Source organism: Pleuronectes platessa, chromosome 12 (genome assembly GCF_947347685.1).
Source record: "Pleuronectes platessa chromosome 12, fPlePla1.1, whole genome shotgun sequence".
In the NCBI taxonomy this organism is placed as follows: Eukaryota; Metazoa; Chordata; class Actinopteri; order Pleuronectiformes; family Pleuronectidae; genus Pleuronectes; species Pleuronectes platessa.
The window spans coordinates 19,564,604-19,804,147 of record NC_070637.1 but is presented as its reverse complement, the minus strand read 5'-3'; the positions used below and the strand labels follow the sequence as shown (position 1 = coordinate 19,804,147).

At 42.6% G+C, this 239,544-nt stretch overlaps 6 protein-coding genes and 6 non-coding genes across 14 annotated transcripts; 4 read left to right on the top strand and 8 right to left on the bottom strand.

The window, feature by feature from the left end:
* Positions 1-20,697: 20,697 nt before the first annotated feature.
* trnag-gcc (transfer RNA glycine (anticodon GCC)) lies at positions 20,698-20,768 on the bottom strand. The gene has a single exon. It is a non-coding gene; the product is annotated as a tRNA-Gly (tRNA).
* A 705-nt stretch (positions 20,769-21,473) lies between these two features.
* trnac-gca (transfer RNA cysteine (anticodon GCA)) lies at positions 21,474-21,544 on the bottom strand. The gene has a single exon. It is a non-coding gene; the product is annotated as a tRNA-Cys (tRNA).
* A 386-nt stretch (positions 21,545-21,930) lies between these two features.
* Positions 21,931-22,001, bottom strand: trnag-gcc (transfer RNA glycine (anticodon GCC)). The gene has a single exon. It is a non-coding gene; the product is annotated as a tRNA-Gly (tRNA).
* Positions 22,002-22,274: 273 nt separating this feature from the next.
* trnag-gcc (transfer RNA glycine (anticodon GCC)) lies at positions 22,275-22,345 on the bottom strand. Its single transcript has one exon. It is a non-coding gene; the product is annotated as a tRNA-Gly (tRNA).
* Positions 22,346-23,538: 1,193 nt separating this feature from the next.
* trnag-gcc (transfer RNA glycine (anticodon GCC)) lies at positions 23,539-23,609 on the bottom strand. The gene has a single exon. It is a non-coding gene; the product is annotated as a tRNA-Gly (tRNA).
* Positions 23,610-23,882: 273 nt separating this feature from the next.
* trnag-gcc (transfer RNA glycine (anticodon GCC)) lies at positions 23,883-23,953 on the bottom strand. The gene has a single exon. It is a non-coding gene; the product is annotated as a tRNA-Gly (tRNA).
* Positions 23,954-27,910: 3,957 nt separating this feature from the next.
* Positions 27,911-76,264, top strand: chrm3a (cholinergic receptor, muscarinic 3a). Of its 2 annotated transcripts, XM_053436691.1 has the most exons (3): positions 28,000-28,027; positions 36,351-36,421; positions 72,320-76,264. In XM_053436691.1, the coding sequence occupies exons 2-3, from the start codon at positions 36,408-36,410 to the stop codon at positions 74,286-74,288; spliced, it is 1,983 nt and encodes a 660-aa protein (XP_053292666.1). In that variant the 5' UTR covers positions 28,000-28,027; positions 36,351-36,407; the 3' UTR covers positions 74,289-76,264. The 2 variants fall into 2 exon arrangements, with proteins under 2 accessions (XP_053292668.1, XP_053292666.1); XM_053436693.1 differs by lacking the exon at positions 36,351-36,421 and having other exon boundaries at positions 27,911-28,027.
* A 2,164-nt stretch (positions 76,265-78,428) lies between these two features.
* On the top strand, positions 78,429-114,004 carry fmn2a (formin 2a). The gene is made up of 17 exons (XM_053436690.1): positions 78,429-80,631; positions 83,016-83,176; positions 86,545-86,697; positions 87,775-88,571; positions 89,100-89,241; positions 93,729-93,816; positions 97,084-97,145; positions 101,163-101,254; positions 101,352-101,481; positions 101,594-101,740; positions 102,713-102,772; positions 103,420-103,540; positions 105,834-105,926; positions 110,685-110,736; positions 111,659-111,808; positions 112,853-112,934; positions 113,148-114,004. Exons 1-17 carry the CDS (start codon positions 78,429-78,431, stop codon positions 113,172-113,174), a joined length of 4,560 nt encoding a protein of 1,519 aa, XP_053292665.1. The 3' UTR covers positions 113,175-114,004.
* A 128-nt stretch (positions 114,005-114,132) lies between these two features.
* On the bottom strand, positions 114,133-121,265 carry grem2a (gremlin 2, DAN family BMP antagonist a). Its single transcript, XM_053436689.1, has 2 exons — positions 120,784-121,265; positions 114,133-115,667 (listed from the first exon to the last, which is right to left on the bottom strand). Exon 2 carries the CDS (start codon positions 115,664-115,666, stop codon positions 115,088-115,090), a length of 579 nt encoding a protein of 192 aa, XP_053292664.1. The 5' UTR covers position 115,667; positions 120,784-121,265; the 3' UTR covers positions 114,133-115,087.
* Positions 121,266-123,135: 1,870 nt separating this feature from the next.
* Positions 123,136-165,980, bottom strand: rgs7a (regulator of G protein signaling 7a). Its single transcript, XM_053436760.1, has 16 exons — positions 165,888-165,980; positions 140,783-140,879; positions 137,700-137,750; positions 130,654-130,760; positions 128,989-129,040; positions 127,960-128,024; positions 127,499-127,575; positions 127,226-127,307; positions 126,203-126,277; positions 125,977-126,075; positions 125,398-125,459; positions 124,912-125,022; positions 124,700-124,825; positions 123,918-124,104; positions 123,618-123,707; positions 123,136-123,156 (listed from the first exon to the last, which is right to left on the bottom strand). Exons 1-16 carry the CDS (start codon positions 165,963-165,965, stop codon positions 123,136-123,138), a joined length of 1,380 nt encoding a protein of 459 aa, XP_053292735.1. The 5' UTR covers positions 165,966-165,980.
* A 6,672-nt stretch (positions 165,981-172,652) lies between these two features.
* Positions 172,653-175,130, top strand: LOC128453713 (ubiquitin-conjugating enzyme E2 D4). Of its 2 annotated transcripts, none has more exons than XM_053436762.1 (7): positions 172,653-172,835; positions 173,354-173,417; positions 173,517-173,548; positions 173,868-173,945; positions 174,061-174,166; positions 174,582-174,675; positions 174,778-175,130. In XM_053436762.1, the coding sequence occupies exons 1-7, from the start codon at positions 172,812-172,814 to the stop codon at positions 174,821-174,823; spliced, it is 444 nt and encodes a 147-aa protein (XP_053292737.1). In that variant the 5' UTR covers positions 172,653-172,811; the 3' UTR covers positions 174,824-175,130. The 2 variants fall into 2 exon arrangements, with proteins under 2 accessions (XP_053292737.1, XP_053292736.1); XM_053436761.1 differs by lacking the exon at positions 172,653-172,835 and adding an exon at positions 172,939-173,230.
* A 2,662-nt stretch (positions 175,131-177,792) lies between these two features.
* LOC128453601 (protein bicaudal C homolog 1) lies at positions 177,793-237,363 on the top strand. Its single transcript, XM_053436583.1, has 21 exons — positions 177,793-178,348; positions 195,381-195,427; positions 205,881-205,950; positions 210,663-210,742; positions 211,750-211,908; positions 213,575-213,628; positions 217,146-217,328; positions 220,003-220,254; positions 221,769-221,900; positions 224,307-224,511; positions 226,412-226,570; positions 226,878-227,065; positions 227,404-227,545; positions 229,625-229,778; positions 230,568-230,727; positions 230,827-230,866; positions 231,146-231,300; positions 231,420-231,576; positions 231,938-232,104; positions 232,626-232,725; positions 234,007-237,363. Exons 1-21 carry the CDS (start codon positions 178,147-178,149, stop codon positions 234,132-234,134), a joined length of 2,934 nt encoding a protein of 977 aa, XP_053292558.1. The 5' UTR covers positions 177,793-178,146; the 3' UTR covers positions 234,135-237,363.
* Positions 237,364-239,544: the final 2,181 nt, after the last annotated feature.

Sequence of the window (239,544 nt, the reverse complement as noted above, 5' to 3'; positions counted from 1 at the left end):
CATTGTGCCGGATAATGAGTAAGAGCAGAGCGAATGGCATCTGTGCCCTGGTGCAAATATTTTCCTTATCCTCCACGGCTGCAGTTATTCATCGCAGCAGCAGCAGCCACAGTGTGAGTTTGACAACACGGCCACGGTCGTGATGTATCATAAAGTGGCTGTGAATCGTGATAGTTTAACATTTTGATATGTTGCGTGTATCAACACAACCAGCATGTTTTTTATACCAATACATCAACACAGCCATTGTTAGGGAACAGTGTAGTCCAGTTCTGTGTCACGGTCTGTAACCAGTCTCTCGAAGGTGGAGCGGGAATGTGTTTAGATGATTGTGACTTTCCATTGCCTGCTGTGGGGAGAGACGCAGTGGAGGACATTCATATCCGGATGAGCAACGGGGCTCCCTCGGCTTGATGTTGTGTTCGACTAATATTTGTTTCCAGGCTTTCCCTCTCCTGATAGATGGATTTGTTGAGCACTGAGCTACTGCCGTATTGATCTTCATTATGACTCTCCCAAATGGACTGGGGTGGAGGACGGCACATTGATGGGGCTGCCACCGGTGACAGTGGTGGATGGGCTCGAAGTAGGCTGAAAATGTATTTTTTGTTTTGTACCTGTTGGATGTGGGCGCTGCGTTGGCAGACGCTGATGCATTTAACTTATCAGTCCCAGGCTGGTGGATGTGTACTGATGCTGCTGAAATAATGATGTGCGCTGCTGAGAAGTGCACGCTTACCTGCTCGTAATTCACTGCTCAGGGTGAATTATTCTCCTGTACTGGAACTTAGAGGCAAGTTTTTCACTTAGAGCTCAGTTCATTGATTAAAGAAATAGCCCAGTGCAGTTAACCTTATAGGTTAATATGCTCATGGCTCACTTGATGAGAGTACAAGACAAAGATCGATACCACCGTCGTGTCTGGGTGGTAAACATGAAGATGCAGCCAGAAGCAAACCTTCACCACTTGGTGGTCCACCACTAGTGGCAGAATAAGTGGACTATGGGCAGAAAGTTACTGTCATCGGACTGGAAGGTCGCTGGTTCTATTCCCCGCGGTGACAATACAACACCCGGATCTGTTCCAAAGTCCAAAAGAGCACTCTCCCTACCCCCACTGTCTAAGTGCCTTGCTCACAGGCATTCACTCTCTGTTTGGTGACTTCTGATTAACAAACAGACACACAGAGACCCAGATCTGAACCCACACAGCAAGGCACTGTCTAAGCGCCTTGCTCACGGGCACTTAGACAGCGAGTAAGGTGCCTTGCTCACAGGCACTTAGACAGTGAGCAAGGCACCTTACTCGCTGTCTTATTCCCCCAACATTTGCTCCACGGGCATGGCTGCCCTTATCTTATCTTGGGAATCGGACCTTGGACCTAGGGGAGAATTCTTTGGAGAACTATAATGGCTCTTCGAAGAGAACAATCCACTTAAATTTTTATCAAGCTGCACCAAATTGCACATACTCACAGATATAAGTCCCCTAAATGTTAGATTACAAAAATATGTATAAAAACCCATGAATTATTCTTTGTGAAATCAACACAGATGTAGAAACATTATCTGACATTATTAAATAAAGTGAAAACTAGTTCTTGGAACCGCCCCCTGATCTGGATCCGTAAAAGATAATGAGTTCTTCCTTTCCTCCTTCCACCAAGTTTCAGAGGAATCCATCAAGAAGAAACAGACTTGAAATCGAGAGCTTTACCTCATTCACCTCAAACACACGTTGGAACTAGACACCGACGCAGATTGAAGAACAACAGTCGCCTGTGAGTTGATCCTTCAGAATGATGATGTATCTCTGTCAACATCAGAAATGTGACACTAATGGATGTTGTGAGTCTTCAGCTTCACTAAGTTTTCAAAAAGCTGACAATGTGTTGCTAATGTTAGCTAAACCTTGGTGCTAGCTATTTACCAGCTCTGTCTTAGCTACTTTAGCTAACTTGCCAAAACAATGATGCAGATAATTATCTACACCTGGCTTCTCCTCTGATACTCCACATGATGAGTCAATTCATCAGAAAGGTATTTTAAATGTCACTCTCTACAACTTAAGAAACATGGTGGCTACTGATGTTGTTAGCCTTTAGCTTCACTACGTTATCAAAAAGCTAATAATATGTTGCTAATGTTAGTTAATCAATGGTCCCAATGGCCAGCTCTTACTTAGCTACCTTGGCTAACTTAGCTAACTTAGCTTGTAAAACACTGATACTGATATTGAGCTACATCTGGCTTCTCCTCTGATAGCCCACATAATACTTGAGTAAAAAGGAAAACGCCACCATACAAGTTATTCAGATTCAAGCTGACAAATACTCGGCTACGACAGCGTCTACTTATTTCGTTCATGGTATTCTTGCGTCATTGAAAAAAAACAGCACACGGACAGGCTAACAAAGTTAAACCAAAGTATAGGTTGATAAGCGTAAACTTCTATAAAACCACGATCAAAACCATTGATTATCCTGTTAGGTTTTTGAAAGGTATAAACAGGAATAAACAACAGCAAACAAAGGTATAAACAAGAATAAACAACCGCACACAAATTAATGAATTAGCCTTGAAGGTGCATTTACGTGGAGGTTTTTGTGCTAAGCTAAGCTCATTGGCTAAACCTCGGGCTTTAAACTTGCTCTTAGAAAAATAAATTAAGTGTATTTCCCAAATTGAAAAACCCCCCAGCATTAATAGGGAAAATAACTATGTTTGATTAGGTGGGATAACTGCTGAAAGCATCACAGAATCGAACCCTCTGGGCCGAGCAGACACTGAGTGGCACCACCAGGCTACTTTTAGAGCAGGCAACAGGAGACAGTGATGGGTATTTTACGGGAGTCAGCTGGCCAAACAGACGGGCTTACCCCCCCGTTGGGTTTCATTAGAGCTCATCTTGATGTCAGAGCCTGTTTAATCCACTTTCACAGCCGTGCAGACCACAGCGGAGCGGAGCACGGCGTCTATCTTTAGACGGCACACGGGCAGGAACGTTTCCGTCTCAGCTCGATTATCAAAACAATAACACAAATTTCCCGTAGTTTGCCTCGAACGTCGAACTTTGCAATGCTGGTTGCGAACTGGTGAGAAAGATGATATTTCCGGCGTCAGACGGGAGGCAGTCGATCAGCGTCTGCGCAGTTAACCTGTTTGTAAACAGCTGTGGTTTGTGCAGCCCTGAGCTCCTGCCCCCCATGTTTGCTTTGTTCCAGTAACTAGACATCCTGCCTATGGGCACAATTTCCGTGAAGCCTTATGAGGTGAGAGTTTTGCCTCTTTGTCTTCCTCTAGACTCTCTGGGCAGCCGCCGATGGGCCATGTTTCATCCAGCTGCTTAGCTTCAGAGACAGAGTGCTGAGAAGACACGGACACTTCAGTGGCCTAATAAGCAGCATGACATCTCAGACTATTTCCTCGGAAATATGTATGTTGTCAATAATTTCGATTCAGTACAGAAGAGGAGGTTTAATCATAATTATACTAGGACCTCAAACAAATAAGGTGTTATTGACTTTTTTCCCGTTGCTCGCTCATTACTCGGTGCACTGCGGGTGCAATGGAGGGCTTTATAGTGAACGTAACATATGTGTTAAAACTGACAATCATCACTCGATGAACTTTACCAGTTGTTTATTCGGCGCTGCCCCCCTTATTGGTGGCAATAAGGTGTTCACTGCAGGGCTGTTAACAGCTCGCTTCCATGTTTACCCTGGGATATTGTGTATGTTAGCACACAGCGATCCACACACACACATTTACGTAACGCAAGGGTGTTGCAGTTCAAAGGTCAGGTGATGGCCAGGAACAGACGGGAGATTTATAGCGGCCGAGTGAAGGTCAGCAGTATTAAGTACTGAGGGTCGTGTTGGTCTTTGAGGTAAATAAAGATTGGGTTGCTGTTGAACAAACTACCCACAGTGCTGCCATCCGTGTGCTTCCATACAGTTTATCTACAGCAACCCCAAGAGCTCCTCAACGCACCAGTGGTGTTTGGGTTATTTTTTCATCTTTTTCTCTTTTTTTCCATCTTCTGTGTGAATTTTATCTTCCTACTCCCTCTGTCATGTGTAACTGCTTCTCTCTCGCTCTCTCTCTCTCTCTCTCTCTCTCTCTCTCTCTCTCTCTCTCTCTCTGTCTCCCCCCCCCCAAACCATCTCACAATCTTTACTCCTGCCCTCTTGACAAAGTAGACCTCACACGAGGGAATTCAGATTCATGTCTAATATACGATGGCTCATTTATGTTTGCAGTCTATATGTTCTTAGCAAATAAATCAATAACAGGTTGTCCTCCATCCTTTTTCACTGGAGGTCTGGGGGGGATTGATTCCAGGTATAAAAAGAGACCTGTGCTGCACATATAGAGGGTGAATAGAAGAGACAGGGAACGACACAACAGAGGAGGACAGAGCTCTGGTGAAATAGTCAGCTGCAAACCTCCAGCAGGCGATGGACTTGCACCAGCTCCAGCTCCATTCCCAGAGAGTGAGGACTGGTGTTAAGGGAGGAATTATGCTGAAGATGGATGTTTGACTTAGTCTGGACCTGCCAGAAACTCTCATTACACAACTGAATTATTCTTTGTTCCAATTAATGTTGCCGTCAACGATGGCTTGTTTATTATTCTCAATTAATGTAGTTTCACATGTTATTGATTGTGTTAAAGATTTCTTTGTAGTTTAAACTCTGATATATCGCAAACGTTATTTCTCTGAATGCGGCACATTGATCGAGATCAAAACGATCCAAGGTGGCTCTGGAACATGGACGTTTATGTAAAACTAAGACATTTCCAGCAAGAATGTGCTTTTCATACACAAATTGCCATAATGTTAACTGAATGTTAGGTCTTGCAAGAATTTAAAAACCTCTGGTGTGCCTTCCTCTTTATTTTTAATGTAGGCACTTGTGGCGGAAATTTTCAAATGTTAATAAGACGGCAATTACCCTCTGTTGACACATATTGGCTTCAGCTTTATAACACTCAGCTAATAATCCTGAAAATGACTTGTACAAGGTCATGTTTAGAGAGCAATGACTGGACGCCTGTAAATAGGGGTGAACTGCCACTGTGGATGAAGGGCGACTGAAAGTGGAATAAGAAGAAAGAGAGGAACAGCTGTGGAATACTTCAGCTTCCAGAGAGGAAAAACAAAAGAAAATAGTAACAGCAGTTTTTTTTCAAATCATTTCGATAATCTTTTTTTTAAACATGCCCCAATGCATCTTGTCCTTTCTCTTTAAAAAAGATTCTTGTTTTCTCCAAAAAACACATTTGTCTGATGATGCGGCATTCGTTGTTTATTTCAAAAGTAATTTATGTTCATCCAAATAAGTGCTCACAATTAATTGAAATGCTTTCTCCCATTAAATGTATTATCTTGTTCACACCGGGAAGCTGTGTCTCACCATTAGTCCATCACTCTAAGACTGTGCAATTTGCTGCTGTGGTTTTTTGACGTCAGAGTGACAATGATTTCTGTCAGCGGGATGTTTGATTGAATTTTTCAAAGGAATCCAGCGGACACCGCCCACTGTGCCATCTGAATAACGGCACGTTGAGGTTAAAGCATGATTTAATACATAAAGATGAGAGGAGAGGTGGCACCTGCTAGGCAGAAAAAAGACCAAGAATCTACATATTAAGATGACAGATATTTCATAGTTCATGATGATCATTTCCAGTGACAGATGCTGGTGAAGACAAACATCTGTTGTTAGTTCAATCAAATGCTTCCTTGACTCTCGGGTACAAGCTCCAGTAAGTACACAGTCTGATTACATTTCGCTTTATTTGCTAAATGTTTGCTGCACCTTTTTCCTGTTGTTGTCTCTGGTTGTTGTTTGTTTCTACCTGACGCGTTTTGTCATGCAGCTCATCAAGCACATCCCAAGCGAGGGAATGAGATTATCAAGCACTCAGCTTTAATTCATATCTTGTCTAACAATTTTTTTTTGTGGATTATGTCCTGAGATTGAAGTGAGGTGAAGAACTTTCTATCGTAAATGATTTTTCCTTAGTGCTGTCTGCAATCTTCATTTCCTATAGGATGTTGTTTGAAATGGTGTTTCCCCCCCAGAGGAAATAGACGCCCATGTCACCAGGATGAAGGAGAACCGTACGAGATAAATGTATGATTGACAGAGGCGTTATTTGAAACATCATAATTGAAAGCTGAGGCTGACTTGCGGCTCCATCCCCCGACAGTACCCCCAGGTTGTATAGATTCCATAGATTTGTCTCATTGCTCCAATCGTGGATGTTGGAATTGCTTTTGGACATGTGTACGAATTTAAATCTCTGCTTTGGCTTTACGGGTCTGTGTAATACGGAGTGAAATGTTGTCCTTTTCTGTTTCACGCTTTTATTTAACACCTGTCACACTATTAAAACAGCAGAAGTGATCATTTTCTGAATCATAGCTAATCAAAAAACTACTTGTGGAGCAGCATATGGCACAAGAGAGAATGCAAGGGCTGGCCATTATGCCTACTGAGGAGATTATAGCTTTGGATGTGGATAAAGGACACTGTTGAGGGTTTTTTTCTGCACAATGCCAAGCTCGTAGGGATGCTCTTGCTAAAAAGGTGAGCGAGTGCCTTTTCAAGGGGATTTGGAGCTCCCGATTGGCCGCTGTGCCAACCTGTTAGCCCTAATGTCTATGCTGAATCACAACCAACTGTGTTTTTGATAAGATTTTTGGCAGAGATGCTGTGCAAAACAGCAGCATATCCACAGGCTTAGTGCAGAGCGTGTACTGCGATTTAAAAACCCTGAACCTGTGTTCAACTCTTTGTCTGATGTGATACAACTTTCCTCTGCTACTGAGAAACGATAGTGTCAGATCTAAGATATTTGTAGATGGTTTGTAGATACTACAACAACTACACAGTTTTTGTCCTTCAGGCTCTTGCTTTTAACACATAGCACCAAAACTGCAAGGATCACAAGTAATTTGATTCGTTATCTCTTGAGCAGCTGTTTGTTGTTCTAACACTAACGTACAAAACAAGTCTGACTTGATTGATCGATTTAGATTTGCCAAAATTCAACAGATTGGTTCAATTTACAAAGCAGGGATTTACAACCTGGCTCATAGGGCTTGAGGATGACAGGAGTAATCATCATACCATGTTCATTTACTTGCCGGTAATGAAAACATGCAGCTTAATGTAGAATCTCACCTGAATTCACAGAGCTCCATCCCCTTGAACAAGAAATCTATAGTGTGGGATTCGTGGTTCTTAAAGGAAGAAGTGTGTGACACACGTATGCCTGTCCCTCCCGTCTGATTAAAGTGTTTTCCCTTTCATGATTCCAAATTTTAAACATTGATCATAAAATGCATACATTTTCCAAGTTTGGGCTTCTCCTGCATTCGCTCTCTGTTTGGTGACTTCTGATTCACAAACAGACACACAGAGACCCTGATCTGACCCCACACAGAAACATGCACAGACTCTCCTGGCTTGGTGGTTCGTGGATGAGCCAGGGTCAGTTCCTCTGTGCTGTCTCGCTCCTACGGTAAATTGGCAACTATTTTGAGAACAGGTCTGACCTCTGAGTAACCGCCACATGTGTCAATTGTGGTGGTTATGTTTTGGCTCCGGTGTACAGGGCTGCGAGTGGAACTATTGCAGAGGTACAGGATCCGTCTGTTGGAGCATTTAGTGCATCAAAATTCAGTGAATGACATTTCATCAATCTGCAGCAGGACAATCTGAAAAAATCTGACAGCTGAAGCAACCAAACGTGTTTTCAAGGTGAAAAATATCCTCGACTGGCCGAGTCAATCACCTGATGTCAATCTGACTGAGCTCCACTGCTCCTGCTCAAGAAGTAAAGGCAGTGACTCCACAACAAGCTAGAGCTTCATGTAGCGCTGTCTGCTCAAATTCGAGCTGCAATTAACGATCATTTTCTTAATTGATTAATCTGTTGATTATATCCTTTATTAGAATTAGAAGATATGTGTTCCTTAAAAATGTTATAAAATTGTCCCTCTGTGTTGCCCATTACCCACGATGACCTTCTCAAATGTCTTGTTTTGTCCACAAACCAAAGATAGGAATTTTCCTGTGATTAGAGGAGCAAAGAAACCAGATAATGTTCAAACTCAAGAAGCTGAAATCAGAGAATGTATCACATTGTAATGTGTTGTGTGTTGTAGTGAAATCGATAAATTGATTATCAAGTGATAAATCGATTAATTGTTACAGCCCAAGCTTAAATGAATTATCTTCACACACTATTTATATTTATGTAAACTTTCTGTTAGTTGACCCTGTAATGTGCAGTTCATTATTTAATTTCAAATTGAATGTGATGAAGCCTGAAAAATAAGAATAATCGAACTATCCAAATCTTTAAAGTGTGGACTATATGTCTTGAGGAGCCGAACCCAGAGCCTGAGCCCTTTGCGGATTGGATATTGATCTTTTCTGTTAAATTATAAGTCAATTGTTTACACATCTGCTTTTCATTAAATTCAATCACCTGATTGATCCAGTTAACCACAGTTTGTTTGTTATAGCTGGACTCTAAATGATGCTTGAAGCTTTGCTCCTGTGCAGCTTTATTCTTGCCTCAGCTCACTTGTCCAAGCTCAAACCAAACGTCAAAGTTAAGAGTGAGACGTTTAAAGAAAAGTCAAACAAACAACACCACTTGAAATTTCATTTTCTTATATCTTTCCCCCCGAAGCAGTTGAGTGACAATTTCCTCCATCCTTTAAAAGAGTTCAAACCAGCACCTGTCTTTGGGTTCTCCTGCTCCCTCTGTTTGATTGACGTTTTAAAGAAAGAGTCAGGGAGTTGTAGAACTTGTACCAGGCTCTGGCGAGATGTAGATCGAGCCCTCTGGCTAAACTCTGGAGAGGAAAATTAATCGGAGCCCACAACACCTGCAGTCCCCAGGCCAGTGAATCAAATCCTGACATTTACACAAGTCTGAAGCAACAAAAGGCTACAGAAATCCTTTTACTGCTATTTGCTGACCCCTCACTGTTCCTCTAAAGAAGTGTTGGTTCAGTACTTTATTGTCACTCTTTAACTGCACAGTGGTGAATTCTTAATGGACAGGTTGAAAGCCGGTACAAAATTAAAGAAGTGGGATTCACATGTACAAAGTTACCATGGGGATCTGAGGTAGAAGTAGACAATAGCCTGATAACAATAAGTCAGAGAATTAAAAGCTTCTTCTTTCATCAAACTATTTAACATGTTTAAGGTTTTGAATCTTTACAGTTAGATCTTCTGTCTTTTTTATACGTTAAGAATCTGTGCAAAACAATATTTATCACAGTAAGTTTACAATGAAAAAATTTACCACTTTATAATAAATATGTGAATGAAAAAATACCATTCCAGAATCAAAAGTAAAGGATCCTGAATTTAAAATGTAAAAGTTTGCGATTATAAACAGCTTAATATACTCAACTAAACTATATTAAATATTGCATTTTCTTGTTCTATAAAAACAAATGGGATTATTAACGGGGTTGAAAAGAAGAATTCTGCTTCTCTAATTTTGACTGTAGTGTTTAGTTTGATAATAGGATAATAATTTACTGTGATCCTTAACATTGTTTTATTGTCGATAAAGACAATCTCACATTCATGATCAAAATAAACAAATATAAAAAGCTGCCTCACCACTTAACAACATCCTGCAGGATGCAGCGTGATCACCAACCCCCAACAGAATAATGACAGAAATGACTTTCACATCAGGGTCTCCCACAACCAATTAAACTAACGCAAGATGACAATTTGCATTTTGGTCTCTAGTAGCAACACTCGCTGTTGCGATCAGCGGATGCCTCCTTCCTTTGCTGGTGTTTTCACTCCACCACCTTTTTTGGATGGAGCAGTATAAAACCTTTAACACCTCCCCAGGGATTACTTCCACTTAGCAAAGTGATAATAATATGGAGCTCATCACAGGAATGTGTGTAACTTGGCATTGCATGAAAGCTTTGAGAGAAATGTGCAATGACATGAATGACTGCAGTAGGTTTTTAGGATCGGTCATCTGTTTTCAGTTTGTCCTTATCAGCTGTGCAAGCCCTCTGGCAATAGCCAACCTCGGGCACGAGCCTTATCGAGCAGCTTTGTCAAAGAAAAGTTGTAGAAGTATTTTTGTTGCCTTTGGTCCAATTTTTAAATCCATGTAGAACACAATCAACAGACTGAGGTTTTAGAGAACTAGACATAGTATACTTGAACCTTACTGGTGTCTTTGGGATGAAGAGCAGGGCCAGAGGAAAGTAGGATGGATGGAATTTCCTGGCATGTCTCCATACAAAAGTTATGTTGGTAGAAAAAAAGTGAAACTGTTTATTGGCTTGGTACCCTCTGTGTTTCTTTCAAATGTAATCATAACCCCAGGTGGACATATTTATTGCATACACAGGCAACACATTGTAGTCGCAGGAGCTTCTTGTTTATCAATATTTAGTTGGAGAAGTATTCAGTGTAAACATGAAAAAAACAATGGCTGAATCAGTTTGATTTAGAAAGAGCTGGTGTCCTGGCATAGAGCTCAGTTAAATCTCTGCAAATGAAAGTGGCAAAGAAGGAAGACAAAGGACACAATGGACTGTTATTCTCCAGCAGAGCTGGCAGAGGCACAAAGCCAGGAGCCGTTAAAGTTATAATTTGGGAATTTTGCTGCTTCAAAAACATCAGCTTGTACTGAGGAGGATGAAGAAGCTGGTGGTGGGTCGTGCTAATTACCGGGCACACTGCAGGTTTGCCATTTCGTCATGAAATTGTGTCTGTGACTCAGACCGAATCTCCTCAGGAGTTTTTACATTTCCTTCAGATTCAATTTGAATTTAGATCAATGGAATATGTAGTATTATAGGGTGATTCTGATGAAAGAGTCAACATTGAAGCTACAGCTAGTAAACAGCTGCTGAGAGGATTTTTATGATTCCTCTGCAAACAATTTACTGTATGTATATGTATTAAAATATGTAGGTACATATTGAAAGTTAATTTAATTTAAGTGTCGACGGCAGTGCCTGTGGCTCTGTGCATCAAAAGGGCCTGAAGCTAAATGCACTATGAAGACAAAGGTAAAACATCTTGGTAACAGTTTGGACCAACGCGGGGGACCGACTAACCCATGTCACCATTCACAGAGCCACGCCCCTAGCATCGCTAAAAATTTCAATTTTTGATTCCCCCTAGTGGTGGTTGAAAGAAGTACAGGAGCCGCTCACAACGTTTCCATTTACAATTCGTTTTTAACAGATGCTGCAATTGCATAATTATTTGTACATGTTGCTTGTTAAAAACTGAAATGTCCAACAAGGTGATGGAATGTAGAAAATGGGATAAATACTGTGATTGCTAGAGGTGTTATTATAAAGGGCTTTGAGGATAAACTGCCGCAGCTCTTTTGGGATATTCACTTACAAAAGGCTCCGTTTTGTCGCTGACCCTGAGCAAGTTCCTGAAGTTTTCTCTCAGGCTCTGCCACCTCTTTGTGACTTCCCCTTTGCCGTTCATGCTTATTTAATCACTTTTTTGTATTTTATCCAGATTAGTCTCACTAAAGCTATTTAAATTAATCTAATTGAATCTCTTTTTCAGCTCCGACATCGAGGGGCAGTTAAAGAAAATGAGGCAGATGACTATAAACTCTAAGCTCCTGTCATCACATCAGTCACATCCTGCTTAATCCCCAACCGCTGAGAACCACCAGGGGAGAGGAATAACCCTGTGACTCCCTCGCCGCCACTCTGTTTATTATTAGTGCGTTGGATATCAGGATCTGAGGTGATATAATGCCCCACCAATGATCAACGGATCTTTAGAGCGCAAGTGAAACAGAGCCTGAGTCATTTCCTTGCTTTTGTAATGAGCCCTTTATTGTGTCTCAGCTGTGGCAGAAAGTTTGAGTGCAGCCCTTTGCTCTCCATATATCATAATCAGGATTAGAGGTTATTTACATTGTTCTCAATCAAGTGTTAGGTATCCTTAATTCCATTGCTAGTTTCCAAGCACTGTCCCGTGCAAGTGTAAAAAAGGTTGATCATGTTACTGCCAGATTTCTTGGTAATATATGCAAGCGTCTTGGTGGAGTTGAGAGTTAGAGCCTCTGGCCTGTTGTATGAAATGCTCCGTCGCTGAACGCTAACATTAACACTCCAAGAATACTGATGAGAGCTGGAGTTTCCAGACAGTCCAGATTCTTCAGCTCACACGTTGGTGTCGCAACTAAATTATTTTTATCTCCCTGCTCAGTGTGGCTCTGAGCTGCTGAAAGGTTAGATAGTGGACAGAATTGTGATACTTGGACCTTAATTTAGAGAATATAGTCCTCATTCAGTTCCCATGATTCAAATTTTCTTCTTATTCAATTCAGCTGCTTTCAAACATTCTGTGAAATCTGGATAATCTTCAGATATTCATCTGGGTGGGCTGTGTGTGAAAACGCCAATGTCCGGGTCTGTTTCTGTGGACATTGTTCAGAGTTTCTCCTGCCAGCCCCCTGAGGAAAAACTCTGTAGTATGTCCGAGTGAGCCCATATGATACAGCAGGAAATGAGCTGGAGGATTGTCTGCAAACGAGTGGGCTTGTTGAAGACGCTTCTAACACAAAACTCTATAAACAAAGGGAATACAAATACATGGAGTCATATATGTAGAAGATACCGACAAAGATTTCAACTTGGAAAGCCAATGAGATTCAAGAGCTTTTGGTGACAAGGGCCACCGCTGGTGTGGATGTGCTGGAAACAAAAACATGTTTTGCTGTGTGGAATTTTGATGTCCTGCCTCCTGCCTCCATGCCTCCATCGAACACTCTGGAGACTTTTCAGTTGTTGTGAACTTGTCTAAGAATCTCCTGCTGTGTTTTTCATACGTGAAAGGCAAACTCCTGAAGAACTCCAAACCCAAGAGTGCAGACATTCTCCAGGGTTCATGTCTGGAATTGGCTTTTCACTTCCCCGATACATACTTTTGGTCGTTGAGGATTTTTGCTGCATTTCACGTGGATTTCCTTTTCCTAAATTTATGCACACTCTCGCAAAATGTGAATGTGGAGTCTTCCCATGAGTCTGGGAATCTGCGCCTGTTTCCTCCTCCTCAATCACCACATGTGTGTCCTGGTAAACTGAAATTGAATTGTGGGAACTGAATGTGGAAGAGGTCTTATGGAGAGTGCATCCCCGCTGGGTGCCTCACCGTGCTGTGCCTGCAAACACTTCCATTTTTATCTGTGCCACTCGCAGCATAACATGCACCAATATTTATCCAGTCACTGTGAGTGCTGCTGACTCGAAACAGACTCATCGCATTTACTCTTTCTCTTTAATAGGTAAACTACAAAATTGTATACGCACTTCGCACTGATTAGCGCCCACATCGTAGCCTTATCGTTGTGATTGCAGGGGCATGTTTGCGTTCATTGCGACCATCAGTCAGCGGAAGTGACAGGACAGGAGCCAACCTCACACGAGGCTTCTCGGAACATTGAGGTCATTCGATCTTTGCTCCCCCCCCACCTCATCCATCACAATGACATATGCAGATGTACAGCCAAAAGGCCATTGGACATAAGTGCCTCCGAATTCAACCTGCTCATAAGTCCTGTCTGAACAAGAACACCCGTTTCAAACCTCACATCTCTGGAGTGTGAAAGATTGTGTTGTTTAAAATGTGTACATCAGCTTTTTGATACAATAATACGTGCTCATAGGCCAGAAAATCCGCCCATATTATAAATGGGGATTTTACAAGCATGCATACTTTTATATCACCCGTTCTTGACTTAAAGATGAATTCTACCTAATGTACGAATCCACTCAAACTTTTACTTTGGGTTATGTCAGCGATAGAGAGGAAAACGAAACGAAAAAAAGGTAAGAGGAAAGGATGATATAACATTTTTGAGCTTGAACAACACTTCCTAAAATAGAAACTAGAGAAGCAAGACTCTAATCTGTGATGCTCGGCTGAATTTATGGCCCTGAGGTGATCTGTGAACACAGGAGATTAAGAGGGTTGCAGACATGTGTGAACCTTAACAAACTTTAGTAATATAGCTATGCCACGAGGTCTTAGCCTGGAGAAGCATTCACATGTGTCAGGGACAAACTATCCCAAAGCACAGACCAGCAGCGTGTCTCTTAATGGAAAATGCTTGTACGTACATGCACTGCGTTTGTGCAGTTTTCTCAGCATTAATAATCCCAAACTGCAGAAATAGTTTTTTAACATGTTGGATCAAACTTTAATGACGTCCTTTCTAGCGTCAAGTCTCCATAGATTCCCAACTACTTAATGCTTCATCTTGTAGCACAAAACATATGGCGAGGTTAAGATGTAGTGAGGACTCAGTGACTGGCCTGAATAAAAAAGAAGAGTGGGTAATTAATTTACAAGACAGCCCCAGGCGGAGAAAGCAAAGTATAACATTTATAATGAATGATTATCAACATTGAAGTTTTGGGGTTTTAGATTTCTTAGGGAGTTGGTTTTCAATAAAAATCTGTGCCCCTGAAAAACCCATTTTGAAAGTTGGAAGGTTTAGTTTTATTGAAAAAGTAATAATAATATGCTGTGGTTTTACAAACCCGATCTGCTGCTTTCAGATCTTTCTACATGGGTATCTGGATATTTTTGAATAGCTGAGAAGATGTCATCGTTGGCGTTGGATGTGTGTAAATCCATTTTCCTCCCTCCCCTGCTCAGTGTTTGCTTACACTGGGCATAATGAATCATTAATTCACTGCTGTCACATGCAGCCCACAGTCACTCGGAGCAGAATTAACTCTTGATCCAGCCGAGCAGAGACGAAACAAAGAAACTGAAGAGGCATGAACCTCTCTATATTTGTCTCACCCATCCTGTAAACTAAGGATCCGTTTACGCGTGGATCGGTTGGCTGTTTTCTAATAAGACAGTTGTGCCGTGCTCTGTGATGCGTGTTGTTTTGGCTGCTTTGCATTTTTAATAATTTCATTGACTCTGATTATTTCCCGACCTCCTGTTCATCTGTGCTGCAGGTATTTCTCGGGCTTTGAACAACAGATGAGTTTCTGTTCTACAGTGGGCGACAGAGCATTGCTAGAGGTGATCTTTTTATTTTCTTTCTTTCAAACAAAATGCCCTCTCAATCATTAAAGAGGCTATATCTCATGACACAGTGGTTTCCAACCAGGGACACTTTTACCCCTGGGGCTGCGTAGAGAGATGTGAAATATGATTAAAAATATGATTTATAAAAGCTGTATTTACACACATTTATATGAAATCTTTTTACTATTCTATATATCACTTTTATTCCATTTAGTATTGCTACTTATTATTACTTAACTTTATTTATGATGATTTTTTGAATGTCCTCTGCCTGCTGTGTGCGGAATAAAGGATTATCTTATCTTAAATATGTAAAAGTAATGTTTAAATGTTTTAAATGGTCAGCTATATGGTTAAAATAAAGAGCCAAAAGTAATGGAAATAGTGAGTAATTGTAATAGTGTTAAATAACATCCATTATCTGACGGATGGAGGAGAGAGTTCATCGGACAGGACGGACAGACAGGTTAGACACCACCGCTAAAGAATAAACACTGTGGTCAACTGAAGTAGTTTAAGTGAGTGTCTCTCTCTGATGATGCAGATGGTGTTTTAATTAGTCTCAAAACTTCTCATTAATGCCTTGTTGGAATCAGGGTGTTGTTATTGCGGAGGCATGCACCTCACTATCATTATCTCTTCACTGGATAATAAACTGTGCCCCACAGATAAGGTGGTTGGTGTCCCGCTGGATAGTGAGGCAGCTGCACTATAAAACAAATCAAGGAACGAAGCACAATCTGTTTTCAGACATGAGCTCTGGAAACTGTACGAAAAGAATTGGGTGAGGACATGTTTCAGAATTACCCTTTCGGCTCGATATTTTTTACCATGGCGCTGGCAGGAAAAGTTCCAGAAAACTTCTGGAACCACTCTCTAATAAATTTTGCTAACAAACATCTCTCCGCAAACATCCAAGAAAATGTCAAGACTTCAGTGCATGTCATCAAGCTCTTTGTAACATTGTGAAAGCACCAACAATATTCTTTCAGTTCCCCGTTGACATTCTTATATTTTCAAGTAAACTCCATTGAGTGTATTCTTGAAGTTCTAGTTGTCATGGTGAAACTGTTCGATTTCTGAAGATGACTGCTCTGTTAAACACCGGCCAGCAGGTAGCTTGTCACTGTTACACCGTGGTCTTAGTCCCTAAACCTCTGAGGCTCAGTTTCTGAATCTCCCTCTCTTCTGCTTCTCGTCTTCTTTCTGTTTCTCTATTCTGCAGTCCTGAGGAGATTTTTCTTCTTTCCCAGATAAGACCACTGCTGTTCGTCTTTTCTGTTTGTTACCTCCTGTGGCAGAGGCTCAGCTGTTCTAACCCCCTCTCCTCAGTCACACAGGTATAGAGACACAGCCAGTCTAATTGGTTATAACCCTTCAGCTGTCATAACTCCGGCTCACTGTAGCTTTCTGGAGACGGGTGAAGAATACCTGTCTGTTATCGCTGGTGTGCGTTGGCATAAAGATCTGTACCGAGTGGCATCAACATGTCTTTTAGTTTCCAGGATTACTGGGAAGTTTTATTTTACAACTCAATACACCACATTTTTTATTGTGTCGCTTATTTCATTCCTTCCTGCACAATTATCTGTTTAAATATTTTACTTTGTCTTTTAAAACGCTGCACAGACACAGCTGAGACGTCTCCTCCATTATTGCTCTTCTTTCAATATCTTCTCCGAGTGAAGATCCTGTTTCTGCTCCTTTCTGTTTATGACTTTCTGTTTGTGCAGGATTATAAGGTCAAACTGCACAAATAACTTGGGAGAAGGAAAACAAATGGCCCCAAAGATGATGCGCCTGTGATTTCTAAAGACAAGTTTTCACAACACTGGCAAACTTATGATTCTCTCTGAGCTTCTCTTTGAAACAACAAACACTTCTCAGCATTTTGCAAGTTGAATCATGGCCACGATATATTAAAAAAAACACCCACTAAGTGTCATTAATGTGAGAAAGGACTGTCTTCTTCTGCATCGTTTGTTTGTATGAGCCACACAAAAACCAAGGAAATGAGATTTCACGATAAGTTTCCTCTTCTGTTTATTGGAGTCCACTGGAAGACCTTCATGACTATTAGTGGTTTAGTTTAGAAATAGCTTTCGTCTGATTTCTCGTCTTAGCTTTCGTCTTTATTTGAAAACCAAGAGCATTATTTCTGTTGGTCCTGGCGGTGGGACAATGCAGTTAAATTCCTTCCTGCATGAATAACTCTTTTTGCTCCTTTTGGGACATCATACAAAAAAAAACTTTATTTTCTCATTCTTTCGAAACCTCACCCAGTCCTGAGCTAAATGGAATTGGAACGGAGCGCGGTGTCGGGAAGCCGGGGTTCTCCCATTTCTGATGACCGATGGCAGGAGAGAGATGAAAGGCCTAATGTAAAAAGCCATGCCTCTGCTTCTTCTCCTCCCCACCTCCTCCCCTCTTGTCTCTCCTCCCTCCTCGCCCGGGCTGCAGTGCATCTTTTCACAGTCATGAAAGAATGCAGACACACATATTCCACCTCTTCTTACTGTCATCCCCTCCATTCTCCTACTTCTCACACTTACCGTCTCTCCCTTCCCTTTTCAACTAGTTTCTAGCGCACATACACTTCATGGGGGACACTTCCCACACAGCCTTTTGAACATGCTAAGAGCTTTTAACATCTGGGTTTCCGTATTATTATTTCTACTTTTGTGGTACATGTCGTGATGACACCCCGGATGATGGCTGACTAAATGTACTGAAGAATTTCACCTTGTGCAACATTTATCAAGCAGGCTGTCATCAATTATTCATCAAACCGAAAATTAACCACTAACATGAACTTCGATAAAAGCTTATTTGTTCACCAGCTGTATATCAGACATTCAGAGATAAGTCAGGATTTGGTTTTTGGGAGTGATGTTTCCACCAGACACACTGCTGTTGATTTCAGTTAAAAAGAGCAGATTCCATCTTAAAAATCTGTTCTTTGTGTTTGTGTTTCTCAGTTTGTGGCTCCTTTGTCCTGGTAGAGTTACATTTATTTATTTCTTCCCCTCTGCTGATCACACCTCGGTGCCTCACGCCTCCTCTTATGCTGTCGGTTCACATTCGGAGTCGCTCTAATTGAGTTTTTGGACAGCTGGCCCGGTCTCAAATGCTCCGCGAGAGATAAAAGAAATTTTGCATTGCAACATCAAAGGGGGCGCCCCCGCACGCTCGCCCCATTCCACTTCCATAGTCGCCACAACATGACGAAATCAGATGAACATCTAAGGTCAGTGCAGCTGCGAAGGGTTAATGATGTGGAGACCGAGCTCTGATTTTTAATTCACACCCAGGGCAGATAACTGCTCTCCACCCATTCAAGTCCCATTCCCTCCACCGATGACGCAGGCACTCTTGCACCTCGTGAACAACCTGTTTATTTAAAGCACTTTACCTGAATACATTTGAATGTAATTTGACATGACATAGCTTAGACCTGTCATTACGTGACATTGTTTGCTTCGCCAGGATCAATGGGCGGATAATGGAGGTGGATGTGGGGTAGTGTATGTAAATTTGGCGACGGCATGAAGTGTCAGAGACCTAATTTATATTAGAGGGAATTCAGTGAAGTGGCATATTCTGGAAATCACTTCACCGAGGTTCAAACTCCTATTATTTCCCATACAGCTCTCTTAATGTAATTCCCCACTTTTTAAAGAGAATATAATACAGCACTTGTGCCTCTTGAGAGAGCAAATGATTCAACTATATTGGGGGGGGGGGGGGGGGGGGCATAAAGTGAAGGGAGCGTTAACAGACAGAGGCTGAAAAGTGGAGCTGCAGCAATGAACAGAATGAGGAAAGTGATGTGTTTTATGAACATGAAGAGCATGTAAATCTTTAAACCAATACAAAATTATGGCCATGAATGTAAGCTCTATTTTAGAAGAGAAGTGGGGATATTTTGACCGTGCTTCTCGTCCACCACACCGTGTTTAGTGATGTATTTGGAGCTTTCATATCTGGACCCACACGAAAGGTCTTCAACCAATGACCTTGTCTGAATGTCGTCAGCAAGATAAACACAGGAAATTGTGTGTGTTATACCTGTGTGTTTGCCCAACACCCGATTCGACGCAGAATGCTCATTAATATGACCGTGAGTCATTTGCTAAAATAACAAAAGGTTTTTTATCTGAGGGGCCATTCAGCAGGCCATTCAAATGTTAACCCAGCAGATACCAGACCTTTCAAGAGCCGCTCACTGTTTTCACAATGGGCCATTATTTCAATGTTGGTATTACTTGCACCACAGGGTCATTGCTGTCAATGCCACAGTCATCATGAGTATCTCTGTTAAAATAACTTGGTGGAAAAAGGACAGAGAAAATTCAAAGTTTATTAATTTAAATTTCAATCACCTTGTATTCCTGAGGCCTCATGTGTATCCTTGTGACGATGGATTTTTGATTAATTTCTTTTCAGCATTGTATCTGTTATTGCATGTCTTGTTGTTCCTTGTTGTTCCTTTGCCAATCTATGAGTGAACTCATGAAGCTTGTGTTGAGCATCTGCGTCCTCATGTGTGGATCTGATTAAATTTGGAGATCAAGGAATTGTTTTTTACTTTCTTTGTCGTAGCAAGATAGGGTGTCATCCTTGCAATCACCAAAGTATACTGATTCAAAAAAATGAAACAGGCCCCTTGTGGTGCATGTTTAGGGAACTGCCATATATATATTTATATAACCCTGCTAATGTATTTGTCTTGGTATGACATGATAAAGGATAACTGGTTACTTGGATGATATGATAATTATTTGCAGCTTCTGACATCATTAATAACCTTTATTTAGTTGTTGTCTAGTACATATTTAAAGAGCTGTCAGTTTGAGTACTCTTTTTGAGTGTCATTGGTTGGATGACCTTCATGTTTATATTTGGATCATCACTTTGAGGAGCTTGGCGACTGCCTGGCACCGATGCAGTTTTATTGTGAGGTCACAGTATCCTACTCTGCCTTCAGCGCTGCTATGTCTTGAAAACAAAGATTGAAGAAATCTTGAATGTGTCCTGAAATTAGCTGTGACAGTAGAGATATTGTCTCTGTGCTGAACTCTCCAGAGACATGGCTCTTCACAAATGTGAGCGGGTGAGAACAGTTTCCGTTTGGCAATTTTTCAAAGGCTCTCTGTTTCTCCCTGGTATCTTGTTTCTTGGAAAGATTACACAAGAATACACAGAAAAATAACAATGTACGAGAACAGATTCATGTTTATTTATTGTTCAAATATGCACAGTTTTCTCTTAAAGTTTTGGAAACCTTAACAAATATAGCTCTAAATTCAAGGTTCTCAGATCATTGATTGATAATAGGAAACTGCTTAATGAAGTTTAATGAAGTCACTGTAAAATGTTTATTGATCCAAGTACCAGATTTCTGTTCCAGGTGTACACCTTCATCATGGATAATGACCAGTATCACCATGTCAAAGCAGTGTTTCATTTTACATATAAACAGAGCATCCAGCAAATACGCTCATAGTGACAGAAGACCTAACAGAGGACTATTGTTTTTTTTTAAATCACTATACTTTGTTGATTCCAAGGGGACATTGGTTAAAGCTATTGCATTGGCCGGGAATCGGACCCGGGTCTCCCGCGTGGCAGGCGAGAATTCTACCACTGAACCACCAATGCTGATGAAAGCTGGTCTAGTTACTCCAGACTTTCCCACTGACAGTAGTACAAGGGGTTCCACTATGAACTATGAGGGCATTGATCGAGCAAATACCACCAATAGGGTCCAACAGTCCCCTTAAATTCAATCAAGTTGCACCGTATTAAACACACTCATAGTTATTTGTCCCCTAAATATGGATGATTTTTACAAAAAGATCAATAGATTACTTTCTGAGAAATCAAACAAATAATGTTTCTTTATTGCCACTTACTTCATTCATGTGTAACCATCATCATGAAGGTAGCCCCAACAGGGGACAATTGAAGTTTGTTTGAATCATTATATCTTCATAATTATAAGAGGACATTGGGTAGAGCTATTGCATTGGCCGGGAATCGGACTCAGGTTTCCAGCGTGGCAGGCGAGAATTCTTCCACTGAACCACCAATGCTGATGAAAACCACCCTTACAACTCCAGACTTTCCCTCTGACAGTAGGAGGGGGTCCCAGAATGAACTATGAGGTAATTGGGCAAATAGTTTCATACAGTATTTATTATCTCCTAAATGTTACAGCAGGAACTATTCACCTTACCCGAATCCTAGTCTGTAATTCAAGTGTTTACAAGTTCATCTAAACAGCTGCCGTACAGAAAAGTACAATTGAAGTTTCTTAAAATTACAATACTTAGTTGATTCCAAGGGGAAATTGGTTAAAGCTATTGCATTGGCTGGGAATCGGACCCAGGTCTCCCGCTTTGCAGGCAAGAATTCTACCACTGAACCACCAATGCTCCAGACTTTTCTACTGACAGTAGTTCAAGGGGTTCCACTAGGAACTATGAGGGCATTGGTGGAGCACATACCACCACTAGGGGCCAACAGTCCCCTTAAATTCAATATCAATTAAGCTGCACCATATTGAACAGACTAATATTTATTAGTCCCCTAAAAATGTTAGGTATTTTCAACCAAGATCCATGAATTACTCTTAGACATATCAAAATAAATGTTGAAAATTGCCATATCAAAGCTCTGTTTCTTATTCATAGAGTTTTGGGAAATACACAAACCATCCGAAAAGAACAGCAAATTTGAAGTAGCCCCAGCAGGGGACAATTGAAGTTTCTTAAGATCACTATATTTAGTTTATTCCAATGGAAAATTTGGGTAAAGCTATTGCATTGGCCGGGAATCGGACCCGGGTCTCCCGCGTGGCAGGCAAGAATTCTACCACTGAACCACCAATGCTGATGAAGTCCACGTTTACAACTGCAGATTTTCCCACTGACAGTAGTACAAGGGGTTCCAGTATGAACTATGAGGTCATTGGAAAAACAGTTTCATACAGTATTTATTATCACCCAAATGTTACTGCAGGATCTGCTCACCTTACCCGGATCCTAGTCTTGAATTCAAGTGTTTATAAGTTCATCTAAACAGCTGCCATATAGAAAAGTACAATTGAAGTTTCTTAAAATTACAATACTTAGTTGATTCCAAGGGGACATTGGTTGAAGCTATTGCATTGGCCGGGAATCGGACCCGGGTCTCCCGCGTGGCAGGCGAGAATTCTTCCACTGAACCACCAATGCTGATGAAAGCTGGTCTAGTAACTCCAGACTTTCCGACTGACAGTAGTACAAGGGGTTCCACTATGAACTATGAGGGCATTGGTGGAGAACATACCACCACTAGGGGCCAACAGTCCCCTTAAATTCAATATCAATCAAGCTTCACCATATTGAACCCTACTAACAGTTATTAGTCCCCTAAAAATGCTAGGTATTTTCAACCAAGATCCATGAATTACTCTTAGACATATCAAAATAAATGTTGAAAATTGCAATATCAAAGCTCTGTTTCTTATTCATCGAGTTTTTGTAAATACCCAAACCATCAGAACAGAGCAGCAAATGTAACGTAGATCCAACAGGGGAAAATTGAAGTTTCTTAAAATCACTATACCTAGTTGATTCCAAGGGGAAATTGGGTAAAGGTATTGCATTGGCTGGTAATCGGACACGGGTCTCCCACGTGGCAGGCGAGAATTATTCCACTGAACCACCAATGCTGATGAAAGCTTCTTAGCAACTGCAGACTTTCACACTGACATTAGAGAGGGTTACAGAACGAAGTATGAGGATTTTGGTGGAGCACATACCAACGCCGAGGGCCAACAGTCCCCCTAAATTCAATATCAATCAAGCTGCACATTACATTACATCTAATTTAGCTGACGCTTTTATCCAAAGCGACTTACATTAAGTGTATTCAACCCTGAGGGTACAAACCCAGAACAACAAGAATCAAGAAAGTACAATTTCTTAAAAAAACAAAACAAACTACAATGTGCTATAAGTAAGTGCCATTTAAGTGCTACTAAATTGCTGGTTTCAAAATTGTATTCAAGGCATAGTCCGAAGATGTATGTTTTTAGTTTGCGGCAGAAGATGTGTTTAAACATTCTGATGTCTGGATGTTGATGGGGAGCTCATTCCACAATTTAGAAGCTTTATTGAACACACTCATAGTTGTTACTCCACTAAAAATGTTGGATCTTTTCATTTAAAGATCCATGAATTACTCTTTAACAAATCTAAATAAATGCTGAAAAATGCCCAATCTCTCCATATCAAAGGACTGTTTATTATTCATAGAGTTTTGGGAAATACACAAACCATCCGAACAGAAGAGCAAATTTGAAGTAGCCCCAGCAGGGGACAATTGAAGTTTCTTAAGATCACTATATTTAGTTTATTCCAATGGAAAATTTGAGTAAAGCTATTGCATTGGCCGGGAATCGGACCCGGGTCTCCCGCGTGGCAGGCGAGAATTCTACCACTGAACAACCAATGCTGATGAAGTCCACGTTTACAACTGCAGACTTTCCCACTGACAGTAGTACAAAGGGTTCCAGTATGAACTATGAGGTCATTGGAAAAACAGTTTCATACAGTATTTATTATCACCCAAATGTTACTGCAGGATCTGCTCACCTTAGCTGGATCCTAGTTTTGAATTCAAGTGTTTACAAGTTCATCTAAACAGCTGCCTTATAGAAATGTACAATTGAAGTTTCTTAAAATTACAATACTTAGTTGATTCCAAGGGGACATTGGTTAAAGCTATTGCATTGGCCGGGAATCGGACCCGGGTCTCCCGCGTGGCAGGCGAGAATTCTACCACTGAACCACCAATGCTGATGAAAGCTGGCCTAGTAACTCCAGACTTTCCCACTGACAGTAGTATAAGGGGTTCCACTATGAACCATGAGGGCATTAGTTGAGCACATACCACCACCAGGGGCAAACAGTCCCCTTAAATTCCATATCCAAGTTCATCTAAATAGCTGCCATATAGAAAAGTACAAACTGAAACATGCTCACACTGACGAGCTAAAAATATATAATTTTTTCTCTCATAGAACTTTTTGAGGGAGGTTGTGCCTCGCTGGGTACTTCCTGACTGTTAAACAGGAGAAAGCAGAGCAAACCTGCGGCACACACACCTATTAACCTCAGTCTGCTTAGGCCAGGTCAGGTCTTATTAAGGGTGAAGCAGTTTCAACCCTCTTTGATTGCCTGGAATTGAGTTTTTCGGCTGATATGCATAAACCAACTAACAGAATATCAAAGTCCACCTTTGTTGCTGGGATGATCCTCTTCGTGAAGTTACTGAACAGGATATGTGACTGCAGAGGGCTACTTTTGCTTTTGCTGCAGTACATTATTAAAGTACACATATAGAGGAATATCCTTCAGAAGTATCAAAGTATGGTAGCTCTTCTTTATATTATTTTTAGGCCTCTATTGTACATGGGAGACTTGCGTTCTCTTTATTGCGAATCCAAGAAAATCCTTATGTGGTTTAATCAAACTATATATCCGCACAATATAGAGCCACAGTGACAATCTGCTGCACATGGAGTACAGCCGGGCTTATCAGTGGTAGCAGATGGAGAGCGTCCAAGTGAGAGGCTCAGTCTGGCTCCATGTATGTCAGAAGTAAGAGGATGACCTTGGCTGAATCTCAACTGTGGTTCAACCATAAGAAACACACTCTTTTCCGTCTGTCTCCCTGTATATATATTTGTCTTTTTTTGTCTCTCTCAATCACACAAACACACACACTCAGAAACAAACGGCCTCCCCCCATCACATTCTTGCATTCAGAGTTACAGCTGGAGACAATGTATACTCCTCCACACTATCACTTCATCAAAAAGAAAAGCCATTTGTAAGACACTCACTGAGGCTACAGAGGCTCTTGCAAAGCCCTTACAAGCAGGTGATTAGATACTGAGTCACTTTAAGCATTTACCACAGAGGGATGAAGAATTTGCCGCAAGGTTGCTTGATACATCATATCAGGAGAAGACTCAGTAAACATTCTCCCTCTTTTGCCTCAACATTCAATGAAGTTGTAGCCCCATTTTTTTATCACGCCTCAAACATCATAGCTCGCAGCTCTTGCATCAACCGAACGCAGGGTACATGACTTGAATAACACGAATCCTGCAACTGAATATTCACAGGCAGTTTTTTTTTGTATCTGTGTAAACAGTCAGTGGAAGAAGATATACATGTATTTTTCGGGTAGTAAATGTGAAGGGCTTTGTAGATTCACACTGGTCTGTAGCTCGGTGAGACAATGGACTTCATGTAGGAAGAAAACGATTAAGGATTTGCACCAAGTCACACAGTGGCAGTTGTCAGCCCCTCTGTTGTCCTGGGGAGGCTGTAAACTCTCTCTGCCTCTTTTTATTACACGTGAAGCAGCCAGTTGCTTCTTGACACCAACACGTTTCCTTGTTGTCTAATACATGCAGAAGTTCACGTGTCCTCCAGGACCTGAAGCAGCTCTCTATAACTTTAGATATAGCCTTGTGTATAACTGACGTGTTTGGAGACTTATGCAATCGCTTGATTATTTCTTTGGACACAGGAATTGTGGGGGAAGAGAGTGAAGACATGCAGCAAATTGAACTGGAGACGCCCATATGCTATGAGCCCTAACTATTTGGCCATCGGGTTTGTTTGGTCATTCACTAAGTGAATGTAATGTTGTTACAGTCTGTCACAAATACAGCAGATTTTAGGAGCAATGCAAGGAATCATAGAAGTGTTTTGTGTCTTCCTGATGTGTGTAGATTTATACACTTACCATTTGCTCAACCCTTTTTTTCTTATTATATTCCACACAGTTCCATTTTGAAAGAGAACCCTTCAAGATTTCCTACCACAGAATAATTCACTGTGAAATGGAGGACTGGAGCTTATATAAGTTATCTATCACTTTAAAGTCGTGGCCTTCACATGTACTAAATGACACATTTCTCTCTCTGATTGATAATGAGCTATTGTACATTCACAGTCTCTGTCGGGATAATTACTGTTTTGTATTATTGAGGGGGAAAATCGCCTCATTCATGGGATATTTAATGCAAATTGAGACTCATATCACGATTTAGTGCAGATTTAAAGTGGAAACTTGGAAAATGGTAATTGTCTCGTTCAGGCTTCTTTATGGCTCACTTAAGAGCGCCCCTCCAGACTTGGGGGAAAATGGGAAGCAGATCGGCCACGTGAGAGGATCATTATTAGGAGGGAGTACTTCATTTGTTAGAATGTCTTGTTAGAAAACAGTGAGGGTTAAGATATTTCATTTAAATTTGTGTACTTTTACTTTAGTATTCATGAAGCATTTTTGGCTCCCTGCCAGGAGAATCGTCCTTGCTTGTAAATGTCACACGACTTCCCCTTTAGAGGAGAAATGCTTCCTAGATTGACCTTTGAGGTACAATTTGAGAAGGTAAGGGCTGCTGCACACCAGAGGATTTCTATCTCATGAAATTGTGGGAGACCAAATATATAATGACAGATTTAACCGATTTTTTATCTCATAGTCATCACAACACACACACACTGTAAGATTTTGCCAGAACGTCAGACCACACACTTGATGTATGATTCCAGACACTTGAAATCTCACAGAAAAGTGAAATATCTTCTTCTTCGGTTTTGAAATGGTGGTTGGCAAACTACTTTTAGGTGCATTACCGCCACCTTCTGAACTGGAGTATGAAACACACATTAATCGTGTCTTCAGAAGAAAAACAAACATGGAGGAAGACCGACAATTTTTGTTTCTGTCGGAGCCAGATATATCAAACATGATTAATATCTAAGATTTGAAATTGGGGACTCAATCGATAGCATTAAGATTATTTTGTAAACTACAGGATTATTTGGTCAGATAATCTGCACCTAGTGACCTCCAGTCGGGAAAAATCCCTACGAATTTCAGAAGGGGCAAATTGGGTCTAGGATCGGTCCGAATATCCTCTAGTGTGCGGCAGCAGTCGTGGGCTTATTTGTTTCACAAAACTGGAGGCGTTTATGAATCGTCTGAATGTTAAAACTGAGCCCCGGCCATGACCGTTCTCCACTCATTTGTCCATCCAGGCCAACTATGTCTTCCCTTATTAATAAATGTTTTTCTCAGTCTGGGAACGGCTCCAATACTTGTGATTATTTTTAATGACAAGATCTTTTTTTTTCATACTACATTCACATTTGTCTCTTAAGACTTGAAGACTCTTTTAATGAGCTCTCATAAGGTCTGCTTCCTTAGCCCCTGGCCAGATCCAGCTATGTGCAGCAGGCAACTCTACTAGACCAAGACTATATAAGGCATGAACACTTCCCTAGACATGAAGAAATGCCATTCTTCCCTTTGACAGTTATTATCCAACGGGTAATGGTAGCTACAATACTCAAGTAGATCCTTGATTAAAACATATTGCATAAATAAAGTGTAAAGAGAGATTTTAATGCTGCTGCAGATGTTGCGGTAGATTACAGAGCAACATGAGCTTTTTGGCAGTGACACACATGAAAACACTCGTTGCCGAATGAGGACTTTTCAGCTCTGCTTTCAGAGACAGGATGTATATTTTCTGCAGAGAAAGATCAGTCATTTTGTCTCAGTGTTATGGACGTTACAACCTGTTGAAGCTTCCCATTCATTTCACGAAGGCAACAAAAGTTCAGTGTGCTATAGGGGTTCCACTCCCTAGTTTGAACACATCCTCTTTAACTCCTTCTCTCCTTCTCTTCTCCTCCTCCCTCGGCCCTCCTGCTCCCCGTCTGCCTCCCAGGCGCCATGATCTGGCCGGAGGAGGACAATTGCGCGTGCCCAGTAGACAGCATGGACACCAAAAGGCACTCTGCTGAAAGGTGACCTCCAGACACTTCACCTCCACAAAACATTTGGTGAGTTAAGACTCAGATAATCTCCTGTATTCACAAATGACACCATCTCCTCTCCCCTGTCAACGTTTGGCTTGATGTGCAGCTCCCAACCATCTGTGAATGTTCACGTTAGACAAGTTAAAGTGAGCCCTTTAAAACAGAGCACGTTATCATAAGTCTTTTCCACTGCTTTATGTCCACTCCCTTTGAAGCAAAAAAAAAAAATGTTTGTCATTTTTCTTCTTTCACTAAAGCATTTCTTGACTTTTTTAAGAATTGTCATTTTGCTCTTTGGCCTGATGAGCACTAACCTTTTCAAGTGAAAAAAAACATCATTCAATCATTAATTCGATGATGACCGAGGTACTGTTATTTTATCTGAAATAGCCTTCAATAGAATCGATAAGCCTTTGCACGTAATGAACCCTTTTTGTGCATGTGTGTGTTCATGTAAGTGAGCATGTGCATGAATAAGATATGTTGATGGGTATTGACAAAAATCCAATTAAAAAACACCAATCGCATTAAAACCTTTAAACTAATTTATTTATCCAAAGATATAAAACCTGTATTTGCTGAATACAGCAGCTTGTAGTAAACTTAGGTTTAGTAATTTGGTGTATATGACAAACACAGTTTTCAGCACTTGGTTGTTCTGGTGAGTGTATCTGGCAGCAGGGTGGTTTATGTGAGATTGACTCTAAACAGACTGCATTGCCCATGTTAATCATCATTAGGGAAAATGTAATTTGGTGTTGAGTGTGGCTCTTAGTAGTTTCTGCAGGAGGTCTATAGCACAAAGGAATAAGAAACATCAGGCTTCATCTCCACAGGTAGTTGATTGAGGGCTTTGTTGAAGATAAGAAAAATATACAACAGCAATGGACTTTTTGAATTTTGCAGTCCGATAGGAAAATTATTTAAACAAAAATATCATGCTCCCTCTTTGAAACCAAAAGTAGCCATGTAAAAAAAAGAATAATTTGGATCGACATTCCAGGCAGTTTGTTATTAGCATAAACAAAAGCCCATATAGGGCTGGAGTCATGAGTGGAGCGTGCAAGACATCTGTAAGCCATTACCTGCGGAAATTAAATATAAGTGCACACACGACCGAACATTCAACAAAAATTATAATAACATCAACCTAATAAGAAGAACCATAACACTAAAATACAAATACCACTATCACTGTAAGAAGCCCAGAGAAATAAGAAACATATCAGCCATGACGCTGCATATGTGTGGTTTGATTGAAACAGGGGGTTAGGTTTGAAATAAGAATGTTATTAAAGGCAACGCAGTGGGACAGGCAGTGTGTTCGCCACTGAAATGGATTTGTGCATTAGATTCAAAAGTGAAAGGGATATAGGATTTTGGATTGCACGAGCTGAATTTCCCGTTGTGACCCGGCAGATATAAAATACCTTATTTGATTTACTTTAAACCAAACAGGGCTGAATTCAACTCGTGTGACAACATAGTAATAAAAAAAATGAAAATAGAAGAAGCCTTTAGAATATTTTATATTGTTTGCTTTTTTAGCTTCGTCAATCAACCAATCTGGCAACAAAACAATTGGGTCACACGAGGCCCTGACCACACATTTACAACAACTGGTTTATTGTGATTTCTAAATGAAAAACAAATGCCAACAGTTGTGAAGCAATAACTGTGTTTCAAAGTAATAATATTCAGCCCCATAGCTAACAGAGGGCAGGTTTTCTATAATAGTACTATCAACACAGTGAATCATGTCCTGTGCCAAAACATTACCTTTGACTCTCCTAAATAGTTAGCATTAAATAAAGTAGCCTGTGGCCAGAGTGGCTCTTTATGTAAATCAGGCCTGGCAATGAAGTGATGATTGATAGCAGACCTCCATTTATTTGAAAGTGGAGAACCTTGGGCTAAAATCAATGCAATCTGTGTAAGTGAAGCTAACACAAAGTACCAAAAGTAAAGCTAACACAAAACAAACAATATTCAATAACTCGCCGAAGGCATGGCTCATTTGTCACGGTGGAAGTGGTGCATATGTTCTGTGCAAATGTTGTGTCTAGTTCACTGGGTTTACGGTTTGTCACCCGGCTATCTGCAAGCGTGGGTACAGCAGCGGGAGTGGTTCAAAGCACTAGAGCATTGGGTAGAACTCACTCAGCGTGCGTTTAATTTGGGTCGGTGGAAGCAGGAGGCGCAGACGTGGTTAGGCTATGCAAGAGAGAGAGATATGAGGAATGAGAACATTTGGGAACCCCGGTGTAGGAAGGCGCAGATAAACCATTTGTGTCACCTAATTAATTAATTAATTAATTACATTCACAAAACATTGTAAAATCATTCTACAAAGCAGAAGATTCTCTGGTTTGCTGCATGGATGTAAAATGCAGGTCTCGTGAAAATTGAGACTAACTCGTAGGGGTCTAATGTTTCTTGCTAGATATTCTGGCCATGTCTGTCATGGTGCAGCTGACGAAAGTGTTTGTGAGAACAAAAGGTGAGCTACAGTGAATAAAACCAGTCTGCTGGGACTTCATTAGGCAGCAGTGCATTACTTCAAACATTATAAAAAGCTATTTGGTATTCAGCCGCATTTCTCAGGGGCTCAAACTTGCAATTACAGAATAATCTATGACTAAGTTAGGAAATCTCTCATCTAACAAATCCATTACTACACACACACACACACACACACACACACACACAGTGGCCTTACAAGTTTTACTCTGACTCAGCTCTTATTGTGCACATCAGTCGAATAAGGACTGTCAGTCAGATATTTTGTACAGTGCCTATAATTAGAATTGCATTTGTTTTGTGTGCATTTGAAAAAAATAAGTTTGTTACAATCTATTGGGGACGGGACATGGAAAAAAAACTCTTTCTTCCTAAAACTCAATTTAAATCAAGTGGAAGACCTTGATTAAATATACGCAAACTGACTTGATTTCTTCATCTCTTGGTTGTCAGCTTGTGTGTAACTTCATTAAAACTGTTGATGCTGTTCATTTGGTTCCCTTTGTTTATTTCATAAAAATGTGGTGTTTTCTTAAGCAAAAAGAAAAATTGTTGACAGCTGGAATACCTGCAGCACAATATGTGATATTAAATAAAGGGTGTATAATATATATATATATATATAAAATCAGCAGCGGTTAGAGATTATTTAAGTTATTATGAAGACTTTATTGTTCTCTTGTTAAGAGTAAACTAAAGGCTTAATATTGCTAAGATTTCCAGCAAATATTAAATTAAGGAAATTAACAGCAAGGATTATTCTAATAGCAATCATTTTCAAGGGTTTAAAAAACATTTGGCATTTGAAACCTATATTTATAGAATACCTTCAGATTTGAATTAACCAACAGATAGAGTTGTTCAGATACCATATTTCTTGTCCCGATTTAGATTACCAAGACTCTGGCGAATTGGCCAATACTGGTTACCTGTTTCAAACAGTTTATTTGAAATAGTAACAATAACTGTTGTATCCTACACTGTTGTATCACTAATGCTGGTAGTGGAACATCTGTGCCAAAGATTAATCGGTTTCTTAAAACAATCACTCTACATATACAAAGCATATTAGCTCAAACAATAACATATGTCAGAAAACATACACCTTATTATATGTATATGAGTTGTAGCCAGAAGTCATGTGTGCTCTTTGAATGTCTCTGTTTCCTGTACAGGGCTGTTTATGTATGCGTCCTATTCATTGCTTAAGGCTCCAGTGGTGAAGTTCACAAACAAAGGGCTGCTGAGCTGGAGCCTGGCCCCTTGTGGGAACGAGGCAGAGCTTCTGGGGGCAGATTGAAGAAGTCAAGGTTGTTAGGGAGAGTAAAAGTAGCGCAGCGTGCAACAGCGAAGCTCCACAGCTGTGACATTGTTTTCTGATGACTTTCTGTTCTGGAAACCGAGCTCAGAGGTGCTGTCATGTCAGAGACTGATGCTGTGTCGTCCTCAGTAAAGGAGGCTACACATCCTGGCGATAAAACGTTGAGATACCATACCATCACATCAAGAGAGTGTGTGATCAATTTAATAGAAAGTAAAACACAATATGGTGCTTGTCAGTATCTTGGTAAAAAATAGGGTTCTAGATCCAATTATTTCTACTGTTAAAGGTGAATTTGGCTCTATGTTTAGAAATGGGGGGCGTGTACATCTGGAAACTTGTCAGATCTCCTACACCTGCAGCTGCGACACAGCGGCAGCGGTAACAATTCAATATTATGGGGCAACTGTGAAACTCCACTAAATGTGCTTATAAAAGGCTCAAATTGTTATTTTGAGAATGTCAATTTGGTGGATCGACTCCGAATGATTTTGGAAGATCATGAATTTACACACCCAGATTTATAAACATAGGACTCAGGTTGTAAAATACAGAAATTCCCATTTAAAGAGTTTCGAACAATAAAAACAAATCCTGAGCGGCCATGCACTTTTGAATATTCAGCCGTAACTGAGGGATTTGTATTTGTGCTGCTATTCTCCAGTGTTCTTCAGTCTCATCTCAGCCTCCCTCCGCTGAGGTTTGTGGTGATGATGGGACGCACTATGCAGCATGTAACGAGTCATGTTTGGTTTCTCAACATATTTCTCCTCCAAGTCCCTGACCTGCACTCTACCAGCTCCTCCACTGACTACTTTGTCCAACGGCAGCTTTGCCTCTAATTGCTGCCTCTTCCTGTCGATACGTTCGCTCCTCAACAATCTGTCTTTTTTCTGTGATTGAGTTTTCCTGCCACAAAAAGCCAGCCCGGCGCTCAGCACTCATCTTCTCTGGCTTTGTTGTCTCTGCACTATAATATCTTATTATGACTTTCAGGTACTTCTCTCAAATTTCATTATCAGTGTGTTGGCTATGTAAGCTCCAGTACTTCTACCCTTCCATCTCTGCACTCTCCATACACACAGTTCAAAGTGTCTCCCCATGAAAACTGGACTACTCCACAGAACATCTTTAACTGGGATGTTTTTTGATCTCCTTTGCATTAGCAAGGGAACGTATACCAACTGTTATCTCCACACCTTTATACTAGAAATCCGCAGCTACACTATATAAACCATGTGCCTCGAGCACTTTTTAACTAACTCCTGCCTTATCTCCTGAAAACAATCTTTTTTAATAATACCCTCATTTTCCGAAAGCTATAATAAGGCTGGAGTGCCGTCTGCTTGCCAGGTCTTATAGCTGTGAAAAAATGTTTAGCTTCCATCTGCAGGTTGCGTGTCGTTTTAGTGTACGGGAACGCGTTATTACATAGAAGTGAAGCACAGCTGCTCTAACAGCCTTTTCCACTGCTTCCACCCACCTTCAATTTGTGATTGCACCAGTTTCCTTATTATCCGCACGGTGAAAGCAAAGAAATTTGCTAATTTGAAGAAAAACATGTGGTGATCACCTGAACATTAGTGGCTCAGTTTTCCTTTTCTTTTTATTTTCCTCTCCCTTCCTCCAAAAAGTTTCCTGACATTATCATCCTTCCTACGTCAGCGAACAAAGTTCAATTCCTCTTAGAGACTGCATCCAGATGTACCTCTCCAACTTTTCTCCTGTGGCATAAATATATATTTTCATGTGGAGGTATTCAGCTCCCCAGTCAACCTGTAGACATGTTATTCCTCAGATGTGGAATACAATGGTGGAACCAACACTGCAGTGTAACCTCTGGACATGTTTACAATATTGAATATATCCCAGATACACAACCAGCTCTCTCCAGACACTGTGGGAATATTAATAGGTACATGCTCTAAACTTAGTTTTGTTTGTCACCTACAGTGGCTCAAGCTATTTATTCATTTTCACATGTTGTATTCACACATCAATAAATATTTGTTAACCGGCAACATAATTTGGAATCTGATATCATTTAAACCAAAATATGCTACAGCTACAATCCGACATTATTTCCAATGTTCCAAATGTACCAATTTCACAAGCTTTAAAGTCTTACTAAACACATTCGATCAATTACAAACGGGATAAATGACAAATTACCTTTTCTATCAAACATGTTTAAAAGCAGTCCATTTGAAGGCAAGAGCCCAGTGCAGTCAAGACACTTAATTCAATTGTACTAGCTCAGAATGACTCCATCACACTAACAGTTTTGTTTTTTTAGCACTAAACGTTATTGAGTGGAACAAGGTAGCACAAGTTGCCATTGAACACTGCTAGGCTACAGTATTTGGAGCAAATAAAGTCTGAGTTTATTTAGCTAAATGTTGCTCAGTGTTATACCTATAAATAAAGTAAAGGTGTATGGGTCTATGACGTGACATTGGTGCAGTAGTTCATGTAATTGAAGTTCAGCCATGGTTGTTGCATGGTCTGTTATTTTGGCCCAGACTCTCACCTTATATATTGCTTTAAAATAGTTCACAGTCATTCATTGTCTCCAGAGGATGAATCCTAATGAATTTGACGATCCTCTCATTTTTCCTCTCGTGGTATCTTGGCTCTATATCAATTATTGGATGGGCTGCTGGAAAGTTTTCAAGTTTCATTTGTCCAACTGAAACCCCAAATATCAGCAAAAACATTACTTGTTTAAACATCACTATCGTCCTTTTGAGCATGTTAGCATGTCTTGATGATAGAAATGTCACAATATTATCCAGAGGATTAGGACTAAATGACAACAGTGTACAAGAGTTTGTATCTGTGGTGTCTGGAGATGAACCACAGTAACTGTGTAAGAGATCCCAGAAATGAAGAGGCGTTGGGCCTGGGAATTATATTTGTATGCATTTGAGTTTGTAGTTTTATTATAAAACACAAGACCTAATCAGTTCAGAAGCAAAACACCAATTAAGGAGACTTTCAAAAGAAACATTAATATGTTCTAAATCAGAATATCTCCCATAGCCCTCATAATATTTAATAAAACTTTAAAATGGAGCAAAACAGACGATTCATTTTGAGTTCCAACCCTCTGAAACACCACTTTAGTTATTTGCTTTACACACCCTATAGGAATTTTTCCTTTTCAAAGTTAGTGATAGGAATCAAGGTATGTGTCATAACGGAGAGGTGATAAATTGGTGAACTGTATCTGATCAACACTGTGTCTTTGGTCTGCAGTGTTATGACAGTGAATTACTGTGGCCTCAGTGTTGTTCAGACACTGATTGAGGGTAATGGACTGAGGCCAATTTTTCACTGGATCCTGACAGAAAGCTGTACTCTCCGGTGTTTTATTTGCAAAAGGTTTCAAAGTGCAAACCAAACCAAACACAGAGGATTTCATCTCTCTGACATAAAAGTCCAAGGAGTCAAAGCCGGTTAAGAATCGTAATGACTGGAGCTGTTGACTCATAGTAATAGCTGTGTTTCTTTTGTGGAAAATATTTTTTGCTTAGTCGACATCGAGCTGAGCCAAGGTGTGAATGTGAAAGTTTCCCCTTATCTGAAAATACACTTCTCTGTTTTGTTTTCTGTTCTACTGCACCTTCCAAACTCTGTCCTTAGTTGTTCCTTCTCTCTCTCACCCCCTCCTTGCTCTTCTCCCTTTCTTTCCGATGCTCCCCCTCATTTCTCTTCCACCAGGCTATCCAGTATTGGCAGTGTCACTGAGAAGCTTGTCCTGGTGCGATGCATTGTGTGCGGTATAATTCACAGATACAGTATAGCGGCTGTGTGATAAAGACTGCATCTCCCGTGTGGACCCCTTCTGCTGCTCTGAACTCAAATGAACCATGTGTTGAACACTCACACGGGGGGAAATTGGGGATTTGCTAACTGCAAGTATTTCCAACACCTGGCTGGAATCATGTGAAAACTGTTACTTCCCTTTTTCCCTTAACAAGGCAGAATATCTGAATGTGTTTACAGCATGTAATGAAAGTGTTTTGTCACATTTAAGCTTTTTCCATTCATGTGATCACCCTCTGATACTAACCTTTGATGCGTTTCCAGCTTCAGCCCCGCACGGAAACAAGCTTCTCTCTCACTTCCAGGGGGCGAGGCGTCTGAAGACGTGAATTGATGATTCTGGCTTTAATTAGTATAGCCTGTTTTAGTGATATCAGCCATTCTTTACAGGCTATGCTAATCTGTGCCAGAATCAGCAATGCAATTGGGATGGATGCATTTCTCCATGACGTGCATGAAGGTCGTTTGCTGCACTGCTGTCATTCCTTGAACTTCTTGTCCTTGTTATTGCTGGTTTGGAGTCATTGCTTTGAAATATAATAAGGGCAACATAAATAGTTCCTTTAGAGGTTTGGGAGTTGATCAAAACCATAACAAGTTGCAGGTCTGCAGATGAGATTTAATTTGTAGTAACCAGAATGAAAAGTACCAGTGTAAAGTAGGTCTATGTGTCTATAGGTGCTGCGACCGAGTGGCCTTTCCTGGGACACCTGCTGGGCAGCAATTTGAGTGTAAATGTCAAATATGATGTGAGTATCTCACCCCTCCTTTATTTTCTCGTGGATCATTGGTGCGAGAAAAAAGTTCAGAGGACACAGAGTCCAGAAGCTGCTACCGTGCTCTGCTGGTGTCTTTTCCATTAACCCAATCATCAGAGGCTGAACCCGCAGACACTTCATTTAACAGCTTGCCAGTCCTTTAAAAAAAAAAAAATCATTAACTCTGCTGAAGCTTGTTTGATCCCTATAATAAGAAATTTCTAATGAGAATCTTGTTCATAAATGCACATATGGGGAATATAAAGGATATATATACCCTATGGAAAAAGTGTGATAAGGCTAAATTTGAATTATAGTGTTAAAATCAAGATTTTGTTACTAGTTAAGGCTGGCACACATGTAATTAAAGGTATAACATTAACATAGATTTATTTGATTAAATCCAATATCTCTGTATTGGCTGATATTCTTCACATTATATACTGTGTGTAAGTAGATTGTTGTGCAGATGACTTTGCTTTGTGTTTCCATTGCTTCTGTGTAGCTAGAAGCACATTTTGATAAAAGCATTATTTCTCTTTATTTAAGATTATATGATTAGATTATGTGTTTTTTCACTTTTTTAAAGCAAGCATCTTTTTCTGCATATTCTGTTTAAAAAAAATCATATCAGCATTTATTGGACATTATATACAATAACACTTACATATATGTCAATTTAGCTTTGAAAGATCCATACTTGCATTGGTTCAATAGTACTCTGCACTAATTTATCAAGAAGAAATGTTCACCTCAGTAGCTGCTCATAGTGTTTTTTCTCTCCCCTTCAGTGATCAATATTTTTGTCATTTGAAGTCTTCTGAATAATTTGTATTTTCAGGAGATTCATTGCAGTTTTTATCATATAGTACTCTGATTATACATATTCATCTCAAAACAAATTTCATTTTTATTCATGTCCGCCACTCACAACTGATAAAGGCTTTGACTGTGGGTATGCCTTGCCTCTGTGCGTGCTCAGCGGGGTAGAGCACAGTGTGAATGCTCACATATAGGTAAGCCGCCTGAAAACCAGGGCTCTGTGGGCCTGGCATTCTGCTGTGGCCCATGATTGGCAGGGGAGCAAATGGCGGAAGCATCTGGAGGCACTTGGATCAGACCGTGATAAAAATCCGAACACACACAGACACAGGCAGATAGACACTTCTGCACACACGCAATGGGTGCAACTAGCCCCACACTAGCCCCCCAGACATCTTGACTCTATCTGACAGTGAGCAGGAACATCACTCCACCTGGGAAGGCTTCAGAGCTGGGAAAGGACAGAAGTGCTCCTATTAACATAATCTCCACGGGAGATTTTCTCTTGTACGACCTTTAAGGCTTAATGTTTAAAGTAATTTGCAATCAGTCATTATTTGGCTTCCATAGGGGACACGATTAACTTGTACATTTGCCCCGTTTCCCCTCTCGCACACACACACAGTTTCCTCTGAAATCGGCAACATGCTCCAGACTCAGAGTGATGGATTTTGGGTATTTGTTGTATTACTGCCCACTGTGTCCTGTTATCTAAATCAGTGTTGATAAAGCATGTGTCTCTGTGGCTAACAGCAATTAACTTGCATGTTTAAGATTTCATCCATCTCGTCCAGCTGTGTTTAAAACCCTAATGTGGTTGTTTAAATCAGACCCACAGTGTTTGACTTTACAGAAAGCCAATGATTGCATTACCCCTTGCCATCCCCCCGACCCTTGCATCAACTTAGGCCCAATAAAGTAAATGCCCTCAATTAACTATTCCTCAGTTAGCTTTTTATCCCTGTCTGTTTTTCGTCTCATCAAGGGAAATAATAAACTAGACATTGTTGAGCTATGGGATGTATTTATAGACTTTCCGTTTGCATTATTTAATAGCTTGCATATTTATGACAGTCGTGACATTTTGGGCTGATGCTTTCCTTCTCAGTCTGCCTGCCCTAATCCACTGGTCAGTCAAAGTCCCTGTTTAACCCTGCCGATAAAATCCCAGCTGAATCCTGCCCATCAGCAAGGAGCGAGCGGAAAGAGCTGGGGCCGCCTGAGATCACCTCTCCACAGTGTTGTACTCCAGAGCACCAGGCCCCTGCGTTTAGCCGAACGTAATTTGAATTCATTACCTCCCCTCCTCTCCAAACTGTATGCATGGAAAGTGTTATGCGTGAGCAGCTATAGGCTCTTAAGCTGCCGTACTTTATGAGATACCCGCCATGTGTGTGGGTGCGTGAGCCATCGCACATGCTGAGTATCTCCAACCCTGTCTCCAAACATTGATAAGCGCCGGGAGGGAAAGTTTCTCAATTTTGCATCGTAGCCTGGAGCAGAAAAAAGAAAAAAGACTAACACAAGTTATATTTTACATTTTCATTTGCAGTGAATCAAGATGAGAGCATGTGATAAGAAATTGGAAACCCAGTAATTTGCTGGTGCTTTGAGGCAACATCAACTTTAGTTATTGAAGATGGTAGATTCTGCTGCATGCAACACGTGGTTATCATATATTTATGTTATAGTTTTTAACATTCAAACTGCAAAGAATCTGGTAGTGATCGAACAACTTGATCAAACACAGTGGAAACGAGAGTTGAGGGACTTGACGATATATCATTTGTGTTAAGATTTTTGCCATGGCATCTGTACGTTTAATATCTTAAGGACATTTTGGGCAATGCTCCGAAATACAGGACCAGGATTTATAAAGGGTAAAAGTTGATTTATTTATTCTGGCAGCTGAAATAAGTTTGATGGGTGGATTGATGGGAAAATATCAGATAAACCCAAGCTCCAACTTCTCAGTTTGGATTTGCTGCTGATCTTCATCTTTCAAAACTAAATACATATATATATATATCTTCTTTTAATAGAGAACAATTTGAGGATGTTTCCTTATGCTACATAACATTTTAAAGGCCATTTATTACAATCAACAGATTAATTGATAGTGAAAATAATGATTGGTTGCATTCATAATTAATACAGCTACATTTTATTATGATTTATGTTGATATATTCATACAAAGATAAATACGGTGTGATAGAGGGTTAAATGTCCATCCCCTGATGAGACTAATAAAAAAAAAGTCATCTTCATTTCCAGTGAGAAATATGCTTGGAGATTGGTCACAGACTGTGGGACCTCGCTGCATCTATTTTTATAAAACTCAAGTTATGCACCATTCTGCTTTTGTTTTGCTCTCTGATCGAACCTTTGAGGATCACAGAGAGAAGGAACTCACATTTTCTCGAGCAGATTCAGACGATGTGACTTTAATGGAGCTCCACTTCTAATATATCATGTCTTGTTCGTTTCTCTGCAACATTTGAGCCTGGCTGCCCCTTGTCCATCAGCTGAGCCGACTGCCAGTGTGATTTGTGCGCTGCAATAAGGCTCACAGCCATTTCCTCTGTGAATTATTGGAGCCAAGAATACCACCCTGTCCCGCAATTAATGACACTCCATTGATTCAACCCATTTCCTTCTGGAAAGAAAAAGAAAAAAGCTCTCTTGAGGATTTTTCCTCCCTCGGGACGCTTATATTAGACATAGATTTCTTTGGCTTAATGCACTTAGATAAAATATTTTCTCTGGAGACATAGGCAGCAGAGCTACTTCACCGAAGTATTAACCCTAACAGACCCTAAATCAAGACTCCACTCCACTTGATTTGCAGGCGGCAGCTGTCTGGCTTATTTGCAGAAGCTCATATTATGATGAAGTGGATCTTTAACACCAGTCATGTCTGCGTTTGAGCATTTCACTCACATCAGCGCCGGCTGAGGTCACTTGAAGCCGGCCGAGGTCTGATTATTCACCATGAGTTCAAATATACTTTTGGGATCTGGCAAAAATTCATTTTCGCATACACATTTCAGCTCATGTCGAATAGCTCGTGTGATTTGCTTTGAAGGCCAAGAATTGAATCATACTGTGGGTTATTTCTCCTCCCAGTGGATTTGAGCCTGAAACAGTCTCTGACATCTCGTGATAGTCCTCCCCATTGTTACTTGGAGAAATGGCAGCAGGTTAAAGAAAGAAATATCATTATCCTCTACCTGTTCTTGCTCCGTCTCTTTTTGTGATTCGTTTTCCTGCCTGTTACTGCTCTCGCTCTGTCTTCTTTTCCCCCACTGCCTTTAAGCATCATATTGTACGATCTATTTAGTTGAGAAATAACCTTACTGATGCACTTGCCTCCACACTTGCTATTTCACATGGCTGGCTGATGGCTCAAAAAGCCTTCCATCAGCGTTATAGGATAAGGGGCCGTGTTATTGGTCAGCATCCAATACTGAGGGATGCAGAATCCTACATGGGGCAGAGGCAAAGGTTATTGAGAGCAGAGTCGCAGCTCTTGTTTGTATTGAGAGTGATGAAAGAAGGAGGCTGGAGGGTTTTGAGGAGCGACGAATCCGTCTATAAAACTGAGAACTTTAAAAGTTATGACAGGGAGCTTTAAAGAGTTACCTTGAACGATTTCCAGGATTTCACCTCCTCTGCGACCTTAATGAGTCGATCTGTGCAAACTCTGAGAGGCTGTAACGTCGATGATGTTGTGCTCTTAAGAAATGTACAGAAAGAACATTTAAAACCTTTGACGCCCTTAATATAGAAAGATTGTACAACGTTTTATTTCACATACAATACACATGACCATCCCTTAGAATGTGATGCTTAGATGAAACCACCTAAATGAGTTTCAGTTCGTTGAGATGAGTTCAAACTAATCAGCAACCAAACAACATTCAAATGCTGAATTTGATACATCAGCAATAATCATTAAATAATATATGACAATATAATATTATTGGAGACCATTTGTTACATTCCTTCACTTTTAATACGTAAAGCACATCCAACAAATACCTAGTACTACTACTTACTTACTAATTACAATTTTCATATATTGACGTTGTGTTTCAATATATACTTTTGATTAGATTTCACCATATTTACTAGAGCGATATGAGTTCAAATTGATATATTATTTCAAACTTAAAATTTGATTGTGATTAATGAAGGATTCTTTTATAACACCATATAGAAGCCTTGAAGTTATTTAATTCAGTGTCTTAGTGTAAATAATTTGTAACTAAAGCATTGAAAAAGCAACGGAAGATGACAAAATATGGGATTTTTCTTGATATGTTTGTTCCAAACTCAGATTTTTCCAATAACGCAGCCTAGTTTCTATAATATTTATCAGATTGTTCAGTTTTTGGTATATTTATTTATCTATTTATGTTGTTTGTTCTTTGTTCATTGCAGCGCTTCTCTTTTTACCATCGAAGGTCATTTACTGGCTTCGAGCTGCTGAAACTTGGGGCTGTTTCAAAACTTTTGACTGGTAGTGTATCTTTACCTGAAATCTATCATAAATATTTCAGCGGATTTAGAAGTCCTGACTTTGGTCTGTATGACGTCCAAAAAGAAACAGTGGGTTGCAGGCGAGACGGCCACCTCTCACTTTTCACAGGTTTCAACTTTCTAACCATCTGCTCATCTGCTGAGTTTCCTGTTGTCTCACCTCTTTAGGAAATTAATCACCCTCTTATCATGTTGCGCTTTGTGTGAGAAGGTCACATTTTGTTTTAATCTGTGATGACCCATTCTGCAATTATCTCCAATGAATGATAAGAGGTGTGTTGCTCTTTTTCAGTTATAAGTAGACGGAAGTTAAATGTCTTTCCCTCTAACGCTTGTAAAAACGAATGGGTTATAGATCAGGACCAAGACAAATTTGCCTTGGAAAGGTATGTTCAGCTTAGCAAACACATTCAGTTGCACAATGCAATCAATCCAACTTACCATCAATGAAACAACCGCTAGGACGGCTAATGGATTTCTGCCTCGATTTCCTGTCTCGCCCAGTTTCCAGGTTGTATTGGTTTGTGTGGTTGCGTTCACCTCGTTTCCGCTGCAGTGTGTCTCTCCACACACACAACTGGACTCAATACGACTGAAAACCTCTTCTGGAGACGAGGACAGAGACAATGAGCCTTGATCGGATCTGACTCCTGATCTCCACCTCTGTGCGTGGCCATTGACAGAGAACCGCCCCGGTGACTTGACGTTAATGGCTTTACTGGGACAACATAATGCAAAAGCCAATACCCCAGGGCACCAACTGAACCATGCTTATGAATTTGTCCTTGAAGATGCGGCAGGATGGAGCGTAAATGACAAACATTACTTCAGTGCAGATTTATCCAGCTGCTCTAATCCAAGCTGTGTTCTCTCCCGCCGCCCCAACCCATCTGTGTTTTGAATTTATAATTTAAGCATGTCCAAACAAATATCTTACCTCATCAACCTCATATTATATGAATGTAGCTAAGTAGGACTTATATCAAAACCTGTCACAGGCGTCTGCGGACAAGAACAAGTGAAGTCGTGACAAGCTGTGGGATTTCACTAGTTTCTGCATGGAAGGGTGCAATTTTAAGAAGGCGACGACAGACCGGGGGTGTGGAAAAGCAGAGACAGATCAAGAGGAGGCTGAAGTTGAGGGATAGAGATTGATGATGGTAGAAGAAAAGAACACAGAGCTCAGAAGTGAAGAAAGAAAAGGGTGGTTTAAAAAGAAGAGGCAGTGTGGGTTCGTCAGAGGAGTGAGCGCACGGTGCTGCTGGAGGAGCCGCAGCTGTGTCGCCCCCCCCCCATCCAAGTGGCTGATGCCGTCAGACTAATTGATAAGTATGCATGGATAATAAAATCTATAGGCATCTGTGTGAGAGTTATAACCACAGTGTGGCAAAGACGCGCGTTGGAGAAAAAAAACGACACAGAAAATAGAATCATATTAATGGTCTGCACATCTACTGGAATTATAATTGGACATCGCTGGAGAGAGGGTTGAATCGAACACTACTCACAGCTCGACTTTGCTGCAGTGTGACACAGCTGACGGGTCTGTTTTGCCAGTGACATTGTAACGTATACCATATTGTCTTTGTGAAACCCCCCCCCCACGCAAACACACACACACACACACACACACACACACACACACACACACACACACTCATCTAGAGGTCATACTCTCCACATCACACATAATCTGTAAAGCTGCGCGTGACCTGGGACACAGAGCGTGACATTTTACATAACAGAATTCAAATGAGATGCGGATGAACGTGATCTTTTAGCTCCTTATTGATGATGTTGGTTTAGCTTGTATCGCTGATTGTTAAAAGATTGTGAACAGCCACTGGTGTGTGTGTGTGTCGGTACAGTTTTGCAAACTACACAATCTCTAAATTTGTGTTTTCCCGCAGGCCTAATTTAGTTTCTTACTGTTTGTTGTTTTCTCAATCTGATAAGGTTCCAACACAAGCCACAATTCTTCCAAGCATTTGGGTGGTCAGTGCTTGGCATAACTCAGACATGACTAAGCATAGACTGGTCTGCTGCAACCAGTAAATGGCTCTGTGGTCTCCCCAGACTGTAACTGGTTGCATAGCAAGGTCACTCTGTGCACTAACACAATAACAGCACAGGGACAGCAGTGTAACCGACACCTGACCTAGTGGCCAAATATAGCACGCCATTTGTTTGTTTGCAAACTTAATAAAGGTCACATGTGCCGTGTGATATCACCAGATTGAATCCCCACGTGGGAAAGTGGAGGAGGAGGTCGTCAAACATGTCCTCGCTCACACAGGCCAGGAATCTGACTTCCAAGTGGCTGCATGGATGATTTAAAGTTCACAGTAATAAACGTCTCACGAGGCAGTGTTTCATCAGGGGCGAGGCGCTCGGGTTATTACGTGCTTACTTGATTGCGTTGTCCCACTTCCCACAGTTCATCCCTCGCGTTAAACGTTATCTAAGTCCGTCCTCGAATACCTTAGAATTCACCTCACTCAGATTTTTTTTTAATGAATCAGCACAAAAAGAAAAGTTACACAGAAAACCAACAGCTGAGGAACTGACTGGCTGGGAATGCGAGTGTCAGCATTATGAGCATGAAAGAGCCGTGTGCAGCGAGCGCTGTGGTGATATCAAGTGGACTTTCTTTTCAGATCAGTTCACCTATTCTCCTGATTCTCTGCAGCGCTGCCACGAATGACTGAGGTGTCCTCAGAGGAAGAGTCTATCTTCCATAATGGATTTTCACGAGTGCCTTGGAACTGTTCTCAGGCTGAATTTAAAGTGACATAATGTTGTGAGGACTGACCCACTTGGGGGGGGGCTGCCTTGTTCTCCTTGAGTGACCTGGACTGCTGAAACACGGCAGAGTGTCCCGGTGCTCAAAAGTTCCCTGTCAGGAAAGGTGTCTCCGGCTGGATCCGTCTCCTTATTGAAGAGACGCCTGTGACGAGGAGGCGAGGAGGTGGCTGTTCAATTTATTGGCATGTGCCTCCTCTGACAGACGCCTGTGGTAGCTGCAGCCGAGAAGCTTCATGCTTGTCATTTTTCATTTAAATCTCTCTCCTGCCTTGTGCACGGTATTTCCACAGCGCTGAGAAAAAAAAAATCCACTTTACTTTACATGCATGTATTTATGCCGCAAATGATAACTGACAAAGTGATTTAGACAGATTATCCAGTCTATCACATACAAGTCACACTTGTCAAATTACTGTTATGTCTTAATTTCACTTAATTCCAGCTGTCGTCGGTTTAATCTGTAAACTCAGTCATAATTATCAGGATTTTTAATTAGTCAATCATGACTCTGATGGGTCATTGGCACAGACTTACCGTGCATTTTGACGGGCACCACTTTGTTGGCAGGGGTTTTCATTGATGGTTAAATTGAATCCCTTCTCTTGCTAATGAGCCCACAAAAGACCGGGGTGATTCTGAGGAGCATCCCCCTGTTGCGTGATTAGGCTTAAAGGTCTGGAAAATAAAACGCTATTGTCGTGTTAAATAATACTCCACAGTATTTGAATGTGTACATGTGTTTGTCAGCATTTCTCACGCGCTGTGTGTGTGTCTGTAGAATCTCAGTATGGCCTCTGTGAGTGTGTTTTCGTAATGAACATTTACCACCCTAAGAAAAAGCATCATTCAAACTTTGTTGTCCCTCGTCCTGTCACATCAAAGACGTCCCTCCTCATCACGCAGCGATCTTAATTTCCTCCGGACAGCTTGTTTTCTTTTCTAATGATGCCCTGAGCGTGTTGAATCACTCTAAATGACAGTTTTAAAACGAGCTTCGGGGGTAATAATCACAGAAAGCTGGAGCTGGAGGCAAGAATCGGTTGCTTGATGAAACCAGTCTCACTGTTGTATTATTCGGCTTCTGTCTCCATCATTATTTTTGATAGTAGAAGAAAAAGAAGATTCCTTTCATTAGACTTTTCATTGTGATGCATCTTAGAAGCGCTTCTGTTAGATCGCAGAGAGTTTTTAAAGGAAGCTGCTGGCGTTTGAAAAGTGTGTGGGGGGGGGACATCCAGATACTTGAGCTGTGTGCTAGGTCTGACATAATTATACTCAATGAAAGAGAATTACCACAGGAGGCTTCTGGGATTTTGTGGTGTTCACGAAGAAGAACGGTGGTGCAGTGCAGGGCTATGAAAACTTTAAGTGAGGCCGCTCTTACCTCCGCCAAGAGGTGATGTTCTCAAGAGTTTGTTTGTCTGTTAGTTGTCAGGATTACACAAACACTACAGGATGGAGGGGTCAGAGAAGAACCCTGAAAAATGGTTAAGATCATTTTTTCAACATTTTCTTGGATTGTTCAGAAAAAAGAACTTCACAGATCTTGAAGCACGATAATATATATTAAAATATCTATAAGTGTGTGTGCAATTTGGTGCAGATCCAATTAAAATAGCAGTTCCCCCCCATTTAAATGTATTTTCATAAGTAGACCGTTGGGCCTTGGCGGAGCGCACACAACCTGCTGTGAACGTTTTTCTTATGCACCTAAATGACCCATGCATGTTAGACACAGGCAAGATTTCCACTGAAGAAAAGGCATTTCGGGTGAGGACGAACCTTAATGTTTGGCAAACGTATCTCTCCCCCATCTCGGATGACACTTTTGGCAGGAGTATTCAGAGTGTAAACATCCCAGAATCCAACAAAGAGCCGGAGAGAGCTGCTCACTGCCAGAGGATGGTGGGGGGTATAATGCTCAGAGGATGTGCTGCCTTGAACATGACATTTCTTATTGAAACCTGTTAACCTACAAAATCGAGTACGTCAGTGAAGTGCTTCTTAACCTTGGTAAAGAAAAAAAACTAAAAACACTTGTTGTAGCTCCATGTACGTTAAAATCCAAACCTTAACAAACCTGCATTGCCTATTTACAACTTCTAAATGTTGTTTTTTAAATTTCCAACTCTACTAGTCATGCCACTGAATTAATTTTGTAACGCATGCCTCACAGAGATTTTGCAGTAGCCGAAATTGAAAAGCAAATCTGCTGACACAACTTGTGCATTTTGCTGAATACAGCTGAGAGTGGGTCTCAGATGTAAAGATATAAAAAAAAAACAAAAAAAACTAAACGTTGCCACAATTCAAGAGGCAATTATTTCCAGCTCTAACTCTCCACGTCTGGATCTCAGTGTGGTCGTACGTTACCATCATCCTGCACTGAGGAGGACAGAGCGGTGTAGCCAGGTGGAACCGGCTGTAATTAGACCGTGGAGAGAAGTGATGGACACGCAAAGCAGTCACACACAATTTAGCCCAGAAGAGGAGATACACTCCCGGCCTTTTTCCGCCCCAGCACCCACGTCCTGTGCCGCAGCCTCATAAAACCCTGCCAGCTCAGTCGGATGTTAAGGCCACATAATCAACCGAGTCCATTACAGGTCATGACGACGTTTCATGTGGTTATACTCCTATTCCTACCTTGACCTGCCTTCTCTCGCCTCTCACACCCCAATGTCATGCCTCGTTACCTACTTGTGTTTTCCCTGGCATCCTCTTGTGTTATGTTTCCCTCCTTGGCTCCTGCAACCTGTTGGCACTTCCCCAGTTTCTTATATATTTTTTTCTCCGTCCCTGACATTTTTCTTTCCTCTCAGTTTTCAGATAAATAGATTGTGTTCTCCCGTTTGCCTGTTTTGTGTTAATGCCACACACTGCGCGCACACCAGCGTATTTGCAGTAATTTGTCTCTCTCGCGGTGCCATCACTGTCGTCACCCTGAGCAACATAGTTTTAAATCACCTTTTTCTCTAAAGATTATTTTTCACGATAATGGGTAGTCTCATATCGGAAAAATGCCTCTTGGCAAAGACTGTGGCGCTGCATTGTCTCCTTCCAAACTGTGCATTTTCACATTTTAACAGCTCGGCCATCAATCACACATGTCGTGTTTGTCTGTCTCCAGGGTAGAGGTGATTTATTATCCCACTGGAAATTACTGTGCGGGTGCTGCTGTCATTTGGTTAAAGAGAAAACAGCCAAACTCTCAAATTCTGGGAAGAGAAATTGAGACAAAGTCGTTATTTTCCTTCTTGATTGTCTGCACAGTTAAATTTGTTTTTTTTATCAGACTTTTTATTTTTTAACTGGAGATCAGCTTAGTTTAATTTTATCTGCCTTGGTCTGACTCTTCTGTCACACTCCTGCTAAAATTAGGAATTGCATCCAAATTGCATAATCTTTAATTCATCATTAAATTAGTTTTGACCAAGTTGTTCCACTCTATCACTTCCATTTCCACAATCATTATTGGCATTCACGTTTATTTACAGATGAATGTTGAGGAAGACAGGACTTGCCTCTATGGAAGAACACATGTACTGTACTTCCGCCTGGGAATTTTTCATTGTAAAATGTTTTAAACATATATTTTAAATATCTTATCTCGTCCTGATTGTCTTCTTCCCATTTTTCCCAGTTCATACATTAAACATGTGACATACCAGGTTTTAGCCAATCAGAGAGCTTGATACATCCCAAGGCTAATTTGCATTGAAGAGATAGAAGCTAGATGACTCAGGAAATGGAGAACCTGATAGGAAAAGCAGAGGAGAAATTGAAATGCAAATGGAAACTGGAATTGCCCTGTAAAATACCTGATTACAGTTTTTTATTCCCAATTCAGTTTGCAAATCCAGTGTTTTGTTTCTCTTGCATTTCCTGCATTTGTCTTTTTTTAAATCAGTTTTTTATTTGTGAAATCCTAAAATGTGTTCATATATAAAATAGACAATTTTTTTTACGAGTAATACTGTGACACTTGAATATCTCCAAAGCTGTTTCACTCTGTTAAATTGCCCAAAGTATCTCAGCAATAAAAGTAACTAACTAAGGAGAAATTGCAATTGCAATTACAAGAAAGTAGCCCATTGCCGGAAACAGTGTTAATTTTGGCAGCTATTTTTGATTTAGTCTTAGTCTTAGTCTTTTGACGAAAATGCATATTAGTTTTAGTCACCTTTTAGTCATTTTAATCCTTCTTAGTTTTAGTCTAGTTTTAGTCGACGAAAACAAATTCCATTTTAGTCTAGTTTTAGTCGACGAAAACAAATTACATTTTAGTCTAGTTTTAGTCGACGAAAACTAATTCCATTTTAGTCTAGTTTTAGTCACATTTAATAGCCACATTAAACTCCTTTTCTATAAAAACATATAGCTGCAGCCTAATAGCTTAAAAATATATATTTAATTTTAAATGTGAAAACAAAAAGGGAGAGCAGGTCAGACTGGAGCCGGACACAGAAACTGAACATCGGTACAAACCAACTGCAGCTTCTGCTCTGATGAAGAAGCTGTGGCGCTGATCTCTGAGCAGCTGAGACCAGAGAAACTCTGTGTTTTCACTGTTTCCATAGTTAAGAAGCAGTCGGTCACTGAGAGGCTGCTCCACGAGAACGCGCTCTGCTTTCACTGTGTCTCTCTGAGCGAGTGCGCGAGGCGGGGGGCGGAGCTACGGACCGGAGCGCTATCTGGGAGCGCACAGGCACACACACACACACACACACACACACACACAGATTCACTCGCCCGCTCCTGATACTTCATGACGGCCTGATACGATGATGTTTTAAAAATTATTGTGACTTAGTCAACCACCAACATTTTCGTCTCGTCTCGTCTCGTCAACGAAAATTAAAATAGATTTCGTCATAGTTTTTATTTTCAAAGATTCGTTTTCGTTACGTCTTCGTCTCGTCTTCGTCATGGAAAAAAGGTCGTTAACGAATATATTTCGTCATCGTCTTCGTCAACGAAATTAACACTGGCCGGAAAAGAAAGCTAAGACTGGATCCTCTCTGAAAACAGAAAGGAGCGCATCTTTACTGGACTGGGTGTCCTCTGGTGTATTAATATTGATGGAGATATTTCATGAAAAATCTATCACACTCATACAATAAATATTGATTTTATTTTCACTTATTTTAACAAAATCCCATATCCCATTAAAATTGAGTCACCAGTTGTCCGTCAATCCATCCCTTTTAGTCCTTGTGAAAATATCACATTGATTCAGGTTACATTTGGTTCAGACATTCATGGTCCCCAAGGGATGAATCCAAATGAATCTGGTGACCCCTTGACTTCTCCTCTAGCAATCCCCATTACGGTGAATTGTTTATTTAATTTTTTGGATGAAATGTCATAACAACTATTAGATAGTCTTCCATAAAACTTGGCACACATATTCATGCCTGTGTTCTGGGTGATTTGTAGTACCTTTGATTATCCTTTGATTTCTCATCTAGCACCATTGTCATGTCTGAATGTTAATTTGCTTCAGTGGTTTGTATTAACATCCTCACTGCAAATGTCCTGTGATATCAGTGATTTGTAAAAGTCTATAAAGTCACTAGTACGTTATTTTATTAGCAAAGCAATATCAAAAAACCTGTCCATCTGCTTTTCTTTCTATATGAGTTAGTTATTTGAGCAGATATTTAAAAAATGTACAGTGGAAAAACAATCGCTCCAGCCTCAGGTTCACCAACAGAGCCACTGCAGCAACTGTTTGAATTTGCTGCTGCATACCTGAGTACAATGCCAACTGGGTATCATTAATCAGTCATGTAGTTGAAACATGCTGTACTGTAAACAATTAAGTATCCAAAAGTGAAAAATCGCCCCTATTGTGTAAAAAATCAATAGCAAACCTTTCCTTGTCTAAAGCAAATTGATTACGTTCTCCCTGAATCACAATTTTCTCTGCAGAAGGATAAAACCTTTGTACTTTTTCTCTGATGTCATATACAGCGTGTTTGATAATTTAAACGAACAAATGCATTATCACGTTTCTCAAATGTCATCCACTCTCTATCCTATGAAAGAATTGAAGAAGCAACATGCCAGACTTCAGTCCACTGGTTATAAAAGTGGGCAAAGGCTGTCTGAGATTGGATTTAAGGATAAAAATCAGTTTGGCAGCAGCATCCAGGAGAGAGCTGCCGGGGTCCATTGACTTCTCTCTCAGCCGTTTGCGGATCATGAGGAGGGGGGAGGTCAATTGGAAGGTGTTCTGTCATCCATGACAAACTCCTGTACAAGAAAAACTAGGCGACATGGATTGATTGGCCGGATAAACAAGATGATGATGATGCTGATGAGAGTGACTGAACACTGAACAAACACCGGGTCCACTGAGCATTACCTTACTTTGCTTTTCTCATTACACTCCCTGGTTGGGTCAGTGGAAGTTAATTAATTTCCCTTTTCACGATATTATCACTGCCACACAGACACCTTTTAGGGGTGGGTTTTTTTTTCAGCAGGTAGTGCTTTTTAAAAGTTGAAATAGCTTCCAGTGTTATTTATCCAAACGTCAATGCAATGCAAATTAAAATAACATGCAAAGTAGAAATAACAAAGTGTTTGCGGGTAAATATCAAACCCTTTATGGACCATAAATATACTTCATTCAATTTGACTCTAAGTGGGACTTTTTTTAGCTGAACTCAGGATATATCTTCAGCTCTACAAAGCTGCATTGAGGCTGGGTTAAGGCCAAAGCCACGACTATGAAAGTGACCTTCTCTGTGCTTTATGTTTACAAGGATAAAGTCCCATCATCCATCTCCGGAAATGATTATTTATACCAACCAAACAGACAGGGAAGATACCTGGACACAAGGTTGTCCTTGGCTTTGTAATAAATCCCCAAATAAAGACTCTAACATCACAGAAAAAGCGATAAGTTCTGCAAATGTTGAGCTATGCACAGGAACACTGTTTAACATCTCTCTGTGGGGTCACAACGTGTGACTGAATAAATCTACTGAGTGCCAGGGGGAAGCCCAGGAATAAGCACGAGTCTCCCTGAACAAATGTCGTCGCTACAATTTCAGATGTGACTAACTTTTCAAAATCTTGTTGTTGAAATTTTGTGTGTCTTGTATTTTGGATTCTAAACAAATGTAAATGTCTAAACATGGACAAAGGGAAAGAGCCTCTCGGAAAGTGTGGAAAAAACCTGCTCTTTTCATGAGCACAGACCCCGATTAGTATAACTTCATCACAGCTTCATGAACAGTATCAAGTTTCTCTGACTAACACACTGATTCATGATGTGCACAGAAAACCTAAATCAGGCTGTAACCTAAACAGGTCTGTCAGAATAGACAAAGACCAGAAACTCTGTGCTAAGTGACAAAGACCTTAATGTAATTGATTAAGGCTTGTTCATGGCCCTTTATATAATATATAGGAAGTGAAAGAATATGGATCTGGACATGGACCTCCTGCAAAATTCCTTCCTTTAGGCATGCCCCACAAAATCCAAAAATAATAATATGGAAAATGAAATAATGTTTGGTGTAAGCTTAACTAAGCTTTGCTAACGTATAAATAGAATAATGCGGATCTCTTTTTACTTCCTTTGACAGACGTAACAATACATTTCCACACTTTCCCCCACTTCATAACTGTTGGATAGTATTTACCCACAAATACACAGCTACCTAAATTCCTGGTTTAACAGGAGAAGGTGAAATATATTTCACGGTATCCCAGCAGTCTCCCATGTATGTGATGATTGGCCCCTGGGGGAAAAAGAAAAGACCTGTCCTCCTACGCTGCAGCACGCACTCCCCAGAGTGTCCCATATCGCCTGGTGTCAGACCATGAGCCTTAAAGTCCTCCACAAAACCTGAGGGGACAAACACTCCCCTGTGGCGCTGCCATAATGGCCTCTTTGTTGTGTTATCTCTGAAAGTGAAGCAACTGGTTCTTCTTTAGTTTTTCAAGGACTTTTCTTTTTAAGGGAGGAACCCTTTGACTCTCAAGTCCCTTCCCACAGAGGCTCCGTAATCCATCCACCTTGAATCCTCTGATGAAATAGCTGTTCTCACCACATTTTGTAGACACTGGTGCTTAAATGAACATACAAAGGAAAAACAGATTCAGATTGATTAATTTAATTCCATAAAGTAAAGAGATTAATAAATTAAATGGAGGGTGTGGTATTTATGATTATATAATGAATTTCACTTTATAATCAAATGATTTTCACAATTGCTTTATGTTATATATCATAATGATAATATTGGCTGATTAGGCAGCTATAATGCCCTTCGCTAAGTAATTTAATTGTATTGCTTTTATTCAGTGCCGTTATCAGTTTATTTATCTCCCTGCAAATGTGCCAAACTGTTCACATACGCACACACACACACACACCGGTGCCAAGTCAGAGGAGAACGTTTGATTAATAACATGAAGTAGGAATATTCAATACATCAATTTGCCTGAAGATATGAAATAATTCCCCTGGGAGGCCTCATTTTTGGCTAATACACATACACGGAACACGAGCAGCTAATCTTAATTGAAGTTCCGGGGGCATTGGTTTAAAACACGCTTGGCAAAACACAAGCTTTAGAATTGAGTTTCATGTATTTCTCTAGTCTTATCTCAGCAGTTTATGCCTGTGCACATGGCTGACATGGCAGGAGAGCACCTCAAGGCAACACTAGCTGTGTCCTTTGAACTCTAGTTACGTAACATCCTGAGTCTACTGGGGTCCATCGACTCCCTGTGTGTGTTCCTGTTGCGATGGTAACTTCCGCATCAGTTGTAGTATGTTTCCCATGGGCTGATGTGAGTTTGTTGGATGAGTCTTGCTCCTCCTGGGACCAGAAATAGGTTTATATCAACCCAGATTAGCCTGAATACTCCTCACTAAGTCCTCATACTTTGCACTGGAGCTTGCATGCAGGAAGATTACAGACAGGGAAGAGCAGTATCACAAATGGAAATCTCACAGTTTTATTCTAAGAGTTCTGTTAATAAAAATTACAATCATTCATTGTGATTATCAGCCGTAATATTTTAACCATCCAAGGTAGACTTCTGCAAGATTTTGATATAGATTGAAATCTACAAGTTTGTGAAAAAATGTTATACGTTCCCCGTAGAAGCTACAAGTTTGTATAATATACGACACTTCCCACAATTTTCACGTCTAATAGCGACATCTGTGATTGGTGAAGTTCGCTGTTACAATCGAAACGTTTACCACGGCCGCAAAAATCAAGACAGCCATTGTTCAGCTTTACATCACGTTAGCGAGAGAAAGAACTTGATTTCCCTTTCTAACATGCTGTGGTTTTTTGATGAAGAAAATTGTCCAAAGGGGTGAAAATCACTACAATTCAGCTCATCGAATGAGTGTGAGTGAGGCCCAGCTTGTTGGTTCCCATTTTCAAATATGATTTATATTATATCTGGGCTCTCAATAAAGTTTAGCTGGGCCTGGTTCCATAAGGATTTTCTGAAAAGTTAATGGAGAAAAAGGAATGGGGAATTTATTTCCGGAGTCAGAATCATTCTAAAAGTGGGCGGTAATATGATTTATATAAAAAGAAAAAATATATATATAATCATAAATCTAACAGTTATATTAATTCATCATATTTAAAGAGAAATATTGCGAGTCCTCCTTGACAGTCAGTGGAGGCGGTGTGCAGAGGTGACGGCTTCCAAATGAGAGGAACACTACGTGCAGTGTATCAAAGTGGTTAATTATCTCTCAGAGCATATTTCTTATGCTGTAGAAAGTGCTCACCTCTCTGAGGGCAGCTTGTAAGCATTTATTACTCTGTATAAATATCACACGGAAATGCAAGTTTGAGTCAGGAAAAAAGCTATTGTTGCCCTTTGTCAGGCAGTTTGCACTAAATTGCCTCTGGTTGCTCTGTCAGCATTGCTCGGCCCCATCTGCATCATGCTCACAGTGGGATCAGTTCCTTTTCGGGGAAAGCAATTGCAGACTGCGATGATAATTACATATTTCACGTGTTGCATGTCAAAACTCCTGACAAATAGGGAGAGCGAGGCATTTATATTTAGTCTAATAATGATAATATGTGTGTTCCAGGGAAGGAGAGAAGTGAGAAAGTGTAAATAACAGCATTATTGTCACTTCACACCAGCCTACGGTTCTCTTACTGTCCACCAAGGCAACCTGTCACCATTCCCCTCTTTTTTCCAAATAGTCAAGGCAACCTCCTCGAGTGCGTTGATGTCGTGCAACAGAATTAACAACCAGGCTGAGATATTTCCGATCTCAGGGAAGCAGAACGCAGAGTTTGTTGTGCAAACTCCCTCTTGAACCACCAAAAATCCTCGAGGGCACACTGCAGCCCTCTGCATTTTTACCATCCGGCAGTCTTGCCTAAATTGAATTCTGCTATCTGGTCTCTGTGGAGACATTTCCACCCACAGGGATTAATGAATCGAAACTTTAAAGCCAAAAGCTTCACTTTTAGAAGCAATGAGTAATCACTCTGCCGAAAAAAGCTGAGCACCTATTATGAAACTTCCACCTCTGTCCTGTCTAACGATTATATATGATCTCAAAGCTGCCTGGTTAATATACAGTAGTACAGCAGCTTTAAATCCAATATAAGGTAAATAGGTAAATAAACCTGAGGCGTGTAACATTAAAGTGACTTCTGGTACATTTGAGTGGTGGTATATCATAGTTGTCCCTTTTAGTTTGTGCCAATTTCTACCTCTTGGTGGGAACAAATATCCTGTGTTCTGCGGCATCTGTTAACAGTGCACACACACACACACAGAATATTAAGTTGGGCTCTTCGGTGAGCAGCCTGAGAGCCTGTTTGGATCATATCAAACTGTGTGCACATACAGGTGGCAAATCAGAGCGTCTTCTCAAACGTGGATCCAGGGATCAACACCGACAAGTCGACAGCATATCTAACATATCCTCATTCTGTCACCCACAGACGGAGCGCTTTGTAAAAAGTGTTCATTGAGTGTCCACAGCACTGACAGTCATAGGAAGGGGGCCTAATGTGGTATTTTGGGTAACTGTACATTAACAGACTCTAAATTCAACACGTACATGACACTGGGAAATGTTCCTTTCCCAGAATATGTGGCAAAAAGGGTGGATTCTGTGGCTGGAGCCCTGAATCAGAAGTTGATGGTTTATATCATCTGCACCTCCATGGTGCCCTTTGGCAAGATATTGAACCCCAAATGGCCCCAGGGTTAGGGTTATGCATGATTCACTTTTAGTCCATTAGGCTAATGTTGTTATTCTTTAATGTCAGAAACAAGCTATGTTATACCTGAGTCCTATTCTGTGAATCATTTTCACCAAAGTGGCACAAAAAAAACAGCTTTAGTGTGTTTTTGCCTCAAAGAGAATTATTGTTCTGTACCTTTCCTGATTCATACAACAGAAGTTTCTGTTTGATTCTGTTTACCACCAGAGAGAAAAGGTGTCTCAAGGTCAAAGGAGATAAAAGCAGAGCGATACAACAGAGAATAAATGATACAGCTTGGTGAAAACACCCCTTCTCTATGAAAGACTTTAAAAGTAGGGATTTAGAAAAATGACAGAGACACGGAGTGAAATGATTCAGACAGTGAAAGCCTGGTCATTCTGAGGTTAAAGAATGGGTCTGCACAGATTCACTGCTCAAGCATGCAGGAGCTCAAGAGGTCAGTGATTCAACATGAAACCAGGCCTCGTTGAACTTTACCAAATTAACCGTAAGATCTCACAAATCAAATCTGAAAACTAAGGGGAAGCTGTTGCAGGGAAGCTTCAGTGGTGCTGCCTCTAGGAGATCGTGCGGAAACAGGAATAAAGAATAGAGAGCTGCAGTAATCCAAGCGGGATGAAGTGAAGGCATTGATCAGTATTTTTCAGATCAGGAGAGGAGGAGAGGAGATGTTGGAAATGGAACCATTTGTTATGCAATGAGTCCTTGTGATTAGGAAACGAGATTCTCCTTCAGTCTCGTATTGTTTGTTTGAGTTTTGCTGTGTTTACAAAGAGGGTTTGCTCTTTTTCTTCTCTACAACAGGAATGGAGAGCAGAGTAGCACGGTAGCACAGAGACAAACAAGTCGGCGGTGCCAATGCATATCCATTAATGTGACAGGTCCCGGACGTGGATTTGTCCTGGATCTCCTGGTTCAAACTCCTGCGGTCCCTGACCTTAGCATCGAGGAGTAATGTGTTTGCTCAGACCTTAAATTGATCTGGGTGTGCGGTCATGTAGTCGCCCAACGACAGAGAGAAACAAGCTTGCTGAGCTGTTTGCAAACTTCAAGTTTCTACAGGAGCTTGAAATGTGTGAATTGGATTTCATTTCGTCCTCTGACCAGATTTTGTTCTGCTCCGTCTTAATGACCAATTCTCCAAAAGCAGCAGTTACTACTTTTCCATTTTAAATGTGAAATACCTCCTCGTCTCACACGAGAGGAAGAACAGCAATGTTACTTCAGACTTTCAAAGTGAATGACTTTGGCCATATTGGGACTTGGAAGAAGAAATAGATGAAATAAGTTAATGGAGCGTAGTGTTAGTTCAGTCAGGACATGTTCTGTAAGTCATGTGGAACCCAGCAGACGATCGTCAGCTGATCCAACACACATCAATCATGTTCAGTGACTCAAACGAGGCTACTATCTGCTCAGGCTGTCAGCTGCTCACTCACCCCCGCACTTCACATCAGTTTACTTAGTAATCAGTGAATAATTACACATGAACATGCAGAGAAAAGTGACGTGTCCTCCACCAAAAATGAATCAGCAGTTGCATGCTCCCCTTTATTCGTTCATAACATAGTAGGAGATGTGGTTCCTGGTGATTTTGAGGGGTGTGGAAGTTTTAAACATACAATATGACATCATTCAAGGATTCCACAGTCATCCTACGCCAGATTAGTGGCAGCACTATGTACAGTGGACTCAATCCGCTTTCTGTGCGTCATCGAGATGATTTTTAACATTCAATATTGACAAAGCTCAATGGCCTTTATATAAAAAAGAAAAAAGCCTTTCCCATCACAGGTGGATGGTTTCTCAATATTACAATATACAACACACAACATGAGCAGGAGCCATAATTAACCAGTAAAATGACATATTTTAAGATTTAGAGATGGTTGTTAGAACTATATGTCGAAGAGATGCTGAAAGTAGAATATATAGACGCCTCTACAGCTTCATCGTGTCCGTGGGTGACATCCAACTGTGATTTGAATTCCCACATGGAAAGCTATAGGTTGAGTTCACCCGCTATGAAAAGAGAAAGATAATGGAATCATACCAGTCAAATCCAGGCCACAGGGGGATTTTCCCTCCTGCTCTATCTCTCTTACAGTAGCTTCTGCTTCCCTCTGTCTATCTGCGTGTCTCACCTCGTCCTCCCATCTGTCTACTTCTGTCTCTCTAAGCCATTACAAGTCTATTGAACGGATGGAGATAAAATCATTAGCCCACAGGATGAGATTCTGCACAGGGGATGAGACAAAGTGAGGGATGGCATCTCAGCCGGGTTTTATTGTTTCATATAAACATTAAAGTTTTAAGGCTACAGTGCGCCTGGTTCATTGTCCTGAGGAATGACTCTTGGGTGGTTATGGTGTTTATCTTGTTCCATGCACCTCAACACTGAGTAATAAACTCACCCTCAGCACTGTTTAAATAAGTTTAAGGGCCTTAGAGCCTCCTCATTTGGTGTTGACGTCTGAAAAGAGAGACACACAAGAGCCTTTTGGGGTGAGAACAGTGGTCCGGTTGATTAAAAGAGAGGTGGTTCAAAGCTGGGAGAGGGGAAAACTTCATTCTCGACATTACAAGAGGCAAAGAAAAGGATAGATTATTACTTCCTGGCAGCAGAAACAAGTGCTTGAAAAAAAAAGATAATTTCAGGGGAGTAAGAGACTAATTTAATGGAACATAAAAACCTTCACCTCTCTTTACTGCTTTCTGCAGAAACTCCACTCAAGTTTCCGTCTTTTGGCACACGTCAGTATGAGAGTCCATGAATGAAGTGTCAATAAACACAGCAAGCGGTAAGAGTTACACAACACTGCAGGTGTTATGTGATGATGACAAATGAAAGTTCTCAAGTTGTGGGTTTATTTTGACAAATAGTGGATTACCGATCCACGTAGGCACCATTAGTTATGATGTGACACGTTGCACCCGTGTTGCTCCTTATCGTGTCAGCAGGAGATTTTGTTCCGTTGTTCAAACGGGGCCTAAAATAGTCATTTCAGGTTAGTTGTCATATTTGACTATTGTAATGTGATAAGATCTATGTTTTATGTTACTGTGTACAGATTGATTTTAAAACTGGGAGAATTGGGCAAAATAACTCAACAAGGCATAGACAGATTTTTATCTCTAAAATCTGCAAAATCGTAAATATGTCAAGGGGGATGGATTTTTGATAATCCGAACCCCCAACCCTGATCACCCCCGGCTGGGCAACTGAGTATAAGAGGAGGATTTTGGAAACACTAGTAAAATTCCGAAACTGATTACACCTGAGTGCTAGAATCTGCAACAGGTGAATACACACGGAGTCATTAGAGGCTAGAGCGTTATTTGGGCATGTGATTCCTTTATAGCCTGCGAATGAGTTTTATGGCTCAGCCGCCCACATGATATTCAGGGATTGTGCTCTGGTCTGTGTCGTCTCCTGCAGTTAGCGCTCCCACTCATTTCAGTTGTGTTATAAGTGCAATAGGAGTCTTTTCTTCCTCTCAGCATGGCTCCATACAGTATCAGAGGCTTATGAGGATCTCATCACTCTCCATCCTCATAATGTTCCTGTCAGTGTGCCGGATGGGAACCATTACATGCCACAGATCATCATTCACTGGATGCAAGGACCCCTCCCCCCCCCCAATAAACGCTGTCAGTTTTATTATGTAAGATATTAATCCATTTGTGTTTAATCTTGGTGCTTTGCCTCTTGAGTTCTTCGGTCGAAGACAAAAGGCTCCTGTCAAAGGGGCTACACTTCTCCAATATTCAGATTTATTCAACACTATGTCAGTTTTCGATCCCTGACTTCTCCTTCGATGAGTCCCATTGTTATCCCGCCCATGTGAATCCCTTTGCTGTGAATGGATTCCTTTTCATTTCTCCCACCAGCGTTGGATGCTTTCTGACAGTCCAATAACAACATGCCTCGGCAGCGAGAGCCAATTGTCATCGAGGCTGATCCATCATTCATCCGACACCGTTAGCATTCAAGGTTCATTAGCCAGTAAGTACCCGAGATAAAATATTATTGTAGGCTATTAACTTTGACGGTTTGCTCGACCACTGGCATCTGAACAGTTTCCAGAATAAAGGCCCTTAGGCTGTTTTCAATATGTGATCTCCAGATTTGTTATATTTCATCTGATCAAGACCTTTTAAAACCTTATTCATACAGTTTTGTCTGTTGTTATACATCCGTACCACACAGCAAGTGATCAGAGGCAGTATGTGTTTGGGTTTTCATTTCTTTAATCCCATTCTTGTGAACACGATATCTCAGGACCACCTTATAGGAATTTCTTAGAATTAGTTCATATTTCTTCACACATTTGACACAAAGAGTCACTTGAACTCAAAGATGAACGGATTTCCTCATGCTCTTGTGAACATAGGAGAGGCGGTGGACTAGTGGCAGAAACTTGGACTATGGGCAGAAAAGGTCTCTGGTTCGTCTCTGGAGAAACAACTAAAAGACGAACCTGGATTGATCTGTCCAAAAATCCAAGAGGATTCTCTCTACCCTGTCTAGTGCCCCTGAGCAAGGCACCTTACTCCCCCAACATCTGCTCCCCGGGCGCCGTACATGGTCGCTCACTGCTCTGTGTGTCCTGCACCAGATGGGTCAAAAGCAGAGGTTCAATTTCCCTACATGCATGAGTGTGCCTGTGCAAGTTTGGGATAAATAAATGCATCTTAATCTTAATCATATATCAGCAACAACCAAAACTAATTTCACTACACAAAAATACGATTGGGTCCAAGGATGACAGGATTAGAATTTGAAGGTCAAGGTCACAATACATAACCTTATACACAGGGATGATCACAGGGTTTATTTTTTGTCTTCTAATGTGTTAAATCAACCTGTCTGGGTACTGCAGATGAAAATAATCTAATATTAATAAGACTTTCCCTACATTTTGCCCACTTGCACTGTTTGCACACATTGCGTTTACACAGGCTGAACAGCAAATGTAGCCTATCTACTGTACTTGTGTGTGTGCGTATGTGACAGCTCAGAATGCGACTGCTGTCAAAACTCAACAAAAAACTCCAGTTCTTTTTGCAGTTTTCCACAAGACCTTGACAATTCCATTTCCCTGCATGTTCATTAATTGGTGACTTGAAACTTTGGGATAAGGGCAGATCTCTTGTTAAGTTTGAAACATCCACATGAATGCATCATAAACCCATTTCCTGCCACCTACACCCAATTTAATCCTGTTAGTGTCTACTCATATTTCAGGATTGACTTTCCATGGAGTCCTACGATTTCTAAAATGTGTTTTTGCCTTCACGTGCACCTTCAGAACTTAATCTCCCCAACTCTCATCAACAACAACCCTCAACCAACTAACACTTATTTATGAAGTATATCCCTTTAATCACTACTCAATCCAACATTGAACTCTGAGCGGTAAGCGCATATAAAGTCATCCAGCAGGGAAAATAGTTTGGAAAAGATGGACATTAAATATTGACAGCTACAAAGTCTGACGCAATCAGCTTAGGTAAACTAAAAGCAGCTTTACAACGTTCTTCAATGAAATCCTCAATATCAAAATATTATATTCTGCCAGTAGAATGTTGTGTTATTCTCCACAGCTGTAGTTATGTGTGTGCATGCATGTGTCTAAACAACCATATGTACCCTACTAATGACCCTTGTGGGCTATTTTCTTCCTTTTGTGCGACCTGTCTCTTCAGATCTACATCAGGGTCTGAGGCTGGTTTAAAGACAACAAGCTTTACGAGAGAGAAAGACAGATGATACGTCAATGACTTCCAGAGATTAGGGAATCGAATTCAAAAGCTATTTTAGTCTCCATTGCCAGGTACAGACGTGAAACCTGGGAAGAAATTATTGGTTGAAAATAGGATGCGCCCTCTGCTAGGCTGGTCGGGAGGAGGTGGGCGGGTGTGCAAATCGGGGTGGGGTGCCTGGGAAGGCATTATTTGAGTCAGTGAGACAGGAGGAGTCAGCCGGAGACATGAGATTGATTGTGGGAGTCTGTGTGTGTTTGCACGGACGCCCCTGCAAAGAGATCATGTTTGTAATACAGTTACCGCTCCGTCAGCCGTCTATGTAAAGCCTGTCGACTTCCGCCAGGAGAAGTGTCTGGACTGAATTATAACCGGACCTGTCAGCGCCACCCCTCTTTTGTGGCTCGACGGTCCTTGGATCGCTCTCAAGACTTCGTTGTAATCACCTTGTTGACTCACAAACCCCCTCAAGTGTTTGAGCTTTGGCAAGTGATGATGTGTGTGTTTATGCAAGTGTGCGAGTAACAGGGGGGACTGAGGTAGACTCGAGGTTTGCATGGTGTCTCAGTTCACGTGTGATCGGCCTCACTTTGTGTGTGCATGTTGTGTAGCGGTGCACAGTGCAATGGTGGACATGGTCTCCATCATCCGACAGCTGTCTGTGCTGGTTATAGGTCCCCCCCCCCCCCCCCCCCCCCCTTCTCTCCTATACACATAATATCCCACTGCTGGATAACGTACACTCCCCATGCAGAAGGTATGATTACTAACGTCTCCTGACACATTCCTCGCCCCCTACAATATCCCTTCACCCCCCCCCCCCCAACCTCCTGTACCCCCTCAACAGCCCCACAACCCCCTCAAGCATTTAAAGACCCCTCTCTTCCTGCTCAAGCATGTTTACATAGGAGTGAGTGTGTGTTTTTTCTCCCTCACCGTCAAAGCTTCAAGTGCCTTATTCAATAGGCTTATGGTTGCACCTCCTTTTAAGGGGTTGATCGCAATAGCCTATCACTTACAGTACATGTGTATAGCATCTGTGTGGGATTGTACTGAAGTGCAGGAATGAGGGTCAGGCCTGGAATCAGCCTCACGCGGGAAAAAAAACGACATTGTTTCTCGAAGCGTGTTATTTCATAGTTTGGATTGTTAGACTTGTTGGGAGCTGGCTGTCACTGTGGCAGATTTAACGCACAAGTAAAACGCTTTTTTTTTTCTCCTGTGTTCCTCTCTCGGACATCCACCATAAAACTCAGGCCTAATTTCAGTGACAGTGCCGTTGCCTTTGTTTTGAAAGACATACGAGGTATGCGTTGGACCTCATCCAAGTTGAGATTTACTACGAGAAGGAAGGAAAGTTTAACCTGTGCTTTGTCTGCGCCGTCCTCCTCAAGTTGCCGCGGACTTTTGCTTTGACATATTCCCGGAGACGCTCCTCCACCGTCTCTATTTTGCCTTTCTTATTTTCTCCCTGTCTTTTGCTCTCTCACACACACACACACACACATACTACAAAAGCATGTCTGAGTTTTTTAAGAGTGCCATGTCTAAAGACTTCCAGCAGCTTGTTACTGGGGCTGTCAAAAAGCATGGAGACCCACCACAGAGGTGAGGATGTGTGTGAAATCCCCTGAGCCTCTGGCGCTGGCCAGATGCATAACAACATCCTACTCCTCGTTCCACACGGAGGTTTTCTCCCCACACTTAACTACTACAACACAAGAGCTGTAGCATATAACAAGAAGAATTATAATCCTACTTTAAGCTGTCGGCATTAAGTCTTTTAAAGAATCATATCAATAAAGTGTTAATTTAAACATACAATCTTATACACATTTTGCGATTTAACTGGCAAAATATGCAAAACATTTGCTTGTCCCGTTTGTGTTGTCAAATTGATCCGTTTGCATTTGTTGGGTCTATTGTTTCCCTAAATTATAGTGTGTTGAGCTCTCAGGGCCAGTTCGATTTTGTGTTGTGAGTATGTGGTTGTGAGTATTTGGTTGTGATGTGAGTATTTGTTCTTGTTGTGAGTATGTGGCTTTGTTTTGAGTTTTAAGTGTTGTGGTTGGTTGTGTTGTGAGTATTTCGTTGTGTAAGGGTGTTTCTTTGTGTTGTGAGTATTTGGTCATGTTGTGAGTATTTGGTCTTGTTGTGTGTGGTTGGCTGTGTTGTGAGTATTTGGTTGTGTTGTGAGTATTTGGTTGTGTTGCGAGTAGCTGCTTTGTGTTTTCTTTTTACATCACATCTGTTGTCAAATTGATTAAGATGTTTTCCCCATTTGTATGTGTTGTCTCTGTTTGTGTGTTTTTTCTTAAATCGTAGTGCGTGAAGCTCTCCGGGCAGCATGTGTTTGTAATTTCCCTCCGGAGTGACAAATATAAAACCATTTTCTAATTTAATGTCCCTGTCAGCAGGACGTCAGTCCCTTGGAAGACTCGATCTGACAGATGTGTGGTTTAAAGTTTCATGTTCAGGGAGAGATCATTGGATTGAAATCACAAGGAAGAAGCTGGGAAACAAACATGGGTCTTTTACATTAACATTTTTCCGATCCATTCATCCAAACCAACTCCTCCAGTGTGTATACTTTGTGGCTGTAACAACACCAGAGGCACCTTAAGAGCCCTTATTCTGAAAAGCCATAACACTATTTTCTACTTTGCACCTAGGTCACCAGAGGGCTTCGTCACTTAAACAAGTGATGCTGTTGGTTTTGTGGTGGGACAGTCTATATTCAAAATCAGTCAGTTATTTATGGTTTTCTTTGAGCAACGAAAAGCACTCGTTTTAGATGAAGATGGTTAAATATTGAAAGACTCAACAATAACCTGAAGTGTGAGACAGGACATGTCCCCTGAGTTGAAGTCAAACACACCTCAGCTGTCTCTCTGTGCCTGTGCTGCAGTGTAGGAATGTCAAATACTTCCTGTGTTGGAACATAATGTTCCAGTGAATGTAAATCACGATCACAAAACTAGCTGCGTGTGAAAATTAAGGACGGGGTTGCATAATGTGAAGCCTGCCACATGTTCAGATTTGGAACAATTCAATGTAACTCAACAACAGAGGCAAACCTTAGGAATGAAGGTACAGTATATGATTCAGCTTACGTTTTCAGACTTGTAAACAGTTGCACTGTCCCTCTATGAGACAAATACCAGGTCCTTCCAAGTACCCGGGTTTTGGCAGGATCCCGTGCACAGCCGTGCTTGGCACTCTGCATAACCTCTCACGTTGATTACTATTTCACCTCCTCCTATTTTTTACTTAATCAGACCAAGCTCCTGTCAAAATGCCATTTGTGTGTATGGCTCCTGGTGCCAGTGGTAGCAGACACACTTCTGCTGCAGTAATCTGGACTGCAGCAAAAGAAAGACACCTCAATAAAAGCAGATCTCCTGGCTGCCCACGGTCATAAAGGAGAATAAACAAGGTTAGAGCAGAATAATTATGCGGAGCTGCTTCCTGGTATTAAGGGACTGACGGGACTTCTTCCATTGTGCAGACACAAGACACTGTATTCTGGCTCTGCAGGATGCGAAGAGTTTATACTGGTTCGGTTTACACTTTCTATTTGAGGAGCAAGATTCACACTTGATGAATCTGTATTAATATTTTTACTAATGTTCATTAAAGCCTTAAACAAACAAATCCCAGTTATTCAATACATATATTAATGCATTTTTACCAATGATTCATGTAAATATACATTCAATCTGACTACTATATTAAAAACTGACTACTATATTAATATGATGTAAGATAAATTACATAATTATGTCACAAATGCTTATTTTAACAATTCTCATCTTTCACTGATCTTACCAGTGCACAAATAAATTAATAGACTCAATTGTGCTATGTTCAGTAAAAAACGTTAATATGTCTTAAATAATTTCAATACCTCTTAACTATATTAACTTTCATTTAATGTTACTACTGTCCCACAAGTCTGAAATTTAACCCTTCACTGAAAACCTGTAGAATCCTACTGAAGAACCTCGTTTGACCTCAGCAACCTGTCACTTATTCAGCTCCTGCCTCAGAAAACTGTGATTATCTCTGAATTACAGAGGCAGTAACAAAGCAAAATCAGCGGAGCCACGTTCTCTCATCAGCAGCGCCAACAAAGAAAGTGATTAGTTGTCATTCATTTCCTGTGAATGCCGGTAGACAAGAGGCACCGGAGAGCAGAACAAAGTCACAGGGAATGTTTTTGTGTTGAGTTTATGCAAATGAGGAGCAACAGATTGTAGTAATTTAATGTTGCATATATCAGAGAAAATACAGAGCAAATGAGGATATTGTAGTGAAAACCCTGAACAACCTCAGGTATTATACGATGATCACAATGTAGAATAACAGCAATGCATATACGGCATCAATCGCATCAGGCGAGAGGAGACAGACATGACAGGGACCTGACTTCATGCATTGCAGGAAACAAACCATTGTTTGTCTGGCTTTTTAATTCACCTTATCGGCTCGTTGCATCCTCAAATGTCTGCCCCTTGGATGCAGAGAACCTCGTGCACCGTTTGTGATAAGCGATGAATGGTTCGCTGCTTTTGGGAGGAACATTTCATGTCAGCTGGACCAACACTATGAAGGATGGGGCCTCACAGATGCATCTGATAAATTACGGAGATGCAAACTATGTGAAGTCAAAAGGTACCTTCATCTAACACTTGGCTTCTGTAACACAGGAGCTGAAAAGTGTCAGAAAAACACTGGAGGAGCAGCGGTTGTATCTGTTTAAAGTGCAGCCCCAAAATAAATCTGTTATTAAACCTCGTTTGGATAAAGAAGTCAGTAAATAATCAGCATTTTCCCTCTGTGACACCGCACACAGCAGGAGGGGGAGGTAAGGAGCTGGAGGTGTGGAGCCTGTCACCTGATAGCCTTCACTGAGCAGCCCACCGCTGCTGCTCCCTCTTGTTTCATTGCTCCCGGTTATATTTAGAAATGATCCACTGTCAAAAAAAGGTTAGCGCAGTCAGCCCAACAGGAGGAAATGTTGTTTTGCATTAGCAGAAACTTCACAGAGCCGTACGGCTGCAGAACAGGTTGAGACCAGCAATGAAGGCAATTTGAATCCAAAGAGGAAATGACTGATTTCACTGCTGCCAACAAAAACTACGATAAAGCAAAACAACAATATAAAATAAACCCAAAAAAATACAATAGAAATTGTTGGAGAGGGTGGTAACTTGAAACAGAATAATTTCCTCTTTACACTTGTTTACTTCTGAGATCTATTCTGTCACTATAGCCCTTTTTCCACTGGTCAAGAAACCCACGTTATTGTCTGCAATGGGAATGGATACAAGCGTCATTCACTTCCTGGTCAAATGGCCTCACGTAGACATCGATTATTATCGACTCAAGCTCTGGTCAATAGAGATGGAAACAACCCCTTAGTGAGTGCATTAAATTGGACACAGCGGAGGAGAGAGCCCCTTAGCCTTCAGTGCGGTTTCGAGGTCGAACATGATGCACCAGGGTAAAAAAACGGGTATATATATGTTTCTGTCTTCCCTGAATTCTTCGACCAGTGGCAGGAATCCACAGATTAAAAGCATTCAAAGAAGATAATTTTAAATAAGCCGATTAGCTTTTATCTGCACCACTTGACTGGAGGAGCAGCAGCAGCTGGCTCAAGCTCCTCCTCCTCAGCTTCTCCCCCAACAACTGATTCTGAAGTTCATGGGTCACGGTCGACATCCTCCATCAGTCACTTGTCTCCGTCTGATCCCATCAGTTGTGTTACCATCGCCCCATGAAGTGTGGCTCCAGGAGTGATTACTTGTCCAGCGAATCACCTTTTGCTCTGTGATATTTCAGGCGAGACTGTGACGTCCTTTTTTCGGAGCTGGAGGTGCTGTGAAGCTGTCACGTAACAACACACTCGTTTAGGATTTTCCTGCTTGAAAATCTGTCGGGATTTTGACTTGGACAATCCGACACTAAACAGCACTAGCTTGTTCTCGTCAGCTGTGAGTACCTGACAGATGGTCTTGTGCTACCTCACAACTCTTGCCACCATCTTCTGGCAGCGGCCCCGTCACTACCAGCTTGTGATAGATTTAGATAACCCTCAGCATCTGAAAAATCCCTTTCTTTAATGAAGGACAGGCCTGGCACCGCTTCACCAGTGCTCGGTAAGAAAAGAAAAAATCATGCTTTGGCTCAGCACATTTCCACAAGACCATTTGCAGCTTTGTATTAAATTTAGAATATATTATATATATATTATTCTGGTTCCCTGTGTTGTCTAAGGAAATGCGTGACATTTACAGGTCTACAAAAAGCATTGTTAGAGCGGCTGTGACATCTCACTGGACTCAGGTGTCAGATGTGGCGGGAAAAAGAGCAACAGACCCCGGTTGCTCCTCATCTCGTGCTTTGTGAACAGCTGTGTGCAAATACTGAAATTGTGTCACTGTGCTCTGGGCAACCAAAAGTCAGATCTGTCCTGCGGCGCAAACACGGGTTCTGTTGTCCACCACCTAGAATACAGATCTAGTTCAAAACCATTCCTCGATTGTATTATTCATTTTTTAGACCTGAATAATAATATAGCAGATTGTACAGGATTCTTATATCTCTAGAGATGACGGTACCTTCCTTTAAGTCTCGTTTTAGAAAGTTCTACTGCAGTCGTACTTTATGTGTTGTTTTTGCAAATGTAAAATAAAACCTCTGGGCCAGAGGGGATCTACCCCAGGTTCTGCTCACCAAAAAGACTCAAATCGCTGAGTGGTTTTTGTTGTGGCAAAATTTTACTCCATCACATTTCTCCTTGAATCACAACCTCGCCAACTTTTTATGAATGAAAGACTGATCAGAACTTTATCGTCCCATCACGATCTGGAATGGATTTGAAAGTTAAGCCTCGTAACAATGATCATCCGGCTTTAAGGTGTAGCTGAGGCTTTACCGACACAATCTAGTAGATGCCTTATAAATAACACTACCAATAAATCCAGAAATCTCTCTCTTCTGTACTTCTCTCTTTCTGTTTACGATTCTCTCAACAGCCACTCGTCCATTAGGCTTCAAGCTTTTGCTGGGGACCTGCTGGGGAAGTGTAGCGTGAACTGTTAAAGGTGCTGGATGAGCGGTTCTCGAGACCCCGACCCTAACCCCACTTTCTAATTTAAACTGTGCATGCTGTGCAAATCTGTTTGCTTGCTTTAAATACATGGTCAGTGTGTATCACTGTGGAAAGTCCTGACTCCCTCCTCTTGCCATAGGCTGCAATCTGCATATTGCGTGACAAGGCAGCACGGCTAAGTCAGTGATGGCAATAAAAATGGATGCAGTTCTGCATTTTTGGAATTACCAAAGCCTCGCAACTCTAGGATTGCCGGTCAGATCCAGCCCTCAATTCTTGATTAGATTTTCGCTGCTTGTATCTGCCAGGGTGTTTTTTTATTGTATTTGCTTAGAGTCTGCATTTGAATCTCATTCAGTTTTGTTTGGCAGGAACCTTTTTTGTGTTTAAGCCACTTATGCCTAAGATGTTTTTTTTATAATAATGCCTTATTACAGTAAACTCCTCAAAGCCCTGTCTGCCTCCAGATGTCTCCCTGTTCTTTTCTCCAGCACAGAAGTGCACGTTACATAAGGTGGCACATGAACAATGCAAGATCTGACAGAGACCCATAAAAAAGGAAGTTAATATATTCTTCACTTTCTTTTAAGCAGACCACGACTAACCCCCTTGTGCTGGATGCAAATAGGCCGACTGGGGAAAATAAGACTTGTTGAACAGATTTCCTGTTAGTGAGGGAATGTTGTGTTGCTGAAGAGGTAATATTCTGGCAGCTATAACTTTTGAAAAAGGTGCCTGTCAACATGACTCATACTTGCTGGATATCATCTGCCCCTATCACTGCTCTGCTAGATGAGCTGCTGAAAATAGAAACCCGAAATGGCCTTGTATTAGTCACCCAATCATTCAGATGGTTCCTTGGACCCAGCTTGGATTGCTTTGTCCAGCCCTGATGGGACAAATGCTTCAAAATGTCAGGGAGCAGGTTGTGTTGCAACGCATTAAACGAATATCGATTTGTGGTCGCGCACCTACAACCATCACCTCTCTATGTGCCTGCGAGTCAAACTTAAGATATAGGGCTTAACGTGAGCATGTAGAGAGAGACACTATAATTGCTTCCCTGCAGCAGCGGAAGGTTTTCAATGGTTCCACAAGCCCAGCCATGTTGTGAGAGGGTGAAATCATCTAAAGCATCAGAGTTTTTAATCTCAAAAAGGCTTCATCAAGTTCAGTTTTAGGGAAAAACAAACTATACTTAGCCCCTCTTCCTGTGTTTTGCAGCTAGTTTCTGCTCTGGGGGACTACAGACAATTTTTTTTGGTTAATTTATGGTAGTTCATCAGTGAAGTGTGAGGCAGCAGCAAAGTTTGTTCATGAATAAATATATTTGCCATGGTCAAGTCAATGTTATGCATGAAAACAAGAGCTTGAATAAAGAGTTTACTTACATTATACAGACACTTTTAGGGTTTATGCTGCATTTTTCTATACATACAAAACTAGACGGTGTTATTTTGCCCACCCTGTGTAACTGAAATTGTGTTTTTGATAAATAAGACGGATAAAAGGAGTGTTTGGTGGTTGGTGATATTTTCCCATAATATCCTGTCTCTGTTCTGCAAACCTCTGACTCCGTTTACCCAAAATGGATTTGAAACATTTCAGAGTGAATTTATTTTTGTTGTTTTAAAGTCTAGCTATTTCATTTTACACCTTCAGTGTTTCCATCAAGTCAGAGCAGCAGATTTAATACTATTTAAGCCCTTGTATTCAAACTCCAATTAAAAGATGTTTAACACTCAATAGTAGCACTTTTCTTTCACGTGCACTCACAAGATTTTTTGTTTACCTACTCTACTACTGTGCATGCATACGCTGCATGTTTCTCTGCAGATTTGTTGTACACAATGCACATATTGCATATTTATGTGTTAAATGCTAGCGCGTACTATCCGTGTATGTGCATGGAGGCAGTAATATGTGTCCGTAGCAGGGGAGTCTCCTGATAACAGTTATTTCGATGTGTGCTCAGTGTCGGTCGCTGTCGGCTACTGAGGTTCTTTAACAGCTCCGTGGGAGGGCTGAGATTATGTCAAGGCACAGGTGCAGCACTCTGCTTCAAATACCTCTCCCCTTGGGAGGAAATATTATGGGATTGTTGTGGCTGCGCATACATGTTTGTCAGCACATGTTATTAGGGGGTTTACGCAAATGCTGTGCGCGTGCATATGTGCGCAATGATTTTCATAATATTATATTTTCTTCATGACTGTGTTGTGTAACCGTGGAGACGTTTGCAAGAAATGAAAGGATGCCTCAAATCTTTAAAGGAAATCTTTCAATCTTTCTCACTGTATTATGTTTGCTGTTAAACATCTCATCTTTGCCTGTAGCACACAAAAAAACAAACATCTACCCATCTGAATGCAAAACACCACAGTGATAATATTCGACCAACCAGGAAATGTTGAATTGGAAATGACACGTTTATTACAAAAGTCCCCATCTTACTATCCAATTATCAAGAATTGCTTTGACGGAAATCAGCAGGACATTTCTTGTGATTGTTTGCTGCTGCGTCGGGGAAGTGATCCCCAACAAACACCAAACAGTGCGGTACGCTCCCCAGGATTACCGCCGCTGTTAGCTCGTGCGGTGCCACTTACACTCTGTTTCACAACCGCACACTTTTATCTCTGCACAAATTTCTCTGTCAAAAAAAGGTGTCTTCAACCTTTTCTTAATTAGGGGGCTTGCAGATCTACCCCGTGCCTAATTAACATGAATTTACATGATCAGGCTGCCACCAAAAGCCACTGTATTCAGACAAGTGCTTTCTCCTTTAAATGATCTTCTTTGTCCTCCAGCTTCAAGCCTAAACTTGTTGTCTACGTAATGTTGCACCCTACCGAAGCCATTAATTATTTAGACTTCGTGTATGAACAGACACTGCACCTGCTGTTGTTGGGGCTGTTGTCTGTTGTGTCGATATTTTAGATGAATTAGTCAACAGAGTGGAAGCGGGATAACTATAGAACATAGAGGCAGAACGACTGAGACAGAACCAGATGACACCAAACAAAAGAGCTAGATTTTGATTGTTCACATGTGTCTTAGTGTGAGCATCTTAAACTACACCCTGTCGAGGGTTTGATGATATGCATGGTGCAACAACACAACTGCCATGTTGATGATATCTTACATTTGTGTGAGTGAAATGTCTTCGCAATATCCCGGATGACATAGGAAACCCATAAGTGCTGATTGCAATCCCTCTCTGTCGCTGAATGCTTTGGCTGTCTAACCTCGTTGATTCAGTTGTCAAGTTGTAATTTAATAAATGGCTCGCCGCGTATTTACATTGTTCAAGCTGATCGTCTACAAATGTAGTTATGAGTGATTATTTAACAGGAAAGACAAATTAAACCCAAACATCCTTTCAGTCTGTTCAGACACCCTGCTTAGAAGAACAGGTTTCTAGCCTCACCTACTGGTTGTGAAGAAGAATGACAGCTACTCATGTGTATTTTCTCTGTTTGGTTCTCCTTCTCACTCTATTCTTCTCCTCCTTTACACCAATCTCTCTTCCATCCCCCCTTCTCTGCACTTTCTTGCCTCCTTTTTCTCTCTCTCTTTAGAATATGCCAGGACATAAACATGAGCTCCAACAGCACAGACCCTGGTCTCTTCCTGAGTGCCAACACCGCGCCACCAGCCGGAGGCTACCCACAATCCAATGCTCTCCACCAAGGAGGAACTGGAGGGGCTTCCTCGTTCTTTTCCCATGTGAATACCCTGGATGATAATTCTTCTTCCACCAGTAAACTCTTGAACCTCACCTCAGACCCCCAAAATGGAAACAGAACTGTGGGTCCCTTGGGTGGCCACCCTGTGTGGCAGGTTGTCCTAATTGTCTTGCTGACGGGAATGTTGTCTCTCATCACCGTCATTGGCAACATCCTGGTAGTGGTATCCTTCAAGGTTAATCGCCAGCTGAAGACGGTCAATAACTACTTCCTTCTGAGCTTGGCAGTAGCGGACCTCATCATAGGAGTCATCTCCATGAACCTCTACACAGCTTATCTTGTGATGGGCTATTGGGCCATGGGCAACTGGGCCTGTGACCTATGGCTGGCTATTGACTATGTGGCCAGCAATGCATCAGTTATGAACCTCCTGGTCATCAGCTTTGATCGCTACTTTTCAATCACCAGGCCTTTGACTTACCGGGCCAAACGAACCACAAAGCGAGCCGGGATGATGATCGGCCTTGCCTGGGTGGTTTCCCTTGTTCTGTGGGCCCCTGCCATCCTGCTATGGCAGTATTTTGAAGGTAAAAGGACAGTACCCACAGATCAATGTTACATTCAGTTCCTCTCAGAGCCCACTATAACCTTCTGCACGGCAATGGCTGCTTTCTATCTACCTGTGACGATAATGAGTGTTCTCTACTGGCGCATATACCTGGAGACCCAGAACCGTTCGAAAGAGTTAGCTGGACTACAGGGTTCAGGGACTCGTGGTGGGATAGCGGGAAGAGGTGTGAACGGTGGGGCTGACAAAACCCGCTTTGTCCATCAGACTGGAAGTTCTAGAAGTTGCAACAGCTACGAGCTAACCAGGTTGTCCAAGAGGAAGAGCACATGTCGGGAGCTGGTTGGCCGCTTCCACTGCTGGCCCGGGGTTCGTTCTGGGAGACCTGGTAGTACAAGGAACAGCGAGGGCGATCCGGATCAGAGTAGCAGTGACAGCTGGAACAACAATGATGCTCCAGTCTCGTTAGACCACTCTGGGTCTTCAGAGGATGAGGACTGTGGGGGCAGAGAGATGATTTCCCAGAGTCATGCTATTTTCTCCATTGTTCTCAGCCTGCCAGGTATAAAGGCAGCCGTCAACTCCCAGCTCTCCTCATGTGAGGAACTGGACGCAGCCTCAGAGGAGGATCCGCTAAAAGGAGCTGAGTACAGCCGGGACAGTCTCTCAACAGTCGCCACCAACACCACTGCCACCACGACCCCTGATGGAGCCAACAGTTCAGACAATAGCTACCACCAACGCTTCTGCTCACGTAAGATTCAGTCAATGCCTATCATCCAGGCTACGTCTAACCAAGGCAATCTGGACGATCCTCCAACATCTGCTTCCACTGCCCCTGACAGGAATAGCACCAGCACAGCCACGAAATCCCCCTCTCTCCCATTGTCCTTCAAAGAGGCCGCCCTCGCAACGCGTTTTGCCTCCCGAGCTCGGACTCAGATCACCAAGAGGAAGCGCATGTCGTTAGTGAAGGAGAAGAAGGCAGCTCAAACTCTCAGCGCCATCCTCTTTGCTTTCATCATCACATGGACCCCGTACAACATCATGGTGCTCATCAATGCCTTCTGCAAAGTCTGCATCCCGGAGACGCTGTGGGCGGTCGGATACTGGCTCTGCTACGTCAACAGCACAGTAAACCCCATGTGCTACGCCTTGTGCAACAAGACTTTCCGCACAACCTTTAAGATGATACTGCTGTGTCGCTGGGACCAGAAGAAAAGGAGGAAGCAGCAGTTTCAGCAGAGGCACTCAGTGGTCTTCCACAGGAGGATTCCTACGGAGACCACGTAAAGGACAAGACACTAAGATGGTCAAAATCTAAAGAGTTAACATAGGAAGAGGAAGGAGCATCCATGTATTTATTTCTGTGGAGTTTCTTTACCTAGAGATCCTCAATGTGTCTCTCTGCTGGGACGTCACAGAGCGATCCTATGTGATGGACGTCAGGTGTCTGTTTGTGTCGGTTCATCAATTGAGCGAAGCTGTTTGTATGTGAGAAGGGTTTTTTAAGGTGAGGTCCAGAGATGAGACCTCTCCATCTGTACTTGGAGAACCATGTCACGTTTGTACACCTGAGAGAAATGAGCTGAGTGAAAACAATAGAAAAGGGCTTTGAAATGTATCGCAGGAGAGTTATTGAAGTGCAGTCAACACAAGGGGGAGAAGATATCTTTGTCACAGGGTTTGGGATTCATATTTCTTATCATCGCTCTCTGTGGGTAACTAGATCTGTAACATGGTTTTGCATTTCAAACAAAACTATGTATCTGTAATGTGTCACTGACAGCCAAGACAAAATGACTTTGGGTTTCACAGGCTTCTACATTGAACTGATTTGACTGGCTTGTGTTTTTATCAGAACATCTGTACATTGCCTTTCTACATGGATATAGCTTTCCTGTCCGATGGAGTATAAAGAAGTTCTTAAATTGTGTCCTTACTTTTTTCGTCAACAGAGATTTGTTATTTTTGTGATATTCATCTTTGTTTTTTCTAGATATTCCTGAGATTTTTGAGCCAGTCTGAAAATGATTCTTCTGATGACCTGAGTTGTGAATATTCCGTGTGGCACTACAGTCGGTGAACTGCTGCTGTGTTCAATGTGATTGTTGTGGTTTTTATGGTGGAGACAATAAGTACATTGGTTGTGTTTTATGTACTTGCGGTTTTTTGTCAAGAGTATTGATTATACAATGATGATATTCTGTTTGTGTACATTTGGATATTTCTGACTTGATACACAATGGTTGGTTTAACACACAGACACACAGACACACACACACACACACATACACACACACACACACACATACACACACACATGCAGATGTCCATTTATAAAGATGTGTGTTTGATTCTACACTACCTTTTACATTTATACAAAACTACACATCCTAGAAGCTCTTTGTAAAAGGTGGTCCATCTTTTGTATGATAGAGCAATGGCAGCCTCTAGTGGCCTGAGAAAGACTTGCAGTCAGACTGTCAATCCAACTATGTTTCAGTTCATCATTTTGCTTATATTGAATAAATCTATATTTTAAATATATAGTTGGCATATAAAAAAAGAATGGCCACATTCATCAAAGGTATAATGTTTAACTTTCTGTCGTCATCTGGGTTTTCTCTGTCATTGCATATAATTTGTGGGTGAAGTATTTCTTCTTTAAAATGATTAATAAGACTCGTCATTGATTTGTATATAGAGTTTACCCCTGCCTTGGTCTACGGTACATCATGTTTCTCCATGTAGAAAATGGAGAAACACCACATACCAACAAAAGTAAGCATTAAGGTGCCACCTAAGGCAAGGATTTTTATTTGAGTTTTATTTTAATGCGCATTATGTTGTTCTTATCTTATGTGGATTGTTTTTACATTGTTGCTGCACTGCATTATTTTCGTATGAATATTGAGATAAAGGTATTGTAGGCTGGGAACAGACTGCATCACGGTGCCTGACGTGTTGAAGAAGGAGTAGAGTGGATTCTGTTAGATGCAGTGGTCAAACATAATGTGCTGAATGCAAAGGAGATGTAAAAAATATATATATATATATCTCTTTCCTGTCAACAGTGGATATGATGTGTGCTTTCAACACAATGTGCTCCAGTGTCACCATAAACTCTTCATCAAAATGTGGGATTTTTTGTACTTCGATATTGGGAATGTAAACGACCAAAATGGTGAACATAAACATTTTGTTACATTTCAAGTATGCCAATCGTACTCATATTTTAAGTCAATAAACAAACTTTTTGACACAAATCATCTGTTTTTCTTGTGTCACAAGTGCTGACATGAATGTTTCTATTCAGTTTAACTGTATTTATTTCGCTCAGAATGCTGAATAAACTAATTTCTGTGTTACCTGAATATTACCCTGCCTCATATTGGCAATATTACAAATTCACATCTGAGACCGGGCAATGAGGTTTGGGTAAGTGTCTCAATATTTTATAATGTTTTGCAAACATTTTTCCATCAGTGCTAAAAAGTCAGAACTGTGGCTAGGCCTCAGTTTTTCTATTGTTTTCAGTGTCCCTGTCCATTCAGTACAAGTTATTTTAATCCAAGTGACACTAAAGGATGCCATAAACATCTACACCCATTGTGCAATATAAGATCTGTCAGGACACATGTGAATATGTTCACTGTTACAGCCTCTATTGTTTCTACGATTCCTTTTTTATTTCAGAAATATGCTCCAATATGGTTTCATGCTGTTTTCAAGAGCCCCCAAATCTGATTTGTAAGTTTTTTTTCCCAAACCAAAAGATGTCAGACGTGTTTAATCCCCGTTGTTTTGAGACGCACACACACACACACACACACACACACACACATAGGAACAGGTTTTGTTGTGAGGACCCATGCAGCTGACAGTCATCTGGTGATTGGAGGGATGGACTTAAAAGTGGCTCCAGGCTTCACTCAAACAAACGCAGCAAAAACTCTCTGAGTCAATGCAACGTGAGTGGGGGGGGAAGAGCTTTTATTTATTGTTCTGTTACATGTGACCCTCATCATTAACTGACAATACAACAACATTAACCTGAACCACAAACTGAATAAACACCAGAGTGTTCATCGGCTGTAGCCCAGTCCTGTATGTCCCCTGATGAAGCTTGTGAGAGGCCTGTCAGACAGTGCTGATGGGAGATGGCCTCGGAGACCAGACATGTGATGAGGAAAATACCAACTTCATGTGACCCATGGCTAAGGAGCGGCTCGAAGGCAAAGACAAGCGCCCGTTTGTGTTGCTTCCTCCAGTCAGGGCTGAGCCACAGAGGAGAATCCAGCAGTCAGGCAAGTACACTCGTTTGAGTCCAACAATCTTAAGAAACATTCAAGACGCTTTGTTTTTCCTCTATTTCATATATGATTGAATTTGACAACAAATTTAGCAAATTTGACTCACGCTGATGTGATTACATAATTTGCGGTTTAGAAAGAAAAGACTCAGACGTGTTCTGAAGCATTAAAAATAGAAGAAGAAAAGTTCATCATGAACACAAACTTTATTGAATATGTGAAATGTTGATTTCTGGTAAATGTGCTTTTTTCTTCTTTGAATTGGGTTCTTTAATTCAAGACTGTATATTTATTGTAATGGTTAGGAGAAAAATTCAACAAGTGGTGACAATATATATAATTAATGTTAGAATATGTTACTTTGTACCAAAACTCATAGGCATTAATCAGCTCCCATACATGCTTGCTTTCAGACTGAAACATAGACACCTTATTAAATGTTTTAGCTCTAATTTGTATTTAAAATGTTTTTCAGAGGTTTTATACAATGTACATTGTGATACTAAAGTATGATCTTAAAATCATTGTTATTTTATATGTTGGATGGTTTGATGAAGGTATTTTCTTAATTAATAAACTTTAGGTTGGTTCTTTACTGTAGATCACAAAGAGAATAATTTCCCCAAATCCATCAGCTGGACAGAATCCAAATATATACAAGTCATACGGAAGCTAATTTTTACATTTGAGAAGCTTAAAAATACAAATTTCATGGTATTTTGGTTTGAAAACTGCAGCCGTTTATGATAAATAGTCATAGAACTTGGGTTGTCATTTATTTAATCAACCAAATAGCTCTACATTGTTCTGTATGTTACCACAGTAATTTCACTGTGTTGTTGTCATTAGGAGAGTCACATGAGTCTCACTGGACCTTTTCCTGAATCGCTCCACACATCAGTGTCTGTGAATTTAAATGTTTATATAAATAACAGCCATAAGTTCAAACAAAGTGTGAAAAGTAAATCAATACAAGATCAGTCTGTGATCACTACCCATGTGACATAAGAGTAAAATTCATATGAAATCTGAATCCTTTTAAACGTAATAAGTTGTTTTCTCTTCACTGCAGCCTCTGTAGACCATCTCCCTTCTGGATGAAGCCCCAGTGGTCAGGATGCAAAGTATCAAGACAGTAGAGACCCAGGTGCCCGTTCTGAAAGAGAGTTTCTTCACCTCCACTTTCAAAGGGAGGAGGAAGAGCAGCGTTACCAACATCCTCCGTAATCAACAGCACTCGCTCCTTAATCAACACCACCTACAGCAGAGCATCATAGAGGATCACCAGCAGCCACGAGGGCCATTTCTTTCCCTTTCAGCCGAAAATGGGCAAAGAGGGCAGAGCACTCCAGAGCATCGGCGGCTGGCTCGCTCGACCAGCAGCCCGTTATGCAAGACAGCCGAGCGCGCAGGAGCAGATGGGGATAGAAAGGAGGGGCAAAAAGAGAGGAAGGATCAGAGAGTGAAAGAGGCTGTGCAGGGGAGGGGGGGGAAAAGGCAGTCAGTGAGTGGTAGGAAGCCCGCGGCTGTCAGTGCCAGTCCCCTCCTCCTCTCATCATCAGCATCATCCGCATCAGTGTTGCCGAGGGAGGCAGCATCATCCTCGCAGCTGCCTGTGGTGGGCAGACAGCGGAGATTAGGCAGCTCTGAGAGTGCTCTGACCAGCAGAAGATCTGCATCGACTGCAGCCAAGGAGGAAGCCCAGCGTGCCAAGCGTGCCCAGAGCGCCCAGTGGACCCAGCCTCGACCCCAGCCTCGGCCCCAGCAGTATGGCCTGTTAGCCAAGGGAGTCCGCCTGCTCAGAAACATGGGGAACCAGGAGACAAAGCTGAGGAAAGGGGGAGGAAGTGGTGGAGCAGCAGGGGACGTGTCCTGTGAAGGGGACGCTGATGAGGTGGAAGTGGATAAAAAATCCAAGAAGTCCCACAGCAAGACGAGTAAAGGGGAACCCAGCGGTAAGAAGAAATCCAAGTCGGAGTCAAAAGGTTCTGTGTTTTCTGGCATCAGGAAGAGTTTGTCGAAGGCCAAAGGGTTGTCCAAGGAGGACATGTTGGAAGATGGAAGCTCTGCACGCGTTGGCAAAGCGGGGCTCAAACCCGGTGCAGAGGGGAACCTGTCAGCCGACGAGATGGGGATGCCATCAGATGTCGAGGGAGACTTGGGTCTGAACACAGAGAGTCGCCAATCTGTGGTGGATCAGCTTGGCCGGAAGGGGAGCTCGGGGTCGGATGCTGACGTCTACAGTTTTCACTCTGCTGAGAATGAAGACCTGCTCTCTGACATCCAGCAGGCCATGAGGGAACAATGTGCAGCCAGTGATGGGAAACTCAAAAGGGTAAACGGCCAATCATCTGAGGGCATGACCTCTGAGGCAACCAAAGCCCATGATAAGCAGTTGGATATGGATAAGGAGTTTGGAAGTGGAAGTAAAGCTCAAGAAAGTAAAGAGAATAAAAAAGTAGATGACAAAAGCAGTGATTTACCCATTTCCAATAATTCCTCTGGTCCTGGTTCTCCGAGTGAGAGCGGCCAATCGTCTTCCGCCGCCGATACAGAGAGAAGCAGTGGCAGCGTTTTCCCAAAGACCAACAGCACGTACAGCTTCCCCGACACGACAGCCACCACCACTTCGTACGAGAGTGCCGAGGAGACCCAGGACGACCTGGAGAGCCCGGTTTTTCACCCAGATCAGGGTCAAGGTCATCGGGCTGCCCAGGGCAAAAGCGTGTGCGTGCCAAGTGTTCGCTTGGACCCTGTGGTGGCCGGGCCTCACAAAAGTGTGAGCAGCATGGAGCTGTCGATGGAGAGGGAGGAGCGAGAGGAAACTGGGAGATGGGACTTCCTGTCCCTCAAAAGGAGGAAGAGTAGTATGTCTAATAACCAACTGACGACAGACGGCTCTCAATCCAGACGGACGTCCTCCAGTTCCACCTCCACTGTCAAGCTCTACCCTCCAGTCCACCCCTCATATGTTAAGACCACCACTAGGCAGCTCACCTCTCCCATTGGATCCCCCATCACCAGCCCCCATGTGCCCAGGAGAACAGACGGAACCGATGAATCGGTGGAATCGTACGAGGCCCCGGGATTAAGGAGGCGCAAGCAGAGGTCCTGCTCCATCGGGGGGCCCCTCACTGGGTCCGCAGACTGGTGCACGGAGGTGGACGAGCACAGGGGAAGGCAGGGTGTTCGATTCCCCGAGCAGGAGGCACCAGAGAGGAGTCAAGTGGGAGGGACCTACTGGACACTGGGGTCCAGGAGAGCACATTATGGACGACATCACTCCACGACGACAGGACCTTATCTGGATGTCTTCTCAGGTGAGTCACACGTGAACCACGTCACTAATCTGTTGCCACACAAACATCTCTCAGAACAGGTATGAAGACATTTTGATAAATAATAGATTGGACTTTTGATCTAGGATCGAGGAACGGTGAGTTTACATTGAATGGTTAAAATATTCTATTATAAGAAAATGAATGTTATTGCCAGACTGTTGATATCTCTATACATCCCAGTTATAAGTGAGAGCTCTCAATGTGGGTATGAGAGTGGAGGTGAGTTGTAGGTTCAGGTAACTCGGCTGGATGATGGGAACCAGTCTCACCAGCCGGATCATACAGGAATGTGTGAAAATATGAATGGACAGAAACCACGCGGTCTCATGAAGTCATGAATGAGGAGACAGAGAAGAAAAGGATTAAGTAAGAATCAGTCTTCCAGACTCATGACCTCTGGCAGGTTTACGTCACCGCCCCGACATATGGAACAAATCCTCCATTTATATCCTGTGAGCTCAAGCCAACGTTTTACACTTTTGACTTTAGAGAGTGATATAATATAATTTTCTCGTTGTCAACATATCCCATAAAATCCTTTCAAAACAGCAACATCACTCCCTTGATGTGTCGTTTTTTATTGGGAACAATTTTCAGCTCCAGATGTGGGGAAATAAAGATGAACATCAGTTTCCATGTTCATAGTAATGAAGGATTGTGTTACCCAGAGCAACACTTTGATTTAATGTGTTTTTGAAAACAGTAGATGTTTACGGCACAGACTTAGATCATTCATAACAGGATTTGTAGAACAATTACTTTTTGGGTTATGGTCTTTTCATGGGATTTATTCAGAGCTAAGTCTATGATCGTACTTTTGAGACTTGCTGCCATCAGACGGTGTGAGAATCTCCCCACTGGGCCAAAGTTGACTTTGAAATAATGATTATGGAAAATTCCTTTTTTACGATTTTAAATCCTGTTGACGGACAAATAATCACATTACACAAATCATCACCGTCTGCGTAGAGTCGTAGTTTAAAAGTACAATGGCTCATGAAAACCACGATGAATCACTGGTGGCTCTTTATTGACAAAGTGTTTTCAGAACAAATGAGTCCCTCTAATAAAACAGTGTCGCTTTGTGCTCCCTCTCTCTGTTGTGGTGCCTTCAAGAGCTCGGCTGCTCCGCTCTGTCTGCGCCCGTGCTCGTCAAGCAGTGGACGGAGACGCCATCATCGTATTCCACCGGCCGAGACAAAACACACGCATGCATGAGCGCAGGCACCAGGAGCACACAGGCGCACACACTGAACACTGTTGGACCCTAAGACAAAGTGACAGCTTATGTGCATGACAAAAATGAGTCATGATGTCAGATCAGGTGAATTTACTGTGGCTAAACACTGGAGGTGGATTTTATCTCAAATTCCTGTTAACATTTGGTCTCACTGACAAAACTGTGGGACGTAGACTTTGTTTATCTGGAAACATTTTGTTCCATCACTCACAAGTTCAGCCCTGACTGAGAAAAACAATCTGTCACAATGTCACAAACAGGCCTAATAGAACAGAAAGGGGGGAAATATAAAAAAAAAAGCACATTCCTGCTCAAAACAGGAACAAAACAAGATTACAAAACAGAAAATCTGGATCTAATCATTTGAATTATTAATAAATCACACAAATCCATGACACATTATCAGTTTTGTCCTTTCATTAGTGTTTGTCAATGAAACTACAAAGTCTTCAAATAATTGTCCACACGACCATGAGTCATGAGATGAAGTCAGTTGGTGTCACTGGTGTTGTCCCTTGAGTCACATGGTTTCAAAAATATTTAACCAGTCTGACAACATTAACAGTGTGTCTGCAGGGTCGGCCCCTCTCAAGTGAGAGAGCGCTGTTTCTTTATTGGCTTCACGTACATGTATCTATATGTGGTACTTTTAGATAATTACAAATTTCTATCATCACAGCTCTAAACAACGTCTCTTTTTTCACTCTGGTGCATCACAATAAAAGTCTTCATTCTCTGCCTGCACGCTCACCACAACAGTCTTTTATTATATTCAAATGAAGACTTAACAAACTCTGCGACCACATTACACAGTTGAACCATGTATGTATCGAGTCAGTTTTAAAATCCAAATAGCAGATTCAAAGCTGAGAGCGATAATGTGAGAAGCTGTGTGGTAACTTGTCTTGAATATCATTAAACATTTGTACATTTTTCTGTGTTTCACAATTAACACCTTCTTATTCGGCACCCATGAGTTAATGTTGCGAAGAAGCGTCTGCAAATGTAGGTGTTTCATTAGCACATTTGAAACTTGAGACTTCTGTCCTCACCTCTGTTATACTTATCTTAAAATAAGTATAACAAATATTCATTAGACTTTCATCTCTCTTTATGTTCCCAGGTCGTGTTTTGTTGGACCGGCTGTGTATGCATCATGAAGATGGGTCCAGGGAAGAGGAGGGAAAGGAGTTGTGTGGCCGGATGCTGGTCCAGGGTCTGCTGCAGCCCTTCAGCGGCTCCTCAGACCAACTTGGTGACGGCTCGTCCTCTGCAGGATTTAACGTAAGACCATTCTCTTCACTGACACAAGCATTTTAAATTCAGCTCTGCCCCGAACTTTGGTTTCGCTCTCAGACAGCATCGATTTTTACCTTGAATTAAAGTTGTGTTATTGATTTGTCCACAAAGCTTGAGAACAAAGTGAATTGCATTTCTCCCTGCTCAGAGCAAATCATAACCTAAAGACTTATAACGTGTCATCCTCGGGGAACTAGTGGGTGTGACTGGGTGTGTGTATTCCTGTGATGTGTAATTTTGCCTTAATGTTGACTTTTTATATTAAATTTTCATATTTCAATATGTATTTAAGTTCAATGTAAAAAGGTCAAATTGGATGAAGTGTTTTAGAATATGAATCAAATAACCCTAGACTGAATAAAGTAGATAAAGTTAAACTTGTGTAAGATCCTATTAAAAAGTTTATCCCACAAATAAACATTCATCAAAGAGACCATGTGCTTATCAGATGAACAACTTCTTTAAGGCCTTAGTTGTTTTCTTATTTGCTTCATACAGAGTCCAGTAAAACTAATTTAGTAAGTGTTCCCTGATACATCTCCGTGTTACTGTGATTCATCCCAGAATCATTTCATTATCTGAAGAGCAACAGAGCATGTCGTCATGTGGAAGTTGATTTCATGAGTCTTTAATTCTTCCGCTTTGCTCAGACACCTTGGACAGCCCCCCTCTATCTGGGTCCCTGGGTGTCATGTCAGTATACTGCAGGTTTCAGTTACATAGAACATACATGTGCATATAACTTTAATGCTTTTTTGCATAAACTCTGGAGCTGCCGCAGGTCTTGTTATGTTTGTCTCTTGAAAAGCAAAGAATGTCAACAGATTAGTATTGGTCTGAAGCTGTACAATGCACCTCCCCCACAGATTTACATGCATGGATGTAAACTGTACATGCTTCTATGCATCCATAAACACAAACCGCTAAACACACACACACACACACACACACACACACACACACACACACACACACACACAGACAGACACAACAAAGATTGCAGTCATGCCCTGAAGCTGCTTTCTTCACAAGCCTCTCAAATCAGTCACATCTCATTCTGCTTGTGTAGCGTGCGCTCACATTAAGCCACAAATGCAGAACGCTTCTCTTTTTATGTGCGACTCTGCCAACTGCCCACGGCAGCATGAGTGTGCTGAAAACACATGTGCACTCATACACACAATAGGGCAAGAGACAACCATACATGTACAGACATTCCCTCGCATGGCTGGATTAATAGTACCTCGGACACTCAGTCCCACACACACACACACACACACACACACACACACACACACACACAAAGCACACAGACACACGTCTGTGCTTGCGTAGACCATCTGCTGACCATGTTATGCAACAGCTCCACATGCTGCTCTTCCCCAGCAAAAAAATGAAAGCCCCTCCTCCCTCTCTGCTTGGCCTGGAGTCCTGCATTATTCAGCTTGACCAGGAACAACCTCTGCTTGTTGCCACTGAGGGTCCACACCTCATTGTTGTTGCTCTCTGTCGCGCTGCTAATCTCCCTTTAATACATCTCCAGTTTGTTTCTACATCACGTTTTCCCATTTGATACCTTTTTAATATCTCAGCTCTTCAAACTCATTTCAATTAAATCCTTCAGAAAATATGAACGAATCCCCTTTTCTCTTTTTCAATCTTTCTGTTTTTAATTTCCTGCTGCATCTCTCATCCCCTGTTTGTCCTGTATATGGCTTTTGTATCAGTTTCATTCTCTTGAACAGATAATGGTTTGTTTTTTTGCTCTGCATACTGCGTAGAATGGAATACTCTATCAGCTTCAATCAGGGGAAGATGAGTATCTAAGGAAGCTATATAAATCTGGTGTCATCCATTTCTACAGTGGAGGACACATGCTGAGTGGACAAATACTAATGAGTGGCATCGGCTTACATCAGCCTAGGATGGTTATTTGTACCTGTCTGCATGTTGCTGGCTGCAGGTCAGGTTGCCAAATATAAGCAAATCGATTTTCACCTAAGAGACCCAAAGAAAATCTCTATATACATTAAAAGATGAAGGCCACAAGTCTCTGGAAAAGATGACATACATAAAACAGTCAGAAAACAGCCTGACACATGATGCATGCACACATTAAGTAGATATATATGCTCTGACTGTCCGATGAGCTACATGTCGCTTTCCATTAAAAGTGACTTGCTGTAGGAAAATACAAATCATCCACAGTCTCTGGAATAATGTGATTACCTCTAATGAAAGGACAGAACGTATTGTGACCTTCCAGCCGTGGAGCAGAGAACCCACATGACGAGGTTGTCTGAGTGATCTTCACACTGATCCTCAAAGTCTGGTCTGGTCTTTAGAGTCATTAAAATGAAAAGTACTGCAGCATGGACGGACACACAAACACACTGACCCTCACATTAATGTAGTTGCTTGTTTTGAGGTGGACTATTTGAGAAACATGCTTCACTGCACGGCCAAGAGATTAAGCAGTTGTCACCCTGACCAAGGACGATTATGTAACAACAAGGTCTGACAAACAGTTTTAGCTGGGCATTTGTATTTGCTATGGAAAAGCACACACACACACACACACACATTGCACACACACACACACACATTGCACACAGACTATACGCAGCTGTGATTGTGAATGGAATCTTTTTCTTAATAGCAACATTAAGAGACCTGCTGCTAAAGAGGTTCTGTATCAAAGCAAGTAGGTAGTATTGTATAGAGAAGTCCAGAAGAGGAAAGTTTACAGAAAAAAGAAAGGGAACGTCATTGAATATTGTTCCTGTTACAGAAGGTTAGATATTGTATATTAAGGATTATAAAGGTTAGATATTACCTTTTATAATCTTGTGTTAGTTCCACAGCACACAGGACAGTCAAAATAGAAACATCGGTAAAAGAAATTGATTAAAGACTAGTAAAAAGTATTAAATAAAATAGAAATTACATACAAATAGAATGCAAACTGCACATAATGTAAACAGTGTGAGTGCACAATAGACATTGAAAGAACATGATGACCTCAGACATTGAATTAGCTGCTAATTGGCTTTCACAGTGTAAGATTTTAGTTTTTCTACATTGGCTGTTTGCAAAAGAGGAAGGGAGAAGGGAATTTTTTTTTTTAATGCTGCTTATTATCCTCAATTGTTTCCATATGTGAAGCTTATACATAAAGAGCTATTACTTCTATGATTTATCTTCTAATCAGGATGCATTGCACTAAATGTTCCCTCAGTACAGTGCAAGTACAAGTCTTCAGAAGGGTGCAGGTAGTTTGAAGCACAAACATCTGATCTTGGCTCCACTTCCACTATAAGAACATGGTTGTGTTTTGAACTGTGTGCATGCAGGAGGAGCAGCTGTACACCTGGGCCTCTGTCGGCCTGCCGGTGGCTCCAAACCTGTGGGAACTGTACGGCGGCCGGAGCACAGGCCGAGTGCCGACCATGAGATCCCCTTTGAATCAGTCGTCCGCCAAGACGCCAGGAGCTCCACTCTCTCAGGTTAATATTCAATAGTGTGGTTGACCTGTCTACACTCTGTCTGTGTCTAATGCCTGGTTTGATTCAGAGATGAATAACATCAGAAAGCAATGTCTTCTTTTGTCAGCATTTGTCTGTTCAATTTGAACTCTACCCACATTGAATTAAAACTTTAAAACTTCACAGGTTTCTTGCAAAGTAGATTTTACTACTTTGAAAAACTAAATCACGTTCTACACTGAGCCCCAAGCAGATAAATGCACCTTTCTGACCAAACCGTCTTTCTGATGTCTTAATCCAAAACTGTGGATTTACATTGTTTGCATCATAAGACTGGAATGACTCACAAATACTTAGATTGTCGCTTGATAAATGTAAGAGATGTAAATCAAAATTGCTGATTGGATTATTTACAAGATCCAATATTATAAGACATTGACGGATATCATTGTGATTTTGATTTTGATCTTATTTGTCATCTGAAACAATGTCACTATTTAGTTGCACTGGATAAACTTCCATCAGCTCAATTTCTCAATTCCATTCCCTGTTTGTCCACCAGAGGTCAGGCTCGTCTCGACAGAACTGTGGGATCGTTGCAGCGACCCTCCCTCTTTCCTCGAGTAGTTAATAAATGAGGAAAGACCAAACTGACCGAACATTCTCCTTAAGACTCAATGATGTGACCACAAGTGGGGAATGTGCACCAGCAGACACAGTCTCTCCCCATGTGAGGCCCAATGAGACTCTCTGTCTCTGGGGTCAAATCTCTCAGTAGCCCCTCGTCCCGGCTCTAACCAGTCTGGAGCCAGGGGTCTGATGGAGTCTAGACATCCAGGACTTTCCTGACTCCTCTTTCGCTCATAGCTCTGTCACTAAGCTCCCTTCAGTTGTGGGGGTTTTTCTATTGTGTACAGAGCGTAATTTATTGAATGATTGTGTGTCCAAGATTTAACGGCAGCTCATTTTCCATCTGACTTTGACATTTAAAGAACAAGTTGGGGCTTGATTAGCAGGTTTTAAAGAATGTTTCATGCTGGAAAAAAAACCAATGTGGCTTCGTGTTAAGTGAAACTGATTTCTCTCGCCCGCTGACAGACAGAACCCAGCAGGTTGAGGTCAGGTCAGTCGTCCTCGGAGGATGAGAGCTGTGTCATCCCTCAGCTGGAGAAGACCATCGAAGACCTGCGGGTGAAGATTGCTGTGCTGCAGGGCCAGCAGGTCTCCTCGGGCAGTGGGGAGAACATGGGAGCTCTGAGCGCTGCCCACCACAAGGCCGCACAGCCTAGGGAAGGTCGACTGGGAACGATGGGCCAGGAGGTGTCGGTCCAGACCTCGCCGCTGGAGGAGGGATTTAACTTTGTGCCTTTCGGCCGAGGATCAGGCGGCACCTCGTCCTCCGCCTCCTCCTCCATCCCCAAATCCTCGGAGAGCTTTGTTTGCACGTGTCAGCGGAGGCAACAGAGCAGCACCCAACCAGCGCCTCCACCCCCCCCTCCTCCTCCACCTTTACCAGGGGGTGTCGCTCCTCCTCCTCCTCCTCCACCCCCACCTCCACCTCCCTTACCTGGCTCTGGACCGTGTCCGCCGCCGCCGCCGCCGCCTCCTCCTCCACCACCGCCAGGGTTTGGACCTCCACCCCCTCCCCCACCACCTTGCTTCGGAGGTCCTCCCCCGCCCCCTCCCCTGCCTGGTATGGGCCCTCCTCCGCCACCCCCTCCGCCCGGAATGGGCCCCCCGCCTCCACCGCCACCCCCAGGCTTCGGGCCTCCACCTCCACCAGGCCACATGCCCTCCATGATGGTGCAGGAAGTCGCCCCTGCCAAGGCTCTGATCGAGCCCCCAAAGCCAATGAAGCCACTTTACTGGACACGCATACAGCTGGAAGCTAAAAAGTAAGAATATGCTGCATAAAGAGAAGATAGACACGGGTCACTTGCGCTGAGGTACACTCTGAACAGTAGAGAGTTGAGAGGAAGCTTGTCCACTTAAGATAAAGATCAGCCGCATGCTGTGACGGCAATAGAGATGCTAACCTCGTGGAAAACGAAAGTGATGCAGTCCAGGCATTGTGGTCAGCAGCGAACAGACGTGAACCAGGTTTTCTTTCCTTAATAAGGCTTGGAAAGTTGTAGTTGAGTAAACATCTAGAAATAGAGCGCTTGATTTACTCGCCACTGAAGAACTTGATACCGAATTCTAATTCTCTGCCTGACAGATCGGACAAGTGTATCATTTATAGAGATTTACTCGACAAATGAGAAGCCGTAAAACCCAGGAAGATAATCTAGAAATGTCAAAGATGTCTGTTGTGGTGAAAGAACATGATTTACGTCACGAGTGGACTTTTTCAAACAATCCACTGCAGATTGAAGATCGCCTGCGTGCACTGTAAATAACTCCCTGGTTCCTCCTCTCTCCAGACAGGCGAGCTCGCTGGTGTGGGAGAAAATCGAGGAACCGACTGTGGACTTTGAAGAATTTGTGGAACTGTTTTCAAAAAGTGCTGTTAAGGAGAAGAAAAAGCCAATTTCTGATACGATCAGCAAGTCCAAGGCCAAACAGGTACAGTGTACTTTATGGCTGTGTATTTGACTATTGTTCCTGATATCATGGAGGTGTGTGTGTACTTGTACTTATACCTGTGTGAGGCATTTAGTTTTAAGGGTTAAGGTTAGGGTAAGGGGCTTGGGATGACTATCCAAAGTATAGAAGTGTGTGTGTGTGTGTACATCCTGGGTCACCCAATCTGACACCCTCCTCTGGACTCTCCCCCTCTTCACCCTCACTCCTCCGATGCCCGTTCCTTTGCTCATTTCTCCTCCTCGCCCTCGGCCTCCGGGTTGCTCTGAGTGACAGGAGGAACTGCTACAGCCAGACAGTTATTATGTGGTGTGAGCTCTGGCTCCCACCCGACTCCCCCATGACCATCCAGTGGCACCGAGCCAATGTCTCGCGTGCGGCGAGGAAACCTCACGACGGTGATGACTGCTCAGAGGGAGAGAGAGGGGGGGGGGGGAGAAGGAAAAAGGGGAGGGAAGGAGAAGCCTGGGAGCCGTATTTCGTGATGTGGTTCCTCCCGTTGTGCTTTCTGTATGACTTGGTTTAAGAGTCCGGCTGTTTCCCCCCCCCCCCCCCCCCACTGCCCTGTATGTCACTCCATCTATCTGCAAGTAAGACATTATCTACAACCTTCAAGCTGATCTACTTCATATGTATCTAGTAAAGTCACAGTCTAAATCACTTGTTGCAATGTTGCTCTGAGGTGACGACATGTTAACTCAAAGATTGACTTGCATGAAATGTATCAGTTTCCGAAGATACATTTTTTATTCCCAGTGATTCTCCCGTTCCCATTGTCTTTGCTTCGTGGTCTGAAAGGTGAGAAATGTATCTGATGTCCTCTGGGACCATTTTGAATTTACTTTCCCTCCAGCTTTGATACTTGAGACTGAATCTGAAAAGATCTCACTAACGGGGATGAATGGGCCTCATGAACTGTCACACACCAGGCTGAGTGGGATTTAAATTCTGCCAGACATTATAAGTAATGGTTGAGCGGCCAATTCCAGTAAGAGCTAGTACAAACAAATTTGTGTTGCTATGGGATATGGGACAGAGGAATATTGGCTTGTGTTTTTGTGTTTTCAGACCTACACATAGTGAATATAATGTGGTGTTAATGGATTTTGTTAATTTTGTGATACCTTGGGTTTTAAAGTAGTATTTACTTTCACAAATCCTCTGTTATCCCAACCTCATTGTATACTTCTGTTAACTGCATATAATATTCTGTCTATAGCAGATATCCAAGCAGATACGGTTGTTAGTGTAGCTCTGACAAACTGAAGTTGAGTACATGTATGAAACGGGTGGAAAACTCACCTTGCAGCTTTGATCCAACAGAGCTCTAAAGTCAACAGCGACGGGAAACAGTAGATAAGCTAAGTGAGTTTGTCCTTCACAAGAAAAAAATCACACTTTCATACTGGAATTCCTTTTCAGACCCACTTCAGAAATAGCCGCCATCAAGGGTGTTGACACTAGCGGGAGCTGTCGGGTGATTACTTCAACACCTGAGAGACACAACCCAGGGAATTCACTGCTGCACAATCACTAATGGGATCTATGCAAGGACAAAGGGCAGGGAGGTGGGAAACAACCACAATGAGTATCCTCTTCTCTAATAAAACCAGCTCTCCATGTACTGTGATGTTCTGATTGATAGAGCTCTAAATAAGTAAGCCTCCACATCATGAGGCGGCTCGTGTTGTGGTCGTGTTGCTAAATTGCGCGAGACGGGAGACAAATTGAGTTGGGTGTGGGTTTAATTCCCCTGGTCGGCGCTGTTGCCGATGCTCTCTCCAGCACAACAATGGCGCTGTGGATATTACGATCAATAACGGCAAAAATACAAAACATAAGCAGAACTGCGAGTGACCCCAATTTGGAGCCAACCTTTGACATCTCCAGCTCGTGTGAATCCGCCCCAGGCCCCAAGACAATTGATCACTCTCCTGCTACATCCCGCTCCTCCCAGCACCCAGTGGGTTGTGAGTTTAACTGTTTCCCTGATTGGAGGGGACAAGCCTCCTCTGCAGAGCGACCACTAGAGAGCAGCTTTGACGTCAACTGGCAGAGGCCAGTTTAAAGGCCTCCGCTGACATCACTATCAGATGTGATGAAATGCTACCATGTGTCGGGGGTGGTTGTGTTGACCATCGCAGAGAGAAGGAGAAGCTGTTTTACAGATACAGGCAAAGCGGCTCAGTGAATGTTTGTTTGGTTCGTTTGTGTGAAGTGAATTTGAAATGGAAGATTTGGGACTTTTGTTTAATTATATTTTGTCCAAATTAATGTTGAAGCACAGTTTAGGTCTCCCCAGTTTTATAAGAAGGTTAAATGAGGATATAGAGACGAGTTTTACTTTGTTACTTTTATGCTGAAAACAATTTAGAAACGTGATGATTCTCGGGCAGGATCTGAAGGTTTAAAGGAGCGTCTTTTTTAAAAGGATATGGCCGTTTATTCGTGATGGACCTCAAAGATCATGTCATCTGAGGGAAGGTATAAGTCGCACCATATTTAAAAGTATGTGTAACAAGTCTGTGGCTTTAGATTTGCCAGAGATAGGACTCAGGAAGGGAGGTGTACTTTTTAACGCAAATCAGACACCAAGCCTTCCACTAGAAAAAACACCGAAAACAAATCAAGACTGTTCAGAAGCAAACATGTGAATGTAGAGCAAATGAGTTCAGACAGATAAAAGGTGTTTACAGTTCATTCAACTACAAAAAAATTCTGTCCCGTGGTGTCAAGAAATGTTCATAAAATGCAAAATTGTGGCTGCTTATCGTATGAATGCATTTTCAGTAGTGAACTTGAATGGAGGTAATAATCTCAAACACATTTAGGTGATTCTGATTATTAGTTTAAGCTTAATCCAAAATTTAACTAAATAAACCGAGACAGATAGATTGGAGGTAATTATTAGTCTTTGTTCGACGTACATTTCAAATCTCTTTTCGGAACTTTTGATAGAAAACATTATACTTCAGGGATTTTGTTTTTGACTCGGTGCTGAATGGATTTAATGAAAGTCTCTATTGGCCCAACCCTGAAATGATAAATGGATCAAAAGATGAAGATAGGGTATATTTAAAAGAATTTCTTTAAACCAAACGTTCCCGACACATGGCTCTCATGAGACCAAAAAAACCTGCTGTATCAGATTAAAAATTTCAGGCTGTTTAGGATAATGTTGAAGATGTTCGTCAAGAAAAAATAATTTCAGTGACTGTGGCGGCTCATCCAGCTGTGTTTCATTATAAAATAATAAAATAGGAAAGTGATCCCCTGTAATATCAGGGAGCTCCGCAAGGGACTAAACTACTGAACTCTTTAATGCAATTTAAACCTGTTTGTACATTTCAGTCTCAGGTCAGATAAAACAGGACTAATGTCTTATTCTTTTGAACGCCCGTCACGAGGCCGATGTTCACTCGCTATCACGGACTGGCTGTGGAAGCCGCTCGGCCTCGTGTCTCAGACGGCCTGTCCCCTGAAGCTGTGGTTGAGCCAGGAAAACAAAGACAGTCGGGGCCTGGTGATATAACTTCCTGTGTGTTTTGAGAAGTCTGTGGTCTGTGTGATCTGGTTTAGATGGAAGCGTTCTGTCTGGATCGCAGTAGGCTCTGGGTTTCAGGGCCGGTCCCTCCACCACTCGGCTTCACCCAGTGCTTACTTAACCACCCCCCCCCCTTGGATCCAGCTTCTCATGCATCGTAACAACTGGCTTGATATTCAACTCCTGGCTCTGTGACAAGTGGAAGCTGTTATTATTCAGCCAAGTCGAATATGTACATCGACGCTTTCGGAGCTGTTTAGATTTTTGGAAAATAGAAGTTTTGATTACAAACTATTATTATTTGATATAATGTAAACCAAAGCCTGCAGATTCTCTGTGTGTTTAAACAGTCGATCCATGTCATCGCGCTCTACTTAGCCAATAAGCCTCCCGTTGTGTGAATGATCTGGAAGTTTTTAATCTCCAGACTGCAAGATGATGGATGTGGAGAATTCAGAGAAAATGGAACAAAAATATTAATCACTGTAATTATTCGAGTGGAGAATCATCATTTTCCAAATGTTAGTGTGTATAGACTTAAGTTTTCCTCCCACAGAAAGAAGCAGACAGAGGGGAGTGATGATGATGTCTCTTGTTTCCGGTCCAGTTAGTGTGTGTGTGTGTGTGTGTGTGTGTGTGTGTGTGTGTGTGTGTGTGTGTGTGTGTGTGTGTGTGTGTGTGTGTGTGTGTGTGTGTGTGTGTGTGTGTGTGTGTGTGTGTGTGTGTGTGTGTGTGTGTGTGTGTGTGTGTCAGTTTGTCTCCAAAGAAGGTCAAAAAGATGATTTGTGAGTCAGCGGTTAAAGTTAGTGTTTGTCGAGTAGTGGTTAGGGTTAACCTCCAGAAAATAATGTGCGTTTGTAGTGTGTGCGTGTGTATGTATCGGTATGTGTAGTAGTAATATCCCTGTTCTCTCATCGTCTTGTAGGTGGTGAAGCTTCTGAGCAACAAGCGTTCCCAGGCTGTGGGAATTCTGATGTCCAGCATTCATCTGGATATGAAGGACATCCACACTGGTAAGTGTCACGTGGTCCTGTATGCAAAATGGTACTTTGTGTAGTTGTTGAGCAATAGTGTTCTGACATTCCATATACCTTTAATTTCATATCCTAGATGTTACAATGCCTGTCTGTCAGTAGGATGTTCCACCTCTTTAATCCAAGCTGTAATATCCCAGTTCCTAAACGTGAATAAACTGGAAGGACATGTTGTACAGATATTCATGGTTCCCAGAGGATGAATTCAGACTCTTGCATCGTAATGATGTTGACAGTTGTGGTTTTGAGTGAAATGTCCTAACTGCTATTGGATGGATTCACAGGAAATGTTGTGCAGACCGTTATGTTCCAGTCAGGATGAATCATAACAACTTTATCTGTCCACGAACTACAACCACCATCAGGCAAATCCCCATCAGCCTCAGCTCTGTTGAGCCATAGCTAGCTAATATTAGCATGCTTACATAGCATAACTAAGACAGTGACTTGGTGAACATTAAAGCTAAATACCAGCATGTCAGAATTTTTTATGTATGCATGCTGGTGTAATTATCTTTTTATGACTACAAAGATGTTCTAAAAACTTCCAGAGAAAACTTGGACCTTAGTGGTGAGAAGTTCTGTTTGTTCTTCGAGTGCTGCTCTGCTGCTGGGTCGGTAACGTTCATCTTGTTCCAGTCTGCTGAGGGGAGAAGATTGACTCCTGGCTGAGGTCATTGCCAAATCTCCAACCTTCATCTAGTAACTTATCACATGGCACATCGTCTGAAATGTTTTTCCTTTGTTCATCGGGTCTCATTGAGCATAATCTCTCCCCATCGAACATCCCCACCGCGCTCCTCCGTCTTCCTCTGATGACTTGTCACCATCTTGTCTAAACGTCTTAGTAAACGTTGATGTCATTCGGGAGATGTTGATGGGAACAGACTGTCTTCCTGTTTTAGTTTCTCTCTGATTGCTCGCCAGTCTTCGCTCATCCATGTGTCTAAACACTCTTCCCCTTTTCTCCTCCATCGTATTCAACACTTCCGCAGCCGCAGCCTTCATTACGGCTTCAAATCTTTCGTCTCCGTGCATATGGCAGCTGCACCGAATCGAATGCGTACCACCGAAACTGCAGATGTACAGATTGTATACTTGTTGTAAAGCATTACTGTGGAGGGCTGGTTCCTCTGCAGGATCTCTAGAGCATCTCGCTGACTGAATTTGAGGTTTCAGTCTGTGCCGCATCCATCTCAGGTCAGAGTGGGAGGGCAAGCGAGGGCCACTCTCATCAGCACTTTCATTCGTCTCCTATGTTAGGACAGCTTTTGCCATAGTGCTTAATGAGCCCTGATTGGAAACCTCAGTATATCATGGAGAGTAAGATCAGAGTGAAGATATCACAGTTCGCTCAGTATCATGTGCTGGTGTCTCCTCAGAACGGTGGGATTTGAACTGCTTAGCACAAAGTAACCCTAGAAAGTGTTTATTTAACATAGTCATGCTTTTCAATTGTATGATTATTAGGCATGAACAATTATAGCCTTAAAATATGCTTTGTTTCACATCAGCAAAAACAAATCCTAAGAAACTTCATATTTGCAAATACGTTTTGTTTTCCCATATCTGAAATGATCTCATGTTCCCTCGTGTCCTCGGAGGTTTAAGATGATTAAAGAAGGTTCAAAGACGAGTGATTCATTCCGTTTAAAACCTTTTAATTGTCCGTTCATGTGAAGTGAATCATTGTTTTGTTTCTCCTTAATTCTGTGATGATGACGAGCGAAGCCCTCGTCACCCAGGATATCTCTTCCTAGGAGAAAAACAACTTCTGAATCATCGGATTTAGATTGTGTGTTTTTTATGACAGCCCAGTTTCTCAGTGAGAAGTCAACACATTTGTCTTTTTTCCTCACAGCTGTTGTTGTTTGTTCTCAGACTTGGCCCGACACTGCGTGTTTCACAGGTCACTTCCGCGTGGTGTCTGCTTCCTGCGAGGCTTTGGATCGCCGGTCACAGTATCAGATGGAGGTTGCTGGCTCCACGCTGGGGTTAACTGTGGTAGTCGAGGTTGACCCGGGCAGATGGGTCATGCCTTTTTGGTCACAAGAGGTCCGTGTCAGAGCCATGATAAGGCTTTTCACCCGTGTCTTTTAAAAACCCGTCACCAGTCAAACCAGCCAGCCCAGACTCTGGTTCACATAGTAATGAAAAGCAAATGCTTACGAGTGCGAGAAACTGAAAAAAAGGGAGAGTCGGGCAGAAGGAAGTTATTTTTGTGGTGGCTTTGGAGGAGTGTGAAGAGTTTAGAAGACTGACAGCAAACAACCAGGGGAAGAGGGAGTGGATTTGCCCTTGTGGCATAGAAGTGATGAGATTAAAATGGTTTTAGGATTAAATAAAGAGAGAGAAGAGAATATCAAAGTTAAAAACATGACACAGGACTGACAGGATCAGTACTCTCTCGTTCTCTCTTGATCTTTTTTCATTTTTCTCTCTTAAGTTCACATTAGTGGAAAGCTTAGAAGAAGCCCTGTCATATTCAATGTCCAGACACAAGACGTGACGCAGAGTGAACAGTACGCACGGAGTCAGGCTCCTTTATCCCGTCTGACACCCGTTCTCCCCCTGTACCTCAGCACCAAATCAGCAGATCAAAACAACGTGAGTAATTTGGACACCCACAGCAACGCGGTGAAATACATATATAGGTGTCGAGTGCTTCGCCGGGTGACTGTGCGGAGAGCAACACCTCAGCCTCAACACCGCAGACCCCCGGGCTCTGTTTGTCTTTAAACATTTACTTTCAAAGGATTAATGCTCGCGGGCGCCAGGTCCTCGCGCCGAGACAAAAAGGCGACACCAGGAATTCAAACACTGGAGTTCAAACACAGATCTTTGTACCTTTGACAGATTTCCTAAGACCTTCGTATTTATGTTTTAGTTTGTGGCCCCTTGCATGCTATCGTGATGAGGGGCTGATAACTATGTAACTCGCAGCATACGCCGGCATGACGCTTTCTTTTGGCCTTACAGGGAGAGTTTTGCCCTTGTATCATGCCTCCCCCCCACCCCTTCCTCCTTTTCAACTCCAGTAAAATAAAATCAGATTTGAAAATGTGTTTCCGTGACTGTTTATGGTGAAAAAGCAACAATCTGGAGGTTCTGGAAGCGACGGCCCGGTTTGTTCTGGTTTGATTTCTGACTTGTTAACGGCGTTTCCTCGAGGGAAGCCCGAGAAATGTCATGACATGTTTGAGTGTTAACGTTTAACATGAACCATGTCGTCCTCTCCGTCCGCAGCCGTCCTAAATATGGACAACACGGTCGTGGATCTGGAGACACTGCAAGCCCTGTATGAAAACGTGAGTACAACAACACGCTGTGGTGCGACTTGGGAATTAGACATTAGTCTTTATGGTTTCAACAGTAATAAACATTTTTCAAATCTTGCAGATTCTTTGACTTTGAAGGCGGAGGGGGGGGGGGGGGGGCGGGGGATGATGATGAAGTCTCATGTGGACAGTGGTTTCAGTAAAACCAGAAGAAAATTCATTTCTGCACTTTCCTGCCAATGCTGAATCATATGAATACAAAGTGTTGAGCAACAAGCCCCAGTGCAATTATTATACAAAGTAACAGCACTGACAGTTCAGGCTGCAGCGTCCAGTCTGGGAAAAAACTGTTTTCTCCCCAGTTCCCTCTGTGGTTTTGCAGTGAAAGTGTTATTTTGGAGCAGTTTTTCTGGTGAGAAATCTCCTGATGTACTGGTTCACATTTCATGCCATATAGACGAAGGCAACGAGGACGATCATTTTATTACAGGAGGAAACCTGAGAAGTCTCAACAAGCTGTGATGTCAACAAAATGGCAAAAAAAAAAAGACAAATCACTCATCAGCTGTTAGTGTTGTTTTATTTGGCACTTGACTGAGGGTAAACCGCAGAACATCAACTGCCATCCATCAAAGGATGAACTCGAGATCAGCCTGAACGTTTGTGTACAGTGTAGGTGGGAAAATATCCTCTTTTTAAATGCTGTTCCAGGGTCTGTAATGTCAGCTCACTGTCAGGGAACATATTTCTCTATGTGGAGCTCTTGTTCCACGCTGCACTTGAAGGAGTGAAGTCAAGGAAGTGTGCATTAGATACCAAAACAAACAGGCGAGTCCCGAGCTGCACTGGTATGTGTGCTGTTTGGCAGCAGAGTCGCTCCTATACACGTCTGTCTGCCGGACTGGGAAAGAGAGCAATATATTTGTCATAGTAAATATGTTTGAGGTTATGTTTTCATTTCTGTCCGTTTGTCTGTTGGTTGGTTTGTTATTGAACAAGTTAACACAAAGAGAAATGAATGGATTTCCAGTGAACTCGGTCACTTTCGTTAAGATGCTAAATTAAGTGTTTTTCCTTTCTTTTCCCCATTCTCAGAGAATAATTAATGAATCTTATTGCAGATCCAAATACAAATCTGTACCTGTTGAATGTCAATTATGTTTTATAAGGGAAGTGATGGCTAGATGTATGTTGTGCATGCTCCACTGATTCTCCTTTAGAATATATGTTGAATTGCTCTTATGACACAGGTTATTGTTTGTTCTGAGCAAGATTTATTAAGTTTGTGGCACCAAAGTTTTTCCTTTTACACACCCACCCAATAATCCCACCTCATCCTATAGTTCTCTTCATTCCGACTCAAAATCCATCTTTAGCAAATTTAAATGTGGTTTCACCAGAGGACTGTCGGGCCTTGGCTGGGGGTACGAGCTCCACCGAGTGCCAGGGTCGTTTTTTTTATACTGGATCTGATTGACTCCATTTTTCTAATGCCCCCGCACAAAGGAAGCGGTAGTTGGAAAGCCACCAGTGTTTGTGTCATACGGCTTCTCTTGAAAAAGACTTCACTCAGCTCTGCCAAATGAAATGACCACATTGTATCAGATGATATTAGCATAAATAGAATTACGGGGCTGTCATCTGTTTTCCAACAAGTCTCCATTTTGGCTTCGAAGGCTTCATAGTAAATACGTATTCATCAACCTTCACCGATAGAAAATCTGCCCCGCCCAGTGGAAGCGGTTCAGGTCCCAGGTCAGTAAATAATGGAACATGAAAACGGGCATGTTTTCCACATTTCAACAGCGATACAGTTTTTAAGATGCTGTGAAATTCCTGTGAATTGCTTTTTGGCACAACTACACAGGAGAGGCCTGGACCTTTGGCTGCCAGAGGCATATTAATAATGTTGATCATGGGAATGAGACTGAGGCTTGAGACGAGCTGTAGTTATGAACCAATGTGTCATAACTGAGGATCAAAAGTCCTCTAACCTCTCTGCTCACCCCGAGACTTCAAGCGCTCTCCCTCTCGCTCTGGTTCCGTCTCCCCCTTATGGCCCGGGGCTGTGTTATTGGGTTGAGGAGCCAAATTGTTTCTCTTTTGTATTGCGAGACTCCATCCTGTCTGTGGGTCTCCAGCCCCCTAAACCACAGCTGGCAGCACAGTCAGCCTGTTTTGAGGAATGCGAGGGGCTTCTAATGGTTACACCCTCGCTCCCTGCGCTCGGAGCTCGATCACACACTGCTCTCACTCTCTCTTTTTCTCCTCACACACACACACACACACACACACACACACACACACAGACACACACCAACGTGCTCACAAACAAACATGTTGGCCCACACCAATGTGCACATACTGTACTGTAGGACAAACACACAGAAGCAGGGACGGGGTTGCTCGGCCTCAGAGCTGTGGATTACAGCCACTCCTCTTTGAACAATAAGCCAATGCCATTGAAGGGGTCACAGTGATAGTGGGACGCCGCTCCCTCCCCTCCAATGTCCCCAGCCGTAATCTGGGCCCAGACTGGTTGTCTGAACTTGGCTCCTTTCAGCTGACGGTAGCTAAATGTCATGGAGGTAAGTATAGTTATAGTCCCTCCGATGACTTTTAACACTACAAATCGTGTCCTCGTGCTTTTTAACGCCCTTGTGAAGTCTGAATATATATATTACATGATACAGTCATATGGGCCTTTTCTCATGGATGGCCTTTCTTTGAAAAATGAGTGACATAAATCGTGATCAAGCCCTGGCTGGCTCAGTCGGGCCCTGCTCTCGAAACGTGGCTAATGAATACCACTTGGCTCCCGCTCGAGTGCTGGCATCGTGAATATCATCCTCCTTTCCTTTGCATTCGATATTCCACATGGGCCTGTATTTCTCATGCTAACAGCCGCTGCAACATGCCCTAGCAATTCAAAGATCACACGCTAATGCCTACTTGTCCCCAATTACACCAAACACTGCTGGGCTCCACCGCTGCCCTTTGAAATGGATCTGCTTTGTGTTAAATATATTTACACTTGAAAAACATCTCGAGAGGAGGCGAAGGGGAGCTTGCCTTCCTCGGCAGAAGGCGGCAGTGTGTAGAATACTAATCGGGCCCTCGGTTGCGTTTGATGCCCGCGTTTGATGTTTTCCAAGGATCCATGCCGATGCTGAAGCCCCAGAGAGAACGATGGAGAGGAAGAGGAGGAAGGAGCAGACTGCTCGGGCTCTGGGGGTCGACGGGGTCTGGAGGGACTGAGACACAGTTTACATTCTCCTCCTGGGGATGGTTTCATTGTTTTGCCCGCGTGCGTCAGACACATTAACATCTATTGTCTTTGCCTCTTGTGAAACGATGGGGCATTTCTGGCCCGAGTTTTTTTTAAACCACCTTGTATAGAACTGTGGTCCAGAGTCTGACAGCAGCATAATGGTCAGGAATGTACTCCGACTGAAAGCAACTCATCATCAGTCATGAAATTTATACTGTATAGACTGGCACACGGTACGAGTTTGAGAATACTTTTACTCTTGAGCGCAAGTTTGTCAAGGTCCATTTGGTCAGTGGTGTGGTGCTGTCAATCATCTCCTACGATCCTCATCAGAAAAAAAGTAATGGGCCAATATTGTTGCAATATTACTTGTTGGCATGTGTGGAGAGTTGTGAAACTGTATCTCAAGCCGTGTGTGTTTCATCAGATTTCTTAATGTGTACAAGAATCCACTAATGTGTGCTGGGATTAGCTAATGTGTATTCAGTGTGTGTGTGTGTGTGTACTCAGATTTGCAAACGTGTAAAAGTGTGTAATGAGGTTTGTGAATATTGAGAATGGTACATGTGCAATTGCACCATTACTAGTGGCTGAAACGTTCATCAGTTACAACTCAGACGTTCCTCCCAGTTTGCTGTTGGTTTTTAACTTGAGATCTGCAGATACGTGTGTTTTTGGAAATTGTCCATATCTACGATGTGTACCTGGTGGTATTAAGCACTTAACTAGTCATGGTACATTTCCTACCTCAATAGATCTGCACTTTAATTTGACAGAGAGCTCAAGATGATGAGATGGAGAAGATTAAGAAGCACATTAAGTCATCCAAAGACACGGAGGATGCCAAGCCGCTGGACAAGCCTGAACAGTGAGAGCCAAACCTCCCCGCTGATCCAAATTCATTAAATGAATCACTGTGTCATGGAACAGATATGTTATCGTGACCCATCGTGTCCCCTCGTCAGGTTCCTGTTCCAGTTGTCCCAGATCCCCAACTTCTCCGAGCGGGTGTTCTGCATCCTGTTTCAATCAACGTTCCACGAGTGTGTCACCTCCGTCCTCCGCAAAATAGAGATCCTCCAGCGAGTGTGCAAGGTGAGCATCTTGCATGTCTCATTTCCTGTTTATTTTCTGTATTTAACTTCACATCTTTGGCTTATTTGTGTGTGTGTGTGTGTGTGTGTGTTTGTTTGTTTGTGTGCGCCAGATTCTCCAGAGTAGTCCGATTGTTCTGCAGGTGCTCGGCCTGGTGCTGGCTTTTGGCAACTTCATGAACGGGGGTAATCGGTCCAGAGGGCAGGCCGACGGCTTCTCCTTGGACATTCTGCCAAAACTGAAGGACGTCAAGAGCAGTGTGAGTGTTACAGTGAGAGTGTGTGTCGCGCTGCAAGAGCACACGCTCAAGCTGCGTCTCTATTCAGGGGCCACAATCCTCTCGGAGGCTGCATTTGAAGACATGACAGCGGCGCGACTAGACTGTTCCCTTCAACGGGTGGATCCCCCCCAATATATCCCAGGATTCATTGCGCTTTGTAGACAAACGTTTGCTCAAAGTAATGGTACACATGTTTCAACAAACCAAGGGGCATTAAAAACTTCTCATCGTGTCCAGCTTCAGCTCTGTAGGCGACAGCAGCGAGGGAGGGACAAGCCGGTGACGCTGATCGAGGAAATCCTCTGTAGACCGGTCTCGTTTCAGCTCAGCCTCTTGCGTCCCACGAGGACCACCCCCCCCCCCGAATCCGGACACAGCTTCAGTAAAAAAGTTATCCTGGCAAACAGAAAATTCATGTTTGAATCTGTGCAAAATTAGGAAAGGAGACGAGCCCTCCCGTGATTTATCTACAACCGCAATGTTATTCTGAAATAAAACATTATACTTGAAAATATGTGATAAACACAGATTCCAGGAGCAGAAGGAGACCGAGCCTCCCCGCTGCCAAACATGTAGAACGTAGCTGCAGCAGATTTAGAGGCGGAGAGGCCATTCTGTTTACTGTTCTTATTTAATATCACAAGCGGCTCAGCATACCCTTGGCACTGCCATATAAGGACACAGTGGTTGGAGTTTTTGTGGTGGTGGACTGAGTAAGGTATCCATAAAGAACATCAAACTTTCCACCAACTCTGAGTTATGACAGCCAGCCCCGCACAGTTGTGTTTGGTTGCATTGCTTCTCCAACGTCGTGATTTATCCCCGACTTCTAAGGACGCTGTCCTTATTCTTGTTTGCCCCGCGCAAATTAAATCATCCTGCTCCGAAATGATTATATTAATAAATAGAGAGGTTTTGGTTTATTTATTTGGATCGTTTTCTTTCTTTCAGGATAACTCCCAGAGTCTTTTGTCTTACATCGTTGCTTACTATCTAAGGCACTTTGATGAGGTATGTTTTGGTTCCTGTTTATTTGAATCACTTTTCTGTTTCAGACTAATTTGCTTAGAAATCCTTCCAGAGCTCTCTTTTCATCTCCCCTCTTGCCAGAGGATACCATGGCTTATCCTTTATCAAATTATTTATTTTCCCTTTCCTCATTTACGGCAAGAACAAATCTCTCTCCCTCTCTGGCTCTCTTCTGATCCGCTTTCTGTCTTTCACTCTTCATCTCCCGCTCTCCCGCTCCGCTTTGGTCTGGCTTCATTCAGACCTGCAGCCTGTTCATTGGCACAGCATCCAAAGGAGCGCTAGTGTAAATAATTAGGTTCTCCAGATGAGATGAACTCAGTAGAGTGCTGCCTGCCAAAAACAACCTGCATGACATGAATATAGCTCTCATAATACCCCTGTAGTAACCCTGAAGGAGTGAACTGCTGTGGACTTTCTGCACGGAGCTTAATTCTCATTTCTGTTGTACTTTCTTGTCGTGTCTTCTCTGGGACGTTACATGCATGTAGGTCTCTGAGGACCTTTATTTCAATGTGGCCCTGGTGTGTACAGTATATACCAGAGAGGCCTGCTCTCATTTGAGGGAGATTGACTTTGACATTGGTGTGTGTGTGTGTATGTGATATTTTTTGTTGTGCTCCTACCAGGATGCAGGCAGGGAGACATCCGTCTACCCTCTGCCTGAGCCCCACGACCTCTTTCAGGCCTCCCAGATGAAGTTCGAGGACTTTCAAAAAGATTTGCGCAAGATGAGGAAAGATCTCAACGGTATGGTCGCCGATTTCCATTCCACGATTTAAGTTCTGTTTGAACACATTCAAAACCTTGATCATGTTGTATAGTATCACGTTTAAAATCCCATCACACTGAGATATATGTAGATATTTTAGAATAAAGGACTAGATGGCGAGTATCCCTTGTACTTTTAAAGGTCTTCTGCACAGTTTAAGTTACCTACTAGTGATACAGGCCAAACTTGAGGGTACTCTGAGGCTGCAGGTAAATCTGACTGGCTTCTGGCTCGTAAGGCAGAACTATGAAAGCCATGTGCTCTGTAGATTAGACATCATTACCTCTGTGCTGTCTGATGCCATAGATTACGTATTAATCTATGTGCATATCTCCTGGTACAATGGAAAATAATTTCCCAGCCCCTTACCAGCTATGGTTACGTGTGGATCCTGGAGGCGGGTCAACACGGAGATAGCATCTGTTTGTCGTACAGACGAGCTAACCAGTAGCAGATGGGACTTGTCAGATGTAGACTCCTGTTGAACCTGGCGTTCCTTTACTGTCCTCATGAAACGGAGATCAAACTATACAGGGGCGATGTCGGGGAACTTCCACTACCTGTGTGCACTGTCAAAGGTTCATCAGCCTGGAAGACTCTGTCCTGCAGCTCCGAATCCCCTCACTGACCCTGCGAGCCACAAACCTCCAACACACAACAATGAGAATTTCAGAATATTCCTGCGGGTGGTTGTGCACGTCACAGGTCGTCATTTCGCCCGGAGGGGTCCACAATGTGATTCACAGACCAGCTGACTAATAGCTGACTAAGTCGGAGCTGAATGGTTTAATATTTCACTCTATAATAATTCTTCAGCCATTCATTATTCAACCAGTTCCTGAACCAATACATGTGGTTCGTCTATTACGAAACTTTTCATTTTATATACTGACCAACAGAAATGTCCTGAACCGTGATTATTATTCAGTAAAAACTTTTATCATCGCCGCTAATCAACTTTGAGGAAAGAGGAAATAAAACAACAGAAATGATTTGAGTTGGTTTCACAAGCCAAGAAGTTCGGAGACTGAATTTTCCGTTCAGCTCTGATTACATTTATTTAATCTCCCAGTGAAATCGATACACAATAAAATGAGACCCAAGATGACAGTATGACCTCATGCAGAGACTTGATATGTTGCATTTTCGATATATTAAACAGGCAGTTGGCACATGGATGATCTAAAGTGCTGTGTGCGAGAAATGAATGTGCCCTGCTGCTGCATGTCAGGACCTCGGGATACAAGTGTGGCAATTGGATTATGCTTGACAAGCTAAACTGAGCTGTTGAGTGAAAGAGAGTCCTAATGAACGAGCCTGTTGGGAAATACTCCCTTTCATTACTCTGTCTCAAGTCACACAGCACACTTTCCCAACGCTGGACTTCCAACAGGTGGTAAAAAACCTCTGTGTGTCTTTTGTGCAAAACGTGTGAGTGAGTACGTGTGTGTGTGTGACTTTGTGTGCTCGGGGCTCGATCGACTATTCCCCGAACCTGGTCTGTTCTCTATCATGTTTTATGTATCTTCGCTGCTAAACCAATCAGGTGCCTGCTCCGTGTTTGCCAAATATTGTTGTTCCTCTGCCATAATGATTCTTGAGGCTGTTCATTATTTGCAATTCATAAAGATGGAGTTGCTCGCTGGGGGAAACGGACTTGCGTCTGCTCCGACCCCAGTGGCAGTGGCACATGCTGTCCCTACATAAATACATCATCACATGCTATACCTGCAGACCTCTTCATTACCTAGCCGGGGCTAGCTGAGCTCTCTAACAGACCCGGGGCTTCGATGACAGTTCCCAGAGGGAGGTTCTAATCGGTGGGCGGCGCAGAAATGGCCTTGGCTGGCCTGAAGGACATCAGCACAACACAGCAGCGTGGAGGGAACTCAGTGTGTACCTTTCAGGTCGAGGCGCCATATGGTCTATGAATTACCATTTGCCTATTCCCGACCTTCCCGTTCCCTTAAGCGTCTCATGGCCTCTCCACCTCTAAGGCCTTGGCACTGTTTATGTATCTGTTGTGTTTGCAGATTGTGCGTGACGATGAGTTTCTCCTGGGATCAGAGCGCAGGCCTTCCTGGCTCCTGGGGGGGGGGGAGGCGTTATTAGTCATTATGGGTCATTATGTCTGAAGTTCAGCAGCGATTTATCAGAGCGAGCACGACCAGGGTGAAGTGAAATGTCCAGTTTGTGATCACAACAGAAATTCTGGATAGGATATTAATGCTGTATCGCTCTGACAGACGTTTTCCCCTCTTGCTGTTTCAGCGTGCTCGGCGGAGACTCAGAAAGTTTGCAAATTGTCCTCTGAAGAGATCCTGCAACCCTTTAAGGACAAGATGGACACATTTCTCAGCCGAGGTGAGCCTGTTTTCCAAATCAGTTGAAACACATAACTGATGAGACTTTCAACAGTCTCATTAAAGGGTGATGTTTTTCATTTTGAATTCCTGTCAACAAAGTCCACGAAAAAGATCAGAAGCAACAAGGAATTGAATCAACTAACAAGTGTTGTCTGTGTTGCCCAGGACTCCGTTGTTTTCCAATAACAAAATGGAATGGTACTCTATTAAGCATCGATCAAGGTCCAACAGTCCCCTTAGAAAATCACATTTAAATTCAACACATCCAGATTTTTATGCTAATCTGCACCAACATGTCCAAGGTCACAGACACTTATCTCCCATTAAAATCTATTAATCATTTACAGAGAGGATAACGAAAAAATATCAACCCCCCCAAGATGTTCAGATGGATAGTAAAGTCTTGATGAGTTGAAAATAATTTGTCTATTCATCATATTAATTAAAATATCGCCAGGCCGATCCATTTAGATATGATGAATCAAGTGATGCTGAGTCTAGTTAAACATGTTTTTGCTCATGTGTGTTACAATCATAAGAGGGGTTCAAATTAAATAAGGCAAATAATGTTTTAATCCTGAGTTGATAGAGTATTCTGTGTCAGTGTGCTGTTGGTGTATCTGAGCTTAAGAGTCCTCTGTGGTGTGGGAGCCTGTGCAGCAGCTCATCACTCAGAGGGATGGAGGTCTTCTCTGTCTGCCGACACATTTCCAAATCTGTTTGATGCTGTTTTCACACGAGGGTTCACTCAGTGTTGTTTCCGCAGGGACGCGTGTTTGTTCCAGGGTGTATTGAATAACTCACAGCTATTGTTTGGAGTTTGCCTATCTGCTTTGATGGATTACGATCGCACTTGGTAGCAACACTGTTTACCTTGACGAAAACAGAGAACGTCTTATTCTGCCTCGCAGGAGGATTCAGGGTGGTTAGAGAAGGGGAACCTGTCACGCAGTTAAATTGACTGCAGGGAGCAGAACTGGACGCCCAAGAAGATCCCATTCTCTTAGAGCTTTTGACATTGAGAAATGTTTTTTGTCCACCTATGTTTTTATTTCAGTTCCTGGCCCTCCTTTATTTTTCCAGTCGTCTTTGCTTCTATTGCTCCATTTACGTGAAAAATGACAACGATGAATTTATAGAAACCGTGGACAATAAACGTGCAGCTTTAATATATTGCATACTGCCAGCAGCTCTGCAAAGCTCCATGTACACTGGTACCATGAACTGGTTAAAGATCTCCTGTATGCGCCAATAGATAAAGCTAAAGACAGAATAAACTAGAATGGCATTCAGCAGAGCACATATCTCCGCCAAAGTCCAACTGCCCCCCTATGAAACATTTAGATTCATTAGATCCAGATTTTGTTTTTGTCAAACTCTGTGATTTATTCTTTGAGAAATCAATGAAAATGTGTTAAAGAATCCCTAGGCAGATTCCTGGATCCGCACAGAAGTTTAAAGGGTTCTTTGTTTGGTCACACCGCAGCCCTCCACTAAATTTCATGGAAATCTGTTCAGTTGTTTTTGCGTAATTCTGACAAACTAAAATAAATCAACACCAGACAATCGGGCATGAAAACACAACATCCTTGGCGGATTTCCAACAAGACCATATAAACCAAAGAATTTAAATCTCCAGTAGACAGTACTTGAGCAAGATAAAGCAAATAAATATTGTGTTTAAAGTCTAAAACCTAGAATTACATTTATTTTGATATTTGTACATCCAATTCCACATCCATAGTGAACGCAGTCTTGTTTGTTGCTCACGTCCAGCAGACGTGTCGTGCTTTAATCTCCGGGATCTGACAAGTGGTTCAATTCAAATGTGTACTTTGACTTGCATGTTTTTTAACATGACAAGCCAACTGTCATTCCCTGTGTGGCGTTGGCCGTGAACCCCGGCTACATTCATTTAACTGCGTCCAATCTGTCGGAAGGAGCCGGCTCGCAGGCCTCTCACCGACTGCTTTTGTATTCAAATGAGAGCTTAATGTGTAGCATGTGTTCCTCCGTGGTAATGCTCACTGTCCATTTTAAAGGAAGTCTGCAGATGAAAGCATGTCTCCCGTTTCCAACCTCTCCCCCTTCTCTTTTCCTCTCTTCTCCTTTCTCTCTGTGTTTGGGAGAAATATGGGAGCTCTCTCTTTGATGCAAATGACGAAATCCCCCCCCCCCCCCCCCCCCGCGCCGAGAGCCGAATGTACGCACCGTAACGTGGACATGTGACTTCGAGAGGCTCCAGACGGGATTCTTGGGGTTCCTCCACTGCTGCGGTGAAAAAAGAAAAGAACAACAGCCCAAATGTCTTATTTTTGTTATTTCTGTAATTTCTAAAAGCCTGAGGTTAAACTGTTTCTGGCTCCATAGTTTAAGCCGCTTTTGTTTATTTTCTGACCATGAAACTAACCACAGAATAACAGTGGGAGCGGACTTGTCGGAGCTCGGCTGTTTGGTCTAGCTCAATTTTCCCCGCTCGCTTCACAAATTCTCATGCATGCAGGCCTTTGATGGAGTCGCTGGGACTCGGGAGGGAGCATCGGCCATGTGATAATCTGTTTCTGATGGACGTATAGATCAGTGGGACTGGCAGACTCATCCTGTTCCATTATGGAGCTGGATGTGGTTTAATATCAAACCTAAGGGAATCTTTTTAATGTGTGTTTGTAAAAATCCCCCAAAAGTAGACATGTTGATGTTAGTTCAGTAACACAGACGGCACCTTTTAAATAATGTATATTTTGTGGTTCTCAATTATTATCATGTCCCACAGTACCACTTTCTCTTCAGATCTATTTTTCTCATTCTACAAACGTCTGACTGTTGCTTGCATATCTCGAGAGGCGTTCATCTCCTCGGCTTCACAGTTGTCACTGGTATTGTCGATGGCCTGAGAAAGTGCAGTGTTGAGTTTGATACGTTTTGGACAAACGATACGTTCAGTATTAACAAACTTTGATTAAAACAGACAAACAGTCAGTGTTCCTTTACATCCTTGGGTAAATTACACTAGTGCCTGCGGATCAAAACTGGTTCTCAGCAATAATAAGTAGTCGGAGTTGCGGGTACTGATCCCGGTCCTAGCAGCAACATTCAAAGAGTAAATTCAAATTCCAACAATTTTTCGGCAATGTTTTGTATTGAGCTGAATTACGAAGCTTTTATTTTGAAAAGCTGTTAAGTTGGGTCTGAAGATTCTTTCATGTTGCTTAACAGACCTAAGAAATAGCCAACATGCATTGTATAGAAAAATAACTCTTGTTAAGTCCATCTTTTAACTATATAAAACACGCACAAACAATAAACAGGCAAATTCTATTTCATTTTCTGAAAAACATTGGAGATGAACCAGGTAGGATGAACACAAAATAAAGAGTGAATCTATAATATAGAGCTGTTTGCGGAGGACTCTCTATGACAGGGAATAATTCGGAAGTAGCTCCGGAGCATTAACACAGGACAAGAGAGCAGCCCATTCCAAACAGGGAGGTCCAGAGCCGCCGCTGCACTCATCAATAATACAAACTCCATGAATCGCTCAGTGTCGGGGGGGAAGCTTTAGTTAAGTGTGTCAGAGTTTCCCTTAATTGATATTCAATGTTTCTAGGAATAGATTTTACATCACAACAGCATCTTCCAGGGTCAGTGTAACAGTAAGTCGCATCTTCAATCATCTGAACTGTCAGAACTGGAACACATTCCTGATATTAACATGCCTTTTTTCGATATGTCATAATTTATGGACGAGCCGTCAGCAGAGAGAGAGAGAGAGAGAGATGTGATCATGGGCCACTGGGTGATTTAGATGGGTGGACTGGTAGAGAGCGTAGTGCTGCTCTCAGCGGGTTTGTCCGGGACCTTTTAGATGTGGCTCTGGCTTCAATTACACGTAGCAACAAGATATCCCCAACATAAGAGAGCGGAGACCACAGATCGGTGCCAGGAAAAGACTCTCCGTCCCATCTACTGTCATGTGTGTCTTGGAAAAGCCATGATGAGGCCATCTCTGGTCATTTGACAGTTTAAGCCAAAAGCAGCTTACAGGGGGGGGACAGAGGGACAGAGAAGCTGTGTGGGAGAATTTATTGTCCAACCTTTTGTCCGTCAGCGCACTGTGATACAGGCCGGCATGAAATACAGCTGGATTGACTCCACTGCAGCTCTTTTATATATTAAAAAATCAGCCCCCTAGATTCTGAAATTTGATAAGTGGGAACCTGTGGGAATATCCTGACTGAGGCTGTCACATTTCACTGCTGCTCTCCTATATCATAATTTATAACACAGTCGAAAGGGGCCTGATGGCACATCGAGATAAATGTTGCGGCCTGCTGGAAATATCTCCTAATGGGTACCGTGGTGTCCAACTCCTCGTTTTCTTACCTTCTCCCTGTTACTCACACGTCTCACTCACACACACACACACACACACACACACACACACACACACACACACCGTCATCTGTCTCCATTCGCAGTAACCCCCGCACAAAGAAGCACTTGTCCCGAGGTCTGCAGGACTCATTTGTCAGTTGTGCAACGGGTGGACAGTTCAACACTTAATAACCTGGTGGCACAACAGTGACCTTGAAAAGACGGGCGGCTTTAAGTAATGGTGACATGTGGAATCCTCCTGCAGGTGAAAGATGGATCTTCTCCTGTGAATGGGATAATTCTTTGTGTACCAACGATCTGCTGTTTTTTTTCACCCCCCCCCCCCCCCCCCCTTCCTCCTCTCTTTTAATTTTCTTCACAGCCAAAACTGAACTGGAAACTCAGGACACGCAGCTGGCAGACACCCAGAAGATGTAAGAACTTTTTTGTTTTTGTTTTTTAAACGTTTCCCTGCAGCTGATGAGTAAACCCAGTCACTTCCGTTTCCGTCACATTTGTTGATCACAATTTTAGAAATTGAAAACGCGGAATGGCGCATTTCAAACGCACGTGTTCTTCTCGCTGACGTGAAGAAATATAATCTCGGTGCTTTGTCAATATTTAGGACTCCTGGTTCCTACAGTTACAGGGAAGGTGCGGGCCGTCATGCCAGGCCGGGCCCTCAGCAGACGGGAGGCCCCCGGTGCCGTGTCTGTGTTGTTTATCTAAGCGGAGCGAGAGTAGACAGCCTTGGCTCCAGGCTTCTGTTACTGCTGGCCAGGAATGTGTTCCTATAGCACACTCCAAACAAAGAGACCCCAACCTGTCCACTGTATTGATCCACTGCGAACGGCGTCCGCATTCACCCCCCCCCCCCCCCCTCGATCCACTATGTGTGCAAAGTTGTGCATCTTTTCTTCTTGCTCCTGCCTCTGCAGCATGTGGGTGTTTATGCACACACACACACGCGACATGGAAGTTGCGAAATGAATGCACGCCAAGGAGCTCGGTGACAAAGCTAAACCCTGTGCATGATATTTATAAGAGTTTTATTTTCGGCCTGGAAGTTAATCCCACAGAAAACACACAATGACTGTGCGGTTTCTGTGTCAGTAGATGCATTTCTTTTTTCCCCTCACGCGTTTCCTCTGAGATGCAGAGTCATCGTTGGGTTGTGTTTTGTTCCTGTCACTTCACCACTAAGGCTGTAAAAAAGCATTTTATTCCAAGATTAACTTTCATGTTTTGCATAGTTGCGTAGCACAGCCCGATTTCACAACAATCGGTTGTATGTTTCTGTAATCTCATGTTGTAATAGTTTGGTCTTGAAGTAATGTTTTTGTTCTCTGCCCTCAGCTTCTTGGAGCTGAGCACGTCCTTCTCGGTCAAACCCAAGGCAGGCGAGAAAGAGGTCTCTCCCAACACTCTCTTCTCCATTTGGCACGAGTTCTCCACTGATTTCAAAGACCAGTGGAAAAAGAAGAATAAACTGATGTTGCAGGAACGGTGAGAGAGGGTTCCTGTTTCGGAATGTGACATGAGATACCTTCTTCTGACAGGACACTTGAAGCTATCGGGCCAAAATCAAACCCTGCGGAGACACCGGGTCTTTTCATTTATTTGTTTTTGTCTTTGGGAGAGGTACACCACACTGTGACCCTTGCAATGTCATTACAGAAACATCAGTGTTCCCCACATTTCAAATCCTCCCCAAGCGTAAGTTTCCGAACCATTAATAACTTGCAGTCCATCTCGTGTTCGCTGCAGATCCTATCAGATTCATCCACATTCATGAAGGGAAAAGAGTTTAAATGACCCGAATCTATGTCCTCACCCCAGTCATGAAAAAAACACATGGAGCATCCAGTTAGCTTCCAGTGGTTTGATGGATATAAAGATACTGCTGCAAATGTCAACAAAAAGCAAATTGGTCCATTATGCCAAATGAAGATTGAACTGTGATATGTGTTTGTGAGAGAAAGGGAAATGTCACAAGCTTTGCTTGTACAGTAGGAAAGAATAAAAACAAATTTGAAAGCATTAACTCTTTGCTCCTTTGCCATCGGCACTCATCCCATCATACTCCTGCTGGTTTTTTTCCTGTTGGACTGCAGAGGAACTATAGATATTAATCCTCCCTTCCACTATATGGACATGCAGTGCTGGCACTCAGAGTATCCATGTGATGAGTAAAGGCAGAGATGCGAGTCAGTCCATGTAGATTGTTGTACCCGCTCACTGCCAACACGCTGCTGACTCGTCTCTTTAAAGCCCTGATGAGTGAGGCTGCTGGCTCGCTCTGCTCAGTAGTAAACTGGAGTGAGTCACTTCAGAGTCGGAGCTTTGGCCCTTTGACAAACCGACTGCATCGTGTCCAGATACCACATGACCATCGTCTGGATGATCCAAGAGAACACTTTAGTGCAGGCTTCCTTTTTTAAATGGTTAAATTCAGAATTCCAGCAGTGATCATGGTTGTGAGTGCATCCACTCATTTGCTTTTTAATTCTCTTTAGGATGACTGATATTTACTGCTGGTCTTTGTTTCAGGGTCAAAATGGCTGAGGACTGTTTCAAGCAGGCCAGGGAGAAGGCTGCCTACAATGTGAAACCCAAACACGCCACTGGAATAGTACGTTTTCTGCTCTTCTTATTACTCTCTCCTTCTTTCAATTTAATACCAGCGGCATCAACCCTTTCCCCTTTTATTCACTGGTGCATAGTATTTCCTCACCTCGGGTGTTTACAATGAAGAAACAGTTCCCCGCTCCAGCAGCAACTTATTTAGATGAGTGCTGGAGCTGCCAGTTTGTAAATAACCCCGACTTCTCATTTCATTCCACAGAAAGCAAAGCTGGGTCAGAAGATCTGAAGCAGAAAGTGGAAAATGATCATCATCAAGCCTGTTGCACAAGCGCTGTTTGTACAATCTGACATGAGTCATCAGTCATTCCTATATTTATGTGCTTCCCGTATTTGTTTTCAATTGATTTAGAGCTGGTTTAATTTTAACTTGGTTCAAAGTGGATGTTGTATTGTTTGTATAAAAGTGGAATCAAAACAATTTCATTCTCGGCCGGCTTTTTGATGGCACCAGCCAGAAATGCTGCGAAGACACCATTAAGATGAGATTACAATGAAACTGAGTCATTTCAAATGAAAATGTCCATCAGATAATTTGCAGCAACACGAATCTAGCTCAGTATTTTTAAAGCCATGTGTGGTTTATTATCATTTTAAGTCCAACGTCAATGCCGACTTTTCTTAGTGAGACACGAACCCCGTCTCTTCATTTCTCCCTCAGGGGTGAAAAGCACAGAGTTTTGAAACCTTTCTGTACGTTGGACAGAAAAGTGCCTTATCGCAGTTTATCCTTGAGACACATTATCTGTGATTAAATGTTACACGTAAAGAAGAAGTCTTTTTTTTTTTTTGTACTGGCTGATGCCCGACTTTTCTTAATCATTTCATCAAGTGTGTTTCAGAACTCCTTTCCCATGCAGCACCTCATCCACTGTGGTTAAATGTTCTTTCAACAGAAAAGGCCTGAGGGCTGTGATCTCATGTTGTTTTATTCAGTGCTATTGTTTTATGTTTTGAGCTGAAGTCGTTTTGCCTTTCCGACTGTATGCGAGTGTGTGAACTCCCAGTTGCTGTTTGAGCAACCTTTATCATGTGATGTTCGTTTACAACATGTTTGGATTGAATACCCTGGACCATGAAAAAATATTTATTGAATAAAAGAAATTACATAAATCTTTGATATAAATTGAGCTGTTACTGTTTTCTTTGTCACTTGTGTAACTCAGAACTAGATGCACTCGCCGCTGTTTTTATATGAAATAGATTTAATATATTTTTTTACATACATACATACACACATACATAAAACATATATACTGTATATATTGCATTGCACCCCGATTACACATGCTGTTGTATGCTTTCATGCTGGCGAGTGGCGAATGTACAGTAAACAGCCGGGCTTGTGTCCGAGCACGTGGATCCCACCGGTGTTTGCTGTGTTGCTTCATGTTTCTTGACTTCCTGTCCTTCACATAAACGTGTGGATCATCTGCAACATCATGTGAGTGAAGGACAACATACAGAAGAGCAGATACAATTCTTCTAAAACAGTCAATTTAAAAAATATAGTTGTCAAACTGTAATTACTGCAGATGTCATCTTACAAAAACACTTTAAATGGGTCACGGGGTACAGTTTATTTTCTTTTAGGCAATTGATTATCAGCATGGTCTCTGACGGTGCACATGTTGTGTCTCAGAGCTCAAGAGTCACATTCATATCTTCTTTATCACAAAAGAGCAGATCTACAAGTAGCAGGTAGATGTGAACGTGACTGTGTCTCCACCGGACGACTGATCGGCATGACTGGGGTTTTCTCTCAGAGTCAAAATGACTGAGCCCTGCTTCAAACACAAGTTCTTCACAAAGGGTTCTAGTAACAAACAGTCAAATAGCAGGTAGATATGAGTTTTGTCAAATAGCTGGAGGAACATTGCTTCAGTGTCTCTTGCGCAGCCACTTGGATCAGTCTCAACAGTATCAGCTCACCAACATCTCTGATTAAATCAATGTTGGCCTTTGTGTATTAATATCAGTTCCATGTTTCATGTCACTTTATCGTGTGACAGGCCATAATCTGTCAAACACGATGCAGAATAGTTCAACTTGAAGCCAGTCTTTGTTTGGCAAAATTCGGGAATGTCTGCCTTTTGACAATATTCAGATGTCCCTCCGGTTTTCAAAGACCTTTGAAGTCCTTCACAGTTTCCCGTGGCTGCTCACTTCCACAGACATGCAGCGACACTGTTTGACCCGCTGCACCTTGCGGTGCCTGAACGGCGGCTGCAGGTCCGGACAGTCCAGCTGCACCGTGAGCTGCGTGATGCGGTGCGGCCTGCAGAAGGAGCAGGACTGGAACGGCTCCTGGGCCTTGTTGTGTTTTTTCCTTCCGGACCCTGAGGCCTGGCCGCGGCCCTGGCCCTGCCCGGAGCTCGGGCCCATGTGGCGGGGGATGTAGAAGGAGTTGCACTGGCCGTAGCAAAAGCGGTTGACCACAGTGCGACTGCGGCAGCCCTCCTCGCTGACCGTCTGGCGGAGCGGTTGGGTCTTGCACCAGTCTCTGCGGAGGTAGCGGCGCTCCGTCACCACCAGGGCCTCTCTGCTGGAGGACAACACCTCTGGTTTCTGCTGCAGTAGCCGGTGGTTCCGCTCTGAGGACAGGTTCCCTTTGGTCTTGTGCGGGGACGGGATGGATCCCTGGGGCCGAAGCTTCTTGGTCTCGGCGGTGATGCAGAGCACGCCAGCCAGTATGACTGGGATAGTTATTCTCCACAGCATTCTGCAAAAAAGAAGGAGACACACTGCGATGTATTACAAGTCTCAACAGAGCCCAACACGTGTTGTCACATTCATTTAATCTTCAAATGATTAACACAATTGCTCTAATTCAGGCAGCGTGTGATGTTGCACAACAGCCGCTGACATGATGATCTTATCGATCGTGTTTGCAGTTGTGTGAACGTGTGTTCACGTCGAACCTCCTCAGGAGTCGAGCCCTCCAGGCTTCATTGAGGAAATTAATCCATCACCAGGGCCGCCATTTGTCAGCATCTCTGTCATTACCTCTATTTGCTTTCCTCTCGGCTACGCAACTCTTGCAAAAATAAACAGATCCCTGCCATCAAAGGATTCACTTAAACACCCATAACGAGAAGGGGAAGTTGATTTTATTGGTCCCGTCGCCGGGTAAAATAATTAGGGCTTTGCTTACTTTAGTCATGAACTATGCCGCAGATATGTAAACAGGCATTAGAGAGGCCCATCTGTATGTTATTAGGGGAAGAGATGGGGAACTCTACAGTACCCTTTGGGAGTCACCGCTTCTTCTCTTTGGTGATATAGTGTGGAGCCAACTGAACTGAGGATGACCTGTGTCCATGATCGCCATGGTATCTTCTGTATCTTGTTAGAGAGACGTATGAAAGCGCGATCCGGGGAAATGATTCCTCTGCCATTCAGGACGGAGCAGCCGCCCGCGTGCACGCTGTCAGTGTCTGTGCCAGCACATTTTTGACCATCACTCAAGCATCTTTCCAGCAGATGTTGCTCCCGACAAGCGTTGCATGACATCAAGTCAGAAGTTCTGACAGAGAACCAAACTGCCTCAAGGCCGCTGGCTGCTCATATTCAGAGTCTCTCCTTTGCTGTGCAAATGTAAGTATGTTCCCTTTCTTCTCTGTCTTACTTTCCAGGACCTGAGACTCACGCTGACATGGAGCAAATAACTTTTTCATAATCCTACTTAGTTTTTTTTTGCCTCCTTTTCTCTGCCCTCGACCTCGAGGATGACCTCGAGGTCGAGGTCATCCGGGCAAACCTGCCATGAGGCAGGTTTGCCCTGAGCCTGTCCCAGCAGCACTTAGAGTGAGCTACACAGCAGCTGTGTGACCAGCGAGCTGAGGTGCTGCATGGATTCTTACCAGCGTCTTTCTCAAGGATATCAGGAGACATAGAACATCTCCTTTCCCTTTTAACCCTTCCTTGTGTTCTTTGTTTTCTTCATTGAGAGATCAAACTTGTGCAGGAAGGAAGTATTTTGGATTTTGTGAGTTATCCGCCAAGAAATCAGATGTAGGTGTTCTACACTTAAAGTCAAGTCTCTCGTTGACGGATCTGTAAGCACAGGCACACACGAGCCAGTGCACACGCCCACACCCATCATAAGGTTACAATAACTAAACCAAAGACTCCCACTGGGTCCTTCCACCACCTACAGCATCAGGGAGTCGTGACCCCACTCCATCTTCCAGTGATCTACCTTCCATGTGCTACACAGTCTCATTTGTCTTTTCGCTGCACCGTCCTGCTGACTGTGTGTTTAAAAGCATCAACCCCCCGGTCAGAGGAACAGGCCAAGCTCCTGTGTGCAGAGTCTCGTTCTCTGTTTTCCACCATCCATCGCCTGAAGAGCCGCCCCGTTACTCCGAAGAGCTACGGTCTGCAAAGCCTCAGGGACTGTGGGAGGGATGACCCGAGCGACTGTGTACACATGGCATGACGGATGGCCCATACAGTCGGCAGCCGAGCTCCCTCTCCACTCCCAAACTCGGGCCTAAGTATGATAGTGCCGGCCCTGCCAAGCTCTCCTCATCAATCTCTGCGGGAAGACAAATTGTGGTTTCGGGGGCAGGGATTCGGGGGCTTCGGGGGGGAGTGCTGAGGTGGAGGGGCGGGCGGTTAGTGGTTGAGGTTAGAAGATAGAAGGGAAAAGGGGGTGAAGATGGTGGGGCTCGGGACAAATGACCTACTGGGAAACCAAACCAGGCCTGCTTGGGCTTCATGCTCAGTTTCGGCCGTCCCTCCACTCCTGCATATCTTTCCACAAGCTGTTCGTCTCCCTCTTTCCATCCGTCTCGCTCTGTCACTCTATCTTTCTGTCTCTCCTCGACGCACAGCACTAATCATCGCAGAGTCCCGGGGACGGAAGGAGACTGTGGTTTCGTGTGTTAATGCTGAGACAGGACTGAAAAACCTATAACCGGACCTTTCTGTCTGCTAAATACTAATATTGTCCACAAACACAGCTTTATGTTTTTGACCAGAACCACAAATACTTGGGGCTACACTTCACTGAACTGTGGCAGACCCTGGTTCCAAAATTCAGACCTCTAATGAAATTACAAATACCAGAGAGACTGCTGAGCTAGACACTAGGCTTTTTGAAAACAGCCATTATCATCACTGGGAACTTGTTATGTTTAGTTTTTTCAGATTGGCAGTATAATACCCTGGTAATGTTTTCTGTCTGTGTAGTAATGGGTCTTTTCTTTTTTTGTATCTCAGAGTCAAATGAAAAACAAAACTCTTCAGTAAAAGTATCCGGCCCCCTGCTGCTAAACATTTGAATATTTAAAAATCTGCTTGTGGAATAATTGAAGAAAGAGACGAGAACCCTGTCGAGTTTTTTTTCAAATTTGTACACACAGATGTACTCGGGCTGAAACCATGTGAAACATCCTCCCAGCTTGTCTTCAAAGGCAGGTTAAAGCAAACAAAACCTGATGCCTCAATTATCGGTGCGTCAGAAAGTCTCATACACAGACTGGTAAATGCAGTTAATTACAGTAGAACTGCATTTAATTCACCGTGCAGCTCAAACCTCAATCACACACACACACACACACACACACGTACGTGACCTTGCACACACACACACACACACTCACACACACACACACACACACACACACACACACACACACACACAGGATACAGAGGGAAAGAGAGGTAAATGAAATGTTTTCACTTGGAGCCAATTACACAAAGAGGAACCATGTCATTATCTGCATTTGCGGATTGTACTTTCCCATACGCTCGGCTGCTGGCTCATTAACAGTCGGGGAGTTGGTGGGGGCTCCTGTCGGGGAGGGGGGGGGGGGGGGCTTTTCTGTGCAAATGTGTTTAATGCCAACATGGCCAGGAGGCTGCTCTGGGCCGTTCGGGCAGCCATTTGTCACCACAATCCATCTTGATAATGACTAGCAGCCCAGATATATAATGCTTTCCAAGCTGAGCACTGGCGAGAGTGCGAGGCAGCTCCTCCGCCTCGGTAACACGAAGCGCTTTGGTGGAGGATGAGGAGCAATTACAGATGCTGTGATAGTGAAGGGTTTCTCCTTCCCGCATCAGGACGGTGATTAACACGACCTTCCACTTGCACTTAAAGCGGAGTTTATTTATTCTTGTTAACATCACTTTTTTCTCCCCATCACATTTCCCCTCTAAGTATCTTTAAAGTTGTTAAAACGGCCTCATTTCACACTTTGTACACTGTCACATTTAGAGTCTGTATCGGTTTCTTCCAGATCTCTACTGAAGCTGTATACATTTTTTTCGAGTGAAATAGCCCGAGACCGAGACGGTGTATTTTATGGGTTTGCCATCAATCAAGCAGAAAATATTTCACAGCATCATTTTAAAAATCCATTCAAGTGTCTTTGGAAACTTTCGGGATCTCCACTAGAGCCTAAAATAAAGTTCTGCGGGTTCGAACAATGTTTGGCCCGCGCAGCGTGAGTTTGCAATGGCTGGCGCTCTGACAGGCCGCAGCATGTTAAACAGTTTAAATGCATTTCTTTAAAAGCCATATTTTGCACACTAGCAAAAAGAAGAAGAAAAAAAATACCAGAATGCTCTACTGGTTGAAAATGTCGCCGCAGCTGAATGAAGTTCAGCGTTTCTCTGCCGCTCTAATCCACCTCCTTGAAGGATTTTCTCGGCGCTCGCTCATGTGTGAACTCCGGGTCTTAGGAATGCTGTTAGGGTTTCTATCAAATACCTGTTTTACTATCTTTAGAGGCTTAGAATGAAGTGTTTTCTGTTGCTAAAGAAACTGTAATGTGTCCGTAAACTAAATCCTCTTTGACATCAGAGCGGACTGTGCAAGGTGGTGCAGTCGCCGGAGCTGTAAGAAGGATCAGAGGGAAAACGCTCCACCATTCACCGCACGCACACTCACTCACTCACTCACTCACACACACTCAGATACACATCAGTATACACATGACTACACACAAATACACCAATGATACAAAGGTGAACACCCGAACATGGATATATCCCTGTACACATGAACAGAGAGAAAAATATTATTTTGTAAACATAAATACAGGTTATGTATATACATATATATATGTATATATAAAAAAAATCGTCATTATCTCTCCTTATGTTTTTATTTTCAATGGAAAAACTGAACTGACGCTAAATCTCACTGAGACACGGTACAACCCACTGTCATCACTCACTAATTCTCTTACTCACAACACTAATTCCCTGGAACCTCCAGCCACTAATTATAGTCATTCAGGAGACACCATTATCCCGTACACCTCACAGCACCTTGAAGGCACCACATTTTATTGCTATGGGTGGCCCTTCAGTGGGAATCAAACCATCGTTGTTGGCAGATATAACTAAATAGCTGCACGACTGCTGCCGTTCAAATTACATGGTTCTGCTGAGTCACCCGGAGATTCACTGAGTCACTCGGTCTCACACTCACGTGGGAGCGCCGGGATCACTCAGCTGCTCTTTCCTCACCAACTCGAAACAGCACACGATGCTTTCACATTCACAGTCTCAGTTTTATCACCTGCACTGCACAGAGTGTACATCATGAGGTTATCTTTTATATTATATGTTGGAATCATGTTATCAGGAATTTAAATCAACCAATGAAGAGGCTCAATTTGAATATTTCCATATGTAAACTCTTACATTAAGAATAACCTTGAAATAAACATGAATTTGGAAGTAGTACATGCTATTTATTATAATACTTTACATTTTAAAACATCAATAGAAAGTTTCTCTGACTTGTAAAACTTTTAGATGAGCGTTTTTGACAAAGAGTTGTAAAAAAAAATATAAAGGATAAACTCTGGTTCATGTACCTCTCACCACAGTGTGCAGCAATGTGTCAAGGATGGAGTCAGGGATGGTCGTCCACCTTCACTGGTCCTCGCGCCCGCTTCCCAGTTTGGGTTTCCATGGCAACATAGTCTGTAGTATCCTCAGGCTCGTCCTTGCTTCTCTGCTGCTTCTTCTTTTTTTTCCTCCCTTCTTCCACCTACTAAAGATTTAAAGTCTTGGACACACGATCAGTTTTCCATCTCCCTGGAAAATGAGTACTTTTCTCTCTCTCTCTCTCTCTCTCTCTCTCTCTCTCTCACTTCCTAACTCTGTCTAGCTCCCTGGTTTGGGTCATGTCTTCGGGTTTAGGAGAGAAGCTCCAGGTGGAAGTCCCAGTAAGCCTGTATCTTAGCGCTGCTCAGTCTGCCTCTGGTCTGTCTGTGGAGAGTGTTTGACTCACTGTAAACCCTGCCTTAGTTTGAATCCCCACCACCTCCTCTTCCCTCCTCGAGACTGGGAGGGTTTTTCCTATTGGTCCTGGTCGTTGTGTGAATCAAACCAAGCCTCACGTCGTTTCGTTTAAGTCCGTCTCCCCCTGTGTCCCCCTCTCTCTCTCTCTCTCTCTCTCTCTGCCTATTGATAGTTTTACATCTTTTATGGTAATTCAAACCCGTCCATGACAAATTCAAAACTGACAGCTTTTCCTTTATGTGCTTCTTTTTCTTCTTTTTCTTTTTTGCTGTTTGGTACTTGTGTTTGTGTTTGTGTTTTTCTTTTCAGGAAGCTTGAGACATTTTGCCACTAAGTAAAGAAACAATGATCTCCTCATAAAAAAAAAACAACAACCCGACAGTAAATCCCCCTCCCTCGTTGACACTGTGACCACATCACATCACAGCCCCATAATCCCCCAATCCATCAATCACTGTGCGCCAGACACAGCAAACAACATGCTTGGAAAAAAAGGGCTGTGATGCAAACAGAGACAGAGATGTGTGTCTGTGTTGTGGCCCCTTTCTGTGCACTGACCACTGGGCAAAGACACTTGTGTCATCAAAGGGCTGAAACGTCAACAGACCCTGCAGAACCTCAGCCTCTCTGAACAATGCGCCCTTCATCACACGGAGGAGGATGATGAGGATGATGATTGGTTCTGCACGACAAAACTTCATTTGTCTGAGAAGGAGTGTGGTGCATTCTGCTGATCTGCACTGACGAGGAGCTGCTTGTTTAGGAAATAATGTATCACCCTCTGCTGGTGGAACACAACAGTGCATTGTTCGGCGTGTGTTATTGTGTTGTGCTAAAACCCTGCAGAATGAGACACAACGTTTTGTGTTCACACAGAGAGTAAAAAAACAAGATCCATGCGTAGTAACAGATAGAGGGCCAACTTTAATAATACAAGTAATTAAAAGTGTCTTTAAATATGGTATAAAAATAAATGCAGGAGAGAATAACAAAGAATTATGTTCTACATAAGACAGGAGACAGCATTTCATGTTGGATTTTGAATGTGACTTTACAAGTGCAATGGAAACCATATGTGCTAGTTATTGTAGTGCAATAAAATAATGCAAAGTAAAATAAATGCACAATAAATAATCATAATAATCATAATCATAATAATATATGTATATATTTATATATATATATATATATATGGTATATTCATTCTTAACAACACTTCCCATAGCGTGACAAAGTATCTGTGACCTCAGATCATGTAAAGCAATGACATTGGTTAGATTTTTCAGTTGAAGCTGTCGTTTTATTTATTTTTACTTTGTGTTTATCATTATTTTTTTCTCTCTGACATCATTTGTTTTAGCTGGAAGTGAGAGAGGGAGCTCAAATCCAGCGGTTACGATGGAAAGAACAGGAATACTGGATGTTTATTCTTTTTTTTTCATCTCGCCAGTCTGTCAGTGTCCTCACAAGTCCAGTAGTACCTCCTCTGTGGGAATACTGGAAATATAGCAGGTACTGTAAGAGGAGAGAAGGAGGGGCTTCCTCTCGGTTGGACATGCAACATCCTGTGGACGACAGACGGACAGACGGCCCGACTCGTCGCCCAGCTGAGCCGAGAGCAGATGGACAGACAATGATGAAGAAGAAGAGATGGGATGGTCCCGCTCCCCATGTCCCAGAGAGAAGGATGGCATTGATTTTAGCATGATGGCACACGACTGGTCAGCCTCTTGGACGCTAGTGGTTTCCCCTGCGCTGGTAGAAAAGAAAGGAGAGTGGAACAGATGGAAATGAGAGAGAATGAATGAATATATTTTGTGGCTGCAGCATTTATTTGTGGTTTCATTTCATTTACAGCAACTGAAATGCAAATGTTTAATATGAATGACTTTGTGTGGGACGTTACCTGGAAGCAGGAGCCTTCAGAACAAGTTCTTACTTTTCTGTGAAGATAAAAAGGGGATTTTACTGAGCAGAAGATTTGACTGCCATCGTTATAAAACCATAAAAAAATAGCAAAAATACACTTTTGGGAAATAGTGAAGATTGGCTTCCAGTGCATTTTATTCACAATGAAAAGCTGATGTAGATTTGACTGTTTCTACCTCTTTTAATTCTCAAGCTATAACAATAAAAATCTGCTTTTCCAGAATCACAGGCTGAGAGAGTGTAGCAGGCACATTAATCCACCTGTGCTGAATGATTCTTCATGTTATGGCAGCTCCACAGCGGCTCCTTCGAGCTCGACAGGAGGCCTGATCAGCTCCTCCATCATCCTCACCTCCAGCAGACTCTATTAATGTCCTCTAGTCCCTGTCCCTGTCCCTGACTGTCATCTGCATGCACTCGTCTACGTTTCATCTTATTTATCTTGTGTTCATATCAGTATTCCTGTTTTTTTTACCTTCTTCTTGGCCTGTAATAACTCCTGGTAGGCACTGGAACGAATGAAACGACTGTAAGAATCACTCTTCATCAACTTGTAGATATGCTCCTGTGTGGAAACAAATAAAACGAACATGATATATTGAAGCGTCAGATGCAAGAAACAGAACAGAGCTGGATAGAAATCGTGAAATGCAATATTCCGTGCAAGGACTCATAAGCAGCGAGCGGTGAAAATGTTTAAAGTTGTAAATCCTGTATTTGAATTCCGACTCCTTTTTTATGTATTTGTATTATCATCTGTTTGCCTGACACTCACCTGTGCGTCCTCGAAGGCGTAGCGACCGGGATCCTTTACATTCTGGGTGGTTTTGGCGTAGCTCTTGGAGTCCACGTTGATGGCACTGGGCGCTCCGGGGGCCAGAAACTCCTGCCAGATCTCCTGGACCCGGGTCGGAACTTCTCTGATGGGACGTTTCTTTAGCTCCTGGACCGCTAGCCAGAACCTGCAGACCACAGTCAGCCAAAGATAGATGCATCTTAACACGGCAGCTCTGGTCAAGGAAAGTTTGAGATCCACACTGGGACTATTTCAGAATGTGGTCAGCTGATTGATGATAGGTTTAGTAATTAATTCATTATTTTCTTAATTTTCAGAAGTCAAACTAATCCAACTTTTATGTGGCTCAACCTTGATGTGAGCTCAGTTCTGGATAAACCCACAGACTTTAATTTCTACATCAATCACTAAACTTTATAAAAACAGCAGTTTGGCAAGAGACTTAATGGCTAATATGTGAAAAAAACTGAGGAGGTGCTGGAGCTGAGACTCTTATTGCTCCAATATTAGTCATTAAAATACTTCAGAGGGAATTTACAAACAACAATAAATCATCAGTGACTAATATAAAGTGCCCTGTCTTAGAATTTTACACATAATACATCAAAAATGTTTGTCTGCACCTTTAATTCACTTCAGCATTTCTGCTATACCAAGAATAACATGATATATATAAAATAACTCGCTCTCTCTGTGAGTGTGTTTGTGTGAGTGTGTGTGTGTGTGTGTGTGTGTGTGTGTGTGTGTGTGTGTGTGTGTACCTGAGATTCTCTGAGCTGAATTCAGACTCCAGGAACTTGAGGAACTGCTCCCTCCCCACAGGATCTTTGAGGACCTCATCGATGCCAAAAGCAAACCTCTTCACCCTCTGCTGGCCTGGCTCCTTACTGCAGAAACACGTAAACTGTTAAAACACATATCAGCTGACCTCTGTGTCCATCTGAACGCATGTACAGACGTGTGGCGCACCCACCTGGCTTCCAGCTCCCAGAGCGTGGCGTCATCTGAGATCCAGGGGTTGGACGGATCTGAAGGCGTGAGGAACGGGTCGTACTCGACGTACTGCTCTGTGTAGGCCAGTAAACTGTGGAACAACAGAGAGTAGGTTAATGAAGTCACGTCTCTTCACATCTGTTTAGATTCTGCTCCATACCTCTCTGTGAGTGATTGTATTATTTGTGAGCGTTAAACAGCAAAACGGTGAATTAAATCCTCTTGAGAACAAAACTGGAACGAGAGGTCGAGTCTGACCAGAGACTGACCTCAGGCCAGGAGGACAGAGAGCTCACCGCTGAATGCACCTTTCTATCAGTAAAGGAAACTGCTGCATCATTAACACGCACACGGTCGCCCTTCAAGGTCACCAGGGCTCTTAATCCCTCGCCACGTTGGGCCGTTTAACAGCTCGATAAACAGATCGATGGCCAAACTGAATAAAGACACAGAGAACATCACTCACCTCTCCGCCACTTTGGACATTTTCAGTCGATGCCGGTCTAATTGCAATTGCCAAAAGGTGATCTGAAACCGAAGCAGGGAGCAATTACCAAGCATCCGTCTCCATGAATACACAAGTCACATTTTGGTTATATTTAAAAAGCCGACTTCAAGGTATTTCTGTTATTTAACCTGACTCGACTACATTCTGTGCTACGTCTGATTAGTTTTGTAAAAATCAGAATTCAATAAAAGCGGTGAGATAAAACACACAGTGGATAAATCAGCCAAGGCCCAACAGATCCTTTGAATCCAATGAAGCTGCACTTAATTGCATTAACTCAATGAAATCAGTTCTGTAAATATACCTAACTTTTATCTTTTCATTAAAAATCCAATAAATATTCTCTGGGGAAATTGTGAGATTGTTGAAAAACGCTGTATCTTGAATATTTAAAGTGAAAAACAATTCCTGGATCCACGTCCTGACCCACAACACAGACTTCCTGTTCGGCAGTAAACCAACCAATCATCCTCCTTGGTGGAGGTAAACTGTTAAAGACCCTGTATGTAATAGTGAGGCACCCCCTGCTGGTCTGACCTGTTCCTGCAGTTCCTCTTCTGTGGGCTGCTTGGCCTCTGGGGCGGGGGTGTGGGTCGGGCTGTGGGTGCGGATGTCGTTCTGCAGCCCGTACACAGACTGAGACCACAAGGAGAACCATGAAAAGAAGAAACAACAGAACAATGACTTATACTTCAAGTGAGAGATTCAGTGTTACCAGCCCTGACGTTAGCAGAGAGGTGGGATGTGAGAAGAAGTGCTGTACCTTTCTGGTTTTGTGTGGGTTTTTCATTCTGGACGACTTCTTTATGTCGACTTCTGTTGTGTTCACACATCCAGGCTGTGAGAGGAGAGAACCAGCATCGATTTAAATCAGACTCAATCGTGTGTTTTTTTTACGACTCAAGCTTTTATCCCTCTTCCCTGAAGGCGGGAGCCTCAGTCAGACGTGGAAAAGGTGCGTTTTGTTGCCATTAGATGACTTTTGTTAAATTAAATCCGACGCGCTTACGGCTGGGGCGTGAAGTGATGCCGAGGAGTCAGCGCCAAACAATGTGTCAGATGCCGGTTAATTAAACATGGAATGTGCCAAATCTAGCAAAAACAAGTAAAACCAGAGGGAAATCAGAGTCTTAGTGTGCAAATTCTGGCTGATTGAACAAGTGGACTAATCGAGGTCTCTTCCACGAGAGCGGAGCCAAAGTAGCTTGACGGCGTCACCGTGAAATTTGAACTAATATTGATTGTGTTGGCTCCAAGGACGCATAAATTGAACGTGTTATTTTTCCAATTAAGCATGGGGAAGTGGCTTTTAGAGAAATACAGCAGAGGGGACCCTGAGACCCTTGAGGGGGGGGGGGGGGCTACAAATGCTAATGCTCCGAAAGTGTGTGTGCACAGGGTAAAGAGCAGCGGTAGAGCTGATGTGTTGTGACAGTTATTGATGTGACGCTGCGTGCGAATGGCAGAGACGCACACATCGGAGGGTTCACAGAGTTCGTCTCTTCACACCGTTAAAAGTCAGAGGAATCATAAAAAAAACATTTCACAATCTATGAATCGCTTTTTTCAAAACGCCATCTCCTCGTCACACTGCCTGACGGAGCTCTGCTGCAGGTGAAATGTGGGGAAGCCGATAAAAAAACAAACCTGCAGAGCATAGACGATTCCCCGTGAAGCATTGTGAAATTATTATTTTCAACATTTTCTTTACCATGCTCATAATGTCAGCAGTGATATCAGCAGAGCCAAAGGTGATCGCCACAGCAACATCAGTAATTTCACTCACCACTGGTCTGTGCACGTCCCAGAACGCTCGCTCCTGACTGTCGAGGATCTTCCTCTCAATTTTGTCTCTTTTCTTGTCCACTCTGAAAAAGACACACAAGGACGAGGAGTTCAGAAACTGCTTCAACACGTTATCTCACTTATTCAAACACTTCTACGATCTGGAGACTCTCCATGCAGGATCAGTCTGTGAAGGTGTGTGCAGGAAATTACAGGAAACGCTGTAAGGTAAATCATGACATGATGATTGTCGTTGAGTGTGTGTGATTCTTACTTTGCTTGTGCTTCTGCTTGCATAAAAATGAACTCCCATTTCCGGGCGAAAGCTCTCTGTAGCCTTGCTAAGCTCTCCTGCAAGGGAAGCAAGAGAACCAAACAGGGAAAGAAAGTTTTTTTTAGGTGGGGGGGGTTGTCGTTATGAGGGATCTGATCCGATGATTACATTTAATGCACATGCTGCGAGCAGGGGGCGCAGCTGGGTTCCATCTTTAATGATCCCCGCTCGCATACCAAACAGAGAAAAACCCTGAGTGCAACTGATTCATTTGATGGCATCGGTTAGAGGAAAGTAACAAATGGTGCAGTGACACGCAGGGGATGAAGACACAAACGTTTCCCGGTGTCTGTGCGAGCAGGAGATGGCGAATACATCTTGAGAGAGGTTGACAACACAGGAGCAGAGCAGATATGCAAGGAGGGGGGGGGGGCTGACACCACGAGACCTCTTAAACTTACCGCTTCATAGTCAGCAAGCTCCAGACGTGCTTTATTTTGCATTGTTCTTTTGCAGAGGTAAACAGCTGAGAGAGAGGGAGAGAGAGAGAGAGAGGGAGAGAGAGAGGGAGGGGGGGGGGTCAAGGAGGTTGGTAATAGAGGCGGAGCGGGACCTCGGCTGGGTTTTAACAGCCGTAAGTGGCCCCACCGCGTTTACTCGTTTAATCCTCTCAACTGCACATTTACACTGGCCTGCAAATCACAAAGGTCATTCTCTGTGGATTGTGTCTGAGCGTCTGTTACCGTGCATGTCTGTGTGTGTGTGTGTGTGTGTGTGTGTGTGTGTGTGTGTGTGTGTGACTTTTTGATGTCTTCCTGCGCTATCATCATCCCTTCCTTCCCACTGTTAACTCACCATCACGTGGAGGCTTTCATTACCCCATTAGACTGTTTTCATTAAGGTGCACCATTCACATGAATCACAGGCGAGACTGTCTAACTTCCCCCGAACGCCCACAAGACGAGTCCCACAATGAGCTCAGGCGCCTTTATCCTCGATTCCCACAATTCCAACAACAAATGAAAGACCTGCAGGGCGGCGGCGGCGGCAGACTATTCAACCTGAACCATTTTCGGCACAATGAAAAATTAAATGCCAATATCTCTCACTGCGTTACACTGTAAACAATGAGGAGCTTGCCTTTCTTTATCACCGTAAAAACGTTCAGTGCAACACAATAGCTAAACACATTCCTGGTCACCCTCACTGTAATCAGCCTGCGTCAGCCAGAGTTCGATGGAATACAGGAAGTTAAATAAATTAAAATAGTGAAATATAAATAAAGCAGAAAGCACAGAGAGGAAATACATGCCCGCTGCTCTATAATTGATTGTGCTGTAGCTGAAGCATTTGAGGTGAACTAAATGTGATTTAACATTTCCATCCACGTTCTGCAGCTTCATCGTTTGAACCTTCTGTGACGTCAGACCCGATAACACATCCACAGCTCCCAGTAAGAAGTCAGACTGTAAACGGAGCCGCTCTCTCACCGTAGTCTGTGTTTTCTGGTTCCCAGCAGTTTGACGGCCAAAAGTATGGAGTCTGAGGGGGAGGAAAAAGAACAGGTCATTAAAGAAGCTAAGAAACTCAAAAAGGGAGCGCTTGCTTCTGACAGCGTGCGACTAACCGCATGGTGTTTGGATTCAAAGCGTGCAGTGTCAGGCGAGGTGGGCATGCAGGCCCAGTGCCGCATCTGTCACAACAAAAGATTTTGTCGTATAATGGGGTCGGCGTAATGTCTAAAGCACATAAGCTCCTTTGGGCGAGCGGAGGGAGCAGACAGCGGCGGGAATCTTGACCCTCGTTGTTCACCGTTGTGCTCACAGCTCATCACTGGTTTCAGATGAGAGCTGATTACATGTAAAGAGCTAAATGAAGCCTGAGACGCACACAGACACAGACATTGATTTACTTTGCTCAGTCCTGGGCTGCACACTGCAGGGAGCTCACTGGGTGTAAAATCATTAAAGGTGTCAGTCAACCCATTGACAGTCAGAGCAATGGGGTTTTTTCCTTCTTTCATGAACCTGTAAATATTATGGAGTACAGCAGCTCCTAATTAGTCTTGTAACTCCAGGATATCACACAGGGACGTTTTAGAAGATCTCTATTGATTCCTCCTGCCTGTTGCTCCATTTAAAAATAAAAACAAATCTCATGTCTGCATATATTAGAGTCGGAAATGCATTATATAACATTTTTATTTCCAATATATGTTTTGTAAAGACTAAATGTATTTGTTTGTCTATAAAAACCACAAAAAACAAATAATTTAATATCCGCATAGACGTCTCGTTCCACCCTGTCAGCTTCTCACTTGATTCTGGGGCTTAAAGATACTTTCACATCAGGGAATTTCTCCCATAGGTCACGTATAGAAATGACATATGGTACAGCTGTGAACAAATACAGATGGATATACACTGTTGTGTGTATGTGCATATACACACACACACACAACTACACACACAAACACACACACACAGACACAACACTAACGTTTATATGCATACATAGAAATAAACATACATGCACATTCACAGATACAAACCTATGAAGAAATATCCAATAAAAGAATTACATTGATCTAAACTAGTATTATTAATATCACTACTTTTTAGAACACAATCCCATATATCCGTCTTTAGTTATAAACAACATTATTACACATTAAACATGCTTAATCCACATACCTCAAGTTTACAAGTAAAACTGAACATGTTTGTGTTTTGATTTACTAGGTCAATTGAATGTGATTGACCTCATCACTTACAATTAAGATCTTCTAATTGTTTTCTTCTCTAGTTTTTATATCATGACAAAGGTAATATTGCATAACCACTAAATTTATTTTTGATATTTGTAATATTATATGATCACTATTTGTATGTATATTAACTTTTGATATCTATAATGTAAGATATTTATATTTATAATGTAACGTATGTTTTAAATGTTTGATATTGGTATTTAATTTTTTTTTTTTTTAATGTTTGATATCTGTATGTATGTTTTAAATGTGGACCCCACTAAAAGTAGCTCTGTCTTAGGGTAGAGCTAATGGGGATCCTTCTAAATAAACAAATAAACAAACAACTCAGGGCTGATATCTGGCTTGCAAATAAAAATCCTTGCATTACGTATTTCATTCTTACCTGAAACCTATAGAAAGTGCCATCGTCTTTGAGAGTGAGGACGTGGTCTGAGATGGGGAAGAAGTATCCATGTGCAGCCATCAGAGTTCCTAAGTGAAGAGCCTCCACTGGGAGAAAACACAGAACACAGGGATTAGATCAATATTATTCACCAGCACGTTAAACTTTACTTGCGTTCATTAAAAAGATTCACACACACAAATCCTGATGTCTTGAGATTGTGCTCAGGGAGATTCAGGAAGATGGTGTTGTTACCAAACAACAACACAAATCAGAGGCATCGACACCGTGCACGAGAACACACACACGACTACAAGTACTATCGAAGATAAATGAAAACAGGTTCAGGTTCACTTCATGTTGTCATTACTCTTCATTTAAAGAGCTGAACAGAAAATCGGTTCTCATGCCTTTAAAGAGGTTTTACTGCTTTTTGCCTAAAAACCCAATAACCATGATTTCCACACTGTCAAACTTTTGCTTTAAGTACAAGAGCGATAAAACCTTTAATTGAAATACGAAGAAATGCTCTGTTTATAAAGACATTCACTTTATTCGGAGGTGTTAAAAGATAAATCAGCTCTCGGATCCTTTTCTTTTCTACTTAAAATTGGATTATTTGACGATCAATACTCTCTCATCTCAGATCCCAGACCAGCATGCAGCCTTTTCTTTGCTCCCGGCCACTAATTAAAAGTGTTTCACCTTTTCACCCCCCCAAGTATAAAATTCCTCGTTGACAAATGGCCGGACTGAGCCGTGTTTTAATAGACTCTGACACAGCTTTGACAGAACGATGGGCGGGGTCACGGCTCCTGAACCCATGAGGAAAGCACCACAGCCAGTCAAATCACTCGCTGTGGTGTCAGGGTGAAAAGCAGCTTCCCTCGGGCACATGACTGTCCCTCATCTAAAACCATCAGATAATGAAAACATGTAATCAGCTGCGTGTCTCGCCTGCTTCCAATTACTCCCCGCTGCTCTCGACCTGTAATTCACGTTTTGGTTTAACGTCCTCACAGTTCTTTGTTGACTCCTGGTAAAATGAAGAATGGTGGGAGAGTCTGTTTACACGCTGCTCCGTGTCCTCCTCTATTCCTGCCGTGTATTTGATGATTTATTGGAATGGTTTGTGCAAAGCCCAGGAGAGACTGGGAGTAAACTGGCCTAACACACTAATAAGCTCACTTCAAATGCTTGACATGCTCGGAACAGGCGGCGTTGTAAATGCTAAAACAATGCATGCATAAAATATGCAACATCCCTGCTCTCTCACTGTGTGTGCGTGCACAGGTGTGCGTATGTCTGTGTGTATGTGTGTGTATGTGTGTGTGCATGTGATTATAAATATAGATTGGCTTTTCCTTCACTACTGTCACATCTTTGAGAGGTCAGGGTACTTATATGTGTGCATCTATGTGTGTATGTATGGCTGGGGTCCATAAATTAATAAATTATGAGTCATAAGTTATTTAAGCCTGTTTATAAACACCACCCCCCCCCTCTCTCCTCCTCCTCCATCCACTGTACTATTTCTATTAGCAACAACCTCTTTATGCTTATTCATATTTATAAATAGATATGCATTTTCTCCATATATTATATTTATGCGCTTTAATGTATGTTACATTTACGTCAGAGAGCCAAAGGGATGAAGCTTCTGTCCATGAAATACTGAGACAGACATTTACAAACATAAACATTCATCCGTGGAGACTTTTTACTTATAATCCATTCAAATATTTAATTTTCTGGATTTGTATCTAGGTAGGAAGGATGTCAGATGAAAGTAAAGTCGGCAGAGTATGAAAAGTGACATCTGACAGAGATATCTGTCTCCTGTCCTTCCACCAGGGGGCTGATGTGCTCTGATCTGGTGTCTGAGCGGTGCTGTCACCTGGGACTGGTCTTCCCCCCCTCTGCTTTTATCTCAGTGAAGCTTTGACATTTTTCTGATGGTATTTCGAGGACGGATGCTGAATGTAAACTCCAGATTTGAATTTTTCGTATTCTCACTTTAGGATCACATTAAAAGGTAGGTATTCATAACAAAGATGTAATTTCATTAAGTATATAGAGAGTATTCAAATGCACAAAGGTTTATGTGATGGAGAATTTTCTAAGGATGAATAAGAGATAAACCAAGAGGTTTTTTGTTGTTGTTGCATTTCTGGTATAGGAGTTTATAAGGATCGAGTGGTTACCGGGGGAGTTAATTTAACAAAGCGTAGGCTTTTCTATAAGCTTTACAGCTGAGTAAACCTTGGAGTGGAATAAGTCAAGTTGTGGAGAAGGGCTCAGAGTCCAGGGGGAAAACACCCTTTGATTTCATCATATTAGCAGCTCGGTGCCAAAAAGACCGGCAGCCTGGAGGCCTGCCAAGTGGAGTGTGGGAGCCGGGCGAGCTTTTTCTAAAGATGTGCAGGAGATTGTTATAGTTTGATGATTTATGTTTGCACTGTTCACAGTTTGAAGAGGTTGAGGTGACGACGAGTCTTTGTTTTAATTAGAGATGAAAAGTAATTAAACACATTGACTCAAGTATAGGTCCAGATTTGAGGTACTTGTGCTTTGAGTATTTCCATTTCATGCTTCTCCAGTGTTTCAGCAGAAATAATAATATTAACCATAAGAATAACAATAACAATATGATTAGGATTAGGATTAATAGTATTATCTCATCTCACAACCTCTCAGCTTAGTCTTGTAAACCTATATAAAGATGGATGATGTGACAGCTCCCAAAAAGTGAAGCCAAAGCCTCTACCGACCTATACTGCAGCCTCGCCCCCTTGTGGCTGGCGGCAGTATAGGTCATAATCTGAGGCTCCTCTTTATTAGTGGATGGGACATGGACCAAATTGTGTTTCAAGTGTGTATCTGCAGGACCTCGAACTTGTGGCTTCACTCCATCAGTAGATGCATCAAGAGCATAAGATGGCAGCATCTGAATGCGAGATATTTTAGCCCCATTTTTATACAACGGAAGGAAATGGGGACACGTCCTCCATCTTGTTTTTCCTAATTAAAGGATCTGCCCACTGTTATTAGGAAGCTCTTATTGAGCTAATGAGGAGGAGACAGTAGCATCATACTAACAAAATGTGCATCTGAACTAATAAGGGGACTGATAAAAGACGACTGACATTGATTCATGTATCCATGCCTTTTCCTTTGAAGCGAGTTGCCGACTTCATGCCACAGTAGCAGCGCACTGATCTCAGGAGGCTGAAAAAGACCATGTGAAGTGCTCCACTGCAGCATTGACTCACGAGGATCAGGAGGCTTAGAGGAGGCTGCGGGAGGAGACCAGGACCATTATGCAGAACAGTGTGCACCCTCTCCACGGCTGTTCTGACGAGCCATATGTCCCCTCTTCGACATCGTGCCACTGTTTCCTGATGCTCAGCGGAGCAGATCATAGGTGCACTTCCAAATGCCATTCACCCCCTTGATAATACACTGGTGTGCGCTCACTGACAGGTTGATGGATGCTGGTTTTTGTGGATGTGCTCGTGGGGGAATTTGACTTATTTAAACGACCGGTGTTAAACGCCCCTTAAGAATCTGATTTATTATAAATCACGATTATATTATTATATATTATATATTATATTTCACATAACGTTTAAAAAATCAAAACATGAATACATTCTTTTAACCATTGTACTACTATTTTATGTAAGCCATGGTGATTAAATGAGAGTTTCATTCATCTGTTATGTCTTCTCTCTCCTCCTCACACCCACACACACACACACACACAAACACACACCCACACACACACACACACACACACACACACACACACACAAAGGCAATAACTCCATTTCTTTCATCCATCGACATGTCGACAGGTCAAACGAAACATCATCCTGAGGGGGAGAGATTTTATCAACCTCACAAATTCCACTTGGTGTTGTGTACGCTTCAGATTCTATAAAAAGCGACAGTGCTGTGTTCTTATCCTATTGTGAGGTCCAGCTCAATATATTGACTTTTTCTCTCCCATAAATACACACACACACACACACACACACACACACACACACACACACACACACACACATGTGACTGTCCTCCCTGTGCAAGAGGCTTATTACAGCCCATATTTATATTTTATTGTTAGGTGACCTCATGCGCCTGTAGAACATACAATGGGAGCAGAGACGTGACGTACTGGTGACAGAGTGGAGACCCCTGGTGGTTCGGTAACCTTAACGGCTTCCTTATTAAATGTTACCATGACAGCCTGATACGTCAGCATCCATCACAGATGTGTACGCAGCTTCTGAGCTCCTCGAACCGATGATCTCCTACTATACGTGGCTCATAATGATCCAAAGAGGGTCAGTCATTTTGCAGCGAAACTATAGTGATGCTACTTTATGTGAAGGATTTAGCTTTTGAAATAAATTATTTGATTATTATATTGACGTGACTTATTTTAAAGGAGCAGACCTGATGCATGTGTAAGAGCGTTGAAGCACCATAGAATTTATTTCCAGCAATAAAATGCCATATTGACCAGTTCTACCCTTGCAGGGATTTATTTTCAGGCAGGTGAGAGGTCATAAGGGGCTGGTGACCCTCATCGGGTTTTTACGACCCTGCAGCTCTAATGAAATCATAATACAGCAAAGCTAATTCATGGAGTAAGTTACTCTGAGAGAATCAGTCTTTAGTCCATTAACCCATTTGACCCTTCGGCTGTTTTTGCTCCATTTCCACTCTGCTCATTTACAGGCTTAAGGCACCGCTACCATACATCTCTCAGTGACTGCAGGCTCCCTATGCTGTTTATTTATAGTGTGAATAGTACTTCTTGTTTCGTCTGTAGTGGCAATATACAACTGTTTGTCATCAGCATAATGACGAACATTAAATTCATATTATCTGATAATATATAATCAAGGGAACTTATACAGCGAAAACAGAAGGTGTCAGATCATGTCATCCTGTGGCTCCTCGTTCACATTTATCTTCTAACTGTTTCTAATCCCCGTCTTGACTGAGCTGCGCTGTATTTGCATGCTAATGAATCAAATCTGCCCGCCAAACCAATTGTCTCTGGAAGAACAATGACTGCCGATAATCTGTACTGGTCTGAATTGTAATGAAAGTATTATTGTTAAGCGTAACAAGTGCAAAACCGACTTCTTAACCATCCCCCTGAGACGTCATGAAACTTTTGAGAAGAGCTTTGCAGGCCGAAATTTGCATAGGCTAATATAATGTAGCATTGGTTGCAAATAGGATTGGGGCCCTGCAGAGATTGCCCAACGGGACGATAATGGGTTCATGTGGAGGGCGTCTGTATATTATCCGTGGCATGGAAAAACACTCTTAATCCCCAGTCATCTTTGATATAAACTAATCTGCATTTATATAATAAACACGCTGCTATCGTGCTGTGAACCAAATTAATTGCATTTCACTTTGCAGTGTTTTGTCAGCCCTGCCAGGAGCTGCTCGGTGCTAAGAGTCACGTCGCTTTGCACAACGCTGTGTTGTGTTCACCACCGCAGGGCAACTGACAGCGGGTTCTGAATCTGTTTGCAACAAAAAAAAAAGTGCACAGTAATAGAATAAAATCTTAAAGGACAGAGAACATCTGCTCGGGTAACAGATATAAAAACTGCAGATTTTGACAATTTTCATTTAGAAAATTGCAGGTTACACAAATTAGAGTACTATACATGTAAATATGCTTGAGGTAATGACACAAATACACACAAACACACACTCAGTCACAAACGCACACACACAGACCCCCACACCCACACACACAGATAGAAGATCCTTACGTACAAATGGAACCACACAAAGGAATTCTGAGTCAGCTAAGTGCACAATAGACAATGTCACCACTTCGAACTCGCTTGTACAACACTGAGGATCATACACACTAGAGCAGGTAAACACTGGATGAATGTGCACACAAACACACACACACAAACAAATTTATAACCACTGCAATAACAGCAGTAAACACACGCCTACAGAACTTTTGAAATTTGTTAACTGTGCTTCTTTTTATCTGTAACTCAAGCAAGCAAACGTTTTTTTACTTTCCACATTTATCACATCTCAAACCTGCCAACTTTCAAGTTATTTTATGTGCAGTGAAAGGTTCAACTAATGATCTGGCGACCGCCTCGAGACACGCTGGTTCTACTTCATCGCAGTGGAATGGGAAAAAAAAGACAGGAGAGAAAGAAAAGAGGGAAAAATAAGAACAAGAATTGCACAGTGTGATGTGGCTCAAGGACACAAAAAGACAGATCAAAGGAGAAGCAGAGCTGTGGACATTTGCATAGAAGCTTTCACGCAGGTTCCACAGAGGCACACAGGAGGGGGGAGGGGGTTCTTTCTTTCAGTGTGGACTATAAATATCAATTCCAAAAAAATGTTGGGATGATATAAACATTTAATAAAATGCTGCGACGGAGTCAGTGAGTTGTGTGTGAGTAATAACTTCAGCCATATTTTTTCATGAATCATAATTATTCATTGTTGTTCTCTGCACGTTCCGTCCCCAACGCTGCAATCACACAGGATCCCCCAGCGACCCGAGATAATGGGACAAGAAAGGTTGGTAAGGACAACAACTCCCATGATCCCATGATGTCATAAACTAGGTATTTTGTCATTGTTTTGATTGACACGCCCATAGTGCATGAAGTTACTTTTTGTACAATTAAAATCATTCATTTTTAGAAATTAGAGCAGGAATATTGTCAGAATCTGCTATTAGCGATTCTTTTGGAAAATGTATCACGCATGCAGCGACAACTATGAAGTAAATTCCGGATGATTCTAAGTTCTTTATTTGTGGGTGTTTTTGTTGTAGTCAGGGATGATGAAGATGCAAAGTGTAAGTAGCACTGAATGTCAGGATATATTTGTCATTACAGTTATTTCCTCTAAAGCCTCCATGAGCTGTGTGACTTCCACTTCTGCAGCTCCAAAATCTGATCATAAATCACAAATCAACTCCCCGACCCTGAACTGTCCCACAGATGAATACTGATCGGCTCCTTTACCTTGATCTTCGATGTCCAGATTCTTGATCATCCACTGAACAATTTCAGAACCTGAAACCAGAGAGAGCAGATAAATATGAATCACCGAATAGCTGATGTATTCACGGGGTCCCGAGACATTCTCTGCATATATATGCAAATGAAAGAGAAAACAAAGGCCCTGTTAACTCTACCCATCACCCGCCATCATCACAGTGCATACCAATTCCTCTCACCTTGCCCCACGTGGGTGGGTAATGGGCCATCCATTACCAAATTTTATTTTCTGGCATCCTCTCCGAGCCAGTTCTTTTTTGCTTTAGCCCATTAATATAAATGACCAGAGAGGTGTAAAGACATAATGAAGCATCTCTGGTTTATGGTAACAACACAATGTGTAGGACTCGGTGACAGCACAGATACTGCAGTTGCCATTTTTTATTTAGTAGGTCTGTGCGTCATGTTTGACATATCCATCCCTCTCAAACAAAAGATAAACGATGGACAGGACACTGCATCATTGTTTAAAAATGACAGTGTTGTCATCAAAATGTATTTTTGGGCAACAGTCTAGACATGACTAGTAAATCACCTTTTACTATTTTCCATTTGAGGATGGCAACTTAATCATTTTCACATCTCAGAAAACAGTTCCCTCCGTCCCCCGGGCATTTTCACACCTCGCCGCAACAAGAGACTTTGGCACTTTGGCTAAATATATATTTTCTGAGTTACTATTACTGTCTGTCAGGCTGACAGGTGGAGGTGTGTCGAGGAGATGGAGCCACAGCAGGCCGGGGGGAAAAGGTGTGAAATGGAGATATGAGGGAATTCATGCGTTGAGACAGTGCGTCCCTGTCTCTCTGTCCGTCTGTGGTTTGTCTCTGCATTTCTCTCTCAGTGTTCCCACTTCCTGTTCAGTGCCCCCCCATAGCCAGATGAGATGTTTCATGGATTAACATCATTAATACAACCCCATTTTCACACTATCAAAGATGACCCACTTTCTAAGATAGAGCCTAAATGAGATGTGTAACGCAATCCTGTAACAAGGCTGTTCTCAAAACTGATTAATATCATAACCATAGATTGGTGTGCGTGTGTTTGTGTGTGTGTGTGTGTGTGTGTGTGTGTCTGTGTCTTATAATTTAACAATAATAAAAACAAAACGATAAACAATAAGATAAAATCCTAATGATCCCAGTGATAGCACAAATGGGATAATTGCTGCATCATAGGGCAGCATATACAGCTGCAAAGGAATACTTCAAATAGAGAGGATGCATGAATAAAAGAAAAATGAATAAAATGTACTTATAACATTTAGAGTTTGTTAAAATCACAGTAGCAAAATCTTTTGAGATGAAAGAATGGAAAAACGGTATAAATGGGAATAAAATGATGAGGAAAGAGTTGCTTCTTAGCTACGTTTGTGTTTCTCACTTAATACTCTAAATAAAATATCACCAAAGACACGAACCACACAACTGTATGAGTATGCACATGTAGCTATTAACAATAAATGTTAGTTTGATATTCATGCTAATTTGGTTTTAATGACTCTCAGAAAGCCCAAGGAAAACAACGGGAAAAAAGGAAATTGTAGAAATGAATGTATTTTGCCAAATTTGTGGGTCTAATTGGTGCAGAGGAGAAACTACTTGCAGAAACCTGCATTGGTCACATTGTTGTTTACGGTTTGGCCAAGTGGCAGCGCTCACAGAGGGGAAGCTGCCTGTGTCCTTGTTACAGCCTGAGAGACTGCAGGGGAGCTGTGTGGTTGAAGGGAGGTTGAGTCCAACTATCACACTCCTGAAAAAACAATTATACCTAAAAAAAAAAATGCACAGTTTGACTTCATTTGTCTGACATTGAAATATACTGTGATGGTCGTGTTTGCAAAGTATTTTTAGACACGTAGATGAGATACTAGTATAGTCCTGTAGAATGTAAATGTATTTACTGAATAGTATGTGCAAAGCAGGGCTACATATAAACGCCATCTGTTGCATTCTGGGATGTTCGTGACAACGTTCATGTTTCCTGCACTAATTCGAAAATATCTGACAAAAAAGACAGGACAGGATCCGAGCTGATTTGTTTTGTTTAAGACAAACTCACACTTGGTAGCAGACCTGGGATCAGAGACGACCTGTGCATCAGCTGCTCTTTAGATGCCTGAAGCAGACGTCACTGTGCCACCAACGTCACCACAGCTAAATTTAGCAATTTAAATCTATATGTGTGTTGATGCATTGGTGCCACTCACTGCCACTCTTTTTTTGTCCTAACCAAACATGTCAAAAGATCCAGGACATGTCCCTGGTTGTGACAGGCTACACTCTGTCCTTTATTAGCAGTGATAGCAACCAGTGGTGGTTCTGGCCATTGTTTGGGTCCTGAGGCAAATGCACCCTGAGAGAAGTGCAGGTTTGTGCACAGTTGACAGGAACAAGACGTTATATGACAAATCTAACAATTACATTAAGGATTCGGATTACTAATTTATAAGTAGACTTGTATAAATGTTTAATGTCTTATCGGGACTTTGATGATCTATTGATCTGTAGCTGTGGAATACACTATGCTTTGTTAAGAGCTCTAACTTTTTTTTAGCTGACATAGGCTTTTGAAATGATGCTGTAGTACTTTAAGTTGAATACAGTAAGTGCATATAGAGCACTTACAGGGCATTCTTTATTTTTATATTCCTATGCAGTAAAATATAACATCGATGGCTGAGCGCTGTCTAGCTTTTAAATGCAGTGTTTAACTGAGCTCATCTCTTATAGAGTATCACTCCAGCATGAATCTTATCTATTAGGTTGCACAGCTTGAAAAAATCCAACATGATCCTCTTGACACCAGCACTGCCGAGATGAAATGCAAAATGGACAACTCTCAAAAATACTTTCAGTGTTTTGTTTGGCATGAACATTGTAGTTGGGTACTTAGTGTGTGGGAGAAGAGAAGAGAAGAGAAGAGAAGAGGAGAAGAGAAGAGAAGAGAAGAGAAGAGAAGAGAAGAGAAGAGAATAGAGGAGAAGAGAATAGAGGAGAAGAGAATAGAGGAGAATAGAGGAGAATAGAGGAGAAGAGACTTACCTGAAAAAACACTGGGGATCTTGGTAAGAAAACTTTTCACCGTTCGGATGGGGATGCCATTTTTCTCATCTTGCATGTGTGCAATTACCTCCTCCATCTGGACAGCAAAGGGAGAGATGAAAAGGGGGGAGAGAGGAAGAGAGAGGGTGAGCTCTTTCCATGAACTTGCCTTAGAAAGTGCCGGTGGTGTGTGAGCAGCTCAGAGAGACGTAAACAGATACAAACGGCCATGTCTCCGGGGGAAAGTGAGGCAAGTAAGTTGGCGACTAACAATGTCTGCTGTCAGATTTCCGCCTCTTTTTGACAAATCCTTGTGATTTGTGTCATTTATCACAGAAAGCTGCCAGTAGGCTGCGCTCATTGAGTTCTGCAGCACACAAATTGAATTGTGGAAGCCTAGCAATGAGGTTTCTAGTTATTATCCATCACAATATATCTGTGTCCCGAAACAGCCACACGCACAAGACTTTGCGGAGCGGAGAAGATAAATGTTTGTCACTCCAAAGTCAAAACACATTGAGGACACAAACGCTTCGTGTTCGGCTTTGACGGAGCTGCAAATTTGAACCAAACGCTGCACGAAGCGATGACATGCACGGTCGATAAGACACAAACGGGCACACACGCAAACACACAAACATTCGCGAGCGTCACTGGGACTCAAATGTACTGGGAGTTGTCTCAAGGGCCTGGCAGAGCAGCACAAGGCAGCAACGTTTCCAAGAACACACAGAAGGGAGTGAAGCAGAGAGCAGAGCATGGCCCTGATACAGAGCTGCAGCCAGATCAGATGCCAAGAGATCTCTCTCAACCCCTTCCTCGGTGTAAAAATATACACATGGAAATATCTACGCAAAGTTGAATTGCCCGGCAACACACTGATATGTGAAACAGGCACACAAAATGTTGAGGAAATTCTGTCTGTGTAATTTACCAGAGAAATAACAACCAATCGATCTAGAGCTTTTACACAGAGTTTAATCTGAAAGAAGAGATCATGGGCATTAGCTGTCGGATTTAATTAATTAAAGTGAAATTGTTTGTCAGTATCTTTACTCCAAAATGAAAAGGTTTGTAAACAGTCTCATTAAACCCATTAAAGCCACTATATGTGGAATTAGAACATTTCTGACTGCTTCCTTTCAATGGCAGTGGTATTATGATAGACAGTGATGCTTGCTTCTGTAATGGGGGTGCTTGACCTTATATTAATAAGGTCAAGCGAGGCGGTCGCCAAGCTCTTAATCAAGCCAATGTTTCCCTCAATAAACTCTTAATATCTATTCTTAACACCACAGTGAATAGACACAATAAATGGGAAATTGGTTTTCTGGCTGAGTACACAGTTGTAAAATGTATTGAATTTGTTGCTCAGGTGAATTACCCATGTCTATAAAAAGTAAACCCATAAGAATGAATTCACTGTAGGTGACATAAGATGGTAAGACTTATTTTTAACATGCTGACAGAAATAATAACACCAGTTTATTCAGATTCAAGAAAGCGCAGATAGCCCTCTATAGAATCCATCACCATTCAAAATAAGACAAACCATTTTGCCACAAATGTACAGCTATATGACACCTTGTCTTTTCTACAAAATGTAGGCAATTTTTTTCAAATCAAAAACATGTTCACAAAATGTAAACATGCAGGGACCCAAGACAGAACCCTGGGGGACCCCACATCACAGAGGTTGAAGGGAAAAGTTTCAGTACAAGATAATAAAGGAACCTCATCTGGAAAGAGCCAAATGCCTACATGACTAAAGACATTACCACTGTATAGTTGTCCGTTATGTTTAAAATAGTTTTCTTTTCTCTAATTACTCCAAACATAAAACCAATCGTAACCTTGTGTAGGAAAGTCGTGACTGTGCACTGAACTGAAGTGATAGGTTGTTTTCACAGGTTTCACTTCATGGTTTATAACCACAATTTTGTTTCTCTTCCATGTTTGTGTAATACACACGCAAACATAAACACACATTATCAGTGGATCTCATCTTGGAAAGGCAACACCAATTTTAAATGCAGCCAGTTTTAATTTGTAACAAAAGGAGGATGTGTGGGCGAAAATAAAACTCTGTGGCAAGGAGAAGTGGTGAAGAAGGAACAGTTCTGATTATTGAAAAAAAAGAATGCTGGGTTTGATATGTAAATCTGTGATTACTTGGGTTTGGCACTTTCATGAGCTGGTAAGAAAGCTTTTAGCTAGTCAAACACCCCGGAGCTAACAATCCTCCCAGTTAGTGATCACAGCCCAATTGACAATGATGGAGCACAGGCAGCTTCTGTGAGAGCTGCTGGAGGAGAGTTGAAAGGCCAAGAGAAAACAAATTGATATTAGAAATGTACGCTTTGTAAATCAGAGAAGATTTAATGGGAGGCAGGTTGAAGGGTGCAGCTCAGACAGACTTAGAATATTTCATCACATCATAATGGATGGAAATGGGAATGTTGACATTTGACAGTTGAATATCAAACGTCTGAATCATTCTTTGGTGTTCCTCAACAATTCGAGGGGAAAGTGAGACAGGAAGTCGGTGCTAAAATTAAAAACACAAATCCTCCCAGTATTAGAATCACTCTTCAGGCTGGTAAATAAAAAAGAAGCAAAGCTGAAATCTCCAGTGCTCGCGTGGCCTACTTTTATGTGCTGTGTGCATCACTCCTTTTGTTGTTTTTCAAACATATGTCTCTAAATTAATCCTAATTGTGTTGAGCTCATCCCAGTTGAATAAGTATGGCTTAAAACGGCAGCCTCCTCCCGGCATCTAAGTCTCTCTGTCGTTCTCTGAGAGTCAACTGGCACCGTGGGACACAGAGCACACGAGGACAACGGCGGCAGTGATCGATACTTCACACACTCGCTCCTATCTCTGCAAAACCCTCACCGCCTACACATGGTGAAATGCCACCAGCGTGAATATTCGGGATCTAAAGCTCTTGAAGTCAGGATGCTCTCTGGCCTCATGTTGAGAGGAAGAGAGGAAGAAAGGAGGAGAGGAGAGTCGGTTCCCACAAGAGAGAGGGAGAGCAATACTCTCTCTCTCTCTCTCTCTCTCTCTCTCCCTCTCTCCCTCCCTCCCTCTCCCTCCCTCTCTTCTTCTCTGTCCCCCACCCATCCACCCACCCAGCGCCGTCTGACTGCATCAGCCCCTTAACAGATAAGAGTGAGTGTTTTGGCTGCACAGTGTGAATCATTGAATAATGATGGCACAGGACTCAGTGCATATGAAGTGACTAACAGAGGCTCCGGATATCAGCGCATACTGGGCTTCGGCGCATGGCTCCGAGCACTTCAAAGGCAATCACCGAGGGCACTCAGGCTGCAATCACCATGTTCTGAAGCAACGCTCGGAGGAAAGTAACATTTCAAACCGGGTTTGTAAATCGATCCTGGCCTCTTGGATTTCGTTTTAGGCGTTGTTAAGTGCACCATAAGTCCACTTATTTGACAGGCTTTTTCGAGGAAAAGGGAGCCGATAAAAGGGCCGGTTATTTGAAAGCTTCTATCCGGAGCCCACCAGGAAGGTGGGAGGTTTTTAAGAGGGAACAACACCATTTTCTTTCAATATCCTAAGACAACCCAAGGAAGGATGATAAAAAAAGGGAGGCTGGAAAACTGTTTCGCTGCCTCGGTAGCAACAGTGGAAGGTGGAAAGGTGGAATTGGTTTGCTCGAGCACCTTGTGCGACACACAAAAGTGAATAGTTGTTCAGATAAGATCCATCCCCATGTGCAACTGTGAATAAAATAAATAAACACCATGATTCGGCCTGAGAGTTTTTATTGAGTTGGAGTTCAGTGGTGTTACGATAGAGACCTTGGAGGGCTCACTGATGCAGGTGAAGAAATGTGGCTCATTATTGCCATTGAACAACCTTCGACACCTGTAGTGAGCTGCAGGCAGGGGGCGTTCGGTCGGTTGTTGATTGTGCTGCACAATCCACAGGCTGTAGTTTCTAGGGTTGACCTAGATGTCTAAGGTAGAACTAATGTCTCGGGTGCAATGAAAGCTTGCACCTGCACTTTTACACTTCTCAACTGTGCAATATTCCCTGAGCCATAATCCTCTGTCTGTGCAACATAAACGCAAAACATTCACTATACATATTCTCTCACATAATATATTTCTTTACACTGTATATATTGGTCTAATTCCATTCATGTTCTTCTATTATTCGATATATTTCTTGTATATTTCTACTTATTACTGCTTTTATATTGCAAATGACTAATAAAGGACTTCTTATTCTTATTTGTATTATTAAACATGCTTACCTGTGAGCTCTAAATCCTTTAAGACAGATCACAGTTCATTAGAGACTATATAATCCATAAAGATGCGCTTTAATAAAGACAAATTTTGCCATGACGCACACAGACAGAACTTGGAAGCCAGCTCACTCTCTGAAATGCAGCTTGTCTTTTTGGCGGAAATTCATACCGAGTTAATTCCAGTTTCTCTCTGTGTTGACAGACTTACTAACTGTGCTGCTGGGGAAATTAAAAGCTTCCCTATTCTCCATCTTCTCCTCCTCTCCCTCTCGCCTCTACGGTATTACCTCGACAGTGTTATCTGTGGACGAGTGTGTCTACATGGGGAGAACAGATATTCCTACCAGCTCAACATCGTACATTACAGAGGGGAATGCAAACATCCACACACGCAGAGAAACAGCATAGATAGTCCCATCATTACAGGATGCACAGAAAACACAGCAACTATCAGTCACCGTGCAAACAGAGCGAGTGACAGGATGCACACACACACACACACACACACACACACACACACACACACACACAGTAACAGTCTGAAAGCTTATGAACCGTGAAGTCAGGGATGATTATATTTTATAATGTGCATCATCAAAATAGGTGAGAAGCCCAGCTCGTGTCTGGCTTCCTGAGGCGGAGCAGGGGAGCCTGAACAGACCCTGTGGCTACACATGGCAGCTCCACCAGATAAGAACCGTCTTTGCAGTCGGTTGATCTCGGTTCCTTCTGAGCCGCAGACCTGGGATCTGTGAACGAGGCAGAGCCTGCGGTGGAGGCTGAGCGATACAATTTCACACTTAATTTTTGCCCTCAAAAACCAGCCGTGGTTTTTACATAAAAAAATACAGCACGCATATCAGAACTGGGGTAAGTAATTTTTAATAGGATCAATACTGTGATAATAAAAGCACTCAGAGATTCTGCAGCTGCACTAACTCGCAGGGAAACGCTAAGTCACCACAAAATGAATCACACATGTCTTCCAGACAGCCCGCTGCATTGGCTTATGAAGCAAGTCCAAAAACACCATGTTCTTCATGCCATGCTTTTGGGGGATAAGAGTGGGACACAATGTAGGCAACGCAAACTGTCTCTGAAAGAATTTGTCCCCCACCCGGAGCAGCTTTTGATCGAGTTACCTCTCGATGTTATTTGATCTTTGATCGACAAGGTTCCCCGCCTCCCTCTGCACAAAGGTGACATATTCAAATGTCTCCGCTCCTCTTCGGCGGTGACCTAGATTCAGGTGAGGAGGAGAAATCGCAGCGCTTGATGAACTCGAACTGCCGTAATTAGATTATCCGTTCTTATATAAGCTGTGAATCTCTGAAGACAGACGAGTGCTTATGAGCGGGTGAAAGACTTTCTGTTCTTCTCTGCCCATCACGAGACGTTAAACACACACACAAAGAAGCTGATGATGAATGGACACGTTTCCTAGGACCCACTGAGGAACGTCGAGGTCAACTGCTCATTTACTACCAAACACTGGGAGATAACCTGACCAGAGGCATTCATACCATAACATCCCTTTGTTAAACAAGAGCACTTTACATGGGCATTGTATCGAGCTCTCATATACAAACACATCCATCATATATTTGACAGCAGCTACAGAAACATGTCTGGCCCGGTGAAGCAGCTTTTGAATAATTAAATGGCATATTTTTTCACATCAATTATTGAGTTAAATAATTCAAATATTAAAAGACAGTGAAAGACTTATCATTGTATTACACAGCAGTAGATACAATACATGACAGACAAATCAGCCATTATATTTCTGAAGTAGAACCTGCAATGGTTCAACTTAAAACCTGCTAATGATCAATACGAGTGTTTTACACCTGAAAAGTCTGAACCAAGATTCGTGTCTAACATTGTTTACAGTTGATTTAGGTTTTCACATCTCAATTAAGAGAGGAGACCTTTGACCTTCTGTCTGACAAACATATGTCTTGTCGTCATCAGGTCAGAATTCTGCCCCTGAGGGAAAATAAAGACACTTTGAACCTTGAACCTATGTTGACTGCTTCTACCTATACTTGACATTGATTGGTAACAGGCATGTGCATCTGATTTGTTTTAATGTTTTATTAAACTAGATAGAACTCCTTCGACTTCAACAGAGAAAATGATGGAACCAGTTGACATTGTTGCCCCTGTCCTATGAATGCTGTTTTAGTATTAGAACACAAATGTGTTGAAGAAAAATGATCTTTTGACTCAATGCTTGACTCAATAAGATCAGGACGTTTACTAAGTGAAAGAGTGTTGAAATAAACTTACAAAAGATTTAGACAAAAACCGTGTGGAGGCAGAATACCCAGGATTACATAAAAACTGACGATTTTTTGTATTTTTATTTCTAAGTATCAATCATCAATTTAATTATTAGCTTCAGATAGTGCACTAGAAATCCAACCCCAGGTCATAATAACACTCAACTGCAACCAACCAATTATATTGCCGGGCACTCGTATTTGTGTCAGAATAAACACTTTATATGTCAAATAATTAAAAAAAAAGAAAACACTGTATTTACTGCAGTTCTGTGCACAAGTGCTGCACCAGATAAACAGTAAACCCATTCGCTCTGCTAACTGGCTCCTGTTCTGTTGACACTGAAACAAAAACACTGGCCAACACACAAAGTTATTCAGAGGTTCCAGGCTGCACCTGTAAAGCACTGCACCACTCGGGGCATTGGAAACGATAATTAGCCTGCAGATAGGTGAGGGAAGTTACCGAGCTCACGCTGACAAGGTTGTTGAATAGATGCCATGAATCTTAAGTCTCTCCGAGGTTACCGCTTGCGAGTTACCACAGCAACGCGGCCCGCGACCACTATCACAAGGACATCTTTGGCAGCCTGCCATCGCTCATTCATAAGAGAGAGAGAAAAGAAGGTGGCTGTGGGGGTGGTGCCGAGGGGGAGGGGTCAGAGACAGGGCGGAGAGACAGAGGGAGAGATTGTCTATAGGGGATCAGAAGATGGGATTTGGTTTTCTCTCCTTTTTCCTTTTGTTGCCGTCACGTAAAATAACCTCATCAATCATTTGTTCATCTATAAGCTGCATTATACACTGTGCGGTGTGTGTGTGTGTGTGTGTGTGTGGTGCAGCAGAGTAATATTATTATTGTTATGATTCCACAGTATTATTTTGTACTGCAGCAGAGTTAGTTATCACCAACAAAGTGACGGGAGGAAAGAGAGAGAGCAAAAAAAAACAGCAACTCTTCCCTTCGCCCCGGCAACAGATGCTCATGCTCTGTTTGCTCTGCTCACATTAAAATCCTACATGCACCCGTCCTGATTCCTAATCCATCCTAGGTCAAATTGATTTTTCTTCCCTCAATACTCACGCCTGCTTATTTTTGCATTTCCTTCCCTTACTTTTTCCCTGTTCGATTCCCCTGACTCGTGGAGACGCTGACTCCTCACAGGCGGATCTGACAGCAGCCTGTTTCACAGCGGGCCGGGTCAGAGAGCACGAGCAGCAGATGTCCAGGTGACAACACTGCCTGCAGAGAAGGCAATTACTCCCGTCCAAAACACAATGTTTATTTCTCCATCCTGCAGGCAAGACTCTGCAAACCAGCGATTAGCCGTTTAACAGCATCTGCAGTTCGGCGCTCGATAAGGCATTTTGCTTTCGGTTGTATTCATCGCCACAGTCGCCGTGCACACAATCAAGCTCCATTGAGCCATCAGTCAGACGAGAGCATCTGTTTCTTGGAATGTCACTTCACAGTTTCACACTGCAGGATGCTCTCTCACTGGGCACATTTGTCCCCCCTGTCATCTTTGTTCTTCATTATATGAGTAGAAACATCGCATTTTGCATAAAGAACCTGAGGAGGTAACATTCCTCTCTGCCATTTGCAGCTCCCGTCTTTATCTTTGCAGCAAACTATGAATTTTTTAGAGGGAAATTATTCCTCTTCGGCGCCTCCTCTCTCTCGCTTCACACCTAATACCATTAATGTGTTTCATAATGTACCTGCATTGGTGGTGTGCTGCTGGATCCATCATTTCCATAATGGAAAAGCCTGACGCCACTGGAAAACACTTGTTTTCCAGTGGCGTCAGGCTTTAGTTGCAGTATTATCATGAAGGACCGATGGTCGTCTTACTGCAGACGTCGGTTTATCTGGACGATTACGAAATGTCGTCGACCCCGACGCCTCCTCGGCTCCTCGAGGTGGGAGTGAGAGCCCGGTGATGACTTGATCTCATTTTGGTCGGATTTGCAATTTGATGAAAGTGAGAATGATGTTCGCAGGAAACAAGTAGATCTGTGATTCCTGGTGTAGTGTCACTGACTTCAAGGAGAGAGATGTGACGGTATTTCAGTTCTTTCCTTTGCTCTTGTTTAAGTAAAAGTTCTGCAAAGTTAAAAAGCCCAAAGTTTACGGTAGCGGGAGCTCTTCCTCACCAGAGGAAACATGGGAGCTCCAGAAACACCTTGTCGATGGTAAAGCAAGAACAGAAGTTCACATTCCCTACATGTGCTGGAAGTGACCAATCACAACAGAGTGGTCCCAGCTGGCCAATCAGAGCAGACTGGACTTTTATTGGGAGGGGAAGGGGGGCTTAAAGAGACAGGAGCTAAAACAAAGTGTTTCAGTCAGAAGCTGAAAAGAGGAGCTGCAGCAATGACCCTAATCACACTGTCAGTAATCATACTGTCTGTAATCACACTGTCTGTAATCACACTGTCAGTAATCACACTGTCAGTAATCCTACTGTCCTTAGCTGAATGTGTTTCCTGAACATTAGAGCGAGTAAACCTCTCAAGTCGTAAAACAAATGAAACCTGAAAATGAGCAGAAATATGCAGCATCCTTTTTCTAAAATAATAATAATTTAATACTTCAGTGATTTGAAATAAATGAAATACACTGGAAATTTAACACTGATTACTGGATTGTTTGGATCTGTAGCCCTGTGGAGATTTCTTACAAACAAACAAAATGCTAGTTTACTCACAGTGTGGTCGATTAAACACATTGTTTGTATCCTTAATGTTTAATGATGTAATTCTAAATGCTAAGATATCTTCAATTCCAGCATTTTTTAATCAATGTTTATTTCTTCTAATTTCCTGCCTGATCTGACAGATGCTGCACATCCTGACATGTGACCCACCACCTGTAGATCAGCACAATACTGTCATATCATAGGCAGGAATATGTGTCATGTCATCCCTGAGCACATGCACAAGATGAACTAAACAGGAGCCCACTCATAGGGTCTGGAACCTCAAATGTTGCTCAATAAATAAATCCATTCATGTTTCTTTGGGCTGTCAAATAATGCACAATATGAAGAAAGTGTAAATATTAAATAAGAAACCATTTAAAGCTGCATGACTGGATGTAACTTAAGGTGGTTGAAGTTATTAAAGGTTCATCCTCATCAGGTCCAGAGGGGAAAATAGGAAGTAGTTTGAGCTTCTCTTTCATTTCTCACTTCTTTCATTTCTCATTTCTTTTATTTGTCCTCAGATGTGTTTGGACAACAGTTCATACCGACTAGTTCATTTTGAGCAAACTGACCTTTAGTCTCGGGCCCATAACTCATCTGTTCTGCTGTTTTCCTGCAGCAGCAACCCACTGTCTTTTTTGTGAGATAAAAAACAATTGATAAAGTACAGATGTGATAGAACTCATAATCTTTTAACATCATATCTCTTGATGTTCTTCTGCCGGAAGATTTCAGTCGATTGTGTTAAACTCCCTAAACCCACAACAAATATATAAACGTCCTGCTGAAGGCAAAACAAGATGAGATACTGCAACTGCATAATGAACGACCGGCTTCTAATTTATTAAAAACTGCTGCAGTGAACAACTGGTGTTCTTCCCAGCAGACAAAGACCGCATCCCGGCCCAGCGAGTGTTTCCACAGGAAAGATCGATGTTGATGTGGGACTGAAGCAGAGAGCTGTCAGTCATGTGTGGTTCAGCCGTCTTGATGTCTGTCCCCAAGCTAATCCGTGCAGACCACAATCAGCAAAGAGCAAATCCGCATGACGCTGGCCGATTAACAATCTTGTATTTGCTGGATTATTATATTTTCACTTTGCAGTTATCTTATCAATCATCCGTCTCCTTTGCAGCTCCAATATCATTAAATGCCTCTTTTTTATAAAACACACTACTTGGTTGGCGTTGCTTCTTCATCTCATGATAAAAACACATTGCTACTGAATTCCTGTGCAGAAGCAGCCGTCGCAGTGTTGTCATCGGGTTTGATGGGCAGATGGTATTAACACTATTTTATTTAAATGCTTTCCAGATGGTTGCCACAGATACTTCCACTGTGTCCTCCTTCGCAGTGTTTCCCTGTCAACTTCTGCAGCTTTTAAGAACACACGGCCTCTCTCCTCATCCCCAGAGAACCGTTATCCCTGGTGCATGGCTGTAGAAGGATGCTCAATATTTCCCCTGACTCCTCCACATCCCCCTCCCCCAGGGACGACCCTCTGCTATAGGCAGAAAGAGGCGAGCGTTGAATCATGGATGAGAGGTAAACAGCCGGCTACGCCTGCTCCCCGGAAAGAAACAAAATGAAGCACGGGCGTTTATCCCCGTTTGATACTGCTGCAGTTAATACAGTTCTTGTTTTGAATTGCCAGCCAGTAGGTTTCTGTCATTTCATGTTTTATGCAACCACAGAATTGTTTTCACAAAAGTATCACAAACGTTGTGGAATAACTGCGTATAGTCTTATTTACGAATTCATTTTCATGTTAAACATCTATGTGATGACTTTCTTGAGAGTAAAATACAAACCCATCATTGTATTTGACTCTGACATGATGCAACCACCCTTTTATTTTAACAATAGTCCCTTAATGATTTGATATTTGAATATATAACTGAATAGTACTGACACAAACAGGAAGTGCCGCTCTCTGCTTCATCTGTTTTTGTTTTTCACGTCTAATACAAATGTTTGAACTCTGCTGGTGCAGCTGTGAATGTGTTTCTCTGATCGAGAAGAACTGGGCTTGTTTACTGTTGTTTACTTGTTTTAAAACCGACTTCAGTTCAGATTTCTGTCTTTGGTTAATGCTAAGATAAAAGAACTTTAAATCTAATACTTTTACTATAAAAATGTAAAATAAAATACCACTGTGTACATGGGATTGGAGAGGGTTTGCATGGATAAAAACCCACACCAATAATCCAACTCTATAGCAAATTTCAGCTCAGTTTTGGTTTGAGTAGAACTTCATTGTTTCCTTCTCATTAATTTCGTCAGTTTCGTTTTCAAGCCACAGCAGGCAGCTGTCTAAAAATAAAATAAAATAAACTTATTTATTGTTTGCTACTTCTGCAACAAACAGCAGGTAGACAAGTCAGTGATTGAGCAGAGAACACAGTGGAACATTCAACAGAGATTTATTTCAGGAGATTGTTGCATTGGACGACTCGGCTAAAAGCAGAGTGAATATCAGATTTATTTAGCGGGACAAAAAATACATAAACGTGAAGACTGTGTCCACAAGTTAGTATCAGAAAAAAAACAATAAATATTATTTAAATTACAATAATACAATAGTGTGTACATATTATTGTCATGATCCTTTACGGCCATTCTCTCTAACATGGATTGTTAAGCGTATGTGTCTTGCATGCAGCCTTATCTACTGATAGCATTAGTGTTGAGTATTAATGGAAAGTTGTATTAACTGAAGATTAAATAAATGATGCTGATGCTGATAAGTGATACTCTGATTGTGTGTGTGTCAAGGTCGACGATAACAGGTTGGTAAGAGACAAATGAATGCTGTGCTTTTTTCTGACAGACGTGACTCAGGGCAATGAATCCGTGAACACACATTCACACACACACACACACACACAAACGCACACACACACACACGTGTCTCTTTATTACTTCAGTGTCAGTGCTGTCTTCTTCTTTATTTTACTCCCGACACACCTCACATTGCACTGTGAGTTTCTGGTCCATGTCGGCACAATAATCTTGCAGTAAAACCTTCTTCATTCCTCTGTCTCCACCTTCAGCTGACTCTGTTTTGCAGACACTGATTTCTGTATATTTCTAAGTCTACGTACTATGATCTGCTGTTCCTGGCTGCTGCTGCTGCTGCTGCTGCAACTGGTACTGGTGGTGGTGGTGGGACAGTGTTCCGAGGGCAAGGCCTCTCTCTCAATTTCACACTCTCGCTCTCTCACTCTCATCTTCTTGGTGGGCGGGCAGTGGGCGGGATGACTAAGCCAAGGTTGGCCATGTGCTAGAACATAATCCACTGAGAGCCAATATCCCTCCTGCCCACCTACCGTGATTTCATCACTCAAACAGCATGCTATCATAAATTAGCAGATAAAGGAGGAAGAAAGCTGCCTCACTTTCAGATGTACGGTGAAAAAGTTTTTGATTCGTGAAAGATGACTGAAAGGTGTCCACATGCATTCTCTATTGATCAGTCGTGCACCGGTTACATCCGATCTATAACTCCATAAAGATTGGTTTTAAAATACCATACAGTGATTACACAGGGTGATTTTCATTTGGGAGCTATAAGAATCGTGCTCTGACCGGCCATTGGAATCCTGCATCACCCCTATAGCTATTCCTTCGTTAAGGCTGTTAGTGGCCAAACTGTCTGGTATTAAGTCTAAGGAGTCTTATCATTGGGCACCAGAGAGCATGTTTACTTACACCAAAGAGAGGAACGGGGAGGAAGAGGAGATGGATGAGAGGAAAACAGAGAGGGAGTCTGAGTATGGAAACATGGATGCACTGGGAATAGAAAAGAAGGGAGAATGCTGTCTATTTTTAGGTCCAGATAACATGAGAGAGAAGGGGGCCTCTCTCCTCTCTTCCTCCTCTCTCCATCCCCTCGTTTCCCACATTCCTCCTTGGCACGTGCAACAGACACTCAGGACGGCTCGGTGTGACCTGAATACCAATAAGAGAGAAGCAGCTGGATACTGGCAGGCTGACATTCTTCTGCTTTCTCCTGTCTGCACAACAGAGACAAGACAAGGACTGGGTGTCTGACAGGACACACACACACACATGCACACACACACACACACGTGCACACCTCAGAGGACACATCAGTCAGGATAGACGATAAACAGATGAGGGGCCGAGTGTTTGACGTGAGAGACACTTGAACCGCCGGAGCAGTGAAGATGATAGACGATGGTTGAACCTTTCAAAGCGACCATCAGCAGGTAGAAACCGTTAATATGCTAATGCCTCACGCAGATGACTGGAAAGCAACAGTACCACACTTGATGTGCTAAATTTATTATAAACCAATCATTACTACCACTAAGGTGCATCTGAAGGTTCCCAGTCATCCAGGTCATGGTGTCTTCCGAAGTCGTCCACTTACAGGAATCAACAGCCTTTTCATAACTTGACTCAAAGGACCCAAACGACCCACTGGTGGGGGGGTCAACGACCTGCCTCTTTAAAGCACCTACAAGGGTTTCCTTAACTGGTTATAAAACGGTCTTATTTTAATATTGCTGCCTCTTTATGACCTCGAACACTTAAAAGAGACGATCAGGGAGAAAATTGGCTTTTTCTATGAACTATTCTTGATATCTTTTCGCCAGGGGCGGATTACCCACAAGTTCAGAATGAGAATATGGATACATCACCTCATCTCCCTGCATCCTGCAAACAGTTGTGTGTAATGGTGTGGTTTGATATTCCAGCCAAATTTAAGCCCCTGTACATCGGGTGACTTGGTCTTGTCCCAGGTGGAATGTTCCATTTGCCGGCAGTAAGAAGAGAGGGAAGTATGGATTTCTCAGTGTTAACTTAAAATCAGTTTTCCTATCATTAGATTGTTTTAACTGACAAATGGATTCATAATGTATTCATCATTATTTGTATATGAATATGTTGATTAGTTAGACTTTTGAAAAAAAATTATTAATCTGGTGATTCAAATCCTTCCCGTTCATCCTCACCCTGTCACTCCCTCTGTCCCCTGCCTCAGTATATGAGCCTTCGCTGTGCAACAGACTCTGATATTGAAGCCAAGGGAAGCTAATATCAACAAATCAAATCAGTCTGTTGCAGAGAATAGAGACCCTTCCCGCCATATCCTAATGCATTGTTAGGTCCAAGCTCGCTGTCTTTTTTTCTACTGAGCTCTGGCTTAGATAACATGTTTTATTCTTTGTCCAGCACAGGCATCAAGAAGGAGATGTGGGCTGGGCTTGTATTGGGAGATGTGAAAAACTACTTACTATATCCAGTCACTTATAGACAGGCTTTGTATCAGTGGCTGTGCAGAGAATCTAACGCCATGTTTTATTTAAGTAAAAGTAAACAAAATAACAATAGTAAAAAGATTGAAATGAGTAAAAGTTTCTTGGCTTGCTGCAGTGATGTAGATGTGTACTTCGGGATGGGTCAGTACACAGTGACATCACTATGAATGGGTGTGGTTACAGATGCCACAAAAAATGTCTAGCCACAGAGAGGCAGTGGAACTCAGTCTGGTGATTTACTCTTTGACCTAAGTCATGAACAAAACAATGTCATCACAAAGTTATGTAATAACACTACTGGATAAGTAATTAGTGCTTCGACTAAACAAGTGTTTTCATCATCAGTTATTTGTGATTTCTTGATTAATTGAGGATCTTATTTTTCTAAAGAACCTGAGGACTGTGAAAATGCCCTTTACAATTCCCAGCCTCCTATTATCAAGTCTCCTGTTGGTCCGACAAATGGTCTAAAACCATCAGAAATGAAATTCACATTTATATTAAGACGAGGAAAATCTGCAAATGGTGACATTTACGCAGCTGGTCTCATCATGTTTGGCATTTTGATTTCAAGCCTGACTTGGAACTTGGTAAAAAAAAGGTTAGGAGTAAAAAGCACACCATGTTTTATCTTGATATCTTCGCCATAAACATATCAAGAAGCAATATAGCGAAAGAAAATATGAAAGAACGTTAATATCTCAGGGCCTGGTGATCCAAGAGTTTTTCATCCTTATATGTGTGTAGTTGGAAAATAAATGCTCAGGTGACAGAAGCGTAAACTCAGCCACTGCCCTCACCAGACGGAGCAGCGCCCTTAAAAGTGTGTAAATGTTTGCTCACTCATACACAGTGACACGCACAGGAACACGGAACGCCCACATGTACACACATTCTGCCGCTCAGCTGCGGCTGTGTTGGACACATTCTTGAAGTGTTTGAGATAATAGCACTTGACAGGCTGCTGGTGTGGTTGTCATGGGGATCCCGATAAAACCGCCACCAGCCACCGCAGCAGAAACATGATGGAGGGCAGGAGAAAGCACAACCATTCTGCACGTGGTCGTCTAAAGGCAGGGGTGTCGCCTCTCAATTAACAAATCAGACGCTATTGCCAGGAGTCAGGAGTCTGGGACACGAGACAAAATGGCCCTCAAGGTGAGGAATTGAAATAAAAGCAGTGGGACAAGGGTTCTCTTGAAGATATTGGCCCCATCATTCCTGAAAAGAGCACTTTGTTAGAGGTCCACTTCAAACATGAGAAGGAGACGTGCTGGAAGTCTTGTTCACCTCTTAATGCTTTCCTTAAGAACACAAGCAGGTGGCAGGTACCAAGCAGAGCGGAGGCAGATGGGAATGTCTTTAGTTTTTGCAGCTATTTTGTCATAAACTGAAGTATTAGAGAAGTTTAAGTGTTTGAACTGATGACTAAAATAAAATCAGTGGGATCACACTTCTTCTTCCTCTGTAGATCGAGAACGTCTCTTTCACAGAGATCCCTCCAAACTGGAGTGAGGGATATTTTTAGTCTAGATAAAAGTAGTATAGCCGCCAACGTGCCTAAAAACAGCTCTTATCCTTACAACGTGCATTCAAATGAAATAGAGAATTAATATGCGTTTCCATTGCCAACACACCAGAATAGCAGGGATTCATCATCTTGTTTACATCTCCAGCCTGGACAAGAAAGACAGGACTCCATTTCATCTAATGAGGCCAATTTTTCTCCTAATTTACATCCATTAAATGCAAAAATATATGGAAATAACATTGGCTGCTTAGCGTTGGCTTCCAGGTTGCATAAGAGACTTAAACCCCACATTTTTTATCTTTTATTTACATTTATTTACATATATATTTATATATGTAGAATGCAGCCAGGTGTAGAATTTAAAGTTTGCTTGACTTGAACAACATTATTAGGGAACTCTGCTGAAGCTTTTATTGTTTGATGTAGGTGCACTTATGTATACAGCCGGCCTATTGAACCTGCGTGCATTTTGTTTTACGGCTTGAAATGAAATCTTTATGTTTGCAACCCTCAGCAGTGGAAGGAACAAGACGAGAAGAGGAGGCAGCAGCCGGTTCAGTCAAGATGGCGCCCGAGGTTTATACACCGGGCTGTACTGTGGATGGCTGAGCTTGCTAAGCCGAACTAATGGTGTGAAGCTGTGAGCCTCAGTGGGCTGCAGGTGGAAGCAGCTCAGAACACTGCAAGCTGAGCGTGTGTGTGTGTGTGCATGTGTGTGTGTGTGTGTGTTTGTGTGTTTGTGTGTGTCAGCCGCAGTGACAAGTTGAGAGGTCACAGGTTTTATTTTTGGCAAAGGTGTGTCATCCTGTTTGGCAGGTGAAGACGTGCATGGGCTGGACTTTTATTATGTAATCAGTATTGGATTGGTGCAACGGCACTAAGTCGCGGCAGCTAATCACTGAGACGTGATTGCTTCTGTGAGAGCGGCTCCTCGTTCTGAGGAGAGAGGCGCGGAGCTGCGCTGGGACCATCAGGCCCTCTCGGTTACAGTTACAGACATTTTGGATAGAAAATGCCACATCCAATGGTTTGCTTGTTTAGAGAGGGAGAGAGTTCCCAATAAAGCAATGAGTCACAAGTGAATCATTTCATACAGGAGGAGAGATGACTGTGCTCCGGCAGGGTCTAAATCCATTCCCCACCTGTGATGATAAAAGCTGACTGGAGTGGCATGGGCTCTGACTAGTGTGCTAATGACTTCAAAGAGAGGCGAGCGATGTGAGAGGAGGGGTACGGCGAGATAGAGGTGGAGGGATGCTTCACAGGTAGGGAGCAAAACACAGGGGAAGAGGAGGAGGAGGAGGAGGAGGAGGAGGAGGAGGAGGAGGAGGAGGAGGGCGGCTGGGGCGTAGAAAGAGAGTGCACGTGTGTCAGGGAGAGCATGCAGGCGAGACAAAGGGCGAAAAGTTAGTGTGGTAGTGCGAGTATATGAGAAAACATCAAAGACCCGAAACTGAACAAAAGAGGCCGCGGGCGTGGGAGGGTAGAGGGAGGAGGGCGAGGGGATAAAAGAGATGGAAACGAAAAAAAGGGCAAAGAGCGAACAACCGGAGCATGAGACACACAGAGAGGCTTGGGACACACAGAAGTATTTCCACTGGTCTAGACGCAGAGAGACAGACAGACGTGCAGAGGGAGAGACATAGGAGGGGAAGGGATTGTTTTGCAGAGAGACAATACTCGTCCTGCCTCGAGCTGCCAGAACACATGGAGGAGAGGGGAGGTGATGCATGAGATCCTCCGCAGAGAAGATAACAAGATTTCTCATTTCTGTTTACTTTTGAAGGCGCTTGACGTGCAAATATGATTTTAGCTCTGGCCACGATTTTGAGGGCTGCCATGAAATATGCAGCGGTTGTTTGGAGAAAAGCGTCCGTCCAATTATTTTATTTTTCTTTGGCAGAACGCTTCAGTGGATTTAATTATTGACTCGAGAAGCACTGACATTATTTATTTTTTTCCATTCAGGAGATATTAGGTTGGTTGCTTTTTTTCTCATAATGGATAATTCATTGAAACTGATGATTCACAATCCAAATAGTGTCTGCACTGCAAACATTAAACCGGCACATGTTGACATTACAGTTTTTTACAATGTTGTAAATATCTCATTTATCTGATTTACGTCACAGCAGCAGAAGCCAACCCCTGCAGCGCCCTCCTGTAGGAAAATGGTGCTGTGAGCTCAATATAACTCAAAGTTATGGTACTTGAAAGGTATGCAATTGCGAAAGACAACATTACTAACATGTCAAGACAAACGAGACAAGCAGGCAAACTTGATGAGACGGCAGGGACATGAAATGCAGATGGGGTATGTGGAGATGGAGGCTGGGGGAGAGGAGGGACACACACATAAACAAGGAGAGAATTAACACGTGTAGATGTTAACCAGCGTGTGGTGGACATGGAGAAACATGGCAGAGAGATCAAACTGTCACGCTGCCTGTTTCCCTTACTGAGCATCTCTGTCCTTAATGAGACCGTCACACCGGAGACGAAGGAGGACTCGTTCACAGCTGTCGCCACGGTTTGTCCCGGAGTCTTCGGCTAAATGCTGAGCTGCAGTTAAGTGACCAGACGGATGCGAGGCCTGAGTCAGCTTCTGTCTTTAATGCTCCTCCTCAGACCCTTATGTAACCGACACAGACAGGACCAAAGACTTGGCAGACGTATAAAGAAGAGACAGTTTAGAGCAAGATAGGCTGAAGTATTTTTTTTAACCGTCTTCACAGAGCAGCCCAAATCCACTGAAGTCCAATTTTGTATAATTTCCACTTAATTTATACGTTTAACTACTTTTTTTACACAAAGTACAATTTCAGCTATTTTTCAAATCAAAAATATGCAAATAACGTGCGATAACAAACTCTGCTCGTGAGAAACAAACAACATCCATGTACACATCTGAAACTGGAGACCCAGGATCATTCTCAACTTTGCACGAAATTATTATACTTTAAGAAAATTGTTGACAAGCAGATAATAATATTAATATTGCATGTGTGTCTGTTCAATATATGAAGCCAGAGTCAGGAGACAGTTACTGTAGATTAACATAAAGAGAGGAAGGAGAAACCATCGAGCCTGGCTCTGTGTGAAGGTGAGACAATCCTCCCATCAACACCTCCAGCCTCATATGTATCACACTGTATTCCATTTGTTCAAATCACACACTTATATCTTTGAACTTTTCCCTATATAAACCAATTAACACCGACAGTGAATAAGTAACAGATACTTCAAATATGGTGGTTTGCATGGTCCCCCCCTCGTCTTGATACTCATGACTTCCTCCCACAGTACAAAGACGTTCAGATTAATGTTGAGGTTAACTGGAGACTCTAAATCCTCGATTTACGCTGGCGACCTGTCCAGGGTGTAACCCCCCCCCCCCCCCCCCCCTCTTGTCCAGTGTCAGAGATTTCTGTGTGTCACCGTTGTCATTTTGTGATTTTGTCACAGGAGGGTGCCAAAGTTGGATATTAAAAAAATTCTTGAAGAAACAGAAAACCATCCCATACTCCCACTCCTAATTAAAAATAGTGACTCTATGGGAGTAATGTTTTCCAAATTGTGTTGGAGTGTCACTTTAACGGATCTGGCTCTCAGCCCAACCTAGTTTATATCGCCAAAACAAGTTTCAGTATTTAATTTCAATAAGCAGTGATGTTCACCAACTGTTAGGCTACCAAAGACAGAATCAATGAAAACAATGAGTGTTTAGATGTAGAAACAGACGATGTAACAGTGATCACTTGCCTCATGACATCGTAGTACCACCTACTGCGTGTATTCTCCCTCTCTGTTTGTTCTTGTCTTTTCACTTTGTCTCTTTGAAGACTATAAGTAGGACTGAGGAGAATGAACTACCCACATAGACGGTTCTCTCTGTGCGCTCTCAAATTTGTTGTTATCAAGAGAGCCTCAAGTCATTTGTGGCATTTGAGCAATGTATATATATATATAACTTAATTGCATTGTGACAAGGTGCAGCATGACCGGATGGATTATCCGAGCCCCCCCTCCCAGCCGTATGACGGGATACCAGAAGAACCCCGGAGTAATATTGACTGTCGCATGTATCAGAGATGCCAGCAGCTCTAATTGGCGTTGAGGTATTGACGTCAGAAAATCCAAGCAAAATGGATTAGAACAAAGCCATAAATGCCATTTTCCATCCGACCGTGTCTGCCAAACAACCACACGTTCCCTCTCAGTGCGTGCAGAGAATAGAAGAGAGGACATGTATGTTTTCAGACACTGTGGGAGAAAATCGCCCGGCTGGCAAGCTGACATACAAAGAGCCCTACTTCACACACAAAGACTTCCCTCTGATCTGGCAATTATAGATCATCCCACCTCACCCTTCTCTCCCCCTTCTCTCCCTCTTCCCCCCGGTCTTACTGATCCTCTGATTGCAGATGGGGGGAGACAGGCAGCACGAGAACCCTTCAATATGACTCTTAGCTCAGAAAAAGTAGGAAATATATTCCGTTGCCTCTGCTTTACGACTCTTGAATCACGCAGGACGGCTGGGAGATGGTATTGATAGCAGAGCGTGGCTGATATTCGGTTAACAGACACAGATCAGGCCGAGCTTGAGGGAGATCTCCACTGAATTCCTCGCTGTGTAAAACAAAACTCGGCGGATTAATGTCTGCATCCCTGCATCGTCTAATAGCACTGTAGTACTGCTGTGTTGCAGTGATGCGGAGGACAGGGGAAAACCGTGTTCCAGCTAAATGATCTCTTGTACACAACCACTTCATCAGCTGAAAAATCAATAGCCTGCTTTAATACCTTTGCCCTGTTTGTTATTCCTGTTTGTTCATTAGTGAGTCACACAGAAGGAGGAATGGTTTCAATCCCACAGTGCGTGCATCAACACCTCTTTGAGAAGTGTGAAGGACAGAGCCCCCTGAAGCGGTAAACATAAAGAGCGTTATGATCAGTAAAGTACATGTATACACATAATGCGTAATCTTTCTACTGTCGACTACAGGTCAAACATAAACATGCAGGGATATTATAGTTTAAGTGAGGTGTTATATTCCATTATCTGCCACTGTTTGGCCTTAATAGCTACAGACTCAAAGTGCCAAGTGGTGACATATACATGAAAAATAAGAAGTGCAGACTCATACATTTTGCATCATCGTGAGCTGCAGAAAACACCGGGTTTCAACAAGGGACCAGTGACTTCAAAGACGCAGGGTACTGACATCCATCTGAACACCAGAATGTAGAACAGTCCTCCCCCACATCGGCTGAACACAACAATAACTGCGTGAGAGAATGTTTTTCGCGGACGGGAAAAAAAAATCCCAGAACAGACAGACAATAAGCATAGAGAATAGGATTAATGGCTGTGCTCAGAGACAGAGGCTGGAAGGACAATCGCTGGATGCACGTTGGCAGCTCAGATGTAAATAAGAGTGGGCTGTCAGACTCGACAGCACAGAGGAAGATCAGGCTCCTGCTGTTAAGATGCAAAAAGGTGATCTTGATAATCCTATATTTTATCCTGAATAGTGTCGTAAAATGTTATCTTTCTATAAACGGGAGTCAAATGCAAATATTCCTCAAATATGCCATGAATAACAAAAAGACACAGCACTCACTCCGATGAACGTTCTTGTTTTCACTAAATCTCGAATAATTCAATGTGGTGTGAGATGCATCTGGAATGTTCCCAGTCTCCTCCTGTTCCCTTTCTAAGAGGAACTGTGTCACAGATATAAAGCTACACGAGGGAGTAAAGGTGGGTGTCTGGTACATGACAGGATTTCAGTGGTGGAGACTGTTGGCGGTGTCTGCAGCCAACGGTGCTCGACTCACATTCTTTTCTTACTAACTGAGCAAAGTTGTAGGAAACTGGTGAGTAATACAGACCCTCACATTCTGAGGGTGATGCAACATAGAGAAAAGGTCAATATTTCACTTTGTCTTGCCTTTCACCTGAAGTATGATCATCGTTATTATTCTTTTTCATATGTCTTTAACTAAACGAGAAACAACACAAGTGCACACAAATAGTCGGCGTGTGAATGAAGATGTCCCCCCCCCCCGTCTCGCTGAGTAGCTGTGAACTTCGCTGGAGCTGTTTTAGGCTCGCATAAAAAATTCAGGACTCTCTCTGAGCAACGTTCGCCCTACATACAGCACACACACACACACGCTCGCACATGCATCGCGGCATTATTCATGGTGCACACATGTGAGCGGGCTTGAAAAACACACACACACACATACACACAGGTACACTTGATGATATAATCCTGGTTAATGTATGAGCAGCGAGACATCACAAAGACTTTTATATGATTATCCTTTGAACAATGAATGTTTAATTGGGATTTCACGATGAACCGAAGCAGTTCTGACACATGACTTGTTAGCATCTTCCTCGGATCCATTGGGTGAGTGATGGAAATTTCCAGGTCAGGATCGATTGTTTGTGTGTGTGTGTGTGTGTGTGTGTGTGTGTGTGTGTGTGTGTGTGTGTGTGTGTGTGTGTGTGTGTGTGTGTGTGTTGTGCTTTGTGCATTTAGATTTTTGATACAACTGTATTATGCATTCATCAGGGCGCTCGTGTGTGTGCGTCTCTGCAAACATCTCCGCAGCAAGCGGGTCAACACCTCCGCTCGGCCGTCCATTTTCATTAGACCATAATGACAAGTGTGGAGGGGTAGATGGACCAGAGAGTAGGAAACATTGAGACAAGTGATAGGAAATTCCCAGTAGAAAGACTATCAAAGCATGATCTGCTGTCCTGCACCATAAAACTCCCTCGGCTGATCTTACATAATCCTTCTACTCCTTTACATCAGCCCACAGGTAGACGCAGCCGCCTGCTTAATATATAATCATTTTATAAAACACTTCCTCTGTATAGTTACTGATGTGAGGGGGTCTGAGCAGCAGAGCACTACATTAAGGCAGGCTTTCCACTTGAGAATCCGTCTCCGTGTGGCCCAGTCAGTGTGGGTTGCTACACCTCTGCCAAGTCATCTCCATCTGAATGGCATTTGGGGCACCCGCTCGCCCCGAGAGCATCCACATGTCTAGAGACGGTGCTCTTTGAGTTAAACCCACTCCAGAAACACAATTTCATCCTCAATGCTTTCACTGTGTTCTTTCACTCAGCAGCGCATCCGGGTGAGTCAGTTTACAGAGCCAAGCTGTGGTTAAGTTAGTGTGTTGAGTAGAGAGCAACTTGTCGATTTCTGAAAGTTTAATGACTGAGATATTAATCTGGCCGAGAATTTCACCACAAGCAGTTACACAAATCTATAATGATTCTTGCCTCTTTCTAGCTCTGAATTAATATACACATACCCTGGTGGTTTTCCTGTTTTCACACCCGCTGCAGCAGATCCTTAATGGCATGATCGAAAAAGCAGGACTTTCAAATCAATAGAAGGAGAAAGAAAGAGAAGTGGCATGTAATTGAATATCAAAGACCTCAAGTCAATATGTGATGCTCTTATACACGATGCAACTAGTTTTAAAGGTCCTCGTAAATGTCCTACTGGTCCGTGTTTAAAAATGAAATTCAATAAGAGATTTCCTCCACCGTCTCCACAAGTAAAACTTACAAGGAACAACAAAACCAGATTCACTCATCCATCTCCATTATCTTTATTATTTGGCCCACTTTATGAACAATGTACTTCGCAAGCCTCTTGTTGTACTTTAGGAAAATGCAGAAAATTGTGTCTCAGGGGGGAAAAAATTGCAAAGCACCCCTTCCTCCTAGAAGCATAGCAACACTTCCAGCAAATCTTGTCCCATACTGGCAGTATTATTGCCTAACACGCTGTGAGGGCTATAAAGCCCCGTCAATCTATGGTATCATGCTAAGCGTATCCTCTTCCCGGTGTGCAGAAGCAGTCGGTGATGGAATAGGTGCATTTGCCGAGAGGTGAAAAAGAAAGAAATGAGGAAATTCACTCAATGCTTGAGTCGTTTACAAGTAAGACACGAAAAATGACCTCTTCATTGGTGCATCTGGGTCTGAAGCCAAACATTACACTGCCCATCAGGCCTTGTCACGTCCACAGACATACAGCTGTTGGGGAGATACTTTAAATGTTTAATACATTCCCAGGACACCAAACTAGAAACCGCAGCCTCATTTCATTATTGTGTAATGATGCTTAGTTAAAGTGAATTATGTACCAGACTTCATGTGCAAGCAATGAACATACCATATGGTTTCTATTAAAAAAGATCAAAAAAAATTACTTATCTCTGAGACAATCACTAATGTGCTACCAGGGAACAGAAACCTGGATGTAGCAAAAGCAATTTTCCAAATGGCCTATTTGTGGGTTAATCCTAAAGTTAGCTGTTTTTGTCCTAGGAGAAGAAAACATCAGAAATCAGCGCACGTATCCTCACACATCTGTATTCCACCCGACACGTGTTAGAGTTTCTTTAACTGGACCTCGAGCCACAAAGTAAACAAGTGCTATTTTCCCTGCAGATTATTATTTCATTAATCCATTTGATGTTTGGAGCGGTACTGGATTAAGGTGTCTCAACATTGGGCCATTTCACATCCCACCCTCGCTCTCATTCTCTGATATAGGAACCGATTTAACAGTGAAGAAGTACACCAATGGAACTGGGGGGGATGCTTAAAAAGCCTTTGGCTTCCTTTCAGGTCCATTAATGTCAGTCAGACAAAAATCCATCCTCCGACCTGTTAGCGATAAAAGCTGATGGTTTAACTGGGAAATGTGGGTGTTTATTTATGTGTGTATGAATGCTATGAATCTACATTGCATGTCATGTATGATGTGAATTTAAAATTGCATGTTCTCTCCATGCCCTCATCAAGCTGAAATTACACCCTTAAATCAACCACGGCACATGAACAAAGTGTCGGCATTCGTATTGGCAATTTCCATTGTACTGTTCGTCATCAAGTAAACAGATACAAGAGAGACACACTCACAAACACACACATGCACGTGCAGGCTAAAAATAGCAGCAGCCTTACCTTTCTGTACACTATCATGTTGGGGGACTCATCCGCCACCCCATTGGTCCCCTGCCCACCACTGTTGGTCTGTGCCATGATCCAGTGAGTAAATCTGCCACCGGAAATGTCAGGTGCTCCTGCTGTGGACAGAATGGATATTTTGGTCCGTCAGAGGAACAACAGAGCTTGAACGTTGCCCTTACCTTGCCAAGAAGGGGAACAATTTACATAGCTTGTGCGGCCTGGATCACCTCTCAGCATATTTGACATTTCCACATGGAACAGGTGCGCAGATCTGCTATTTGGCTGCACGTGTGCTCTTCTCACAAGGTCTTCACAAGGACATTTATTTGAAAAGAAAGGGAGACGATTTTTGCACAGGTGAAAAGTTTAAACTGAGAAGCAGTGATGGGTGAATTGCAGGAGTGCCACCACTCTTTTTTTCGGGTGTGCATTCACTGTGCGTGTGTCTGAACCCGTCTTTATTTCTGTTTGTTGACATCGGTGCACTCAATCGTCTCCTCCCACTGCAGACGCACGTTAAGATTGAGAAGAATAGGACAAGGTGAAGCCCCGGACCCTGTCAGCCAGCGGCAAATGCAGTAAAACAAAAACACCGACCCTGGAGGAGGCTCTACAATGCAGCTCAGCTTCATCTACTCGGTTACAGCCACTGTGAGCCAAAACACACACGATCGCAGCGGACATCGCACATGCACGTCGCAGCTCCTCGATGATTTCCTCCCACACGACATCCTTGGGAGTCTGCAACACTGAATAGCCCGTAGCATGCAAACAGCGAAGTCATGTAACCTGCCCCGAGCACGAGGCCGTTTTTCTGTATAAACACTGGGCTGGGGTTTCTTACCACGAGCCGCTGGCCGCTTCAGCACCTTGGACAGCGACTGCACACAAAACAAAAAAAAACACGCCCGCGCCCGTTGGATCCGTAATTCAGCTATAATGACGAAAAGATGCACGGACCACACAACACAACACAACACAGAGGAGGAGGAGGAGGAGAAGAGAGAGAGATAAGATGAGGAGAGGAGGAGAGGAGGAGAGGAGGAGGAGAAGGGCTTACCTGAAAAAACGCGCAGCCCCGCTAAAGGACTCCTGAATCCGTGCAGCGGTGGAAGCCCGTCCCTTCTCGTTCACGGTGTCAACTGGCAGACATAGGAATGCGAGGACTGTTCATTGGCAACGCGAGGAGACAGACACTCGGTGGACACTCGGTGTGGCAGCCTCTCCGTCTCGCTCGCTCGCTCTCCTCTCCCCCTATCTCCCTCCAAACGATGCCTTAGAACGAGGCACGGGCTCGCCACCTCCGAGCGCCGTGAACGCGCATCGATCCACGACCAATTGCGTGCGAGGAATAAATTACAACGCGTTTTGGGAGACAAACAGCGAATCTCTCAAATTGTGCTGCTATGCTGCTGCAGAGATTTATGTGCTGCTTCTGGAGAAGCTGGGCTGTGGTAGGGAGAGACTAGCAGGTTATTCATATTTGAACAAATGGCAATCTTGCAGTCAAAGGTCAAGGTTCAAAATGCTGCATATTTTATATTTCATTTTTTCTGAACCTGGAGGAGATACTGTCTTGCCGGTCTTTATTGGTTACCCCATACACTGTAGAATTGATTTTAGAATTCTTCTAATTACATACAAAGCACTACACGTGCAGGCTGCATGGCCCCTCATCATATTTCTGAATTATTGTTTTCCCCTGCACACGGTGAGATCTTTGCGGTCCCACAATCCAGACTGATAATTAACCCTGGGCATTTTCTGTCATGGCTCCCACCTTCTGGAACCGTCTTCCCTTAGCAAAGGCAGAAACCGTCAACAATTTTAAGAGACTGTTAAAAACTCACCTATTTGGTAAATATTTAAACTTGGTCCAGTCCTCATGGTTCCTTATTGTTTCTGCTTGCCCTCTGAGTCGTGTTTTATTCTTCTGTTGTTTGTGTTTTGCGCTGTTATTTACAGATTTTCTCTTACTGTTTGTTATGTACAGCTCCTTGTTACATTGGTTTTGAAAGGTGCTCTATAAAATAAATATACTTACTACAACCGTTTCATGAGAAAACGGAGCTATAACACTGCACTATTGTTGCATTTGAATGTTATGGGATATTGTTTTGTCTTAATTTGGTAAATTGGATTTAGTCAGCATAGTGGAAAGTAGCTATGAGTGTGTTTACTCAAGTATAGGTCCATAGTCTAAAGTAGATCCTACACGTACGCATACACTATAACACCAACTTTTTCAATTTCTATTCTTTTGATTCTACAAAAAACAGAGGAAATTCCCCCTCCACCTGCACAAGAGAAGATATTCAAGTCATATAATACATTCATATTTACAGGAAGTTCCATAAAACTGTGTAAGACACTGACTTCAAGTGTAAGAAACTGTAATAAATCATCTATGAGTTTCTGTGAATCAGCGGCGGAGCATCCAGCTCTGCGGCGATGAATGAATAAACAGAAAACCTCTTAATTCGCTTGCAATCTGTGGCTTTGAGATATGCAGCAGTCCAGGCGTGAAAGATGACAGATGTGCCCTTCCTCCCTATGTAGCTGCCGTACGTGTCTTTATGTTTATTTCCCTCCTGTACTCCTTAACAACCCTGTGGCTCTCTCTCAGGACTGAAGCTCTCTGCGAGATGGATCTAACAGTCGAGTCCACTCGGTTTCACAGTGAGCTGCAACATCAGAAACACACACTCCTGGATTTAATAGAATTGGTAACTGATGTCACAGCGTTGGATACTGAGTCAGATGATGTCCATATTTCATTCTCTCTTTGCATTATCTCCTTTGTTTTGCTTGCGTGTCTATTTTAAGCAGGAGCTGCTGTAAAAGGGTCACTTTGATCAGGCTGTCACTTATTGCCTTCTCAAAAACAAGAAATCCAAAAAAAACAGCAACATATAAAACTTAAATGCTACGTTTATTGGGGAAATATTGAGGAAAATCTAGTTTTCAGGTCAACAACTTTAACATAAATTGATCTTATCTGAAAATGACATCAGAGAGAACTATTTAATGTATTAAATTACTCATGTCTTTATGATTCAGCAAAAACATCCGACTGTGCATGCAGGAAATGAATGCAGCCTTTTAAACCGATGATTATAAAATACTTTAAATGGATTGGACGATGAGGTTTGATTGTCTACTACATTTTTCTGATGGCTGCGCTGAGGGCAGCGGTCATGTTGTTAACATTTGTCATCATGAATCTCCTCATGAATCTGATTTAATCGCTTCGATTTACAGATTCATTATGCTACTTTTAATCTAAATCCCGTAATCCCGCCAACTACTCTAAAGTCGCTTCATGGATGTAAATGCCTTAAGAGACCACAGAGAGAATTAAACGTTGGTGTTATAATGGATTCAGATATGAGCTCCAGCAGCTGCGTCAAGGCAGTCGTGGCATCTGTCCATTATGATCTAAACATTGCAACAATTAAGATTAATTTCTACAGGAGGTGAAGAAAAATCAGTCTCGGTTTTGTCAACAGATTCAACTCAAACAATGGCTGCTTGTTTGATTTTCACAAACAATCCCCTCAAGCATCTTGACCAATTCAAGATGCTACTCGAGGAACCATTCTGACATTCTATTATCATTCCAGTTAGTAATAGAGTTACATTGTTAATGTATAAACTCCTTAAGGGCTAATTGAATACATGTTGGGAGTATTTTAAGAATATCCCAACGGAACCCTCAGTCCTTCAGGAAGCATTCAGCTAAAAGGGCCTCAGGCCAAAATCAAACATCACATTACACTGAGTGACTCTGGTGCTCACAGACGGAACCAGCTCCCATTTACCCATCATGTACTTTACCTCAACTCAACCACTTTGAAAGATAAATTAAATATAAATATAAACGTTGTCTTTGGTTGAGTATATTCATTATGTATACATTCCCCATATGCATTACTTGTAATGCACTGTTATACTGGACAATAATATATGTTGAATTATATTATTCTCTGTCGATACATCTATTTCATCTCCATGGGAAGGTTCCTCCTTGTATGTACATACAATACATTTCTTAAACCCAATATGAACACAAGCTGTGCTGTCACAATCTCTTCCTTTCAATAATCTGCAATAGAAACTTTCCAGAGCTGGTTACAATGAGGGAATTTAAATTGATTAAAGAATTGAGAAAACAGCTGTTATGCTCACATGCGGATATCCATTAAATTGTTATTGGAATTGAGATGACAGCTGTAGTTGTCTCTTTGTTTTTTTTTTTTATTGATTTTATTTCAATCTCATTGAGACTTTTACATGGTTCAATAAAGGATTTTTTTGTAATGTTGTTTCAGTTTCTGTGGTAAAAACCTTTAATAGAAATAAACTTGCCTTGCCTTGTTTTTTTATATAAATATTTCATGCTCATGGTGATGCCATCCATCTGTCTTGCCTCACCCTGACCAATCAAACTGCTCCCCCCTGCACATGAGGACACTTCCAACCACAGAAATAACAAAGCAGCATAAGGTCAAGGTATTCCATATTTCATTTGAATTTCTTTGAAATGCCAAGGTTGAAAAGAATGCATATACTTTTTAAAGATTATTTCAAACCAAAAAGGCTGAGGCTACAGCTTATTGTACATAACCTTTGTACAAAACACATTTGACATAAACTCTAAAACTATTGCTGACATCCAACAAAAATATGTATTTTAACTGGAGGAGAATTATATCTTGTCTCTCTTTTGGTTGTCTGTATTTGCTGTTTAAACATGAAAATCTGCTCACTCTCGTTGTAAAAACATTTGGATACTTTTATGTAATATATAATTTTAAACTGTCTGTTTTGCACCATTACAATTGTTAAAGCCATTAAACAGCTGGTTGATTTATGGTAAGCAGTTGTATTTACAATCTCTTCTGACTGTTTTCACTGTCTCTTTTTAATAAGCAAAGCGCCAAGATATCACCAACTCATTAGTGAAGCTTACATCATAGTCACATCTGTCCAGTTCAAATACCATATGTTCCTGAAAGGTCAGTCATCAGTCACAACAGGGCCCTTAGAGCAGCTCATTCATCAGAGCGCCACTGATTCTAAAGCTGTAAATGCAATAAAAAAAAGGGGGTAATAGACAATCACATGTCTAGAGAAAGATAAGCCTTAATTTGAATGTATCCCTGTCAAGTATGATTAATTTGGTTATAGTAATAGTATAACAGCTTTGCAGAAAATGCGTCAGAGTCAGCTGTCATTCCCAGCTGCAATATGTCAATAAGGGGTGAATAATTTATATGTAATGTGGCTGGCTTTTACATTCAAGAATAATATGATTGAAATAAACCTGAGGCCTGCACTCTCCGTTAAGTCAAGCCCGGAGGCTATGAATCTCTTGGCCTGGGGGTATCAGACTTGCAAATTAACAGTTATTAAGTCATTTCTTAAAACATATGGGTATAGGAAACGCATGTTGTTTGTTTTTAATATCTTCTTTCTTATTTTGGATGTTGTGTCTTGTTTTGCTCTGTGTTGTTTTATGGCCATGTTTTATTTTTAAGGGTATTTTGCAACATTGTTTAGATAAGTACTGTTATTATTATATTTTATTATGGGACTCTGAGCTTTCAGTCGAGCCGCTTAAAGGGACCATTCACCCGTATATATAACTAAACGCTTGTATATGAAATTAGTAAAAGGCTATTATTAACTATGCTATATTATTATTACTAGTAGTAGTAGTAGTAGATGACTGTTTCTAGCCAACTTACTAAATTCAACAACCAGCCTTTATTCACATGTTTCGGGTGAACGGTCCCTTTAAGAGGCTCGGGCGAAAACTCAGGGGAGACAGCGAGCTCAATGGAGGCAGCGGCAGCTCGTAGAGGCACTTCCGGTGGCAATAGAAACTGCCACTGATATGCAAAGGCAACTGCCAACACAGTTCGGAGGCAGCTGCCACTTCTGCCCCCCCCTGTTTTGAGGGCAACTACTTCTTCTTTCTGTGCTCATGTGCACTGTACTTAAATACGGCTGAATTCCCAATTAAAAAAATCCTCTACTCAATATCCTGAGTTATTGGTTTTCATCTGAAAAATATGTTTTTGGGGGGTTTGTTTAGTCAAACTGTGATAAGATGTATTAAGCATTTTATGGGCCCATGCCATGTTCATTATTTTATAAGATGTCCCCGTGCCACACTTCAGACTCCTAACAACAACACAGAACAAATAACACAATAATATTCTTTGGGAAAGCCATTACAGTAGACAATGCTATAATTTACTTATTATGACCTGCATTTGCACAAATTACTCATAAATAACAAAATAAAGGCAATTAGTACCACATTGTGAATGTCTGTCATCAAAAGCAACATTTTGTAACTTTACAAGTGGTACTCTGTAACCTTGGTGGAGATGTACTTGAAATGAATGGTTAGCCAGGAAATTATAAATAACAGTTTGCTTCAGTATCATTATATTTAATTTATATTCATATTTGAACAGTCTGTATCAATATGGCTGGCCATGGGAGTCAAGTCAACGCAATAGGCAGCTTCCTCCAAAGATATGTGTACATAAGGCAGCTCCATTTAAACATTGTGACATCGAAGGCATCTCCATACACAGTGAGTCAACGAGCTGCCACTGTTTAAAAGAAAGCTGCCTCTACACAGCAGTGGCAGATTCGTTCGAAACCGGAAGAGCCTCTGCGTTCCACAGCTGCCACTGGGATCTGAGCCTGCCCTCCCCGAAACTCAGACTCCCACAATGCACCGGCGCATTCTTCGTCGTCAAACAAAAACGCGGAAACAAAAGAAATAATCAGTTTGTCAAAACAAATAAGCCTCGAGTCGCCTCGAAGTGAGCGCAGTAATAGCTGACAGCTGTCACAGTTCGCGCCGCAGCTGCCGCCAGACCGTCCCAGCGACCCGCCATGGCCCTGAAGAGAATACAGAAGGTGAGGCTGCTGTTTATCTGATGCGCTGAAAAGGTCGCCGCGACACGGAAACGTCGCCCCAGCCCGTTAGCCTCCCCGACCGCCTCGTAGCCTCGCTCCGCTAGCCCCAGCGTGCCTCGTCGTCGTCAACCCCCCTGCGTCTTTTCCCAGGACGGTTTTTCTAAAGGCTCCATCGCGATTCCGCCGCCCCTGGATTTCCCTCGTCGGTGAGCTTGGGGATTCGAGCCATTGGCGGTGACACGACATTAAAGCGCTTAAAGTCGATGTAGCTAACTTCCTGCTAAGGACGGCCTAGCAAGGCGAGCTGTGCGGTTTTTTTTTTCCTCTCTTTGAGTTGTAGCTGTGTTCCTGCGCCGTGCTCGATGTCTTCTCGGTGTCAGAGGTTGTTATTAAAGGTCGGTCAGCAACGTTAGTCCGCCGTAAATAAAGAGTTTAAAGTGTAAAGGCTTGTACATGTTCTGCGGAGGCTGTGAAACAATGAAGTTGTGTGTTTTTTTTTGTGTCTCCTTCCCCCACAGGAGTTGAATGACTTACAGAGAGATCCTCCGGCTTCGTGCTCAGCTGGGCCTGTAGGAGAGGACAGTACGTGACCGAAAATACAACACAAATGTTTAATTATGTGTGTTAATATTGTATAAAGATTCCCACTGACTCTCCCTTTACCCGTTTGGTTTCTTCTAGTGTTCCACTGGCAAGCCACCATCACAGGACCGGTGAGATTTTTCTCGATATGTTTTCTGGATATTTGTGGGTTTTTTTTTAAAGCTAAGCTGCTTCTGGATCTCTAGACAATAGTGTTTTTTTGTTGACTTTACAGTATTTTGTGTTGTGCGTGTGGGGGGAGCAGACACGCACACTGGCGCACTCTATCCCAGGGTTCCTCACTGCAGCCCATAGCATTATAGGGGACAAATACCATAATATCTTCATTTAAGCATCTTTTGTTTCCTCTCTACCTGGAGGTGGTTATTTTATCTCATTCAGGATCCATCCTTTTATTTAACAATTTTCTTTAATCCTCTTGTTTTTCAGAATGACAGCCCATATCATGGAGGAGTGTTCTTCCTCTCTGTCCATTTCCCCACTGACTATCCCTTTAAACCACCAAAGGTAGGCATATTTCTCTTTAACACAAAAATACACATTATGTAACTGGCAATTTTAAAGTGTCTGTTAGATGCAGGTTTGTCATTTAATTAAAATTAAATTCTTTTTTTCTCCCCAGATTTCCTTTACAACGAAAATCTATCACCCAAACATAAACAGCAATGGTAGCATCTGCCTTGACATCCTGAGGTCCCAGTGGTCACCTGCGCTGACAGTGTCAAAAGGTATCACAACCAGTAGAGACCATTACAGAGGCACGTAGTGTGATCTGGGTTGTACGATTCAATTTGATTTAATAAAGGTTTTACATTTTTCAACCAAATTTGAGTGAATAGGTGGGAGAGTGTCAAAGAATGTTTTTTAAATCACAACAGATAAGTGAGGCAGTGGAACCTGTTTGGTTGCACCATCCCTGTGCTGTAAAGCCATGATGCTCAGCTACTTGAAACACAGGATTTGTGAACACTTTGTTCTTGTGACATTTTTGAAGGTTTCAAGGACCTACACCAACAGTATTTTGATACGATTGGTGCTTGAAATCAAAGCTTTTCCTTTTATATTTATATTGGTTTGTGGAGATTGAGCGCATACATTTAAAAAGTCATGTTAACTCTTCTTTTTTTTTTTGTCCTTTTCCAGTTTTACTATCCATATGCTCTTTGCTATGTGACCCAAATCCAGATGATCCATTAGTCCCTGACATTGCACACACCTACAAATCGGACAGACCAAGGCAAGTATGGAAGCTGCCTGAAGATGTCAGCTTGTGGTGAAAACTTAAAAACACTCCCTCTATCTTTCAAGGTCCATTCTGATGTCCTTTTTTCTTTTGTAGGTACAACAAACTAGCCAGGGAATGGACCCATAAGTATGCAATGTGAAGGAACGTATCTCTGCAACAATGAAGCATCCCAGAACACCTCGTAATATGACAGTACTGTTCGAAATGCTCATCCACACTGGTTCTAGCTGAGGTGTTTTATACGCTTGAAGCACTTTCTCTACTCAGATTTTACTTGACTCAACTGTTTTTACTGTTTATTTTTCCCCTTAAATTGGCATTATTATTATTAGCAGTGGTGAGATACCCGGATTGTATTTTTCTTTTAAAATATTTACTGTATATTGTACAAACCTGTACTGAATTTATTTTGCATTGTTTTGCATTAAAAGCATTAATCGAAATTGGATTGCCTTTTGAGGGTTGTTGTTTTTTGTAAGACATTATATTTTTATTATATTTATATATGTATATCATAATATAGTTTCTGTCTGTGGCGTAAAAATGTGCGCATTGTAATTTAAAGAAATTAGGTGTTTATTATTCATATGACCACTAGGGGGGAGTCTTTACGTTTTACTTCCCAAGCCTTTTAACATAAGGCCCTTTTTGTCCTTGACAACTGAATTTTCATATTTGCATTACATCCAATCCAGGCCCATCTACCTAATGGTGATTGATTCATGTGGATAGTGTATATTACAGTGTCTTGCTTGGGTAATGAAAAGAGCTGTGCTGTCCATTGAAATCAAGCCAGGCATTATCCTCACCTCTGCTGGCTGCAGCACAATGACTGTACAGTTTTTCAACAATATTAACCCATCAGTAGAAAAACAGGATTGAGGACATTGCTGTGAACATTGTACTCAAGGACAAGTCGTGTTTCTCAAGTAGAAGTAAAATGATCTGTTATTTAATTCATATTCAAAGTCTCTATGGTCCTTGCACAGTAAACAATACTAAGTACAATACATTCTAATGAATAAACATTAAAACACAAGCAATATATTGAATAAAACACAGGCTAGTAAAACAGATAAGAGTGTGTACTCAGTTACATTTCATATGATAATATTGCACTGTTGGATGTTTTCGGTTAAATAAACTGAGTACAAATTACTGCATTGGAGAAGGGGTAAGATATTATATGGTAATTATAATGATATAAGATCCATTCATCCATTAACTGTACTGTTAACCTTTGAGGGTCGCAGGGGGATCTGGAGCCAGCTGACACTGGGCGAGAGGCAGAGACAGATACAAATCCACACAATCAAGAGTCTCTGATTGACCTCACCTCAATCTGCATGTCTGTGGCCTGTGGGAGGAAGCCGGGGGGGGAATTACCCAGAGAAAATCCACACAGACACAGGAAGAACATGTAAACTCCACACGGAGAGACTGGAATTCAAGTGAGGAACATTCTTGCTTTGAGGTGCCCAGCATGATGTAGGATACAGCTGTTTGATTGAAGAGCATCTTTAGTCTCTCTGGTGTACGTGGGGTGTGTGTATGTGGAGCTCTGCCCTCCAGCATCCACAGACCATGATGCTCCAGAGTCAACAGCAGCTTCATCTCTGCTGCAGCTGAGGATTTCTCACACAGGGAAAACCATTACTTCATGTGAGTTTAGGATTTAGACTTTAAATCTAGCAAAGAGAAATACTTGATGTACAAAACACTTCAGAGTGAAATTACAGATTAAAAAGAAGAAGACAGTAATGAGAGTAAATGTAACTCTACTTCCACAGTTTAGACAATGAGGAGCTTGTCTTAACTCATTGGGGTCTTAGGGAATTTTCTTGATTTGTACATGTCGTCTTAAATGTACCTTTTAGACGCACTGGCAAACAGCCCGATACCCATTTATATCAGTTTCATCAGGACAATCTCAGAGTTGACTATATCCTGGTGCTCAAATGTGACCTGGAGCAACACGTAAAGAGATAATGTGGCCCTAATAACGAAAATCTGACTTCAGAACTTTAAGAATTTCTTCAAAACTCTTCTGTAAAAACAGCAAATTTAGGTTTAAGTCACAAATGTCAAAGCTTAAGTTCTGTTGATGGTTTCTCTCAGAGTAAAATATCCAGTTATCAGGTTATTTCTATCTTTGATACCAGATTGTATAATGATGAGTCGTTTGGTCTTTTTAAATATGCAAGACGTGGCCTGAGAGGGAGCCCTGGTCCTGCAGCTCTATGGTTACTGCTCTGTAAAGAAGGGCCCCAGCTGCAGCTTCCAGTGAGACTCACACCTGACTAGTTTATTTGAACATGGAGATTAACAGTGATGGTGGCAAAATATCACCAACAACACGGCCCTGGCATGTTCTGGGATGAGAAAATATTATTGCGAACATGGAGAGGGACCAACAGACACAAGACGTGTAAATTCATCAGATGGAAAACCTCATTTAACGAGGTCATATAACACTGGGAACTGTCATCAGTCATTTCCTGGACACAGCGTGAGAAGAAGCCCAGAAGAACATGTCTACAAGGACCTGCAGACTTCACTGTGCTCACACACCTCTTGGTTATTTCTTACTTTACAAGAGCATCTTTGTTTTTCGGGGGGATTATGGCCTCTCTCTTTTTTGGTGTGTCTGTTTAACTTATCGCAGACTTGCTCCACATTGTTTTGGTTTCCCCTTCCTGTATTACTTCCTTTCAGCACTCTCAGGGTGTGTAGTGTTTCCTCTATTACCAATAAATGGGAAGCATGGGGTGTTACCAGCATCAGCCATGACATATATAGAAATATAACTGCATCTTCAGATCAGGCCTGCTCAGTTGTTCATGTTGTCTTTATTTATAATCTAGTGGTATGACATTGACTTGTAATGGGATTTCGAACTCATCATAATTGTGGTTTTGTTTGCTCTAATTGGCTATAACCCCTCATCGGTTTCCCATAAACGAGACATAAAAAGTCTTGCAGTGCACAAATTGGATCCAGTGAGTAAAGTTTTGGGACTTTCACAGGAACCCAGGGGGGAGGTAGTGGATGCTGGTTCTGGGAGGAGTCCTCCCTCCTTTTTTTTTGTTTTTTTCCTTCCCAGTAGGATGACACGTGAAACTTTGCTGAGGAGGTGCTGCTGGTTGGTGTGTTTGCAGCACTGAGCCGCGCGGAGCTCCGTTCACTTCGGGAGGGACTCAAACCCTCCAGACCCGTGTGGCTCCTGCCTATTTTTAGACCAATGGGGGGAAACGAAGGGGCTTGAGGAAAACTGCAGAGGAGAAAGGAAACGGGTCTCGACCGAGCTGCGATGAGCTCGCACAGCGCCGCGGAGTGACGAGGGAGAAAACTAAGAATCCAAAGTTTGTTTCTCTTTTTAACCGAAGCTCGACGCTTTTGGCTGCAGAGAGAACTGAACTTTGAATCAGTGGCCTCCGGAGCAGCAGCAGCGGCGCAGCACCAATGGCTGCCCAGTGCCCAGACACTCTAAGCGGATACTTGCAGCAGCAGCAGTCGGACCAGGGCTCCAACAGCGAGCGCAGCACCGACTCCCCTCTCCCCGGCTCCGAGGAGGACCTGAGCGGACCCCATCCGCTGCCCGACCCGGAGTGGACCGAGGAGAGGTTCCGGGTGGACCGTAAGAAGTTGGAGGTCATGTTATTAGGTAAAGAAAACACACGCACATGTGCTCGTTTATTGGAATACTCTGACTTTTTAATACGTTTTTAAACTTCCTGCCCACCTTTTATATATGTCCTCTGACCTTCCTTTGTTTGTGTTTCACACTTAAGACAACATTTAAACAACACTACAACTTCTACCAACCTCCATGTGTTGCATTAGTCGGGAGCGTGATCAGGAAACTTTAGGGTGTCACGTGCCTTATCTGGAACCAATCAATTAATCCAATTAACGCGAGTCAATTTAGGACTTCCAATTAGTGTCACCACCTTATACAAACAAAATAAATCCCCCATTTAAAAAAAAAATTCTGGGTTGACACTTTTATGATCGTCCAGGCTGACTGGAAGTTAACATTGGACATGAAGGTTGAGGAGGTCAAAGACATGAAAGCAGGTCAACCATCATTGAGTCGTGGTGTGTGCATGCAGAGGTAGTAGCGTGCCCCGACCACAAGCTGTCGCTGTGCAAACTCCCATGGCGCCCATTTGTTTGTAGACTAAACTGAAATTGACCTGAACTTGCAGCTCACTTACTTATCTGCAAAACAGTTTGCATGGAGACACAACTGATGCAACCGCCCCAGTGGACTCAAACAATAACAGAGAGTCAACATGATAAATAATCATACAAGTACATTAGCCACAGATTTAATTAGAAACATAAGTTTTCCCCTTCTTTCATTTATGCACTTTGCCTCAAAACTCTAAACCAGAAAGTTCCTTTGTGTTGCAGGCTACACGCGACTGCACATGTGGACTCTCTGTGCACGTGTTGCGTTGCTGCATGTTTTCTTTACGTGATTAAATTGATCTAGTGTGTGATCTGTAGCTCTGATGACGTGACGGTGAACAGTTAAACAAACGATGACAGGCTCATAAAGAGCCAAAGCCGGCCCCTGGAAACTCGGGAGGTGTCGGGCATTTATCACATGGAATGGAATATTGTTGTAGCGTTAGGTAAGTTGACTGGATTCCTTATTAAGTCCACCGGAAGACAACAAGCCAGAGCCGGGAAGCAGCCAAACATGACCTTATGAGAAACAGACATACTCGCCCTGTAGTTAAAACATAACATTAACTTAATCCACATTTCTGATGTGTATAGCTTTTAAAGACACAAACTTCATAATAACTGCTCGTTCGTAGTATATAAGTTTGTGACCAACTTTTGGAGCAATCCTCGGTGAGCAGCTGGTCCTGAAGTAAGTTTATCCTTTATGCTATACACACACAGACTCACACACACACATTTCCCCCTGAGAATGTCCCGGTTGCTGCCTTGCTCCTCAGTACATTCCTCAAAGCTCCATGTCATCCCAAACTCTTCCAGGAAAACAACTTAACCAGAGGCCGGCCCTAAATCTGAGTGTCCCGGACATGCCGCGTGCCACGTCACACTCGGGGCGTCTGAAAGTGCCTGTGCGTTGTGTTTAATCGATGTAGTTTACAGGATCCTTACAGTTTGTTAGTTTAATCTTGTATTTCTGCCAACATCCTGTTTCCCAACTGTTGCTTCGTGACATCATGGCGGACGCTGGTCGTCTTGTTGCTGCTGCTGAGATGCAGAACAGGATTTACCGCTGTGATCCACAATGTCCCGATTGTAGGTTCAGGTTTAAATACCACGTTATCTCCACTGTGAAACTGCTTTAACCTTTGACCTCAGGCCTTCGGGGAGAATCCAGGATGTCTGGTTGCATCACACGTTGCTTTGTTGTCTCTCGGTAGACTCGGTAGACGCAGGGCAGGCATCTGTTGACCTTTAGATTTGATGAATTAATAACCACAAACGGATAAGTTATGATCTGGATTTGTTTCGATTGAAAGAATCAGAGATTCTCCTAATTTTTTAAACTCGAATATTCTAAATAGAAAAATTGCCTTTTTGGTCTCATCCAGTTCAGCCAGGGCTGTATAACATCTGGCTGTGTTTTGATTGGATTTAATGTAGATTCAGACTCGGTACATCATGTTCAGACTATAATTGAATAATTTTATTGGAACTTCAGCATATTCTTACACAGTGTTTTATTGTCCGTGACGGTATCTCTGCCTTTTGTTTTGTCTTGGAAAATGAATTGTGCTTGATCCGACGGCAAAGAGTCACAGGTTAAATCAAACTACAATCACATCCCAAACAACATCAAGTTCACATGTTTTTGATAGATCCAGGTAATATGTCTGCAGGCGGTGAACTGTGCACCTAGTCCAGGAATATTACATATCATAGATGCTGTGACGGACACTTGGAACTATTCTAGTATGGCTAAATATTTATTTTAACACTTTTCTTCCGCACACATTCATTAGAGATTTTGGGTGAAAGATTTGTTTCTTTTGAAATACAGAATCTGATCCAATAAACACTTTAATCAATAAATTGCACAAATAATATCAAATGATTAATTAAATTTGAATTTTTTTAATTCACTATTACATTCACAATTGTCTGTTTTTAACATCAAAAATATGAATCTACTGATTAGTCACATTCATTTATATAGCACACGAACTGAACTGTAAGAAAAACAAGAGATTTGAATTAAACCAACAACAATAAAATGGCATTAAAAACAGGTAAATAAATTAAGATTTACACATTTGTCTTGAAGTTAGACTTGTGTGGTTGTGAGGATGACCTTGGTATCGGAACATTTTTTAAGGTGTTGTGGAACTAACCACGAAGGACTTTTTTAACAAAAGGTGTTCTGTATTTCACTGGTAACCAGTAATCTGCCCGTCAGGAGCAATATGGTCTCTTTTTAGTACCAGTTTAAAGTCTGGCAGCTGCATGTTGAATTTTCATTTGTAGATCAGAAAAAGCGGAATGGATTAATCCCCATTTACAAGGATTTATAGTAATCCAGCAGAGAGGTGATAAAAGCATGGACGACTGTTTCCAGGTCCTCCTGAGACAAAAACAGCTCTAATTTGGCTGCGGTTCAGAGCTGATAAAAACTGACCTTTACAACAGAGCTAACGTTTTAGTTTGAGAAACATGTCCAGGAACAAAATACGACCTAACAACATGGTGTAGATGGAGGCTGAAGCACAAGGGGGCTTAATATAATTATATCAGTTTTCATTTTGTCGTCACGATAATGAAAAAGGTTCTTCATTGAGTAGGTGCTGTCAGGTGTATCTGGTCGATGAAGGTGTGTGTCATCTGAATATAGTTTTTATTGAATATTGCATTTCTGGAACATAGTCAATGCATAGTGATAATAAAATTGCACAAGACACAGAAACAGCAGATGTCATTGTGTACCTGTGGAAGGTTATTCATTTGGGAGGAGGACTGGGGGAGACGACTCCTTTCTTAATATTTGAAATAAAAGATAGCTTGGAAATTGGCCTGTGTGATTATTATGGTCATTGAGATCCGGGCTCAAAGGCAAAATAAAGACAAATTATTAATTCAATCCTGTTGTGTATATCGCTCAGCATTTTGTTCACTGCCTGATTGATACGGCAGACAGACTGTTAAAGTGTTTGAGGTATTGCCAGAAGTATATCTAGTGCCATGGCATTAATAGCAATAATTTGGGCCGATAATTACAAATTGGAATATCTTTTCCTAATAAAAAGCCTAGCTGTACTCAGACGGGTGAAGGAAGTTGGTCATAGTGGGACGTAGGACTGGTGGGGAGGCATATAATCAGGGGTTGCATGAATTCTGCCGGGTAAAAATGGCCCAGAAGCTCACCGGGCTCATTAAAACCTGTTTGTGATTCACCAGCGTTTCCCCGCACTGAAGCGAAATCCCAGCGCACACTCTTTAACAAGCCATTATTTGACTCTGTCGTAGTTTAATTCCCCCGTTCGAGCTCAATTTGCATCAGGAGAAAACGGCAAATTATTAACTGCCGAGCAATTACAGATTTACTGTCTCTCTCACTGGCGCTCAGGTTTCTGTGCTGAGATCGGTAAATAGAGTGTAAAGTGACAACTAGATCTCACCCTGACAGCCATCTGGGTTTACTGTTGTACTGCTGGCACCCTGGAATAGAAGTCTCCGGTTAATGGCTTGGAGACCTTGACAGAGGCACGAAGGCTTGAAAGATCATTTTATGCGTTCAGGGAACAGTGTAAGAGAACTTTTGTGACCGTTTTATTTTTTTTAAACATTCATTATGAAGTTAAGAGACCAGGGACAAGTGTGGGAAAGAGGTAACATTTTCTCCAACCACGATAAATCTCAATTTAACATCTGCAAAAAATCGTTTTCCATGGATTTATTCAAGCGTACATTACCGATGTCTTCTAATACGATTGGGCCAGTTTGAAGAGCGCTTCCTGCTCAGACTGGTATTAATGGGAGTTCAGTGACTGTGCACAACGGCCTGGTGGAGCAAAGTGTGTGTGCGTAACAACATGTTTGCTGAGCAACGGCGACAAAAGCCTACAATTAGGCTACATTAGGCTGAGTGAATCATTTTCCTCATTGAGCTAATTTGTTGTGCTGCTCCTGAACCACAGACTATTATTGGGTGGCTTTGTCTCAGAATGGGGAAAAACGGTTGCATATGGCCGTGACTGGCAAATTACAAGGGTGTCCCAGGTATTTTCAATACGTAGTGATAAGTATAGTATTAGACCTGTTGTACTCTGGTTACTTATTCTTGGAGTTTTTCTGAATGAGCATGTTGGAAAAACTGCAATTTGAGTCAACAGACAGAAAAGTGAGACACATCGGAGGCCAGTGGAAACGCTTCCTCTGAGCGAGTAAACCATCCCTCCAGTGAAAATTGGACGATTACATTTTCAATATTTGTCTCCTCAATGTTTTCTCCGGCTTTTTCTATGCCCACATAATGAGGAGAGTATGTGTGAGGGCCTCATCCTCCTCTTCCTCCCGGGTGCTGAGTAAGACTCGCAGACAGGAAGGAGTGAGTGTCTTTTGGGGAATGTGCTGCAGGCTTCGCTCCCTCGTCCCGTCCCGTCCCCCCCCCCCTTTTTGTCTGTTCCCTCTCGAGCATTCAAACACTGCTCTGTTGTTCCAGCTTCCATCAGATCCACTACGGAGTCGTTGGACCTTCACGGGTCATTATTCCTACACTACAACACAATCCTTCCTCTAACCTCCGAACTCAAACCAAAGCAAAGCCAAAGCAAAAGTGATATTGAATCGACGGATTGTCGTGCTCGGCTTTGAAGCCAAAAAAGCGAAGCTACGGCTGCACAATTAAAAACAAACTGGTCGAAAGTATTTTTCGAGTTTCAGACATCGTGCTGTGTGTCATGTAACTTTGTTATATTTCGGTAATCTGAAATGACAGAGATGGTGAAGTAGGGGAATCTTACAGAGACCACCCTTTGGAAAAAAAAAAACGCATTAAGGAGTGGAAAACAATGGACAGAGCCAGCTTTCCAGAGGAAAATCCTTCTCATGTAAAGATCTGAAAATCCCTTATCCTCTCAGATGAGGTTATCATCTGTCATTGGGAGACATTGTGTTGTTTAAACTAGATTCGGAGTGGATTCTGTGTGTGGCAGCTGTGGCCGTACTAAAGCAGCTATTGGTTTTATTTTGGAGCCTCGGATCCACTTAAAGAGAAGTTGCTGCTGTCGGGAGAAAGAGACGCTTCCTATTCTGTAAAGTAGAGATGTGTTTATATCCAGATGCATTCACCTCGGTCAGTTATAGGTTCTGGACTTTAGTCTGATTGAACTTTGGCCTGGGAAATGGCAGTGACCTGCAGGGTACATTGTTAATTTTTGTCTAATGTCATTCGGAGTGAATACAGGGTGGTCATTTCATTTAATTAAGAGCAAGAACTAGAATATTGGGGGAAATAAGTGTTGGAATACAGATCATGTTCCGATATTGAGTTATTAGCCAGGTTCGCTCCAGCAGCTTTTTCCTCAATAGTATTGTATTGTATAAACTATATTCTTTACAAACCTGCTTATTTTTATTGAGTAGTGAAGACGTACGTAGCAATTCTTCATTAAAATGTCTGAAAAATGTCTCGACCCTATATCTGCTCTAGCTGTGGCTTTGCCCGTCTCCTCTTTAACTTCTGGGGTAAATGATGAACTGAAATCCAGCTGGGTTAGCCAGTCGGCTGCTCTTCCTTCCACAGTTAATGGATCGTGGTTATCCATTACCGTTTTCTTCTTAATGTAAATAAAATGTAAACATTCCCTCATCCGAGCACATCATTCGCACCCTGAGTATCGTCAGGTAGAATCCATCGATCATGGACCTGCTGCACGGCGTCATCAAACTAGGTCTTTGATTATTGTTTTATTGAGAAGAGCCCTAGCAGCTGAAGAATTATATTAATGTTTAGATAAGTTGAGTAAATGTAGAATCGGATCACACCAAGACATTTTAGAAAGAGTACAATTTCTCACCTCTGCATCTGTTGAGAAGTATTTTTGGTTTATCTCCAAAATGGCCACTTTTCCCAAAGCAGGAAAAATACTCTGGCATAAGCATTCGATTCCTTTAGTTTATCCAGAAATGTGTGGTTTTCACTTTACAGCAATATGTCTTCCTGCGCTCTAGAAAATAATTAATCATTTGTCTCTGCCAGTGAATCTGTTGAATGTTAAGTAGAATCATTTCAACGAGCACTATGTTGATAAAATCTTAGAAAGAACATTTTGCAGCATTTTAAAACGAATCCAAACTGTTTTCAAGGAAAGTGCAACATCAAAACAACCAGACTCCAATTTAGATGCTTCAGTTGATTTAATTACTCAATTCCACACTTCAGTCGGCTTTGCCCAGTTACCTCTCGCCACCCCCCCCCCCCCACCCCCCCTTCCCTCTCTTTCGTGCCGTTTATACAGAAACATGCTGATACAATTAAACAATTCTATTCAACTTTGCTTACGCGTTGAATTCCTTCATCCTGGGCATGATGAAGCTTTCAGGAGCTGTAATATAGTTCACCTTCAGTCCGTGGAAAAACCTGTAATTCATTACTCGAGAAAATAAAACCGGGAGTCCTATTTCAACGGTCCAAGTGGAGCTGGAGTGCTGTGACCCATTTCCCCGCTCCTGGAACTGTAAATGGGCTGAAATGAATACCTGTTTTTCTACATCCCTCAAAGCTCTTTCTCCTCAACTCTTTTCAAAGTGCAGATTTACATTCTGTCTGGTTTGTGGTTGCTATTTTAGAAAGGTTTCTTTGGGGGTGCAGCCCCGACTGATGCCGCACGCGTGCGCACTCCCGACACACACACACACACAAATACAGAAACGCATGCACGCCACCCAGCCACTAACCACTCCCCCCCCGAGAGCTTTCAGTGTTTATCCTTTGGAGAACCTCGGGTTTTGGTTTGTTGTTCTCACCCCTCATTCAACATCCAGCACAATCTGCCTTCTCTCCACTTGCCTTGATTGGAGAGAAAGCCTTTTTATAATGGTGCCTTTTAAATCTGCTCGCTGCTGCTGCACAGACAAATCTGAAATGTGAGGGATTTCTCAAGACTGCAATGTTGACGGTGCAGCTCTCGACCCGTGGAGTGAGACTGACTCCCTTCGCTCCATGGGGGGATCCAACACAGTAGATACCAGGCACAGGGAATGTACAGTGTTGTGTAATCACTTGGCAGCGTTCACACGAGGGAGATGAAGGAGGAGACGATAACCCAAACATCTGACCAGCGACGGCTTGATGTCTGGTTTCCTGGACTGTGTGCGATTCAACTGTGTGAACTCATAATGGATTTAGTGTTTATGGACGTGGTGGAAAAAAAACAAACAGTTAAGACCACGGAATATTTCTAATCACTTCTCCACTGTGTCATCCGCGTGACCCCGGGGTCAGTCAGTCCTAGTTTCCTCTGGCAGGCGTTCGTCTCTGTGAGCCAGAGAGCAACATCTGGCACTCGGGGATTGTATTTGATAGCACAGTTACTTGGCAACACTGCAGGAGTGGAGAAGGAGGCGCTCTTAAGTACTGAGGCGACTTCTGCTCGACACAGAAATACATTGACAGGTGTTTGATTTTATGGGAGATAAGTTCTTTACCAGAAGCTGTGAGGTTATATTCAAGTTATATTCTTCAGGATTTCAGTCCAGTGTCACCCGCAGTCACTGGTGGGAGCAGATTCAGTTTATTACTAGAGTGCACAAGCAGTGAACGCTGTTTTTCCCAGGAATGCAGCAAAAGAGACAGTTTTATCTGTTTTTTAGCGCAACCGTAAAAACTCCATCCATCCATTATCTATACCGCTTATCCTTTGGGGGGGCTGGAGGCATGTCCAGCTGATATTGAGCAAGAGGAGTGTTCACCCTGGACAGGTCTGCAGGATATGGCAGGGGCCGACACACAGAGACAAACAACCATACACGCTCATGTTCACACTCAAGCATGGGAAGTGTCCAATTAACACCAGTCTCCATCACTAGTCTTTGGATTGTGGGAGGAAGTAACCAGATAAAACACACAGACATGGCACGAACATGCAGACTTAAGAACCTCCGTGCTCTGAGGCTGTAGTGCTAAACCTGCAGAAATAACTGCAGTTGTGATCCGATTTTTTTTTTTTTTTTTGCACAGTTAAACATCGTTCACAGTGAGACTGGATTACATTCTGTATCCCTGGATTTCCTTGTCCATTGGTTGGCAATTTGAATCTGAGGAAAATGACTGACTCTGCCACAATCAATAAAAAGCTACTATATAGAAGGTAATACAGAACAGAATATATAAAAACATCAAATGCTTGTGTATAATTACAAAATATAGTAAAATGTATTTGGTTTTCTATAGTGTAAAGGGGCAGTAAAATATCATTTGTTAGGAATCCTGCCGTCACTTTCGCTCAGAAATCATCCGTGTTAAGTGAATCTTGAGAAACAACCATTATACAAAACATCTCACATAATAAATAAATAGCATAACAACAGTTCTGTTTCAAAAGCAGGATTTGTAGTAGGAGGAAAATCACAATGTATATAGCCTCCAGTTTTTCTTACAACAAAGTTAAAGAAGTCGGTGTTGAAAGCTCAACATGCTTCTCTGGCAGTGTTGATCTGAAAGGGCACATAAGGCAGACAGCTGCCCCTGCTGTATATGTGTCCTGGTCCAATCCTTACTTGGTGATTAGCTGCCAACAGTTGAAGTGTTTCTCAAGATGCCAACTTGCCCAAAGTTTTCCAGAGCAGCTCACAGCGAGACGGAAGTTCATAACATATCATTTCATTTCACATCTCTGCAAGAACTCAGCGTCAGATCTGGATTGACATGCTTGTTGCCTTGTGATAAAGCTCCTGGATTTGTCGGATTTAAAAACTTTTAGGAAAATCCTCAATTGAACTTCTGGGCAATTTACTATCTCATGAAACTGTACATATCAATATGGCAAAGTACTATTACAAAACTCTCAACAGAACTTAAACCAATTCACCTGTTCTCCCTGAATCAGTAAGTATAATAGTAATGAGTATAACTATAAATTGATTCTAATTCAGCTTTTAAGCCAAATTGATTGTCTAACTTTTACTTTTGACATCATCATCACTGGAATTTTCATTGTAATTTCAATAAAGGTTATTTCAATATCAGGTTTTATCAGAATCCGAAGGTATTTATTGCCAAATAGGTTTACACCTACCTGGAATTTGCTCTGGTTATTGGTGCAAACAATGAACATAAAAACACAATAAATACAACACACATAAGAAAAACAATAAAAAACAATATATATATATATATATATATATATATATATATATAAAATAAAAATATACAAAAGATAGAAAAAGTAAAGTAAAATGCCAAATTGCCAAGTAGGTTTACATATACAAGGAATTTGCTGTGGTGTGTTTGGCCAAGTGGGCATCTGTGGCACCATCTTAGCTTTTATTCAAGGAAATTGAGTTTAAAAAAAAAAGGGATATTTTGCAGATTCATTTAGAAACTTTGTTATGAAATGGTGCAAAGTAAAAAAAACCTTTGTAATCCAGGTTGAAAAATGATGCTGTCTTACTCGGGCCGGCTGCCGATCCAGTGACACTACACAGAGCACTGATCACGGTCTCTTACCTAATGAGCTTGTTGCAACACATGTGTTTTCATGTTTTGCTTGCGGCTCCCTGAGGCTTCCATGTTGAATCAGCTGTGAGCTGCTGCCTGCACTGGAGGGAGGGACGTCGGAGAGCTGGTGCCCACCCGCTCTTTGAGGATATCTAAGGGAAATGTCCTTTTTTTTCTTCAATGTACTAGTAGATGTCATCTTTGTGTGTGTGTGTAAGGGGTGGGTCAAAAGTCTGGCTTTAATACTAATCTGTCTCCCTTCAGAGGACTGACATGTCCACCGTTTCCTAGATTAAGGTTGTCATTTGTTATGAAATCCTATCCAGGGGGAAATAGACTTGAAATGCCTGCGTAGACGTTTTTCGGTGAAATGTCCAATGTCTCACCTTAAGTCCTCGTGTGGTTTTTGCCAGTACAGAGGCTTTTGTCTGAGCAGCCCTGCAGTTTGGAGATTTAGCTGGTGCCTCGGGGCTCTTTTGCTTTTTGTAATCTAAATCCTCCCGTCTTCGTCGAGGTCCTTCGACGTGAAAGATTTGACTCAATAATTCTGGGACAGCACGAAACTCTCGGCAGCCAGGTGCACAGACTTTCATTATTTAATCGTTTTTTTGAATGACTGATATAACTTGTTAAAAAATAAGTGGATATTGGTTTACATGTGAGCTATGAGGTATTTTCCCTTGTGTTATTATAAAAGTCATTGTGGATTTGCCAATTCTAATTTGGCTTTTGTTAAACCGCGCCTCACTCTCAAGCGTTCCATTGTACCTGGTGAAGTGTAGAAACTCAAACACGCTGATAGTGAATACATCCGTATCAAAAATGTCCTTATTGGATTTATTTCGATTTAAACTTCTATTGTTTGTTTGATTGTTGTGTGTGGATTGAAGCCAGGGCTGCAGAAATCTGCGCTATTTACATTCCTCCAGTGTCAAAACAGCGGAATCTCCCAGAAAGTCAAGTCCCTCTGCAAAATAATGGATACCAGACCCAGTCACATCGGCCAACATCCAGTCCTCTATGCTTTTCCACTGGAACGTCTCTCACTCTTATTTTAATACTGAAAATTAAAGGATCTCATTAACTGTATTCATTTGATTAATAGATATATGTTCCATGTTTAAAAAATAAAAAAGAGGAGAGAATTGATTGCGACACGTGATCAAAGCTCAGGGGTCTTGTGTCGTGGTTCAGCTGTGATGCCTTTACAATCTGCTGCGCTGGGAGGGAGGAGCGCTGCCGTGTCCTCGTGTAACCTGCTTGAAAAGAACAACACCATCGGACCATTCGAGAGCTCGTGAAACAAATGAAGCGAATCCGCTTTGATGCAACTCAAAGCTACTAAGCTCTGAAAAACGTACTTTAACCGAGGAGTATTCTCTTCAACTCCTCGTCCAATCATTCCATCGATTTGACTTATGGAAGGCCTATAATTTACACCCGGGCTTTTTGGTTGGCAGACAAAGAAGTTGGGTTTCTGGGCTATTTAAGTAATGAGGCATGAGCTATGCGTTCTTGTGGTTAAATGCCTGTCAATACTTTGAGGAAGGGGGCTGAGACAAATGTAAAAGATCTCCCCGCTTTGCTTCTCCTCCTTCTGATCTTATGTCGTTGGCAAGTACGATCCACAAGTAAACAGAGACGTCTTGTAGAAGAGAACGTCAATTTGTTGACCGCCGTATTTGACTTTGGTGTTTTCCGGCATTGAAAAGTTTGCCAGTCAGCAGCCATCTCCATAGTGCTGTGTCAGCGCTGGAGAACGGCTTGGCTGCACCCAGTATCCTTCTGCTTTAGGAAGGGGAAAAAAAACACACAATCTGGCCTGTGTGTTTCTTTTTTTAATCACAGTCGTCTTAGGTGGCATGGATCCAGGGACTACTGCTGCAAAGTAGCGACAATCCCTTTTTAAAAATGACTCGGAAATGCCTCAAAAGCGGAATGTTGCGTGACGGCGAGTTTCACGTGTGCGCTGAGAACTTCCTGTAGCAGAGGTGATGTTGAAAATGGAAACAAGCTGGAGGTGGAAGGGGAGCAGAATGATTCCTGAAAAAAGAGGCCCAATGGGTGAGTCCAACTAGTCAGCAGCTGAAATCTGAGTGCACCCTTAAATCTCACAGTAACTTTAACGGCAGTGATCAAGAAGTGTATTCAACGTGCAGTTTTAATGACCTAGAGCAGTGTTGAAGTCGGCGTTTAAACGGATTAGAGTGGCTTCTTGAACTTTTAGCACTCCACTTAATGATTGCAGCATTACCATCATTACCCACAAATAACTCCACCACTGACAGTTTGGGTGGAGAGTCAGTTGTGTTACGCTAGTCAGGATTAATGCAGCCCCGAGCAGCAAGCAATCAATCCAACTGACACTAATTTAAGTGGCATCACTTGTGGCAACTCATCAGACTTGGAACAGCTTCCTCTAGAGAAGTTTTTTTAACAACTTTCTTTCTTTCTACGCAGTAGTTGTCCCCAAGATCTTTTAAACAGACTTTCAAATGTTAGGTTCCTCTTTGAAGTTTGACAATCTACACAACCGGTGTAGCTCTGATTTTCTGGCCCTCGCACTGGATGACAACATCATCATTGTTAACACCACTCAAATCAATGAGCACAACATTAAAACTTTCTATTCAGAGGTCATGAACCGAGCGTAGTACTTCGGGTAATGAGCTTTATCTGCTTTCTAAGAAGCTCTAGTAGCTGCAAAAGCCTTAAGCAGCCATTTCCTTTAAGAGCAGATTCAAGTTAAAACAGTAATTTGTGTGTTTTTAGGAATTTGTTTGTTTTCCTTATTGCAGATTTAGATGTTTATATCTCCGAGCTCATTGGACGCCTCCTGCTGCTCCTCTCCTATCTCCACACTGAGTTTTCCCATGATCAGTTTACACAACACACATGTTCCAATAGGATGTTTTGCTCTCCGCACATGGCTCATATTTTCACTAATGTTCCGATTCCTTTCAGCTCCCTGCGCTCACATGCCACAGATTAGGCTGCATTGATTGTCTCCGTCTTCGGTTGCTGTGAGGTTAATAACCAAACACACTGTATAAGTTAGTTGTCGTTATTTGTGTCTCTAAATCATGTTGTGGCCTCGTTTGACCTCCGTGTTTGACTCTGACAAGAGTTTTTTTACTTGCAAAGTTTTATAGTTTGTGTTCTGTTTTAATTAATCTGTTGTAATATATTGTTGATTTTGTGTTTTGGAGAAGGTGAGACTGGATTACAGATGTTCCTGATACAGATTCTGAAACCTGGACTTTGCATATCAGGTCAATATGGAGAACTGATCCAGAACCTGTGTGTAATGATTGCTATCATTGTTTAATGTGCTGTTACTAGAGTTGTTATTGGCACCACCCCTGAAACTCAGGTCTTGCTCCCAGTACACATGGCCATTTTACTTGTGGAACATTCCACAGGGAAATCTTTGCCAAATTGCTGACATTTTATTCAGTTCTGGTTAATGTTGCTCTCCTGCACATCACTTACTCTTCTTCACAGCTCTAATAGAAGTACTTGCCAGTGGCAATAAAGTGCAACTGCAGATTTGGTGTGACGAAGAAGTGATTTCTGGGAAAAGAAAATGGCTGTTTTATCTGGCTGAAACCAATTCACTGTTTATCAGACCGGTGCGTAGATTTGCATACTCGTCGATGTCCAACCCAAAATCTTTGGCAGTATTGGAGGTGTGTTGGATCCTGGTATTGGAACATGTCTCAGCTGCATGTACGGAAACTCGTTGTCATGAATTAATACTATGAAAATCATATTCCATTCGGCACAGTTCGGTTGAGGAATAAAAAGTGTTATCGAACTTGTGTTAAAATGAGCAGTTGGTGGTGTTTGGTGTGTGTAATACTTGATCTGACTGTCGCACTGCCCTGCTGTAGCTACACACCTTGTGTCACTGACACCATCTACACAACTCAGACTAATCAGATGGTCTTCATCTTGTATTCCTTCTTCACGCATGCAACGTATTATTCAAAGAGAAAACATCTGTTACACATCCATGACAGTTCTAGTTGAACATTTAAGCAATACACAATGATCAAAGGAGTTTAGCATCATTACCAAGGAGAATGTCCTCATGCAAATTGCTTATAAGTGGCAAATTTAATTAGTTTGCCAAGTACCCGGTTGCATTAATTTGCCACTGAGACTTTACTTTACCTTTGGGATCTATTATTGGTTATTTAATGAAAGACTAGAAACCACAGAGAAAAACAGCCACTGACCTGCTTCTACTAAACTGTCTCAGTAGACGAGTGAGGAGGGGGGAGAGAGAGAGACAGGCTGTTAGATGTTACTGCTCGTCTTTTTTTGTTTGTCTTAGTTCTTACAGGAAACGTTTCCAGTAACTGGGTCTTTCATAATCTTGGATAACTGCAGGCCACCTAGGAACTGAGAGCTCCTGTCACAGCTGTTCCTCACGAAACTAAACAGTGCCCGAGCCGATAATATTTCCTCTCAGTGTTGGTTAATCTGAGTCCTTGTTTAAATAAGTTATCTTGTAAATTTCACAAATGATGGCAAGTCCTCCGCTAATTCCCTCAGCTCTGGACTCCCAGTATTGAGTGTGGGAAGCTGCGATCAAGTTTGTTTTTATATTTTATTTACACATTACAACCAATAAACTGTCATATTCGTCAAAAAGAATTGTCTGGAATAACAAAGTGGAATTGTACTATAGTAGACTTGTTTCAGTGATGGTCCTAACTCCTCTCTGAGACATGTGTCAGTGTTGTTTGGCGAGCCGCACGTCATTTCCACTGTCTTCATCATTCTCTGCCTGATCTGTCATCAGATTATCCACAGGCTGCGTCACTGCGAGCATCAGCCACTTGGTAACACTGCTGTGACTTTAAACAAATCCTGGCGGCTCTGGAAGCTGCACAACAAGTGTCAGAACTTCTTTTCGCAACTTGATTTCATCATCTGTGACGGTTTCCATCTGTGGATGTTGCTCGCTTTGTAGATTTCTGTCACTGAAACTGTTTCCAGAGGAGGTGGTGTATTAAAGACATGGGCCTGCAGTAATTGGATGTGTCACAGGTTTACTTTGTGGGTAAAAACACGGAGTTGGACATTGTCCTGTTTAAATTGAGGCTATGCAGATTAAGCGGGATAAGAATGACTGAAGGGTGATAGTTGGTGGTTGGAATATTTCTTTCATTTCTTTGACTGCTTTGAGAAAACAGATTTCAGAATCCTGTTGAACTATCGTGTTTCTCTGCGTTGGACGTCAGTCTCTAGACTACGTCTTTCTTGAATTTCCTTCAAATCGTTATTTATCAGCTGAGCTGAGCAGTTTACGTACACAAATTGCTGTTTCAGCCACGTCAGGCCACTCCCCATGTGTTCGTAAACCGCAGCCTGTTGACTGTGCAGCCTGCATAAGTACACGTGTTCAATTCTCCCGATAACTCCAGCAGAAATGGTTGGAAATGAAACTGCTCAGTGATGGTTTTCATTTTCCGTGTTTCTCCTTTGAAATGTCGTGTTGGCAATAATAACAATGTTTTTGACACCCAAGTTAAAAATGGTGATCGTCCTTCAGAGCTGCCATTATATATTCTTTCTAAGGGCAAGGGTGTATACATAAAAATGTATTTTGCATAAAATAGTATCTATAGAATATAAGTCTCCATTAAAACCCATTCTTACAGCCATGACATGTTCAGTCTGAAGGAGAAAACACCATCATATATCATCATCCATCTTATAATTCCAGAAATCAGTCTGTATGCATTTGGCTCATATCTTCAGAACTGTTGGCTTCACACTTGCCACATGTATCGATAAGTGCAGAAGGAAGTGTAGTGTTGGATTTGGTCCGATTTGTACATACGAATATTTGTGTCTTGTATATAATTGATGACCAATGCTCTGGACTCATTTGTATGTAATTGACATTGTTCATCATAACAGGGCGCTCACAACAATTGAAATGACTACGTACTTATTCATTTTCTGCCCTTCACAGTTTCCTAAAGCCAAAGGTGACATTTTCAGGTTGTATGGAAAAACAATCTAAACAATAGCAAACTATAAAGATACTGAATTAATTGTATAAAAAGTGGATTGATTAGTTGGATAAAATCAAAACAGTCTCTGATGAACGTTCAGTCGACCCACTGACGGATCAATCACTCAGCGGGACTTTTCCTTTAAGCTATCATAACTCTTTTACGACTGAACTGTTTAACCCGGATCGACTGCTCCTGACCCAGATTTGCAGCAGATCCAAACTGGACAACGCTGGCTGTTATGCGTCATTAAACCTCTCCTGTTCTCCCAAATGACAGAGGAACATGAGAGTACTTCTTGGAGAGCAGAGATGTATTTTGCATCAACAGAGCCGCCCGCAACTTGAAGGATTTGCAGATGTGTCTTAGTGACTACAGGCCCTGGCTGTCTTTGGTCGGGGGCCCTGGGTTTCTGTCCAGCTCACTGTATCAGCTGCGGATAAAGTTCTTGGCTTTTTCACCTGTTTGGGAAAAAACTACTTTAAAACACCAGGGCTCTCTCTAAGTGCTTATTTAGTTTGTAGGTTGTTCACAAGTTTTCATATACTGTGGTTCCCAAGGCCGGCAGAGCACAGTGTGCTGACAGACGGATTTCAAACGTGCGAACGCCTCTTCTGAAGAAGTGTGAAACCGACACCAGTGGACTTTAGTGCGGTACGAAATATTCCATTAACTGCTTCTGTAACACGGCCAAATATTTTCACTGTATCCATCAATTTGTTACACGGAAGCTGAATCCAATCTCTAGGATTATAGAAAATGAAAATGAAATTTAACGCCGTTACTGCAAATGAGCAGCGCGAGTCCCGGGGCCAAATACAATATCCAGAGAAACTGAGAGGCGCTGTGAGTGTGAGTGAAGATCCTGTGACACTCTGAGGTGACCAGATAATCAGTGTGTGATTTGGCTGTGTCAACTTTACACTGGGTACTCAGAACGGATATTTAATTCTTCTCTTTCTCCGTCTCTCTCTCTACAGCTGCCACAGAGGGGAGAGTCAACGGAGGGGAGGACTTCTTCCAGAAGGTGAGTTTGTGTGTCGTCTGCGTTTGGGTCGTGTTTGCTTTGTCATCCTCTTCTCTTTTGCTCCAGCCCACAGAGCAGCACCTCTCTCTCTCCTTCTCTCTCCCTCTCTCTCTCTCTCTCTGTCTGGAAGGCTGCAGATGTCGGGTGCTCCTCCGGTCACTCGTACCGACAAATCCAAACAAACAAAGACAATAGAACGAAAGTGACGTGAAGTCACTCCGGGGCTCTGATCCTTTAACACAGCTGACACAACACACTGAGCCCCCCCCCCTCTCTCTTACATAATGCACCATAGTAAACCAGATCATCTCTGCCGTCTGATAGGAGAGGGCAGTTAAACACAGGCTTGACCGGGACAGAACTGCCTCATCGACTTTGTCACTCATTTAATTAGTTAATGTGATAAAGGCTCATTACATGCAGTGAAACAAGGATCCGCCTCAGTCATTTAAAATAGTGTCAAATGGGAATTCTTTATTCAGTGTGTGACCTTGTTGGTTTTTACGGTAATTTTGAATTAATGATCTTTAATGCAAGTTGTAACTACAAGGATTTTTGTTATGGCTGTCCCGGATAAAGCCTCTGTGTCTTTAATAAAGAAATTCTATATGAACATTCATTCGTCTTGCAGCTTCCTGACGTTCGATTTCCTAGTCCTGATCATGGCTGATAAATATCAACTTTATAAAACAATAAACATGTGGGTGAAAAATTTCCCAATAACACAAAAAAGTGCTGCTTCAAATTCTTTACACCACTCCAAATACTTTTGAGTTTCTACTCTTTTAGCCAAAATCTGCATCTACGCCTTTGTTTAAAGAAATGTCTCTGTCCAGTTTTGCTAAATATCTGCATGAGTGTTATTGAAGCACCAGTACTCCTCGGTACACCTGCACACATTCTTCAACCCAGGTCGGTCAGTTGTTGGAAACTTTGCCCTTTTTCCTCTGAGGCCGTCTCAGTGTTTTCAATCACTTCTTGTTCTCCTTGTCACTGAAGATGTTTCTCTATGACTGTGTTTGGGTCGTTGTCGTGCTGCAGTATAAATCTTGGCCGCCCGCATGGCGTGTGATGGATAAGAATCCAAACTTCATGAAATCTGCTTTTCAAAGTGCCGTATGTATCCATCTGAAAATAATTAATCTTGGTAAAATTCTTAGTCCATATTCTGTAACTCTGATCTTGAGACAGTTCATTGTATTTGTGAAGCAAAATCTGACCACAGTTGGCTTCATTATTAGGAAAAACAGACATTAAGGGCTTTGGAGAGAGAACATGTCTTATGAATTGGCAAATAAATGATTCTGATACACCCCATTGGAATCATTTAAACCCTAACGTGTGTGTGTGTGAGTACTGTCATGACAAATGAAGTAACGTATTGAGATGAATCAGAAAATAATGAAAACGGTCACATTTCAATCATCACAGTCGAGTATTGGCGTTAATGGAGTTTCATAAGTGTGGAGGTATCCTGTTAATCATGTGGTTTCCTTTTAAGTGTCCGGAGTGGATTTGTTTATGTTTCCTGAGAATGTTTAAGTCCCTCTATAGCATGTTAATGGGCTGTAATGAAATAAATGATGGACGGCGGTTTGGTTTAGTATTCCCCTTTTGTCTATTTTCCGTATTTGGTTTTGGAGGTTAGGAAGCTCGAGTTAGATGTCAAAGAAGGAGGCAATTTAACTGTCCCTGAAGAAGTTTAAAAAAAAAAAACTAGTAATACAAACCAGGCGCCTTGAGATTCTGCTCCATGGAATTTTAACAAGGGCTGTAGATATACTGAAGCTGTGTCTCCACCTCCTTTGGTTTGGATGTAACTGTAAAGTTTAGATGTTCAATGAAGGTGTGAAGTCTGACAAAATATGGCTGCTGGCGCTTCAACTTTTGCCGGTCGTGATTTTTTTGTTTTTGTTTTAGGTCCCTGGCTTAAATTTTGTCACAGTTCAAAGAGTCGGTGGTTAGCAAAGGATAAATTGACAATTATGAATTTAGTGTGCGGCTGTTTGGGTTGGCAGGCTGGTGAGGTGGAGGAGGAGTACAGTGCCTTGCATAAGTATTCACCCCCTTTGGACTTTTCTACATTTTGTCATGGTATAACCACAGATTAAAATTTATTTCATCGTGAGTTTATGTAATGGACCAACACAAAATAGTGCATCATTTGGAAGTGGGGGGAAATATTACATGGATTTCACAATTATTTACAAATAAAAATCTGAAAAGTGTTGTGTGCATATGTATTCACCCCCTTTACTGTGAAACCCCTAACAAAGATCTGGTGCGACCAATTGCATTCACAAGTCACATTTGCAAGTCACCTAATTAGTAAATAGGGTCCACCTGTCTGCAATTTAATCTCAGTATAAATACACCTGTTCTGTGACGGACTCAGAGTTTGTTGGAGATCATTACTGAACAAACAGCATCATGAAGACCAAGGAGCTCACCAAACAGGTCAGGGATAAAGTTGTGGAGAAATATGAAGCAGGGTTAGGTTATAAAAAAATATCCAGAGCTTTGAACATCTCTCTGAGCACCATAAAATCCATCATAAGAAAATGGAAAGAATATGGCACAACCGCAAACCTACCAAGAGGAGGCCGTCCACCCAAACTGAAGAGTCGGACAAGGAGAAAATTAATCAGAGAAGCAACCAGGAGGCCCATGGTTACTCTGGAGGAGTTGCAGAGATCCACAGCTGAGGTGGGAGAATCTGTCCACAGGACAACTATTAGTCGTCTACTCCACAAATCTGGCCTTTATGGAAGAGTGGCAAGAAGAAAGCCATTGTTGAAAGGGATCCATAAAAAATCCCGTTTGGAGTTTGCCAGAAGCCATGTGGGAGACACAGCAAACATGTGGAAGAAGGTGCTCTGGTCAGATGAGACCAAAATTGAACTTTTTGGCCTCAATGCAAAACGCTATGTGTGGCGAAAACCCAACACTGCCCATCACCCTGAGCACACCATCCCAACAGTGAAACATGGTGGTGGTAGCATCATGCTGTGGGGATGCTTCTCTTCAGCAGGTACAGGGAAACTGGTCAGAATAGAGGGAAAGATGGATGGAGCCAAATACAGGGAAATCCTTGAAGAAAATCTGATGCAGTCTGCAAAAGACTTGAGACTGGGGCGGAGGTTCATCTTCCAGCAGGACAATGACCCTAAACATACAGCCAGAGCTACAAAGGAATGGTTTGGATTAAAGAATGTTAATGTCTTAAAATGGCCCAGTCAAAGCCCAGACCTCAATCCAATAGAGAATCTATGGCAAGACTTGAAGATTGTGGTTCACAGACGGTCTCCATCCAATCTGACTGAGCTTCATCTTTTTTGCCAAGAAGAATGGACAAACCTTTCCATCTCTAGATGTGCAAAGCTGGTAGAGACATACCCCAAAAGACTTGCAGCTGTAATTGCAGCGAAATGGGGTTCTACCAAGTATTGCCACAGGGGGGTGAATACTTATGCACCCAGCAGATGTCAACTTTTTTGTTCTCATTATTGTTTGTGTCACAATAAAATTTATTTTGCACTTCCAAAGTACTATGCATGTTTTGTTAATCAAACGGGAAAAAGTTTATTTAGGTCTATTTGAATTCCAGTTAGTAACGGTACATAATGGGAAAAAGTCCAAGGGGGGTGAATACTTATGCAAGGCACTGTACATTCATGTTTTTACTGTAGCTTTTCCATTTGGATATATACAGGGTAGGGTCCCACCTTGATAGCGTGATCACCATACATGCCCAATTAAAGCCAGGAAAATAAACCCTGAGCGAGACTGTGGAACGGTATTGTTGAAAGAATATGGCGGAGGTGTGTGTGTGTGTGTGTTGAATACCTTGAAGATGATGAAAATGGAAATTCCTAGTTGTACCGCTTCCTGCCTGTCCAACACACCCATGTACCACACACACACACACACACACGCTTGGACTAATAAAAAACACACGTAGCAACGCTCTCCCTCATGTGAGACAGTGTTTGCTCATTTCTGACACACTCTTGTGAACAAAGCTTTGGGAATGAGACTAAATTGTTTTACTTGTTTGCCATGAAAGCATGAAATAGGCGGTTTTATTTGAAATTTGCCCCCTTTTAAAGATATTTTTATTTCTCACAATAACTTATCTGTGATTTGCTGGATTACCACTGTGATTTTAACAGCTAGTGAGAGGTTGCGGTTGTGTTAGAGGGATTTGATATTTGTGTCCCAAGATACTGATGTTAAGACAACAAAAGGAAGAGCTGAAATAAAAGTTTGTGGGACATCCAGCTGTTGTGTGTGTGTCCCCCATTCCTTCATAGTTATTTCTAGCAAAGTTTAGTGTTAACCTCAATGTCAAAAGGTTTTGATAACAACATCTTGAGAATGATTGCCAATGTTATTTTTAATGTATATATCGATCAGTTTCGGTATTGAGAGTAGAGTTAAGTATCTGATTGAGCTTTGTCTCTTTAGTGATGAGGAATTATTTAAAAATAGTTGAGTTATAGCGTCTGAAAGGATTTCCCCTGTATTTCAAAAAGCACAGAACCTGAATCAGATTTCCTGTGCAGTTGTTTTTCTCACTCAGTCGAAACTAGAGGTGAACCAACGGCCACAAGCCGGAGACCTCATGATTGTAGCGATGACTCTTCCTCATGAGAGGAGCCATGTGGTGATCTCTGATGCACGTGCACTCTAGACTTTGGGAATTAGATTTGGTCGTTTCCTCAGCAGTGAGAATTAGAGTTCAGTCTGTGACGAAAGCAACATGAGATGATCCGCCCCCGCACGTTCTCCCCTGTTGCTCCCTCTTTCTCAGAGTCTGCTGAACTTCCTCTCCGTCCAAAGAAACATTTTTGTAACCGAGCGCAAACAGTCCTCCCTCTTTGTGTAGTCAGTTAAGAAGAATAAAGGAAGACATGATGGCGTGGGACCACAGGAGGGTGCCACAGCTGGGATATCAGCCATGTGCACGGCCCTGCTGCTCACATGGGGCAATCTCACCAGCTTCATGCCCCTCTTTCTTTTCCATCTGTGGTTTAGTCTCAAATAATCAGTCTCATGTTTTCCCAGCCGCTCCTCCCTCCTGCTGTTTTTAATGTTATTTCATCATTTCACTCCATCACACCACAAGTGTGTCATTGTTATCAGTCTGTGAAACGGGGATTTCTCCACAAATTAAATTCTCGATTGTTGAACAGAAGAAAAAACCATGTCAGTGGACTGTTTTTGCAGTGAGACTGGGAACTGTCGCAGCATTGAAACCAGGACACTGACCAATTAGCTGTTTGGAGAGCTGTGTAGAAATTGAGCCGTGGGACAGCGAGGAGCTGGGGAAGCTCGGGCTGGTTGAGGCGATAACCGCAGAAGAGCTCTGAGTGGCTTTGTGTTGAGAGACTCCTTTGAACCCCTATAGTCACTTCATCCCTCTTCCATGGCTCCTTCCCGGGAGTTGTGGTCTGCGTGAATAGAGCCAGACATGACATGTAAGTGCCAGCGCACTCTGATCTCAGGCCAGGCATAATTCATTTGATTTGGTTTTATAGCATTTGCACATCTCTCGTTTCTGGGTGTTGAAAGAAAGAAACAAAAAAAGGTTTGAATATTTGGTTGACAGAAAATTGTGCGATGTTGAAACAACAAGGTCAGTATGAGCGTCATCAAAGCAAACTATAGACACTAGAATGACACTCGGTTCAGTGCATTAATGCCACCGGGGAACAAAAGACACCTTAAATTCAATCATGCTGCATCACACAAACATATCAGTGCCTTAAAGGTTTGTTGAAATCCTCTGTAGTTCCCGACAAAACATCTGGTGTTAGTGGCTCTCGTAGGACTGTGATAAACACGTCCAATCATTTCATTTGTACTGTATGAACTGATTGGTCGGAGTACCTGTCCATCACTAACTGAACCGCCTACCAGAGCTCTCCCTGTGCACGAGTCTTCTGCTGAGGAGGCGTTCTCGTGTTTTAGGGGCGTAGCTTTGACGAGAGGGGCGGGTCGGATGGGTCTGTTGCATTTTCTTTTCAAAGTGAAGACTGCTTTTGCTATAAACCTTGGATTACCAACCCTAGATTCAAATATGCCCAATTTCTTTTTCATCAAGAGCCATGAATAACTCTCTGGGAAAATATCAAAAATCTTGCAAAGTGGAAAAAAATCCTGGATCCACACAAAAATGTTCTGTCTTGTTCCATCTTTCCACCAAGTTTCATGAAATTTGCGTAATCCTGCTGACAACAAACCAAAAGTTACTTGGACAGGGATGAAAATCTTTGATTCAAATCTTGATCCGAAGGAGAATTTTTCTGCAGATGTTGTAATTTGAGTTGCTCCTCTATAACTGTATGATGGTATTAGACCCGAGGTGTAATGGGGCTTTACCTGCTGCAAGTTAGCACCCGGATTGTTAACATGAACTCCGTTATGACTGAGTCTCAGGAGGTTGGTCCAGTCTGAGCTGACAGCTTTCAGCTCTTTTGTTCCCTCAGTCGGTCTTTACACCCCCCCCCCCCCCCCCATCCCTTGGTGCCCCCTCCCAATCACACACACACACACATGCACACGCACACATTCCAGCTGAATAAACAGCTGCACCGTCGCAGCGCGGCCCAGGAAACATACCTCCGCCATGCTGATTGCTGCTTTTCTACGTACATACAGAGTCACGTGTGTTCAGCACATGTGCCGTCTTGCAGGACTTCACTGTTTGGTTTCACCCGCACGCCTCCGTGCACCAGCTGCGGACCTCTTTAAGAGCCAATCATCACGTCAAAGTCGTGCCATGGAACTGATCAGAACCGTCGTCATTTATGTATTTATTCTCTTCAGCCTGGGTGGGGCAGGGGGAGAGGAACACTAAATGCGTAGGTAACTTAATTTGCGCACATATCTTGACCCATTTGAGAGGCATTTGCTCGCTCCTTCGTCAAAATAAACGGCCTCAACCCTTTTAAAATGGTGTGTGGTCTGTTGGAAATCAGTCCCATCTGCAGGACGCTGCCAAGAACAGCAACACTGGACAGGAAACAGGTCTCTCCGAACAAAGCCCTTTAGAGAAAAAGTTGATGAGGCATAGGCCATATAGTTTGATAATTCAAGGAAAGTATGATCGGAGTCACCTGATATTTTTGCTGTTTCCATCATCAGCATTTACTGGGTTTGTTTGGTGTTAAATGCTTTTACAAAGCTGGTGAATAAACAAGTCTATCTTTCATTTCTCATTTTTATTTGGATCTCTGTTCTCTTCTGTCATTCCAACAGCCCCGGAGTCACAGTCATGTTTTACTTCTTTCCTTTTTAATCTGTTTTCCAAGAGACAGATTTTTAAGAACAAAAGCCAAACAAAACAAAAAGTTGGAGGCAAACTTGGAGGATTTTGTCCTTATCACAGAGAACAGAATGTTTTAATGTGGCTCGTGACACGTCCAGCTGTTGGTGTGAACATGTGACTTCAGTCGATGAAGGAAAATGGTTTTGACGTATTAGTGGATTAATATCTTTCCCCACATATAACCAAACGATGTTAAGAAGGTAGATTCTACAGGCCTGTGCCTCCTGCTGCTAAACCCTGTAACACGAAAATCATCAGCTGTTGGTTTGACGGCTGAAATTCATTGTGTGTAAGAGTGAGAGACTGATGATGATGGTGCAGCAGGTTTCTAGTTATGGGGGGGGGGGTGATCGGTGAGAACTATGCTTGGCTCCGTCACTCTAATGATACCATAGAAGAAGAATTTACTAAATTAGCCAAGATCATCAGAAAGGAATTCTCCTTTATTTCCACAGCACAGAATGATAATTACATTTATTCTAGTTTTTGTTATTTTTGATTCAAGCTGGAATCAAACAGCACAACCAGGAGACGTAATAAGAAGTAAGGATGTTTCTGTGTTTAGGTAATAATGATAACAACCAAAGGAATTCAGTGATGAGCCAAGAGCTGAGGAGGGAGAAGGGAGAATCTCACAGAAAAACACTTTGGTTACACGAATGTGTTTTGCAATTATTTTATGGGTTGTGTTTTTGTGAGCAACTTAAGAATCTCTCACTGCATAAGTTCTTCCATCTGCTTGTGATCAATCTAAAGATGCTTTGAAACAGTTACACTCCTGAGTCCAGGTTTTATTTTGGTTTTCTAGTAGCAGACGTTCCTCAGGCTGCTGCTCATCACGGCTGTTCACTTTCACCTCGGCCAAGGAGGTTATGTTTTTTTCTGTTTGTTTAGATTTTTTTGCAGCATTACACAGCAATTAGTACGTAACATTGAAAATTTCAACATTTTTTATTGTTTCTCAGAATAATAATAAAAACCAATGAAATGAATGTGTTTACAAGTGTTGGCAATTTGGTTCAGATCCAATAAAAATGTGGATTTTGATGTGGTTTCATAAAGGGACCGCTGGGCCTTGTGGGAGGGCTGCGCTCTACTCGGTCTAGTTCTAGTTATGTGATTGTAATTTATTCATAGGGCCCTTTTTATTCGTTAAAACCAACCGCTTCACAAAGAGACTAATTGGTGTATAAAACATGTTTTCAAGCAATTTATTTTTTCCGAAAAATTCAAAGAAATTTAAAGCTCAAGTAAAACCAGGTGAGTCCAAGTAAAGAAATCCCAGAGTGATCCGTCCTGACTTCCTCGGGCAGATGGTTCCAGAGCCTTCAGGCCTCAACTGCCTCTGCCCCCTCCACTTTTTATAGGATTTCAGAGAAAAGCATTGAGGCTTGAAAGGGCTTCCAGTCAACCATCATGGACTGTGAGTAGCTAGCCGCAGAGCTGTCTCTGTGCTGTACAGGTGTGTGTCTGTGTGTGTGTGTGTGTGTGTTAGACTGGCAGTGGATTCGCTGTCAGGTTTTGTTTTAAACGATGCCAAACAGACTGTGCTACTTCCACAACAGCATATGGAGGAGTTTAAGCACTTCCCTTTTTGATTTGTGCACCGGTTCCTGTCGCGGTACAGGCTGTTGTTTCTGTATATTTTTTGGCAAGGAACAAGAGCTGAGATAATTCAAACATATTGGTGAAAAAAATGAAAAGGCTGAGAGCTGCTGCTTCAGTGTTAATAAAACCAATATATAATCTTCATAGGAAGCACTTATGGCTCTTAATGCACCTCCTCTCACGTTTGAGTTACACTTAGTGGCTTATTGCGTTAATGCACCGGACCTCCAAGGAATACGAAGAGGTAGCTCATGTAATGGGTCGAGGGAATCCTCAGGTGCATGATCACGTGGCTTCGAGAACTTTTGAGAGCTTTTAAGAAATTCATATTCTGAAAGCACAAACCCCTGGAAAGAACTAAAACAAACAAAAGACCACAGGGCCTTTGTGAAAACAAGGATAGTGCACGTTGAGGACATTGTGAGACACGGCCTCCCTCCCTTGTTAAGGTTGGATGGTGTTTTTCTCTTGTATTTTCTTCCCCCTTCATATTTTTTTCAAGGGGTTTGTTTGTTGGTTTGCAGCCAGAAAAACAGGCGATGTAAGTTTTCCTCTGGGTTGAGAAGAGGAGCAGGACATCGGGGGGGAAAGACTTGTCCTGATTGGACCGTTGACAGCATCTTCACCGGCACCTTGCACCGGCAGCACTTTGCTTCTTTTTTTTTTCCACGTCAGGACACATGCTCCTGGTTACGATGACTAGACTTGTCAAAAGGCTCTCACGTTAATTGCAGTTGGCACTTTTCACATGTTCCGAAGCCAAGTGTACTCCTCTGACTTCTCCGGGCTCCACAACGTATGAAGAGGTCTCTCTGTGCCACTTTTCATCGTGTAAGGCTTTTCTTTGTTGCTGCTGCTCGCTGCTGATAACTTGTTTCATATGTTCTCACTAGCACGGGCGAATCGGTGAATAGTTCCCCACACTTCATGCAAATCCAAAGCCACATTAATGTGCTGGAGAAAAACAAACCTTCAAATTCCAATATAATACTGACGAGAGCCCAGTGGTTACCAGGGTTTTGTTACTGGTATTAAAGCATGAAACTGGAATTGCACTCTGTAGAATGCATACATCCGCTTAGAGCCAACAGTCCTCTCATGAAACCACATTTAAATCCTCTAGGTCCAGATTTTTTCTCTGGATCTGCACCAAATTTAAAACAGTCATAAACGTCAGTCCCATGAAATAACAGATTAACAAAAAAAATTAAAAAAAATCAAGATCAATTTGTGGATTTCTTTTTCCTGGGAAATCTGTTTAATGTAAAAATGTCCAATCTCTAATATCCGGAGTTTAAATCCGAACTGGACCATATTTAATCAACATAAACTGAATGTAGGCTGATGATCTGTTATTCTTCCGCCAACTCAAATGCTTCAAACTGAGAGTTTACCGCCATGAAACTATGTAAACATGAAAGTGAAGATTGAAGAATCAACACATATAAGTTTGTTGGCTTGTTTTTAAAGTGTGTGTTGAGCTAACGTCCGTCCTCCTTCCCTCTGTTCCAGATCATGGATGAGACCCAAACGCAGATAGCCTGGCCGTCCAAACTGAAAATAGGAGCCAAGTCCAAAAAAGGTAACTTTTAAAAAATTTCCCACAGATCGCATCTTGAGCTCTGTTTTCATTGTGTTAGATCTCACGACTTTCCTTGAACGCATCACTTCCCCGCCTTTCACCGAGACTCACAATTCATTTGTAAGACGGCAACAAGACCAGCAGCTGGACTGACTGTGTGAATCCTGAGCTTGCAGCACAGGTTAATGATTATGAGTCAGTGTTGTTTTTAACCAGACGCATGTTCTCAGGAACGTCACTGGTCTGTCTTTAGCAATAAGTCAACGGAGAAGATGAAAGCTCGCTTGTTTTCTGTTCCTCACTAGTGAGACATTTCATCTGCACTGAGGAATTTGGGAGTTTCTTGTATGAATCTCACACATTTATTGGCCGATGTTGTTCCTGCTCTCTTACCATTAACAAAAAAAAAGGCCTTGGTTATTTAAAGCTGTTCCGGGAGGGGGTGAGGCGGGGTTTAAGACGAGGGGGGGGGTTGCAGTTGTGCCCACTTTGTTGTTCTCAGGAGGATTGGGAGTATGCGTCCTCCAGCCAGATGTGGAGTCCGGTGTCATTATGTAACTTCCTCACTCACTCGCTCTCTGTTCGGGAAGGAAAGTTGACGTGGTTGCATCAGAATCTCAAACATTTGTGTCTCTGGATACTTAATCAAACTGCAAGAACTGGCAACCCGCTCACACACACACACACACACAATCACACACAATCACAATCACACACACACAATCATTCATTTGACCCAAGTATTATTTCATTCACAAGACTCGCCTCCAGAACCACCTGGGAAGGATGTTCTATTCTCAAAGTGAGAAGTTAAAAAATTCTGACCCATGATTTGGAGCATGGCAGACTCTGTTATGTAAAAGGAGAGAAGCTGATAGGAAGTGTTTGGTAATCAGCCCGTTGTCTTATGAGACGTGTGAGTGGTTCCACCACCTGGGCTCATGGGAGGAGGGAGATAGTGAAAGAGAAAGGACAAGATGACTAGATATCATATCTTCTTACTAATTCCACACTGTTTGTGGAACGCATCTCGTGAGCCGTTCATCTAATTAGCTTCAAACTGGACTTGTCTATGGTTAATTGCCCAGGGGCGTGCAGAACCTAGAACATTCAGTCTTCTTCTGCATCCTCGGATAAGCCACAGCGGCTGCAGGCTACTGGGTCAGACCGCAGGTCAGAACTTTCCACCAGATCATTTTGAGAATCCGATTATTTTTATTTCACAGGAGTTGCAGGTGCTGTTCTCAGTCACGGCAGCAATATAATCACTTCCTGTGTAGCAAATTGCCTTTTAATGTAAAAGCTAAATGTTGGACTTGTTTCTGCAAAGCCTCCTGTTGAGCTGAATTGCCAAAAACGCTGTGTACAATCTTCAGATCGTGTCAATTGCTGAAGAATCCTATGAAATAGCTGACGTGCAATATATGAAAGAATAACATCAGTTCAGTAAAATCTGGTTTATGAATAAGCCACACACACAAACAGTAATTCATTAAATGCAGTTTCATTTTGGAACTAAACATTGACTTTAAAATCTTTATAAACCAGGTGGGATGAAAGCAAAGTTTTCAAGTTTCACTTTGCACCATAGACTGTTCTCTGGTCTGCTCACAACATCCAGCACACAGACAATAACAAGAGACAGTCTATTGTGGAAGTGTTTGAGGAGGAGTCACTAATGACAGGGATTCATTCATTAGACGGACAGACGGAAAGATGGATACTTTATTGTTCCCAAAGGAAATTTAGGAACAAGGGGGATTGAAACAGCCCATCTCAAACAGGCCTGTTTAGAACTGGCTCTATTCTATCCTACTCAGGACAGCTGAAGATGTATGAGGGGTTAAAACCTCTCGGGGGGGGCCACCGGGTGAATGATGATCCACATTCCTGTCTCCCCTCCTCATCTAACACAGGATGTGACAACACGAAACCCTCTCTGCCCTTAAAAATAGCCGGTGATGAAGCTATTTTGGTTCTGGATTATTTTCAGCTATCCCGATCCCGCTGGGTTTGTTCGCCTCGTTTTCCTGGAATCCTGAATCGGCGTCTTCTTTCCTGTGCAGTCTGGAACCAGTTACCCCTTGGCGGGACGGCGGCTGATGCGATGGGGATTTTGTCTGTTTGTGACCTCTGCCCATGCAGGGCCGCACTCCATCAAAATGCCAGCTCCGCCTTTTCATTTATCACCTGCAGCTAGCTATGGCTGCCACCTGCCTTAGTGTGATAAGGGCTGTGGTGAGCCTCTGGGGGCAGGACGTCATCAGGAGGCTGTCGGCGATTTAAGCTATGTATACGAGACAGCTCTGTGTTGCAGCTTCTGGCCTGCCTTCCTCTTTTAAAGCACGTTTTTTTTAATCCTGAAAGTTAAATGTATAATATTTCTATGCAGTAAATATTTAATACCGCTCCCTGCTCCGTGCCATTTGTCTGTTTCAACATTTCCGCAGATGTTTTGAATGAGAAACTCCAAACCAAAAAGGACTTGATTCCCTTCATTTGTGTGGTATTCTTCCAACGTAGTCCCGAGCTGGAAAAATGCTCCGGCCGTGCCAGTACAGAGCTGCAGGTCAAAAGGTTTCTCTCTCTGTCAAGTGAAACTTTGTAAAAATCGGTGCGATTGAAACCACTTCACAGCTGCAAGCCGGCCCTTGTTTGTGTTTGAGTCTATATGTGTTGCCTTTGCAGAATTAAGACTGTAGGTGTTCATTTTTTATTCCACAATCAATCATCCCAAACAAAGCATACAGCACACTCCGCTTTAAAAAAAATACGGGGGTGTTCTACAACACGGCTGCAACGCTCGTTCAGCCTGGCTAATGTTTGCCAGATGTGCTGTACAGGTTAGACGCTGGAGGAATCAGACTCCCTCCGATGGTCACATGAGGCGCCACAGGAGGAAGTGTAAAAGCTTTCTATTGTTCCCGGCAGCAGCTCAATGGTGGGAAAGTTTCCCGGAGGCGGTGCCGAGGCCGCGACGCATCTCTGACCGCTCTCGCTGCTCTTTTCTCTTTCTTGTGTTGTTTACCTGTGTCAGTCTGTGGCTCGGCTCTTCAGTGCCCCCCCCCCCCCCCCCCCCCCCTTCGAATGGTCTTGGAGCGGTTGTTGCTCCCTGCGACGCGGCTCGTCTACGAGTGTGTTGAAATCGCCCCGACCCTCGTGACACACTTAACAAGATCAGTGCTTGTTTGCTGGCACTCGGTGGTTCTCATGGTTCCCAGGGCCCATTAAACAGAGTGCTGGAGTTTCTTCTGATGTGTCAGAGCAAAACAGAATTCTTCAAACTCCGGCCACAAGCCAGGTTGTGCTGCTCTCTGAAGGAGACTGTGGACATTTATGAAAGTAGAGAGCAAGCATTTTCAATTTGTTACCTCAAATTTATCATGGAGGTAATCTAGATCACTTCAAACAATCCCATCCCACTTTGGAAGAGTAAAGTAGCCAAAAAGAATACATATAAAAGGTAATAAGAATAGCAGTGCATTTAAATTATCCGAATATGCCCCAAAACTACTGATTCCCATGAGATTCAAAATAAAAACATGTATCTATCTAACGTAAGTGTAGTTTCATAAGGAGACTGTTTGGCCATGGTGGAAAACCGTTGAGGATTTTTCACATGCAGCCCTCTGCAAAAATGTAAACACGTATAACCAGGGGGTTCTCCAAGGTCCCAGTGACTTAGAAAAAATAAGTCTGATTCAGCAGGTCCTGTCTGACGGCTGTACTGTAAATCTGAGGTGTGTGTGTTTGTGTGTGTGTGGGGAGGGGTATTCCTGGAACGGGGCTTATTTGACTTCCTGCTGCCCAGTACAATTAAGACGATGGGCCGTGGGTATGTAGTGTGTATTACTGTGTGTGTGTGCCCACATGTTCACATTTTGATCCCTCAGGGGTCCTCCATGTGCCGGAGCCAGATGTCGACCACAAACACGAGCATTAGCTTTCAAAACTCTAGGTATGCAGCGTTTGTTATTGTTGTTTCTTTTTTCTAAGCGGAGTGTTTTGAAGCTGAGGAGTTCTGCGGAGGCAAAGTTTTCTCAAGCTATTAGCTCCATAATTGCACTTTTTCTTTTCTGTGCGTGCACTCCGTGTGTTTCCACAGAACACTGGGATGTCGCAGTGTCTGCTGCGGCCTGGTATCATGACGGCTTGAATTTGCGGAACACAACTTTGGTTTTGTGAGTTGAGAGAGAGAGAGAGAGTGCACACAGACTCACACAGACACACTGACTCCTCTGCTACTATGTCTGCAGAATCACTGACTGTGTGTGTTTCTGAATGACAGAATGAGGTTTGGGGCGATGTCGTGATAAACATCACATGATTGCGTCTGTCTGGTAGTGAGGCTAAATTGAAGCCGAACAATTATCTTCAGCTCATGGTGTCTCTACGGAGCTCGACTGACTCAGGGCTTGTGTACTTCCACTCATCTGCGTGCAACCCCCCCCCCCCCCCCCTCCCTCCCCGTGCCGTGTGGTTACTCCGATTTTAAATGAAACCCAGCAGATATCAAAGCATCAATCACTGCTGAGGAGCTTTTCTCTGACGCGCCGTCATTTGTTGATAAATGCTGACTGACGTGTGGTGTTTGGTTAAATGAAGGATTAACATTGAACTGTCTGAATAGACCAACGTATTAAAACGCCAGCTCTGTCTCTCCCATGTTTAATGTTGCTCTGTCTCTCCTTCTTCTCTCTCTCTCTTTGCAGATCCTCACATCAAAGTGTGCGGGAAGAGGGAGAACGTGAGGGAAGCCAAAGATAGAATCATGTCAGTCCTCGACACAAAGGTGCAGTACACACCTTCATCAGAATGTAGACCTCATGTTTGTGTGTGCACTTCTCTCCCCGTCTCCTCTGCTTCTCACACTTCTCTCGCTCTTCCAGTCGGACTGAACGTTTTTCACCTCCGCTGTCCCTTTTGTCCAGGTGACAGATTGCACACAGAACCAACTCGGAACCAATCTAACCAGATACTCTCATCCAGAGCTCGCCGTAGATTGCAGTGTGTGCATGGGTGTTTCTGCTGCCATGGAAACACGAGAAATCCCCCCCCCCCACCCCCCACCTGGGCGACTGCACCGTAGCTCCCCCTGGGGGCAGGCAGTCATCCTTGCACTCTTGGAACAGACACACACCAAAGGAGCAACACATGATTGGCTTTGTTTGCAGTGTTTCATGTGGTTCTGTCACGAAGAGAAACACTCTGGCAAACGCTGCAGAGTTATTTGACAATTTGACTTTATTTTTAACGTTCTTCATTCTTTCGCTTTATTTCTTAACAACTGCAGCATGTGAGAGTGTTTTTAAAGGAGAGGAAATTGCTTTGGATCTTGTTGCTATTTAGAGGATGCAGATGCTGAACTGGACCGACTGACTAGCAGCGTTTATAATCCGAGGAGCGGGGGTGCAAACCAGAGAGAGCACTTGGGGTCGCTCCTCCTGGACAAATTAGATTTGAACTGAGATGGTGGGTCCTGTAAAAAATTATTATAACCTGTCAGAGGAGATATTGGACACACAATCCTGCCTCAGGGACACAATCAATTGTACAGTTTGTACCAGATGCCTGCACGGCACGCACAAGTTATTTGGCCGATTCAGCAATATTTATCCCAAATAAATGCGGTGTAGGACATCTACGGGATAAAGTTCAATATTTGTTCAGACGCTGTGTTCATATTGCCTTGTCTCTGCCATTCTCATATAGCAACATGCAGCACAATCCACTCAGACATCCGTTGTAAAGTGTTATCGATCTTCATTTCACCCCATCCCTGTCTTCTCTGCTCATTAGAGCAACAGGGTGACGCTGAAGATGGACGTCTCCCACACAGAGCACTCCCACGTCATCGGCAAAGGCGGCAACAACATCAAGAGGGTGATGGAGGAGACGGGCTGCCACATCCATTTCCCCGACTCCAACAGGAACAACCAGACGGAGAAAAGCAACCAGGTGAGTGGAGCTGCAGACACACCGGGTCCATTAGGAGTGGAGCGAGATGTTTTCCTCGTTGAATCTTTAAACTAATGAACCTCAACACTGCAGCATGATTCTGGTTTGAGTCGAAGTCCTTTGCGTTCTGCTGTCTCGACTTAACTGTCATCATCTCTCTGCAACAGGTTTTCTTCATTGCTCCGGGTGTTGGTTTTTCCGTTCTGGAAAGTGTATTGGATCTCTTGTCTGCTCACTGAGTGTCACAGGGTCTCAGGCTGGACAGGTTGCAGAGAGTTGGTGGACTCGGCTGTGTAGTTTGGCCGACCCAGAGGAAGCCGGCGTGTTTTGGCTGGACTCGCTAGAAGAGCAGTAGGATCCTGCTGTAATTACCATCAAAAAGTTTAGTCCGAGTGTTTGAGGAGAGCTCGCTGCCAGGCACGGCATCAGGAGCACACGTTTGCCAGGTGCTCTGCAGTTCACCTGTGAAAGTACTGACGGGTTCCTTTTTTGGAACTTTTGCCATTTTGACCTCATCTGTGCAGGTTTTGCATGGTGTGCACCCCCATTACACATCTCAGAGCATCACACAGACAAACCTCCTGCAGTCTTACTGTAATGATGCAAGTACAGGCTGATCAGTAGCAAGAGACTCCTCCTTAGACGAAGGAGCCCTTGAGCAGTGTCTATTCAAAGGCTTTCTCACTGCGGCAGATAGAATCTAGCAAGCACAGTGATGCTGATGAGCAAATATATATATATATATATGTATATATAACGTTAAGAATCAGTGAATTCGGAAGTAGCTGTAACAATGGTTTTCATTTTTAAGATAAAATGTGTCCAGTCTGTCCACAGCACAACCAATACCCCTGTCTGTGTAGTTCTCTCATTTGTTAAGGTAAAGAAGGCCAGAGAGTTTTAGTAGTTTCTAGGGCTAGGCGACATATGATATGACAAAGATTGTTAAATCAAATGATTTTACATCGCTGAATATTGATTATTATCATGATATCCCTTTTATGATATTGCTATCGAAGAAAATTATATTGTGAAAATCCTTTTTCTTTTCTCTTTTTTTATTCATAATTTGATTTAGCTTTACACACATTCGTTGACAAATGGCAACAAACACTGAGACACCATCACTACAACCATATGGATGCTATGTTGTGGGCTTTCATGGTATATAGACAAATAGAGTCTTATTTTGCATTGGCCGAACCAACTCTCGATGTTTGCTGTTCTGACTCCTGTTCTCAGTTTCATTTCTTTTTCAACAATGGCTCCTCAGAAGCAGGTTTTGATTTAACCCGGAGCAGAAACACTGGAGCAGCTCTTGGTTTCTTACACTTCGATAAACGGTTCCCTATGAGCGAGGGGAAAGGAAACGAGAGGAGAAATCTCTATGACTCTTATGTAGTCCTGTTTTCTCATCTTAGTGGTTTTGTTTAAAAGAAAATCACTTGAATTGTGAGGGTGATTTACTGATTATGATGTTGGAGTCATGGTATCTTTAGTGATGTGGTTCATGAATATGAAACATTAGTTTTAAATCGAGAGGAAAATGTTCCTGTTTGTTCTAGATTTTGCTCTTAACACTGAAATCAAGTGCAGCCATATGCAGTGATGTGAGCCTGGTGAACTGGCAAACTGATTTACATTTGTTCCCTTTTATTGTGAACAGGTGTCCATCGCAGGGCAGCCAGGAGGGGTGGAGGCGGCTCGAATGAAAATAAGGGTAAGTTGGAACCGGGCCACGTCTGTCCTGAAGGGATACTCCATCTGAAGTCCAACGTTTTGAGTAACAGGCATTTCCTGCCCTGCAGGCTTGTAAGTTTGTAGTCTTGACCTTCATTCAACAGGCCGATAGCAGTCCAAGAGAAGAAAATATCAAAACATCCATATAAAAACAGCTCACTGCTCATAACAGGCCTGTTTCTGCCAGATATACGTCTGCTGCAGTCTGGACCCAGTACGACCAGGCTGAGCTTCAGAGCAGGCATGTGGATTAGTCTCACAGATTATTGTGAAGTCCCTTTATTTTCTATGTATTACAGGTTGATGATAATACACCATACATTATGTAATTTCGGCCACTAGGGGTTCCTCAATCAAAACCAAAACAAAAGATCTAGTTTGATGATGTCGAGAAGCAGCGTTGAATCATGGGAGTTGTTGTGATCTCCACCATTGCACATTCAAATCTATCTGATGAGGCTTTAAGATTAATCTCTCATTCAGGAAATATGAATTATTTATATAGTTGTTTTAGAAGTGCCTGGCTGAATCAAACCAGCAGCAGAGATGGAGGGATTCTGTTGAAGGGTACTGATTGGTTCACAAGCTTCCCTTTTTAAAACAGATACTTCCTCAAGCACCAGACTGGACACAGCCAAGTTCACTATCGAATCACAGGAATGGAAGAGCGCCAGTTGTATAGTAGATAGCCGTGCACTCCAGGGACAGTTTCAGCACTTCCTCTAAGCCACAAGCACTATTCCTAAATTATTCCCAGACCACTTCTCTAGAGCATTTATTAAAATACAGGCCTTTACACCGGCCAATCTCCAGCCCGCGTCCAAGCCTCATCTCCCTCCTCGAGTTTCATTCTGACTGGAAGCTGGACCTCCAGCCTGAGCTCTGTGGGCACCAGGTCTGCATGCTCACGTGCACTGTTAACGGTCCTCTGCTGTGGACTGACCGACCCGTGCGTGCATGGGAGGCTGAGTGAGTGGAGTGCGTGTGATGAGGAGGGAGAGGGGGGTGGGTGGGTGTAGAAGGTCATACTGAATATTTGTGCGGTGTGTATTGGCGAATGTCAGCATGTATGCATACCCCTCCCTCTATGCATTTAATGGTTGTTTTCATAAGCAGCAGGCCCCAACCCAGTTCATCAGCTTTTCTTTTTTTTCCCTTTTTGCTATGGATGGAGAAAAAGAATTAGAATCAAACCTAAACGTAGCAGCTTTGTACAAAGGGGTTTTGTAGTATAAGCTCTAGAGAACCACAAAGATTGTTCTGCCCTCCAAAGAACACGGAGTCAGCGACTGAGCGGGGTGGATCTAAAGACAGGTTTCCCTCTCTGTCAACTGGGCGTCTTTTGATAGAACCAGACCTTGATACTCGCCTCGTTTCGTGATCCTCAATTACCTTGAATCCTGATCCGTAAATCACTCAAAAGTCACAGCTACACAGTCCTTCCACATGTTAATTTGATCTTTTATTAGCTTTACCACTAAACCTGGAGGCAATTTCCTCACATTTCAGCGAAGGAACAGGACTCATATCTGCCACTTGAAGCACTCTGGAGCACTTTAGAATGCAGCTCTCCTCAAATACAATATACGCACCATCTAATCTCCATATTTTATTAATGGACACCAAATTTAACAAACAATTTCCTTTTTTCTACCAGTTATGCTTTGAAGGATTTATTTCCTGGCTTCGAAACAAAGATTAGAACTAGTCGGGCGCTCTGAGAGTGTACTCCTCCCCCACAGCTAATGCCAAATCTATGTTAGACAAAGTTCCACCCATTTGTTTGGATCTGCACCAAAGTTTAATGGATTCTCTCTTATACTATACTGTATGCTGTTGCCAGATTGTGTGGTAATCCATTCTGTAGTTTTTGTGTAATCCTATCCTTCTATCTGCATATTACATTTTTTTTAAAGACTCAAGTGTGAATGACAACATGATCCCGATTCCTCACTTTCACTCTAAGCTAATTTGCCACCTCCTTATCCCAGCTTCATATTAAACAGTCAGATACTTTAAGAGAGGATTTTGTGTTTCTAAAAAGTCCATTTAGATTTTTGGCAACACACTGTGGAATACAGAAGTTTTGGTTTATTGCAGTTTCTTGAACCTCCCCCCCATCACCACTACCCCACCCCTTCAGCAGAGGTTCACTATTGCATAACATAATACAGATCAGTGAGTTTGGTCCTGGGTGGCCTTTTTAAAACCACATCCTCCCTCCATTTCTTCCTGAGTTACACTGGCAGAAATGTCCCTTTAACTTTCAGATACACTGCTGTGGACATTTAAGATCGACTGTATTTTCTGAGGTCTCCTTGGGTGGAGCTCTGTTTGAGTCTGTAGCAGTCGGTTGTTGAGGTGATGGATTCTCCCCGGGGGGGGTTCTCTATGAGGTGGAGCTGACGTGCAGGTGATGAAAGCTCGGTTCCTTGAAGATATTGTCGTTTCTCTTCATCAGCTCACCCTGGTGTCAGGAGAACTGAGGCCTTTTAACGGCGCTCTCAGACTGAATACATGAGAAGCTCATATCTGCCAGGTGAAAAACGCTGAGGTCAGCTCCAGCAGACAAGTCAGTCCATTCTTCATCCAGCTCCCGACTCCTGCTGTGCAGCCTGTCCTCTCCTGCGTTTCCCTCAGTGCTGACCTACATTTCTCAATCCCTCAGAGAGCGAGTGCTGAAACGTGATATAAATGTAAGGCCAAGCGCATATGGGACTGATCAGGGATGCATTTCTTTGGTCAGAGCAATTCATGCTGCTTGCCCTTCACTGGCAGCCAAAACCATAGTGGCGCTCTGCCCAAGAGTCAGTGTTTGGATAGCGCTCCGTGTGTGCGTGCGCGGGTGCTCTGCGTGTGTGTGCACGTGAGCGTGTGTCCTTTGTTAAGTGTGTACGTGTACATTCCCTTTTAGTCTGTCTGTGTATGGGTGTGTGACTCCTCTCCCATGCATACACAAGTACGTGTATACACAAAGCGAGGCCTTCCTGTCTGCATCTATTTTGTTTGAGCGACTGCTGGGATGCAGAGGAAGGAGCTCATGTCTGCTGCTGCGCCTGTGGTTTGAATCGCACTCTTGAAATTAATGCATGAGAGAGAACAGAGCACAGATCTCTGCTGGTTTGCAGAATTTTAAAAGACATAGTTTGAATGACTCGGTCGCCCTAATATATAAATGAACGGCTCCAATGATCCCAGCAGGGTGTACATTACAGACTCAAAGCAGACTGAGAGGCCACCTTCTGCTGAAGGAGGGTTTTGCATCAATTCACACGCGTCTGCACCTTTTAAAGAAAGCATTTGTTTTTAGTTTGAGTAAAGACACAAGACTGTCTATTATCACTTATGCAGAATCACAAGGGTCAAATATCTGCAGTATTCCAGTTGTGATGTTTCATCTCCACCTTCATGTAGAAATCTGATTCATTTTCTCTCACCCTTTCTTTCTCTCTCTCTCTTTCATTCATCCTCCCTCCCTCCTTCCTCTCCCCCTCCAGGAGCTGCTCCCTCTCGTGTTGTCGTTCGAGCTCCCGGCCATCATGCAGTCCGACCCCAGCTCCCCCACCGTGCAGCACATCTCGCAGACCTACAACCTCACCGTCTCCTTCAAGCCCCCGACGCGCCTCTACAGGGCCACGGGCGTGGTCCGGGGCTCGCAGAACAACGCCAACGCGGTCAAGGTGAGGAGTGAATTTGAGGAATCACATTTCCTCACTGAAGTGCCCTGTCGGCGCCCTGGCGGAGGCAGGCGCTCCACCGAGTGCCACTCTTACTTGTTTCAGTGCTAAATGTAAATTCCAGAGCCATCTGGTACATTCCATCCAAGTAAATGGAATATGGGCTGTATTTATATAGCACTTTTCAAGTCGAGAGCACTCAAAGCGTTTTTTAATGCAAGTCACATTCGCTCGTTAACACACGAAACTCCTGCAGCGCTTCTATATGCAGCACATTCTTCCTCTCACACGTCATTCAAACGCTGTGGGCACAGTCGTTCGGGGCAATTTGAGGTTCGGTGTCTTGCCCTGAGGACACTTCGGCATGCAGACCGGAGCAGCAGGGGATCGAACCGCTAACTTATATTTGGTGGACGATCCGCTCTACCCTCTTAAGCTACAGCCGTCTAACTTAGCACTAACGGTACAAATCGACCTCCTCAGCAAGAAACCAAATCATGAGATCCTTACCAGCCAGTGTTACTTTAATAACCTCTCTCTCTCTCTCTCTCTCTCTCTCTCTCTGTCAGTCATTTTAGATTAGATCAATATTTGCTTTCGCACCCTCTCCCCCCCCCACCGCTTACACGGCAAGCCACAGAACCAGAAAACGTTTCCAGAGCCTCACCGCGTCGAGGCCCAGCAGCACTGTCGGTGTTCCTCACTCTTCTCCTATAAACTGCCTCATTACCCATCAGCACCACGGGGGCAGGAGAGTGCTGAGAGATGTTCGGTAGCCTGAACCGGACGCTGCTCGTCTGCACGGCTCTTTTAACTCGGCCCACTGCTGGAGCTGCAAGTTTCAAACATCTCCCCTTAGTCACATTTCTGTTTGAAAATTGGTCTTTTGACTTTTCTCACTGTTTCACTCCTGCAGCTTCATGAACATGCTGTACTTCTTTAATACGACTGTCCAGAGCTGTGTCTAGTAAAAGGTTCCAAAGTGTCCTCCCATTATCTCTGCCAAGAAATCCTACTCACCAACTATCCCGTCCACTACTGGGCCTCATGTCAGTCGGCCAGCAACTTCATTTGCAGACCCATGTGCCTTGTAGTGCACATTCCTGTGTTCTGTGTACTGCAAATGCATAAATGTGTATGCTTCAGCACAGCCTCTGAATGTGTGATGGGTCCAAAGGGGTCAGTCGAGATGGGGAAGCGTGCCAGATGAAGCCTGGAGGACTGGAGGAATATGTGTGCGATGTTGTGTGGTAGTGGGAGACCCTTGGAACACCATCAAGTTGCCAAAACCACCGCGGCTTGTTGTGTTACGCTGGCCGCAGTGTGTAGATTCCTGTAGCGCGCTGGAAATGAGTGACTTTACTGGGCCAAGTGAAGACTTGCAGAGACAGTGAGGAATTAAATTGTTCAACTGGGCAGCAGACGCTGGAAAATACAGTTATAAAGATAATAGTTTCCATCGGTTATAGAAAATACTGTTGCTTGTTTAAGTTGTAGAAACAGGCCACATGGTTCAACATCTCTCATTGTTCACTGATGTTAATGGATATTCTTCTACACTAAACATGTAATGCTTTTTGTAAGAAATTAACAATTTGTCAAAACTTTGTGATTTCAATAGTTTTGTTTGAAATTCTTGATAGAAATCAGTGGGGATTAAAAGTGAGATTTTACTGTGTCATTACACTACACACTTAAATAAACTGAGAGTTGGGATTAGTGCTGAAAAGAGGTGTTTATTTATCGTAAAAATGAATGAGGTTAACTGAAATAAACAATTAACAGAACAATTTATTTATCTGACATAAAGTACCAAACACTCTCTGGCTCTTGTGAGGTTTTCTTTGTTTTTATTGTGGGTAAATTGAAGCTCTTGGGGGTTTAGACTGTGAGTTGAGCAACTCAAGCAATTTGGAGATATCACATCAGGCCGCAGGGAAATGCAAAAGACATTTACTCTTTTCCGAAGCTGTTACGGACCAAACAGTTTCATCATTAAAATGATTCACAGATCACAATGAAAAACCAACAGCGAAGTCTGAGAGCATATATACCACCACCACGAAGGCTAGTGCCGTATCTCACCATGTCAACGCAGTGTTTGTTTACCATTAATTATCCAGACTGTGGAGACCCACCATATTTTGATTTGTCCCACCACAGTTTCATAATGAACCCCCCCAGAAATGTGACAATGCTGTTCTCTCTCACGCACAATCTTGTATGTCACTATTTAGTGTGTGTATCTGTCACTCAGAACCTGTTGCACTCTAGCGTTTGTGTGCATGTGCCTCAGCCACTGCTGTAGATGGAATTAAGTCAGTGTGAAACGCTGCAGATAAAAATAAAATAAAGTTCCATCAAACACATATTGCCCCTACGTTTCATGGTAAAACGTGTACTGTAGTTTTTGCATAATCATGCTAACTAACAGACAAACACATTTTGCATCTATTGAAAAAGTAGATACACTGCACTTCTATTTTTGTGTAGATCCCCTGCAGTCATATTTTAGGACATACAAACAATCAGTTAATAATGAAGTCAAGACATTAACTCACTTTATCCTTGAAACATGCCGCCTATGATTATTTGGTAAATCACACATTAAGTGCAGGGAAACTTCTGTTTATATGTTATTTCAATGATGTGTCTCCTGTGGTCCTTGTTTCTCCAGAGGGGTACAGCTCTGTTGTTAGAGCACCTGGCTGGCAGCCTGGCGAGCACCATCTCGGTCACCACCCACCTGGACATCGCACCGCAGCACCACCTCTTCATGAAGGGCCGCAACGGCAGCAACATCAAGCACATCACCCAGAGGACGGGCGCCCAGATCCACTTCCCGGACCCCAACAGCCCCCAGAAGAAATCCACCGTCTACATCCAGGGCACGATCGAGTCGGTCTGCCTGGCACGGCAGTACCTCATGGTGCGTGGCTCTGTCTTTGCTTTATTGGCGTCTGCTGGTTAAGAACAATAACTCCAGACTCCTAAGCATTGTCTATGTGGTTAAAGGGTGGCAACGGCAATATATTCTTCACATGCACAGACTCCACATGCAGTGCGGTCGCTGTAATGGGATGTCATTGTTTCACAGACGTCATCACGGTATGTGTGAGTGATGCCTGGGGTTTGAGATGGGCCTCAGCCACGGATGCCTTCGAGGGCTTTGATTCGATTCTCTTGGCTCTGCTCAAAACTGCCGAAAATGTTCTTGTCGGTTCATCAACAATCTGTAGCCACCTCAAGGTCGGTCTGCGTGATTAATGGCTACCACATACCTGCCTGTCAGGAGGTCACGCACATTCGCATCAGAATCCCTGCGTTCTTAATATCCCGTGTGTATGAAGATTACCCTCATTGGTGTTAATGGTTTGGCTTGACAGTAGATTTTGGCGAACTGGAATCTCATCCCTGCCAGTGACTCAGAGGTCAGCACGTTAGCATTAGTGTTTTGGAGCAGCAGGATCAGCCTCGGATTTAAATTTCTAACAGCTGAAATGTTATGTGGTCATTCTTGTCTGGCTGCCGGTGACCGCTGAGGCTGCTCTTATCTGAGCGACGAGAGAATAAAATCAGAAATCTGTTTCAAAAATGTCCAAAAGTGACGGCGGCTTAATTACTGTTGGCTCGGAGCTTCTGCTGAGCTGGTGTGCATGAGACATCTCGGCCATAAACAGCTTTGGCTCCGTGTTTGGAGATCGGTAATGTGGGGCAGTAATTCTGCCAGAGCTGCCTTCTCTTTGTCTGCGGTCTCCCATTCGGCCCCGGAGACACTTAGCAAATGCCAAAGTTGCTGCAGTGACTAAACACGACTCTCTCCTGCTCTGGAAACAGGACACACAAGTGGGATCCTCTCACTGTCTGTCTGAGTGGGAGTGAAAAGCGGCGGATTTACGAGCGAGGGGCTGAAAGAAGAGGGAGCAGAAGCACAGAAAGCAGGGGGACTGGAGAGTCCATTGAAATAGAAGTTTTAAAGAGGAGTCCGGGAGTCACTATGAAAGTAAAAGCCGTCCTGCCCGCAGCTCGGCACTGTGTGATTTGGCCTCTTCCAGCCACACTGTAGATTACAGCTCGGATCCCAGGCCCTGTCACAGCCATCCTGCTCCTATACTCTGCTGCTAATTACACCCACTCACAATAGGAGCGCTGTCCAGCTCTCGGCGCAGAATATAGACGTCTGTGGCACTTGCGGTGGTGATCATGCAAAACAGATTGCTCTTGGCGGAATTTCCCGAGCCCAGTGTGGGATGGATCCAGCAGTGAATCTTGTATTTATTGGTATATGGCAAACATGTAGGTCTACAATGGTGAACTATAAAGAAAACTTTACTACTTTTGTGAGGAACGGCTCATTATAGGAACAAAGACGCATCACCGTCTCCTCCTGACGAAGAAAACTAAGTATTTTTGTTATTCATTTGATCTCTGTTTGCTCCGCAGGGCTGCTTGCCTCTGGTGTTAATGTTTGACATCAAAGAGGACATCGAGGTGGAGCCTCAGTGTATCACAGCACTTATGGAGCAGCTGGACGTCTTCATCAGTATCAAACCAAAGCCAAAGCAGCCCAGCAAGGTGAGAGAGCAGGCCTGCACACTCACACCGCCCACTAAGCTTCAGGGAACTGTTAAATGTTGAGATATTGACTCAAATATATTGCACACTGGTTTGCGGTGCCCAGTGGATCGTTCCCAATAGCTTTGGTGTTCCCCTCAGATTCCTCTGGGGCCAACATGAGGTTCAAGTCCAGGTTTTTGAATGAACTATCAAGTAGTTTGGTGCAGGTGCTCCTGTTCCCCTGAGGATACACTGTTGTTAAAATGACCTGACTGTGCATCTAGTTCAAAATTGCAGTTTCCTGTTCATTTCGATAGTTAGAACAACCGCACCACGTACAACTGCATTTATAGCTTGAGCTCATTCCCGTGCAAAAATGTACTCCTCAGCCTCAACTGTACTTGGGGTGATTTATGGCAAGTAGCAAATGCTAGCACGCTAATCAATCCATCAATAACATTATGAGTATGTTAGCTCACAATGTTATTCTGCCAAAGGGTCTATAAAATGCAAATGTTGAAATGCATCTAATACATGTTACACTAAAAACTAAGCCACTGATTCTGATTTCTCATCCTTCTATTTTGCTCTTGAAGCTGATACCTACATTTGTTAATGTTGAGTTATAGAAAAGACAAGTGGGCGGCTGTGGCTCAGGGGGCAGAGAGGGTCGTCCACTAACCAGTTTGCTTTCCGAAGTTTCCTTGTGCAAGATACTGAATCCCAAATAGCCTCTGATCGCTGTGCACATAGTGTATGAAAAAAGATGGCTGCACATAGGAGAGCCGAGTGTGACTTGGACTTTAAAGTTCATTGAGTTGTCGATAATACTGGAAAACACAACATGAATACATTCCATTTACAAGATAAATAAAATGTCTAATTTCTACCAAACCTTAAAGTTTAGAAGGAAAAACATCCTGACTCCTCACACAGAGAAAACAGAGCTGCTGTCCTACTTGTTCCAACGGCGTCAGGCTTAAAAAAAATAAAAAGACAACCATGAAACAAATGAGCCTCTGTTCTGTTGAGTCACTACTCATCATCAGATGTCCCACCGTGACACTGAAATAAATTACAGATTGCCATGTCACATTTCATCACCTCTTGATGAAACTTTTAAAAGGAAAAAGTGTAATGTTAGACCAGGAGGACTCATGCCACACCAGCACTGAGAATAGTTTTGGCAGATTTGCCCCGACGGTGGAATCACAGTGTGCACACAGCCGGCCGTGTGTGTGTCTCTCCTGACTGACAGAAAAACTAAATCTTCTTATTATGCCTCAGCTCTTCCAACTAAGAAATGGCCGACTTGATTTTCACAGTTTTTTTTTTTGTAAATCATGTCGTAAATTGGCGTTTCAGTAAACTGAGCCTGCGTCAGTAAATCATGTTCATCATTTTTCATATATCATAAGGAGGATTTTCTCACGCTCACACTAACATGTGCTGCACCTGTATTCAAAGACAACCTCCGATGTTACTCCTGCTCGGCTGTTCCACCAAACATAACATGACTTGTAATCATGTTTCACCACTTGGCCCCCGTCCTGACCGTCTCCTCGAGGTGCCCACGTCCCACCCTGTGCCAGGGCTCCATGCCCGACCCAGACAGGCCTGTGGGGACTGGTGTGGAGGTGCCAGTGTAAACACGGACCCAGCCCAGATCCTCTTAAGACCCCTTCACTTTTACATTTTAACGAGGTGACAGCAGTAATCCAAAAAGGCCCGTCCAAACACAATCCGCAGCCTCTGTGCTCGCGGCGCTTTGGCAGACCTGTAAAGGAGTGTGTTTGTGTGTAAGAGTGTGTGTGTGTTTGTGTTTATGTGTGTAAGAGTCACCGATCCTGATTGGGATCCATTTTTCCTACGGCTCAGCTCTGGCACAGCACAAAGAGCCCGGGCTTGATTTATACACGTGTCTATTTTTATGTGATGACTCTAAAGGGCAGGGTTCCTGGAAAATGAAGAAACAGTTTCTCTCACTTCAATCTTTACTGTTTTTGCCGCTCGAGTGTTGATGTGGTGCTTCGTGGTATAAGAGCAAATAGTCTTATCTGACCTTCTCTTCAGTCATATCAGTGAGCTCGATATGTCTTTTATGAAGAAGATTGAGAAACGCTTTCCATCAGACTTCGCTCCCATGTCTCCTTCTCTCTCCCACACGGCTTCAATGTTTATCCATCTAAACTGCCTTTAATTCCTTCTTCCTTCCTCCCATTTATGTTTGTGCCCCCCCCCCCCCATCCTCCCTTTCTCTCCCTATCTCTGGGGCCAGCATTCCCTGCCCTATCTATCCCTCCCTCCTCCCCTGCCTCCTTCTCCTCTGCCCCTCTCCTTCCGTCCTCTGACTCTCTCCTCCACCTGCCTTTTTTCTATTTGTTTTTCATTGCTCATCACCTGTTCCCTCAACCTCTCTCCCAGTCTGTGATCGTCAAGAGCGTGGAGAGGAACGCGGTGAACATGTACGAAGCCCGGAAATTCCTCCTGGGCCTGGAGAGCAACGGGGTGTCGTGCTCCTCGCCCTCCGTGGCCCTGAACCCCAGCAGCAGCGGCCCGTCCCCGTCCCTCATCTGCCCCGTCGGCCTGGACATCCTGGCCTCAGCTGGCCTGGGGCTGAGCAATCTGGGTAACGACACTGACTAACTTATTAAGAGGCTATTATATTTATTTTTCCACGATGGAGGATAAAGATAAAACCTTTTTTTTTGTCTCTCGCATGGAATCCATTAAAATTTGAATATCTTTTGCAGATGAACGATTGCTCTGGTACATCTGTGTCGTGTCTGTACGAGAGAAGATCTCTCAGAGCCAGATGTCCCTTAAGCCTCCTATCTCCGTGTTTCCAAATAATTGAAAGAATGTGATTCTAGATACAAATATTTTTTTCTGCATACACATAAATCACATCCATTGAGCCGTGATGCTGTCGTTTCAATACGCACTCTACCATGAGAGATGTTTGTCCGCAAAACAAACCCTTCATGCGAGCTCCAAATGTGGAAATCTTTGATCAGTCAACCATCAGAAAATAACCTCAACACAAATTTAGTTGCGCTAGTTTGAATGAATCAGGAGCTTATGAATCACAGGATGATGAAGAGTTATTACGGCGTAGGAGTTTGTTTGTCTGACCTCAGCATGAAGGCACAGAGTTCAGCTTGGAAGGCATCGGGATTTGTTCAGTGTTTCCATGGAGCGACTTTTAACTGGAATTAGTAAGTTTAGCATTATAATGGATATTTAGCCCTGATTATCTGCTCTTTGCCTAAATATGATGCAGTTATTTGGGCCTCGGATGCCTCATGGAAATGAGGACGTGAGTAATGTATCAAAGGAAATGAGATGGTAGATTAAAATTATTTTTTGCTACAAGTGCTGCTGGCGATGGATCCATCACAGATCTGCTTAAGTTAAATAAATGCAGCATATTTCAAAGTCCTTCCAAAACAAATCTAAATTTATATTACTCATACATTTGCAACTTCAAAAAGAGGAGGATGTTTATGATCATTAGATAATAACCATGATTTGTTTACGTCTGCCAAGGAGTTCATGTTTGCGTCCACGTTTGTTTGTTAGTCTGTTAGTAAACAGGATTAACACAATAAGTACTGGACAGATTTCCACGTAAACTTGATGGAAGAATGTGGTATGGGTCAAGAAAGAAAAAATTGAATCTTGGTTCAGATCTGAGTCATTGCACGGATCCTGGAATAATTAATATCCTTTAACACTGAATTTTTTTAAGTAATTTCTCTGAACATAGTTAATGAATCTCGATTTAAAAAAACAGGCACGTTTAGAGGACAGATATTTGTAAGTGTGTGTGCCCTTATTTTGACTTGTGTTGACAATTTATTGATTTTTGGTGTAGCACATCGATCTTTGCAGAATAGTTTGTTTCTAATGAGAATGTATGAAGTTAATGGTTTTGATGGTTTTGTTTGATGTCCTCACCATCAGATTGGACAATCAAATAAAAAAAAAGCTAAAAGAAGAACAATGTGCCTTGAAGTCCCAGTACAGTAGAATTGGGTTCTTGCTGTCTAGTTTAAACCCAGGGGCCTGGGGGTGAAGCTGTGGACGGCCACATCCTGGCCTTTAGTAATTGCTACATGCTTCTCTTCCTCAGATTACAGGCCCGTGTGCCAGCAGAATCCATGGCATTATTCCTGGAGCCAAACTAGCCCCTTGTTAAAGCCACAGACCTGCTTCTTTCTGTTTTCATACACTGTGTTTGGGTAAAGACACCAGGCACCACATTGTTGGTGCTCTCAATAACATGGTTTTGTCTGGTATACGGACGCACGAGATGTGTACTTTTGCATCCATGACCTTGTAGAAATGTAAGAAATCCTTCCCGTCATTCGCTGTCTGGTTGATGGCAGTTTGAGGGAATTCCAGTTTAATAGCCGAAGATTATTTTCTGAGGGCCTCGGGGTAACGTGTGATTAGCTTGAAAAATGGCTCCGGGCTCTCGACAGGACCACCGCTCATCCATTCAGCTCCTGTTCTCTCCTCCTCAGGTTTCCTGGGTGCAGCGGCGGCTCACTCCCTCGCCAACTCGGCGGCACCGAACGCCCTCCTCAACAGCCTAAACTCCTCCATGAGCCCTCTGCAGAGCCCCAGCCCCAGCACCCCCACCCCCCCCTCCCTGTGGCCCAGTTCACTCACCAGCACCCAAGGTCCGTCTGCAGTATTTCTGTCACTTAGTCGCCCTGGTGTGTGGTTTTGTTGGCACCCTTTCATTTCAAGTGCATTTCAAATTAGAGGGGTTATTTTTTACCAGTGTGATTTTGTAGAGACATTATATTGTCCATCATAAAAAAACAACAAACACACAACTTGTGGTTGAGCTTTATAGCTCATTTGCTGGACTTTTCCTGTAACTACTATTGTAAAGTATCTAGATGTTTGAACACACAGGAGCCGACAGACCTTGTGTTTCCCTTAACGACTTCATCAAATCTGATCTACGTTCTTTGGTTCCAGGCTTCTCGTCTCAGCTGATGCTGCACCAGGCCGCCCAGGCCACCCTGAACAGCATCCTGCTGTCCAGCGTGCAGGGCTACACACACAGCACGCCCTCCCCTCCTCCGGGCCTGGCCCCCATCGACAAGCAGCCCAACGGGGTCCCCGACTGCAGCAAGGGCTCCTGCTCTCTCAATGGACACGTCAAGGTCGGCACATGCTGCAGTTACCTTTAGTTCATTCTGGGATTCTGCTCAGGTTTTATAAAGTCTAAAACAAGTCTAAAGTATAATCTAAAATCTAAAATGTGTTTAAAATATTGCGTACTGGATCCTAAATATATTTTTGTAGGTTTTTACCATTTTTGGTTTTCATTTAACACCTCTTTAATTTGCTTTTCAAATTAGTTCTTTGGGGTTTGGCAGTGTGCATCTTGAGAAAGGACTTAAATTTCATTCATTATGGTCTTAACAAGGTTTTACATTTTACACGTTGACACACGTTCATCTGTTTTGTATGTTTAAATGTTGTATTTTGTTTTGTTTAGCATCCTGGCTCAGTCTATGGGAGGATGGCGTCTGCGTCACTTGCAGAAACGGTTTTGAATCCAGCTCCATGTGATTCGGTCCAAGAGGCCGGCGGACACAACCCGTCTGAGCCGCTGTCGAGCAAGTCGAGCCCGGATGAAGGTATCCCTCTTGAGTAAACTCGGCCAGCCCGGCCTGCACTCTATGAAATCTGTCCTTGTGACCACTAGATGCGGTTTTTCGCATGAATTTTCCAGAGGCCGGATTTAGCTGCAAAAAATCTTGCATCATTCTATGAAAGTTTAAAAAAAAAAATGTATGAGGGCATTTCAGAAAAATAAAAAAAGGTTCTGTTATTGTCTTTTCACAAAGAGGCAGATTCTGGTTTTGTGCATGATCCATCCGCTCATGTTTCAAGGGCTCGAATTCAGATTTATGTCTGTGCCGGTTGCACACGCTGAAGAACATGTGTCTACGAACATGTGTCTACGCAGACATTTAATGTTGTCTGGATAAAATCATGTCCGCATCTGTTTTGAATATCTTCACACAGTATATTCAGCTCCACAGAACATAAAGGTTAGTGAAAACACCTGTACTCCCAAGCTCATGTGCTAATCACCTTCAATCCCAAAAACATGAGCTTATCCTGTGAAACGTTGTAAGTTATGAGGTGAGCAGAGCTCCCACATGCCCGTCACCTGTACTGTCCTGACTTAACCAGAGATGCTCTCTGTGTGTATACATATATTCTTTATTGCTTTTAGTACAGATAACAAATGCAATTCCCTGAAATAATATTTTATTTTAAAAGGAAATACAAAATTGAAGATATTTAATAAATGTATCATAAAGTACAACTTATTCCACTAGAGTTAGACTTGTAGTAACATATTGGACTAATCCACAGGTGTAATATGTTCTCTAGAATTTCCTCACATAAATATTTTTAGATATCTTACTGTTGTAAAGAAGGTGCTCGTGCCATGTGTGGAATGTGGGACACAACCAGTGCATTTAACTATTTATTATTATTGCGGTTGAATCTTTATTTTAAGAAACTTTCATTGGGGATTAAATATTAAGGAATCCATCGTGAACCATAATTTCTACAAGGCTAAGAAGTCAATTGTTTGAGTCTCCTTAAAGCAGGAATCTCGCCCTCTTGTGAGTCACTAGAGAGCTTTCAGATTTATGTGTTATTCTAACACTGGAGACACAATTTTCGAGGCTGTTAACATTTTTGACTCGGCTTCACCTTGGCCTTTACCGACTTAACATAAATGTTCAATTTAAACTTTTCCACTCGAGATTTATGCAACCCCTTAAACCCACTTTGAGGAAAACGCCTCGAATGAACTTATTTCTATTTGTCTGCACTGTCCTCTTAACCTCACACTGCCTCCGACTGCTTTTACTGTATTGGAACGGAGACAGATTAACTGCTGGTCTCCTAGTGGTTCAGAAAGGCCCTCATTTCCTCTGTGTCTCACACTCGCGGTTTTTCCCCTCAAACCTTCACTCTCACGCGTCTCGTTTTCCCCCACTGTTTTCTGAGCCGGTCCTCCCCCGACTGCAGTGGGTCCTGGTGAGGTTTCCTCTCCCTGCCTCCTTCTGTGTCCCCGGAATTTGTTTGGACTGGCTCGCCCGGTCTCGAGCCGACTCTGCGTCGCGGAGTGAGGGAACGCTGTGGAATAGTTCAAACATTAAACCCCAGAGAGCTTCATTAGATTGACTGACATCATATTATTTTATGTTGTACGGTACACCATGCACATTCAGGCTTTCTTGATTATACAAATGCATGCACACACACACACACACACACACACATGGCACGTCCTGTTAAACAAAGCAGGTTCCTGTCAGGCTGAAAGTAGAGAAGCAGATGAAAACCACTGTAAGTACAGAGCTGCTGTGCTTTTAATTAATCCAGGATCAAGCTGAGACTGGTCTCACTTTAATGCATGCACACATAGTGGACTGATGCCCACCAGGCCGCACACACTCTTTACTTTACGCCCAGTGACCCAGCTGAGAACACACTGGCACCAATTGGAATTTAGATAAAGCAATAAGCGTGTCAGATATGCGTTTAGTGTATTTTCTGAGGACAGGAGCCAGCTGTAAAGTCTGTTTCTGTGTTTTCACGCGGTTGAAATGTAGATGTCGATTTTAACTGGAAAGACAATTTTAAAGAAGGGATAATCAGAATGCGCTTGTCTTTTCTTTTGGCTTCAGGCTCTGACACGTTCGTGGAGGTGGGCATGCCCCGGAGCCCCTCGCACTCAGCCAATGGGAACGAGCTGAAACAGATGCTGGCCTCGTGCAAGACGTCGTCAGGGAAGCGGCAGGCGCTGGAGCTGCTGCAGGGCACCAAGAACTCCCATCTACAGTACGTTTGAATGGAGAGATGGTTTACAGCTCGTGACTGTTTATCATCCCCTCTGGGAATAGAATGTCTGGCAGTATTCTATTAATCCCTTTAGACATGGATGTAGTGAGGATAAACACAGGGATGGAAATACATCCAGTACAATCACACTTTGTTTCTTTGTGCCTGTAAATTGTACATTGAAAAATGAATTCATTAGATAAAACTGAAAAGGTATCCAAATGGACATTTTGTCCCACGTGGACATTATGGGTTTATTGGCTGCTGCGTGGGCTGAACGATTTTTAACCCAACTCACTTGCCAACAAATTATGGAACATAAGCTTCCAATCGGAGCCAAGTCGGCGTCTGATCATCAGTTGCTAATCTCACTGTGTGAATGCTCGCTGACACCTCGTCTCCTCAGTCCAAGTTTCTAACTAAACATCGAGACAGATCTGCGACAGCAATGTGCGTAGTTTGGAGACCTGACATACTGGTGGGCGGTTTCTCCTGGTGGAACCTGGTGACGTGTGTGACCCACGACCGCAATGCTTCCAATCCCAAAACAGCAAGTCATGAAGTGTGACCTGCACAGCCATCTGACAACTTTGAAAGTCTTATAGAACTGAAGTAGGCTTTAGAGTCACCAGCTGTAGCTTGTGTGCAGTGGAACCCAGTGAGCTGGAAACATTAAGAGCCTCAGAGATGGTGTGAGGAGAAGATGAGTTCGGAGGAAAACAACATCTGGAGGCTCTGTGACTTTTCCTGCGCTCACACGATACCGTTGTTTTCGTCTCATCCCGACAGCTCGGACTGTCTCCTCTCCGACGCCGAGTCCAGCTCGTCAGACAGTCCTGTAGCGGACAAGAGGGCGCCGGGCAGCGAGCGGGCGGCCGAGAGGGCGGCGCAGCTGAACGAGAGGGAGAGACACCGGCTGTCCCCACAGGCGGCCTTCGCCAACATGCAGGTACACATGCACTCATGCACCCAACACACACACACACACACACATCATGCACAGTTTTTGAGGAATAAAGGAATAAAACTCTGTTTGCTGACTTTTCAGGCCTTTGACTATGAACAGAAGAAGCTGTTGGCAACCAAAGGTGAGTTTGTGTCATGAGACCATAACTTGAAAAAATATCTCTACGTTGTTCAAATAAATAAAGTATCTGAAATTGTAGTAATGATTTCTAAAATACTAACACAGTGAATTATTCTTAAATGTGCATAAATTACCACAAAATGAATTTCACTCAAGAACATTCAACTAATTAAAAAACCAAATCTGTTTCTTTTGGGGTTGATTTAAAATGTTTTACTAGAATTATTATCATCTCTCTGTTGGTTTATGTGTCCATCACTTTATGTCTGTATCCATGCAGCCATGTTAAAGAAGCCTGTGGTGACTGAGGTGCGGACCCCGACTAACACCTGGAGCGGTCTGGGCTTCTCTAAGTCGATGCCAGCTGAAACCATCAAGGAGCTGCGGAGAGCCAATCACGTGCCCTACAAGCCGAGCATGAGCACCACATTCGAGGTCAGACTTCCAACCCCTCAGTTTTTATGACTCAAGTTTAATTATTGTCATTGTGTACATGTTTGTGAAAGATAACATCGATGAAATGTACTTATTAATGTTTGCGATGCCTTGCTCAGGGGTCCCCGCTGTCCTTGTCGCGATCCGGCAGCCGGGAGCTTGTGGGGAACGGCAGCGAGTCGGAAAACTGGCGAGACAGAAACGGTAACGGTCTGCCGGGTCACCCAGAGTTCCCCACCGCCATCGGCAGCCCCAAGAGGAAGCAGAACAAATCTGGTCAGTGGAGCAAATGTTTTTACAGCATCTTTGTTACAAGGAAAAAAAGCACTGATCATTTCTCTGCAGTGCAGCTTTAGCAGAGCAACTTTTAACAAGAGGTTATTACATTTATGGTTCAGGAGGTAAAGCAGGTCGTCCACTGAGTCTGTGGTTCGATCCCCGGCTCCTCCACTCGGCACGTCCTCAGATCGTCACTGATGTAGCAGCACGTTAAATGTTGTCATCTCACTTTATCACTGTCATTTGTTTACTGATACTCTACATCTTTGGTATCTGACAAGTGTGTAATCATCTTTGCTTCCTTCAAAATTGTTTTTGTTTTTTCCTTCCATTTTGGTCTTAATCCTGGTGTGGACAGCTGCAGAGCATTTCCTCAGCAGCAGCAGCAGCTACATGGACTGCATCCCCTCGGTCCCCGGCAGCAACGGCTGCAGCCTGAGCTCGTCTCTCAAAGGCTCCGACCTGCCCGAGCTGTTCAGCAAGCTCGGCCTGGGGAAGTACACGGACGTCTTCCAGCAGCAAGAGGTAGTGTAGAGTGTGAACCATCTTTTTCTGCTGTTACATTTGTATTAAATGATGGACACAAGCCTTTTTTCAAAATGTTGGCTCAATGGATGGGTCTGCTGGTCAGTTGGTCCACCACCAAACTAGAATGGCACTCAACAGTTTCCGTTCCATCATTCAATTCAGAATTCACATACAAGTCTGCTAGATCTGGAGTCTTATTCAGATCTGCACTATATTTCAGAAACTCAAATCTGAATTTTTTTTTACTGCTTCTTTCTTGGCCCATGTTTCATCCCTCCTCCAATTTTCTGTAAGTTTCAAATTACTTTTTGTGTAATCCTGCTGACAAACACAAAATTGGAAAGGGGTGAAACCTCCTTTATGGGGCCAAATATCCCAATAACCATTTGAATCCGTCAACTTGACATTTTGTACAAACATGTCCGGTCCCCAGAGGACGAATCGTACAGAGTTTGTTTGATTGGAACGTGTATTATTGTGGCAGTAGTCGTATTAAATGGACTTTCTGCTGCCTCCAGATTGACCTCCAGACATTCCTGACTCTGACGGACCAGGACCTGAAGGAACTCGGCATCACCACCTTCGGCGCCCGCAGGAAAATGCTGCTCGCCATCTCGGGTACAAAAGAAGAAGAGCATGAGTTCATCACACCTCATTTTTCATGTCCTCTGTCTCTCTCTGCTGTCGTCTGCCCAGCGAGGCCGGAACTGACACAAAGAAACATTAGCATGAGGATGGATGATGGTGCAGAGATGCCTTCACACAACCACATTAGTCATTTCCTCTGCCTGTTATCGCTGATGCCAACTGGGGGGCTGTGTGCTGCCAGTTCACACAAATTGCTTTTTGTGTTTCATTAGTCTTTCCTATTTTGTCGCTGCTTTGTGAGTTGAGCCCGGCTGCACGTCCACGAGACTAAAATGTGTTCATCTCCTCCGCCGACCTCTGGATGTGAGACCTATAGTATATGTGGCCCTGATTAGTGTCGGAAGTTCAAAAGAGTGCTGCTCCGACTAATTCATCTCGTAAACACATGAGGAAACATGCTGCAGTAATTCTCACCAGCAGGAACAAATGGCATGAAGGCACATTCCTCTCACATGAGTGTATTGGTGTTTGTCCAGCGGCTCCAGCTGTCTCCTGAATGCTGATGTGTCCTGCTGCTGCACCGGGTCTCAGTTCACTCTTGTGGGTGTCTCACTTCATTACTGATGTCATATGCTGGACGTGGTAATTGCCGTAGTTGTTAGCCTTCGAAGTCAATCGTGCCCGTGTTGGGATCAATGGTTCAGACCTGAGCCAGGCTGGACTGAGCGAGCAACAAGGGGAAACTGTAGAGGCCAGTGCTCTGATTAATAAGGAAGCAGAGGGATCCAAGGCTGAAATTGTTTGGCCGCCGGACGCCTCGGCCAAGTGCAGGTCAGCTTTCATCTCTGCTGACACAACTCAGCGGCTCCAGAAGAGGAGCATACACGTCTCTTGTTTTTCTACCTCTTTATAAAGAGATCGAGAGCCAGGCGAGGCAATCCAGGTTTCAACTTCCTGCAGGTTTGCCAGTAAAAAGAGCTGCAGGAGTGAGCCGCCTGTCTCCAGAAATCTATCTGGAGGTTTGTACTGGCAGCCGCGGGACGTGGCTATCATATGAACAGCCCCGAGATGCCATGGTGCGCCCCTGACATTTTTATGAAGGCTAATTTATAAAACCAGATGGACACAAAGAGCTTTTTGTTGTTCTGAGCAAACCTGTAATGATTTAAATCACATTTTTATGTCACAGACGTTCAAAGGAGATGAAACATAAACATGTACATTATTTTTTTTCTTTTCTTTACTTTGATTTACAATGGCTGCCCAAGTGACGTCATTCTCATTAAAAAAACAGTGTTTTTCTTTCCACAGAACTAAACAAGAACCGGAGGAAGTTATTCGAGCCGCCCATCAGGTCCTCCTTCCTGGAGGGGGGGGCGAGCGGCCGCCTCTCGCGCCAGTTCCACGCAGACATGGCCAGCGTCAGTGGGCGGTGGTAGTCGCCTGCGGACGTCCAGCCCATCTCAGAACCGTCCACCATGGAGATCAGCCTCCAGCCTCAGCAGCCCAGGGTTCAGCGGCTGTGTCCCTTCTTTCAGCTGAAGTAAGACTGTTACCATATAGTATAAATAAATACATTTGTGTGTGTGTGTGTATATACATACATACATATATATGTATATTAAAAAAGCCATAGTTTTACCTGAAGTGCCAACAAGAAAAAAAAAAGGGATTTCTCAGACACCTCTGGTTCAGTGTTTACTCCTGATGGAGACGTTCAGTCTATTTGGAGCATTTATATATGAAGCATGTTCTGATTCTGAAGGAAAGGTACTGTCCAGTATTTCTGTCCACTTTGTTGTTCAAGGGAACAGGCGGAATGATTAGTACAATCATTTTACACATTGATACTACCTGCATTTGTATTATGCTGTCGTATCAGTGACATGCACTTTAACAATACTAGACTTTTGCCTGTAAGAGCCTTAATTCCTTAGACTGAAGCAATGAAAACTATGCATTCTTTTTTTTTGTTTTATTATTGACTAAAAAGCACAGATGCATTTTGTACCAAACGAAATGTAAGCACTTAGCCAGAGAGATTAGGGCGCCACCAAATGAAGTGCAGAGTCGCCGACGTGGCGACTTCATCAACACATCTACCAAAGAAGAGGATCATTGTGGCCTTTGACCTTTGGCTGCCTTAAGTGTTTTAATTGGTGGACATTCCTCCAAGGTCAGTGTTCGTGTCCAACCACAGTCTGTTTGTCTGTCTTTGTATTTCTAGATAAAAACTAAAAAAAAAAAGAAAAAACATATTTTGTACTCACTATACATTATGATTTTAGTTTTAGTTTTTATTACTCTTTTAGGGGAATGGGTGGGATGTTTAACGGTAATCAGTTTACATATGTATTTTTTTATACGTTCATGATTGAGTTTCTATGATTTGTTTTTTTCTTGTGATTTAGATTATTGGTATCTTTTACTTCCTTTTTCGTTTCTGCCCCTTTCAATCTGTGGAGCCGTGGCGTGGCTGTGCCATCCGACAGCAGCAGAGGCGTGAGGCAGTTTGGCCTGAGCTCTATAGGCCTCGCTCTGATTCTGTCTACAGTCTGTTCTCTGTGGTTTGCCCCCTGTTTGTGTATAGTGCACGGCCTTTTGTCTGATGTGTTATTTGTCAGCGTCTGTCGGCCTCCTCTGTGTGAGTAAAATCTCAATGCGTATCTCCTCCATATATGAGGAAGAGGAGTCGCCTCCCTAGAACCGTTTTTTTTTCTGTCTTTCTGTTCACTGGCTGTCCTGTCCAGAGCGAGGAGCGGCCTCATCGCCGAGCCAGCCGGGCCTTTGTGGTGGGAGGTGCCAGAAAAAGTGCCAATGTACATAGCTAGTTCTTCAGCAGGGAGATATTTCGTTGAGAAACACTAATATTGTCGGTCTGACCTTGCTCTCCAGATAGGAGGTGCATCACACAAAGAGCCAGTATGTTCACAGCTGAGTGCGTTGCATGTGAGCGCTACGGCGAGACACGAGTGAAGAAGAAGAACCGAGTCGTGGAAAGGGCCGTGGGATTTAAGATGAAAACAAATAGAAGTCTGGAATTTTTCTGGTATCGGCCTCGCAATCAAATATCCAGAGAGACCAGGTTAAGCGTCGTTTAATGAAGTCGCAGGATTATGCATGCAGCAGCATTTATCATTAAAGCTTGTGTTTGTTCTACGATCCTATATTTTGTTTTGAAAAGGGAAACATCCTTTTTTTGAACAGTTCATTAACTTGGGATCACTCCAGAGTGTTTTTTTCTTTTCTTGCGTGTGTGTGATGCTCTTCAGATTTGTCTGAGGATTTGGCCTAAAAGCCGAATAGTCTTCCAAGGTCCGGAGCATTTCGTATCAAGTGCAATGAAGTCTCTTTTTGTAGCTTGTTTTTCTTTTTTGTTTCTGGAAAAGATGTTTATTTGTAGTGGATTAAATATAAAAAAGCTCAGACTGAAGAATTTCTTATCTTGGTTTAAAAGAGAATACAGTGTTTGGAATCTATTGAGTATGTAGAGGACACTTCTGAGAATTCCAACATTGACGTAGACAAATCTGACGGAACGTTCCTCATATCATCCCGGAGATAAGCCAGTCGCCTCTTTTTTAATTTGCAGCGATTCCTTTAATTTGTTGTTTATCATGTTTATCACTTTAAACCACTTTCCATCCTCCCTCCCATCTGATAAGAGCCGTTCTCAGTGGATGTCACGATAATAACACTGCTCTGAATAACACTCTGACACGGTTTGCTGACGCCAACCAGATCATTGTCTCGTTTTTCGCCTTTTGTTGCATGTCACGCCCCCCCCCCCCCCCCAAACACACACACACACACCTCTCTCTCACCCCGTGTCTCACGTCCTGTCCGCCTCTTTGCTGTTGAATGCCCTACAGAGGCAAAAAGAAAAAGCCAAAATATAAGTGTGGATAAAATAATATTGGGGCGGGGGGGTCTTTATCCTGAGAGGAAAACCTGGGGCTGGTTCGCCGCCCCCCCCCACCACTCATCATGGTACTAGATTTAAATTGTTGAGCACTGGTTCTCCCGGTGCTGTGACTCGTGTTCCTGCCTAGCAGACATTTGTTTTCATCCTTCGCCTCGTTCGGATGCGTTTGCTCGGGGGGGGCAGTGGAGGTTCTTGTCTTATCAAGTGAATGTTGTTTCAAAATAAAACAAATATCGACGCATGTTATTGCAGAATTATCACGGATCAGTGAAGGGACTCATTAAGTCAAAAAAAGTTTACTGCCTAGCTTGTCAATTCTTTGCCCTCGATAGGATAGTTTCACAATTATGTCTTTTTGATTTGTTGTGTTTAGTCACAGTGTTGTTCCCAAAGGGATTTATTCGAAGGAGTCTTCTGAACTGCAATCAAATGGTACATTTATAATAAATGTAAACCACTAGAGGAAACGATGTATCGCATAACGTTTGTACAACTTTTTTCATCTTGTACAACCTTTTTGTTTTTGTGTGTGTGAGAAAAAGGTACAATTCTGCACAAAGGTTCCAGAGGAGAAGAATTTGTGTGTAAACATTGCCATGTGGCCAAAGCTCTGTTCACTGTTGTTGTTATTCTGACTGTGTTGTAGTGCAGACATAAACAGGAGAAACTGTCAAGCAGGCAAAAAGGAGATGTTTGTTCAAACATTCAAATGATATTAAGGTAATAAATGTATGCAAACAAAATGTCTGTTTGGCTCTTATTGTACAAATTGTTTTATAAATATGTTTTCTGCAGCTCACAGAATATAAAGACATGAGCGTCAATCATCCTCGTTTCCTTCTCCGCGGTCTGGAAGGAAGATGATATCTGTCAGCTCTCAGGAATCCTGGATTTCACTGCACCAACTTTTCCATCTCCAGAATATTCTGCAAGTGGCTAAAAATAGTAAAAACCAAAGCACAGAACACAGATTCCTCTGCTGCCGCCAGCAATTTTAATGAGGTGTTATAAAATCAGAACATTTTAAATATTAACGCCAAAAAATACAGCTGACAAAGTTTTATCTTATACAACTAAACAGAACGAATTGTAAAACATGAAAGATTAGTCCACCTTGTTGTGAACCTATGGGGGGGGGGGGGTGAATGTGTTAGGTGTGGTCTCCCCCTCTTCAGTAGGCAAACAAGGTTGTCGGACATTGTAAAAGAAAGTTTTATCACAGCACTGACTCACTCCATAGGAAAAACTTTAAATGTTTCTGTGGGAGGTTTTTCCTCAATGAAGAGAAAATATTGCCTTAGTAGAAGTTTAACAAATAAACTCCCAGTCCATCGGAAGAGATCTGCCCTGAAGGTTTGTTCAGGAGAAATAAGACTGGTTCTCTCTTTGCAATATTTGTCATAAACCTGGATCTTAAGGGACCTTGACAGACACAGAGATACTTTACCTGACAATGTTAAAACTATAAAAATGGAGTCAGGTAAACGTTTTTTTTTGTTTTCACACCACATCTCAGTTTCAAAGCCTCACAGTCGACCACAATGAGAACAAACACACTCTGCAGGTTGAGGAGCAACACGGTGCCGTGCCGAGTTGATGCAACACAACGCATGCAAACATGAGACCTAATCCGCACAGCTTGGATCTGCTTAATCCATCAGAATGAATCTGCTGTGACTGACAGGGACCATACATGCTGTAGTGCACAAGATGAAAATCAGGATGGAACTGGGTGAAGGGTTCAGATGTTCAACTCATCTGTTGGATTGAGGTCGATGTCACGACCTCTCTGCTCCGTGTCGCTCAGCTGGGCCTGTGTACTTCAAACCATGAGAGTCTTATTTTAAATGAGCATTGCAGCAAATAAGAGAATGAGACCAATGTATTTAAAAGATAAACAGACGACCTGTCACTTTAATGTGATGATTTCCTGTTGAATCACTGTGGCTGTGCTCTGCTTTGCAGTTTCATTAAATGTCTCAAGGGGGCAGTGTTGCCACTCATAAAGGACAAGGTTACTCAGCAACATATAAAATGTACAAATGATACTGATGGATTTTTATGGGATTCAATAAATTTTGAGTTGTAAGGTCAATTAATTAAGTTTGTGTGTGTGTGTGTGTGTGTGTGTGTCCACAAAATACAAAACGTACACCTTTGCGTGAGGTGAGGAAGGAGTTTTCATTGTAGTCATCTTTTTTTAACTGCTCCAGGCGTCGTACACAGGTCTCTCTCTCGCTCTCTTACTGTCCTCTCTCTCTCTCTCTTTGTCTCTCTCCTCTCCATCTCTCTCATTCTCTCTCACTGTCTCCTCTCTGTCACTCTAACTCTCTCTGTCTCTCATCTCTATCACTCTCGCTCTCTATCTAGACTCTTATCAAACACAGAAACAGGTGGTGCAGATGAACTATGTTCTGTGGCAGCCTGTCACTCACTCACATTCTCCTCGCTCAACAGATCGTCTTCTTGTTTACACAACAACCTGAACACTGAATAATACAATGTAAATATTCTGGTGTGTGTTAACCTGAAGAGTCCAGGGAGAATGTGATGGAAGGATGTTGAGAAAACATTCATCATGGTGTCTGCTGCCAGGACCTGAAAATCAACTTCTTTATCTTGATCAGAAAACAGTTTGAATCTCTTGAGTTTCCATGGTAACAAATACACATTTTCACCCATATGCTTGAAGTATAATAGTTCTGGATAAAAGCTTTTAAAAAAACAAAAAATCTGAATCTCTCCTCTTTTCATTTTCAGCGATTAAGTGCCTGGCACAGCTGCCCATCATTCTTAGCGCCCTGCATGACTAATTTTAATTTCATGTGCTATTGTGACAGACAGACAGAATGAAGGACGGCTGAATTGCAGAGAACTGGAGCAAATGGTTTTTAGTCACCAACCAAACGTGTATTTATCCAGCA

What these genes read in the sequence shown, in the direction of transcription:
- fmn2a (XM_053436690.1), top strand. Translation starts at nt 78,429, where the DNA reads ATGCAAAGTATCAAGACAGTAGAGACCCAGGTGCCCGTTCTGAAAGAG. An exon ending in GGACACATTTCTCAGCCGAG is followed by an intron (nt 105,927 to 110,684) that starts GTGAGCCTGTTT and finishes TTTTCTTCACAG; the next exon opens with CCAAAACTGAACTGGAAACT. An exon ending in AAACTGATGTTGCAGGAACG is followed by an intron (nt 111,809 to 112,852) that starts GTGAGAGAGGGT and finishes TCTTTGTTTCAG; the next exon opens with GGTCAAAATGGCTGAGGACT.
- grem2a (XM_053436689.1), bottom strand. Translation starts at nt 115,666, where the DNA reads ATGCTGTGGAGAATAACTATCCCAGTCATACTGGCTGGCGTGCTCTGC.
- rgs7a (XM_053436760.1), bottom strand. Translation starts at nt 165,965, where the DNA reads ATGGCACAGACCAACAGTGGTGGGCAGGGGACCAATGGGGTGGCGGAT. An exon ending in ATGTCCAAAGTGGCGGAGAG is followed by an intron (nt 125,023 to 125,397) that starts GTGAGTGATGTT and finishes GTTGTTCCACAG; the next exon opens with TTTACTGGCCTACACAGAGC. An exon ending in ACGCCTTCGAGGACGCACAG is followed by an intron (nt 123,708 to 123,917) that starts GTGAGTGTCAGG and finishes GTTTCCACACAG; the next exon opens with GAGCATATCTACAAGTTGAT.
- LOC128453713 (XM_053436761.1), top strand. Translation starts at nt 173,198, where the DNA reads ATGTCTTCTCGGTGTCAGAGGTTGTTATTAAAG. An exon ending in ATCCCTTTAAACCACCAAAG is followed by an intron (nt 173,946 to 174,060) that starts GTAGGCATATTT and finishes TTTTCTCCCCAG; the next exon opens with ATTTCCTTTACAACGAAAAT. An exon ending in TACAAATCGGACAGACCAAG is followed by an intron (nt 174,676 to 174,777) that starts GCAAGTATGGAA and finishes TTTCTTTTGTAG; the next exon opens with GTACAACAAACTAGCCAGGG.
- LOC128453601 (XM_053436583.1), top strand. Translation starts at nt 178,147, where the DNA reads ATGGCTGCCCAGTGCCCAGACACTCTAAGCGGATACTTGCAGCAGCAG. An exon ending in GGGAGGACTTCTTCCAGAAG is followed by an intron (nt 195,428 to 205,880) that starts GTGAGTTTGTGT and finishes CCTCTGTTCCAG; the next exon opens with ATCATGGATGAGACCCAAAC. An exon ending in AGCCAAAGCAGCCCAGCAAG is followed by an intron (nt 221,901 to 224,306) that starts GTGAGAGAGCAG and finishes CCTCTCTCCCAG; the next exon opens with TCTGTGATCGTCAAGAGCGT.